Below are 281,790 nucleotides of genomic sequence, written 5' to 3' on the forward strand. Positions count from 1 at the left end.
TGTGCACTTGTGCCTGTGTACGTGTGTTTTATGCGCTCGTTGTATGTAGTAAAATTATGCAGCTCGCAGCGGAAGTGTTGTGTGCTTGCCCTCGATCAAAAAGGTGAACAGATTTTTAATAGTAAAATTCCTTATGTACTCAATCCAATTACATTTGCACAAGAATAATTATTTTTATACATACTACCAGTTTTACTCACATTTTTAATCGCATGATACAAATTTTTTTTAAAGTTTTATTCAATATCATATTAGGCAATTTGGCCATCTATTGTTCAGCAAACGTTGCATGCACGCATGTGAAGCCCTAACAGCAGATCAGCTGAGCTGAGCACTTTGACAATTTGTCGTTCGATGAAAACTTCATTGTTTACATTTTCGTGAGCCTGCGTGCATGCGGGAAAGACAGGTGACCTTTTGACTGCACCCCGGCAATTATCCGCATAACTTTGGATTTGCGTTCACAAACTCCAAATCTGGTCCCGATGCTGCTATTATGCGGATAATAGAAGCGTCGAAAAAAAGCAGATAACTCTTGCCCCGCTCCAAAATTATGCAGATATTATCCGCATAATTGAGTTTATGAAAGGGGTATTAAATCAACATCCGGGTACTTTTTATGTATTGGCATTAGGGAGAATTCTATTTACCCTTTTACAACATTTACTGCCAAAGCTCCAGTACATGTAAATCAATGGTGGGAACCTGCTGAATGATATCCAACATGATGTCATAAAAAAAACCAGAGCCATTTGTAAAGCTGCCTGTCATATGGAAGGCAACTGTCAGCTTCCAGCAACTTGTGATGCCACCCAACATGAAAACTAGGACATGATCCTTATTCACATTGTGTTCAGGAAGAGTTACATTTGCTGACAAATCACCACTTGGTAGATCAAATTCTACCCTTGACGTCACCAACCTTTCGTCTGGAGTAAGGCAACACACAAGTTCCTTGCAACTGATTGATAGAATGCCCTACATTGTAAATAAGCACTGAATTGATCAGTGTCTTAGTAGAAGCCAATGATAAAAAATCATGGGCATACTGGAGCAGGATTCGAACCTACGAAATCCTGATCTCCGGACTGGCGCCATCTCGATGTTGGGCCATCTCGATGTTGGGCAATTTGGCAATCAGTTGCAATGAAAACAACTCAACGGAAGAATTTTATGAATTTGAACAGATGTTCCATTTGCATACCTTTCCTTTTTATTCGGAGAAAGTCAAATGCCTGTGCCAGTATGCAGGTTATTTTCTCAAATTCAGGTTTTGCATTTATCTCGTGAGCCCTGATCACGACATAAATGTACAAGTAAAAAAATACAAAACGCAAACAATCAAACTACAGTAGATGTACTGGCAGACAAAAGTAAGCTCTTGCAAAATGTTTTATTACAAGGTTCAAGTATTCAAATTGTTTTGTGTACATGTGTCCATCATGAATGATTTTCAAGCGACCTTTATTTGATGCAATGACTTCCATGTTATTTTCCTTCCTCTGTATCAGTTTGAAATCACCTGACGGTGAATTGATTGCATGCAGTAATGATCTCCGATTACATTTAGAGGGGCATTTTCGTGTCTTTGTAGGCCTACACGTTTGCGTTTACTGATATCGGGGGGGGGGGGGGGGGGGGGGACTGAAGGTGAAGCCAATCCTGCCCCCTCTGGATCATCATACTGAAGTTCCAGTTCCAGCATATTAAGGGCACTTGATGGGGAGTGCCCATTCCAGAACAGTTCTTCAAGTTTTTCAGCTGTTGTTGACTTTACATCTCTGAACTTTAGCGCTGCTGGGATGGAAATGGCATACTGAAGTTCCAGTTCTAGCATATTAAGGGCACTTGATGGGGAGTGCCCACTTCTGAACAGTTCTTCAAGTTTTTCACCTGTTGTTGACTTCACATCTCTGATCTTTAGTGCTGCTGGGATGGAAATGGCATACTGAAGTTCCAGTTCCAGCATATTAAGGGCGCTTGATGGGGAGTGCCCATTCCTGAACAGTTCTTCTAAGTTTTTCAGCTGTTGTTGACTTCACATCTCTGAACTTTAGTGCTGCTGGGATGGAAATGGCATGATTGTGATGCCAGACCAATCTCACCCTAGTGGGATGAGTCCTCAAATGGGGATCAGAGCTTCTATAGTAGTAGAAAATAAATGGGATGAATACAAATATATATGTTTATTTTATTCCATAATATATACACTAATAGGGGTCTAAAGGTCCTCAAGGGTAGAAACTGCAACCTAACTAAACAATGTGATAACACACAATCCTCGAGTAAATGCTATTCATAAAGCAGTTTGAGGAAAGAAAGGTAAGCACACTAATAATGGAAATTTAACGGAGTTTGATGACAGATATTGCATATATTGAATACACAATAATTTTTTTTGCACTTTCACAGAATATTACACTACTAAACAAGACAAATTGCTTAATACCATTCACTTATGTATCAATGAAATTTCATTAATTGGAAAAATGCTATCTGCTCATCCTCCCTCGAGACATCGTTGATCTCTGCACAGTAATATGAAGACTGGAGCAGCACCCCATGTCTTTGCTGTGTCAAGATGTTCCTTCTTTGAGTTTTCTTTGCTGTCCATGATGACATCTGTAGGCCTAGTCTTCTATAAAAGAAATTGTAATTCTCGCTATCGCCAATGACGTAAAAAGTACCCGGATGTGGCTTTTTCGTCAAGATTTAGTGCACTTGGTAGCAAGGGCACTTCCGGCGCGGGGCATAATTTGCACAACGCTAGCGTGCGCGTACGTGTACCTTACCTATAGCGCAGCGCCGACCACGGATAGTAGTACAGTAGCTTGTAGGCCGCTGCATGTGTACCGCCCGAGCCAGCGAGTGGCGCTGGCCAGGCCTGTCATACTCGTACACTGTAGTCCCCGCCGGTGGCCGGCCTTGCATTAGCATGCACCATAGACAGAAAGATCCGTCTGTCCGGAGGACTCTTTTATATTTTGCCAGTTGACGGAGGGGATCGGTGAAGCCAGACGCAGTCTCCGCGGAACATTCCCCGACGGACAGATACAGACCGATATTTTGGTCAACATGCACCACTGCACGCAGCGCATAAGCTAATTACATTGTACATAACACATACCGGTACGGCGTACTGCTTGATCATGCGATCGATGTGCACATCACAGATCAGTCATCTCTGCATACGCTGAAAATATGCTGGAAAATATTCACCCACCTGGATATACAGTATATCGTCATGGAATGCCCATCTTTTTTTTTTCATTTGTTCTCTGTCGAAATGTCGCGAACACAATCGGGAACGAACAGTGATCTCGAACTTATCCTGTCTCCGAAGCAATTTCTTCCAAGTACTGTAAGTACGTACAATGAAGCGTAGGCACTAGGCCTACTACCTAGTGCTACTATAATACATGTACTACCACTACTAGTAAGTCGCGCGTGCACGTACTGCGCTGTGGAGTCACCCGCAAACTTCACCCACGCGGCCACGTCACGTCTCGCATGCCAGTAAGGGTCCTATATCTGCAGATTTTTTTCATTTATTGTCGTGCGAACAACACATGGCAGCTTCGCAGCAACAACCAATAGTCGTATTAACAGCAATTTCTTAAGAATGGAGAAATTTCAAATCATATTAAAGCTGTAATTCAAGTCGAGAAAACCGGAAGTACACGTAGAATACAGTCGGTTGTGTGTGTAAATAGCATTAGTCACGTATCACGCGCGTACGAACGGAAGTGACTTTGCTACCGGACTATCCCATAATGCACCGTAAATGACGCTTAAATCAACATCCGGGTACTTTTTACGTCATTGGCGATAGCGAGAATTGGACATCCACATAAACAACATAATGCCTAAATGGAAGGAGAATGTCTGTCATAAGTACAGAGCTGCAACAACAACAAAAAAAAATAAGCCAAAAGATCTACAATTTTGTTTCTTGTGGGTTAATTGCAAACATTATTTTTATTATCATGCTAACACTGAGTTCATTCATTGAGTCAAACTTAGGGGCAAAATGTAAAAATAATTTTGACTACATTATGAAAACCAGATTAATGTCAGTCTACACTGTATCGTAGTAGATTCAACACGATACCACAACAATGACAGGAAGGATTTTGTTTACTGATGGATGGAATATCAATTGATGCATAGTCATCCACTTTTATAATCATGACAGACATTATACCGTGTGTCTCAAAGAAAGGCTATACACTTTTGAAATGCCCACCAAATAGAAAAAAATATACAATTCTGGCAGAAAGGTTTATATGTATGGATAGCTTATGAAAATTAGGTTGCACAGGAATTAGCCTTCCAATTTTGTGGGAGGTGAGTCCGTTGGAGCTTACAAAACTGAAGTTGATGTGATAAATTCATGATCAATTTCAATCTGTGGGAGAAGATTTATTTGTAAGGATAGTTACAATATGGTTTTATCTTTCATATGACACCAAAGTCAGAAAATGTTTCATGCATGGGTGAGCACTGTTCACTTTTGTAATGGATATGGAAATTAGGTTGCACAGGAGTGGGCCTTCCAATTTGTGGGAGGAAATTCCTTTCTGAGATTATGGAATTATGATCAACTGTGATGAGTTTGGGTTTGCCGAGTGAAATTTGTGGTTTATGGGATTAACAGTTGATGCATGAGTGAACATTAATAAACTTTATTATTGAAGCATTGCAACTTTCCCTTGTAGACTCAGTGTTGTGTCCATGGGGGTCGACAAGATGGGCAGATAGTGGTCAGGAGGACAAGTATGCACCCCCCCCCCCCCCTTATTTCACTCTGTCTTCATGAGTGTGCCCGTGCATAATCTTAGCAATACATGTTCTTTGCCCTCCACTCCAAAATATCCGCAGACCACCTTCTCTTATCCCGAGTTCTTCCTACATTTTCCAAATTGGACTGGTTGCTATTACCCACAGATACCTGAAACCAATTCAATCAATCAGTCAATTTATCAAAACATGAAATCAGACAATAAACATTCAGCTTTCAATCACTTGATCAACAATGCATCACTCAATCAGTTAATCAGCTATCAATCAAGTATTCAGTCACCATTCAGCTATTTCAATCAATTAATCATGCATAATCAAACTCATTCAATCACTCAATCAACCAACCCAACAGTCAGTTAAGCAGCTCAGTTCGCACATTTAATACAGTACAGTGTAACACAAATGTGTAACATGAACATGTATGTCTTTCTTTTCAGTTGATATTTATTTTAATTTTACAACTGTATCATCCATCTTGTAAAAAAAAGAAAAAAAAAAGAATCCAAAAATCAAAGTCTGCCAGTTCACTGAGTTCAGTGGTCCACATGTCCACCTCCTCTTTCAATGCACAATTGTGCTCTCTTCGTCATGTCCGCACAGCTCTCCTGACCGTTGCTCTGTCTCACCTAAGCTCATCCATCTCGTGGGCGATTCTTCTTCTGATTTCGTCCAAGTTGGCTGGAGGGGTAGTGTACGCCTTTGCCTTCAGATATCCCCACAGGAAAAAATCCAGAGGCGTAAGGTCGGGGGAAGGCGGGGGCCATTCAACATCTCGATGCAAAGAGACAACCTGATCACCAAAAAGCTGGTTGAGACGCTCTGTCATTGCTCCCGAACGATGACGAGGAGCTCCAACTTGTGCCCACCATACACGCTGAAAGCGACCATTTCGACGACGGCGGTATCTTGGAATCCTGTCAAGGGCAGGGACAACTTCCTCATCTATCATCTGGACATAGGCAGCTCCGGTAACGTTGATGTCAAAGAAAACAGGTCCGATGATGTCTCCATTCCCTGTGAGGACGGCCTAAACAGTCACCTTAGATCTGCTATCACTGCGTTTGTACTGAAACTCGTCAGGAGGGTGTCCCTGTTCTTGATATGCCCTCAGGTTGTGGGTATTCACTTGGGCATTCAAGGCAAAGCCAGACTCATCTCCAATGAGGAAGTCATCTAGGAAGCGGGCAGGTCTTTGAAACAGCCACTGACAAAACCTTAATCGGCGCTGGTGATCACCATGAAGCAGTTCATGCCGCTTGATCATCTGATAGGGATGAAATGTCAAGTCCAGTCGAGTGATCCTGTTGAAGGTTGCATTTGTCCAGAATCCCTATTCCATTACGACGATTGCTAATGGTTCCATTCTGGTGATCTTCAAGAGCTTGGCGTACAGCTGCGATGTTTTCCGCCGATCTTCCAGTTCTTCTGCGCCCAGATCTTCCTTGATTGTGGTTATGACTGGACCCTGTTTCCTGATATTTCCTCATGTTACTGTAGACTGTTGCGCGTGTTGGGCATCTTACATGCGGAAAGACTTGTCAGAACCTCCGAGGGACAGCAGTGGCACTGTTAATGCGATGGTATTCTGTTACCATAAAAGAACGCTGCTGCGGTGTGAACTGAGGCCTCTCTATCTTTGGTTGTCAGTCCAAGACTCCAAGATGAATGAGGACTGAGTAACAACTTACAGCTCTTAATTTATTCTTAATATATCATGACCAAGTGACACACTGTTACACACTTTTAGTTTTTTAACATCATTGACTTTGAATAAAAACCTCCACCCCACATTGAACATCTCATTGATTTACTTAATACCCAGGTAGGGATTATGTAACATTGAATATTCAATTATGGATCATCAAAAAAAAAAAAAAAAGAATGTCAGAGATGTCAGCTATTTATTCTTCAGGTCAATGGGTAACCTGAATAATAAGTAGCCAGTAGCTGTGACATTCCTTTTTTAACAAAATGTATTTGAATAATGAATTTACATTATCCCCATCTGGTTATTAAGTAAATCAATGTGCTATTCTACCAGTACTAATCTGAAAATAACTGCAATGTGGGGCGAAGGTTTTCATTCAAGTCACAGATGTAAGAAATAAGGGTGTGTAACATGGAAATTGCAACATGTACCATCACCTCATCCTGACTCACATGAACACACCACTGAGTCTACCAGGGAATTTTGCAATGCTACAATATAATAAATGCAACTGTGGTTTACTCATGCATAAATGTTTGGTTGAATGAACCATAAAATTCACTCAGCAAACCCAAACTGATCGCAATTGATCATAAATTTATCATATCAACTTCAGTTTTGTTAGCTCTAATGGACTCGCCTGTCGCAAATTTAAAAGGCTAATTCCTGCGAGCAGTGCTCATTCAAGCATTAATTATTTTGAGACTTTTTGGTGTCATATGAAAGTTGAGTCCATAAGCTATCCATACATGTAAACCTTTTTCTCCAGAATCATATATTTCTTATTCGGCAGCCATTCCAAGAGTGTATAGGGTTTTTTTGAGACACATAGTATATGATCCTATAGACCCCTTTGTATGTCAGGCTATGTAAAATGGCCCTCTCAGTTGCAGATAAAACTACTGTAGTGGTGGCCAACTCACTCATAAGGTGAAGAAAGAATATGGCAATGATGCTTACCTGACTGGGAATGATGACACTCCTTGGCTCAGGTAGAATTATCGATCGCCCAGGGCCCAAAGAATGTATGGATCTGGTTCCTTTGGGCGCATAGTTCTTTCTCCTCGATGTAGAGCATGTGCGCGCCCTCGGAAACCAAGGGCAGTCCGTCGGTCGTCGAGTCGGTCCGAGTCAGTCCAAGTCAGGCCGAAGTCGCTCCCCACTACACTCTTCCCCATCGCATCGAAGCTTCCTGGTGGGGATGTGAGTCCCCAAGGTAGGCTCCACCCCGGTAAATGCAACCAAATTGGAAAGAAATAAGGGGATAGAAAGTCATGAGGGATATCGTCTATATCCCTCAGTCGGAGAGCCTATGCCTATCAAACTAAATAAACCGTCAAAAAATATAAATCTTCAAAATATAAATGAGATAATTGACCCCCTATGATCAATTGCCCTAATAAAATAATTGCGTCCTCGATGAGGATATAAAAGTAACCCAAAATAAATTGCAAAAATTAATGAATGCATAATAAATGCACTCTATTTCCTCCAACCTCACTCCCCCTCCGCGATGCGAAGGGAGTACAGCCGAGCAGCATTCTGAGCTGTGGCTGTACACACCTCCCTCACCGTCTGGCCGCGGATCCTCGTGACCAGATTGACCGTCTCACCTAAATAGGCGGACGTGTTCCGCTTTCCCTTTGCCGACGGGGGTGGCATGTATGGGGCATCCGTTTCCAGCAGAAGGCGGTTCAAGGGAACTACCTGCAGTCCCCGCTTCTACAGCTCCCCGAAGACTTCTACCATGGCTGTAAAGCCAAAGTAGGTCTGGGGAAAGTGGCACAACCAGTCCTTCACCACATTTGGACTGGTGGTGGTGCAGTGGACATGGATCCGCTGCGCCTTCCCACAATGTTGCTGGAAATAGTCCCGGCACATACTGTGGACAGTCAACCCCATGGGGTCATTTCGACTCCCCCGCAGATGTACCACCAACACCTTCTGAGAGATGTGGGGCAGGGAGAGGATGTTCTGGAGGAGCTCGATCTGATCCTGAATGGTCTAGTCCGACCTCGCTCACTCTGACAACTGCTGGATCTTTAAGCAGTTCCCCGACTTGACTGACAGTGGCCTGGGACACCTCTGAGGCATGCTTGGGATGGATGCCCACTGCCACCCGCCAATTTAGACGATCAGGAAAGGCGATGAACTCAAACCGTGAGGGATCACAATAATTGATGACCCCCTCGGCCACCTCCACACTCACCTGGGGTTTCTGCCCTGTGATGGTCGTAAGGCATTGTAACCCCTTCTGGCCCAGGCTATGCTCAAGGCGGTCAAGATGGGCATGGGAATCCACCACTCGCAAAGGGGCAGTATTTCCCTTCGCCAAACCCCTCCCGGAACGCTGAGGACTGGATTTGCCCTTCAATTGCCTGAGAGGGAGGACCTTGCTGGTCAGCTGGGATCCTTGAGATGGTGAGCTGCCCAGCTGTTTGACCACCTTTTGCAGGATCTGGCGGGTACGCTCCCTGGCCATGGTAGAGGGAGATGGGACCATGCTGGCGGAAGCTTGCTCGCTGTCCACTGGTCCAGTTCTGGAGGTCAAACGCGAGGATGTGGGAGGACCCTTGGTCTTAACATCCTCACCTTCCAGTGGGGTTGAGGGTAGAAGAGTAGTGCTCTGGGGCGTGCTCCAGACCACTCTGCTCCTGATTGCTGGGAGGGGGCAGAGGTCCTGCAGGGACCGTAGGACTTGATAGTGAAGAGATTTCCATTGGCTCTTCTGCAGGCTCTCCCCTTGTGGTCTGGTCCCGAGCCCCCGGCTGATTTAATGGGCAAACTCCTGAGGTGGCTGTATCCCTCACCCCGTTAGCGGCACCAGGATTGTCAGCCCATGCAGAGGCTGCTGGAAGAGCATCCGCCTCCGCTCCGCCCTCTAAGGGAGGGGCACCCTGAGCTGCTGGGACATCCTGTGTGCGGGCTGCAAAGGCTGTCCTTTGGGCAGCTGACAACCTGTTAAACAGGAATGCCAGGACCCTGGGGTGAAGGAGGCACGCAGGGGAATTGAGTGGCCTGACCGTGAACCGGGGCTTTTCCGGCAAGCCCATATGCGCACACACAGCTCGAAACTCCGCCGCCAGCTCCTCCGAGACCGATCCGCATTCTGATCGCCACATTCTGTTGACGAAACGGACCAGCCCATTGATGGTGCCACCCCACTGCCTTCCCAGAACACAGCTTCTGTGTCTTTCATTTCAGCTGTTCGTTTTGAACGAAGTGAGGCTATTCTCTTTCTTTCTTTGTCTCTTTCTTTTTCTTTCATTTCAAGTGTTCGTTCTGCACGGCTAGATGCTCTCCTTGTTCAGTCTTTCTCTGCTTCTGTTTCTTTCATTTCAGCTGTTTGTTTTGATCGAAGCAAGGCTAGTTCTTTTTCTCTCTTTCTCCTTTTCCATGTCTTTTATTTCTGCAGGCTTCTTTTTCCGAGCTTCCATTTTTCTCAATCTGTCTCTTTCTTTAACCGTTTGCTTTTGTTCAAGTGATTGTTTCATGCGATATTCAGCTTTCTTTTGTGTCTCTTTGCTTCTTTCCTCTTCTTTTCTCCTCTTTCTAGCACCTGATGGTTCCTCGTCTTCACTCATCTTTCTTCGTCTGAATTCCTCCTTGCGTTTTTTTATGCCTCCGCCACGAAGTGGTGCCGGAGGCATTATTTTCTTCATTTTGCTTTTATGACTGGTCTGCAAAATACCCAAATAATAGATTCTTTGGCTGAGTGCGAGTTGAAAGAATGGGTAACAAGGTTGATGGTGTCACCTCGAATAAGTCATTGGGAATGCCCAGACTAGTTGCCAATTGTTTGACATGGTTGACTACCTCATGGATCAATAGAAATGAAAGAAGAAGTGCTTTGCCACCTTCGCTCAACATTCCCTCATCATCCCGACTGTGGCTGTCGAAAATGAAGTACTTTGATGATTTCTGGAAGAGTCCAATCGTGTAGCTTGGTGTATGCATGCCTATGGTGATAAATGCTATTTGATGATGGAGCACTCCTTGTACAATGGCATCACGGAGGGTGTATTGCCCGCTGTCTGTATCTGTTTGTGCTGTGTGAATGGTACCTGCCATTGGATTCCCTCTTTTTAATCGATAAGTATTCAGATGTGTACTGTTGAATTCTGGCAGTTCAGTGATCATCAAATGTGTCATTGAGCTCTCTGCTGTTAGTTTACTGTACATCCTGGCTCCATATTGAAGAACATTATTGATGTCTCTGTTTGTCCATGATACAGGATTTTGTTCTTTTGCACGGAGAAGAAACTGTAGGAGATTGCATGTGCATTGATTTCCAGCCGCATCACCATAAATGGCATTGCCTTGGTTGTAGTCAGCTCTTGCAACAGTTCTTTTAGTTTGTCTTGCCACTGTGGCCTGGTGCTTGGAGCTCTCATCTTGTTTTTACTCCTACCAATCAAAGAAAAACAATGTAAAATAAATTAAATTCATAAGAAAAAAATTTTTTATCAATACTTGTTTTACAAGACATGTAAAATTTGTATTAAAGTTTTAAAGTAAAAAATATGCTACAGTATTTCACTTAGGTATATTTCTTATTATCATACAAAAATAAAGTATTTAATTTTAAATTCAGTATGATGTTTGTATGTTACATTTGTACTGTTCAGCAATTTCAGTCTGGTTTCTGTGAAGTTCTTGTAATAATACAGGTTACGCGAGGCATTACTTCACTGAGTTGGGGCTGTGCGTACAGTAAATAAACAAAAAATTGATTATCTTATTTCTTTAAAATATGGAATAAAACATTTAAATGAATGAAATAAAACATTTATCTAAATCAAAGCTCCACACTTACTTTTTTGGTGATGACCCGTTCGGGCCACCAAATTCATCAAATTGTATTTTTTGTGGCCCAAGAGTGGAAAGTGGTGGCCCGGAACAAAGAAAAACCTATAGTTTATGTACATTATTTTAAAAATTTGGGTTGCCTGATCGGGCCACCAGATTGACCAGAATCAACATTTTATTCAAATCTGGTGGCTCGAAGCCAAGTTTTGGTTGTCCTGGACCACCGGGACACTGCTATTGTAGAGCCTGTTTTAATACTTATTTTTAATACATATGAAGTTCACATTAAGATTTAAAGTGAAAAATATTATTTCACTTCAGTATATTTCTCATTCTCATACCAAAATTAAGTATTTAATTCTAGATTCAGTATGATGTTTGTATGTTACACAAGGCATTACTTCATGGGGGTATGCAGTATGTTTCAATGATTCTTGTGATACTACATGTACATACCTATTACAAGTATTCTGGATTCCTTTTTCTGCCGCTGAAGGAAGCTTGCATGACCTGTAGTTTTCAATCTGTGTTTTCACGACTTGCCATTAAATGTTCTTTCCCATTTGTAGCATAGCCTAGTCACAAAACAAATGAAATACTGTAATGTAATGTGCTAATTCATGTAACCAGTACAAAGGGCTCAAAATTATTTTTTTTTTCTTGGGGGGGGGGGGGGATAGAAAAAATTTCCAAAAGTGTTCCCATTTTGTTTTGCTCCCCCTAAACAATAAAAGTCATAAAAATGAGAGTTGAATTGACTGACCTACTTAGGCCAGTTGACTGACATTGTGGTTGAATCTGGATGTGTGCCTGGCCATTACCTTGGCTAGCCATGGACTTGTTAATTTTGAGCCCTTCTTAGACATTATTTTATGGGTTAAACCCATAAAATAATGTTTACATCTATTGCACCTTGATCCTTTAGCCATACTACTGACTACCTAATGATATACTGATTTAAGTCATTTTACTTTGAGATAGTAGTACAGTATTCATCGCATAATCGGGACAGGTTGGGAGTAGCAAACACGGCCCCTTTAAGCGAGGTGCCCGATTTCGCAATGAGCACTCACCATACAGTAACGGCATACGACATGTACAATTGTACATGTAGTGCACACACACACACACACACATGCATACTGACGTACTGTGCATGTACACAACCACGCTACCCCTCGGCGCGACCCTCTAGCTCATTCACAACTGAGGAAGATTGTGACGTACGCACAGATCACAGTGTATTGAAAGTTGAAACACTCAGAGACGAGGAATTTGGACTTTGCCCTCAAAGTGTATGACTGAGATTAAACAACGTTCACACTGTTTGATCACAGCCTGAGTTTTGTGAGCGAGGCATGTTTTTTAAACACATGTATCAACAAAATCAAAGATCGCTTGAAGAAAAATCATTCCGTTTATCAGAGGTCCCCGCCCGATTATCCAGTGAAAATAACGTGCATTGGAAATGTTTCTGGGAAGCGTATGTCACTTAAGCGAGGTTCTTGATTATCATATGCCCGATAATGCGATGAATACTGTAGTATGTTACCAGCACCACGACGGGGACGCGGATCAAGTTGTCAAGCCATGTGCAACATGCTTTTATCATTTGTTAAGAGCTATTGCACATAGCTTGACAGGTGCCATGTGTTTTTTTTTTAATATTATTATACATTTCATTCAACGAAACATTCCAGCAAAAAAGTCATACATAAATACAGATACAGTCAAACCTGCCTTAGCGGCCACCTCTCTATAGCGGCCACCTGTCTATAGCGGCCATTGAAAAATCCCCCCGAGAGAAAAGCCATGTTAAAGACCCTGTGTATAGCGGCCACCTCTCTAACGCGGCCAGCGGCCACAAATTTTGTTTCCCGCGGTAGATTTTAACCTGTCTATAGCGGCCAAAAACCCGATGGAGCCGTAGCCGAGCCGATAATTCAGCGTGTTTTTCTGCTTTTTAGCCGTGCCAGTCATTCCCGGGCAACGTTCAGTGATTGCCAAAGCTGCATTCATCACTCATTCAGTCACAGTAATGCACTAGTGTTAAGCTTTCTTCACGATTATGCACATGCTACATGTACTGTGCACCAATTTCATAAACACCGGCATTGTGTTATGCATGATACACACGTGTGCATACGTACACACAATATGATATGTACATTGTATGTAAGTATTTATAGATGTATACAATGATGATACATGCATGTAAGCAATGCACACAAAGTTGGATTACCTGTCTATAGCGGCCACCTGTCTATAACGGCCACTTTTTACGTATCCCTTGGGTGGCCGCTATAGACAGGTTTGACTGTATATGCATACTGAAGTTATGAGAAATCTCCTGATTGTTTGTGATACTGTCAATACCTTTTTGACATTAGCAAAATTGATTTTGAAACAGGTTGCCCAATATATATAGTAATAGAAATCCATAATATATGTCAGTATTTGTCAGTTCCCTGATTATTACTTAAGGAGTTCTACAATGCAGGGTTCTTATTCATTTTTTTTTTCAATATGACTGATTTACATGTATTAAGTAATAAGTATTAATTTTGCCTTTGTTTGTAGTAGAGATTCCCATAACTCTACATCATTCAAACAGATTTCTGATCTATACCTGGACATTGTATTGAAGTAAATATTCCTTTCTGGAAATTGATACAGTGGAGCCCCATTACAACGAGGTTGGATGTATCAAGGCCCTTTTATGATGAGGTACTGTATGAGCTGTTATTTTCGTGATGATTTTATTTTCGTGAATTTCGCGAGCATTCTGCTGATCACGAAAATATCATCCCATCATACCACATGTACAAAATGATGACAAAGTGCATTCAAGGCTGGCCATCCGGCCTGTATGGTATGTAAACATGCATACATTTGCATTGCTAGTAATGACAGTGACCCACTGCTGCGATCACCACTACTCCATGTACTGTTTCATAGTACTAGTACCCGTGTACCAGTTGCAAATTTAACAACGTGCGAAAATGCCTCTGATACCGGATTCCAAAAAAATAACTGAACACGAAAAGATTGACTTATACAGTGTATTGCTGGTCCCTTTTTGTCATTTTCATTTTAACCCTGGTACAATGGGGTCAATACAATTATAAATCAGTCCTTGTTATGATGCAGTTCCACTGTATTGTACATTACATGTACACTGTATACATACACTCAAATATAAAAGCATATATATAAAGTAGGGCTTTGACATACATGATTAACACATAAAAACTATTATATCCCTCATGTAAAGCTTCTTGCCATAGGATTGTACAGAGCACGAACATGGTGTAGTTTTACTAGCTAGCTACGAGCAGCTGGATGCGGTGCAATTGGTTACTAGCCAGCGGGATATAGTACTTTTGGGAATCCACGATTTGCACCCATCGTGATCGTGTGATCGATATCTACATTTCTCACTTAAGAATGTACGCAGTGCGCGTAGTAGCGATACTTTTGAGCGACAGTCCTGTGGCTTGTAGCTAGCTAGCTAGCGCTAAGAGAGCGCGCGGTGTGATGTGCGACAGCATTACAGAAATCTGTGTGGTGCGATGGCGTGGCCGGTCGGTGTGTAACGTGTGGACGTGTGATACGTGATCAATGCATTCAGCTCAATTGACAAAGTGACTGCTTCCAGTAACGGAAGAATGATCGCAGGAGGACACCATATCAGGTACGAATTAGGAATAAACTAAAACCGATTTTGAAGATGATCTGGGTAACGAAGCCGCTTTAGGCCTACTTCTAACGTAGTCCTGGACCTCGATCTTTCGGAGTTTTGCACGCTGTAGTGTAGCTCGTGTGTAGGAATCAACAACAGCGCAGCGGTGTCGTTCGCTACGCGCTGCACGCACTGCTGCTGCACTGCTACAGCCTAACGTTAGATTTATCGTTCACGAAACCTGCACACTTTTCCAAAAGGGAACCGTCATTACTCTAGTAAAATGCTCGAGAGGGATATAAAACAAATATCGACTGCTTTCTTTCGGGCCATGGTAAAACTATTTGACCTCGGTGATGTCTCAACAGTGCCATGTCCCTCGACTTCGTCTCGGGACATAGCACTGTTGAGACATCACCTCGGTGCAAATAGTTTTACCATCTCCCTCTGCAGCAGTCGATATTTGTATACTAATCTATGATGCATGAGAAATAAATGTTGCATTTTAACTAGGTTATAAAAATCTCTTCCATAATAAACCTGACTGTTCACAATTAAGGAATATATTGATCCTTTCATGTAAATCATTTTCAAATTAGCACAGAGGATTATTACACAATTTCCATTTGTATACACTATCAATACATGTTAGGTCTTGGGTCATATAAAAATCCAAAATTAAATTCTGCAAATTTGTTTTATCTAATTTTGTTTCAGTTAAATATGTCACTTTCCAATTTTTCACTTTGCTCTTTGTTAAAATGTCTTCTCTTTTGTACCATTCTCTGAGTTTTTATTGTTCAATGGTAGGATATCATGCCATAAAACAGAAGGTTTACCTTGAAAGGGGGGGGGGGGGTCCATTATACTGGCCCCTACCTTTGCTCTAATAAGGCCTTAAATACCACAGTATTTAATAGAAGAACAAAATGGCTGTGAAAAACATGCGAGTCAAATTAACATGATTATAGGATATGGAAATTAGACTTCAAGTCTTCTAAAAATCTGTTTTAAATTATCAAAATGTTATCAAAATTGATAACATGAAAAGAAGTGTAGTAAAATCTTGTTTTATTCGATAGAAACATGGATGACTTTTCCATATAATCTCAATGTGTACACTTATCCATATAGATACTCATTTTTATTTACACCATAGTTTAGAAGGCCTGTAACTATTTTTTCAGTGCTATTTAGATCTTGATAGGCACAAGTAAAGCAAAACAAAAAGTAACCCCTGGTCTTAGAAGAAATAAATCTGCTTATATAATCAGTCCTTGGGGGCATCTTTTTCAACTTCTTCTGTATCACTCCATTCAAAAAGACTCCTTTGGGACGCATTCAGTTCATCCTATACCTCCTTCATTTCATTCTCTTTTTCTTTGACTGTGTTCTGCTCTTTCTGCTCTTTACTCAAATTGAAATTTTCCTGCGCAAGGGAACAGTTTTTTCTTCTAAGTTGTTTTATGGCTGATGTTACCTTCAGGAGTTCGTCCTCCATTTTTATACCCCCGCCAAACAAAGTTTGAAGGGGGTATATAGGAATCAGCGGACGGTCGGGCGGTCGGTCAGGCGGGCGGTCGGGCGGTCGGTCGGGCGGTCGGGTGGTCGGTCCGTTGCAAATCTTGCGTCGCGAACTACTTCCTCAGTTTTCAACCGATTCCCATAAAACTTGGCACAGATGTGTGCCTTGGGTTGTAGATGTGCAAGACATATTTTTTGACAGTACCCAAAAGTACGTTGCCATGGTAACGGCATATTATGGGCAAAAATGGGTACAAATCTTGCGTCGCGAACTCCTCCCACAGTTTTTGATCAATTTTTATGAAATTAGGTACAGATGTTCATCTGAATATGTTAATGTGCAAGACACATATTTCCGCAGTGGCAAAAAGTGCGTTGCCATGGTAACGGCATGTTATTGGTAAAATATAGGGCAAAATGCTTCGTGGCAAAACTGCTTCATCAGTGTTCTTCCAATTCTCATGGAATTCATATTGAATGTTTGTCTTAGGATATAGGTCAGCATGACACATTTCTTGACAGTGTCAAAAAGTATGTTGCCATGGTAACAGCTCACATATTATGAGCCAAAATGATGGAAAATTTTGTGTTGCAAACTACTTCCTCAGTTTTTGCCCAATTTCCATGAAACTTGGTACAGATGTGTGCCTTTGGTTGTAGATGTGCAAGACGCATTTTTCGACAGTACCCGAAAGTACGTTGCCATGGTAACGGCATATTAATGGCAGAAGATCAAGGAAAGATCTTGCGGATTTAACTACTTCCTCAGTTTTTTGACCAAAGCTTATGAAATGTTGTTTGGCGGGGGTATAACCAGTCGCTGTAGCGACATTTCTAGTTTCCGCTGCAGTCATCATTGTCTCTACTGCTTCTTGCAGTGTACATCTCCCCCTTGTTAGTTTAGTGCAATTGCCCATAATGCAGACAACCTCTTTCTTCATTTCAGCCAGGTGCTCCATACTTTCTGCATGTATGAATGACAAAACAAAATCAAAACTTTAATTATAAAGGTATGACTATGGCCTTAACCCGTTCGCTACGAAATTCTTGTAATTCCCATAGACATTGACAGGGACCATCCATATCCTGTAGCCAACGGGTTAATTTGAAGTGCTGCACACAAGTATGAAATAGGCTTGGGCAAGTTAGTCAGTTCCTGTCCGTGTCAGTCATGTTCATGTTGCTTCTATAGTCCTAATATCCTATTGTGCCTTGAATGTTATTTATTCCTATGTGGTCCTATCCAACAATATGTCTTTTAGGCTTGGAAGTGTGTGTATGCTGATGTATGTGGTTTACTTAATAAGTAGACTATATTTAATGTGTTACCCCTATGTGATCCTACCATGTTCTTCTTTTAGCCTGACTTGGTTCTGTTCTGTTGGGAGCAATGGCGACTTACAGCTGTGTCAAGGCCTATGTCTAATGTAGCACCACCTTGCTCCTATACTAAGAACCATTTGTATCTATATTCCAATTGTGTATGGCCATGGAATTCTGTATTTGTTCACCCTATTAGGACTGTTGGACGTCAGCCACTGGCTTCGGCACGAACTAGCCCAGAATTCTTCCTAACAGGCCATATTCACAGGATTATACTTACAAGTCGATCTGCTTGTAGTTGAAATCCAAGGAGTAGAATGAGTTGCTCTCTATTTCTGATGCAAGGGTAAAATATGGATATGTTGAGAAATTCACCTTTATTTATAGTTGAAATGGATGGGGGTGACAGCATATTTTATGCAAATGAGCTCCGTGGGTGAAAACATCATCCAATCAAATTGTGCATCAATTAAATTCCAGAGTTAACAACTTCTAAGTTTAATGAAAGTTCATGAACTTGTTTACAGTGAGGTGACTTTCACACTTTAAAGGTACAATGTGAATATTGAACCGAAATATTTCAGTATCATCAATAAGTATCTATGATTATTGATAATTCTGAAATATAATACATCATGGATTGGAACTCTCAATTTCAAGGTATTGAAAGAGATATTATGAAGATATCTGTGAATATTCTAAAATGTTAGAAAGTAATATATCAGCAAATATAGGCTGATATGATTGAGATTTCTGCTGTTTAATTCTACTTCTTACCCATGACATCAATGTGCAGACCAAAATTTCCTAGAGACTGATTTACCTAAGCTTATGGTTTCCTTTGTTTTGGGCCACCACATTCCAGTCTTGGGCCAACGAGAGATAAAGTTTGTTGAATTTCATTACTGCACTGGGCCCTGCCCAAAAAGTTACTGTGAAACCTTGTTGCAAGGTAGTATAATGTTACTATAGTCTTAGAATATTCTGAGATTATTAGTAATCATAGTTTTCTGTGTACCTTTAAACCTTAAAATGGTGCATTTGTAAACATGTTTACAGATTTTTCACTCTAATATGCTAATTAGGCACCAGATGCTAATGTATGCAAAAATCCCAAAAATCTGCCTATAGTATAATTGGTGGGAATTTAAAGCCTGTGAATGGTGCTTTAATGAATTTTACTAGATTGACTGGTGCTGTAAACATGTTTACAGATTTTAATATGCAAATTATGCACCAGATGCTAATGTATGCAAAAATGTCAAAATTCTGCCCATAATCAATGATCATGGAGGTCATTATGCCGGTGAAAATATATATTTTTTTAAATACATACATTCTTATCAATTTCAAAGTTGTTATGCAGGTACATGTACATCATAACAGTTCACATATTTGATTATTTTGGGTCAAAACTATTGTGGTTATTTCAAACAATGATTCAGATTTGTACAGTTATTGATCATGCACTCAGCGGAGGCATATATTTCGACCACGGGTGGTCAAATATCCATCTACTATCTCCATATCTTGGAAATGGTTCAAGGTATCTTCATGGAATATAGTATACATGCATGTACTGACTGGCAGTGATTATCTAGGGAATTTTGGGTTCATGGGGTCAAAGGTCAGGGTTAAGGTCAAGGGTAACACTTCAAAATTTTACTATATCCATCATATTTATGCAATACATGCAGGATTATTTTCTTTTTAAACTTGGTGCATGCATGTTTAACCCAATAGAGATTCTCTGGGAAGTGTGGGTTTTGTTTTGTTTTGTTTTTTGCCAAAAAGGTCAAAGGTCAAACGGTCAAAGATCAAGTGAAAGTGCTGAACTTTTCTTCTTCCTCCATATTACGGAAGTGGCTCAAGTTATCTTGAAACTTGGTACATATTTATGTCTGTTCTGCCTGACAATGGTTCTCTTAATGAATTTTAGGGTCAAAGGTCAAGGGTCAAAGGCCAGATGAAAATGGCAACAATTTACTATTCAATACAGAAATTGCACTTTTTTTCCGTACCTTGAAAAGCACTCAATGCATAAACTTATGAAGGGGTCAAAGTCAAGAAAAAGTCCTAAAATCCCCAAATACATGCTCTTGCATTCATCCAATTAAACCTAGGTCAAGGAAGGTGAACATTCCACACATTTGTGACAAACGTGTCATTTTGATATTTTGCCAGTTTTGTGAAAATGTAATCACACATTGTCCACATGTACTATATACCTATTAGGAGAATCATGCATTATGGAAGAGGCATACCAGTTGCCATAGCGACATTTCTAGTTTGTTTTTTCTGGAACCGCTTTAGTGAAAAGTATATTAGGGGTTTGCAAAAAGTGATCAGGTCTATTATACATTATTTGTAGTATTTTGAAATGCTAGGCAAGAAATAGGTCGATACTAAGTTGCTAATTTCATGAGGATCACCTTTTTGAGAACAGGGGTGACTTCTGCAATTTTGCCACCCTTTACATGACACGTGCAATAAAACCTTTCCGCATGTTTTCTTGAGCATGTCCTTTTTATACCCCCGCCACACTTAGTGTGAAGGGGTATAGGAATCACCGTGATGTTGGTCAGGCGGTCGGTCACTCGGTCTGTTGCAAAATCTTTCGTCGCGAACTCCTTCTACAGTTTTGAAGCAATTTAAATGAAACTTAGGGTAAATGATGATATTGAAGTATAGATGTGCAAGACATGTTTTTTGTGTTTGTCGGACAATGCGTTGCCATGGTAACCACAATTTTACCACAACCTTGTGGAGGGCACTACTTCCATAGTATTCAAGCAATCAATTTCAAAATTGATATCTATGATGATCTATAGGTGTAGTTATGCAAGACACTCTTTGTGTTTGTACTTGACAAAGCGTTGCCATGGTAACTGCATGTTTTCTTCGAAATCCTGTGGAGTGAACTTCTTCCACAGTTTTCAAGCAATTGAAACCAAATTTGGTAGGCATTATGGCCCTGAGGTATAGATGTGGAACACATAATTTTTGTGTTTGTCACACAAACCGTTGCCATGGAACATCAATTTTACCAAAACCTTGCAGATCGAGTAACTTTTCCATCATTCAAGCAATTAAAGTCAAATTTAGTATGTATCATGATCTAGAAGTGTAGTTTTGCAAGACACCAATGTGTTATGAGGAAAATGTGTTGCCATGGTAACCACTCATTTTTGTATCAAAATAAACCATTCAAGCTATGAAGGTCAAATTTGGTGTGTATGATGGTCTTTAAGTATAGTTATGCAAAATGTCCCTTGTGTGTGTATCAGACAATGTGTTGCCATGGTAACTACACTTTTTACCCAAACCTTGTGGAACTCGGTGTCAACTCTGTAATTGTACAGTAAACTAAAATTATTCTGTTTCCAATTCGACAAGTGCACAAACTTGGTATTAACGTCATTGCCCTCATGACATCACATACTATAAAGCAACACTAGGGGCGGGGGTATTAATCACCTTCAGTGATAATTCTAGTTTTGTTTTAATGCCAATAATAACGTACATCATTTAGGTCACGGTTGAAATGCACTGTTATCTCATAATGACCTGATGGATATGTTTCGGATATACCAGAAAGAGACCAGTTGAGGCGATACGCATTCTACCTGTAAGTGAGGAAAACAAGGGAAATATTTTATACATGTACGTCCTGGTCGTGAAGGAATGCAGTTTTCATTCTGGACAATTTTTGTACATGCTCCATTTGCAATAGTTAAGAGATGTTGGGTGGGGGGACGTGTGGGTGGGAGGTTTGGTCCATTCCATTAAAACGCAGAGGGTATCCACAAGAAAAAAAAATGCAGGAAAGTGTAGGGGAGACCGGGGAGAAATGGGGCATTTTGCATCATCATGAAAGATTCCTTGTAACTTTTAAAATATTTTGTCAAGCTAGGTCATGATCATAATTATGTACTATATATTCTGAAGTTTATAGTAGAGTATTAAAAAGTGATACCCCTATATATTAGACATTTTTGTGTAATTAATGATTTGTTAAACCCTTAATTTGGGGGGAAATGGGACACCCCAGGGAGAAATGGGACATCAACCGGGGAGAAATGGGACAACCATGCACAAAAGAATCTGTGAAATTATCACAAAGTATAGACTAGTGATAAAACAAACACCTTTTAATTAAGATATAAGACAAAAAGGGAATAATTTGTGAATAGAAGGCATGTATTGGGATAGAATAATAAATTGTTGAAGATGCCTGTATATTATTTATGACAAAAAATGGTATGGAAATTGAAGGTTTGTTTGTAAATTGATATTTGGGCAATCTTAGTTACCCAAGTGCGCAATATAAGAATTTTCTAAGGTGTTCTATTTCACAGCAATAAAATTTGTATTACACAAGTAGGATTTACATGTGCCGCGGGGAGAAATGTAACACTGTCCTCTTAAATTTCTGCCAGTGGTAACAGAAACAATAGAAAATCCCTGCCAATTTTTCATACCTGCATGTCTGTTATCAAGTTTGCACACTTACTAAGTTACCAATTAACAGTGTAAGACCTACCAGATCTATGTAGTAAGTTTGATATTTTACTGGCAAGAAAGTAAGAAACAATGAAAAAGTAACAAAAAGGGGTTATAAAAACAATTATTGGTTTTTGTTTCAACTTACCTGTAGAGCTGTATAGTGGCTAATATGTCTATTTTGAGGTGTACCGAGGCTCATCTTTTACTGGTATAATTGGATTGTTAATTGTCCGAGCATTTTTCAAGTTACAAGAGTGTCCCATATTTATCCCCTTGTCCCATTTCTCCCCTAATTCTATGTGTTTTCTACCATTAGATCTGATTTTGTTCTGCGATCTATGTGGTTTATGACTCTGTCCAGTCTGAGGGAACTTTTGCACTGTATGTGCAACAGGATCATTTGCAGCTTGCATTAACATCATCTTGTAACTTTAATTACTTACAAACAATTAAAATGAGCATTCCACAGTTTAAAGATACAAGAAAATTTCTGCCCCCCCCCCCCCCTATTCTAAGAAGTAATTGGTCATTGGGTCAAAGGTCTGGTTAAGATTTTAAAATAATACTATTTGAATACTGAAATTTCACTAATTTTCTCTGAACCTTGGAAATGATTCTATGCACATGCATTACTACACAATGATTCTGTAGTAGTGTCAAAGGTTCAGTGCAAATGTTGTATGTATTGATTGGATTGATCCAGACTCAGAAATATAGCATAAAATCTGTGCTTGCCAATACTCTACCATGGCTTAGTGTCTGTCATGTGTGTGGCATACAAATTTTAAGACAATATTTTATCACTCTTATACTCATTGCTAGAATATATTTTATGAGGATTCTTCAAATAAATATATCATACTTGTAAATTTTGTTGAATGTATTATGATGTTGAGCTTGTCAAAATGTTTGCCTGGATAATGTGCCTTGATTCATCTCTATGTGGATGTATGTGTGATTACTATTGTGATTGTTCAAATTCGAATTTAAAAAAAAGTTTTCTTACCTTTGTGATATAATATGTGTTCAATTATGTATTATATGAATTAAATTAAATAAAACAAAATTACCAAGAAAAAAAAGTTCATAGTGTGTTTTGTCTATTTTTGTGAATTTCATTTCAACATTGACAGGATAACAAGATGAGCAAGTGAATGCTGTTTCACATCAAGGTCTTATAAGATTCAAGTTTATGAATACATGAAGAGATTGTTTGCAAAAACCAATAAGTCCATTTTTGAAGATTTTGAAGTGCGGTCTCTGTCATAAAGTACAAAATAATACCTTTTAAATGATATATTGGTCACTACATATAAAGGTACATTTTTGAAGTTATGGTCAAAAGAAACAAACATTTTCTTATTATTCTCTTTATTTTTCTTGACCTTTAATCGCAAATATCTCCATTTCGCAAATATGGACTTATCGGTTTTTGCGAACAAACTCTTCACATGTATAAAGTCACATTTCATACGTACAAAAAACGAACAAATAAACAAAGTTTGAAGGAGCAAAACACCCAGTTGAAAATAACAAAAAACAATGCAGTTGAAAATGGTTGTATGTAAAATAGTCATTATGACATTGCACACATTCTTGTACTTAGTCCATTCTGCTGTGAAACTCTTCATATGATATGAGTGAAATATAAACAATGGTTTCCAATTTTGTTCAGGTTTTTGTTTTTAGCATTACATTAACAGAAAATATGGCTTGATATCATCCAATTTGTGTTGCATTCCAACAGAATAGATGTTAAGCCACATGTGAGAGCTATTATGTAAAGGTGTATTAATGAGAGAAAGTAGTTAGTGATCAACAAGGGGTACTATATACTGTAAAAGTGGATATTTTGCTCGACGGGGTTAGAAGAGTTTCGTGTCTTTTAATTCTGCGGAATCAAAACGTCAACTACTGGAACATATGACAAGCAAAAATATTCGCGTGCTTTTATTTTCGCGCTAGTTTCTGGTTGCGCGAAATGCGCGAAAATTTCAACATCGTGAACATTTTCACTTTTACAGTAGTTTGTTTTGTTTGGGTTTGTTTTTGGTTTTTGGTTTTTGTTTTGTTTTTGTTTTTTGTTTTTTGAGGGGGGAGGGGTGGGTATTATTCACCTTGGGCCCTTACCCACATGTATACAGTACCTGTAATTATGTTCCAGTTCATTATTCCAAAGGTTTGTTAATCCTCCAAAAATGAAATAAGGTTTGTTATTCCCAATATTCATTGATCTGAAAATGAAAGAAGGTTTGTTTATATTCTGAAGATCCGTTAATACAAAAATGAAATCAGGTGCTTTTCATTCTGAAGGTTCATTGGTAGGCCTACACACTGTCTTATATATTATATGCGGATTAACCTTTTGAACCATTTCATTTTCAGATTAATGAACTTTATTTCATTTTCAGATGAATTAATCTTAATTCTTTTTCAGACTAACAGACCTTCGGTATTAAAAGAACCATCGAAGTGACAAATTTTAATAATACCGTCCCGAATGTTTGAAAATAATGAACCCTTTTACATTTTTGTTCTAATGAACCTCCATGGTATCCAGTTTTATATGGAATTTACTGCATGTTTTGGAATAACAAATCTTATTTCATTTTTCAGATGAAGAAACTTTTGGAACAATGGATATCGATCACACATGTAATGTACGCATGTGAAAGACACACACGCAATTTGAATTATTTTTCATGATGTAAGTTCAAGGAGCAAGGGTTAAGCAAATACACGTTCCTCAGATCGCCCAAATTTTTAATTACTAGTAAAAATCTTGTTACCCGGTACTGTCACCGAACTAACTGTCCCCGAACTAACTGTCCCGTCCCTTTTTACTTTTATTTTAGCCTGTATTAAAATCGCCGCAGAGGGAGGCAGGCTGAGTTTCTGTAAATGCGCATCGTTGTTTTCTTCTGAGCGAGCTGTTCATTACATAGCGCTAGCGTTGGCGAAGCATCGTACTTTTTCGCTAGCTAGCCAGCCCAGCCACGTATGTAAATGCTACGTGTGAGAAATCGTTGCAGTGCAGCGTAAAGGAGCAAAGAGAACTACTAGTAACATAATTCATTTGTCGCAGACATTGTATCTGTTGGCATTAGTTTTAGCAACATGCAAACAGCGATCAGTCAAAGATGACGAACGGTAAGAACTTGGTATCATTTGAAACTTAAGTCGTGGTACTGTGACTGTTCATATCCATTCGAAATTCCGACAGCTGATGATAATAATAGTCCCATTCGTTGATATAAATGATGGGTCGATTACTTTGATTCGGCCACAGTCTGATCCAGGACAGCTTACAGGGTTTCAATTTGAATAGTCTCACATTAGGAGACTAGATCACGTCTAGAATTGTCTTGTGTAGACCTAGTAGACTGGATAGAATTCCATGCTCGTGTAGCATAACCTTGATTGAATTTGAACCTCATTCATCCGAGACCATGGCATTGCCATTGGCAGGCTAACGTTAGATAGCCATTGACCAGTGGCATTGCCAGCACGAGTAAAAATAGCAGTGATCAAAGCTCTGTTCTATTTTAAATGTAAATTTAATACCCAATCTAACAAAGTGCCTGACCTTCATTGATTTTAGCATACTCATTTGATGGGCTCATCATCTTTGGACTGCTGGTGATTTGTACCTGCGCCTACATGAGGAGAGTGCCTCGCCTCAAGAAATGGTTCCTGTCAGAGAAGAAAGGATTCTTTGGAGTGTTTTACAAAGGTGGGATCTCACTTCCATGTGTGCTTCATGCAATGTATTTGAACATTATTTTTTTTTTCATTTTTGTTGTTCACCATTTGCATGAGACAAAACAAGTGAATAATAAAAACCAAACACTCAAACAAAATAAGCATAATACATAAATACAAGAAATTTGGCTTCCCCTAATGTACTGCCATAAGTTTGTGGGCAGGAAAAAAAAGCAATCAAAAATTACTATGCTTCTCGGGCCTTTCCAACCTACAGTCAACCTTACCTAGGTTGAATCTATTTGGACTGAAGAAATAGCTTCGACTTAGAAAAAATTAAACTTACTTTAAAGGATTAAAATCAGTAGAATATGTAAAGAACAGGACTTGAAAAAAAGCTTGGACATTGGCAATTATTCAACATATACAATTTCGACTTAAGCAAGGTTGACTGTACTTAAAGCACATCAGGGAATAGCTAAAACATTTTGAAAAATAATCATATATTTTATCTCGTAATGTACGGTAGAGAATTCAGCCATTGGCTGCGCATTAGCCATTGGCTGAATTTGCGTAATATGAGAGGCCGTTCCGCGCGCAATCGCCATCTTCGTTCCAGCGCAATGTTCGATCGCGAAGCGATTTTTATCTGACCGAAAAATCGGAAAATATCATCGAAATCTGCGGAAATACGGAACTGAATTCGTGCTCTCTTACAAGCGTGATTATCGTTCTCAGCATGGATGAACCAGCTGACAAATCGGAGAAGGCAAAAGCCAAAAAAGATACCGAGCTGTGTGAGCCTAAGGCCAGCCCAGCTCCGGCAGCAAAGAAGAAGGCTGCAGGCAAAACTCTGTCTAGCGGCGGGAGGCCTAAGGCATCCCGCCCCGCGGCTTCGGGGAAGGCACAGCCGAACCCGCCCGCACCAGCTGCTACCGCTCCCAACCCGACTGTGACTACAGCGGAAAATAGCACGGAGGTTATGTCCCGCATTGGGAAACTCGAGTCAATGTTCGAAAAAATGATCGAGACTTTGAGCACTCCTCATCATGGAGAACAACATGCAAATACGCCGCGGGATTGTTTTAGTGAATATGGCGACTGCGACACACAAAGGGGAAGCAGCTCACCACCCGTCATAGAATTGGCGGATAATCGCAGCGTGGCTGATTTCCTATCGGCAAACCGCGATGACGCGGTCAGCTTGTTTTCGGACGTAGGCCTACAGGAGGCAGATAAAGACAAACGGCCAGAATTCAAGATACCACGAATGGCTCAGAAATTCGTGGCTCCGTCCGGGATAGGGGAACCACTAGATGAGGATGTCGCGGACACCATTGTGTATATGATGGGACAAAAACTTGACCAGAAATCTCTCGACGAAGCAGCAACTCGCTACCCCTGCCCATCTAACTGCACATGTCTAGAAACCCCTAAAGTGAACAGCACTATCTGGGAGAACATCTCGACGGGGACGAGACACAGGGATCTGAAACTACAAGTGATCCAATCATCCCTCTTGAAAGGGATAAACGCGTTTGCTCGTACCCTTCCAGCAACTTTGTCTGAAGCTCAGCAGGATGCTATGGCTTTTCTCTGCGATGCAAACTTCTCCCTCAACTGCATGAGAAAGGACAGCATAAAGCCTGACATGAACTCAAATTTCCACCACCTGTGCAAGCCCTCTCACAAAGTGACAAAGTACTTGTTTGGAGATGACCTGGGGCGTCAAGTGAAAGAGATCCAAGAACAAAGGAAAACAATGTCAGGCATGATGAAATCACGCTTCACACGAGAGCAATCACGGTTCCAGCCGTACAAGAAACCGGATGTGACATCTCGCCGTCAATACACGTCGACTGGGTTCACCCGCCCGTTGGGGAGGGGTTATGACCGCCGAACATCACATTCCAACCCCATGGCCGGTTCATCTGCACAGCCTTTTTTAGGGAAGGCTTGGAGGGGGAGACCTCGAGATCCTCCTCACACTTACACACCGACAGCAGCAAGGGAGGGTGGCAACAAGCAGCCAACCTACCACAGGCAGAGCCAAAGCCAGGGGAGGAAATAGAACAGGTAGGTGACTATGAACACAACATAGATAACGATCTAGTTACAACACCAGCTGTCGTCGGAGGTCGTCTGAAGCCATTTTTCCCTGCTTGGGAAAATATCACGAGAGACTCACACATTATTCAAGCAGTTCAAGGCTATACAATAGAATTTGACCCAGAAAAATTTCCCCCTTCTCGAGAAAAACCTCTGCGTTCTTACAAGCGGAATGCTGAAGAAACAGCCAAGATTGACCATGAGATTCTTGTTCTGGAAGAAAAACAGGTCATTGAAAAATGTGCCCATGAAGAAGGGGAATTTATTTCAGAGGTTTTCACGAGACCAAAAAAGAACGGAGGAGTTCGATTAATTCTTGACCTGTCCGAACTCAACAAAAGTGTTCAGTACCAACACTTTAAAATGGATAATATTCAATCTGGTATTCTACTCCTCTCAAAAGGGTGTTATATGGCTTCAGTAGACCTCCGTGATGCATACTACACAATTCCCATTCACTTAGACTCTCGTAAATATCTCCGCTTCGTATGGAGAAACCAATTGTGGCAGTTCAAAGCTTTGCCAAATGGCTTATCTTCCGCCCCAAGACTGTTCACCAAAATACTGAAACCAGTGCTTGCCTTACTAAGACAACAGGGGCACACAGTTTTGTCGTACTTGGACGACACACTGATAATTGGGAACAATAAAGCAGACACTCGCTCAGCAGTGCAAACCACCACTGACCTTTTGACTAGTCTAGGGTTCATTATTCACTCAGAGAAATCGGTACTTGAACCATCCCGTGAGATTGAATTTCTGGGTTTCCATTTAAATACATCTGAAATGAGAATCACCCTTCCAGCCAGTAAAAGCAATGACATTCAAGATGCATGTCGATCCTTACTTGCTAATAACAAACCTAGTATCCGGGAGGTAGCTAAAGTCATTGGGAAGATTGTGGCTGCCTTACCAGCATCTCAGTACGGCCCTTTGCATTACAGGCAGCTGGAAAGGGAAAAAATCAGAGCCCTGAGAAAACAGAAAGGACATTTCGATAGACATATGAGCCTATCAAATAGAGCCAAGGCGGAACTAGTTTGGTGGTCATCCCATGCACATCTCGTGTCTAAACCCCTGTACCCAGGGAAAGTATCAAAAGAAATAAGAACAGATGCTAGTGGACAAGGTTGGGGTGCCACAGACCTGCAATCCAAGACAGGGGGTAGATGGAATGCTCAAGAATTAGCAAGAGCAGCAGGTAATGAAATAAACTATCTGGAAATGCTAGCAGCCGGTTTGGGACTCAAAAGCTTCTGTTCAAATGTCAGAGATGCACATATACTGTTGAGATTAGACAACACCACAGCGGTGACATACTTGAATAACATGGGCGGCGTCAAGTCTGAAGCATGTAACGAAATGGCGTTGCAAATTTGGGATTGGTGCAGTAGACGACAAATTTGGATAACAGCATCTCACTTAGCAGGCTCTAAGAACACAGAAGCTGATACGATGTCAAGGAAATTCAATGACAATATAGAATGGATGCTAGACAAGACAATATTCAATGAGATAGTGCAGAGGTATGGGTTACCAAACGTAGACCTTTTTGCCACCAGACTGAATGCCCAGCTCCCAACATACGTCTCCTGGAGACCAGATCCAGGGGCATGGGCAGTAGACGCATTCACTATTGACTGGGGACCCCTAGTATTTTATGCGTTTCCCCCATTTAGCTTGGTTGCAAAGTGTCTCCAAAAAATCAGACAAGATGGCGCTAGGGGAATTTTGATAGTGCCAAATTGGCCAACACAGCCCTGGTATACCGTACTACGTAACATGCTATTGGAGGAGCCCTGGGTATTGCGAAAACACCAGTTGTTAACCCAACCCATTACAGGTAGACCACATCCACTTACACATCTCTCCCTCTTATGTTGCAGGGTTGGAGCAAACATTTCATAGCTCAAGGACTGACGGAGGAGACTGCTGATATAATGGCAGCGTCTTGGAGGAAATCCACCAAGGAGCAGTATATGGTGTATATTAGGAAGTGGCAAAGGTTTTGTCATGAGCGTCACTTATGTTGGACCCATACGAAGTTGGGAAATTTGTTTGCGTTTTTTAATTCTATGTACAAAAATGGAGCAAGCTACAGCACCTTGAATACATCAAGGAGCGCACTAGCATCAGTTGTTCTTCTACGGGACGAAAAATACACCATTTCTACACATCCTTGGATTTGCCGGTACTTCAGGGGCATTTTTAATCTCCGACCACCCACTCCACGATACAGCTTCATATGGGATGTGGGCAAGGTGCTGAGCTACCTCAGACAAGTAACTCCAGCTCATAAGATTTCGCTGTGTCAACTGACACACAAAGTATGTTTTTTACTAGCGTTGACTTCTGCCCAAAGAGTGCAAACACTTTCATACCTAACCCTTGACAATGTGAAGGCGTCCAAAGATTGTGTGGAAATAGCAGTGGCTGATTTGATAAAGCAGAGTCAACCTGGGAATGTGGGAGTGAAAGTAACACTGAAAGCCTTTCCCGAGGATAAGAAACTCTGTGTTGTACACTATGTTAAAGAATACATTAACAGAACAAGCACATTGAGGAAGGAGGTGAATGCACTATTTGTCACCTACAAGCAACCCCATGGGAAGGCATCAAAGCAAACCATCGCTCGATGGATAAAAACTGTGTTGAGAGCATCAGGTATCGACACCAATCTCTTCAAAGCACATTCAACGAGATCGGCGGCAACCTCATCTGCCAAGAGGAATCATTTTCCAATAGCAGACATTCTCAAGCATGCTGGGTGGAAAAATGAATCCACGTTCAGGAATTTTTACCTGAAACCGGCATCCCAGGCAACATCTTTTGGACAAGCAGTTCTGGGACAACAGACCTCTAGGAAGGGACAAGAGTCAGTCCTGTAAACATAGGTAAAGTTGCCCAAAAACTTTCTCTGACAGTATATTTCTGTGAAAAATGACTACTGTGAAAATCTTTGAAGTCTCATATTACGCAAATTCAGCCAATGGCTAATGCGCAGCCAATGGCTGAATTCTCTACCGTACATTACGAGATAAAATAGAAAATTAAATGAAAAACATTGAAATTTAATTTGTATTTTATGAGTAATGGGAGGATAGAGAATTCAGCACCCTCCGCTCCCTCCCTTACTCTGAACAGCCTTAAATGTGGCTTATACAAGATCTATTTTATCTCGAAATATTTTTTCACAGTAGTCATCAGCTTTTAAAGATGGCGATTGCGCGCGGAACGGCCTCTCATATTACGCAAATTCAGCCAATGGCTAATGCGCAGCCAATGGCTGAATTCTCTATCCTCCCATTACTCATAAAATACAAATTAAATTTCAATGTTTTTCATTTAATTTTCTATCATAACGTACATCAATACGACAGTTGTAATAATTTCAATCATTTTAATAACAATGCCAATGTTGTATATTCAACAATGCAAATATAATTTTGATGTTGTAGTATTTAGCTGTGTGAGAGTTTCAATATTGTGAATGAGAAATACAGTCTCTTGGAACCCGCAGTGTTATTGAGGAGTAGTAGTAAAATGTTGGAGCTGTGGAGATGTACACAAGTGAATACAGCGTTCAAACAGTTTAATGAATGAAAAGCTTTTGTTGGACATAGTAAGTGTTCTGGCTCAGAGGACAAGACCACAGGCTATCAATCAGGAAGTCACTGGTTCAGGTCTCTTTCTGACTGCAGCTGTTGTGCCCCAGGCAAGGCACTTTATCCTGATTACCTAGTCCTTCTATTGGAACTGAAAGCCCATTGTTGATTTCTGAATCGGCATTCAGTGCTTGCTTTCCAGGCATATAAAACTACTCAAGTGATCATAATTTTTCAAATTCATGAAATTCTTCCATCGAGATGTTTTTTATTGCAACTGATTGACAAATTGCCCTACATTGACGTAAAGTGCTTATTTATGTCGATTTAGGGCAATTTGTCAATCAGTTGCAATAATCATAATTCTGTTCATATCTTTTTTTTTTAATGCAGTTTGACAAATCAAATTGGTACTCTTTATATTGTGCTCCTACTCACATATTTAGTCACTCCCCCACTGTCACCCGTATCCATGAATCAATTAATAAATCTTACAAAAGAAAGAGCATAACTAGGTTAAACTGTGCTGATCTCTTTTCTCTTTGTGTCTCTGGTGCTGCAGCTTCAATCATTGGGACCAGGCTCCATATATTCACAGCTCTGAGTTGCATCTTCATGGCAGTCTACATCATGTTCCTGAAATGATGCCCACAGGAGAGAAATGCCGGCGGATATTGGTGGACTTTCGTGAGATGATGGGCCGTCATCCTCGCTCTCTGTCTCCCCAGAAAGTGATGCTTTCGTTTGACAGTGGAAAGATGGTGTTACAGAAGACACATATGGATGGAGCATCAAACTTTCCAGAAAGGACGCATAGTGATGGATCGGAAGGCAGTCTGAAAAGTGGATCAATCAACTGATGCTCACAATCTTTCTTCTTGTGAAGAAGGAATAATTTGGCAAGAAGAGCTAACGGGCATCCCAGCACAGATGGGCCATCAAAATTTATGTTGTAATTATCGCAGTGACATTTCCAAGAGCTGAGAGAGAGATTTCGCTGCCAATAGTGAAGGAAAACATTTTATTACTGTGGTCAGACTTGTACATGTATGTATATGAGTTATATGATTACAGAATTCACCTGTTGTTAGGGAAAACACAAGACCATCTAGTTAGTTGCAGTTTGAATCCAGTGCATGATGCATGTTGAATGGCTTGTACAGTGTTTTGTGATTACTTCACGGGGTTTGCGTGTCAAATCAAATTAAATGTCATCTCTGAGTGTTTTGGGCAGAAATATATCATGAAAGCTATGTTTGCTGAAGGCGATGTCACTCTATGTTTTTCAAATTGTCTGTTACAAGGAGCCACCATTCATGAAATATGTCCTTTAATTCTTGATACTCTCACAGAGACTCTAGAATGCAGGGTAGATACAGTAAATCTACGTAGCATGTGAAATCTTGAAATTCAGTCTTGTATTGCATTAGTTTGTATGCTCCTTTACATGTGGTATTACAGAGTTAAGTATATTTTGATGTTTAAAAAAAAAATGATGATCATTACCAGTATCCACGATCAACCCCTCCTTAAATCTTCTTGCGCTCACACCTTTAGAGCAACAGTAGTCATCTCATGATTTCTCCATTGAAGACAATTATATTTAAAAAGAAAAAAATTACATTTCTATTTCTTCCTTTCATTTCAACCTTGCAGCTTCATAGTTTGGGAAATGAGAATTTATACTTATTTTTATAGTTGTGTTCAGATTCTCTAATCCCAGCCGGCATCCAGTGCATTTGGCAAATTTTTGGACTTGATTACATACCCCACATTTTTAGACGCAGGACAGATATGTGATAGATTGTGTTCCCCACAAGTGCTTGTGTGTCAGTGAAATGTAAATCTCAGTTTACAGTGTTTGATAATATGCAGGCATATGAAAAAAAAAGAATATTAGGAGCTGGCTTTCATTATCAATGGGTCTGAGTGTCAGGCTTGCAGTTGCATAGACTTGTCTCTTTTATATTTCAGTGGTATCTGGAATATGAATATGGTATTTTTTATATTCAAGAATTCAGAATCATAATCTTGAATCGAGAGAAAGGTGTCCAGTGGATGGTTTCACTGTCAGAAGAGTTTCTAACGCCTACATGCTGACGTGATTATTAAAGAGGACCATTGTCATTTTATGTCAAAATATGAAACTGTATTCTGTTTTGTATTTACATATCATGTCAGTTTAACAAGTTCTTGACTAGCTTCATAATGTCAAACTATTGCTTTACCAAGTGAATACTTGAAGGATCATATCATATTTGACATTTATTTTTGATATGTACCAAGGGTAAGTATGATCACTTACCCATGTCTGTGTAATCAGCAACAGGCCAATGTATGTCCATTCATATGAGTTATACCATGTCAGTTACATTCTACTTTTCAAATTAAAAGAAACATATACTGTAGTTGATTTCATATTACAATGTAGTACTGGAAATCCTTTGGCCATTTTGAATGTAAACGTGTACTTAATTCTTTACGCTTTGGAGCAGGGGTATTGTTCACAAACTCTATGGTAGTCGCCATATCTTGCAGGTAACCAAGCAGGACAGTCTTACCAATTCAGCCTCGAGGCCTTTGTAAACAAGAGTTCCTGAAGCATTACCTTTTGGAGTAGTGTCCGTCCATTCTTCTGTCCATCCCACTGCTGTTTTCTATTAATTTGTCTGTCTCTTATTTGATTGTTATTGAAAAGTGCTGATAAGATTTTCAGTAAATGTAGTGAGGGATGATGTGAAGAAGACAAAAATAAAAGACATATATCAGATTTTTTTTTTAACATTCAGCAAAAATTTATAATCATACTCCCAACCTCGCATGGGCCCATAGAATAGGTTACCAAGTATGTTTACATTGATCTCCAGTAGCAGTATGACATTGGAATTACTTGTGAAAAACAACATCATTTGTCTAGGGTGAACAAAGGTCAATAACATATTCTGAATATCACCTTTATTGCAATGGGCCACCAAATATGTGATATGGCTACACTAAACATGCATGAATAGTTACAGTTTCACAGGGCAAGCCCATTATTGATTTTGATGCAAAATTGGGCATTCCAAGAATCAGAAGATGTCGTTCAAATTGTGCACTTTTCAGTGAAAAACAGTGCAGTGTACTGGATGTTGGCTCACAGGTGATATGCTGATATGGTGTGACATGTGAATGAATCCAGTGGCAAAATTTTTGCGGAGCTTGGTAAATCTGTCAGTTTTCAACTTTGCTCTGTGTATACTCGAATGATCTAGGAAACATTCCTTGCCATATCCTCGAGGACTCTGACTAAAAATTGATATGAGCAAAAAAGTGCAATTTTAAAGATGGCAAAATACATGGATGCAAAATTTCACACTAATATGGTGCGAGTTCCTCAGATTTAGCATTGAAGCTGTATTGCAAAGCAATGGCCTGAATCAAATCTTTGGCATAATATGGGTCCCAGTCAGTGCAGTTCACCTACTCTTTTAGTATATATGAAGATACCAGGGTCATTTTGGGCGTGGTCTCAGAAGGCACTCCAGGGGACATTTAGATGTTAAATGAAATGCACCCAGATGCCTCCAGTTGTCAGTCAGTGTTTACCATAATCTTCTAATGTCTTTATGTCTCCATTTAAGAAAAATGTATTGTAATGATGATATGAAAAGCAAGTATAAGAAGGGCCATAATTGACAAGAAAATGAACTACTCTTTATGGAACTGCAGTCTCATTTTCAGATATGTAAAGTTTTACTATTACCTGAATATGTGTACGTTTTTTTCATACATCAGACTTGGTCTGTCACATCATACATAATGTGACATACAGGTAGATTTGTTCAATGACCTTCAATCAGCTACACGTTGCCGTCTATAATATATTTTTATAAGAACATGATGCTAAAATCCTCCCAATTTTCACTAGGAATAGTTCCAAAGAATTGATTACTGAAGAACAATGGTGTTGTTTTGATCATTTTCTCCTCAATTTTTTAAGGTAATTATTTTGATGTGCATTGTCAACTTCGAGTATCTTGTCAGCTGACATGTGATTTTAATGCCACAACACCCCAGTTTGTTTAGCTGGATGTAATGGCCAAGAGAACTTTGGGTACTGTTTGTTGCAAGGCTTCAAATTCATTTTATAGAAATCCCCATCATTTGTTTTGTAATGTAGTTCTGTTATCCCCAAGACAATCAGACTACCAGCAAAAGAAAAATATTTACACAAGAAAATAAGTATAATGGTATGTACAATGAAATTTATTAACAAAGTTATTATATCCTGCAGTAGCATTAAAGAGAAATGGATTTTTGAGTCATTTGGATGAACAGGGTACCAATGCAGCAAGATCAATGTCATATACAGAATCAATGAGATTACCATGTGTTAATAAAATCATGCAAGCCCTGTATACTAGATTGCTTCAGCTATACGAAGTGGCATTTACTGTATCTTGAACTACAATACTAGCAGCATCGTTTCCATAAATCCACCGTAGAGGAATTCAAAAATGTGCAAATTGTTGCATAGTGCATGAATGTAAACATACAATAGTTTCTTTCTGTTGACCATTACTTTTATGTATCAGGATATACACCTGTAATGTCATTACAATCAAATTATTGAAGATACAGATATGTATGTATTTTACTGATTATTACTTACCATCTTATCTGTGCTGCAAAAGGAGTTTTATGATACATGTATTCCAAAGTTTCCTAGTGGTTCATGTCAAATGTGTCAATTTTGAACTTTTGTGCGCAGTGTTTGTGAAAAAAAAAAATCTTTGTTGCATTTCCCTGTAGAAATTCAGTTACCGGTACGTAAGTTGAGATTTATTACGCAGAGATTGTTATATTGAATGGAAGCAGTGATGTTGAAAAATAGGGACCAGTTACCTCTGCAAATTGTCCTTTGAGGTTGATGGTTTGTTAGACCCATGTGTTTGCATAGTGTGAATTTACAGGCTGACTTTGGTATACTGTTTTCTATGTCTCTGGTCTGACTTGCAATAAAAATAGCAGAAATTCCAGCATGCTGTGTTGATTTGTCAGTGTGTGTGTGGTTCTGTGGGTTTATATTACAACTGTATTCCACAATTTGAAAATTGATACACCTCATAAGATGTGCACACTGTAAAAGTGGATATTTTTCTGCGACTAATTTTTCACGTTTGGCCATGTAAGAAGAGTTTTACGTGTTTTTAATTCCGCGGAATCAAGACATCAGCTACTGGAACATGTGGCATGTAAAAATATTTGCATGCTTTTATTTTCGTGTTAGCTTCTGGTTGCGCGAAATGCGCAAAAATTACAACACCACAAAAGTTTCTACTTTTACAGTATACAGTTTTTGTAATGAAAATGTTGTTAAGCAGTTCAACTCACATGCGTGCACACACACAAACACACACTGGTACATGCAATCACCTACAAATAAGAGAGTCAAGCACAATTTACTCAGAAACAAGAATCTTCACATATTTTTCTTTGAGTGTCAATTCAATTGTATCAGTTGTTTATTTATCTACTATATAATACAATGTTGTCAAAACCAATATGGTTTCAAACATTTACTACCAAATCTTGCTCTTTTTTTTTCCAATACATACACACCAACAATATAAAACTTCATTTCAAACTCCTCTGCTCATCATATCTTTGTACACTGTGTACATCATTGATCAAGTAGTCATTCCTACGATACAGCAGGCTCACGTGATAAAAGAGGCAGCAACAGGTTTATTTTCCTTATCAGCAATTTGACAGTGAGGTAAAAAGACCTCCCTTTTCACAACTCATTTCTCTCCCCCCCCCCCAAAAAAAAAAAAAAAAAAATAATAATAATAATAATACATCTTAAATTCTTTTCTGAGCTCAAGAGAACACAAATTTAAGAATGATACCTGTCTTCTGTATATTTTGGGTGAGAAATATTTCTGCAGTCATCCTCTACAATGCTAACAGTTCCTTTCTCTCATTCGATTATATGTTCTCTTGCGAGCTTGGGCGATTCACTAAAATCACCTTAGTTAATGCTTGAGATTTGGGTTCCAACCTTGTGCTTGTGGCCGCTATGCTTTCAACCATATTACATTTTACAAACTCTTATTTTTATGCAAAATTTGCTTATGAAAAGAGACTGACAAGGGTAAAAAACAAAAAACAAACAAACAAACAAACATAATGCAAAACAGTGGCAAAACTAACACTGACTTTGAAATTGTACTCATCTATGGGAATGCTCAATAACCAGAGAGAACATTCTACCTCACTGCTGGGTCTCATTCTTCTGAAAAAAAAAAAAAAAAATCACTAAATCTTCAAAAAGGCCTGAAAAATGACAAAAGTAGACATTTCAGAAGAATGGTCTTTCACAAGTATCACATGTGGCACTAAAAAACAAAAATCACATGCAGCTTAGGTACATTGTATATTCCTCTTGGCCTGTGTTAAAATCAAGGCAGCAAATGGCAAATGAGCAGTGGGCACAATAAATCCTTGGCATAGTGACTAAGCACAGCCTACAGTCTTGTTCTAGCCAATTATAGAAAGTGCTTCAAGTACTGCAATTTTCTTCCTCCAATTTATAATTGACATGTAATTGTTTATTCCTTTTACTCACTCCTACATTAGGAATCTCCTTACCATTTTGAAGTGGGCGAAAAAAAAAAGGCCCTATATATATATATGTACGCCAAAAATGCAAACAGAGCAATCACTTCTAATTCATTCCCCTTCCCGACTAAAAAATTATAATCATAAAAGAGATAACACTCAAATAAAACTGAAGGAATAAAAACATATCAAACGGCACTGCTCTGTAAAAATGACCAGTAAAAAGCACTGTAGTGCCAATCACAGCAAGTACATGTATTTCTCCTTCTAATGTCAGTCTGATCTGGTTTTGCTGAGGTAGCACACACAACATGCCAGGTGAGTTCTCCACATTGCTGAATATGAACAGTAAAGTTTGGATGTAATGTCAGATCGACAGCAGTCTTTGACTGAATAGAATTCAAGCGCCAGTGGACTGAGTTCGCATCAAAAGCACTGCCAATCTTTTATGCACTTTAAAAAATTTGTAAAATGTGAAAAACGAGGGAAAAGTGTACAAAGTGTGGGCACCATCAATCAGATGATCGAGTCACATCATATTTAGTTACAAACACTTCATTTCATATTATCCTAAACACTTCATGATGTTAATGGTGACACCAATTTCCACTGTTGGTACTCTGTCATTTCGATCTGTTTTCAAAGAGCTGCCTTGCCATTTCAGCAACATCATTTACAGAACACAGCCAATTATCACAACGGTCATGATCTTTTTACACACAGAGAGAATGAAAATATTTCTTTGTAAACAATTGGTATGGCACCAGGAAAACCAAACGCAACTATAAATCACATCATATCGATTGCTATGTACACACAGAGTAAAAGCTCGACAGACACTACAAAATACCCGGCTCAGATTATCACTTACGCTTACCGGTAAGTTTTCTCAATGGATTTGGAAGGGAAATGTACAAGAAATATACAGCTGCAGCACTATCTTGCTTCAAAAATGCCTTTTAAGTCATCTCCTGTGTTTTTAAAGACAGTAATAATCAAAATATTCAATCAAAATGCAATTTCATTTGCAGACACAGACATATAGGAGCAAAACCACCTACGAAATGAGCTCTGTACTAAAATGTCCAACCCAAGTAAAGATGTCATTAGTCTGTAGACAGGCAAACAGCTCCATCCTGTGATTTGATGAGTAAAAGTCTGGTACTCGTGACGAGCACCTTCAAAGTCCACAGAGACGCTTAAGATGAGTTTGTCTCTTCACACATGATGACATCGACACTATCAGTCACATCAACAGCTCTGCAATATCCATCTCTTCTTCCCTTTCCATCACTTTCAAAGCTTTGACGTGCCATCTTGATGTTCAAACTTTATTCAACTAGAATACTGCACACACCTCTGGTTGAATTCTCCAAGCAATACTAACACATGCAGAGTCCAAACTTCAAGGATGATCTGTACACTGTAATACATAATCTTTCTTCACATAGCACATAATTTCAACCCATCACACTTGATAAAACAACTTCTCTGCAATATAAAGAAGACTTAATTAGAAAGAAAAGGGTTCATTAAGACAACAATACTCTTGACAAAATTTGGCATTGAGGACTTATAAAACGAGTGCAGAAAATTGATGTGCTCTAAGAAAAATATATTTACATTGCTTTATTCCCTGAACAAATGGTATTGCCTTAATAAAAAACATCATAGTGGGGAAAAGCAGAAAATTAGCAATTGAGAAAAATGAAAAATCATTAACAGTGTAGGATTTATCTCTGGCAAGAAGAATAAATAGGAGTTTATGCTTGTTTTATCTCTCTGCTCCCCCATCACAAGTACAATTTTCAAGGAATTTTGTCATCCAAACAGGTGGACTTTTGATTAACTCTCAAAAAATAGCACAGAATTGCGGCTAATAAAACAGACACACTGGTTCTGCAAGAGCGAAAGATTTGCTCATTAATATTCAGAACGTATCAAAGGTCAGTAAAGGGTCACACTGCTCACAAATATACCAGTCTCACATGAACAATGCTGGTGACGTTATATGAACGTAATTACTACTCTGTGATACATAAAATAATAGCATTATTACTGGTTCTCAAGTTGTTGCTGTTTTTTTTTTCCTCTTCATTTATGACATCATCACATGGGATGCATTACATTTCTGCATTTTGTGGTACATGATTTTTCCTGACTTGCTAGGAGATTGGAGGAAAAAAAAAATTGCATAATTAGAACACAGATTTCACATTAAAAAAGTTAAAAAGCCTGAATCTTTGCAAACCATTATTTTACAATTTCAACTGATGGGAAAGAAAGTGCAGCTTGATAGGGATAATGGCCATTCATTCATTAAAGTCTATTGCTAGTTCACATCAAAATAGGTTCAGTTAGGGTCATTTCCTTTGCTCACATGTCAAATGCAATCATTCGGAGGATTTTGGCAGCAGTAGTCTACACTGAATAATACAGACAGGTGCTTAGAATATGTACATGAGGCTTGCCATTTCAAATCATATAACAAAGGCACTAGGCTAGCAGGAACTTAATCCTTTGTTTCCGGTATGATAAAAGAAAAGCATATGTCTTACAAAATAATGACCCCCGTAAAGTATAGCGCTTCCTCAATATACTCCAAACAAGTTCGTTATGAATAATTTTCTACTTCATGTACACCATTTTTTATATTTTTGTGGTTACAGGTAGGATTCTCAAAAAAACAATTATACAAAGAGCTCTTGTGGCCTTTACAATATTTCCAAGAACATACAGTTAATAATATACCTTGCTCCTCTCTTATTCTTAACCTTGCATATACATATGTCATGAGAAAAAATACTGGACAGATTACATCGAGTCTTCCTCAAATATGATACAACGATAATCACAAAATATGGAACCTTTACACTTTTTTCTTTCTTTCTTTTTTTGCACAAGGTCGTCATTAGCTTTCTGGTTGTGCACCAACATTGACAAATTTGTCAGTCATGGAAAAAAGAGAAAAGCAGCATTTTGGCACAGAGAAATGGACAGGGAGCATATGGAGTAACTTTTTTTTTGAGCTCTAGAGGTTCTTTCATGATGTCCATAGCTTTTTCACATTTAATGTACCACACCGCATGGTGAACTATTCATTACATTACTCACAAGACTGCAAGGAAGTCATCACAATCTGTGTTCCTCCTTTGTGCATATCAACAAACAGGTATAGGTCGAACACAACTGAAATCCCATGAATGGATTATTTGGAAAAGATTACCATCCTGTGTTTTGAGTTTATTTTCTTTTTGTCTTTTTTGTTTCCTCTTCTTCATTTAATGTCCACCATACGTTAAATTCATCTGGGTGGATGCCGCACATGGCAAGCTTCATAATTAGTGTAGTCGTGATGATTACAGACTACATCGAGATCACTCCAATGCCAGGGGCCGCAAGATGACTAGTCTACTCCAAAGTCTCACATGCCGTACAAGCACAGGAGAAGGCGCTGTGTTTCCTCACAAGCTTGACCCCAGAAAAAGGAAGAAGATTACTTCGGCACGACTTTGGCAAATAAACAGTTAACATCAACACTGGTGAACCATGAGGCATTAACAGTGAGCAAAAAAGTACTTGCAACAAGACCCACCCCTCCTTCCCCCAAAGCCAAAAGAAAACGTACCTCTCAGTGGCTCCCACACAGTCAAATAATGGTTGTGAAGCATTTGCCCAAACAATCCATGTACACAAAACAGGCGTTTAACCACTGCAGAAAATATGTCATCACAATTATTTGGCATTACAAAGTCTCCTAAAACTTGACCTGCTGCTCTTCGGAAAACTGTATATGCCATATATTTTATGAGGCTTTCATTTACATGAATTTTGTGAGTTGGGTGCTACCTGCGAATTTAACAACACACAAAATGATTAACTCCGATCTTGGCATGAACGCGATATGCCCGTGTACATTTCTCTGTTCATTACTGTACTTCATGATCACAAATTTAACAAATTGCAAAATTGTCAGGGAGTACCAATTCACAAAAAACTTGACTCACTAAATATATGGCATAAACAGTATACTGTTCTATATCTAATGTGAACTCAGGATGACAATCTGTAGCAACAGGGAGAAATTGCACACTAAAGCTAAGCAGACATTTTGCAGAGTAAAGTAGCTCCTGCTAAGATACTGCATGTCCAATGACCACATTGCCAGCCACGGCTGCACTAGAAACAAATCTCTCAGAATGCAGCTGGATTTGGTACACAGCACAATGTATAAACTCTTACGAATGAATGGATAAGACTACCAGCCTGTCCTTGTGCCAGGATAACTCATTTTCAGAGATATTTAAACAATGTACGGTAGATCAGTGCCGTATTTATTCTTTCATTCCCACCTAAAAGATCACTTTGAGGAGTATCATCACTATTATTTCATATTTTTGGATATATGTCATCTACCCTCATCTCAGAACATTCTAGCTGCTTCATTCTCACTGAGACACCTGCATGAATCTGTTCCGTCTCAAAACTACTCCTGCTTTCTGCTAAATCAAAACAATTCGCATCGACCGAGAAAGACGTCTTGTGTAATACTGCCCTCTCAGACTACCACTGTTCACACTCCGCGAACGAGTACGGGGAAAATATAATGACAATGTGTCAGTGGCACAGTTCATTGTCATTGGGCGTCTTCATTCGACGTGGAATCCGGTTTCCTGCCAGGATGCATCTTTGTCGACTATCTCTACGAATCGCTATTCCTGTTGCGCCGCGAGCTCCTTTTTGCGTCTTTTGGCGAGGAGCGGGTTGGAGGAGAGGTTGACGTCCTTGATACGGATCATGTCATAGTCTACTCGCATCGTTGCCAGGGCGTTGGTCATCTCATCCTAAGGAAATGAGAGGGACAAAAATTTTGTTTACTACAAACTTTTTCAAAGGTATTGTTTACCATTGTAAGTAATGATTTAAAAAATTTTCAAGTTATTTCATTTGATGCATGTGTGTAGGTCAGTTGTATCACAAAACATCCTACCATATGGAAATTTTGAAATAAAACTAAAATATTAGGAGATATCACTATTTTCTCAATAAACCATAACTGTAGACGATTTATTCTAAAAACAGTTTTATCATAACTATTGTTCATATTTTGTATACTTAACATTGATTACACTGATTAACATCTTCGCACTGGTTGTTTCTATCCCTAACTCACATATATCAGAACTACATGTATTTTGAAGTACCGAAACTGGGTTTTTGTTTCATCTCATCTGCAAATGGTAAATAATAACTTAACATATCTGCAGATCTGCCTTACGCAAGGTCCGCAAAAGTGTATTGATAATTGCTAGTACCAACAAATAGGCCTGCTTTCCCGTTTTGTTTTTGTTTTGGGGTTTTTATTTTTGTTTTTGTTTTGCTTTTTTTTCAGGTGGCTCCTGATATATTACTGAGTACTGGATAGATGGCAGAGCTTGAAATACAGATATGCAAATGTTAATCACTCTCTCCTTCTTAATCATTCTCTCCTTCTTAATCATTTCTGATCATATTACAGTGTACATTATTTCAGATACATACTGTGAAAGCGGAAATAGTTGTGGTGTGAAAATATTTGCCTTACATGAAACTAGCAGGACAATTAAAGCATGCAAATTGCTAGCTTGATATAATGTAATACTATTTTATATTTTGATTTGGTGAAATGAATGACACATGAAACTTACTTCACATGGCCATAATTACTCTCAAGAAAAGTTTCACTATCTCAGTAAATGAAATATAAATTTGAAATATGTATTATCAAACATTTTACTTCCATGACTTCTTGAATTGCTTTTTAAAATAAAAATGTTTACAGCCATATCATGGTAACACTGACATACATTCTGGAAAATGTTATTTCCATCTCTTGTCACTTGCACTACAAGTCAAGATGTACTACAATTTCAAGATGAAAAAAAAAAAATCACTATAAGACAACATCCACAAACATTCTTCTTCAGTTTTAAAGTCATCATTCAATTTTGTTTTTCCCCATCAATTTGGTCTAAATGTGATTCATTTTCCACCTCCTTCTATTGACAGGTATTGTGGGATGTCTTCTTTCAAAATTGACATATACATGTATAGCAACACTGAAACATCTTCTTTTTTGTGCCTGCATTGGACACCCTCCCCCCCCCCCCCTCCCCATTTTTTTTAGAAATATGAAATATGTAATTTACAACTCAGTCTCATGTTACAGACATTAGTCTCAAACACCCGGAACCCACCTGGATGTCTGCCCATTGGTCTTGGCCTTCCTCCTTCATGACATCACTGGTGTGGAGGGGTGTGGCAGGTACATTGGTGTATTGCTATGGCAACGAGGGAAGAAACAAACATGAAATAGAAAGTTAAGGAGTCATGTGAATCAATAAAAAAACGATAATGATGCATACGAGGGTGACGACAAAACATCATTTTAATATGACAATGAAGATAACAATGTTAAGGACGATGAAACCAGCAAAAATAACAATGGCACTGATCATGACAAGATCTAGTAACAATGACACAGCTACAGTGTACATACAATGCTGCTTACACACACACACACACACACACACACACACACACACACACACACACATGCACATAAATGACATTGACAATGAAAGTGGTGAAAGTGGTGATGGTGGTAGTAATACCAGTGATGATAGTGTTGGTAATGATGGTGATGGTGGTGGTGTCAGTGCTAGTGATGGTTGTGATTACTGGTGGTGCTACTCACAAATTACCCGCAAGAATGGATCTAATTCTTGGATGGGTACAGAGCAATCATTATCTAGAATGTTTTATCAGCAGAGTGCTGCAATGGCTCACATACACTCAAACATGATCACTGCCATGCAATTACATTAATCTGACTAATCCTCCATAATGATATCTACCTCTAAACTTATTAATACCACGGGTGAATCACGCAATACCGTAATGAAGACTCACAGACAAATTCCTGCAGTAAAAGCTTGAGAGCTGACTGTAACAACGCCATCCCTTGTTGAACTCCCCTCTCACCCCCCCCCCCCCCCCCCCCCACTAATCAACATTCCAATACACCAATCTGTTCAGCTCATCAGGAGTGAGCAAGTCCCCTTCCCCTATTAAAGAAATTTGCCATGCCAGAGCACGCCAATACGAGAGGCAATTAAAAAAATAAAAAGACCTACGACAAGCCTGTGGGGTCTTATGACACATGATCTGTCTGCCGCGAGAGTGACCCTGCACCATGTTTGTACTGCGGCTTGTCATATGCCTCTGTCGGTCATCTATCGCAATATATTGCGCGAACCCAGCAGTCCACTCTGCAGTAAGGGTAGGGGGAGATTGAGTATGTTGCCCTTGCCCCGTTGGGGGTGTATAAATCATGGGCTGTACTTCCAGCTAGAAGTGGCAATAATTCTCGATCCCGGCGCATGGCGATGGGCATATAAACGAACAATTTGTAGTGGCCACAGCCATAAACATATCAGATCTCCAAGATTAAAGCACAACAACCAAAGAAGACATCAACCAAGTGTATATCTAAGGGACTAGAAGGCACCTAATGCTTTCATATGAATGAAGTATGGCTACAGACGGTGATCTTTCCACAGTAAGAACATCCATTTTAATCACACAAATCTATTCCATGGCAGGAACCTGTAGTTCTGAACTTGTTACCCAACAGAATGTCACATGCTAAAACACTATACTTATAAAACTTGAATGTTATACATGTCTTCTAGATGAGTATTGCACTACTAGTATACATATATCACTACTGGTATTATGTATACAAGGACATATCATATGTCATGATAATTCTCATTATTTCAGCTCCTTTTTCTCAATGCTGAATATAAAATTTCTCAATGTTCATGATATACAGTGTACCTCTGGATATAGATTTCATATTGTGGCATCCAATTATAACATTGGCTTTGGAGAATGCTCTAAATGCTCTTCAGTGTGTTTTACACTATGGAAATGACTATTGGATTGAACGAACTATTAGTCAAATCACAATGACCAAAAACTCAAGGAGTTATTCCAAGTCTCAATGAAAAGTTGGAACTTTGAGCTAAACTTAGACATGAATTATACTCTTTCTCTCCATTCTCTCTCTTTCCCTCTTTCTATTTACCTATCTATCTCTCTTTCTTTTGAGGTGGAACTAGCTGATGGTGGAAAGGCTTGCAGTAACAGTGCTATTGCCTTGCTATGATAAATGCATAACTTTGCATCAAATAGAAACGCACTCGGACAGCACATACATGTACCTCTGCCAAGCCAGCAACTCATTTCTACCCTTACACGCATGCAATTTCCCAAAAAAAGAAACCTTTTGTTTACGTTATTGCAAGGCGCCTTGCCCTTTAGTGCGCATATATGTAAACCTCCAGTACGTGCAGCTTGAATCCCAAATTCGTCGACCTTATATGCTAAAAAGATGAAAAATCCTTCAAAAATCCATAAAATTCCCAAATCACTACCGAAATTGAATGAGGTCTTCCTTGTGTCAATATTGACCCTTTATGCAAGTTTCATTTTAATCTGTGTAAAACTTTTTGAGGTATTTTGCAAACAGACAAACCAATGCCGATGATCACTTAACCTTCTCCTTCCTTAGCAGAGGTAATAACATTAACTGGCCGACACAACTATTCAGAGGGGAATTACTGGTTTTTGTCTGCACAATAAATCCTGAACACTCCAATGCTGACGTTAATGTGCCATTGTTTTTTGTGAATCTATCTATGAAAGGAAAGAATAGCAATCAAAGTGAAAATGCAATAGAGTGACATCAGACTGGGCTATTTTCATATGTATTCTTCTGAAAAGAAAACAAAATGATTTGCAATTCATCCTGTGCTATTGAGTGACTTTCCTGAAGTGGTATGTTTTCTTGGGGTTTGGGTGTTTGCATTTTTGGATGTTTGCTAGACACAACATAAACAAAAAAGTTGTCCACAGAGCTCCTCTCACACAGCTTAGGTTTGCTTTGATACATATCAATCTTCTTAGTGCAATAATCCACTCCCTGTCCAAACTGACTTTAATAGATTGAGTCAAATCACACAAACGGTCATAAATCTTATATCAAATCTGGACATAAATGATTAAAAGAAAGTTATTGGATTTTAAAGTTCCTCATGCTTAAAAAAGAAAGAAAGAAGAGAAGCAATGTTGCACACAACCACTTACATGTAAGCAAACTAGAGAGACAGTGTTATTGCCTCACAGGTTGTAAACCATTGAGGACGAGTCCCAAGTATACTTTGGCAAGTGTCTGTGGGAAATGCGTGTTGTAGCAAAATCAGTCCGTTCTCAATGGGTTAATTATCCTGCCACATATTTTACTTATATTCCTTGTTTTTGAGAGGAAATCCCCATCATTGCTGTGTTGCACTGACTATTAAGTAATGATTAGAGTTAGGAATGTAGGGGGTCACCATTGATTGCTATAAATGATTAACATTCATAACATAATTTCTGTACAAATCAATGGTAGATTCTGTGAGATGTCACCTCATTTGATATGCACATGTGGCTGTGACAAGTATCATTATATTCCAGAAAGTCAGGTGAAACAGTCTTCATTCTATATATCCAATTTTGCTGAAGCTACCTCAACACTGTTTGTCTAACTTTTAAACTTCATTCATTAAAGTCAGTTTGATCATGGAAAGGTAGCTAAATTCGAATGCATCTTGTAATAAACTGCTTGCATTCACACTGTGCTACCACATTTACATAAACGGTGACAAGGTTCTGTTTGTTTTTGCTTTTTTTTTTTTAACATGGTCACATCCATCTAGGTCACATGGTAAGTGTCCGAATGTTTCGGGCTCACCTTGACCCACGGGTGATTCATGAACTCCACGATGGTCAGCCGCTCGGCCGGGTCCGTCTTGAGCAGCTTCTTGATGAGCTCCTTGGCGGCTTGCGACACGTTCTTCCACTCTGGGTCGGGGAACTCGTACTGGCCGTTGCGGATCCTCCGCTTCATGCCCGGTGAAATGGCCATGCCGTGGTTGCTGTAGAACGGCGGAAAGCCGCACAGCCTATGGGACAAGATGATAGACTCCTCATGAGTGATTGCAACTTACGATGAATGCTGTAGCCATGACAACAGCTAGGCAACAGCCAATCAGCTGTGAGCACTCCTGTCACTGCCATAGCAACCATGAATTATTATAACTTACACACAATTTCAGCCCTCTTCAGGGATGTCAACCATGAAAACAACACTGCAGTATTCTTAAGGCTGAAAACGTGCATTTCGGTTGAAAAACTGTATTTTGGCCTTTGCTGTAATAATAGAATGCAACAATACAATTTGGGAAAGACAGTGACAATGAAACCTGCAGTATTTTTACCATTTAAAAAAAAACAGTACAAAATACTGCAAAATTTTTACATGTGGCATCTATGCCTCTTTTAGAACAAAGGATCGCAATATCATTATCTTCCTTTCATATATGGTAGTCATCACGGTAAAACACTTGTGAATTATACTGCATCAATTAATCCTCTCCTGCAGCTGAGACTGGTATGCTGCTGTATACCTGCATGTCTGGTGACTCTGCAGCCAACCATTTACATCCAGTACATCAAGAATGGATTCAAAGTACTTCTCTTCCGTGGGAACACCACTTCTACTTCATCAAGCATCTCTTATACTGCATTTATGATTTGTTATCACCTCTCTGTTAAAGGGGACCTCCGGATGATTTTCAGACTTTTACATTTGAACAGCTATAAATCAGTTAAACTGGGTACAGAGTTCCAGAATTTATAGTGATTGGGATAAGGAATGAGAATGTTTTCAAAATTTATAACAAATTGCAATGAACAAGGATGATGACATGCCAGCCTCACCATAAGCATGATAAGAATGCATGAGTTGGGGCTCAAGGAAGCAGAACAAAAGAAGAAGGCATGCATAGATTTTTCACAGGTGAACTTGTTGAGCAAGTGGTATTGTAATGAAATTACACTGCTACATTTATGAAATATATGAGGCTCTGATGTCATCAACACTGTTCAGTGTAATTTGTTTAAGATTTTCAATTTATTGGTTTCTCTTCTCATGGACCACAATAAATACCCCGAATCTATACATGGAGCTGTTGATTTATGTACTTCATGATGTGAAATTATGAAAATCGTCCGGAATGCCCCTTTAAGTGTATGAGTATTTGAGCATGCATCAGAACTTATCAATAAAATGTTAATATTGGCAGCCTCATCCAGCCTGGGATTGACAAAATTCTGTGAAAGCTGCATCATTGAGAGCTCAGTTACAGCAAATTCCTTTCAGGGAAGAAAAATCACATTAGAGATTGCATACCATGTGATGGGAACTAACCAATGACATAAAATCCTTTCCTTTTTCTTTTTTTTTCTTTTTTTGAAGAAGACTTCATCAAGACTTGCTAAGGAGCTTCGTAAGGTAAAACCTGGATCTATGCTATTTCTGCTGAAGTAGAATTTTTTTTTTTTGTGGTAAAGTCCATTACACAATTCAAAGAAAGATCTTCTCAGGCTTAGCTAATTACAGAGAAAGAAAACTATCCATGAACTCAGTTACACGGAAGCAAGGGTGATAAACTTCCCAATATCCAGATTAACATACATTGTGTAGTGTTATAGTGTCCATCATGACTATTTTAAGGCAAGATCAACAATAGCATCGAGGGCATTTCTATCTTCAACCTACAGTTCTTCCTTGGGGTTTCCCCTCAATGTTTAAACATAACACAACTTCACAATCTCTCATAGATAACAGATACATAGGCACATAAAAACCTCTTTTTTATTTATTTTTTTTAAATACCACACAAGGGTAAAGAAAAGATTACAGGGTATATCAAACAATCAAGAGTGGTTATATAATAAAGTCACCACATGATCTTCATTACATTTTTTTTTCTTCTTTTTTTTTCTTCACAAGGAAGTTGCATTCTTGGGTCTGCAATGATAAGAATTCTGAGAACATTTCCTATTTCTTCCTACCATGCATTGAAGCTGAGCTGATTGATATCAGATTCTAATACATTGTATCGACATAGACTGTGTCTTGTCTGATCGCTTCATCAAAACAAAGCCCAAATTTCACAAAATTAATTATGTGATCTGCCTACTTTATCTAATCCTCTCAGTGGGGCTACTATAAAAATGCAAACAGGCTGGCTATGGGAATGATTAAAGGCATAATTTACCATTTGCAGATGAAACAAAAACCCAGCATTAGTGCTTCAAAATAATTCTCAAATGTGAGTTTGGGATAGAAACAACCACTGTAAAAATTTGAATCTGTATAATTGATGTTAAGTATTGTTAAATGCACAAAATGTGAACAATAGTTATAATAAAAAAGTTTCCAGACTAAACCATCTACAGTTATGCTTTAATGAGAAAAATGCTGATATCTCCATATATTTTTGGCTTTATTGTGAAAATTTATATGGTAGGATGTTTTATGATACAACAGACCTACACATATGTATCAAATGTGATATCTTGAACATTTTTTAAATCACTGTTCCCAAAGGTAAACGGGACCTTTAAGTTAATTGGACATTTCACACGGAAAGGCACGGGATACTCACAGAATGTACATGATGACGCCTAACGACCACATGTCACATGACTTGTCATACTTCTCTGGGCCAAGAACCTCGGGAGCTAGGAAGGGCAAAAGATAGGATAGATTTATTACACAGCATTCATTTATTGCCTGCTTATAGTTTGCTTTTTCTCTGCACACTGTACATGAAACATCATAAACCAGAGTCGGCAGCATTAGGTAATGTTTTCTTATCCTTCAGATTCTTTCCTTTTGATCTTTTCTCTCAGAAACTGAAACCAACTATGTCAACACAGAGCTTTAGGGGATTTTTTTTCTCTCCTTTTGCTTCAATAACTTTGCACAACAAACAATACAATTCCAGTAAGTCATTCTATGGTATTAAAGCATTCCATTGTGTTTCCTTTAAAATATTTGAGGATGTTGTACATGTAGCTCAGCAGATAAGAACCTATAATAGCAATCAAAATATTCCTGGTTCGTGTCCTTTGGCTTTTAAGTGGTCGCGCCCCGAGTCAAGGCACTCTTTCCTCGTTGCCTTATCCTTCAGAGGTTATCCAAAGCCATTGATCCAGTGGTTGCTTGCTTATAATATGAAGCTTTAACTGCTTCCTCAGCAGTTACAAAAGAAAGACAAAAGTCACCTCTAATCAACTGAGGTCAAGTAAGGTCAAAATATGCTTGCACAATGCCAGAACTTTGTAACTACAGACCTTTGACACCGGCAGTCGTTGGGTGGTGTCACACTACATGCTTTGCTCTTGGAAAGAATTCTTTGTGATAATGCATAATGCTCCCCTCATGAGTAAACTGAGGTTTAACGGTATCATCTTTCAAGTGATACTGTTGTCAATCTTTATGGCTCTTCGAAAGAATTCTTTGTGATAATGCATGATGTTTCCCTAATGAATGGATTGAGGTTTATCACCTTTCCAGTGATAACTGTTGTCATTCTTTCCTGGAATTACAATTCATCATACTCCATGGCATTGAATGAACATGGCTTATCGTTATTATCCTCATCTATATCATCATCACAGGAGTGGTGTTTTACACAAAAAGCAAAGTGCTCTCAATTAAACAGGTATTCTAATACAGTGCTGCTATGGAGTATTCCCCACTCTTAATCGTGTGCACACCGATCAAGCAATCAAAAGTACAGGGCTGTGACATACCGACATAGTAAGGTGTGTAACACGGCGTCTGGAGGTTCGTCGTCGTCGTCTCCTTGGCGAAACCAAAGTCAGTGAGCTTGAGCAGCGACTGTGCTTTCTTGTCGCAGTAGAGGAGGTTCTCTGGTTTGAGGTCTCGGTGTGCAATGTTCATATTGTGGAGGTGGAGCACCGCTAGACCTATGCTACGTACTATCTCTGCCGCTTCTGTAAGGACGAAGTGGAAAAAAAAATATTGATGGACTTAACGTACATGTATATGCCACAGAACAGATGTTGTTTCAAAAAGTTCCACTCTGAATTACCTTTATTTGAAGTTTTCCACAAGACACAATGTAACATCATTGGCTACACAACTACTTTATAGAACTGCATATCATGACAGAAGAATGTGTACAGTCATTTCACACACTTACAAACATTTTTGACAAAAAAAAACCCTGTGTGACAGTGGCAAGGAATACAGCATATTAAAGAGACGATCACAGAGCATTTAAAGCTTTCAGCAACCATTGTGGAGTTATGTCTGCATGTATTCATCAGTCACAAACATTAGAGCACTAACAGAAAACATACGACCATCTTAAATTCAAATTATTTATTTAAATTCATATTTGAGAAAAAAATGATTAAGATACATGGACAAAAACTGGTACAAAAGTAATCACTGATAGGATGCATCACTTCTCACTGCAATCTTCGTCTTTTTTTTCCTTTTGGTTTTAGTTTTGTTGTTGTTGTTGTTTTTTTGTGTGTTTGTTTTTTTCTGGTTTCTTTTTTACTAGAGTATGCATCTCTGAGCACAGGGGGTAATTCTTCATAAAGATTATTTCGAATACTCCTGGTCCGAGACAGGTGCATCTTGTCAGGCGACCAGATGACCGTCTATAGGGTCAACGCCCTCCTCTAACTCACCTCTCTCTGTGAACATTGACCTCTCCTGTATCCTGCTGAACAGCTCTCCCCCTTCCATGCTACAAAAAGAAATCAGATGGAGAAGAGGAAATATATAAATAAATCATCAGTCACCATCAAATTTGATGGTGTGCATACAAACACACCCAAACACGTGACACTGCTCCTGCAAGCCACATGAAAAATGGATGCCTTCTTTGCGTTTTATCTCTCTTATCATATCATGCATTGGAACTGTTTATACGACAAAAGGGGAGGGGGAAGAGAAGGAAAAATAACATGATGAAGTGCAGGAATAAATTGACCTTTTCTCTAAATTTGCACTGTCATCTTCGCAAAACAAGACGATGCTTCATGTTGACAAAAATAACCATTCCGAATGCACTGTCCACAAAAAACAGAATATCTGCGTCCGTCATGAAAATTACACCAAATCCTCATTTACTCCACAGTGAATGGATGATTGCTGTCAAGACGGCGAGCATACCACTCACTTTTCAGCGTGGGAAAATCTTTGACCCATTTCTATTCAAATAAATGCAAGCAAGGCTTATGGCTGAGAGTTAGGAGATAAATGTCAACTTCACTCAAACCCATACATATGCAGAGAATGCTTTCAAAATATATGAGACAATGCAAGCTCTTTTTCCCCAAAACTGTCTGCACAATGTATTATAGTGTCCCATTTATTTACCACACTTTTAAAAGCAAATAGCCAAATAACACTGCTTTATATCTCATCTTTCTCATACCCTGACAACCCTGAAATTCAATAAATGAGGAATAAATGAGCGAAAGTATTGCCAAAATACAAAATTGTCTCCCATTTCCCATATCATTAGCAGGTCTTCACAAACACAGGAATAAAAGTTTGCATTGAGTTTCACTTTTCCAAAAAATAGAATCAGAATGTTCTTATTAGAATGATTGGCAGGTAGACAGCTGCACATTCATCCTACCACCGCAATCCAGAAGAAAACTATCAACTGTAACTGTCTATAAGTATAAAATTGTACATACAGGTACAGCTGTAGTGCATTTTGCTTTTTACTTCAGTTTCGAATCAAACTAGTGATTGAAGAAAGGCTATAAGACACATATATGCATGGAAAACTGAATGGTGTTCATTGCTTGTTTGTCTTCTTTACAAAAGATATGAAGCACTGTAAATACACATGTACCTGATTGTGTTACTCCCATGTAGTTGTTTTAGGAAGTGTTCTTCATCTTTCTCCTAGCAACCCGTCTCAAAATAGCTAACGCCATTTCCTACATCTTGGCACACACAACTTTGGCTCATCCCTCATCCCTTCCTCCCCTCATACACACAATATGACATTGTGCTTGCAGTCAAAGGCTGGCAACCAAGGAAAAGAATCTGTGCTTTTAAAGATATCTGTATTGCTAAAATACGTTGTGGTGTTACAATTTCAGAAAGGATAAAAATTGTGTGATGTAATATGATCAGGCGTATGAAAAAACAAAAACAAAAACAAAACTCCAGCATACAAAAGTTTTGAAATTCCAGCTCTTTTTGATACCATTATGAAAGTGACCTATGAACAAATATCACTATGTTAATAAACCTTTCACTAATGTTTTATTCTACCACTAGTGTCTAGCACTGGAAATATTGATAATAGTCACAAAATCCAGTCATTCACAGATCTTTTGTTTTGGAAAGCATTCAAAATTTGTCTTCATCCCTTATACTTTCCTGGTTTTGTGTGAACACAACATCACAGACTCTGGCAGCATGTAATGACTACATAAATACTATATATGTAGCTCACATTTTTTTTTTTATTGGAAACATTGTTAAATTGGGCCTTTGAATAACATCACCCTGAACAACCAAAAGGACTGTTTTCAATACTGAACATCAGTCACTGAGCAATTAAAAAATAAAAAATAAAAAAATAAAAAATCTGGATCCAATTGCATCTGCACTGGGTGCCTTCGTCATTTTGCTATATCACATTGCACTTTGCACTCATTGATCCTAGACACGTGTACCTTAACTGACATCGTTCTTAAGCAGTGTGTTCTACATAGAAAATAGCACAAAAGTTTGTCATTTATTCATACACCTACACTTGTTTGATTAGTCATGGATTCCCTAATTAGAACAGTTGTGTGGTCCTGGGCAGATTGGCATGTCACACAATAACCATCCGTAAAACAATGCATCATAAAGTGTTGTAATAGATTCAGGGATGGGGAATCGGCAAATGATTACGTCCTATGTACACTGTATAAACTGCACTAATAATTTATGTATTTTTGAATAGCCAGAGCCTACAGTAGGAGTTTCTTCTCCTGCCTACTCCACACCAGCACAAATCAATGGCATGCACAGACGGTGCTACACCCAGTGCACCAACATGGTTCAATTAATTAATACTGTTTGTCTGACCTTGACAAAGGTTTAACAGATCAAAAACTGCTAGCAGTATTCTTGACTGAAGCCAGCCCACATGAGAGATCTGACATTTATTCAATCATGACATGAATGTGTTGTACAAATGAATGAGAAAGTGTCTCTTTGTGATTTTGACTCTGTACAATACATTCAGCTCAGCGTGCGATGCACTCGCCAAATCCCAGGGCAAAAAGTGAGGCAAACAGGTTTTGGCCTTTGTGAAATGCCCACTGGTTGCCATGGAGATGAGCATTCATCCAGAGTCATTTCTGTTTGCCATATTCCCGATGGTTGCTGATCTCCCAAGAACCATAGTACTTTTCATCTTGTATTGATAGACCAGTACTACATATTATAAGAAACCACTACATACGATACAAGCACACAGGATACATTGTATAATTATGTACAATACAGGCATAATGTGGACGTATATTTTGCTGTGGTTTATATTTGCTAGTTTAACTGATTTCATAACTGATACTTGCCAATAAGCAACTAACAAAAGCATTGTTTCCTGTATAGTAACACAAATGCAGTATACCATCTCCAAGGTACACTGTAGGAAATCACAAACTTTCCTCTAGAAAAGGGAATTATACTTATTCCTCATTCCATCGCTGTGGCTCTCGATCATGAATTCGACTACTCACAAAACTGTCTCACAAGTCCAAATTATTTGCAAGATGTTATACTCACAAAACATCACATGGCATAGGTTTTGTAGTTCTTTGAGTTATCAGTATGAGCATTAAGAAGATCAGTGTATTATATTCATACACAATTTACCATGATATTGTAGGTGTCACCCTTTAACACTGTCTAGACTCACAGTGATTCTGTTTGGTTTCATTTTTCAACAGGACACAGAGAGAAGTGTACTTGAAATGTCTCCCCGTATATTTGTTTAGATGTAGCGATTGCTCTATAGATGCTTAAGTCTGCAAGCAAATCACATGCTAGATGTAATTAAGTTTTGCATATTTATTTCATCACGACAAACCCTCAAATTGCTCTTCGAACGCAACCTTTGACAGGCCTCCACAAGTTATGTTTGCAGTTTACATTAAAACACACACTAAAAAAAAAAAAAACACACACACACAATAAAAGAACAAGTTACAACTTCATTTACACTTGCTGCATGGACTAATACACTATAGAAAAGGAAAAAGAAGGGAACTGCCGACCCTCAAAAGGAAGTAATGACAACTTTCGGTACCGGTATACAAGAGTGATACAAGAGTCTTATACAGGGAAGCACACTGATACTTTCTTTTCTTGTTTATCAAATACAAAGATCCTTTAGACTCTGATGTACAGTATACTGTATACGCTATATATTTCGCGTGGGTTTTATTTTCGCGAATTTCGCGAGTCGGGAGCTATTCGCGAAATTAACAACACGCGAAAATATTACCTTCCAAAATGAATCCCTTGCCTTGATGATACGAACATTTCAGTACTAGTATACCATGTCACGGCTTACCGAACAGACCATACTGGCTTACGCACGTCCACGTCTACTTACGAATACTGTAGAGAGCCAATCCATTATCGCAAGGGGACCACTCGTCAGAAATCTAGCGCGATGGACTTAACCACTTAAAAAATGTTGAATTCTAACTTACTAGTTCGCAGAGTTTGGTAAGTTTTTTTCATGCAGTGTATAACTAGTATAATTCTTATTTGCTAGTAAGTTGAAAATTCACACTTTCTTTGCCACTTCATATTTTCTCTGGTCCCCCAATCGCGAATTTAACCACTCGCGAAAATGTGTGACAGCGGCAATTCGCAAAAATTTATGTACGCGAAAATTATAGCGTATACAGTATGGGGGGTAGTAATCAGATACTCGATGCATTTATTAGACATTTGTGTGTGTGTGTGTGTGTGTGTGTGTGTGAGTCAGTATAATCATGTTTGTCTCCCAGTGCTGTACATGTCTACACATTGCTTTATGTGTAGATGTATGCCAAGAACTCCAAGTTTAGAACTATTTTGATCCTGCAGATAACACCTCCTACTCCAAACTAACCCTGCAGGTGGGAAATAGTAACAATACCTGGCAAACATGTAATCCTACAAACACATATAAACAATAGGCAAAACTATGTCAAATGTACAATGGGGACATACCATCACATTGTGATAGACTGTGCAGGGTCTAACAACGGTTATAAAGAGCAGAGGCACATACCTAGTAGATTGCCTCAGTAGGCGTTTTCACATCAGCCCGATGTTTCGAAATAGCGCGCTATTTTCTGACTTGGGAAATTAACCCGATCACGAAATAGCGCACTGTTTGATAATGTGAACACAAATTAGCACGCTAATTGTATCGCTCTGATAGAGAAAATTTCTCGAGTCCAACTCGGGAAATTTCTGAAATAGCGGGATAACGTAGCGAACTAGCGCGCTATTTGATAATGTGAAATCGCCTCAAGAAATGAGCGCGATGCATGCCATCATGCCTAGCGTGTGTGACCCGAAAACGTGCGCTCTATGGCATATCCGACACTGTTTGCGCATGCTCAGCTGTCGAATTACCTCGAAAAAATTTCGGGCTAATTCTCTTCGGGCTGATGTGAATAGGAAATGAAATAGCGCGCTAATTTGCGATCACGAAAAATGTCTCGAGCTTGGATTTTTATTGGGCTGATGTGAAAATGCCTAATGTGCTTTGAATAATTGTATTATTCACACAGTCAAAATAGTGATATGTCAATTGCGCTCCAGATGGCGAGATCTTTTGCGCACATTCAGATGGACAGAAATATCGCACTATTGACTAACTGCTGATCCTAATAATTTGTCAACCAAACTGTGCAAGTTTTAAACCGACCAAAATGATGACCCTTGCCCTTGTGATCATGTACTGCTATGATGCGTGTGTTGAATGATGGGATGAACATTTCCGAGATTATCTGCTCTACAACAGCATTCAGACACTTGCCAAGGTGCAAATTATTGCACCACTTCTCAAATACTGGAGAGCAAGAAATTTTTATGAATTGCTACAGGAATTCAGTGCATGTATAGTGTATATAAGAATTTTTGTGCGCATCTTAATTCTGTGAATCATGTCTTTTGCAGAATTCATGTAAATTGCAGTGGCGGATCCAGAGGGGGGTGCACCAGGCGCACGCCCCCTCTTTACTTGTTATTAAAACAAAAGAAAAAATGAGATGAAACCCGGAAGTAGCACCTGAAATATTGTTTGCCCCCCCCCCCCTTTACGGAATTCCTGGATCCGCCCCTGAATTGCATGCTAAAATTTCTCATTCTACGGTACTCGCAAGATTTCTTGGGATTAGAATCATAATGCTCATCACACTACTTACTAAGATTTTCATATCCACACACTGAGTAGAAAATCTTAAGCTACGGATCGAGATTGGGGTCCCAATAATTCGCCTCAGTGTGAATGCCACAAATGACTGGTTGCTGAGTACTTCTTCAAGCTACCAGTTGGGTGTAAGACAGGAAACCAAAAAAAAAAAATAAAAATAAAAAAACAATTACATCACATTTAACAAGTTTTCCAAGTTACCAGGGGAATAAGAAACACAAGAAAAAAACAAGAAGAAAAACCACAAGCACGGACAATGGTTGCCGTGTGTGAATTGCATACTGTAGTATTGCTGACTCTCAGTGTGTGCGTGCGTAAAAGCATAGTATCCACTACCATTCACATCACTGTAGTAGTAAACTGCATGCCTCTTGCATGTACTGATCACATGAGAAAACAGCTGTGTGGTCACACTAAATGATGCCTCTCTAAGTTCATGAACCCCTGATTCACCACTGTTGATCGATAGGTTCAGTTGTTTTTAACACCCAAATCATCTAAGGCTGCATTTGTCAACTTTCCCATGTTTGAAACGCATTTCAATACCCACTATCAAAATGCGTTTGCAAACACCTTTCAGATCACATTTCTCGAGATACTGCATTTATCAACTCAGTCGTGAGTCCACTGGGAGGCCCGGTCACTGCACACTCCATTGCACAGTTTGACCCAATGAGTGTAGATCTATATGTTGTTGACAGTGGCTGGCATAGGCAGGTCTGAACTATAAACCTGTTTCAAAACGATTCAGCGTTTATCAACTCTGCAGAAACACTTTTCTGGCTCAAATGAGTTTGTGATCATACTTTTTTCGGCATTTCAGAAATGTATTTCTATCCCCATGATCAAAACAACTTTGCATTTATCAACTGCCCAAAACTCCCTGAAAGTTGTTTGGAAACCTTAATTTTGTACCAGAAGTGAAAGTTGACAAACACACCCAATTAAACACATTCAAATCCCAGAAGACACTTTTTAACAATTGTTCCGATATTAGTTATACACTTGTAGTACTAGTAATAACAACCTACTTATCATTTGAGCACTATTTTGTCACATCCATATATTCTGTATGTGTACAGTTATTCACAGTGTGTCAGCTGCAGGATTATCAAAAGCCTCTAAGATTTCCAGTTCATAAAATCATCTGCTTTGACGATTAAAGTTAATGTTTTGGTCTCCAAGTGGGAAATTTGTGTAATTTTTCCTTGATTGTGAGTAGCTTTTATCACCAGTTCAATCTCATCTTTGTTAAGGCAGTGCTGCCTACTATAAAAACCTTTGAAAAGATGATAATTTCCCCAGCAAAATTCCCCCAGGACTTGATGAGCTTTGATACACTGTACATGAAATAGAAACTAGAAAGTAGCAAGAGTACAAACCAATGGGCACCGTCATGGTACTTGAGTCTTTTGAAGGCATTAGATATATGGGGCTCAGGACCCCGTATAGTGTGGGGATGCATACGTGGCCTGGTTCATTGGCTGCCCACTGGGTACAAAATGTACATCTGAAAACCATGAATAGTGGAATATGTGCATCGAAGCGCACACTTCATCAGTAACAGTTGACTCAAGTCGAGATTCTTCTGCTGTGTGAGTACATGTACTTGTAAACACAGAAATCGGTGATGGATCTGTTCACAATTCGGTACAGGGATTCTCGAATACATATCCGAGCCGGGCCAATCTTCCTGCCCCATGGTACCCCGGCGCTACAGGGTCTAAAAACTCAGCAACTAGAATACATTTTGTACATTGTATTAAAGGATGGCATTATATAGGATACAGTATACAAATTGCAAGCACATGTGCTATGAGTATAACATTGTAAGAAACTACATGTAGGTAGGCCTATATAATACTACCACCCGGAAGATTCATGATTTTGTTGCAGGGGACCAACCACACAGCCAACCTTATGTGTTTTTATCAATTGACTATTTATCCCATCTGTTCTACTATGATGTAATCCTGAATTTATTTTCATTTTTATTTTTAGTAGTACACATTACAACGTATGATACAAACTTCTTGTATATTTAAAGGTAAATATCCCCAAACTTAAGTAGTGTTGATAAGCATGACTGTACATAAAATAAAAGTTCAAACTTCAGCAAAAGGTTATGGTATACATACACTTTAATACACATACATGTATGTGTGTTTCCTGTACACCTTCCTTCTTCCCTTTCCTCTCTGATAATCTTTTTTTTTTTTCAGACAAGAAAATGGTGGTGAAAAATTACCGACAAATATTGTAGAATCCACAAGCATAAATCTGTACTGAGAAAGAAAAAAAGAAATACCTTAAAAGTGAAACTGAACAACAATGACAATCAGCAAGTCTATGTACATCAATGCTGAACACTGGCACCGGTCCAAAGGTCCACTACCAGTGAAAACCACTGTTGGACAAGTAACTTTTTCAGGAAGAGACCAGTAAAAAATGGAAAAGCTGGGTACCTGCTGGTCCGACAGACAGGTCGGACTTTCAGTAGACAAAATTATGGATTAGTGTGCAGCCCTGATGTATATCATCATAAGTATTTTATTTCACTTTGAATGGCATATTTCTTATAATGCACTTCTTAGTGTTTACTACGTTCCAGTAAAAACAGGCTACACATAGACTCACATTTGTCAACAGCAACACGACCCTGAATCTTAGCTTTTGATTTAAAAAAAAAAAGCCTACTACGGAAGCCTGTTCTTCCTGGACTTTTGACAGGCTTTTGTTCTGACAGAAAAGAGTCACGTGTAAATGCACCTGCCATCTTGCTTGGCTGCTGATTTTAGTATGGTAGCAGTAAAGAAAAACAAAACAAGACAAAACAATGGTCATACGTGTATTCCTATAAGTAGGGTTATCAATAGAGCTGCAAAAAAAGAAAACGACATCAAAACTTACTGATGCATAGTTAGTAATAGATATTTTAGAACACAAAATACAAACATTCAAATACAAAATAAAGTTTTCTTGGAGGTGAGAATCACATTCTGGCTATGAAAAAAAGAAACGGAAAAGGAAAAGGAAAATCAATGCTATCAAGCATGCTAGACAAAATTTTATACAAAATATTTTTCATTTCAAAACATATTCTTATTTCTCCATAATTATTGTTAAATCAATGGTTTCCGGAGCTCTAGGCTTAATAATGTTCAATAAGAACACTTCCAATATGACAGGAACATCTTTCAATTTGATAGGAATTCATGTTTACTAGGATTAATGAGTATACACATCATGTATTGTAGTGCTGCTATGGGGATTAAAAAAATATTTCATTTCCAATAACAATGTAACAACGAGCCGTATCATCTCCTCTCCTCCCCCCCCCCCCCCCGCCACATAAAAAAAAAAGATATTCCAAATCCCAAATGACAACAAAATAATGAACCCTCTCCATTGTGATCTTTGCATACAGTTGTATCTCCTTTACTATCAATTTACATACATACAACATACATTGTACTTACAGGTCGTCACAAGGGACTACTTCTTCTTAGTATGGCAAAATGTGTCTGATTGATATTGTTTGATGACTACTGTAAAAGCTGTTATGTGTGCGTACAAATATTTTCATGAATGAGGAGATCACGGACATTTTCGCAAGATGTTGTTTTCGCAAAAGGACACAATGCTAACATAAGTGCCCTGTTACCCTAGCGCATGGCAACATTTACGCATGTTGTCAAATTTGCGGTCCAACACTGAATCGCGACATTCGCGAAAATTAATCCCTCACAAAAATAACAGCTTAGACAGTATTGCTGGTCACCTTGGGCAGACCAAGACAGGTTGACATAATCTATTTGTTTTTGGGGTGTTTTCTTTTCTTCTCCTTCTTCTTTCTCACATGGGTACTAGGTAGTTAGACCACTTCACTGGGTTATCAACCTTCTCTTTACAATGAACGAATACAGTGTGATCTTTCATGTGTGTCAGTCCTGGCTAACTCACAGACGGGACCTTCAATTAATGTCCTGCACTGTACATTGTCTGTCCAGGGATATATTACACACAACATTGCTCAGCTACATGTAGACTCTTGAATCATACCCAGGTCACTTCGATTGGGAGGCAGATGTACAGTTACCAACTGATCCATATCACCACCCTGACTGCAACATGCGATATGATAGGAAATTGTACTCTACAGTTACATACAGAAGACAACATTACTGGGTGGACATGAGCCAACATAGCTGCTGGCATACAGTAACCCAATCACATCTCTGAACAGGATATACGTGCATGCTTTGACTGGGAGAACTCCGCTGCACAAATGCAAAGAAACAAAGGTGGGAGAAATTTGTGCAAAAAGGGAAGAATAGCCACATGCATCTGGGCTTTGTGAATATCAGCTGGGCTGAGGATGGCAGTCACCTAATAATAACTATGTGGACCATGTGACTGCACTACCACCGGGCATGATAATGCACATGCGATTTAGTCATGATATATTTCTGTCAAGCATTATCGATTTTCATGCCTCAACCACAAATGGTGAAAGAGGCGATACTTTTCTTGGATTTTCCGTCCCTCCTTCCTTTCCTTCATGATTCTACTGCTGCTCATTGTTACATCACTGTATATCATAAGCAAAGAGGAAGCCGACCTTTTCATACCAGATTAGAGAAATCACCATTCAGGCTTTTGAGGTAAACAGTGAAGATTTCACTCTTGTAACATCACAGTAAACACAGTTCAGGTTTTTCGTTTTGTTTTGTTTTTTAATTCCCTACTGATGTCACTGTTTCCCCAAATATCTATGGTTTACCTAATTCTATCCAGGACATCACTGATCTGTTGATTCAACTGTATATTTTATCATAAATGCTCATCCTGTTTTAAATGAATTTTCCATCGAGTATATGTAGGTCTATCATGTGTGATGCTAGAGTGAGTACCACACAAATCCATCTTAAAATGACATTTGTAGCATCCTTTTTCCCTTTCATCCAAGAGACTAGCCTCTTACATTCTTGAAATACCACAGATTACTGAAATACTCTGCATCTGTAATACTGCAAAAGAAATATTCTACATAACGTGGACATTGCACTAAACTTCCGACTCCCAACCCTACGTTGCACCCTATACACACACACAATTTTGACCGAGTATGCAAGCAGTGAACAATATTGCACTTTATTGCGCAAGAAAAACACAGGGGCTGTGCAAATATGCCAGGGGGTCGAACTTTGGTCACTGGCTCATATGTGTTCTGCATTAATACTGAGACCGGTGAATATCCTTTGTTACGTGCCTCCCTACACTTTAGTTCCTGTGATATATTCAGCCACGTGGAAGTAATGATAAGCTCACAAGGCACTGTTGTTTGCTAGATAATTATGCAGAGTATATGCATTCAGGGCATCTTTTTTTTCTCCTCATATCCTAGATATGAAATCTTTCATCTTTTGCCCCTTGAAAGTAACAGCTTGATCAAACAATAATGAATGAATATATGAATAATGAAAAATAAAATGAAATTAAAATTGCCAGTATGGAAAAGGCATGGAGCAGATGGAAACAGAGATGGTCATACATGATATAATGTATTGTAATAAAAGAAAACTTTGGGTCAAAGAGGGTTAGAATAAACTGACACACAGATTCCATCATGAATGAAACACACACTACAGTCTGTACACCCTCATACATTTAACTCTGCAGTATGTCACAAACTCACAGACACAGCATGTACGTGAACATGGGCCTCCACATGGCCATTACAACTGGTCATTGCAGCGATAAAATTTAATGAAACATACAGGTTTATTATACCCCGGAATGGGGTCGGAAGAGTCGAATAAAATCTAAAATCTAAATCTAAATCTAAAATCTAATCATGTAGCACCATTGGCACTGCACATCCCATAAAATCTACTGTATAAACCACATATTTTGCACAGCTTTTATTTTCGTGAATTTCGCAAGTCAGGTGCTATTCGTGAATTCAAAGACATGCGAAAATATTGACTCTGATCCCAGTGTGAATGTGTCATGCACTATTTCTCCATTCAGTATTGTAAGTCATGATTGCGAATTTAACCACTCATGAAAAAATGCAGACTTGCTAAATATATGGTGTATACACTTATACTTCACAGTGCGTATTTCTTGGGTGTCAAAACCTTCAGATGATTGTGACGAGCATGACCCATTCAAGTTCATGGGTGCAAGATTCACAAAACACGCTAATTAGAATGAACAATTTATCTAAATGAAGAAAAAAATTACAGTCTGTTAAATTTGTATGACGTCATCATACCGCCCATGCACATCTTGCGCAATGTGACTTCCAACGTTTTACAAGCACACAAGCAAGGCTAAAGGTCTCCCAAGTAGGGTTTGCAGATATACCCCCCTCTCCCACACACACATACACACACACATACACAATGCACAAACACTCAAATATAAGACCAGCAGGAAGCTATCATCACCTGTCATGCATGTGAATGAACATTGCTCAAGCATGGGTGATGACGTCATCGTCAAAGGGAATGTAAATACTGGGGGGGGGGGGGGGAGGGGGGGCAATGCTCTGCCGTGGACAAGAGACAGTACTACTGCATACTAATGACATCACTCGTGAGTGCTGCTGGCTAAATCTTTATGGCTAGCTATCAGAGAAAGAGCCACAGCACTTAGCTAAATATTCTTCCCCTCCTCTCTTTTCTTTCATTTTTCACTTTTATGGGGTATTCCTTTTTTTTTTTACTAACAAACAAACAAACCTAAGCTAGCAGGTAACAATGACATGCATGACCGATGCAGATTGTGCAAGTTTGGCCCAAAATAGCCTGGCTAAAGGTCATAATTCTGTTCCAAAAACTTCCATTCAGCACTGAGCTCCAGGCGAGGTAAAGAGGCATTCTGTACATATTGCATCATCACAAATGCATGACTTGTGAATCACCCCCTTCTTCCAAAACACACTCACTTCTAAGACCTGAATGATGTCATCAGGAGAATACATCTCATGCCATCATGTCAAAGGAGGCAAAAAGGGAATTCCCACATGATTAAAGGCTTTGATTACAGTCAACTCCTTTGATTATAAGCTGGTACTCTGTTGGGCCTTCAAGATGACACTTAAAGGAGATAGCCAGGCTAAGAAGACATCTGCTTATCGATCTATTTTTGGTTTAATAAAGGGATGGTACAGTATTGGTAGAGATGAGAATTGGGCTTTTAACTTTTTGCGAGATACCAAGAAAGCATGTAAGATATAGTACAGAGCATACCATTTTAAAAGAAATTCAAAATTTATTTGATGAAAATTGGGTTTGGAATGACTGAAACATCCAAAAACAAAGTAAAACAAAGCGAACGTAATAAAGTGTGGGTCCCACACTTATTAGAATCGCTCTTTTTTGGATATCTCAGCCATTTCAAAACCAATTTTCATCAAATAAACATTGAATTCCTCATAGAATTACATGCTCTTTCATATTTCATAAGAGGTTTCTCATTATCTCACCAAAAATTGTTTAGAAACCTGAAATTAGGTCTCAACCAACACTGTACGATCCCTTTAAATACACATGTATGCCAATGATCTACACAGTAGAGCAAAGCTATGATTTCTGCGAAGGGAAGACCAAGACATAATTACTAGCATTTATGGAATATACACAACTTGCAATTTGTGATTAACATATTTATGTTTAATCAAATTTCTTCTAAATTACCAGGTCTACTGCATCAGTCAAAAGATGTCTGCGGTGGTTGCAACAGAAAGCATGCAGGCCGAGCCAGTAGTACTGTATCACTGCATGTTACATCAAATGGTGTCATGTAATGTTACAAAGCATCACGCCTGCACAAGATTGCACAAATGATGCTTTTTTTTTTTCTTTTCTTCAGTCGGTAGAAACATTTCTAAAGAGAAAAATAGCTTTGATAATCTTAATACTTTGTGTAGGTGATGCATAGACCCTGTCATACCAGAGAAGTCCTTGCTTGGCAATACATTGTACCTTTAATTCGTCACCGTTCAGTTTCTCAGAAGTGGGCCCCTATCAATACCCGTCACTACAACAGCCCAGGTGTTTACTGTTTTATTCCCCAGATGACGCACGTGCGGCACATTGCTGGTAGAAAGCTTGAGCTACCATGCACATGATCATACAATTACACAACAAGCACACAATCATGCATTCTAAATAGCAGTCACTCTGCAATATATGCCATTGATCAAAAGTAAAATGAAAAGTGTGTGGGCGGCACAAGTCTGCACACTCAAGTGAATAAATGCCATCTTTCTTCCGATCAGCGTGTAACTGAACCTGCCACTCTGACTCTGATGAATTCCTCATGACAAAATGACGAACCTTGGGTCATCTCATTCGCTGCATGTCTCACTCTCAAGTTTAACCTCTTTACCACAATGTTTGCTTTTCCTCTCAGTCTCGCTGGCATGCTTTGCTCAATGAATTGCATCTCGCATCAGTCATCGATACATGAATTGCATAAAGAATTACGCACGTGTCTCCCTCTTACAGACGATAGGCTTGCTCATGGAAATACCAGTTTTCCAAGTAGTGTTCCACTGAAGAAAGCTGACTCTAAAAAACACACTTTCTTCTCAACAATTGACAGAAACAAAAATGCATTGTAAGTCATACAACATGTAGCTACAATCAACCTTTGCTTCAATTTGAATATAAAGCTGAAGGTCTTTCCAAGTCCTCTTCTCTCTACATGTATATTTTATTGATTTTAATCCCTCACAAGTTAAATTTTCTCTTAGTCAAAGCTATATCTTCAGTCCAAATAGATTTGACTTTAATAGGCAAGGCTGACTGTATATCAAAAACAAGCTACATCATAGACCAAAATAGAAGTGTACAAATGCAACCAAAAAAAAGAAAGAAAAAAGAAATACCCTCTCACATGGTTAGAACAAATCAAACTATACACAATACAGTCATTATGAGCGCATGCATGTCAGGTGCATCCTTGGCTTCCTTCAAACTCCCGAGAGATGTATGTGAAATTCTTGCCCCGTCATCACTAGGACAAGCGTCACAGTCTGCCGACTCCACCATACACTGTGAGAGCATTTTACTGACATTCATCAATGTCCCCACAGTGTCAATGGGTCCCCACTTTGTGCTCTCTACCATAAGACCTTTTCTTGCAATACATGAGAACTACAGTAATTCAACCATGACAAAAGGCATTATAAAAGCAATACACATAACCTATTAGATGTTGACAGTTTTTGTACTCCAAGCCCAATTTCAAAGGCCTGGGGGGAAAAAATGGAGGGAACTGTAATAGATGCAATTTACCGAAGCCCATTTTTTTTTTTATAACAATGATAATAATTACTTTTTTTTTCTAATTCCCAGATTATTCTGTGACCACCATTATAACTTCAATTCACATTAAAAATCCCCGCATCGCGCCAGATGTCATACAATAACAATGTATATATCTCAGGCTAGTCACCATGGTTACAGTGTAGCACCACCCAAGCAAGTTTGTCATCAGCATGATTCATCCATCATACATCTGAGATCTGTATGCGCACAGGTAATTTGCTTTCATATGCCACCGCAGCATTTCAGCAGGTCATGTAGATTTCTCTATTATTCCTTTCTTTTCATTAAATGTTGCTTCTGAGAAATGACGAGCTGTCTTGTTCAGAATCTTTGACTTGACATCTGGGATATACTGGGTAATAATCTTCAAAATGTGATGAAAAAAACCCAGCAAATATGTTTCTTTGTTTTACGAATCAATAAAAAACAAAAGCAATATATGAAAACTAAAAATATATAAAATTTCCCCTGATATCTGTTAACTGCATTCAGATAGCCTTTTTTTTACAGGCAAAGAAGTGGGAAATGGTTATTACATGTACCATTCATAATCTCACCTGTACATCTTTTCTCTTTGAACACAAGGCTACATGTGGGAATTTTCATGTGAAAAGGTTATACTTCAAGTGGTCAAAGTCAGTAGTCTTTATTGTGTAAGGTGGTGATCAAATTTAGAATATGTGACATATTGCACTAAAAACGTATAGTACAAAGGAAACAGTACTACAACGAGGAAATATAAAGGTGTGGTAAACTTGTTCAGGAAACACGGTTACACTGGCAGTGCTTTACTTTGTTTGTGTTTTAAGTACCAGTACTTTTATAGTGTTGAATGCATGTGTATGTGTGTGTGTGTGTGTGTGTGTGTGTGTGTGTGTGTGTGTGTGTGTGTGTGTGTGTGTGTTGTAAGGAGAGTTTGTTGGGAGAGTCCAGAGCCTTGTATCATGTTCCTGCCGACTTCCACATCCTGATGCCTCGCCAATCAGCAGGAAACAGGATTTTCTACATTGCTTTCTCATCATTGTAGCATTCTCTGAAATATACCATTCCCTCAACTACACATGTAGTATGAACAATAAAAGATTTGGGCTACATTGTAGATCCACAAAGGTTATTTCAAGGAAAAGGCCTACCAGTACTTCAATACCTCAGCAAATGAAAAATGACATCTGAGAGACTTTTCCCAACATCCGTCTGATGTGGTTGTACGAATCATTACATGTTATGACATTTATTTCAGCCCAGCCACGGCTGCCCATTGTGAATCATACAGAATGAGATATATTACATCTACCTAGCAGCAGTCGAAGGCTGTGACACTGTAAACTAAGAAAGCAACATTGTAACACTGCTGTCTGTCAAGTTCACCCTCACAAACCTGTGGATTGAGATTATGCAGCAATATACAGTAAGTAGAACACATCACTGAAAGTTTGAGGAAAATTGGACAATTCATTATAAAGTTATGAATTTTTAAGTTTCTGTGTAGTTACAGCTGGATGAGAAGGCTACTACAGTTGATAATGTCACATGCGTAGAACATATTTATAAGGAAAATATAAAGAGAATTACACTACATTTCATTTCATGAAAAAAAAAACACACATTCCCTCAGCTTGTAACTGACATGTCAAGGGTAATTATTCCCCCTGCCTTCTAAAAGAGGCAAGTCATGTGCTCCTTTGATATGTGAGAAAAGTGAAAATATGTTGATTTTTCTTTATATTTTCTTTATATTGTTCTACGCATATGACATCACAAGCTGTAGTAGTCTTCATATCCAGCGATCCTGGAACTAAAACTTCAAAAATTCATAACTCTTGAACGGATTGTCCGATTTTACTCAAACTTTCATCAATGTGTTCTACTAATATTGCTGCAGTCTCTCAATCCACAGGTTTTTGATGGTGAACTTGTCCTTTACGATCCAACATCAAGTAAATGTGAAAAACCGCCTAAAGTACTGACGTGTTTTCCTACCACGAGAAACTCATTTCCACGACAGGGAAAAAAAAAAAAAAAAAAAAGACCACTTCAACATTTCGAAAACAAGTCAGCCTGACAGCACATGAGGGTGAAAAAGTTCAAAAACCAGTGATACAAAAAGTGACCTTTGGGCCCTCTAAGAACAATGATACTGTCATGAAATGGAATGTCATTCATGAACACAATCAATGTGGCAGGGTACACGCCCTCTCACACTGCTTTAAGATTATCACATTTCAACTGTACAGGTGTTCTTTAATAACCTCTGTTCTGATGAAGGGAGCCTCCAATGCCAGGATGATTAAAATGGTGGATACTGGATAACATAATAAAAAGCTTAACAACCTGTAATGAAGTATTATGACATGGAAGCACACAGCAGACTGACCTAGATTTAAGCAATCTTTTATCTTTACAAATTGCATTTTTTCTGAGGAAAAAAAAAATCCACATGTTAGCATTCTTGGTTTTCTTTGCTCGCTATAGATATGCATAAAATTTCATCATGATTTGACAAAAAAAAAAAAAGTATTGCAACTGATTGACAAATTGCCCTACATCGACGTAAATAAGCACTGAATTGATCAGTGTTTTAGTAGTAGCCATGATAAAAAATCATGGGCGTACATACTCGAGCAGGATTCGAACCTACGACCTCCTGATCACCGAACAGGCGTCATCTCCACTAGACCACCGAGCTTTCGCCCGAAAGCAAGTGTTGGTTCTAATCCTTATAGCATGCAGCGGGTACTTCTTTGTTATTCAAATTCATGAATTTCTTCCTTCGAGATGTTTTCATTGCAACTGATTGACAAATTGCCCTACATCGACGAAAATAAGCACTGAATTGATCAGTGTTTTAGTAGTAGCCATGATAAAAAATCATGGGCGTACATACTCGAGCAGGATTCGAACCTACGACCTCCTGATCACAAATTCATGAATTTGAAAAAAAAGTATGTGCATTATCCTTCTCACCAACATAATATATAATTATCCATTTAAGTGAATACATATGTACAAAATCAAATTCTGATTAATTCCTTCCACATCATTAGTAGCAGGATGAATATTCTATCATGAAGATCACAGATTTCACTGCTCGAAAACAATTCCTTTTTTAAAGCAAAGCAAGTCTGTATCTGCTCAAGTCTTGAGATGCTACTTTTGAACAAAATTTTCTCTCAAGAAGTCTCAAAATTTTAAACCTTTCTCCCCCCCCCCCCCCTCCCCCAACCTGCCAAATCCTTCTGGCTGTGTGTTCTCACCAATTATTGTTTGTCTGGATAATGCTTTGACACTTTGCTCAAGCTATAAAAAAAAATAGACGGGGGGGGGGGGGGATGTTGGAAAGAATGTGAGGTTTAGATCTCCATCTAATTTCACCTGCTAATTGCCAGACTTAATCCTCATTAACTCATTACCATTTACAGTTTTTACAGCTGATCCTCAAGGATACAATTCAAGAAAACGAAAAAGGAAAACAAAAATAAGAGATGACACTTCTTTCTCCAAGACTGCTAATGCACTCTGACGGTCTAGCAAGAGGCACTTCGTTGTTTTGTGTTTAACCAGATCCTTCAAGATGTTAATTTTCTACAGAGTTGGTTTCAGTGTTTATAGATGACTCAAAAAATAACCTCAAAAAATGAGTTTAATTACTGTAAATTTGTACATACATACCTAGCAAATTATATCTTGCAAAAGGATACAATTCTGGAGCTATTCATACAACACATCATGATCTACAATTTTGCATGATCTACATGTTTTGTATTGAGTTCTCATGAAATACTTTTATTACGTGTATTTTCATCACACATGCAGGAGATGTGTGACTGTATTATACATAATACAGCAATGCATAATGGCATTGATGTTATGTTGATCGGATGCCATTAAAAAAAAAAAAAAAAAGTGCCACAGTGAAAGCCATCTCATAAGGTTTTACAGTCAGCCAACATTAAAAAATCTGCAGGTACACGTTTGTACCACAGCATATTGGACCACTATAAAACAATGTATACACCCTGCCCATAACCCCAAATATAGTGTCAAGCATAAACTTTTTGCTGCCATTAAACGTCCAATCCGTGCTAATATCCTGTAATCAATGCGAGGACAGCTCTGTGATGTCACAATCACAATTACGACTGTACTGGGAAAACCACAAACAGAAGAGATGTCAACAGGACAGCATCCGCATGATTACATTGTACATTGTGTAACATAATATTATGCTATCTCTCCCTGTAAAAGTCAGACAGAACTTCCAAAGTCACACATGCAAAACACACAACGCACACACACACACACACACACACATGCCAACTTGGCACAATCGATGCTTTCAGTTGCACGGAAATGCAAGCTGATTAAAGCAGTTTACAATTCATACTGAATGTACTGTATATCAGGAGAAAACAGACAAAGTTATACTATGTGTACATGTATACACACACACTGGTACATCACACACACATATAAACTGTACATACACCTACATATTTATAATGTAGTGTACATTAAAACTAAACATGATGTGTACACACACATGAATATTTAATATCAAACAACATATACTGCACATTTCAAATATTGGTTTGATTGTACGTGTGTGAGCGTGTATGTTCTTTCGCACAGAATGACTGCATACGTGTACTTTTAGAGTGTGGATTTACAGTACAACCATATTACACACCTGTATGTATATAATATCCCAATAATTTTCTCCTGCATAATAGAATGCTTGAATTGAAATATGGGATGCCTTCAATTTTAGCACCTTTTTTATTCTGTTGCCCAAGTCTACAATTAACTCTCAATTATACTAGGTTTTAAACTTGACACCCTATCAAAATGATAATGCCACTGCACACTATGTTTTACTTGCGCTAAATATATTAACTGTTATGAACTCAACTGAGCTGATATTGGAAAGACAATGGTTAGTGGGTACCATGCAGTCCTCAAAAAGCCAAACACTCATAATCACGACAGGGCAGGCAGTGCCATCAGTAATGAGGCATAAATAGGTTTCCGAGCATAATTGATCAATATTTCTGGCCTCGCCAGGCTTCCATTATATCCATCAACGATTACACTTCCCTTTGAAGTCATTCATATTGCACCATGCAGTACAGACATTTGACGGCTCATTGTTTTGTTTTTACTATCACGGGAAAGGTGACCTGAATATGACCAATGGGGACATGTATCTGTTACAAACTACCAGTACTGCTGCATTGGACACGGTGTCCCATTTGATAGAGGCAATGTATTTAGTTTCTCTACATAGCACTAACTGAAAGAAAAGGGGGTTAGCAAAACAATATTAGTTAATCCAAGGAAGTAATTGTTGTAAAGGATATTCTAAGAGTTAGCGTGTCAAGCCACATTGTACATAGGTTCATATTTAAATTCTATTTTTGCAACTAAAGTCAACAAAATCTTGATTTGCATCAGAACAAGAACGGAGGAAGGAGCTCACATGACCTTGCAGTGAGATAATGCAGCTCAAGATGATGAAATGAAATGCATGGACATAAGGACCAGTCAACATTTGGACAAAGCATCACTGAATTCTGCCTCTGATTAACACATTCAATGTACACAAGGTGGAGATGGCTTCATCGAATCCATTCCCTATCACACGTGTACCTACAATGTATGGCTAGATAAGGTCGAAAGTTTCTGAATACGGCACTCTTCACTACATTGCATATAAATGATCGAAGACCCCACTTTGTACCCATCTAGCTGAGTTCAACGTTAAGAGGTGACGTATTCTGCCATATTCAAAAGAAGTATTTCTTCAAATCCTCTCCAATCAACAGCTCAGGGCATCCCATTAGCTGGAATCCCTCTATTCGCAGACAAATGCTCATGACGATTTTTAGAGGGAAAAGATTCTCTCTTGCGCCAGGAAATGAAAACAGTCTAATTCGATGACCTCTACAATCCAAGATTTCACATCCACTGAAGTATAAATAACAGTCAGTAGGAGGAAGGGAAACAGGTGGTGGAGAAAAGCATCCCCAGGGCCATCTCGCTCAACACCTTGATGTTGGCCACCTTCAAAAAGAGATGGAGGTTGACTCTCAACTGGGAGCAGGTGATTCTTGGGTCTCCAAGCTATTCCTGAACAGCACCACTGTTCACATACCCTCGCTATTTCCTCAATAAAAAGCAAAATGGAAAAAAAAAAAGAACCAAAATAAACTGTCTGGCTGTGGCAGACGACATTAAAATGGCCAACAGCCAACTGTGAAAAATGTGTTTCACAAATTATCACGTACAAGACGTTTGGGGTTTTTTTTTTTCACAGATACCATGCAGAACATCAGTCCTGCAGTTGCATTTTTATCAATGCAGGGTGTTACATTTCTATAATTTCATATTTGCCCAACTGGATGTTTTGGCAAGGGCTCTCCATGCCTCTAAAAGGTAAGTGCATTGTACTTGCCTAATGGTACTTTTTGGTTGCCTTGGGCAAACATGCAGGCGGGTATATAGCTCGCTCCAAATATGCTACAAACACGTCGACTGGGAGATATACAAAAACAAAAACAAAAACAAAAAAGTGATTTCATTTTCTCAATTTAATACACACATGATTCAGTCCTATTTCTGGTACACGGACACAGTAAAAGATGAAAGCAGGGAAGACAGCACTCATAAAAAAAAATTTTAAAAAAAGGAAAGAAGAATTATGCATGGAAGGTAATATCTGCAGACAGTATTTGACAACTCTTCAAAGCACAGGACACATACACCTGATTTATCACACCCTAAACAGAGTACCGAGATGGGATGGGGATATATTTCACCCATGAATAATGTGCACCAGCCATTCTGTCACCACACAAGTGTGGAAAGCGCTTGCACAGATTTGAATAACCCGGACTACACACAGTTTTTTTTTTCCTACTTTTGTTTCAAAGCTGAGGATTGCTTCACCAAAATCACAACTTATTCATCAAAGTAAATGAGGTTTATATGGAAAGTATAGCATTAAGCTGTATCAAGGGGTATTAAATTGAACATGATTGTATTACGGATTTCAAATAAAAAAGAAAAATGACATAAATGTACTGTATACTGTGAGCCAAAATGTAAAGTATGGATAAGGGGAAAAAAAACAACACACACACAAACTGAGCATCAGCCATGTGTGCCACAACATCCATCATCAGATATTTGATATCATCTTAAGTCAAGGAACAGAAATATAATCAACCAGCACAAATATGCTACGAATATTCACAAAACCGATGGATATTGTTAAAGTGAGTGAATATATTTCACTGTATGTACTCTGTTGTATCTTGCGACTTCAGCCTTTCCTATGTACTTAAATTCATACTTCCACTCATCATCTGTTGCATTACTGAAATGACTGATTAATTCATTTTCTAGAGTTTATTCAAGCACAAAACTCTCTACATTTTGGAAAAACCTCTTACCAGCTTTGTTTAGATGATACAGCATAGTTATTCATTAGGGGAAAAAAAACCCAAACATGCCCTTGCTATGGTACACATAATTTGCAGTTACCATGGAGATGACATACAGTAGGATATTGATGACAGACAATCTGAATAAAACATAATGACGGTGCCAAAGCCATTTTGTGTTATCCTTGAGCCACACAGGTCTCGTAACCAATATGATTTGCAATGCTCCGTGTGATGCCAAAAGGGGATGACTCACTGACGTCCAAATTGTCCTAACTTCTCTGGTGTATCTGCCCAATTTTCACAAAGTTTTCACTGATCTGTGGCTGAAATTCAGCACAAATATCCGTCCAGGGTAAACTCGCCTTCATGGAAGAAATCTGGACTGGTGAAGTGCATTTAATCCCACACAAAGAGGGGGGGGGGGGGGGGAGGGGGGACCAGTTTGTCTTGTATATCTGGTCACATGAAATTGTGACCTATTGTAAAAATTGGAAACTTTCACTAAATCAATGTTTTGTCTTGTTGTTTTGTTGTTTGTCTTTTTTTCTTCTTTTTTTTTTCGCTAGGCCACTTTCAGGGATCTTCAGTTGTTTTTAATCTCATGGAAGAGAACATTTATTTGCATACTATTTTACATCCTCCCCCCCCCCATAAAAATAATAAATCGATCAATAATTATCTTTTCATTTTTACTCCAGTACAGGAATGTGAAGATAAAAAAAAAATCTCTGAAAAGAGAAATTTTATTTTAAAAAAAGAAAATAGCAGCTGAATTGGTAAAGAGGAAACTTACCATTCCATGACCACTAGTAGACACCTCTGACCATTGTACATGTTCTCATATACATCCCTGATGTGTACAATGTACATGGGGAAACCAGTAGCTAGCGATGATGCACGAAAATGCAGCTCTACTTCTCTCCTTGCTTTGCTGTTATCTGCTAGCACCTGTTGGCAAAAAGAAAGATTAAAAAAAAATAAGAATATGAGTTCACATCAAAACGCTTCTACAGCTGTAATAAAGCAACTGCTTTTCAATGCATGTTATCATTTGATGACCAGAAATGCATACCTGTAGATATGAAAAGTGATTAGTTGTATGGAAATCCTTCATGTTTCTGCATTTAAAGAAATGGCATAGTTTTGGTTAAGACCTGACTTCAGGTTTTTAACTTTTTCAGTGAGATAATGAAAAACCTCTTATGAAATGTGGTAGGGCATGTAATTCCATGAGGAATTCAACATTCATTTAATGAAAACTGGTTTTGAAATGGCTGAGATATCCAAATCAAAGAATCCTAATAAAAGGTGGGACCCACCTTTTGTTAGTATCACTTTGTTTTGCTTTGTTGTTGTTGTTTTTTTATATATATCACAGCCATTTCAAAACCAATTTTCTTCAAATAAACTTTGAATTCCTCTTAGAATGCTACGCGCCGTAACATTTCATATGTGTTTTTTTACAGTACTGTAGTATCTCACAAAAAGTTAAAAGCTCAGTCCTCATCTCCACATATACTATACCCTCCCTTTAAGTGCAATGTTTCAATTAAACAGATGCCAACTTGATTGATGTGTGCCACAACTGTTTTGTGAATTGTAATGTAGAGGGCCAGAGTGATACTTGTCATGCAGTCTGTCCTCAACCAAACAAGCTAGAGGCAGTGACCACACCCTGGTAGCATAAACCAAGGGCGTGGCAGATTCAACACCTTTGTGTAAACAGTTCAAATGAGAGAAAGAGCAAAGCGGGCAAGAAGGGAGGCTTTTCTATTTGGGTTTCATTCAACAACAACAAAAACAACAAAAAGGCATGGGTATGGAGTTGGGAAGACTGAGTAGAAAATGACTGTGTGAGAAGGAAACAAGAGTGTTCTTAACTACCAGTAAAGTATGTTTCATAGGTTTTATAAACCCTTTGTGGGTTTTGATTGCTGATTGGCACAGAGAGCCTCATAGCATTGTACGTACAACTGTAGTGTCCTTTGTCCCTGGTACATGTACATAAAGGGTAAATCAGCTTCGTTACCCCCAAATACTGCAATTTCAAAACTTGAGGAGAGAGTCGCAAAGCATCACATTATATGCACATGATTCCTTTATGCGTTCGCACACTTTATCATAGCTTGTTTCGTCAAATCTTTTCATCCAGCATTCAGTAATCCATCCAAACTTTACTTACAATACACCTAGTTCTAAAATTTAGCAGATCCACTCAGGTGTAGCAATGTGCCTCAGACCATCACAAAGGTCATGGTGACTCAATAGGGATTAGGGGGATCAGCTAATCTCATTCATTAACAATTAGTTTCCAGACAGTGCCAACTACCAAAGAATGCACTCCAGCCTGCACACCAATTTGGTGAACAAAGCACCAATTGGCAATCAAAGCCCAGAAAGGATTAGAGCAAAACTCAAGATGTCTATATGATCATCTACAGGAAGAGTGGACAGGACTTCATGTACATTGTACACTGCCCTTTGCACAGTTAATACTACATTGTACCACCATCGGAAGTCCCGTTTCCTCAATGAATGCTATGGCGTGTCTCAAAAATACTTTGTAGTCAATGCAGACCTGGGGACGTGTTACTGTTAGCAAATACACATAGTAAAGAATATGGACCCTTCAACGCGCATAATCTTGCTGATGAATGCCTTCCAAAACTGAAACTATTCATGATTCACATCAGAGGAGGAAGATAATATATTCAGTACCTGAGAAATGCCACTTGTAATCTCAAGGGAGAATTTTTTTCTGTTCACATAAAAACCATGTGTTTATTTCATTGGGGAGGGGGGGGGGGAGCTTGATTTCACTTGCAGTTAAAGAAACTTGTTAAAGATCCCAGGTCAAAAATGCATCACTTCACTGAATTTATCAGCAATCTGAACCAGCAATATTTGGTCAATCAAATCACCAATGTGCACATTCTGTGTTAAGTAAAAGTGGTATCCCTTTGTCTGAAAAAAAAAAAATCTTAAATCTAAATTCCCTGCTATATTTTGGGTCAATATGTGACATTTCAATAGATATTTTCAGAACCAGTACACAGGTGGCAAAATAAGAAAAAAAAATCCAGTGTTTCTCACATTTCAGAACTTTGATGGAAATTGTACAGGGTGTAGTATAACACTTTGGGGGGGAAGAAAAATTATATGAAGAGTTGCGCTTACAGAAACTAAACTGCGCCATTCCCCGATTGTGCCTACTGACGTGATTCCAGGAACAACAAGAACGTTTTTTAAAAATAAAGATTTTTCTCACATTCCAACTTTTGGGGGAAATTCCTTAGCAGCTATTCAAAACCATACATTCTGTAAATAAAACACATCTGTAAATGTGCAGTTGAGTGTTATATATATATATTTTTTTTTTAATTCTTTTTTTTATTTTTTTTAAAATCCTTTGTTCAGTACCAACAAAAGTGACACTGGCAGTCTTTCTTTGTTTTTAGCTTTTTTTCTTTTGCAAATGTAAAAGTTCATCAGTGAAAGTCCTGTTGACTCTCCAAACCGTGGCACAAGCAAGCATCTATTAGAGGGAATAGTTACTTGTATCTAATATCTAAATCCAAAAATGTTTAAGGATTTTGGACATCCCATCACAACCACGGACATTTCACACCTATATGATGGCACACTACTTAACAAAAGTATGATAGCACTCATGTGTACCTGTTCTATTAAAAAAAAAGAAAATAAAAAAAAAAACAGAAGAGGTTTCCCACTAGTGTAAACATTGCATCATGGTTTTATTAAAAGCCTTAATAATTTTAAACCATCCAAACAAAACTGTTGTAATGCTATGTATCACAAACTTATCCAACCTGCTTTTATCTTAGCTCCCTTGAATGTTTTGAAATGTTCTTTTAGGTGTATCAAATGTAAAGAAACCATTGTAATGATTTTTCACAGATAACCTTTATCTGCTTTTCAAAAATTTGCAAAATGTACTTCCGAACCAGCTTACAGAGTTTTTGTCAGTGTACATGGGCCTACTCGGGTGATCAGGGCTCAACATTAATTAGCAGTGGCCCGGTGGCCCGGGGCCACAAAAAATTGATGTCAGGCCACCACATTTATGTTTTGGAGGCCCAATTGGGCAACTAAGATTCAAACTGGATTTGCCTAGCTTTGCTTTTACTTCGGGACACTACACATCCTTTACAGGCCACCAAACTTTCAGATTTACATACAACTATTCTTTGAGGCCCAAACTGGACATTTCCGTTCAGACTGTACAATATGCACTTGTGATAAAAACAAAAGCCAACTTCCTGTTCAAATGCACTCATTCATAATGTTGGTACTAGAATATCTTACAAACTGTGTGCATGGTTCTCTTTGAAGAATTCACATATAATATTTTTTTATCTGCTCATCAATATCATCATATACAGTATGTAGGTCTACATTTCGAATATAACAATGGGGATTTACATGTACCTTAAATCTATTTTTACGAAAAAATACTTTTTATATCAAGTCATATTTTACTTTACCTCGTATACATGAACTGTATAATGGTCTAAAATCAGAATTTGACTGTGTAGTTGCACCTCATCAAATCCGTATCATATGCAGACTAACTTCATGTCATGCATTGATTACAAAGGCAAACCAGATCTTGGACTTTTTACAAATACAAGTTACAAAAATACCTTGCATGTTCAATTGACACAATATCATTCTACTCAAAAGATGTTTTCACATCAGCCCGATAAAAATCCAAGCTCAAGATATTCTTTAATTTCCCAAGTCAGAAAACAGCGCGCTATTTCGAAACATCGGGCTGATGTGAAAACACCTAAAGAGTGCATTTCAGACAATGCAGAATGCATTAATTTCCAGTGAATGAAACTACAATGTATTGTGCATACAGCATGAAAGCAAAGGCACAACAAAATAGACTGATGAGTACCTGGTATGTTAATTACTTTGTGTGCTTTGTCCATAGATGCCATGGTAACAAGGTCACTAGGTGAGAAATGAAGATACAGGGTAGCTGAATTCATGACTTCAGCCATGGGAGGGTATGCATTACGAGATAACACTGTTCAACGTTCAGCAACAGCAAATAACAATTTCCATAGCAGTTTGTAGACTACTACATGTGTTAATGGGCTTAGAAAAATTGTGATACAAATGCACGTACTGAGTGATATAATGTCCATGCAAACTACACCAGTGCAGAGAAACTCTTGTAAGATACAAAGTGTTTTCAGGACATACTAGTAAACAACGTCTGGAACAGAACATGTACATTACACCAATTGCAAAGACAAAGACTTGTACTCCCATACTGACATCATTGTATGCAAACATGTATTTTGTGAAGAAGAAAACAAATAGGCCTTTTTTCTGCAATAAAGTCCACACTTTGCAATTCAATTATGTGAAAAAATACTTAATTACGCATTCTACATATTGTGCTTGAAGCTTTCGACAGATGTACAGGCAGAGTGTACATAGTACACGTTTGTACTTCACACCAATTATGCAAATGCACCCTACTGGAGATTTAACCCTAATCCCACCGGGTTTTTTGAGGGACTTGAAAGTGAGAAACCGCCAGGGGGGCCTTTTTGCCCCCCCCCCCCCCCCCCTTCAGATCTCGGTCATGGAACGTGCGATCCTCGCAAAAATTTGCACTAAGGTACATGTAGAGGCCAATGTAATCTACAAGACTGTATACTGTAGTTAGATTTTTCACATTTTAATTTAAATGTATTTTATATTAATAAATTTATGCTAATTTATGCACAAAAAAAAATTTTGCCTATAAATAAAAAAATAAAGCTCCAAGACTTCTAATGTTTGGTGAACATATTCTATTCAATATCCTCAACAATTATAAAAAGAAGCAAAAAATCGACTTCATAATTATTTATGTATTTTATTGTTTATTGAATTTCTTATGTATTTCTTTGGGGTTTTTTTTACTTTCTGTTTCTGTTGTTTTTTCGTCAAAATTTGTCGCAGAAACTTTTTAAAGCATAATAAGGAAATCATCATCAGCCATCGAAAGTAAAAATATTTATTTTTATATGAATCAATTGCAAAAACACAATTTACATTGAAAACAAAATCATGTTTTTGAGCAATTTTTGGGTCGACAAATTTTTTTCAAAGGGGCGTAGCTTCAAAACAGTATGCCCAGGAGCGACAAATTTGGTCTCAAAAGTTGCGCGATACTTGAAAGAAAAAAGTCATAAAATGTCGCGGCAAGAGCATCACGCGTTGTGGAATAATCACGCGTTGTGGAATAATCACGCGAAACGTCGAGGGGGGGGGGCCAAAATGCCCCCCGGTGGGAATAGGGTTAAGAAAGGAGGCTGAGGAATTGTTGAGAGTCCAGAGGGTTGGGGCATAAGAATGAAATTTATGTGTTGTGGAGTACCACTTCACAGCACTCGGGCAATGTGAGAGTGGGAGTTTGGGAAGACTCATTTAAATGCCATTAAGCATGGAGGGGGGAGTGAAAAATCAATGGCGATGATTGCAATTGTATCATTGTCAGTCCTGAACCACTTTCTTCTACGTGTACACACACACACACACACACACACACATATTAAGTGAACATGCATACAGACCTATTCGGTTTTAAAATACTGTAACATATGTCTTTTATACTGTATATGCTATATATTTAGCAAGTTTAATTTTTCGTGAATCGGACCTCCCTGATGATTTCACGAGAGCTTAAAGGGACGGTACAGTATTGGTGGAGATGAGAATTGGGCTTTTAACTTTTTGCGAGATACAAAGAAAATACTTTTGAAATAGTACAGAGCATACCATTTTAAGAGGAATTGAAAGTTTATTTGATGAAAATCGGGTTTAGAATGACTGAAACATCCAAAATCAAGGTAAAACAAATCAATCGTAATAAAATGTGGGCCATTTCAAAACCAATTTTCATCAAATAAACGTTGAATTCCCCATGGAATTTCATGTTCTTTCATATTTCATGAGAGGCTTCTCATTATCTCACCAAAAATGTTAGAAACCTGAAATTACACTGTAGGTATCAACTAAACCTATACGATCCCTTTAATTTTAAAGTACTCAACTAAATTATGTACCATGTATGAGTGCATGTTACATTTATATCAGGATCAGAGTCAATAATTTTGTAAGTCCTTGAATTCGTGAATAGTACTCACAAACTAACAAAAATTTGCAAAAATAAAGACCTCGTGAAATATTCAATGTCTGCAGCACATTGCAACTGGAAGGCTTCCAAAATAAGACACAAAGATGATTCAATGGGTTACAGTAAGCAATGAGTCAGATACAGTGCTACAAAGGCCAGAGCATATTCCAAAATCTATTGCCATCAGGCATACCCAGTACTGAAACTCCCAGAAATACACATTTTAAAGGACAAGTTCACCTTCATATACATGTGGATTGAGTGAGGGCAACAATATTAGTAGAACACATTAGTGAAAGTTTGGGGAAAATCTGACAATCCGTTCAAAAGTTATGAATTTTTAAAGTATCTGTGCAATCACTGCTGGAGGAGAAGACTACTACAGTGTATGATGTCACATGCGTACAACAATATAAGGAAAATAAAAAGAGAATTTCACAAAACTCGACTTTTTGAATAAAGTGCACATTTCTTCGACTTGTTACTGACTTATGTTAGGGGTAATATTATTCCCCCTGACTTCTGAAAGACAGAAGTCAAGTGTTCTTTTATTATGTGAGAAAAGTGAGAATATCTTGAATTTTCTTTATACTTTCTTTATATGGCTGTACTCATGTGACATCATAAGCTATAGTAGTCTTCTCATCCAGCCGTGACTTAGCAGAAACTTCAAAAATTCATAACTTTTGAACGGATTGTCCGATTTTCCTCAAACTCTCATTGTTGTGTTCTACTAATATTGCTGCATTCACTCAACCCACATGTCTATGAAGGTGAACTTGTCCTTTAAACAGTTGTAATTAACCCCAAAAAAAATTGATGACATTGCTAGTGCAGCATGGGAGTACAATTATAGTTATACATAGCAGGCAATTGTGTAATTGTTTGGGGTTTTGTATGTGTGGTATCCTGTGTTTTATCTCAGAATCACATGATCATGGAGCCACTGAACAGGGAATGACATACTCTTAGTATGAATAGGCATATACTGTAGAACAGACCAAACCGTTCCTGAAAAGTTTTTAATTTGGCAGAATCATGACATCAATTAATCAAAAAATATGGCAAGCAGAAATTCATTTCATGTGCTTTTATTCTTGCACTGGTTTCTGGTGGTATGAAATGCTCAAAATTTCCACATCGCAAAAAAATGTTCACTTTTACAGTAAATGCACAGTCTACCAAGACTGGAAGACTGTGAATGTCATACACTATACATGTATACTACAAACTCTTCTTTGTTCAGCATGAGTCCAATGCTTGACTGGTGACATACAGTGTACACATATTACGTATTGCCTTTTAATAAAGTCAGTGACATCTGACAAAAACAAAAAAAAAAAAAGAGAGAGAAGTTAGGCTCAGGGTTGGCATTTGCTTTGCCAGGAATCCAAGCAGTGCATCGCTGCCGCGGCAAGACAACCCAAAATGGACAATGATTTCCAAGCTTGTATCTGAGGGGCATTCGGCGATGCACACTTAAATTAGATCGAGTAGCTTGCCTGGAGCATGTATGAATCATATCAGTTTTGACCTCCTCGCTTCCAAAGGGAAGTGTAAGAGGCAGGAACATTTTTTTTTTTCTTTCTTTCTTTTTGGTGTGTGCATTAAAAATGGACACAATGTTGAGCAGCAGGAGGTACAGTAGTTGCAATGCTAGAAAATCACTGTCTACATTATACACTTGTAAGTTGTAGGAATTGTGCAATGAGCAATGCACAGTGTTTCATGAGAGACATACGGATACTGAAATCGCACAATGATGCCATTTTTTAAACAAGTAGAAGAACTGTGCATACCGGTACATGTACTATACTACATACAGTGTAGTGCACATTACGTACTGCCTACAGGCTTGTAGCTACAGTAGATCAGTCTTTCCAGCCTGGGCAAACCCTGTGACATTTGCCCAGTTCAGGGAGAGATGTTGCGCCCATCCGACGGCTTTAATCAAATTATACATGGGTGCATACCACTGGTCCATCTTGCAGTCAGGTAATTCCCGTCATCTTCCACTTCAAGCCTTGTAAAAATATCAATCAGTAACAGACATCCCCATGCATGGCATGCAACCCCAAGCTAACCTGTACCCTAATGGTGGGAAGTTTATCTTTGATCAGGGTCTGTATGAAGGCCATCAGCTAATACCAGGTACAGTCTGGTACATTGAATTTGATGATCCTCTTTTTTATGCCACAAACATTTTGAGTGAATATTCATCAAAAATTTGATTAATCTCAGTTTCATTTGTACATCGCCAATAAACACTCACTTTTTCATGATATGAGGCTGTATGATTTATACACTTGTATTAAATAAAGTATCCAGACGTAGACAATAACATAAATTTCATTCGTCTGGAATAGAAGCAGATCATGATTGCATTTTGAACTTCAACTCTGTAATGGAAATGTACTGTGGGTATCAGCAAAGCTTGTGACCTTACTATCCATCTTTGCTGGAAGTGTGCACGAGTATGGTATCATACACATACATGTACAGCTGTACCATACATTGTGTGCATGTGTGTGTGTGTCTACTGTACAACCATACATCCATGTACAGTACGTTCTGGATGGGCTACGAGGGGAAGCAATATATACTTTATAGTAATATACAAAATTGCAGACCACAGCAATATACTCAAGTATATAATCATCATACCATCCTTCCATCTCCCTAACCTATCCAATCCAAACCCCCAAAGCACTATGCCAATATTAAAGATGCTATCCTGCAATGTTACCCTAGCAACCTCCTGGGAGGAATGCCATCAAAATGCTAGTCTACTGTCATCAGTCCTCCTCTCGACAGATGAAAGAACACCAGGAGGTGCAGCTGACCCCAGGGTTCCCTGCCCCACCACCATCTGGAGGACATTTCCTCCTCACAGCAATGCTTTAAATTTCCCTGTGCTCATTCCTGGGACAACATACAAAGTACACAGTATGTTTGATCCCCTCCCAATAAAAGTTGGTTCACATTTAATACTGTTCCCCTGCAATTTTCACTGACATCTTTCTCCAGTATCAAAGCAACCTCACACAATATATCTTCTAAGGGGTCATATTATTCCTTAAAATGACATTTTCTAAAAAGATATAGTTTAGCACAAAGTAAACAGACACACTTTTCTTTACATTTTTTATTACTATCATCATTATCTACATCATCATCATTATCGTTTTTTGTTAAAGGACAAGTTCACCTTCATAAACATAAGGATTGAGAGAATGTAGCAATATTAGTAGAACACATCAGTGAAAGTTTGAGGAAAATTGGACAATCCGTTCAAAAGTTATGATTTTTTGAAGTTTTTGTGCAGTAACCGCTGGATGAGAAGACTACTGCAGTGTACGATGTCACATGCGTACAACAATATAAGGAAAATATAAAGAGAATTTCACAAAATTCCATCTTTTGAAAAAAGTACACATTCCCCTGACTCGTTACCAACAAATGTTATGGGTAATATTATTCCCCCTGCCTTTAGAAAGAGGCAAGTCAAGTGCTCTTTTATTATGCGAAAAAAGTGAAAATATGTTGAATTTTCTTTTACATTTTCTTTATACTGTTGTACGCATATGACTCACAAACTGTAGTAGTCTCCTCATCCAGCGGTTCCAACACAAAAATTTAAAAAATTCATAACTTTTGCATCGATTGTCCAATTTTCCTCAAACTTTAACTGATGTGTTCTACTAATATTGTTGCATTTTCTCAATCCTTATGTTTATGAAGGTGAACTTGTCCTTTAAAAGAACTCGTCTTGCATTATGAAGTAGATACAGTACCAGTTTACCAAACCTTTCAAAAGTTGACATGCATTGTGGCAAGAGAATCTATCAACTGACATAAAGAATGTTGACTTTTACTCTGTGAACAGTATATGGAGTTTAAAGCAGTATTGGTACCCAGTACAGCTGTATCTTCATTCACCTTGAAAAACTGATACAATGTGCAGTTGTAGGATGATATGACATGGATTGCTGATGTTGTTAACACTTGGAACATTGTGATCTACACGTGTATGTGAGCTTCTTTGCTTCTATTCCGTGACAGAGGCCTTTCAAAGAAAATGGCAAGTTCAGTCGCAAGTCTCAAAAGTAAATTTATGCATTGACAGATCAAAAACATTTGATCAGCTACAATGGTGCACAAGTACCCAACACAGTATCTTGGGCACAGTATTGTGTGGAACCAATGTGTGTCCACTGCCATGCATACACCAGAGCAACAAGATGACATGGATAATGAGAATGCATGATTTGAATTGGATTTGAAGTGTCATCAAGCTTCTCTGCCTATCCCATGCAATCATTGGAACGGACAAAAATGGCCAAGATTGGTTGCAAACAAGAGAGAAAATTTTGTTGTGTTCAAAATTTTGACAAATCTGACGTCCAATTGAAAGCTTTGGAGTGATCAGATACAATGTACGCATAGGTCTACAAGATTGTAGACAACACTCCAATCTGAGTGAACGCGCATTAACAGTAAATCAAGTTAACTGTAAACTAACTCCGGGTCAACAATTGCTCACTATATGTATAATAATAATAATAATAATAATAGTGAGACTCTTATAAAGCGCACATTTTTACCTAAAAAAGATAATCAAGGCGCTATAGAACAGAGTACATTTTGTGTCACGTTACAACAGTATCACAGAAAATAATAAGACAATAAACCAACAAACAATAGTCCTATATACGTACACATACTATACATACAGGTATACAATATCTTCAATTCAAATTAAAAATATATGTCTTGAGATTCTTTTTGAAACTATCAATGGAAGATGCTTCTCTAAGAGATTTTGGTAGGCCATTCCATAGTTTTGGGCCCATATATGAAAAAGCCCGATCCATCATTATCACTGTTGCTGGTAATGACAGAGATGAATAAGAAAAAAACAAGGATTTGGGGAATTTCCCCCTGACTCTACTTTGTCTGCAGAGTTTTTATGCCTTCTTTCTTTCAAGATGCTACCATAGAAAGCTTGCTCCAAGTGGTTGCATTACACAGAATACCTACAATTGTTGTGTAGCCAAGCTGATGTGTAACAGTATACAAATCAGGAATAAAAGCTTAAAAAAAGAGTTTTGTGGGATACTCAATCACATGATATACTGTAAAACACAATATTTTCGCAGCATGAAATTTTCGCTAGTTGCCTCTAACATTCAATGCATAGAGTGTCCAGACAAGAACTTTTGCATGCATTTTAATTTCAAAAATCTTGGCTCTTGTGAAATTTGTGAAATTAAAATGCACGCTAACATTCCTCGTTTTACAGTACATTGTACAACAGGTACAGCTTTGCACAAAGTAAGCTGTACATTTCCTCGCACACACACACAAACACACACACACACATTGAGGTCTATGAACTCTGATAAATAGCCAGTGAGTAACTTCTGGGGGATTCCCTACTTTTGTTTTTTGGTTTGGTTTTCCTTTTGTTTTTTCATTTGCAGAGAGTGTGACATACACTCATGACCATTTACCAGGATCTTAATGAATACCGGCACTGTGGTATGAATCACTTGTTTGACACAACATCAAGAGGGATACATTAGTACCTTCAACCTATCAATTTTCATCCCTCTCACCCCCCCCCCCCCAAAAAAAAAAAATCCGACTTAACGGATCAGGCCGCTAGGTGCGGCAGTCTTGCATTGTGCGAACACGCTGGCGCCCGTGTTTTGATGGGCGCTCTGCATCGGTTGATTAAAACTCGATTTTTGGAAAAAAAAACAGACAGGATTTTTTCTTCTTTTCATCATGGATAGTGGACATGTGTGTGTAACAAAAAATCACCGTGCAAAGTTGCGACAATTTATACGTCAGATGTGAGATGAATAAGAAGTGAATAGGGGGCCTCATGAGGCGTTCCCCCCGGGTCTCATGAGGCGTGGGGGCGGTCCTCATGAGGCGGGGCAGTCCTCGTACGCGGGAGCGGTCCTCATGAGCGGGTTTCCTGGACTGAGATGGCAAGTGACACAAACAATCATCAAGCATACACTGTACATGTACACTACTACAGTGTACATTGCAGTGTATGTAGATTATTCTTTTAAGGAACAGCAGTTTGCATTCTGTTTATCAGACAAGGATAGATGAGCTCAGATAAGTCTTGTTTAAACTGAAACAAATGACTAGATTGATCAATCTGTGTAAACCATGAGAAATAAATGACCTTTGTTCAAAGCCCTTTAGGGTCAGTGGATGGGTGTTGCAATGCACACATCACATGAATATCACAGTCTATAGACTGTACAATTGTACACGTGTAACTCCTGTATTCACCACTGTGGCGCATGTTGATACTTGTACAATGTATTGCATTAAAACTATTATTTGTAGTAGTACTAAAAACCTACTATAACTGTAATTGTGATTTCTTCACTTGAATTTGCATGGCTTTATGCTAGTTCACGTGAAAACCTCCTCAAAGCTCCAGTCAAGCTCAAGTCGAGCTCTACAACACGCTCCAAATCAACCCTGGCGATACAAGATGTACAGTACAAATATGTGTCAGTATGTGTTGTATGTGCATCTCGATCAATACACAAATGGTGTCGTATTCAAATGGTGAGGCAGCTGATGCCCACAAAAATGTACAAACAGGATGGTGGATGTTCATCATGGCTGTAAGTCAATTTAATCAACTGTCTAATTTCATAAATGCAGTACCATTAACGGATATACACTGAGAGAAGGGGAACAACTGAAAAACTACAGGAATGGTGATCAGTACCATCTCATCATTTACAATCTAAAATGCAATTTTAAGCACAAGTAAAATGTGACTGTCAAAGTTAAAACATAAAACCATTATTTAACAGAGGTATGGTAATTCCATTTTTGACAGGACTTGAAAGGTCTTGACAGGCAGACTACATACATATTACTATTAGCACTATCAGATGATAGCCTACAAAGAGCTACCCTGCATATTCAATGTTTCTCGGCAAACAGGATATTGCACCAGTCGGGTCAGAGGACGGGGAACGAACAAATGATAACTTGAGAACTGGAATTGGGGCCTGCTTACAACACATGGCGGTTTCTCAGGCTAAAGTCCATCTTTGTCAGCTCATTTGTATTTTGCTTTCCCGTAAACCAATCAGGTCATGCGACACATATAATGGCACTTACATTGTACCCTGTAGCTCTTTTTATGTACAATTTACCCCATCACACAAGAATATATACACTGCATATTTATCCAGATGGCTACATGTACAGTTGTATTACTGAATTACTGCAGGGTCGTGCTAAGTGAACTTACACTATACAGTAGCTACACAACCACCAAGACACAGTAGCACATTTTATTCTTGTTGTGTGAATATTCATGACTAAAGGCACATTGCAGGATAATGAGTGAGCATATTTTAGTTTGATTAATAATCCTTTCCTACATAAAGTTCATGTTCACTTGAGTGATTCATCTGCATATTAGTGGATTACACTACTGTATTAAAATGTCACTTTCATCATGAAACTGCATTGGTTGTATTTTATGAATAGTTTAATATAACTTGATGAGCTTACCTTAATCTCACGTTCACAACTTTATGTATTTGGTACAGTTAATGCCAGTATACAAGGTTGACCCCTTTCAGACGAAAAAAAAAATATGAATAGTAATTTTAGCCAATGGACAACATTGTTTTTTGAACAAAATGTCATACACTGTATAACTCAAATGTAATCAAAATTGCTACACAAATGAAATTTTGTACAGCAGTCATATCAAAGTACTCAGCAAACTGCTGGCTATGGGACATCAGGAAAATTATTCCCTACCTTTCTTGATCAAAGTTTTTCAACTCCATCATATCAGAAATATGACACTTTGCATGCATGTACACATAAATGTACATTGTACATGAACAGTGTAGACATAAGTTTCACAAAAAAAAAAAACCAGTGCATTCAAGTAACAAAGCCAATAGCCAATACAAATGTGCATACACAATTTTGTAATGTACCTTGTACATGATGCACCAAAGCAACTTTTAGAACCTTTTAAAAAAAGCATACAAAGTGTTTACGTGTGGCCTGCATACTGTATACATTCACAAATGGACTTTTAAAAAAAAAAAACAGATCTTCTAGATCTGATCTGCTACAATGTACATACTACAATTGTATAGTAGGTCTACTACTCATTGACCACCTATCTTTAGATTGACCACCCTGGCACAATAGCTTTGTTGCGTATAAAATCAAAGTACGCATGGGACAGGTGCAATGCAATGGAACATTCAAACATGAATACAAATCAAGAGAAAGTAGGGGGATACAAGTAAATAACCTGAGGAAAAAGGATGAAAGAATTGAAGAAAGTCCTAACCACACATAATTATCGTTATGACGTCTTTGCCATTCACTAGATTTACGTGCTCTAACAATGGGAGAACGGGTGGTCGATTAAAATGATAGGCTTGCACCGGTGCACAGTGAAAAATGTCACAAGTTTGCGTTTGTCTCTGAGAATTCTGTGCCTATGGTACGAGTCAATGATCTGAACCCAGGATATGAATCTGCGGTATTTTCTGCCTCGAGTGAAATGAAACTAAGGTGAAAACGAGGAATATTTTCAGAGACTGTACAAGGTGTTTAATCAAAAAGTGGTCAATGAGCACATGTAGTAGGTCCAACTATGTACAAAGCGTAGTTACCGTAATTTCAGAGTGATCACCACTCTGAGGAGAACATGACAACTTTGCGAACACACGCTGTATAGGCCTACAGTGTATTAAATTAAACTTTGTACTTCATAAACATGGAGTTACATGTGTAGTACAGAAAAATTTGAAATTTTAAGAATTTGGTTTTTGTGTACAAACTGGAATGTATGAAATGGTAACTAAGTTGAGAGGTGATGACATCATTAGTTCACTCATTTGCATAATTAATATTCATCTATTTACACTGCACTGCACGGGACACTCACTGGTCCCCTCGACGCTACATTCAGAGTGATGGATCCTGTCAAGTACCGAAGTACAAACTTTGTAGAAGTAGAAGTAGAAGGGCAATTCCGCGGTTAGTAACGTTACATTTAAAGAAATTTAGATATTTATTTTTACTGCTAAATCACCATTTATTCATTTCAAGTCAAAATCATCTTAAAACATGTTCATCCTCCCCAGGTCTATGATATATAGAAAAGAATGAGTACAATCCAATAAATATTAGAATTGCTATGGCAACTAAAAGGGCTGGTTAGTAACGTTACGAAAAAAGGACATGACCAAAAAATCAATGTCTTGTAACAAAAAGTGTGCAAAATTTCAAGTTACTTCAAACAAAGTGTTGCATTAATTTTGATTATTGCATCATGACAAATGTTCACGCAAATATTTTTAGCAGTTTGACCGATAATTCATTAGCTAGACCCCCAAATGCATGGTTAGTAACGTTACGGTTAGTAACGTTACATTTGTCTGGAGTAATTCCGCAGGTCATTTCACCCTTCTGTAATTGACAAAATGTCACATGACTTCTGGAGTATTTAAATGTATTTATCTTTTACCTTTTAGCAAAAATTTGAGGAAAAAATTTCAAAGCAACCCACTGTAATTTGCATTTAAGTGAATTTCAGCATCCCCAGTCCCACATGTACATTTTAAATGATGGTTTTAGATCTCGCAAAATCAATACATACGAAAATTAAAATCTACTGAATTTGAAAGACCTTAGTGATTGGTGAACATCCATGGCATTAGTTGATACCTAAATCAAAGAGTTAGATAAAGAGGCACATTTCTTTTATCCATGTCATGTCCACCTAACTGCGGAATTGCCCAGAAGAAGTACAAAATGGTAATTAGTATCTACAGTGTATTTTGTCAAATTTGTGAAAATTCCCAAAACATCACAATTTCAAATTCACTTAATCACTGCTGAGGTGTTCGTTTATAAAACTTGAATTGAATTGAACTGAACATTTAACTGTCCCTGGATTTCTCCAATAAGTCAAAACACATGGGCATATTGTACAGTGTACAATGTGGACAACTTTATGTATGGTTACCAGACAATTCCGCACACGTATTACTACATGTACTGTACATCTCTGCATAATCATGACATTTTATACGCACAGGACTTAGTAAAGCTGCGACCAGCCCCAACGCTACAGCTGAGTATAACTGTGTACAAGGAGCGCCCCGGGGTTAAGGACTTAGTATTCTACTTTCGTGATATAAGTAGTTAATACAGAGCGTTGTGTTGGCTGAAATCATACACACACACACACACACACACACACACAAATGTGACACAAAAACATAGAAATGCTATGAAATTCACATTTCACCTCAGATTTAGAGGATGATGTCAATTTATCACAATATTTTATTGTGTATTGTTCGAGACGTTCCTTTTCAGACCTTCTAGCTCTACCACACAATAAGGAATTTGTGCCTCATTTGCTGTTTTTCTCTTAGTCATCTGCTTGGTATGAATGTGTACTGTGAATCACGGGTATGGGTACTATTCTGAGTGATTCTGGTGCATGAATTAGATGTGAAAGATATTGAAATTTCCATTACGAAATTTGTGTCCGGAATTGTTCTACAAGATAGATTCTAGACTGTCTACACAAGATTGAAGATGACTAACGCCAAGGTTCATCGATGCTTTATTGCTACTCCGAGTTTCAAGCACTGCTTGGGATGCGATCATCAGGCAATTACATCTATTATTAGAATTCAAGAGATAAAACAGTAAAAATGTCATCTTTTTCATATTCAAGACATTATTTAATTCATTACAAAACAGATAGAATTGTATCTGGTTCCTTACCTTCAGAGCAAACTTTTCGCCAGTTTTCTTGTCGTAGCATTCTAGCACTTTTCCATTTATACCAAGTCCCAGAACCTTCTTGGAGATCTCATAGTCCGTGTTGAGTGAATGCCTCTTTGGAGTGTACGACATTTTGGATATTCCCTGATGCGTGGACTGGCCCTCGCCCATATGTCTCCCCGACTGACCCGATCGACTGTCTGCGTCCGAAGACCCCTTTATTTTCCGACCGAACTTCTGCAAGAAATCCATGATGAAATTCAGCTTTGGCATTAAAAAGATAAATTCTATGGATTAAACTGTCTGCTGACTGTAGGGGTCACTTGTTCGAAAATGAAAAGCCTTGTTACAAGACGGAGAATCACGACTAACGTTTAGGGTTCTACAACAGAAAGCGGCAAGCGGCGAGTAGCTGATCTACCGGGTCGGGGCACCAGGGCAACGCTTCGAGTACAATCCCGGGAAAGGAAGCGACGATTTGCTGGACGTGTCAAAGTAAGCTAGCTCTGCCTAGCCTGGATGGCGCCGGCCCGAAAAAGATAGATCTTCGCAATTCCACGATCAAATCCCCGATTTCAACATTTTTACCGTTTTCAGAATATATGTACGTGAACTAGATCCTATTTCGACTTCTCGAATTTCCCAGCTCTCTGCAGCAGTAATATCAAAATGAACGAGTCACTGGCTATCCAACTACGACAGTTCACTCTGTCGATATGATGGTCACATGTACATCATGGTAGTATGTACGGCTTGTTAAATCTGTTGTGTATGATGATGAGCTAGTACATGTACCAGTGCTGGAGCGTGTGTGTGGAAAAGGATATGGTGTGTGAGGCTGTGCGTGATGTGTGAATCATGAGTCGCGCGCGCGACGACTACAAAACTACGTACGCTTTTTGTACGCAGCATACTAGCACAGCACGCACGCACGCGGCATCGCGCTTTGGTGCTGTGTCGTGTCATGCACTCACTCATCATCGTTGTATCGATTGCACCAATTTCATCACTGTTATTCTGTGTACTCGAAGTACGTAGACCGGGGGCCCAGAAGATTTATTCAGCTGAAAAGGGTCACACTTTTAAATGGTCTCATCGTATAAGGATGTGGCCAAGGGTCAATAAAATGAATTGCTGGCAAGTCACATCCTGTACCGTAAGCCTAGGGACCACAAAAAGGGACCCCGAAAAATGGATTTATTCAGCCGAAGGGGGTCACGGATAAAAGTTGGTGGATATTGTTCCTTTGGGTGTACTTATCATGAAAACAGCAATGCCAGCTATTTTATCCTGTACGGGGCCCCAGACAGTAGCCCCAAAGGGCCCCACAAATATGGTGTTATTCAGCTGTAAAGGGTCACGGCTAATTTCTTTTGCAATGGAAGTAGTTCCCATCAGAGATATCCAAAACACCAATGCCAGCTATTTTATCCTGTACGGGGCCCCAGACAGTAGCCTCAAATTGCTCCTCCCCCCCCCCCCCCCCCCCCACACACACATTGATTTTATTCAGCTGAAAAGGGTCATGGCTACTTTCTTTTGCAATCGGAAGTAGTAGGCATACTCATCAGAGATATCCAAAACACTAAAGCCAGTTATTTTATCCTGTACGGGGCCCCAGACAGTAGCCCCAAAGTGCACCCCTGTACACACACACACACACACACACACACACACACACACACACACACTCACATTAGTTTCATTTAGCCAAAAAGGGTCACGGCTAATTTCTTTTGCAATGGAAGTATTGTATATAGTACCCATCAGAGATATCCAAAGCACCAAAGCCAGTTATGTTTTCCTGTACGGGGCCCCAGACAGTAGCCCCAAAGTGCCCCCCCCCCCCCCCCTCTCCACATACGCACACATACACACACACACACACACACCCTCACACACACACACACACACTTTAGTTTCATTCAGCTGAAAAGGGTCACGGCTAATTTCTTTTGCAATGGAAGTAGTACCCATCAGAGATATCCAAAATACCAAAGCCAGTTACTTTATCCTGTACGGGGCCCCAGACAGTTTAGCCCCAAACACGGGTAATTTCTTTTGCACTGGAAGAAGGACCTATCAGAGATATTTAACACACCAAGGCCAGTTATTTTATCCTGTACAGAGCCCCAGACAGTATAGCTCCACAGTGTCCCATCCATTATACATGTACTGTGAATCAGCTGAAAATTCTAAATGGTCTTACAAATCCTTTTGTAACGTAAATATCAGGGCCTACTGAACAGAGATATCACAAACACCAAAGCAAGTCATCTTATCCTGTATACGGGGTCCTATAGGTTACAGAAGCAAAACACCCAAGAAATTTGCAAAGGAAGCATACTTCTGTATAGTGCACAACCGAGATGACCATATTACGAAAACCAGTCATTTCATCTTCATTTGCATACTGTACTGGGCCCGGTACAGTAGCCATATAGTGCCCCTCCCCCACATAATTATTATGACATCATTTAGCTGAAAAGAGTCATAGTTGTTTTTCTTTTACAATCGAAGTAGGCCTTAGTTTACATCATAGATACCCAAAACATCAAAGCCAGTTAGGTTTTCCCAGCCAATTTCGCACTTTTGTCGGTTCATTTGATAGAAGGTTCGAATTCGTAAAATGGGTATTCAAATTGGCTAGTACCCTACGTTCATTCAAATTCGCCTTGACTTGATGAGAAGGGTATTTCAGTCATTAAATTTCGCGAAAGACAGTCAAATTCCAAACGTGTTCATTCAAATTCAAATCATGCTATTTCTTTGTCTCAGATCATTTTAACGTGTCTTTCTATGTGTGTTTTCGTTTCATAACTACTGTTATAAAGCAGTAAAAGTATTATATTTCTTATCTAGTATAACTGGATTTGGTTGTTCTGTAACCAGACTGGTAACGCTCCTTCATGTCATTATAGGCCTATACGTGTACCAGTAATGCAGATTAACTTCATATTTTATAGTCATGACAGCACAATAGATACAGACGTATATCTCTAGAAGACATAGAAAGAATTATAAAAAAAAAAAAAAAAAAACATTTGAGGATCATAACCTTGACTTCCTGAACTGGCCGACCGCTCGTAATAAAGCGCTCGTAACGGCCAGATAATTTGTGGCTTCTTACTTCTTCGGATTCAAAAAGCACGTTAAAAAGAAACCAAAACAAAACTGGTGTCAAAATCTCTTAAACGAATACGAAAACATGAAATGCTATGATGCTTACAAAACAATAACTACGATGAAAGAAAATAAGGAAAGAGGTCAAGCATGAACATATCTGTTTAATTGACTTCAGAACATGTTAAATTAGATGGCCAGAAATCAATTTGAATGAACGAGCGCAGCATGTGATCACGTGACTATATCATTATGAATTTATGAATGAACGGAGAGTGGAATGGTGTTTGTCTTATATATGGATTTCAGTTGAAAAAGTGTTATTTAGAATAAGGTTAGAGGTAATGTGAATGTTTCAAAATGAATTTGAATGAAGAGATTATGACATTGAACTACTATGTCATCTAGGCGAAATTTTTGCTAAAATTAATTCAACATTAAAAAATTCGATTAAAAGAGGTGCGAAATTGGCCCGGATGCAGGGCCCTTGACAGGTATAGTCCCAAGGTATTCCCACCCCATATGAATTAAGTGTTTTTAGGTGAAAAGAGTCATGATTGTATGCCTATTTTCCTTGGCAGTGGAATTAACAGCTGAGATACGTAAAACACAAACCCATCCAGTTATTTTTAGTCTTTCAGGGGCCCCCAGCCAGTAGCTGGAAAGTGCTCCCGTATTATTTTATTCTAAGTGAAAAGAATCACTGCTATAATTTCTTTTGCAATGGAAGTAGTACTCAACGAGGTATCAAAAACACCGAAACCAGTTATATACTGAACGGGGCCCCACGGAGTGTTCGTATTAGTGTCCCCACATGTAATTCCACTATCAAGATCTGCATCCCGATCTATTCAATCTGTCAGATCGGGAGAGAGCAGCAAAAGTGTACGGGGACCGGGAGCATCGTACCAGCAGCGTTTGGGTGATGGGGTTGGATCTGGCAATTTTACAGATCGGGAAGAAATTTTGAACTGGTTCAAAATTTCTTCCCCATCTCCCCATCAAGATTGACCTATTTTGAATCGTAGCTCAAACGGGGAGAGAGCAGTGACAGCGTAAATACCGCGGGATGAGCGTAACAATTCCAGGTTTTTCTGACCGTAGTAACAGCGGCACAGGAACGGGAAGTAGTCTAAACTAGACACCGACGACATGGTCCCGCTGCTGCGCCGCTTTCTTGATCAAAGCACGACATTCCCGCTTTAACGACGCTCTCACTAAGTTCTCTACTCTCGTATAAAATCAAGGCCTGTTCCTACGACGCTTCATTCCTGCTTCGATAACGCTATTGGCCGTTTTAGCTACGCTGTTCCTACGCTTTCCCAGACTTAATTACGCATGTCTTCCACAAGCGCATTCGTCGCTCTAAAATCGAACGTAGCCGATACGCTTGAAAATGTTTGCCAGAACAGCAAAACTGATGATGATGAGGAGGACGTTGTCGTTGTCGCGAAAATGAAGACGAAGGAGCACATATTTAAGAAGAAGAAGAGATGCAAACAATAAAGAGAATAAAGCAAAACACTTTGGAGCTACTGTCTGGGGCCCCGTGCAGGATAAAATATCTGACTTTGGTATTTTGGATATCCGATGGGTACTACTTCCATTGGAAAAGAAATTAGCCGTTACCCTTTTCGGCTGAATGAAACCAATATGTGTGTGTATGTGTGTGTGTGTGTGTGTGTGTGTGTGTGTGTAGGGGGCACTTTGGAGCTACGGTCTGGGGCCCCATACAGGATAAAATAACTGGCTTTAGTGCTTTGGATATCTCTGATGAGTACTACTTCCGATTGCAAAAGTAAGTAGCCGTGACCCTTTTCAGCTGAATAAAATCAATGTGTGTGTGTGTGGGGGGGGGGGGGGGGAGGGGGTAAGGGGGCAATATGGGGCTACTGTCTGGGGCCCCGTGCAGGATAAAATGACTGGCTTTGGTATTTTGGATTTCTCTGATGGGTACTACTTCCATTGCAAAAGAAATTAGCCGTGACCCTTTTCAGCTGAATGAAACTATTGTGTGAGTTATGTGTGTGTGTGGGGGGGGGGGGGGGCACTTTGGGGCTACTGTCTGGGGCCCCTTACAGGATAAAATAGCTGGCTTTGGTGTTTTGTATATCTCTGATGGTACTACTTCCATTGCAAATGAAATTAGCCGTTACTCTTATCAGCTGAATAAAGTCAATGTGTGTGTGTGTGTGTGTGTGTGTGTGTTTGTACGTAGGGCTTATAGGGGGTGGGGCACTTTGGGGCTACTGTCTGGGGCCCCGTGCAGGATAGAATAGCTGGCTTTGGTGTTTTGGATATCTCTGATTGGTACTCCTTCCATTGCAAAAGAAATTAGCCGTGACTCTTTTTAACTGAATAAAATCAATGTTTGTGTGTGTTTGTACGTAGGGCCTATGGGGGGTGGGGCCCTTTGGGGCTACTGTCTGGGGCCCCGTACAGGATAAAATAGCTGGCATTGGTGTTTTGGATATCTCTGATGGGAACTACTTCCATTGCAAAAGAAATTAGCCGTGACCCTTTTCAGCTGAATAACACCATATTTGTGGGGCCCTTTGGGGCTACTGTCTGGAGCCCCGTACAGGATAAAATAGCTGGCATTGCTGTTTTCTAGATAAGTACACCCAAAGGAACAATATCCACCAACTTTTGTCCGTGACCCCCTTCGGCTGAATAAATCCATTTTTCGGGGTCCCTTTTTGTGGCCCCTAGGCTTACGGTACAGGATGTGACTTGCCAGCAATTCATTTTATTGACCCTTGGCCACATCCTTATATGATGAGACCATCAAAAAGTGTGACCCTTTTCAGCTGAATAAATGCTCTGGGCCCCCGGTCTAACGGTAAAAGACGAGTTTGCACCGAAGAGATAATCTCTTTGTAATCATTACATACTTGCGCGCGCGCGTAGCCTAATGGTGACTCAATGCATCGCTAGCTATCTACCACAAAAGAAGAATATAATTTTGTACCCGCAAATTTACACCCGTTGCGTCGAGGAGGTATGTCTCCATGGTTCATGCATGGAGCTGTGTACATAAATACAAGGTCCAAAATTACATTTTAAATGCGTATACGTAACCACCACCTGTACCTGGTCCCCATCATGGTACGGAGCTGGTAATGTGGTATGTACCACAGAACTCTTGGTGGTATGTACACCTGCAAGCTGCACCCGTCAAAGGAATCATATTACGCTGGTGGATACCTCCCATCGTGGCCTTTTTGTAACGTGTATGTTTTGGTCTTGTTTTGGTTTTTGGGGGGTATTTTTTCCACTTTATTGTGTGACACCTTACCATGTTTACGGATACCAAACCAGTATCGGGGCGTACGAAAGGAGCATGCAGTAAATACACGCTCTCGACTTCGACTAGAGACTTGACTGAGTGCGATATCATTATCAACAACACAGCAAACAAAACCACGACTCGACTATAATGAACTACAGATCCATGCTCATAATTATATATCTACAACATAAATCGGTTCTTCAGTACAACGTACCCTACCATGCCTACTCGAAAAAAAAATGCACAAAATATTTCTTTTATTCAGACTAGGGGAACGCATTTCGTCAGCAATATTTCAGATGTTTGGTGTTGTGTCTTGGGTAAGGGAAGAGGGGAAATAACGATGATGGGGGTAGTATATGGATATCAGTGATATAGGGGTATATATATCGACGTACACCACCAGGCGGTGCATGCCAGCGCCAGCAGTGTATAATGCGCATGTATTCTCATTCATGACTAAAAATATATCTCCTCTCCATCCTCGCAAAATGCCGAATTCTGGCCATCATATCAGTAAAATATGGAGAATGGAGCTATGTTAGCTGTCAGCTCGCATGTATATAAACCTCTTATTCAGTTTACATTATGATATACAACGGAGAATCGGTATGATAATGTGATACGACATAGCACTGGTGACATAGCGGTATACACCATCCAGACGGGCGTGCAACAGCCGAGTAGTGTACACAATGATTATGAAGGAATGTGGGCAACGAAGCGCACACCGTATATACAGGAAGTATACTGCACACGGAACAGAGCGTAAGTGGGCACATATACCACGAAGTGACTGAGCTGCTGGGAGAGCTGTAGGCATTTTACTGCTTGATTGACGGGACTATCTGCAAGCAATGACAACGGCCACAGAGACGAATAATAGAGGCCTGTTAACAGCCAGGCATACAAGTATGCTAAGGTTGGAAGCCTACCTGTCAAGTCAGTAAAATCCCAGTGGTACGATCAGCATGAATTTCTCGTGAAAAGATGCGAACCACACCGCACATAAGAAGATGTGCGAACAGGTGAATTGTGCAAAACCCTGTTCGTGAACCGTGTACATTCTATTCCCCGTAATCGGACGGGCCTAACCGGAACGGGATTAGGGTGCAATTCGGGGGCATTGACAGCACGCCGGATTGTCCCGTTCGACTTGAAATATAACTCTCTTTTTTTTTGCCTCAAGCAGTGACAGGTCGAGAAATAGGAGTGACAAGGAGGATCAGACGTAATGTGCGGCGGATGAATAATATATACACTTGAATCTCTGACTTATTTGATGTGAAATATTGTACAGTATAGCTACACACAGCAAAGTAAATGATGCGTAAATATGATTTCCCAAGCTGCAAAATATTGTTCCAATAGGCATCATGGCACTTTACCAGTTTCTCCTCCTTCCCGCCCCTCCTCCTCCTCCTCCTCTTCCTCCTCCCGTTCTCCGTCACCCAGTAAATATCTTTTTCTTGCTGTTTTCACAAGCAGCTCTGCCCACAACGTTCATCCATCATTGAAACTTGTGATGTCCAATCACAAATTAATGATTATATGCCTATTATTTCGCCGCCAGTGCTTATTGCCAGTTTAGTATTGATATAAAGCAAAGTATTCCATTGAAAGGAATAGATCATTTCGAGCTCATTCACAGTTAGGACTTTTCCGTTGATCAAAGCTCGGGATCAAAGCACATAGAGAGGAAAGATTATGTAAATACAAGTGAATGAACTATAGAGAATGAACTATAGAAAATGAACAAATAAATTATAAAAGTATAATGCATACAAGCTCACATTACCGTGGAATACAAGGCATATAAATGCATAGATCATCACGGGGTTTCTTCTGAATCCCTTCTTTTTTTCTGTCCATGCAGTATCAGTGAATGAATGGTACACTAATAAAACTAACATTGTTTAAACAGATAATTTAGAGATTTTTCAATTTCAAATAATGGTCGCGATGTGCTGTACATATAGGTATGCCCGTGGCTGTTATCTACATGTAACAGACACAATCAAAGTATTCAGAGTTTCACTTTTGCTATTGCAGAGGGTTTCGGTATATAACATGTACTTGAAACATTTATATAGCATGTGCTTGAAACATCTGAAAGTTTCTAACCTCAACTCATGTCAGTTTACAGTGATAGAATGTAACATATCACACAAATGCTATACACTCGCTACAACTATGATGATATACTGAGTAGTTGTGTCGAAAGTGAGGGGAGGGGGTAAAAAAACCACAGCAACTGTCAATATCACATTCTCAACCAACCCGTATTAATTACGAGGTGTTATTTACCTCTGCGATAGTCTCGTTGACTATATTCTCCTGATCGTGTTCGAAAGTATGACGTTATTCACCATGTCTAAACCCAGGGAGTCATAATGTAATTGAAGCAGAAGTAAGGTGAGATCCTTTCAAATCCGATATGCAGTTACTGACCATGTGACTCTGATTCACGAAGATTATGATTTGATAGTGCGTTTTATAGAAATGGGGGGGGGGGGTCATAAGTGTATACATGTCATCATGCTCAATTTGAAATCGTGGTCATGAACACCCAGGACAACTTCATATATACATCTTGAAGTCGAGTTATATAGGCAGAAAGAGAAATGAGGTTCACAAAACAGAAACCAGAGTATTGCGAAATGCATATCAAGGTATAAACATGATAAATCTGAGATTTCAAATGACAGAAACGCATTATGCATACAGTTTGGGTGTTTTTCTGATGATTGTTTAAAAAGAAGCATTTACAGCTGCTAAAAGCGATAGTACATCAGTACTTGACCAATGCTGACGGGTCTTGAAATTCCTAATTTCTCAACTGCAGTATGTTAGACTACAACCTGCGTCAGAAGTATTATACATGTGTGTCCACACCTTAATTAGATAAATGGCATTGCACCGCTCTCCACTGATAAGTCATCAAAACATTCACATATAGATGAGTTTCGGAAACAACAGTTTGGAATATCATCGTATATGATGATAAACTAAAGACACAAAAAATGGACAGAATTTCTGTTATAGTCGGTGTTGAAATCTGGCATTGTTGATTTTGTTTTTACATTGCTACCTATTATATAGATCTTATTTGATGGAAAACTTTCAAGACGACGGAAATCTTCGGAAAATAGTTCTAATTATGAGAGATAGAAACAGGAACTTAACAAACGATTACAGGTCATTAACAAATACTCTTTGCATCGTCCAAATACAGGAAAGGGTAATTAGACAAAATTAATCAACATTGTGATGGCATACATCGGCCCTCATCTCAGACATGCTATCGAGTGATTAATGCCAATTGTATACCGTCTCTTATCAAAACCTTAAATGGCCAGTTCAAAATTACAGACCACGAGAGTTACCCCAATACGTTTTGTTTTGGTTTATTTGTCTCTATACATGATGTGAAAACGTGGTACACTCTGTGTGACCTTGTTATTGAACGACAGACTGATTAAGTTTTATGTGATGTATATGTATGACAATCAGTATACGATAAAGATGATTGATTCTATCTTTTAATCGCGATTTAATTTCTGCTTGTGATTGAAAGTATACGTAGGTCCTTCGGTGGATCTTAATATTGGGATCATGCACGTCTTTTCATTGTTTATAATCATAAGCGCTTCAGCAGAGAGGGCATCTGCCATCCCGACTGACACACCTACAGCTATAATGCAGACTATACCTCAATCAGTATCTCTCGCGAGAATCGTCAGTGGCCATTGATATCATTGCTGAATACTGCATTAGAACACTTTGATTTTTGGTTCATGCACATATACAATCGCAAAGATATAAAGCATCTTCAGTATAATATCTCTCTTCAGTAAAAGTTGTGCACAAACCAATCCAGTCTGTTTAGTGTCATGAATCAAAGTAAAACAGCGAGAATACCACTAATGCCTTCAAAACCTTTATACCAACAAACAACAATTTAGATTTGACTTTGAGGATATTATGCTATATATACACTTTCCGCATGTCTAACAAGTTTTAGTGTAGTATTCCAAATATCTCGGGATCATATGTGATGACAATATCAAAACGAATATGGTTCAGAAAATTGAAAGGTGATGTTGTCATACTTTCATTAACTAGAGATGCATTGTATCCCGTTATACTAATGATGAAGTATAGCGTAAAAATACATCGTTTTGTGTTCCTTTGCTTTGTTATGGTTATTTTGGTTTAGTTTTTCCCTCTAAATAATGAAAGGATTTATTTTACTTTCAAAACGCGCGTTATCGATGATTTTGCGGAATCTCACTTCGCCGTATTATATTTGGAATCAAAGATTTTAGAACAAAATGATATAATCTATATTTGAATTGATCCACTTAGAAATCCGTTCTCGGAAACTTTTAAACCGTCATTCTTCTTTGTTAAACAGGGGACGAGTGTCAACAAGAAACAGCCATGATGGTGAAGGATATCCAGCCGTTGCATGTATATGTTGTTGTTGTTATTGCTGCTGCTGCTGCTGCTGCTGCTGCTGCTGTTGGATCTTTAACGTAAAATGTTATACATACTTTAATATTCATTTTTATTTTATTCCGTTTTATTTTCACAGGGTAGCCCTTTCAGTTAAAAAAACTGATTTACAAATGTGCTTTGCATAAAAACAATACAAAATACGTATAGTTACATACAAATACGCATGGCTTACAAATTACAGAGTACAGTGATATAACATACATATTATATATACGAATTCAAATACAAATACATCGTTTACAATGCAACATCCTCCTCCGTCTGGAGTGGAGATATGCTATCAAGAGAAGGACAAAGTTATTGGAATATACAATATCAATATATATATATATATATATATATATATATATATATATATATATATATAAAATTCAAATACAAATACATTGTTTACAATGCAACATCATCCTCCGTCTGGAGTAGAAATGTGCTGTTATGAGAAGGACAAAGTTATTGACACTACTTGTCATGAAGTAGATAAGACTTATGACTTTCAATCGGGGGGTCCCGAGTTCGAATTCCGTCAAGCACATACTATAGGCCTACGTCTGAGGGCAAAATATTTTTACCCATGCACCACTTCCCTTTCGAGTCATACTGGTGTCAAATGATACCTGGCAACGCTGAAGTAATAAATAATGGCAGGGTTCTCTGGTTACAGAGCTGCAGCAGCACTGAAGAGTGTTGAGGATAAAGAAGACATTACTGTTGTTGTTGTTGTTGTTATCATTATTATTCAGGTTTATTATGATTAATATTATTATAATATCTTTATTGCTAATAATCAAATAATTTTAATCAAAAATTCATCCTCTAGTGATTGGTTGAAAGAGCTTCACGTGATTATATGTTGTTTTTTTTCAGTTATTTCAGATTATTATCTATACAGAGGATTTTTAGAGCCCAAATACAAGTGTTATTTAGTCGACGCGCCTCATAACCTCCGACCCACTTAGAAAGTTTGTTGAACTCGACCAATATTTTTTTTTTTTTGCCGAGGCGACCAATATTTAAAATATTGGACGGCAAACTGCACCGTGATTGGTTGAGATATACGAGATGACCCGAAATAAGAAGTAAAAACGTCTGTGATTGGTCAGTCACGAATTAACTGAAATATCGTTTTTTTCTAAAATTCTGTGTTTATATACAAACAAATTTTACATATTAATTAGTTCATTCGACCTTGATCTAAGTTTCCTTTGGAATGTACATCAAAATACATAAATCATATAGATCTGGGAATGAAGTGGATTAACTTGCACTGAAGAGTGTGAACCATACCCCATGTCAGGATCAAGTACAGTAGGAGACCATACAGCACTCAGAGACAGAAAGGGTAAGTGAAAATATTCTTTGCTAAAATCCTCTGTAGGATAATAATATTGATATTGGATGTCCTATTTTCGGTCAATGCAAGGAAATATTGGACTCGCTAAGCAAAATATCGGACTCGTCTTTGACTCGTCCAATATTTGTGCATAGCTCGTCCAATATTTCCTTGTATTAACCTCAAGGCCATCCAATATTATATAAATGTTGGCATGTTTCACACTGTATGGTATGTGAAATGATGTCACAAAGAGAGGGTGACATCACAAAGCAATTGTGACATCACGAAACATATTATGTGACATCACAAAGCGACTGCGACATTGCGCGCTGCTTCGTCTGGTCACTTTGTGACATCACAAAGCAAAATTGTGACATCGCGCGCTGATTCGTACGGTCACTTTAAAAGCTATTTGACATCGATCTGCGACGCCAAAGCTAAGACGACGCTAAGCACGCATAAATTGGTGTTCTGCACATGCGCGAGAGAGCTGTTTCTATTGCTTCTGGGAGGAAACGTTGTCTTAGCGTTCGCGTCGCAAATTTCAAGCTGGCTCATAGTCACTGTCTGTGGGATTCCTCCACAACATTGCATCCACCACACGGCTTTTCATTTCATTTTTCTTCATTTTTTGCATGTTAAGATTTTTATCCAAACTATAAAACGAAAATACATGACATATAGGGCTACTCTACCTAATTTTAAATTTCTGGTTAAACTAATGGCCTCTGTGAGTCCTACTACAAAATAATTGTAATAATTTCGGGGGAGGGGGTAGGCTGCTAACCTCAGAGAACAGCCAGCTCTCCCCATATTTTAATCAAAAACTCTCAAGGCAAAGTGTTTTAATCATCCGTACAATCGGCTCATGATGTTGCATATATATAGGCACTGGCTTGAACATTGGCAAGATGAATTTTTGTCACAGTTATTGATGGAACTGAAAGGTCAGGTGTGCGCAGAATGCCTTGTCCCTAAAACTTAGGCAATTTCCGAGAATTCGGAAGTATGATTTGCTTAACTGAGCAATGCTATTATGGAGAGGTTGGCAAATACGCACGCACATATAAAATGTATTCGGAGTAAAAGGAAAGAAAGCCCAAATGAATAATTATGCATATCTTGAGCATGGTTAGGTATCACAGAGCAATATTCTTATGAATCAATACACCCCCCCCCCCTCCACAAAAAAGTAACATAATTATTATCATGATTTATAAGTAGGCCCAGATGGAAATCATTTCTATCCACATGTGCCCTTTAGACATTTTAGCATGATTCAAACATCTGTGGGAATCGCTTCTTGAAATGATTTATGACGTTTACAAAATAATGTTTACATCATGAAGTGAACTTATATAGAATAATCGACGGTCTATATGTGTGTCCTATAAAAAAAATTCGTTCAGTTGCTGGGGGGGGGGGGGTGGGGAGGGGAGAGGAGCAGAAGAGAGAGAAAGTAACAACTGAAGACAGACTGTGAATGAATGTTAATCCGGCAAACTATAACCATGGGAGATATGAAAGCACCCATCATACGCCAGCGCAACCAGAGCAACGACTTTAATAATGTGAGTCTTTTGAAAGAAGAAGAAGAAGAAGAAGAAGAAGAAGAAGAAGAAGATTATGATGAAGAAAAGGAGGAGGAAGGGGGGGGGGGACGCCACAAACTCAAACAACACTCTTTACTGTGCTATATGTAAGATTATTTCAGTGGGGTTCAGAATCACTGTGACCAGCGTGAAAAATGGAATTGTGCTCGAGGCGGGAGTAAATTATGCTAAACTGCCATGAAATTATGTCATATCAAAATCGGCTGACAAGCAGAACAAACAAACAAAGAAACAAAAAAAAAAAACAAACCCAGATCATCACAAGTTTTAACTGTCAATTTCATCGGCAAATAAACAAACAAAAATTACTGCAGTATACAAAACGCATAGTAACTTCATTTCTGTAAACAATTACGCTAGAATTATGCTAAAAACAGACAATTCTACCCAGCTTTGAGATGCTGAAGCGTCAAAAATTATGCAAACTTTGGCAACAGAGTGCGCTATTCCATTTGCACACAACTCACCACTGAGGGATCAGTCTACTGCAGTACATCCAAAGAGATTTCCCCCAGTAAAATCTCTTTGAGTACATCCCATGGGCCCACAGAGTACACATTCGTACCGGTACCGTGCGGCGACAAGTGCCTGTAATGTGATGTGAGAAACGTCGAACATTGGTGCAAGGTGTACGTTAACCCCGTCGCGGGGCACTGTAACACAGTAACAGTATTTGTCCGTATGGGGTCGCTGCTGCGGTTAGGTGTACGTGTGTGTTGTGTGTGTGGAAGCTGGTGAGAACAACATACAGCAAGACTGCCAAGAAGAGAGCCGCTATTTTACAATTTTCCACAATGCCTAAACAGGGATTTCTCACTCCTAAGGCAATTGCAAATCGTATCAAGGCCAAAGGATTGCAGAAGTTGAGATGGTACTGCCAAATGTGTCAAAAGCAGTGTCGTGATGAGGTAAGAATTTGTCCAGTTAAATTACACAATATTGCAGTGTAACTTGGATGCGAAGTATGCGTGGTCCCATCCATACAAAGATGTGTTGTGGAATAAAATTTCAGATTTCTGTTCCTCAATGTGTCAAAATGTCAATGTGTCAAAAGCAGTGTCGTGATGAGGTAAGAATTTGTCCAGTTAAATTACACAATATTGCAGTGTAACTTGGATGCGAAGTATACGTGGTCCCATCCATACAAAGATGTGTTGTGGAATAAAATTTCAGATTTCTGTTCCTGTAACAGCAACACTTGCCATATTAAATGAACACTTGTGGGTGACATATTGGTAGTATATAGTGGAAGTTACACTGTAGTTGAGTACTTGATACATATCCTGTACAGGAATTTTGGACTTGGGTATAGTGGCATAAATATGAATATTACCTCCTCCGAGGGAGGAGGTTATGTTTTCGTTAAAAGTTTTAGTAGGGTAAGAGCACCACCAGTATTTGGTCAGCTACTGGTATTCGGTCACTTTAGGGGTAGTCACCAGCCAGTAAGTTCAACTGTCACAACACACACAAATCACATCAATTCACATACTTGCACACTCATTCACAACAGGAAACTCCCTTAGCCCCCTCCAAAAATCTATCCGAAATCCCAAATTTTACTGTCAAAAAGTGCAGAATCGGCGCTGCTTTTCAAAAGCGCGCATGGATAAGGCCCAGTTTTAAGAGTATGGGTCACCGAAAAAGCGCTAAAAATCAAGAAATGGGCCGTTCTCTCGCAGGATTTTTTTTGCTTATTGCAAGCTTGGACTCATGGAGTGTGATGGTATCCTCAAAAACGGAAAAGAAAAACAAAATTTCCGTACGTGCCGATACAGTGTCTCAATGAACAAGGGTTGAATGCAAGTAACGAGTCCCCTGTATTCGATCACCAACGGGCGCCGCAACATCCCCGATGCAATTTTGCGCCAACAAGGTAGCGCGCGCGCGCATCTTTCAGCTGCCTTGAACACGCATTGACTTTGAACGCGCATATCGCGTGACCGAATACTGGTGCCGGTGACTGTATACTGGGGAATTTTCAAAGTGATATATTTTGCGATTTTGTGAAATTCTGCGTGATATTTAACAAAATGAAAATTGAGATTAAAGACATTTGATATATTTCACATACATTGCTGTAGATATGATGTATGATTTTAGTTTGAAAAATATTGCAAAAAAGCTTAAGTGACCGAATACTGGGGATGTTACCCGACAGTTATGATATGGCGGCAACGCCGTGGTTTGTTCGTCCGTGTGCAAAATAACTAAAAAAGCAGTGAACAGATTTGGATGAAACTCACAGAAAAGGTTGAGAATGACACAAGAAACAAATGATTAAATTTTGCTAGTAATCAGAAAATTTTTTTAGAATTTATGAAGGATTTTTGATATTTTGACAGGTAGGGTCAATTTACTTCAGTCAATCAGTTGCAGCATTTTTGCAGACCAAAGCCTAGCTAGACAAGCCTGTCTGTCTGGAGGAGTTTTTTATCACTTTTTTACTTTTACGGCTCTCCTTATCCTTGGGAAGGGATTCTGTGAAGCCACAGCCCACACGTAGGTCATAGTCTCCGCGGAACATATCCCCGACATTTCTATTCACCAAAGACTTTGGTAACAGTTGATTTCTGTTGCTTACTGTGGCTGTTTATTCATCATCAAGTATACTTTATCTCCTACCTTCAACCAGAATGGCTTCAAGTGTCATCTGACCTCAGAGTCACACCAGAGACAGCTTTTGCTCTTTGCTGATAATGAAGATGATTTCTTGGATTCCTTCTCAAAGTGAGTGATTATTTAGTCATCTAATGTATACATGTACATGCAATGGGTAGATTACTGTAATTGGGCATCTATTGTCTGTTGTGTAAATGGTATGTCCTGAATTGTTACTATTAACAGTTTTAACTTGTATTCCAATTGATAATGTGCATTCAAAATCTTTGCTTTTCATCTGTGAGATGTCTTACAATAATGGGTGAGGAGGAGGTTAAGAGGGTGAAAGGATAAAATTCTATGCCATTTGATTTTAGCCTGTGTGTCTATTTATCTGTGCTATCATGGCAGTGCCTGAACTATCTTCATGTCGATTACTGCAGAGACACACTGTACAAATGTATTTATCCAATAAAGGCAGTTCTCATTCTTGGATTTTGAAGTGGTGAGGAGGAGGAAATTAGAGCAGTATATGATTTCACATCAAAATTCTTTACAGCTTTGCATGCCCCCCCCTTGTATCATTTCAGGGAATTCCATGAAACATTCATGGAGTTACTGCGGCGCAGGTTCAACACTCGTCGTGTCCACTCTAACATTGTGTACAACGAATACATCCAGGACAGGCACCATGTCCACATGAACTCCACCAAGTGGGAGACTCTCACAGAGTTTGTCAAGTGGCTGGGCAGAGAGGGTAAGAAAATCAAATCATTCTGTTACACCAGTTAGGAATCTACCATGGTATTAAAAGAGAAATTCACCCCCAAATTGTATCAATTTCATGAGAAAGAAAAAAAAATCCCTGCAGAACAGTGCAAAAATGATCAAAATCGGATAAGAAATGAGGAAATGATGAAATTTCACAATCTTTCCGAAAGCATTTCTTAACCAGTCATCATGAATATTTTTTGTCATTTTCGAAACGCTCTGTAGGTTTTTTTTTCTCTCTCTCTTTCTTTTGGAGTTTATCTATTTTGGGGTGGAGATAAAAATAAAGTAGGCATAATATGTATACATCCTACACATGGGAGGATATGTAGATTGGGTATTATTGCGGCCAGAAATATCTCCACTTGGACCCAAACTGTTGCCTATCTCCACTTGGACCCAAACTGTTGCCATGAACCATGGATGAAAAATATCTGTCATCAGTATGAGGTTGCGTAACTGAAAATTTCAAGTTGCTGCTAGTTTGTGCTTCATATGCTTGCTGGTTTCCATATGTTGGCCAATAATAATTGCCATGCCTTTTGTAGGTTGCAGTCTGTGGGAGCTTGCCCTCAGATCTGGCAAGACGAATATTTTCATAATGCGGTGGCCAGTTAAGCAGTTTTGCATCTTCCCACAGAGCTACTAAACATGATCTGCCCTTCAAAATATTTGTTGACAGGGTACTGCAATGTGGATCACACTGAGAAAGGATGGTTCATAACGTACATCGACAGAGACCCAGAGACCCTGAGAAGGCAGGAGCAACTGCGCAAGAAAGAGAAGATGGACATGGATGATGAGGAACGCATCATGAAACACATTGAGGAGCAGGTTGCCAGGGGTGGGGCTCAGGGGTCAAAGGTCAGTCTGTGGTTGAAGTAGATATTGGGAAAGACTGGAAATAATCATAAGTACTCTGGTGGCACTACTGCCTTTGATGTTTTGTGATCTTTCTTTTTCTTAAAGCAGTGTATGGAAGCCTTCTGTTGAATTGTCTGTATCTGTTCTTGATCTATATTTTTTTCTTTCATTTGAATTTAGCATACACATTGCTAATGTTGGTTTCTGTTATGTTCATGTAACAAATTAGAAGAAATAGGCAACATTGACATGATTTTGAGCTTTAAATTGGAGAAATGTAAGTATGTGAAGAGAGTTTTGCTTTGCGTAATCCTAATATGCCAACATGAGATTGTCATTTCAAATTAGGACAAGGGGCTTCATGTATTCTCGACAGCACTTGCTTTCTGATAACATGCTCCTTGTGATGCGTGAATAGCAGGGTGGATTTGCTGTGGTATAACCTGAAGTTTATGTGATTTGGATATTATTGCAGGTTTGGCATTATCATATGGTGCACCTCAAAAATATTAGAAGTCCGTTTCTTTGTTGCAATTAGACTACCATTGTGCTGTGACTAGAGCCTTGGTTGTATTCATGTTTTGAGTGGTCATTTTTTGTTGTTTTTTTTGTGACCACAGCAAGCGGAGTTCACAGAGCTCCAACGTGACAGCGACGAGCAGAAGGTGACGTTCAGCTTTGGAGCGTCAAACTCGAGTTCGTCGGAGAACAGCAGCAGAGGGAAGGGGCAAGAAGGAGAGACAGGGGAAGGCATCTCAGAAAAGAAGTGAGTAACTCTGATGCTCAATCCATCTTAAAGAAGGAGAATAGAATCCAATATATTTGTGAATTGAGGGAATGCAGCAATGTATGTAGGACACAGCAGGGTTTGAAGAACATTGAACAATCCATTCAATAGTTATGAATTTTTACACCTTTGTTGCAATTTCACTTTCCTAGCAGAATTTAAAGAGCACTTGACTTATCTCTTTCAGAGAGCAGGGGGAATGATATCACCCTTAACGTATGTCAGTAACAAGTCGAGGGAATAAGCACTTTTCGTATGTAATGAAATTATTTGGGATTCTTTTTATATTTTCTTTATATAAAACTACATACTTGATGTCACAAACTGAGTGAGTCTTTTCATCAAGTAATTCCTCGATGAAAACTTTATACAAATTTATAACTTTTTAATGGATTGCTAGATTCTCCTCAAACTTAGCTGATATGTTCTACTAATATTGCTGCATGCACTCAACCAACACGTTTATTGGGGTTTCAAAATTCAAAATTTCTTTCATGTTTTTCATTATGATAGCGAGTTCGAACTGATATCAGCACAGTGTAAATATTAAATTCATGTGAATAAAGGGGAAACTCATTTTAACAACTTCAGCTTCAAAAGGATGTCATTTTCAGACTGAGAAAGTGGATGTTGTTCATTGGTTAATCAAAGGATGTTTTGACACTCAATCAGTGGTATAAAGTAACTCACAAGGATTATTTTTTTCAATGCATAAGGATACACAACAAGCATAATTAAGTAGTCATGCTAAAATTGTGGGTATTTCTTTCTTTTGACCTGACGTCAGTACTATTAAATTGTGGACACACCTATAATATCATCTCCAATTCTTTGTGTTATAAACTTTCATGTGGGTATAGATTTTATTGTGACATACATAAGTTGGTGCTGGTCTGCAGTATCAAAGTAATGCCAATGATGTAGTTAACTTCACATACCGGTTGTAGTAGGTTCCCCCCCCCCCCCCCCATTACCAGGTATCCACTGTAGTAAGGGAAATTGCTGGGTTTTATCCCAACTTCCTTGTTATATCAAAGTTCCCATTGATCAGTTTCAGTAAAGATGTACGGTTATAGCTGTCACTGTCCATGAGGGGCATAAGTGCCTTACTAGGATGTAGGGTAAACATACCGGGACTCAAATTAAAAAACAATGGATAAGTGATAAATATCTCATCTCATGAATGATTATATTTTGGTAAAGGACCAACGCCTTACAAGCAGCTGCTGAGGCTGCAGGGAAGAAGAAGGACAGCTCCAGAAAGGAATCTGGAAAGAGGAAGTCAGCTCTCGAGGAGATCATGGAGGTCAGTGAACCCTCTTTCTTAGATAAAGATCAAAACAAAATTGTTGAGGCGTGTGTGGGGATGTGTGAGCCGTCAGATTAAAAACAGAATGAAATGACACAAAGATATCAAATTTGCTGAATGTTGTGCATTGTTACCTAAAATGCACACCAATTATTCCAAAAGTTAGAAAGCCTACCAGTGTATTTGAACATGCAAACATCAGTCTAAAATCTTTGTGGATGAATTAGCTCATTTTGCATCCTGCGTCATCTGAGGTATTTTATCGTTTCCATTTGAATTCATAATCTGCTGACTGTATTTGTGTAGTCTTTGCACATGAGGCATTTGCCCATCCTTTTACAGTAGACCGCAGTTTGACAGAAATCATGCCTTTGATTCAGGTTCCACAGATTTTGTCCTAATATGCAATCTCCTCGTACTTGCCTCCTGTAACCTGCACTTCATCAAATTTGCTATGAATGATCAGTGTCGTGTGAATTAGACTCTGTTTGATTTCTTTTAGTTTATGACAGTTATATTCTACTGATTGTGTATTTTTTGATAGGTCATGTGAAAAGAGCAAAATAAAGGTAACATTTTCAGTTGAAATCAAATTCAAATAACAATTCTAGGAGAAAGCCAAGAAGAAAGCGAGGCTGTCTGCCAGAACTGACTACTGGCTCACAGAAGGGATCGTTGTCAAAGTTACCACCAAAAGGCTGGGGGAGAAATACTTCAAGAAAAAAGGAGTTGTGAAGGTAAAATCGAAAAATGAAAGTGTTTCAGAAATAGCTTGCGGTTTGAGTACAATCACAATTTAGAGAATTACAGGATTACATGTACAGGGTGTGCATTGGAGGCTGTGTCTGTGAGGAGAACACCCAGTCCAGATGAAATTGCAGATTTGATGAGGGCAACGTGCTGTGGATGATAAAGTCATAGTTTTCATCTTAACCCGCTGAGGATGGGCTGACTTTGCTACAACACGCATTTCCCATAGACACCTGCCCGAGTATACTTGGGACTCATCCTCAATGGGTTAAACATTAAACAAATTCCTTTCTTTTTATGTGTGCAGTGCAGATGAGATACTGGGTGCATGTGTTTGTGTGTGGTAATACACAAACTCCATGGTCTGAAATGTGGATATTTGAACTATCTTTATGCTCATAATCAGTTTTAGGTGTTTGTGTGTGGGTGTGAAAAGGGCTCTTAGATAGGGCTTGACGAATTGTTACTTGTACTTGCTAAAGCTATCTTTTGCACAATCAGCTATCGTGCTTGACGTAAAAGCTTCAGTATTCATTAGTGAAGCATTTAAGAGGCTTGAATGGAAATGAGTCTTGGAAGTTTCACTATCGCATCATCAGATATGATTCAGTTCAGCTCATGTACTTTACAAGGGAAAAATGAAGAGTTATCATATAATCTTCATCGTCCTCACTGCTAACCAAGGTGCAATTTTACCTGGAAGTCTAGCATGTGATGGTACGTGGTAGAATTTCAGTGATAAAGTTTCCTTAAGATTATTTTGTGAAAATTGGGAAGGACTTTATATTATCAAAAGTGTTATCACTTTTTAGACTTTTGACGCTGAGTGCTGAATACTGCATTAGTTTTGACATTAAAAGGATTGACATGCTGCAAAACTTGTGTTTATATGTATAAGAATCATGATGGTTCATCAGTGAAGGAACTTTTTTGTGTGTCTGTGCAGGAGGTTCTGAACTACTACACTGGTGTCATCAAGCTACTTGATTCAGGAGCAAAGATCAAAGTGGATCAAGCTCATCTTGAGACTGTCATACCAGGGATAGGTATGCTCATTGGATTTGGTCATTCTCAATCTTTGTAGATCAAGCATAGAAACTTCTTTGTTAAAGGGATGGTATAGCTTTGGTTGAGATAGAGATTTGGGTTTTAACTTTTTGTTACATAATTAGAAACCACTCATATGAAATATTAAAGAGGATATAATTCTCAGAGGAATGAAAAGTTTATTTGATGAAAATCGGTTTTGAAATAGCCGAGATATTCTACTACAAGGCAAAACAAAATGGTCCTTACAAAAAGGTGGGTCCATCTTTTATTAATACCACTTTATTTTACTTTGTTTTTGGATATCTCAGCTATTTCGAACAAGATTTTCATCAATTAAACTTTGAATTCCTCTTAGAATTATATGCTTGTAATGTGTCATATACAATGGTTTCTAATTATCTCACAAAAAGCTAAAATTTGAACCCCATCATAACCAATGCTTAAACATCACTTTAAAGTTGATTTTTTTTTTTTTAATCAAAATCACAAAATAATGGAAATTTCATTAACATCAAATGTTAAATATGAAAGACCTTTGAAAAAGCAAATGAAATGAGTCAGTGATGTCATTGCCTCGCAACTTTGCCATTCGTTTTTGCAAAAATGTGAAGGAAATCATGTTAATGATTTCTACTTTGGCAGGGATCATTCCTTTCTCCTTTAAAGACATTCTTGCTATAAAAGTTAATATACCTCTAATGTAATCTAATGCCAAAGATATTCTTTATTGATTATAAATTGATTGTGAATAGACAAACTTAAAAGGAGATTTGTGTGGAAGTCAGTTGTAGTTTTGTGTGACAGTGACATCATCATTGTCTCACAACTAATCTCAACTCATCTAATTTGCATATAAGTAGGTGATTGTGACCAATGGAAAACTTTTTTTTTCTGTCTCCCCTTTGGATATGATAAGAAGATTGCTGCTCTGTATGTTTAACTCAACTCTCTCTATACAGTTACTGTAAATGTGCAGTGCCCTTTCACTTTAACTAAATTGTGCAGGATTTTGTATTTGTAAAATATTTGTATATCTGTTTTGAACATCAATAGAAAGCCCTCGTTTTATGTGAAATCTTGTTTGGGTCTCATGCAACGTAAACTTGCAGCGGATTATACTGCATGGCAGTATTATTCAGTGTTCATATCAATGGAGTGGAGAATTTGTTTATATATAATGATATGTCACCTTAAAACTGCAAATGTATTTTTTGTAACTAAACTGGTATGATCAGGAATCCTTGTGTCATTTCTGCCACTCTGTACCTTCAACATTCATCGTCATTAATTTCTCTCTCCCACACAGGAAAGCCGGTGTGTATTTTGAATGGACGTCACCGAGGAGTAAAGGGAACCATGCACTCGCTGGATGAGAAAAACTTCTGTGTTTCTGTAGAAACTGACTCGGTAAGCCGCTTGTTTCCATCAAATTTGTATTCATCAGCCTAGAGCCCTGCCTTTCATGTTTCATGTGTTCTTTTGAATCACAATTTATGTGGTATGTTTATTTTTTTCCTATCTTTGGATTGTATCGTTTGCTTTCTTTTGTTCTGTGTTTTTCTATTTTTTCCCCATTTTTGTTGGTGCACATAGTTTCTTGTGATTATACGCACAAGGCCTCAAGGATAATGGGTGTTATTATCACTGAATGGGCACCCCTGTCCAAAAAAGGACAAAAATGAATAAAGCAAAAAATTACTTTGCATGAGGCATAAACTGAAATGAACAGTGTGTAGGAGAGAAAATGTATAGCTTTGATATGTATTTTATGTATGAATATCCATTGCTGCAGAGTACACTCATGAAGTTTTATGTCCATTTATATCACCAGGGCAAAGTGATTGATGGACTCCCATACGAGGATATCTCCAAGCTGCAGATCTCTGACGGATCATGACGGAGTGGGCCAAGACTTCTCATCGAGGTCTGACCAAATGCTTGGAAATCCATGCCTGTCCAGTGTCTTTCTTGACCGCTGTACAAACTTCAACAAGATAGAGGCTTCGGAGCCGACAGCATCAAACTCTGAACTGAGCTTACAAGTGGGGCTCTGTGACTAGTGATACGCAGAAAACGGAAGGAGCGCGAGGCAGCTGCCCTTTGAGTTTATGGCTTCACAACATGGCATCATGTCAGCAGCTAAGCTGAAGCAGTCTTGTGTGATACAAGTCACCTACCGTAATGCGATTCATGACTAACACATCAATGAAATCTTAGTCTAACTTATCATACATCTCAGTCAAAAGAAGAAAAGACCAACTGCTGAAAGCTTTAAGGAGGGCCATTGTTAAATAGTCATTGTTGTATCAATGTTGTGTACATAAAATTTTCACTGTACTCACGGTAACGTCTTTGACAACTTTATGAGAAATATGTGTAACCAGTACATGTAGGATTGCATATTTTTGAATAGCCCCTGCTAGATACATGTGGTTTACCTTGTAGTCCACAGCAGATTTCACTTTAACAAAGTTGACTGGAGCTTAAAGGTAAAACATAATTCTCAGTAGGGCTCAAAATTTATCTTCTTCCATTTAGAATATGCTTGCAATATTTTGACGGGGTCTACCAAGAAACCTGTCTTGCTGGCACAGTTTGCCAGGATAGCAAGTCTTTTAATGCCTCCGCCATGAAGTGTCGCTGGAGGCATTAAGTTTTCGGGTTGTCCGTCCGTCCGTCTGTCCTTCCGTCCGTAATCAATTTTGTGGACAGCGTATCTAAAAAACTATTAGAGGTATCGTAATGAAACTTGGCGTGTATATGTATCAGTGGGCGAAGTTGTGCCTATCAACTTTTGGGTGCACATGCTCGAGGTCAAAGGTCAAAAGGTCAAGGTCAAATGCTCAAAATATCACTATTTCCCCTATATCTATGCAATGCCTGGAGGTATTTTCTTGAAACTTGGTGTATGCATGAACTACCAAATAAAGATTCCCCAGAGAGCGCTTTGGGTCATGAGGTCAAAGGTTAAAGGTCGGGTGAAAATGTTCAAATTTCACTTTTTTTCTCCATATCACAAATATTTCAAGGTTCTTCATGGAACTTAGTATATATGCATGTACTGACTGGCAGTGATCATGTAGGGAATTTAGGGGTCAAGGTCAATTCATCAAAATGTCATTACAGTCAACCTCGGATACCTCGAATTCGTCAGGACTGAAGAAAATAGTTCGACGTACGCGAATTTCGAGGTACGCATACGTCGAATTTTCTTCGACTTATCCGATGTTTATCGATGTTCGACGTTTATCAATGTTCAACATGGTGTCTGTTATAGTTCCTACTGATTGTTTGCATGCTTGTCAAGTGGAATTGAATCAACTTTTATATGAATGAATTGAGTGAAAATCGGAAATGAAATCAAAATTTCAGAAATAAAGACTTCGGTGGCCTGATCGCGCCACCAAAAAAAAAAAAAAGTAGGATTTTTGCCTTTACTTTTGAAAATGAACAGCGCTAACAATCGGCTTTGTAAGATGCTAAAATAAATGTCAGAGGTTTGCGTTTAATTGTGGAAATGAATGAACGGTAATATTCTACTCGGTATGATACTAAAATAAATGTCAGAAGTTTGCTAATACTTTTGGAAATTAATAACGATAAGACTCGGCTCCGTATGGTGCTAAAACTAATGTCAGATATTTGATTTTGCGTTCGGAAATGAATAAGGATAACATTCGGCTCCGGAAGACGCTGAAATAAATGTCGAATTTTTGCTATGACGTTCGGAAATGAAAAACAATAACATTCAACTCCGTACATGGTTAAATAAATGTCGGATATTTCCTTATACTTTCGAAAGGAAATAGCAATAGCTTTCGGCTCCGGAAGATGCTAAAATAGATGTCAGGTGATCGTTTTTATGTTCGGAAGTGAATAGCAGTAATATTCTGCTCCATCATGTCCATACGATGCTAAAACAACTGTCTGATGTTTGCTTTTAAATTTCGAAATGAATAACAGTAACATTCAGCTGCGTTTAATGGTAAAATTAATGTTTGATGTTTGCTTTGACGTTCGGAAAAGAGTAACAATAATATTCAACTCCTTGCGATTATAAAATAAATGCTGGATGTTTGCTTTTACGTTCGAAAGTAAATTGCAATAACATTTAGCTCCGGAAGATGCTAAAATAAATGTCAAATGTTTGCTTTGATGTTCTGAAATGAATAACAATTATATTCAACTCCGTACGCTGATAGAATAAATGCCGGATGTGTGCTCACCCGACGTTCGAAAGTAAATGTCAATAACATTCAGCTCCGGAAGATGCTAAAATACATGTCGAATGATTGCTTTTACGTTTGGCATGTTTGGAAGTGAATAGCAGTAACATTCTGCCCCATACGATGATAAAAAAATATTGGATATTTGCTATGGTACATTTCGAAATAAATATCAGTAACATTCAGCTATACATTTGATGGTCCGAAATGTCTGATGTCTGCCTTGACGTTCAAAAATGAAACACAGTAACATTCGGCTTCGTGCGATGATAAAATAATTGTCAGATGATTCATTTCACTTTCGGAAGTGGACAGCAGTAACATTCGGCTCCGGTCGATGATAGAATAAATGTCGGATGTTTGAAATGAATAACGGTAGTATTCTGCTCCGTACGATGCAAAAATAAATAACAGATTGTTGCTTTAACATTTGGAAATGATTAATGGTATTAATCCGCTCAGTTAGATGCTAAAACAAATAGCGGATGTTTGCTTTCACGTTTGGAAATGGATTAGGATAGCATTCAGCTCCGTAAGATTCTAAAATGAATGTTGCTTGTTTGCTTTTACATTTAAAAATGAATAACGGTAACTTTCGGCTTTTTACAAGGCTAAAGCAAATGTCGAATTCTAACAAATGTCAGCAAATGCTCCCATTTTCTCATTTCAAACGTAAGTTTTGACCTCCTAAATATATAGGCATCAACTTTTATAATAATCTCTACGCCTATTTGCCAAATCTTAAAACACAGAGTAAGATGATTGAATTTTCTATTCATTTGTTTTAGACATGGGCATCTGTATCACTTCAATAATGCTTGATATTAATTAATCTATGTTTAGTAGTTTAATGTTTTTAATGTTTTTCCTGATTTTTTTTTCGTGTCACCAGATTTTACTGTCGACCAAAAAAATCAGTGATATTGGTGGCCCGATAAAAGTTAGTGCGGAGCCCTGTCTATTTTATTCTTCATTGTGATCGGCCTAAACTTCCAGATTTTCATTATCGCATTGATGGAAAAAAAAAAGTTTCAGTGCTTGCGTTCTCGGGGAAGAATAAATCACCTCCCTGAATAGATGAAACAAACTTCGTGAAAAGGCCAAAAAAAGTAAAAAAAAGGCACTACGCAGGAGATTGATGTTTTGACAGTGGAGCGTGATTAATGGCAAAGATAGGGTACCTATAACTGTCAACGTAAGCAGGTGCGCCACGACGGTTGAGAAATCTACGCGCACGGTATGACTATCTCGATCAAAAATCAGAACACAGTGGTTAAAGAAAAGCAGATGATGGGGCAGCGCGTAGTGCTATCGTAAGTACTCCATTGGCACTGGTGCTATGTGCATACCATGTACGTGTGTTAGTAGGTGTTGGGGATTTTTCTTGTCAGCTGTGTATCGGGTATTTCTTAATTGGGCACGCGATTGTTCTGGTCTCAGAATATTTACAATCGAGTGTGAAAACATTTGTGTTATGTCTTCGCTGTCCACGCGCGCTTAATCGGAGATGCTGAGTGATGTTTGCAATTTCGATTCGAGCAACATGCTGGGAAAAACAATAAGTTAATTAAGATCGGGACATTAGATTTCCCTTCGAGGTAACCGAAGTTCGAGTTATCTTTTTCGAGCTACGCGAATTTTAATACACGGAAACTCCATAGGAACAATCGGGACTTTCATTTTGCCCCCGAGGTAAGTGATATTCGGCTTATCCGACGTCGAGGTATCCGAGTTTGACTGTATTTCTCTCTTATCCATACAATGCCTGCAGGATTTTTTTCTTGAAACTAAGTGTATGCATGGCTTATCCAATACAGATTCTCTTGGAAGTTTCTTGCCAAAAGGTTAAAGGTCAAGTGAAAGTGCTAAATTTCACTTTTCTTTAAACTTGTCAAGGGTCAAAAGTTGGGTACAAATCCTCAAATCCCCAAATACCTGCACTTTTAGACAGTATAGCCATTCATACAAATAAGCCTAGTTCAAGGAAAGTGAACACTCAATGCATTTGTGACAAACCTGTCATTTTGATATTTTGCCAGTTATGTGAAACTGTCATCACACATTGTCAAGACATTGTGCTATAGACCTATTTGGAGAACCATGCATTATGGCGGAGGCATACCAGTCGCCACAGCGATATTTCTAGTTTTAGGTGAAAAGCATGAAATAATTTCAATCATAGTACACAACTTTTATTCTGGAAGTGCCCTCCCATTTCATTGTGGGTAGGTAGAACATTATGTGAAGATCAATCATGGGCTAGCAGTAGTATATCCCCAATAAGATGCATGCTGTTTAATCTTGCCCAGAGTATCTATGGATTACTGTGATTGGGTATGCTCTGAGATTGTAATATCTTCAGCATAAGGTAAGGTAGTGATGATTTGCATGTTTGTGAAGATGAAATAATATATGTTGTTGTAAATGTATGTAATGTTCCATTCACACAAGGAAATACACAAAAACACTCAAAGTTTCTTAAAAAGAGTTATGCTGTTATTCTTTCATAGTTGCCCCATAAAAGTCCCAAAATATTACATCTCAGATCTGGCCACTGACAGATTAGTGCTCTATCTCCCTAAATCATCATCACTAAAATTCACTGGAGTTAGAAATCATGTAAAATCATGTAAACATATATTTGTACTGAATTCCTCAGTATGCATTTTTCATTTGTACAACAAAACTTGTGCACATGCAGAAAGTGAAGTACAATTGTACATGATAGAGAATTTTCGCATTTCCATTGTTAACATACTTAATCCAGGGATCTCACTGGACAGCATCAATACACAGTTGCCATTCAGGCACACTCACACATACACACATTCAATAAAATTATGATTATCAGTAGCCGTACAGTCGCAGGTATCACACATGATTACATCGTCAGGCTATGGTTAAATGTAGAAATGACAGAAGCGCTTAGACACTTGAAGTACCTGTTATCTTCACCACCTATGTACAGAGGTAGTCATCATAGCGGCCTGTAGGTTATTTGACGTGTTTAACCGCAAAAGGACTTAATTCCATTATTGTTGATTTTGAGATATTTGCAATTAAAACCAAAGAAAATAACAAGAATGTACGGTTTATTTTGAATTATAATTTTAAGAATATTCCCTGTTATTAACGAAGTCAGGTATCACTGGAAAGGTTCTATTTTTCTCTATCTGATCACAGACCTACCTTAAAATGTTTAGAAATGGTGCTTAAGGGATCAAACACTTCATTTGTGATGCCTATTCATGTTTAGTCCCTTTCTCTGTTTTGCTGGACAAATCAACATTTTTGTAGAGTTTAAAGGTTCCCTGGTAACGATGTGCACACACTTACATGAATCTATACTTCCTGGTTACTGCATATACGGTCCATAGACATCATTGTCATGACTTTGCATATTGTAAAATAGCATAATGCCACTTTTCACATGTAGTAATACATTACGAGTTCTGATCAACAAACTATGACCCAAAGTCTCAATTATGTGTAAACAATACATTGTATGTTTCTACAATGTAGCTGTAATTGCAACAATTCTGTAATTTCTGTACCACTGCATAGTTTTAAAAAAAATCCAAAAACAAAAACATAAATATTCAGAGAGGTACCCTATATCTTCATGAACTACAAGCCCAGAACAGATGATCTCTTTATTCTTCGGTTAAACAATAGTGCACTCTATATGCAGTGCAATGCCAAAGAATTTATGATACAAGGTGCTGTCATACGTGTAAAATGAGCATTAAAGCCCTTGGGCAAATAAATATAGAAGTATACTACAGTGAGTATTATAATATGGCACAATTGCTTTCTATCAAGCGCGCAATTGAGGGGGTCGGTGCAATATGGTGCTAACCCACACAATAGTCATTTTGAGATAATCGCTGTTTAATGTTTGGAAAGTCCATACATTGTACATTAATAAAACATGAATGCATGCATTTTTTACCATCTTATTGTTTGGATTCATATATATTTTCATGGAGGTTAGAGTGAAAGATAGGGATTATGAAAATGCATGTTACTCAATTTTGACAGAAGTGTGGGTTAGCACTATATTGCACCAACCCCCTCAAATTCTTAACTGCTTCTTGCACAGACTTGCATCCCCCTGAATACACAACTATAGTGAGAATTTTCATTTTCTTTTCTTCCATGAAATAACTCAATGATATATGACCTTCAGACAAAAGTTTTGTACAGGCAACTGTGCACAGCTTGCCGCTGTTAGAGTACACTTTTTTTTCCATTTTTATGGCATAATAATTGTGACCTCCAGATAACTGTAAAGAAAAATAGATAAATAAAAAAAAAAATTGACCATTACAATTTGTGGTCAGGCAATAGGTTTTCCTCCATCTTCACCCATGCAGACTTGTGAAGCAACAACCTTTCTGACAGAAATTTAGATACAGCAGTCAAATTTCAGAACTCTTGTGAGCATCAAAACTGCTAACAATAGAGAATGTACGTGTACTAGTTCCATATTTACATTTCAGCTATGTTGTACATGTCCAATTTCAGCCTATGATCACACAGAGACAAAAAAAAAAAAAAAAAAAGAGGAAAGGAAAAAAAAAAGCTAACCAGTCTCTATCTTTTACAAGGTGACATACAAGGGTCTACTCTGTATTACCCTGTTACTTTCCATCCTTTAAGCCATGAGATACCGTGTCTGCTACACACATGTGCATGACAGGAACCCTCTAATTACATGCTATTGTGATTCCAATTCTTCCTCCTTTTCCAACAGCTGTGAGCAGACATGTGAAATGTTCAATATGGCAGAAGCAATCTCCTGTAGAGTTGAGATGCTCCTTCCAAACACAAGGTGATGAGAATGATGCAAAGAAACCACAGACATGTATATAATAAATATATAGAACATGCTTCATTTACACATTACACAAAGTTTTAACCAAAGGGAGGGGAAAGTACAGCTTCAGCAGTAACCCCACCCCACCCCCCCCCCCAAAAAAAAAAAACAAACAAAAAACAAACAAACAAACAAACAAAAACCAACAACAAAAAAGAAAAAAGGAAAGACTTTAGAAAATGCTTCAAAGTTCAAGGATAGTTGAGGGAAGCTAGCCCAAAAGATATTGTAAAAGCATGCTTTTTGTCATGAAATAATGTGCTAATTGAGTTTTAAACCCCCTTTAACAAAACTAAACAATGTTTTCATAAAACAGAGCTTTACGGAATTGAATTTAAGATCAAGTATATCATTCAGAGCAACTGGCCAGATTTTTTGAAGATGAAGATTGCAAGCCTCTTTAATACAAAAGATTTTGAATTGAGTGAATGAAGGTACAATAAATACAATAAAATAATTCAGCTGTCCATGGTAAAAAGAGCAACATCATCTTTGGAAAAAGACCTTTGTGATATTTAAATAGAGGATGAGTTCACACACATGATGGGGACAATGCAGAGGCACAGTGAACAATATTGCATGGACTACGAATAAATGCGTGCTATAGAATACACAACTTGCAAAGCTACACTTTGACTGAATGTAAACTAGGTTAAAATCTACACCAAGCATCCTCCACCGCCAGCATGGTCTATGTTTCATTCCACTTCTGTTTTCCACACATGATCTTTGTTGACAGAGAACATAAGCACATTAAATAATTCATGCGGCATATAAGAGGGGGAATACACTACTCCATAACTTAATGGCAAATACAAATGGGTGCAGTGAGTGAGGAAACAGGAGTAATAAGGGCTGATTTGGAAATACACATGTAGATGCTGCCTCCTGAATGGGCAATGTTTCTACACTACTAAACTTAAGTGCACCTACACAGTGTACATACAATATAAATGTTGTGATCATAAAATTGGACAATTCTACTCTGAACTTTGTCTATAGAAGAACACATCTTTTTCACATTTCCAGTCAGAATATTATGGTACTTCAGCACTCAAAACTCATTACACTATTGAAAAGATGTCAATCAAACACTGCAAAAAAAAAAAAGAAAAAAAGAAAAAAAAAGAAAGCAAAGCATGCTTAAGCCTTAAACTATAGCACTCTTGTTTGGTCAATACACATACGAGAACATCTAATCACTGCCTATATACTTCCATGGCTGTACAATGAGAAAGTCTTTTTACTCATGATCTGCTGTAACATTTCTCCTTATTCTTTCTTGGGCTGTGTCAATCATGACATCAAACTATGCTCAGCTCAGCTGAACTGTTTGAAGAATTGACAATGATATGTCAAATTGTTTGTTACATTTCCACACATTTGGATGATTTACAGTTCTTCAGGTCAGAAAAGTCAATATGACGGCAATGATGAAAGAAAACAATATTATGTTCTGAATTCTGTAATACATAAGACAACTCCTTACCTTTGCAAACTCAGTTTATACCTTGTATATGAGTGAAGACCCCTTTAGAGGATTATCACTGTCTATGACTCTTCGAAAGGAACATATCTTGAATAATATTTGGGCGACTTCATTATGCATCTGGCACAGTGGAAGCGTCCATTCTCTCCCTTATGATAGGGCATCACTCAGGGTATGGAAATGTGATTTGTCTGCAATGGTGAACAATGTTACGAAGACATCCAGTCTGCTCAAAACCAAGCCTACATGTAAGATGTACTGTAGTAGACTAGAGCAATTCAGTTCCAAACCGAGTCTATATGTTAATAACTAAAAATGGCACAAGGAGTTGGCAGCCTCCTGAAAACAAAGGCTTTTTATGCCTCCGCCACGAAGTGGTGCCGGAGGCATTATGTTTTCGGGTTGTCCGTCCGTCCGTACGTCCGTACGTCCGTACGTCCGTACGTACGTCCGTACGTCTGTACGTCCGTACGTCCGTCTGTCCGCTTTCGTTTACGCGATAACTTGAGTAATATTTACTGGAATTTTACCAAACTTGGTCCAAGTATGAAGTATGATGGGGCAATTACTTGATTAGATTTTAGGTGAAATCGGCTAAAGGTCAAAGGTCAAAGGTCAAGGTCAAATTATGAAATTGTATCCGTTTACGCGATAACTCAAGACTGGATGGAGTAAATTTCACCAAACTTTGTTGGAGGATGAGGTATGATGGGACAATTACTTGATTAGTTTTTCATTGAAATCGGACAGAGGTCAAAGGTCAAAGATCAAGGTCAAATCCTAAAATTTATCTGTTTACGTGATAACTCAAAACTGGATGAAGCAGCTTTCACCAAACTTGGTCCAAGGATGATGTATGATGGGACAATTAGTTGATATGATTTTAGTGACATTGGCAAGAGGTCAAAGGTCGAAAGGTCAAGGTCAAATACTACAAATGTTGCAATTTCCCCCATATCTATGCAATGCCCAAAGGTATTTTCTTGAAACTTGGTGTGGACATGTACTACTGCGTAAAGATTCTCCAGAGAGAGTTTCATGTCATAAGGTCAAAGGTCAAAAGGTCAAAGGTTAGGTGAAAATGTTGCAATATCACTTTTCTCGCAAATGGTTCACTGTATCTTCGTGGAACTTGGTACATACGCACGAACTGACTGGGAGGGATTATCTAGGGAATTGAGGGGTCATGGGTCAATAGTCAGGGGTCAAAGGTCAAGGTCAACTCCTCAAAATTTTACTATTTCCCTCATATACTAGTATATGCAATGCTTGCATTATTAGTTTCAAAACTTATTACGTGCATTACCCAATGGAGATTCTCTTGGAAATTTCCAGCCGGAAGGTCAAAGGTCAAAGGTTGAGGGTCAAAGGCCAGGTTTCAATGCCCCCCCCCAAAAAAAAAAAAAAAAAAACCCCAAAAAAATCCATTTTGTACCGTCATTACACTCTTTCTTCATACCTTGGAAATTACTCAATGCATAAACTTATAAAAAGGTCTGTCAGAATTCAAGTAAAAATTCTCAATTCCCCAAATATGTGTACCTGCACTCTTAGAAAATCAAATCAAATCCAGTTCAATGCATTTCTGACAAACCTGTCATTTCAATATTTTGCCAGTTATGTGAAACTGTCATGGATCACACATTGTGAAGACATTGTACTATACGCCTATTGGGAGAATCATGCATTATGGCGGAGGCATCAGTCGCCATAGCGACATTTCTAGTTTGTTTTTATTTTTGTCGTTTGAGAATCGTTCCAACCCTGTCAGACAACATGAAAGGGAAAAGACTGAGCTATAAAGACATGTACATTTCCCCCAGCAACATGGAGACAAACAAAAAAGCAAGGAAGTTAATATGACTGTTCCTTGTGATCTTTGCTGTTATATTGCATATGTTATACATGAAATAACTAGAGTTAAAATTAAAACTATTGCATGTAATCCTGTCAAAGGATCAATACCAATCCCAAATTTAGAGTGTTTGGCACTATATGATACACACAATGAAACACACACACATACACACACAATTGAAAATCTTAGATATGAGTCAAGGAGAATAAGATAAAAACAAACAAACAAAAAACTTGATGATAGTGTTCTTTAAAATGCAGCTCCCATTTGCAAAGCAGAGATACACATCTGTGTGAGATGGGCAGCATGTCCATTACAAAATCTTACTCATCCTTAACTGGCTGAAGTTGTGCATATTTTTGATAGCAGCTCATTTTGCTCCTGATGTGCTGTGCGGTCTACAGCCGAGAGCACACGTGGATGATGTACACGTAGATTGACACAGGCAAGCTCCATGGAGCTCCACCCACTGATGTTTCTCCTTACTCCAATTCCCCCTTGCATGATTAAGTCATCTTCCTGCTCTCCGCAGCTCCTTTGTCATCTCGCATCGCAAACTACCACTGCCGCCACATTGTTGTGTCACTGCTGCTGCAGATTGCAACATACGTGCAAGAGAGGATCCCTACCAGCTGACCTCGGGATTGTCGGGGGGAAACACACTTAGAGGTTGATGGTGCGAGTGGACGCCCGGATGTCCTCCGCCATGAGACGACTCAGGATGGGTTTGTAGAGGTCCTTTGACAGCGGTAGGACTACGCCTTTCTGCTGGATCTCGCCTTCACGTGTCAATCATCATTTCAGGAGGGGGGGGGGGAGGGGAGGAAGAAAAAGATAGAGGGAGAGAGCATGAAATGAGGTTTTTATCATACAAAGGCCACATTTCTAGCTGTGCTCAAAGGCAAGAATATAAGAATACCAAGGTATATTCTTTAATGTCACTGTCCTGCAGGAAATGGCGGGTTGCCCCAAGACAAAAATATGTACTGTCTTATGTAACACTACAACTGATCCGAATCTAAATGTACATTGTCTCTTGTTATCAACTCCAATCCCATACAACAACATGTATGTTTGTGTTTTAAACTCTAACTTTGATCTTCCAGTGATGATAAGTTTTTATAGTCCCTTGATCCTTTGTGTGTCCATGCACTCCTCCAAACCCTGCCAAACTGTCTAAGATGGCTCAAGTAAGTCATTATCTCACTTGGGCAGAGCAGTACTACAGTCCTTGTGTAAAAGTCATCATAATTCAATTCTACAGGGATTGGAATATGCAATTCCTATTCCTTGACCAAAAAGTTGGGAGACATCGCTGCAAATCAGTGAATTAAAGCTGATGAGGGCTAAAGTCGAGAGCTCTCTTACCGTCCAGTATCATCTTGGTACCGATGGCCGCTGGGTAGCCTACTGTTCTGGCCATGGCTGAGAGGCCGTACGGTTCTCCGTAGACGGTCAAGCCAATCTCCTCCTGGGTCTTGCTGCCGTCTGGCCATTCCACTCCGACCACGTTGCGCATGATGACCAGGTCACGCTCTCCCTCCCCTGGGAATGTTAAAAAGTTATGTACTGTCAGGTATGGCACTAAAAAAATTTGTGCTATTCAGAGATTTGTTCTTCTGCATGGTGAGTTTGTAGACGGCAGATGTTTTGATTGTTTGTGTTCTGTTTTCTAATACACCATGTGTGAATGATACTACAAGGACTCTAATAATACTACAAGTACTCTAAATACTCTAATACACCAAGTCCTGAAAAAAGGGGAGGCTGTTGGTATTCTCTGTGGAATGAGTTCTGATACATGGTGAGCAAAAGTTATGGGAAAGGAATATTTCAGATGGGATGACTGTATTTTGTGAGGATAGAAAATTATGTTCTAGTCCATTGGTGCCATGAATCAACCTTGCATTACACTTACACTTACTGAAAATTGGCAGACATGAAATATAATGCACACAAGAAGTAGACAGCAACTGCAATGGCCCCACAACATACTAACTGTAATGCTACTAAGAATGAACTATCCCTCAAGATTTAAAACATGAAACACTATCACAACTTATGTCAGTGCACTAATCTCCATTGCCAAAATACAGCAATGGCATAAACACACGCCTATGCAAACAAGCACACATACACATAGCCACAAAATATTTGACAGCACAGAACACAGCTAAACTGGCCATTTTCTACTACATATGATATGACTCATGAAACGGCTTGACACATAAGTGTACATTTGAATTCTGGAACTTATTAAGTAAACATATAGAAACATATGATTGAAATGGGGTAGAAGAGGGGCTTACCATAGGATAACCTTTGACTCAGGTGATGGGAGAGGGTAAGCAAGGGAGACCGACACTTCTCAACAACCTGATCAGACATCAGTCCCAACCTATAGGAAGACAAACCAACAAAACAGCATTACACACTGAATATTCATTCACAAGATTTATCGATGTCTGTATGAAGAGAGCCTTGGTGTCATTGATGTCAAAGTTACACATTCCACAGCATGACAGCTTAACCTGCGAGGTTGAGCTGATTTTGCTATAACACACATTTCCAATAGACTCCTACCTAAATACGCTCAGCTTGAACTCCCAAGTTCATTGACCCTCTCTGCCAAAAGATTAGAAAAATCCTTCAAAAATCCATTAAAATTCCTGGTTCACTACCAAAATCTAATCATCTGTTGTTGGTGTTATTATCAACTTTTCCTGAAAGTTTCATTCAAATCCATTTACAATTGTTTGAGTTATTTTGCATACAGACAATCTATAAAAAAAAAGCACTGATGAAAACATAACCTCCTCCCTTGGTGGAGGTAAAAATCACAAACTTACTCTTTGATGGCATTGAGCCGCTGCATGTCCTTGCCAACCTTCTCAAAGACCATGTTCTCCGCTTCCTCCTCAGTGAATTCCTTACCCATGCTCTCTCCCATGGTGACACAGACTAGCTCCCTCTACAGGCGGACAAATATAAAACAAAACCATAGCATTGTATCCGAGACTGGTGATGGCTAGACTGCACCATTTCTTGTCACACATCGTTTACTTATGTCACAAGTGATTACCATTTTGGGCATACACTTTTTGTCTACACAAACTAGAAATGTCGCTACAGCGACTGGTTATACCCCCGCCAAACAACATTTCACAAGCTTTGGTCAAAACAACATTTCATAAGCTTTGGTCAAAAAACTGAGGAAGTAGTTAAATCCGCAAGATCTTTCCTTGATCTTTTGCCATTAATATGCCGTTACCATGGCAACGTACTTTCGGGTACTGTCGAAAAATGCGTCTTGCACATCTACAACCAAAGGCACACATCTGTACCAAGTTTCATGGAAATTGGGCAAAAACTGAGGAAGTAGTTTGCAACACAAAATTTTCCATCATTTTGGCTCATAATATGTGAGCTGTTACCATGGCAACATACTTTTTGTCACTGTCAAGAAATGTGTCATGCTGACCTATATCCTAAGACAAACATTCAATATGAATTCCATGAGAATTGGAAGAACACTGATGAAGCAGTTTTGCCATGAAGCATTTTGCCCTATATTTTACCAATAACATGCCGTTACCATGGCAACGCACTTTTTGCCACTGCGGAAATATGTGTCTTGCACATTAACATATTCAGATGAACATCTGTACCTAATTTCATAAAAATTGATCAAAAACTGTGGGAGGAGTTCGCGACGCAAGATTTGTACCCATTTTTGCCCATAATATGCCGTTACCATGGCAACGTACTTTTGGGTACTGTCAAAAAATACGTCTTGCACATCTACAACCCAAGGCACACATCTGTGCCAAGTTTTATGGGAATCGGTTGAAAACTGAGGAAGTAGTTCGCGACGCAAGATTTGCAACGGACCGACCGCCCGACCGACCGCCCGACCGACCGTCCGCTGATTCCTATATACCCCCTTCAAACTTCGTTTGGCGGGGGTATAATAATGCCCAGAGTCTACAAAGGAACTAAAGATCATTTGGCATAAAGCAATAAATGTCTACATGTAAGCCCTGAACATATGATAGAAATGTATAATCTCAAAACATCAGGGTAATGGAGGAAATCATCACTGAAATAAAGTTTTAATCACAAGATGAAAAATTGTCATTATTACCACTAGCTATGAAATGTATCAATACATGAGAGACATTTCTCTATGTGACTTTCTATTTTATTCCACTCTCCTTTGTGCATTTTCATGTTCCCTTTGTAGTATCCCACAACTTATCATCTTGTCTTGCAGGGTATTAAAGTCTATCAGTAAAATCACCCTCTAAATATTTCTCATAATCATAGATCAATTTTTTTTTTTTTTTTACATGTCCTCCTAAAACTCACTTTGTTCACTGTTTGATATGAATATTTCTATTCTAGTCATGCATTCCTTTTCATATTCTTGAGTAGTCCACACGTAAAATGAGTCATTTCAAGTGATGTCTGCAGTAAAACAGTATTGTCACTATTCAAGAGAGTCAAATTTGGCCGTTGTCTCACCCATGTGATCTCCGGTGCATCTTCATCCAGGGCTGGGTGGGGGTTCTCGTCAGCCAGTCCGATCTTTCGTAGAGCTGTGGCAATATTGCAGTAACCCTGCAGGAAAGAATCATTGTTAGCATTTGGGAAATACTTGGGAAAACCACTGCATAAGCATGATGTGTTCAAAGGGCATGAACTCTATTCTAGGTCTTTTCTACATGTTTGTGTTGGTATGTGAGTGTGAGTGGGCATGTATACATGAGTCTATGTGTAAATTTCTCTCTCGACATGATATGTGCATATCCACTTTTCCACTAATTTTTGTTTCTCCCTTCTCGTGTGCGTCTGTTGACCATTCAAATACTTACAGTTGGCGACTGATCATCAATTACATAAGAATCATTGGCTATGCAGATACATCACCCCTCACTCTCATTTACAGAGTGCAGTACGATAGATAAAATCTCGAAACACTCACATCATTTTACACCTTTTTGTGTTTGATAAAAATAATATAACCATATCATAGCATGATATCACATAAACCTTTTTGTGTTTGGTAAATGTTGTGACGATAACATACACATGTACATGTAGCACTCAATATGTTTCACCTGATACATGACCATTCCACCTTCCCATCACATCACTTCAAAACAAGAAGACTGTACTCCCCCTCCTTTTCAATTTTCTTTGCACTTTCCCCATTTCTTCTCTCTACTGTTTTTTTTTTTCAGGACTTCCTACATGGTTCACCACATAAATAAAACTACAAAAATGATCCCCACCCCCTCCAAAAAAAAAAAAAAAATGAAAACCACAAGCAATGACTAAATGACATCTTAAAAAATTGATGCCTGCCTCCGGTGGCCTGAGGGCGGCAGGCAGAAGACCAGGGAACCAGACCCTTGACTCACCTTGTACCGGATGGTGCCCCTGATGATGTTGCCAGCCGTGGGGATACCATAGAGGAAGACGTACTGCATGGCATCTCGGTTGCAGTACCCCTCCAGGTTGAAGCCGGGCAGGAAGTTGAGGGATGTGACGTTGGAGGAGTGCATGTGCATCCCGGGAGGTAGGTAGATCTCACTGTGGTCCTTCAGGTACTTGGCATCGCGCCCTAGCGACAGAAGGGCGGTGGCCGGACTCCAACTGGAAAAGAAGGGCAGGAGGGGGTGTGGCAGATGGCGAACAAATATGAACATTAATACGAATTTCAGGGTTGATATGACTATTAGTATCCTCCTATCTGTCATCTGACACAAAAATAGCACAGCGACATCTACTTGGTAATTTGCAAGTAATTGAAATATTGATGTCGTGATGTAGACTTTTTTATTGATATTTCATCATTTATTACTTTACATTTTCAGTTGTTGTGCAACACTGTACTGTGTGCAGCACATGTAATACGAGGCAATATAAACAGAAAATGAATACTTCTTCATGGAGAGGTGTTGTTCTGCAATCTAAAGAGAGAGAGAGAGAGAGGGAAAATCTGCACAATTACCACAGTAAAATCCTGGAAGACAATCTAACAGAGCAGATGTCCACACTAGAAGAGGAGAATGAAAACATTCATGGATAATACTCATGATAATTGCTACAGAACCTAAAATTGCACACTTGTACAAGACAAAACAGAATATTGTAAGTGATATACCACACTCTCACAGATTTAGAATGAAGAGAGTCACAGAAAAAAACATCATCAATATTGTTAAAGCTCCCATCCACATCCTTCATAATTCAGCTATAGAGTGCACTAATTGTGATGCCAATCAAATATCGACCACTCACTTTTAAATGACTAAAGGCCATTTGCCAAATCAGCTTCTAGCAACCTTGATTTATTTGTTTTGTTCTTCTCTGTTTCTCCATGAAAGGGGCAATAATTCTTGAATGCACAAAAGACCTGATCAGAACTACATAGGCAAATAAGCCCAAATACCATACTGACTCTTTCTTCTCTTTTTTTTTTTTTTTTTTTTTTTTTTTTGGGGGGGGGGGGGGACATTGTGCCTCTGGGCCCCAAATGGGGAATGGTGTCATTTTTTTTTTTTTGTCTTTGTTTTTGTTAATGTATTCTATCACTCTCGTGGTAATACCTGCCAAGTTTGGTTACATTTTAACATTTTAACCAAAAGTTTTCAAGAAAAAGATGAAAATGTAGGCCACAATTTTGGACTCAGTATTACACAGGGCCCAAAGGGACACCTCTGGATCCACCATGAACAAACTAGAATCATAGCATTAACATTAGCTCTACCACTTCTGGTTCTTGAGAAGAAGATTTTCAAAGATTCCTTAGCTTTGCCACCTAGGTATGCTACCTGCCAAGTTAGGAGAAATCTGTTATGGGGTTTTCAAGAAGCTGAAAAATGTAAAAAGTTGACGCAAAACACATGCACAAGGGACGATATACGACAGACGCCCGATTATGAATGATCCCAATAGTTCACCTGAGCTGACTGACAAGAAAAAAAGAAGTAAAATAACAGTACAAAATGATGCGAAAAAGAAAAGAAAAGAAGAAGTAATGGTTGACATCTCTGTATAGGGGTTAGTTACATGTGTCACCTAATGGCCAAGATGTCTGATGACATAAACCTGTTATGTTGCCCGGACAGGGGGACTATTAATTGATAGCCCGGTGAATGAATAGAAATAGAATAGTACTTGAACAGTCAACATGCCATCTGTACTGCACTGCATATCAGTCAAGTGAAAGAGACTTTTGCAAATTCATAGTGGAAGTATGAATGAAAAGTAAATAGAAATACTAGAGCACTCGCACAGGAGACCCGTTCAAGCACATGTGTCCCTCAAATCCGTCTCCCATACCCCATCTGGATTAGTTTTTAGGCCAGAATGTTGTATAATATGGCAACTGTCGCATGATACAATAAATTCCGACGAGAAATTAGGCTGGTATACAGCACATACAAGGAATACGACATGTCATCCTATAAAAGTTTGAACAATGAGAGCGCTGGCAATGAAAACTTTTGTTACCTAGAATAACTCCCCATAAACCTCAATAGCAAGTTTGAATAAAATCCGACAAGAAATGTGGCTGATAGAGCATGCACAAGAAATGTGACTGGCATCCAAGTTAGAGCACTGAGGGCAGCACCACAAACTGTTGTGTCCTACATGTACATGTAGAATGACCATCCATTCACCGATCCTTAGCAAGTCTGAATAAAATCCCATGAGAAATGAGGTTACATGTAGTATAGCACATACAAGAAATATGACATAGCATCCTTAAAAGTCGGAACAATGACGGCGCTGTCAATGGAAATTTTTGTTACCTAGAATAATCCCCCACAAACCTCCATAGCAAGTTTGAATAACATCCGACAAGAAATGTGGCTTATAGAGCATATAGAAGAAATGTGACATAGCCTCCAAGTTGGAACACTGAGGGCGCCGTCACCACAAACTGTTGTGTCCTTCATGTAGAATGACCACCCATGCACCTCCTTCGCAAGTCTGAATAAAATCAGTTGAGTAACAATCAAGTTATTGCATAAATAAGCACTTTTACAAATTTTGACATGATCAGGGTGACCTTTGACCCTGTAAATGGTAAACAGCGAGGGCGGCATTATCAATAGGTATGCTGTATAGATTTGACCATGATACATTTACATACCATATTTGAAAAAAATCGGTCAAGAAACAAAGCCAGTGTCGCACACACAAGCAGACCCTGTTAAATTTACCTTTCCATGTATGAAGACGGAACAAGCGAGGGCGCCACCACCAAAAACAATAGGCACCTTCATTTCACCATAATGCACCTTTTTGAAAAATTTGAAGATGTTCTAAGAAGAACAACAGCCAGTAGAGCTCTCACAAAAAAAAAAAAAAAAAAAATCTCTGCAGCGGACGCGGGGCGCAACGAGGCCAAATCCATAGTATCCTCCAAACTCTGTTCAGGGGATACAATGAAAGCCCTGTAGGACACATGTACTGTCTTTCACAGTATCTCCAAGGCTGCATCACTTTGTGCCATTGCCAGCATACCCCAGTGGGAGCTTAACCGAAATCAGGCCGGGACACACACACGCACACATACACCTGGAGAGACCAGCTCTTTTTTTCCACATGAAACAGACAGACAAACTCTCACATTAACAGACAGCTGTCAAAATGATTGCTCCTTATTGGCAAACAAAATAGGAAACATGAGAAAGTTATGTAGCAATTTAAAGAAGACAAATTTGTGGGATACCCTGTATCTGGCTGGGTATGGGTTCAGACCAATGAAGAGTACACTCCGTATTGGGTCTCAACTAGGCTAGGTACTATTGAGAGGAGATGATTGCACTTTGGAATATTACAGAATGGCCCCTCATGGAACATTCTGCGATAATTGCCTCAACTGCCAATCAATATTTTTATGTTGGAGTTAAAGCTGCAGACTTCAAAGCAGCCGAATGACAATTGGTCAAGCCACTGAGAGGCAGCAGCCATCATCACTTGGATGAAGCATCTTTAAAATTTGTTTTGAATTACTGGTTGTACAATTGATACACCTCCCCATATACAACACTGGATTCTGCAACGTTGTTATTTAAGTAGACAAATACAACAAAACCTTAAAGGACATCATGCTCTGTTTGAGTTACTGACAAAGATTCTGCTGTCAGGCATTATCAAAGCTAGGTAATGAGGTATGGAAAAAATTATATTTCTTTTTTTTTTTGGGGGGGGGGGGGCGTTACATAATATGTTTTTGAACACCATTATGACATAACAGTAGGCGGGCATGTGCTTTCCTAACGCTTTTCTGGATCTTCATAACAAACAGAAACATATCACTACAAATAGATTTTCACAAAAAAAAACTGCAACTCTCATCACCAAATCCAAAGGCAGAGTGATCTAAAATTCTGCGCAGGTATGCTTTCTGCAAAAAAGAGCAATACGCCAACACCCAGACGGCAAGGAGGCGGATGATAAGTAGGGCCTTCGTGAAAGCATGAGATGTGGACACTGCCACTGGTCAAGCCTCGATTATGTAGTGGGAGCACCATCCAGTGGCTGAGCCATGCAGTGTTTACATTGATGCCACCATTGTGTACCTTGCCGCAGCATCTCCGGAAGCAGTGAGCATATCACACTTGTGTGTTTCATTTGATATTGTTGTATCCATCCCACAAATAGTACCAATGTATGGCTATTCTCCAAATAATGACAAGGAAAAGTAGAAATTACGCGGTGCGTAATATATGTCCCCGCCGGAAGTAGCATTTGATGGCAAAATGTACAATATAGGTAAAAAGATCAAGGTCAAAGGTCAAGAAGTCAAAGGTCAAAATTCTGTGTAGAAGTTTTGAAGCCCTCACCTAGTGCCATCACATAAAGCAAACGGAATCAAAATCGGGTTAGAAATGGCAAAGGAGTAGCATTTTGTAGCAAAATGTACAATATAGGTCAAAAATCAAGGTCAAAGAAGTCAAAGGTCAAAATTCTGTGTAGAAGTTTTGAAGCCCTCACCTAGTGCCATCACATAAAGCAAACGGAATCGAAATCGAGTTAGAAATGGCGAAGGAGTAGCATTTTGTAGCAAAATGTACAATATAGGTCAAAAATCAAGGTCAAAGGTCAAAGAAGTCAAAGGTCAAAATTCTGTGTAGAAATTTTGAAGCCCTCACCTAGTGCCATCACATAAAGCAAACGGAATCGAAATCGGGTTAGAAATGGCAAAGGAGTAGCATTTTGTAGCAAAATGTACAATATAGGTCAAAAATCAAGGTCAAAGGTCAAAGAAGTCAAAGGTCAAAATTCTGTGTAGAAGTTTTGAAGCCCTCACCTAGTGCCATTACATAAAGCAAACGGAATCGAAATCGGGTTAGAAATGGCGAAGGAGTAGCATTTTGTAGCAAAATGTACAATACAGGTCAAAAATCAAGGTCAAAAGTCAAAGAAGTCAAAGGTCAAAATTCTGTGTACAAGTTTTGAAGCCCTCACCTAGTGCCATCACATAAAGCAAACGGAATCGAAATCGGGTTAGAAATGGCGAAGGAGTAGCATTTTGTAGCAAAATGTACAATATAGGTCAAAGGTCAAGGTCAAAGGTCACGACTGAAATTCTGTGTAGAAGTTTCAAAGCTCCCATGTAGTGCTATCATATAAAGCAAACAGAATCAAAATTGGCTCATAAATGACAGAGAAGTAGCAAATTGAAGATTTTGATCACACACGGACGCACAGACGGACACACACACGTACGGAGCCCGTTTCATAGTCCCCTGCTCGAACTCGTTTGGCGGGGACAATTAAGCATTTGAGGCCTGCTGCTGTGTTCAGGATTGCTGGGAAATAATTAGGAAAAAAAAAAAAAAGAAATTATACCTGTCGTTTTCTGACATGGGGTCCAATTTTGATCTGTAAAGAAGAAATCTTGGACAAGTAAATTGTGACGTGATAAATGTTAATGAGAGAGCAGAAACTGTTTGCAATTGTCTTTTGAGACTATTTCATTATCGCATATCCTAGTGTTGCTATAATGGTAACCATTAAGAGCAGCCTACTACTGTGGCCATGAGAACCTATGAGAACCTGAGAACCTACAGCCATAAGTTGAGTGTATGGTGACATGTCAACTTATAACTTAACTGCAAATCATTGGATATTCTTCTTTCTTCCTTTCTCTTTTGCAGAGTATTCTTCTTCTTTTTTCAGTTTCAGATGAAATTGTAAATTGCAATTAGTACTTCAAGCAATATATAAGTGGATTATCATGCAGAACAGTGATGTGAATCTTACATACAGTTAAACTCGCCTAAGTCGACATCGCATATGTCGAATAATCGCGCAAGTCGATGATTTTAAAAAGTCCCGATTTTTCCCCATTGACTTACGTGTAATAATTCACTCACAAGTCGAATTTTGTAAGTCGAATACTCGCCTAAGTCAATGAAATTCCAAGAACACTTTCATGGAAAAACCATTAAATTCGCTGTGCCTAAGTCGAATAAGATTTTATTGTGCAATAAATCACTGTCAAAATCACGAGATGCCAGTTTTTGTTTACATAAGAACTAGCCCGACCAGACAGGTGACAAAAAAAAAAATGATCTAAAGTATCAAAATTCAAAGCGATCGCATGCGATTGTTGAACTCTCTTCGTGTTTGGAGGTCCGCAGGGTACAGCCCTGTCGCGCTAGCGCTACGTACGTACAGCGACTGGGCTGTGTATAGTCTGTGTATGTTTGCAGTCTGCGCTGTGCAGTGGATGGGTGAAGCTGCTGAGTTTTCAAAGCGGAAAGTAGGGGGAAAGTTCCGGGCACGGGTAAATCAGAAGTACACCTCTACACGCATTTCAAGCCACGGTATGGTAAACTGGAATCAATCACTGCTCAAATATCGTTCATATTCACTTCCCCAAGGTTTAACAAGGGTGTAAAGTAATCGGACCTGTGCCAATGCTAATGCACTGTCCATGCAAAGTTAGCCGCGGCCCTGCCGGGCGACCCGTGCTGCGGCACACTTCTCCAGCTTTCGGCTCCAGAGTAGACAACATACATGTACATTTATACATAATGTACGTGTGGTGTGACTGTTGTTAAGTCGATTTTTTTCGACTTACGCACAAGTCGAAACTCGCCTAAGTCGATGTGTTTTGCTCAGTCCCGAGAAGATCGACTTATGCGAGTTTAACTGTACTTCAAAGTGTGGAAATTTTGGGAATTTTGCACTACGCTAAAATAGAATGGAAATACTGCCATGCTATCAATGCATTTCTGCACGAAGAGACAGGCTTGTGTCAACTTACACTGTGTAACATGGAAACCAACATTGTGTGGCAGCCCTCTTGCTTATTCAGTAGAACACAGCAAATCATGGGTAACTTTTTCATAATCAACGAGGACATAATAAGATGGCCTACTCTGCCACAGATAGGGTACCCTGAATGGGTCTAGGGCAATTACCCCCTGGGCAATTACCCCCTGGGCAATTACCCCGGACCCTTCCCCTGACCCTAACCCTAATCCTGAACCTAATCCTAACCCTAACCCAAATCCTGAACCTAATCCTAACCCTAACCCAAACTCTATACCCTAAGCCTAACCCTAACCCTAATCTTTACCTTATCACCAACCAGTATTTAGCCTGGAGATAATTGCCCTGAAACACTAGTGAATGCAATACCTGTACATGACCTCTCCCCCCCCCCCCCCCTTCGAAGTCCACCCATATCCATGCATTCTCCTCCACTATAAAACAGCCATAATCTGTGATCGCAGTGCAATGACTTTGTAGTTTAAGGCAGAAATGCTGACTGCTCTCACCTGAATTTGTACTTGAGGGGATTAGCAGAGAATTCTGGGGCTGGCAAACCTCCACACCACGACTCAAACAGTGTCACCTTTCAGGAAAAGAAAAGAAGGAAGGGAGAGATGTTATCTATGTTTTCTCTAATCTCTAGCACATATATCACCTCTGGTGACAAACTATTATCTCTTTTGGTTCACTGCAACAAATCTTCACACTTTCAACATCACAGTGAAATGAAGCTGGCACAAGTTTTAAAACCAAACATCAGACTGCACCACCCCTGGTCTGAAAGATATGAATGCATAGCTTGTGCAATATGCTTTTCCTGGTACTATTTTGTACCTTCCATAATGGATAATCATAACAGATTTGACAAAAACAACAACAAACAAAAACAAACAAACAAAAAATATGATGATCAACAATCTATTCATGTTGGAAAATAAGTTGCTTTGTGTGTGTGTGTGTGTGTGTGTGTGTGTGTGTGTGTGTGTGTGTGTCTGTTTCTTGGTTTGGGGTGTTTTGTTTTTATTATGCTTCAGCATGGATATTGTACAGCATGCCTTGTATCATACCTGCATATCTCTCAAGACAGTGAAAATGAAATGAAACACCATTTCCGGTGACATGCATTATCCAGATGTTAATCTTTAATCTCTCTGGTTAATGCAAGACAGCCACATATTCATTTTGATATCAGAGTGTATCAGAGTGTATCAGAGCTAGGATGCAGGTGCTTTCATATTCAGTTAGCTCCATCAAACCCCTTCTTAGTGAGCCAACGTTCATTTGACTACCTGCCACAATAAAATTCTACAGTAAGGGAGTTTTTGTTCATAGGAAAAGTAGGTGAGAAAAAATAACTGGCGACCTCTCACCTTTCCCCCTCGCTGTTTGACATTCTCGAAGCATTCCATGGCCAGCATGTGGTCAATGCCGGGGTCAAGCCCACACTCTGTTAGAAGGGTCACTCCAGCATCCTCGGCACTGCAGTACAGGGTAATGGTAGGCAAGACTTAACAGTGTCATCTCTGCTAACACTGGACAGTCTGGACAATACTGACCAAATGCAGTTCATTGGTTTTCTGTGTCCATACACTTGCATGAAACTTTTGCGAATTTCGCAAGGGAGCCAAGATTCGCGAAAGTAAGATAAATGCACAAAAAAATTTGTCTACACGATGCCTTGAATGCCTGTACATGTGCATTTGTTATGTTTTGTTTTTCATTTTTGTTGTTGTTGTTGTTGTTCTTGTTCTTGTTGTTGTTCTTGTTCTTGTTCTTGTTCTTCTTGTTCTTGTTCTTGTTGTTCTTGTTGTTCTTGTTGTTGCTGCTGCTTTTTTGAATTATGCATGTTTAGGTGTGTGCATTTAATTTTGTTATGTGTTTTACACTGGCCAGCAGCGTGTGTTCCACAAATCTCTGTATCACCAGTACATACAGTATACTATACAATTTTTTCATGGTCGGCCATTCATGAAAATGTCATGCCGCGAATGCTTTGGTTTTACAGTAACTCTCCAGTCATTTTCCCAAGGAAGGAGATAAAAATGCTGAATACTTCAAAGTATCATGGCAAGCCTCTGTGCAAGATTGATTTACTGAGAGTTAATATATTCTAGTCCTCCTCATAATATGGAATCTGGCTTTAACATATATTATGTCATAAGCATTCTTATTTTTTCCTTTCTTCTAGTTTTCTATATCCACTCATATTTTCATAGAATACCATTCCCTCAAAGACAAACTGATGAAGTCTATTTCACACAATACATTAGACTAGCAAAGCATTTGTATTGACAGCAATAAGACAAATATCTCCAGGCTCCATTGCAGATTATTTGGTCTTACAGTCACAACTGATATCACACACAACTCAAAATACCTGAAATATAATTTCTGTGCTTTTACGGAGGGCTATGCCTTGGTATCAGAATGCTTATAACATTTTGAAAGCACAACTTTCCATTTGAAGGGGAAAAATTACTCCCTTCTGAAGTTTGCTCACCTCTGCTGCAGCGCTCTGAGTGAGGGCGCCGTGTAGCTTGTGGTGACCATGTTCTTTTTGTGCTGTATGCACAGCTGGGCAACGTTTTGGTGGAGGTGCATGGGCAGGAGACTGCAGTCACAATAAAGATACATGGTTACACATGACAAGAGGCAATAACTGAATTACAACTTAACTCAACAATATGGCATCACTTGCAAAATAAGCCATCTGAATGAAAAATGCATTACAGATTTTACACATTTACAAAAGCTTTAGTTGTAGAGCAGTGGTTGACCAACAATAAAAACAAAAGTGATGTGACAAAGCAGTGAAAATTAATGAAATGAATGCTCAAATGTAATCTTTAATTTTGTCACGTGTTATAATCATCGGGTGCCACATGCTATAACCATTAAGTTCAATGTCATTTATCATTACACCACTAAGCAATATGACTTTTTGAAACAGAGCATCGACACAGCTTTTGAGACTCATCCTATATGGATTCCTATGAAGAATGATGAAAGCAAGATAAAAGTGTTTTCTATCAGGAAGTTTATCCTGCTGCAATCATTTCAAGTAAAGCTTCTGCCAGAATTCTTGGTTAGGACTCACTCAGTAAAGGAAACTAATGATGCTCTCAGATACTGTACAAGCTGAAATTTTTGTGGTGGTTTTATTTTCGCGAATTTCGCGAATCGCCTTTCAACTGCGAAAATAACAACGCGCGAATAACTAAGTTCAGTTAGACCCTCGCAACCGCGAAATTAACAACATGGAAAATGTCCTCCATGTAGCAATTCGCTAAAAATATCTGTACGCGAAAATTTCAGCTCGTACAGTACAGTTTCTATTCAAGTTTGGTGGTATTTCAAAGTATGTGGTAAGTAGGCAGTAGCATTTGTAATCTCAACTCGGTATCAAAGTAATTGAGGATAGGTTTAACGTTACATATCCTGATACTGTAGATACACAGATGTTAGTGTGCTCATCTGCACCCTCTCCATGATCCCATATTTACCTGATGACAACATCATGTTCCTTGACGCACTTGTCCAGCATTTCCTGGTGTCTGTCCACGTTGAGGTACATGGCCGCAGTGTTGGGATAGCGACTGGCCAGGCCCTCTGCTACCTCCTTCATGTCCGATGCTGCAATGAGACAAATCCAGTCATTCTTACCTGCCCTTAATCCCTTTACAATGGCTTGTTTCTGTCTTGGGGGCATGCATGCATGATATGTGTCCTCTAAATCATATCCCCTGACACATTTTATTTTGAATTTAAATTTCAGTCCAATTCAGGCCATTTCAAGATCAATGTTCCTTGTGTCAGTGCTCATGTTTCTTGATATTGTATTTTGCAGCTATTTAGGTTTTAAGTGCATGACGACACACATACAACACGTGGTTTCAGACTGAGCTTTCAAGATACCTAATTAGAGAGTTAGCTGTTCCCTTCTGAGAAGAGTGTTTTCACACATAAACCACTGATACATACACGACAGATGACTGACTAGCTGTATTCTCCAGACGTGATATGTAATCGGACCAGCAAAGAATCATATTGTCCTTGTCTGTGACTAGGAGCAATATGGTTCACTGTCAGTGATGATATGCCGGTACCTTCCCCAAGGTCTTGAGAAAATGTGAAAAAGGCATTGTCATCATCCCAAGTTACAATCTATTGTTAATGACAATGATGAAGTATGCTATCTACAGAGGAGAGTCCGTGGAAGTTGTTGCAGAGACAGCTACCATATGTGGACTTTATTCTCCAGATCAAAGGAACTTAAGAAGAGGTAACTTGTCACCACACAAGACCAAGGACCCATCTCTCAGAAAGAGAGGGTGATTGAGAGAAAAACCAGCATTTAAACTGATTATAGGAAAAAAATAAATACCCCAGCGTCTTCAAAATGAGAGGTAAAAATCGTGCCCCTCCACGCAAATAACATTGACTACCAACCTGTTGGGTGGAGATGAAGAAGCACTTGGTCTGAGACATGAATCTACTCTTTCCGCGGTTCTCACGCAAGACTATTAGACCAGATTGAATGAATCATCTAACTTACTGACTTCCTGGACAAATAAAAAACCTACACGTATATGTATAATATATACACAACAATGCAGAGAACACTAACTCGAAGTGAGGAATGTATCAGAACTCACCGATAGTGCAGGCGACAGTCTTGTCTCTGGTGAGATAGTCCACGACTGGTGGGACCATCATTCCTGAGCCAAGGATCAAAACCTTCTTCTCTGCTGTTGCCATGTCAACAGGTATTCTCCTACAAAAGAATTTCAGCCAGAAGCATTAGATACAAGAAGATCACATGCATACCGATATATATACATACATACTTACGAGTACATGCAGCATAAATAATTACAACAATTATCAGCACAAAAATTGAAAGTAATACACCCCTAAACAACAGGTCATCAGCATAACAAAACACTTTGCATGGTCCTACATCTGTGTGTATGTGTTTGTGTGCGCGCACAGTGCTCTCTTACTTTAAAAGTGCTCTTTTACTTTTCAAATGAGAAAAATTTGTCCTGCATAGGAAATTAACAGCAATATTTGAGGTGAATAGTGCAGTTTTACAGGTCTACAAATGTGAAACTTGCTAAGTTGTACACCGGACCATTAGAAACATTTTATGGTCAGCTGTGGTGGCCACTTTTAAAAATGTAAAAATGGCTGCCAAGGCTGACCTTTGACCTTTTTAGGTGGCTCCTATCTCTAAAATGTATAGAACATGATGTTCTACCACTGTGCCGATGTTTATGCTTATAGGTAAAAATGTGCAATTATGTCAATATATGCCTATCTGACAAAGGAGGTCACCTTTGATTTGCTCACTCTTGTGATTATTTCATGGTCTAAGTGTTGGAAGGAGACAGAGTTTATTGAGGAGCTACACTACTCAATAATAATAATAACAATAATTCACAACATTTATATAGCGCATTATCAAATGAAATGCCTCTAAGCGCTATGGGGGGGGGGAAGTACAAAAATTGGATGTCCCCACATATTTTACTTTGGTCCTATTTCTACAAACAAGTTATATGGTGCTTTCCGTGAGACAACTGAATTCACAATGAAACTTTTGCAGTAACTTGCAAGTTTAACTTTACACATTTTCAATTACTGCTTCAAAAACTTACATCTGAATCAAAATTTATGGTATCATGAACGCTGTGATGTTTGTTAGTTTGCTGTGTTTTTCATGAATGGCTTCAACTTTTTTAGAGTTTGTAAACGGTATGTCTACTTACGGATCAATTTTGTCACGTAGGTCTTGGATGTATTTGTAATTATCTGTCAGTTTTCCATTGGAGCAGATTATTGCCTTTTATACAAGAAAAAATGGAAATGATGTAAAAAAAGGAGAAAACAACAACAAACACACATAGAAATCAAAGTTGTCAAGACAATGCAAATAATCAGATACTGACCAAGATGGGTACTTCTTGCACACAAACCTGAACCACATGTCAAACAAGAATTAGGAATGTCGCTATGGCAACTGACATGCCTCTGCCATATGGCATTATTCTCCCATAGGTTTGTTGTATATACACCTTGACAGTGTGAGACCACAGTTTCACATGATTGGTAAAAAATTGAAATGACATGTTCGAAAGTTTGATGGCAGAACCCCATATGTGTTTGGTGTTTATAAATTCCTTGAGCCAGATTTCATTTGGATGGTTAAATTGTTTCAGAGAGTAAGTATTCAGGAATTTGAGCTATCCTAGGAAACCACAACGGGTTCTTAAGTTATGCTGTCCAACATATCGATTACAGACAGAAGGACGAACAGACGGACAGACAGACAACCCTAAATCATAATGCCTCCGGAATAAAAAAAAATACATTGATAACATGACACCACACACAGTATGGTCTAATAAATTCCAAGCGAAATATCACTCTACGATAGTCAGGTGCATTGTTGACTTACATCTCTGATGACACGAGAAAAGTCCTCCTGTTCAAACGGCTTGGTTGCATCCGACGTCAACTGTGAGTTGAGTGAAAATATATGGAGTTAGTTATATCAGTATGTCACAATCTAAATTGATGTAGCTCAATGGCACTAAACAACAACAACAACAACAAAATTAAATAAAGCACACACTCTATGTCATTTTCACGTACCAAAATAATTATATGAAAGCTGCATGTGCTTTCACCCACAGGTTTAGTGTTTTTGCCTGCAGCTACAAACCAAATATCCCTTAATGTGCCTCCAATGGAACAAAATATTAATGTTTTCTCACATCAACAGACAGCCATTGTCTAACCCCATTGATTTGATGGGATGCATTGCATGCAAAACTGAATCCACAACTTTGTTAACCCCTACCCCCCCCCCCCTTCCAAGGCTATGATATATGTGTTGTTAGAGTCATGTCCATTTATTCATCCCAAGTCTCCATATCAATCCAGCACTGTGGCAGGTTAACATCTTGGTACTGGCAGAACATTCAATGGGCACATCAAGTGTGACTGCAAGGATGAAAACTGCCACATGATTAAGTTTTTGCTCTGGTCAAATTTCAGAGAACTTTAAAAAAAAAAATAATTTCAAGCATGAGAGTATTTCTGTCTATATTCTAAATATATATAATATAAATATATGTCCATTATGTCTATATGTCTTTATTCTAACTACAGTCAAACCTGCCTTAGCGGCCACCTCTATATAGCGGCCACCTGTCTATGGCAGCCACTGAAAAATCCCCCCGAGAGAAAAGCCCTGTTAAAGACCCTGTGTATAGCGGCCACCTGTCTAACGCGGCCAGTGGCCACAAATTTTGTTTCCCGCGGTAGCTTTTAACCTCTCTATAGCGGCCAAAGAGCTGATAATTCAGCGCGTTTTTCTGCTTTTAGAAGCCGTGCCAGTCATTTATGGGTAACGTTCAGTGATCGCCATCGCTGCATTCATCGCGCATTTAGTATCAAGCTTCCTTCACGACTGTACACATGCTACTGTGCAACAATAATTATTTCAAGAACACCGGCATTGTTCAATGCATGAAACCCACATGTGTATACGTACACACATATATGCACATGTACGTACCCGGTATTTATAGATATATACAACGATGATACATGTACATTTGTAGGCAATGTACGCAAAGTTGGATAACCTGTCTATAGCGGCCACCTGTCTATAACGGCCACTTTTTCCGTTTCCCTTGGGTGACCGCTATAGACAGATTTGACTGTATTAAGTGTATATTCACATGTTGCTATTTTCACACTAGTTCAATGGTGCAAAATATTTGTGAAAGTGTTAACAGAAAGAAATGGTCCATTTTTACACTAACATATATTGTGTATGGTCTGCAGGTTTCCTGGACATTTAGGATGCAATTGCACTTACTAGTTCAGGGACAAGAGGGGCCAGGAGTCCACCGAAAAAGTCGGTGGCCTCTCTGGGCAGCTGGGCGGGCATGTTGTCGATGGAGCACACCAGTACTCCGTCTCCAGAGAACCGCAGGGACTTGAAGTGCTGGTGCCTGTGGTCAGCGTCGTAGAGGCAGAAGGGCGACTCGATCGTGGTGCAGTCGGCGATGAACTCGATGGAGCCACCGGGGTCTGCTGTGATGTCGCAGATGGCAAGGAGGCGGTGCGGGAGGGTGGGGCAACCGGGCACGGCGGAGGTCTGCGGGTGGCTAACAGGGCCCAGGAGAGGTTGTGTGTCCATGTTGGTGAGGAACCGGGGATGGTTTACATCCCAGAAGATACCGTTGATGATGCATGATGCCCAAGGTCCAATCTGACAGTCATTCAAATCAGATTTTACACACATATGATTCATAATGTCTTTCTAAAATCAAGCATTTTTAAAATATAAACCTGACATTCTATACAACACGCATGTATAACTGTATTCTACAGTAATAGTGAAGGGCTGCCAACATTGACTTGTACAAATCACAATCAAGAAGGTTCCATAGAGAAACATATGTCACATGCTTCCAATTAAGCTATTCATATCAGGTCCCAACTCAGGGAAGGTTTTAAATTAATTTTTTTTCCCCTTCAAGGGGGGGCATGTAGAGATCAGGTAAGTCATTTTTCACAATGACATCTGCAGAATTTGCAATGATAAGAGCAACGACTGATTGTCAAACCTTCACAACAGCTCTTTACATCATACTCTCACAACTGGCAACTACAAAGTGTCATTTGACCTATCCTAGCTACCATTTGTTCTTTGGCTTTTTTGCACAGCCCCAACTGTATCAGGGCAATAACAACCCCCCCCCCCCCCCACACACACACACACACACATCCGGCTAATATGGGTTAGAGAGTAAGGATTAGGATTAGGGTTAGATTTAGGGTTAGAGTTTGGGTTAGGGCTAGGATTAGGTTCAGGATTAGGATTAGGGGAAGGGTCTGGGGCAGTGCCGTATATAAAGAGAGTCTGGCCAACTCGGTTTTTCAGCTTATGAGTGTTGAAGCCTGTGATTGGTCAAAACTGGTCCTGTGATCTTTGTGGAACCATGTTGTTACCAAAGTGTGCTCATTGGCAGTGCCCACTGTTCACTATCCCTTATTCAGCTTGCTTTTGTTACTTATGTCTGAGCGCACACGCAAAATCTCTATCTAGCACGTAATATGCTGGGGAAACAACATTGCATCCAATTTAGCAGTTGTCCAGACTCTCTCTATAGTTGGCACTGGTCTGGGTTAATTGCCCAGGGGGTAATTGCGCACGGGTTAATTGCCCAGGGGGTAATTGCCCAGTGGGTAATTGCCCAGGGGGTAATTGCCCTATAGACCCGCCCCAACAGCGAGACACACTACCTGCGAGACCTTACCTCTTCACTGAAGGTTGACTTGTACCTCTCAGGATGCATGTCATACTCGGCCCGGTCAAACTCTCCCCCATCCTTTCTGACAATGTGGTCCTTCCTGTGGACCACCGTGGCATACACCTTTCTTATGTCTGGATGACGGGTGGGAAAAAATGATTCATGAACTGGTAAAAGCTGACAAAAAAAGAGAAAATCAAATAATATTTGCCGGTATGCAATTTACTTGTATGCTGTTCTCTATCTTATCTATAGATAATCAACTTGATACATGCAGACATGCCTTGACATATGGGCCCGAATTCATGAAGGAGGTACAATTGAAACCATGGTTTAAACCACGGACAATTTGTATGGAGCGCCAAGTGTCACATGACCTATTTCGTCAACGAAATGATCATTTTATCGACGAAATGTTGTCATTTCATTATGAAACGATCATTTCGCCAAAGAAATGACTGATTTCGTAATGAAATAGGCCATGCGACACTTGGCGCTCCATACAAATTGTCCATGGTTTAAACTATGGTTTCAGTTGTACCACCTTCATGAATTCGGGCCATTGGGGTTATGGCAAATTAAGAGGTGGCAAATTAAAATGCCTCAAACAAGATGTACGAGTGCAACAGAGTTACTTGTGTAATGGTGTGGAAAACATAAGTACACTGAATTTGCAAAGACACTGCAAATACGAGACTTGAATTCATGAATGTTGCACAGCTAAAATAAACTTGGTTCTGCAATGGTTGGACTGATGATGAAAATCATATGTGAACTATTTTTTGTGAGATGTAGTTTTCTCTTTCAAAGAATTCTTGACAGTCATATAAGTTCAGTAAATCACAATTTTGAGGGAGACAGCTATAAATTTAAAGCTGTCCATTGAATTCTTTCAGTGGGTAAACTTCCAATAGGAAATTGAGATAGTAGCTTTAGTGCATGTATTGTTAGTGAAGTTGACACTGGGTTTGTTTGGACCATTTCTTGATTTGGTAGGGTGGGCGATTAAGTTGTGTTCACAGACAGACTAGATAGCTGTTGTACATGCATTAATAAGTTTTTTTTTATAGCTCTTTTGTATTTTGGGACCATGAATGTTTTTATGTGCCCAGGCTAGGGACTGCATTGTTTGGAATTGAATGGCCATCCTGAATGTAATCAGCTCTGTACTTAGATGGGATTAACCTCATAGGGAATTAACTTTTGTCTGCAGAATCTTTTGTTTCATGCCAGTGAAGAATTAGCTTTCTTGGAGAATTGAGGAGGCAGAATTCAGGGTTCAAGAAGTGCAGTGGGATAGGTAGCTCTCATTTTAGATATCTAGTCAGTATTGTGGAATGTATTGATGGATGGAAGCTTATGGTAAAATAAAGGTGCCATGGCCTGATATAAGATGTTGTTTTGATACATGTGAGTGAACTATGAATTGGAAAGGGAAAACCCCAAATGATATATTACTATACTAGCACACAAATATTCTACCTATCTGTTGTGAATCTACAAGAACAAGTATGATATTGTAAACTAGACAACAACAACAACAAACAAACTAGAAATGTCGCTATGGCGACTGATGCCTCCGCCATAAAGCATGATTCTCCCAATAGGCGTATAGTACCGGTACAATGTCTTCACAATGTGTGATCCATGACAGTTTCACTTAACTGGCAAAATATTGATATGACAGGTTTGTCAGAAATGACTTGAATGTTCACTTTCCTTGAACTGGGTTTGCTATGATTGTCGAAGAGTGCAAGTACACATATTTGGGAAATTGAGAATTTTTACAGAATTCTGACGGACCCTTTTATAAGTTTATGCATTGAGTAATTTCCAAGGTAAGAAGAAAGAGTGTAATTACAGTACAAAATAGATTTTTTTTTTTTTTTTTTTTTGGGGGGGGGGAGGGGGCATTGACACCTGGCCTTTGACCCTTAACCTTTGACCTTTGACATTCTGGTTGGAAATTTCCTGGAGAATCTCCATTAGGTAATGCATGTTTATATTCAGTTTGAAAACTAATAATGCAAGCATTTCATATACTAGTGTATGAGGGAAATAGTAAAATATTGAGGAGTTGACCTTGACCTTTGACCCCATGACTATTGACCTATGACCCGTAAATTCCCTAGATAATCTCTGCCAGTCAGTACATGCGTATGTACCAAGTTCCATGAAGATACATTGAACCATTTGTGAGAAAAATGATATTACAACATTTTCACCTAACCTTTGACCTTTTGACCTTCGACCTTATGACATGAAACTCTCTCTGGAGGATCTTCATGCAGTAGTACATGTCTACACCAAATTTCAAGAAAATATCTTAGGGCATTGCATAGATATTGGGGAAATAGCAACATTTTTAGAATTTGACCTTGACCTTTTGACCTTTGACCTCTTGCCAATGTCACTAAAAACTACTCAACTAATTGTCCCATCATACATCATCCTTGGACCAAGTTTGGTGAAATCCTTGGACCAAGTTTGGTGAAAGCTGCTTCATCCAGTTTTGAGTTATCACGTAAACAGATAAATTTCAGGATTTGACCTTGATCTTTGACCTTTGACCTCGGTCCGATTTCACTAAAAAACTAATCAAGTAATTGTCCTATCATACATCATCCTCCAACAAAGTTTAGTGAAATTTGCTCTATCAAGTCTTGAGTTATCGCGTAAACGGATACAATTTCATGATTTGACCTTGACCTTTGACCTTTGGCCTTTGGCGGATTTCACCCAAAATCTAATCAACTAATTGCCCCATCATACTTTATACTTGGACCAAGTTTGGTAGAATTCAAGCCAATATTACTCAAGTTATCGCGTAAACGAAAACGGACGGACGTACGTACGGACGGACGGACAACCCGAAAACATAATGCCTCCGGCACCACTTCGTGGCGGAGGCATAAAAAAAAAAATAATCCTGCTGGCATTGCATGAACATGAGGGAAATAGTAAAAGTTGGAAGTGTTGCACTTGACCTTTGACCCCTGACCTTTGACCCCATGAACCCTACATTCTCTACATAATCACTGCCAGTCAGTACATGTATATACTATGTTCCATGAAGATACCTTGAACAATTTTCCAATTTACAGAGAAAAAAAAGAAGTTTTAATACTTTTACTTGACCTTTGACCTTTGACCTCATGACTCAAACTTTCACCAGAGAATTTAAATTGGGTAATACATGTATACACTAAGTTTCAAGAAAATATCTTCAGGCATTGCATAGATATGGTGGAAATAGTGAAATTTTATGTATTTGACCTTGACCTTTTGACCTTTGACCTTGAGCGTGTGCACCCAAAAGTTGATAGGCACAACTTCACCCCCTAATACACATACATGCCAAGTTTCATTAGGATACCTCAACAGATTTTGATAGTTACCTTGTCCACAAAATTCATTACGGACGGACGGAAAGACGGACGGACGGACGGACGGAAGGACGGACGGACGGACGGACGGACAACCCGAAAACATAATGCCTCCGGCACCACTTCGTGGCGGAGGCATAAAAATAGAAAAGTATTTTGAATAGATAATGTTCCCACTGACTCCAGCACCACTGGGTAGGCCTACAAGGTGAAAATTAACTTCAATGTAGGTCTGACAATTTGACATTGTATCAACACTGGCATACCTTCAACTCTGAAGGAAATGTCATATGGTTGCTGCTTTTTTTTAAGGTCCACAGCATGGTTTGTGGACTACAAAAGCCAATAATGCTATCAACTTTAAAATACAAACAGTTTAAAAAAAGACTAACTAGTCCATAATGGTAAAACTGGTTTGAACGGAAATGTGAGGCACACATTTCTTGTTTTAATGTTAGTGTGGCTTTATGAAGCAGCAAATAACCCATTGATTACCTCCATGCAGGGCCACTTCCTTCAAGTCACGTGGTTCCACATACTCCACTGGTAGTTCCTCCATCATCTCCCTGGCTCCCTGCCAGAGCAAACACACAGGTATAAATTGATATAGTGCCTTGACACAGAATACACACATACACACACACACACACACACACACACACACACACACACACACACACACATACACACACACTCACACACATGCACACTAACACTAACACCAACACAAGCAAGAGCCCTGTGGTGCTTCACTGCACAACCAAGCTGCAAGATCAATTTGACCTTGATGCGACCTCCTTTTGGCACCCCTTGATGGTGTGTTTACAACTAAATTGGAACAATTTGTTTACAGCACAGCAAGCAATAGTTGCACCATATTTGACCAACAGGTGATAAAAAAAGACATATAAAATGATAACAACTCTAATTGTGCACAAAGTGGCCACTCTTACAGGATTCTATTCCTCTGTGCAGTTACAGCATCAGATGTCAAAGACAAGCCATGTTAAAAGCATAACATTGTCTCTGAAATCCAAACAAGGGAGAAATGATGTGTTGAGGAACAAACTGTCTCATACACAAAAAAATGTAGGTCTCAAATGTAAGGGTGGGTGATTTTTGTGGATTTCAACACAGACATTTTATTTCTGAGAGAAGTTCAGTAGTTCTAAGAGCAGTGATGTGATTCTGAATAACTTTCTCTATCCTTTTTCTTTAAAGGAGAAGTCCGGACGATTTTGAAAAAAATTAACCAAAATCTACATAAATAAAGGACCATAATGACTAAGTTTCATTGAAAAAGACCCTCCCAACTCGCCACAATCGATTTTTTAGCATCACTAATTTTGAATCGTAACCGTTCGATTTCTGTACGCCGGCGAGAAAGATCACGTGACAGCGTGACGTTTCATCCTCACATTGCTTTTTGCTTGGAGCGTCAGCTGGCTCGGGGGAGCCCTGCTTGAGCAACGGTGATACGGGCCAAGCGAGCGGTACTAGCGTACCGCTCAACAGTCTCTGACCACACAGCGGATGCACGCGGCATGATCTATTGCTTCATTAAAAAAATGCCGATGTGTCAAGTGTTAGGGTGTTGTCAATACTTCAACTTTACTAGTAAGTCTTCAAATTGAAGAAATATTTCGATTTTAAATTGATATCTATCCACGATACTACCTTTACATGATCCTGAATGCTACAACACGCAGCCCGATTACGCTGTGTGTATTGGGCTGCTGGTCGTAGTTACCGGCGCGGCGCGAGGGCGGTACCAAGCTGGCGCTGGCGTTTCTTCCTCGGTTCAAGTTACATGTATACTGTCGTATTTTATCACCGTCAGACACACTTTTCAACAGTCTCGGACAACAAAAGAGGCAATAATTCTGACATTGACAGACTGATTTCAGATTGTTCACACTCAGAAGTCGAAAAAACGATCGCGGATTGTGATAGCACTTGGCAGCAGCAGACGTAAATGTATGCCTGCACAGCCCGACAACAGCTAATGCATTGTAAGTGATGGGGTGGACACTAATAAGTACGGCAGTATCATAATACATACATATTTCAATTTAAACGAAAATGTTATAGCATTGCAACTATTTTACATTAATCTTTGAAGATTTTATATAGATATATAACGAAGATTATTTGAATAAAGGAATACAGCGTTTGGCAACAGCACTCCTAAATCGGTGTACGGTCTCCTGCAGTAGCGCCGACAAGGCACACCTATGCAGGCATGCAGATACCGCCCGCAGTCAGCAGTGCAATGGGAGATCGATGCGTAGCTGGGCTTCGCTCGTGGTGCTCTCAGCTGAGGAAACTGCGCCCGATACGTCACGCGCAATGCATCCTGGGACAGATAGTACGAAGGGCAGCTCGCGACGGATTCGAACATGAAGAATTACCTTATTTAAAAAAAAAATCATAGTAAATGTATCTGATGGTCTTTTCTCGTCGGGAAAAGGGTAATAGGTTCATGAAATATTGTTCTTTACACACGAAACGGCTGAAAATCGTCCGGACTTCCCCTTTAATCTGTGATAATACTGTATTCAAAATCAGATGAGTGCAAAACTACGAGAAATTTTCTCAAATGCCTAAATTCAATTCCATCTTGAACATTGTAAGACTGGAATTAATCAATAAGTGGCGATGACAACAACTGATACAAACTTTCATTTGATGCCAGATGGTTATGCTGTGAAAATTCTTTTGGTGAACCCTCTTTTATGAACACTTTTGTACAACCTTTTTGGCACAATGAAGAGACAAGAAAGAGTCTTTCATTAGCATAAATACACATTGATTGTTTAATGTTTTTCACGGATAGTCATGATAAAACAGAAAAATCACAGGCATACATGCTCAAGTGGGATTCAAACCCACAACCTCTTGATTGCTACACAGGCATCATATCCACCACACCCTTGGCACTAGACTACCAAGCTCCTGCCTGATAGCCAGTGATGGTTCTGATAGCTTATGGCAGTGGGTACTGAGCGCTCAAAAACACTGAATGATCGATGCGTATTGATGTTAGCGAAGGGCAATTTGTCAATCAGTTGAAAAAAAAAAATCCCCAAAACACTACTGGATGCAAGAATCATCAATATGAACAGAGTCTCTGGCACCTACACATGAATCCAGAGGGACAAGGGGGAAAAAAAATTCTTACCTGTGACACATTTCCAGAGCCCATGAAGACGAACGTGAGTGGGCCGATAGATTTTGGCATCAGACCAAGCGATATCTCATACCCAGCATCACGAATAGCCTGCCGGGCCATGCTACTATTCCGGTAGTTGTGTGCAGCTGCTATGTGCTGTGAGAATAGGAGCAGAGTTACATACCCGGTAATCACCTCAGTATAAAACTGTGAAAGTTGATTTGTAAATCTCTATGGGGCGGGGGTGCAGTCTTGCATGATATTTACATATTTTAATGCAAAGATTAATATACATGTAGAATTCTCAGCCTAACTCCCATTATGATCTCTCTTTTTTTATATAACACAAAAGAATGTCTTTCAATATTTAAGATAGAGCTTGTAGATTTTTTCTTTAAATTACAGGAACATGACAGAGCAGAGGGAAATCTTTCTTTAATAGCATATGTTCATGCTATAAAGCATAATGGCACTTCATTGTGTATTCTCTCATTTCTGGACCCATACAACAACAAAAATAAACAATCAAATTAACTTACAATATAAGGTGTGTGATGGCCCAGGGCAAGAAGTCGTAGTCCTATACCATGAAGAATATTAATCATTCCTGCGATGCCAGCAAACTTTCCAAAGGCTACCAGACGTTTGCCACTATCATCTACGATTTTCTCGTAGTCCATCAGTCGTATATTCTGTTAGAGTTTCACATGGAAAGCAGGAGGGTGGGTCCAAGAAAGGAGTAGATGGAGGGAGAATAACAGAAAGACACAAGTACTAGTCAATGATTGCTGATTTGAAACAGAGTTACAGTGTGATATATGATGAGCATATGCATCTATAATGCAGTATGAATAAAAAAAAAAGTAAGATTACGATATCATAGATCTAACTACTAATGTCATAGAAAAATAAAAATAAAACTTTATCTGTTGCAATGTCACCTCAAATCGAAACAGGTCAGAAGCAAATCATACTTAACCCGCTTCTATTGTTATGTACACTGTAAGCCTAGAAACACACATAATCTATTCTCCTTGAGTTTCCTCTCTCAAAAGCACAGAATTAGTACATTTATGTGCTCAGGTCAATGGGAAATCTACAGTTGTGTGTTACAATGTTTAGATGATTACGCGCCATAACACTGTGTTGTGAAAAGAATGTTAGAGGGATCGTACAGTATTGGTTGAGACCTAATTTCAGGTTTCTAACATTTTTTGGTGAGATAATGAGAAACCTCTTACGAAATATGAAACAGCATGTAATTCTGTGAGGAATTCAACGTTTATTTGATGAAAATTGGTTTTGAAATGGCTGAGATATCCAAAAAAGAGCAATTCTAATAAAGTGTGGGACCCACACTTCATTATGATCGCTTTTTGTTTTTGGATGTTTCAGTCATTCCAAACCCGATTTTCATCAAATAAACTTTGAACTCCTCTTCAAATGGTATGGTCTGTACTCTATCATAAGTGTTTTCTTGGTATCTCGCAAAAAGTTAAAAGCCCAATTCTCATCTCCACCAATACTGTACCATCCCTTTAATCCTTTATATCCAGAACTGTTTACTTCTGATTGAAACTGTTATACCGCTTTGTTTGATTAAAAAACCCTCTCAAATTTTATACTGATTCCAGAGTAGCCACTATCCCATTTTGGTAACAACAAAAGCTGCCAGACAGTATGCACAGTTAGACACTTGCCAACTTTATCTCAACATTGTCTCACATAATGGAGCTTAAATGACTATCAACCATGCTATTGGACATTTTACAGAGGCCGTCACTATGGATGAATGCCTTTATTGTGTGCAAACAGAGATACATAGCCTTGAGCTACTGTGCAATTCCTACTCGGGTGGAACCTCAGCATAATCAACTGCAGTCAAGGTCAAAATTCTTTTGTAGCTCTCTATTGTAGGTTTGAATGAAAGATCTTGGTGCAGACTGTTGTACTTGTCACTGCTGTTTTTGAGGGTATGTTTTCCGCAAAGCCTGGGTCATGTAAAGAGCATGCCACAGTGTGTACTGCAGCATAAATGTGTGATAAGCTGTACATATATGTAACGCAAACAGATTTTCAATTTCTTAATAATTTGTCACATACTCAATTTCACTGCAAACTACATTAATGAAGATCTCTCTCCCTCACTTGCTTTCTCGTTAATACACTTTGTCTTTCTTTCTCTTTCTCCCACACTCTTTCTTCCTTTCTCTTGCTCTCTCTTTTGTATACTCTCTACTAACTGTATATTTCTCCTTCTACTTACCTACCTGCCATATCTTATCAATCCTTCCATCTAGCTAGCTAGCTATATTACGCATCACCATGAACGGTATCTGCAAAGCAATGTTTTTGGTTGCTTCTCTTTTTTTTGTTGTAATCAACTTAATTGAATGCAGGTCATGTGACCGCTGTATCATTCAGCATCCTTCTAAGCTTGTTACATGGATGAACTCCAAACTGGGATAAATTTTCCCCTACCTTCTCCAGGAGCTGGTCCAGCATGGGCATGTTCTCTGTCTGGGCCTTGATCGTGTGCGAGAAGAAGCAGTAGGTCTTGTTGGGAATGAGGCGCGAGATGGGGACCTGCTTCACCCCCATGATGAGGGAAGCCTCATTGATGTCCTCCTGGATGATGGCCCCACTCCTCTCGTAATCCTGTCGGGAAATTGAGAAACAAACCACGGGAAATATATCAATTTCATGCAATTCGCAGTCTCCTTCGTATGGCACAATACCCTTTGCTGACTATTGCTAGTCACCTGGGGTAAACCACAAGTGGTCGGTAGCATTCGCTCATTAATATGTGGTGTGTTGTCTAGAGTTGATCATCTCTGATTTTCTCTTCTACCGGTTATCAGGTATTGTTGTTGTTATCAGTTTGTTTTTGATGAGAGAGGGGTAGGGGTTGTAATGGGGGAGGTTCTTGGTATTTTCTTTTTTCTTCTTGGGGTTGGTGGTTGTTTCAGAACAAAAAGGACCTAACATTTTACAAACTGCAGGATATGATGCACTGCTCCTTTGTCACACATAATACCGGAGCTCTATGAAAGATTTTTCTCCATCTCACATGAATTCTCATTCAGGAAAAGTGCCCGTGCATTGAACTTGCCTGACTGAGAGAGTCAGTTGCCAAAGGCAAGTGGGCTAGTGCGTTTACTTTCATAGCACCACGTGATGGTATGACTCCTCACCTGCACAGGATAAGCTCGTCTGTTGGAGGGCTGTACTAGCACCTTGACACCCTGGTCCACGAAGGACTTGATGTGCAGGGGGTTGAGGGGGGCTCTCCGCTCCCACTGGGACCCATAATCCTCCCGCCTGATGGCCATGACGGGCTGCTTGCCTTTCACATGGGCCGGCACCACAACGCTCATGTGGCGGCAGAGGGTGGCTTGGGACACCAGGCACGGCAGGGTGCGCTGAGCAGTGGTCTTTACGCGCCACATGATGCTGACCCTTGTCTAACACTTCTCTCCACCTACCTCTTTTAGTTTCACGTCACCTGTAGCATGTTTACAGACAAACAGTAAAAACATCATTTTGACAAACTGGTATATCAAACGGAAAGAGTGAATCAATGTTATGCTTGTCTCATGTCAGGCATGATTATGTTATGATTGTGTCCATAGCCACAAGTTTACTTCATAATTAAAAGGACAAGTCCACCTTCATATACAAGGATTGAGTGAATGCAGCTCAATATTAGTAGAACACATCATGCAAAGTCTGAGGAAAATCGGACAATCCGATCAAAAGTTAAGAATTCTTAAAGTTTCTACATAGTCACTGCTGGATGGGAAGACTACTTCAGTGTATGATGTCACATGCGTAGAACAATATACAAAGGAGAATATATGACGAGAATTCCACAAAATTTAATTTCCTGACAAAATGTTACATTCCCTCAACTCGCTACTGACATATAATGTTAAGAGTAATATTATTCCCCCGCCTTCTAAAAGAGGCAAGGCAAGTGCTCTATCATTATGCGAGAAAAGTGAAAATATGTTGAATTTCCTTTTTACTTTCCTTGCATTGTTCTACGCACATAACATCACAAGCTGCAGTAGTCTTCTCATCCAGCGATGGTGGCACTGGAACTTCAAAAATTCATAGCAATTGTATGGATTGTCCAATTATCGTCAAATTTTCAGTGATATCTTCTACTGCATTCTTCTTATGTAGATGAAGGTGGACTTATCCTTTAACTCAATCTGCCACACTGGCTCTGTTGTTCTGGGTAATTTTTGTGAGCTCTCTTTTAACAAGTATGCCATGATTGACTTCCCTTGTTTATTCTCTGTATCAGTAAACTCTCAGTCTTGCTGTGATGCAAGTTACTTGCGACAAATATGCAAAACTACATTAAAACAAAGAGAGAGACCAGGGGGATCTCACACTTACATTGTACCTGCCTATCGCAAGTTCGCCACCACACATTGTGCATCTAGGTGCATAATGCCCATTTATACAAATTTTATCACTTCCACTATCCGAGCAATAATGCCAGCCAAGTTTAGTGAGAAAAAAAAATGACCATGGATTTTCACAAAGAAGATCAAAACCTTGGGCTTTAAGGGGGGGGGGGGGGGGGGGGGGTGGTGCCCACTGGAAGAAATTGAGATCCCATTACAGTATGGATGCTACCTGCCAAGTTTGTTGAAAACTTGTTCCAGTGTCTTCGAGCAGAAGATGAAAATGTAAAAAGTCATGCATGCTGGACGCTAGAAAATAAATAATTGCAACAGCTCACTGGAATCTTTGGCCCAGGTAAGCTAAACGGAATTTGCAATGCATGAGATCAAGAATGTGAAATGTGCATGACACTGACTGACATTTCAAATCTGACATGGGGCTACACATGTATTACACTTATCTGCCTTGCTTCATTGGAGTCTGACACAACCATGTAGCAAACAACAGCAACATTATCATGCATCGGCACTTGCCCACAAAATTTTCCAGGCCCCTTTCTTGTTCTTTTCAGGTTTTGTTTGTTTGTTTGTTTCTAATATGATATATTTGAATCATGGATTAGCAAGCACGTTTGCCCTTCCTGCATGTCTCAGCAATCATGTACAATACAAATGTAAGGACATACAACATCGGTTTTGCGATAGCACCCTAATTGAGCAGTGCATGTGACTTTGAGTAGGGCCTACCTAAACTGTATGTAGAGTCATTTTGCGGTCAAACTGTGTACGGCCCCTAAAAGCCTGCATTGCCAAGAGAACACATGCAGTGTGTTCCAGAACATAGGCCTAATTATAGAGTCTAGGACTAGTAGGAGTTAATCAATATGTGATGGTGGACGTTGTTGACACCACATAACTTTGGGGTACTAATGTACTTTTGAATCCACACTGATATTCTGGAAACCCAAATTGCACCAAAATCACAGGATATACATGTGTACTTGAATTTGAAAGCTACTGTTCAATCACTCACTAATCATTTGAACCATATCAGTCATCGGGAAAAGTAAATACAATGTATCAGCATCGACTGTGATGTCGTCGCTCAAAACAGTTTCCTATAGAGGCCTGTGCTCTCGACTCCTCTTAAGCCCTTACGCTGTGACCCATTTCCATGAGTCCGAAGAAGTCTGATCTGCTGTAGTCAGTGGTCCGATCACACTTCGGCTCATGATTTGGCTGACAATGACATCTTTGCAGAGAAGACAACGAAGGCAACGTTACCTAGCAACGCCTACACGCTTTACTCTTGATGACAGCTCAACTTTGTCAATCTTTGTATAAATGCTAACGGTGATCGGCATTATCATGCAACAGCACCCCCGCAACTACCAGGTCCACATACCTTTAAACGGCTAACTTAGTCTACATACAATCTATGTAAACTGAGTAACTTGAAATAAGTTACAGTGTAGTACAGCATGGTAGATCTACATCTATACTATTACTAACTGCATCAGCGACCCCAAGACGTACGTGTCGGGTTAGGGTTACAGCGCCACGGGGTTAAGTAAGTAGAGTCTAGTAGATCTACAGTTGTACAAAGTATCCTGTGACTTCGGTCCAATTTAGTTCAGTGGAACTCCAGATATCTACATGGACAGGAAAGTTCATTGGCAGACTCTTCTGAATTGACAAAATAAAACAAGTGCTAGATCTAACATTAGTTAATATATTATTACACTAGCTGGTGAGAATAAATGACATAATGAATGCAGCATCAAATGACACAGACCAGGGACAGTTAGCCTTGACTTCCCTCCTCCTGTACTGTATAACCAGACCCGGACTGTGACTTTAACCTGACTGCACGGTCACATGACTGACACCTTCGACCCTGTCAGGTGACTACGGACCTCCCATGACCTCGACTAGTCTTAACTTAAGGCTTGATGACTGGACTTAATTGTGTGACTGATGGATGTGGATGGAAAACCCCCTCTAAAAATTAGTCAGCATCAGGCGCATCAGGCCATCTCGAGAATCGGTAAATACTAGAATTATAGAATACTTGTAGTTTATGCCAGGTTCGAGTGTGTACGTGTGTGTCACACACAAACACATAGCTTCTGACCATTCGAGCATTGAGAATTAAGGGTTTCTGGGACCAACACTGAACTAGGGCTTTCTAATACTATAATATACTGGTAGGCCTATAGAGTTCTACTGCTAGCTCAGTCGGTAGAGCACTGGGCTAGCATCCGGAGGTCTCGGGTTTGAATCCCGATGGAATCCCATTTTCTTTGCTCAATTTTCCACTAATAAATAATGTTCATTTCTGGTCAATTTTTCTGTTTTCGTTTGTTACACACTCAAAAAGCTGCATCACTTCAGTGATCCCTCGCATTTTCTTTTATCCCCAAGTTGAATTATCCTTTACCTCGGGTTTATGCCAGGTTCAAGTGCGTACGTGTGTGTCAGGATCACACACAAGCACACTGCTATACTATAGGTAGCTTCTTACCATTCGAGCATTGAGAATTTTAGGGTTTCTGGGACGAATAGGTTTCTACTGAACTAGGGGCGAGTAGGGCTTTCTAGAACATATATAATTTAGCTCAGTCGGTAGAGCGAGCACTGGGCTAGCATCCGGAGGTCTCGAGTTTGAATCCTGATGGAATCCCATTTTCTTTGCTCAATTTTCCACTAATAAATGATATTCTAACTCAGTTCGGGAAACCCACTCACAAGGGGGGCCCCTCCTTATAAGTAACCCGTCCCCCTTATAAGTAACCCCCTCCCCCTTATAAGTAACCCCCGGGGCACCCCTTATAAGGAGTCTCCACGCTTTTTTGCAATGCAACGCGAAAATGAAAGGACTGCGGCAATTCGCTTGATTATGTCCATAAAGCTTCACAAGTTTCCTAGTTACTCACGAAATTTGAGCAAAATCGGTTCGAGGCATCATATCTAAAATCATGGATTTAAATGCGATGTCAAACGACCCATGCGAATGCTGAAATGCGAGCGATTACTGGTGTGAGTGTCGGCAGGCGCGGCGGCGCGGCAATGCTTGAGTGCAGACGTGGCGACTGAGTACGGAGACTTTCGTTCATTCAGGTGGCTTTCTATGAAAGTCGCCACTCAGTCGCCACGTCTGCACTCAAGCATTGCCGCGCCGCCGCGCCTGGCGACACTCACGCCAGTAATCGCTCGCATTTCAGCATTCGCATGGGTCGTTTGACATCGCATTTAAATCCATGATTTTAGATATGATGCCTTGAACCGATTTTGCTCAAATTTCGTGAGTAACTAGGAAACTTGTGAAGCTTTATGGACATAATCAAGCGAATTGCCGCAGTCCTTTCATTTTCGCGTTGCATTGCAAAAAAGCGTGGAGACTCCTTATAAGGGGTGCCCCGGGGGTTACTTATAAGGGGGACGGGGTTACTTATAAGGGGGACGGGTTACTTATAAGGAGGGGCCCCCCTTGTGAGTGGGTTTCCCGAACTGAACTGTAGTGTTAGCTGATGTTAGCTACCCGGTAAATTTACATTGTAATTTAACCTACTGTGACTTGCAAAGCAGAACCTCCTTTTCTGCTAATTCTGCCCAATTTGGCTTATGACCAAAACACGACCTGCTTATAGTAACGCGTTACTGTCTGAGGGAGGAGCCAGAAGAGACTACCCGTGGTCTGAAGACAAGGACCCGTCGTTACTTTGACCCTCTACTGAGCCTCTTCAGTTCTGTCGATGAAGTTATTAATGTCCCAAACGTAACTCAGGGGCCCGAACCGAGCAGATTCATGTGCACATGAATATGACTCCTCGTCCTGGGATCCTTCCTTCACGTGGTAGATGTAAAAACCCGGTAGCGCTCTAACAGCAGCTAGCTACACTACAGGGTACAGTCTATAGACTCTGGCAAGTTAGTCTATAGAGTACATATACAATATGTACAGTACACTGTACAATGTACCGAGTATTCTCGACGCGATCCGCACAAAGTGTAACGGACCGTGAGGATGCAAGACCGTGCACCGGCGAATTGGCTCCTGAATTAGTGGACTTGGGTGGATACTTACAACAATTGACAAAAGCGGCGGGAAGCTTTAGATGTTCTGAGGAGACCTGAATTCTTTTACAAACGTCTGACCAACCAAGTGGGACAACGGTGACGCGATGCTAGTATTCTACGGGCTGATGCATATCACTTCTCCAGATTCAACTTCGTTGCTTCACACAGGAATCGCAACATACAGTATCCGCTCATAATACGCAATGCAGTCATGTGTGTTGTATATGAATGCAATAACGAAACAGAATGTACGGTGTACGTACGTCACATGTAAGCATGCAAGCATGAGAGTGAGATATCGATGCCCCAAACTCAAACTCGATAGTGCATGGTCGATTTCATAGTATTGAATCGTTCCGTTACACTCTTTCACTCTACGGCCAGCGATGCAAAATATCGATCATAAAACGATCATAGACGCACATTCCTCCTTTTTACTTTGTGACCAATCAGATGGCAGTGGGAACACACACCTTCCAACCGCCTCTTTCTGGGAAAACATTTTGCACACGACCTCCGAGTCTAAATGTCTGCGCGTGGTCAAGTTGAAATTTTGTTGAGGTCGAGCTCATATTTGTTTTTGTTTTGTTTTCATATCACTCGATAAAGTACGATAAGTACTCAGTACTTAACGAGTACGACAATGCACCAAACAGATTCGGAAGACAAATTTAAATCCATGTTAAAAACTTATTTGTTTATTGAGTAGTTCTATGACTATGACTCATGTCTTACCGTCTCTGAAACTGCACCTTCTTCCTCTTTCTTTCTTTCTTCCTTTCTTCTTCTTCCTTTTCTATTTTTTCCCCTTAGCGTCTGGAGATATTTCATGTGATAATGCGCTATATAAATGTTGTGAATTATCATTAATTGATACACCAACGGCGGTCTCTACTTAACCGGATGAAGACGAAGAAGAAAAAGAAGAATTTATTCAATTTCAACTGAAATTATAAAACCTGTACGATATTTCATATAATATTGGTGAATCAAAATCACACAAGCAAACACACATAAAATTTTCATTTTTTTCATTTATATTTCTGTACCTACAGTGATAACTTATGTTTCCGTCCCTGATAGAGCGACTCCCTATAGGTTTAGATGCAAAAAGTGGAAAAGTGTCATTATCTTTTAAAAGATCGTTCTTATCAAGAACACGTGGAATTGGTAGGCTTTGTATGGTAGGGTGATTATGCGTCCTGTTCTTTACAATGCTTCATTTTTTCCATAATCTGTTATTGATTCCATATTCAAAACAATTTCATAACAAATCAAATCACATGTATTACAAAATCCACGATTTAGCATTTACACAATTATAATGAAATCAAATCAAGCTGTACTTTCAGCAGAAACAGTACATTCGTAAAAGATATACAATGCACCAGAAAAAGAAAACATACACTGCTTACTTACTTTCATTAAAATCAAATCGATCTGTACTTTCAGCATGACAGTTATACATTCATATTAAAAAAAAAAAGAATACTTAACACGTCATCAATCTTTCCTCACACCCAAATGGAATTGATATTCCCTTTAATCACCCCCTCCCTCCTCCCCTCCCTACTATCCTTCCCCTCCCTTCCCCCTTTCCCGTGGACATCTGGCTCCGGGTCCTTCCATACTTACTTTCAAATTTTCCCATTTACTAAAATGAATGGTGAAAGTTCCCCTCATATCTATCCTCTAAAATATTGTTTTTCATTTCATTATAGGTAGGCGGCTTTTCATATTCTCTACTTTTAAAAATCAAATATTTAACCAAAATTGAAATATGATTTTAACTTCCCCTATTGCCCTCCTTCCTCCCGAACAGAATTTCTTCCCAAGTACAATTTTTTAAATCAACATCATCTATCATTTTCTCACATAATTCCCAGATTAATTTCACATGCTCACAAGTGTAAAATGAATGTTTGTATGCTTCTTCTTCTTCTTTTTCACAAAAAGAGCATAAGTTACTTGCAACAATGCCGAACCTGAAAAGATAGTGATTTGTATAAACAATACCATGCACCAGTTTAAATTGAAACTCTCGTAATCGGCTATCTAATGTACATTGTCTTGGCCTTAAAAATACATTTTCAATCTCCTAAACAGAAAACCCATAATTTCGTTTAATTCTATCAAAAATTGGTACTGCACTTTCTTTTTCCTTCATGCTTCCTTGTGTTATCAATATGTATAAAATTTGTGGAAAATTGTGGTAAAGAATAATGAAAAATGCCTAAAAAAGTATTACAGGGAAAATTTTCGTATGAACCCTTTCTTTTATGTCTTTTCCTGAGTTTCCCTTGCAAGACAAATATGTATAATATATATATATATATATATATATATATATATATATATATATTATTATTATCATTATTATTATTATTATTATTATTATTATTATCATTATTATCATTATTATTATCACTGAGAGATCGCCAGATCCTAAGCTTTAAATATATTCATAATTGGCCTATACTTCATTGATCATACTAATAAAATATATATTCATTATAAATATGGTGTATTAATGACGTATAAAATTTACTTAGTAACTGACAATAGACACATGTGCTTGAATACACAAGAAAACAAGCATGGTGATATCAAAACGGTGAGAACTTTTTGCACTTTGATGTTGTAAATGGTGCAATTTGATGCATTTTTTTCGTGTTTTATCGACTTGAAACGGCCCCACTTGTTTAAGGTAGCAGCATATTTTGATGTGGATTATGATTGAACAATTTGCCTATAAAGTGGTAGCGTTTAAATAAACTTCCTGTATCAATTCTTACAATTAATTTCATGAACGCTGTCTGCTAAGCAGTCAAACAGAAAAGGCATGCACACGAGAGTGTACATAAGGGATATTTCTCCTCCCACACGAAGGTGATTCTAAATTTTCAGACCTGATATTCACCGATCTGGGGCAAACTTTTGGTGCAATACTTGGAATTTTTTCTAGCTCCCCCCCCCCCAAAAAAAAATATATAATAATGGAAATAATTAGTGTGTGTGTTTTTTTTTTTCAGGGAAGAGTTAATAGCAAAATCACGGCATTTATCTCTTATTCCGCGTGTGTATCATCTGTGTGTATGTACAAAGTCTAATGAGGTAGAGGGAGAGGATGTGGGAGGGGGATGTCCTCCCGCTCGACGGAGCTTTTGCGTTTTGAAAATGGAAATAAAGCGATCTGATGCACACTTTTTGAGGGAAATTCTGAAATTGTCATTCCCCAAAGTGTACTAAAAAGGCTACAGAGGGGACCAATCAATGGGAGGGTGGCAAGATACCCCTCCTATATTCGAGGGAGCTTTATTTTATTTTTAGAACTGAAATTCAACAATCTAGCGCACACTTCTGTTGGAATATCTGGAAATTTGTCAATAAGAGAAGTGCAAGTCTGTGGAAGGAGACATAGCAGGGTGATGTGGGAGGGGATAAGCACTATTCTCCCTCCTACATAAGGGAGACTGTATTTTCTGATTGCAGTTAAACGTTTTGGTGCACACATTTTGTGGCATATATTTGGAAAACTCAAAGTGTAGCCATAGTCTACTTGTATGCAGAGCTCGGGGGGGGGGGGGCAAATAAGGAGAAAGCGTGGAAGAGTGCTATCCCCACCCTTCCCGTACGAGGGAGCTTTTGCCTTTTTAAAGTTGAATTGAGATATCTCGTATACGCATGATGGAATATTACCTTTGAGAAATTATCAAAAGAAAAATGATCGGGGGAACTGAGAGAGGAAGGTTTGATTAAAAGGGGATATTCTCCTTGTACATGAGTGAACTGATGATTTTTCGGAATGTAAGTGATAAGTCTTGTGCACTCAGAATTATTCGGGGCGACAGCCCCCTATCGCCCCTCTTCCCCACTTTTGCTCTGCCGATGCATAGACGGAAACTTTATGGGCGCAATCTTTGGAAATTCAAATTCATGGATGTTGTGATTTTTCCCCTAATATTTCCCTTTTTTTTCTTTCTCTTCTTTTTCTTTCTTTCTTTTTTTTCTTCCCACGACCCAAAAGTGTGTGTGTGTGTGTGTGTGTGGGGGGGGGGGGGGGGTTCCGCGGCCCCTGCGTAACAAACCGTTGCAAGTCCTTATGAATATCTTCACTGTTATGACGATCTATGTTCGTTATTCCGAAGGCTCGTAATTCCGAAACACACTGATCAAAAAATGAATCTGGGTTCGTTAAATCCGAACATTCAATTTTGTTGCGTTATCCCGATTGTTCGTTAGTATTCCTATCTGTTGTTAAATCCGAAAATTAAACGAGTTTCGATTTTTCGAAGGTACGGAAATCCGATAATGAAATAAGGTTCTTTATTTCGAACGTTTGCTGACCCGAAAATGCAGAAAGGTGCTTGCTAACTAATTTTTTTTTTCACTCCCGACTAACAAACCTCATTTCATGTTCGGATTAAAGTGTGACCTAGCTTACATGTAAGAATTCTAACACAATATTGCTTTCTAAAAATCGTTTTTTTTTTTTTAACTTTTTATAATTGTTTTAGGAGTGTAAAATGTTTTTGTTTTTTTGCGTATTAGGTTGTTTGTTTTTTTTCTTCTCTTGTTTCTCACAACTTTCACTTGCATCCTGTCTCAACTTGTCCCAATTTTCTCAGTATCGTATTCCTTGTGTCTGGTTCAAGTAAACTGTTCTCACACACAAGCCACGTGACCATGAAGCAAAAACATTAATATTTGTTGGTGTTACTGTTGTCGTTGAAAATGAACGCGAAGAAATTCCATGAAATTAAGAAGTGAAACGAAACAACGTGGAGTATACGGAAAGCTATTTTCCGCAATCCCTTCTTCAAGTTCAAGTTCAAGGCCAGAGAATGGAGTTGTTGGAACACGCACGTTCCGCGAGAGGGCGCCCTGTCGAAACTCGCCAGAAACTCCCATTGGTAATGAATTTCTATTGCGAGAAGTAACCTTTTTAACAGTGCCCAGGCAACTTGTCGAAACTCGCCAGAAACTCCCATTGGTAATGAATTTCTATTGCGAGAAGTAACCTTTTTAACAGTGCCCAGACAACTTGTTTTAGGTCGAGAAGGCATACAAACGACTACTTTTTTAGCTCCTTAATTCATGACGAAAATGCAAGGAGGTTATGTTAGAACACGTCTTTTCCAGGAAGATTCGGCGAGAGGGCGACGTGGTGAAATTTCCTTCTGATACATGATAAATACATGTAGGTGTCTTCTCTTTAGGACTGCCTGAGTCACATTGTAAATGTTCCTACTACTACGCAGGCTTTCCCGGCCAATTTCATGAAATTGTCCTTCATTTTCATTCTATGTGCACGGAGGGGGGGGGGGGGGCATTTCATGAAGCGTTTTATCAGATATCTTTTCTGACAAACTGTTAATAAGTTACTAAAAAAATCCTTGCATTCATTGGCAGACAAAACGCTTCCAAGAACCCCCCCCCCCCCCCCGGCCCCCTATTCGTATGTTTTATGCTGTGGAGTGACTTTGGTCAAACGATATCATGTATAGGCCTATAATATAACGCTAATTTCAAATGTTTTAGGCACCCAGATTGAAGGTACTGTTTACCATTGGGAGCAGTGATTTAGAAATAATGTTCGAGATATCACATTATTTTGATGCATATAATGTGTAGGTCAGTAATCACAAGACTTTCTATATACCATAAAAAATGAAAAATTCGCACACCCCTAACTCACTGATATATTCTAACATTTTGTGAAGCACTAAAGCTGGAGTTTTAATCGTTTCATCTGCTAATGGTAAATAATGTCTTTGAAATTCGGATGTTCGCATTCAATTTCGTGTTTGGGCATGAATTTCCAAATAGCAGTCAAATTAGTGCGGTGGGTTGGGTAAACACTTCAAAGGACTTTCAATTTCGATTTTGAGCGATCGATTTTCACAACTGAACCTTCAATTTCGTATAATACACATTCATAACAGTAGCAAATGTGATTTTGCCCATTTAATCATGGGGGGGGGGGGCATTTCATGAAGCATTTTGTCTGACAACTTTGTCGGACAAATTGCTGTCACCCAATCAGATGTAAGGATTTTGGTAGCTTTTCATAAGTTTGTCAGACGAAATGTCTGACAAAACGCTTCATGAAATGCCCCCCCTGATGTGACTTCTACAATTTATTTTTAATCTCATCATTATGACCAGCATTTTTTTTTCCATCTGGACATCTTTCTTTGGCTCAACACTTTATGTGAACAGCACGATCCCTCTATTCCTCATAATCATCACATTCTTTTTGTGATACATCTGCATTTCTATTGTAATCATCATAATAGTGTTCAGAATCTTCATTTGACATCTTTATTTTCATAATGATCATAATTATTTTTGTGATCTTCATCATCATCGTATGAATACACGTTTTAAACATTCAATATTGAACGAAGTAAAAGTAATGTAGGCCTACTTTTTTTTCAATGGACATCTTACAGATCTAAAACCTGTTGTGAACTTTTTTGCTTAATAGATGTCAAGTTGAATTTTCGGCATCCTGGCGACAGATTGAGACGAAGTTGAATGATCATTGACGAAAAAGAATGCACACTCAATCAGGGGCGGATCCAGGAATTCCGTAAAGGGGGGGGGGGGGGCTGCTTTACAAAATAATTATTAAAGGGGCGCATGTGCCCTCCCATTTTTTCTTTTGATTTCTTTTGTTTTAACAAAAGGGGGGTGGATCCCGCACTGTTCAATGAAAGAGAATGCGCAAATGCGAAATTGGTTGCCATATCAACTCATAATTTGGGCGATGAAAAAACATTTTTCAATTAATCATATTCCGATGCATGAGCAGATTTCAATGCTTCTTTTACGAAATTCAATGACAAAACTGTGAAACTGGCATGGAAAACCTATATTATGAACAAAATCGTGACTTTCAATGTATACACTTACAATAGGATATTTGGGTTCATACCAGTTAACCGGAGGGCCAAACCCCAAAAAGTCGCTTACTTAACGAGTGAGTTGCACTCTCTCTACAAACTAAGTAGACGATGCTTATTTTCAAGTTTTTATTGTAACAAACAACATTCCACTGGTCTACCTCAAAAAATTTGTTGCGAAAGCCTCCAAATCCAAGATGGCGTCCAAGATGGCCGCCATATTTACTGAATTTGGTATTTGAAAGATAGAATTTGATTGAAAGATCAGATTTCAACAAATGTGATGTCATATGAAAGAGAATAAAATTTTCTACAAGTTGATACCATTTTTGTGGGTTATTGTGATAAGTGGATTGAGATTTTAAGGAAAAAACGCTCATTTTTTGATATTTTTCTGAAAAAAGGAAAATCGTGAAAATGCTTGATTCAGCATAAATCAGAGAAACACTGAAGGATTATCTTGAAACGTTTTAAGAATTTTGTTTGACATATAATTTATATTTGGAGAAAATTAGGGGTCAGTACCGTTTTTGGTTCAGGAGTTATAATGTCTCAAACTTGAAAACTCACTATGTAAAAATGGCCACTTTAGTTGTGACAATACCTTGTTGGTCGTAAAAAGAGCCTGCGCGCGCCAAGACTACTACACGCACCACTGACACAGGCGCTTATAGCCGTGCCAGTGGTGCGTGTAGTAGTCTTGGCAAACGCAGACATTTTCTTTGACAAACAAGGGTCTGTGCCTGCAAACTAACTTTTCATACCAAGTGGTAGCTCAGGTGACGCTGATTGCTATTATTTCAAAGTAGATTGTTCTGAAGCAGATGAAATGAAGCAAAAATATCTTTCAAATAGAGGAAGAAGCTTGAAACAACCTTGCTATAGAAAGTTTAAAACAAAATCTGGATCAATCACTCAAAAAATTCAAGATTGCAGGCCATCAAAGCTGACATAGTGTATAAAATTGCGCCAAAGTAAATGTATTATTTCGTTTTTGATACAATTTTGTCTGTTGTGCTATCTTAAACCGTCTTATAGGTTTTTATGGACACATTTTTAGAACCAGTGATATTCTACTCTCCGAAAAAGAAAAAAAAACACCAAATCGAGTGGAAGTTTTTGCTTTTGATGTGAGGAGTGAGTAACAAGAAAACAGTGAATTTAGAGTGAAATTGGAGTGACTTTTGAGTGAAAATGTTCATTTTCACTCATTTTAGAGTGACCTTAATAGGCAGGGCTCCACACTAACTTTTATTTTTGGTGGCCCAAAGGCAAATATCCGATCTTTTTTGATGGCCCGATCAGGCCGCCTATGTTCTTCATTTCTGACATTTTGGTGGCCCGACGTGCGTTTTTGGTGGCCCCGGGCCACCGGACCACCGTTAGTGTCGAGCCCTGCCTTAGGGATCACTTGTCACTCTTCGAGTGATCCCCGAGGTCACTCTAAAATGAATGAAAATGAACATTTTCACTCTCGAGTGATCCTGATATCTAATATGGGAAAGCATCTACCAATGGCATAAGCTCAGATCATTATTGTGACACTATAACCCACATGAAATCAGCCTAAAAACAATGTAAGAAAAATCTGGTAACAGAAAATACAATTTCATTATGCTTATTTGTAAATGTGAATGCTGAAGTATACAGCACGAATAATCAATTTGGACAATTTTATTCGAACAATATACTGAAAAGTAATTTCGCACAACAAAGTTGAGAAATTGCCGCCATGTCGGATTTTTTTTTTTCGGGGGGGGGGGGGGGGGGGGGTTTCGGATCAGAAGGGCTTTCAAGGACATCTACGGATCAGACATTATTACACATATACCATCATCATTCAGGCGTTTCTACAACAGCAGAGTAACATACAAGTAAAAAAAGCATATCTTTGATACAGAAGCATTTCTTTTTCATCAAAGATTGGGCCTTACCCTAACACTGGAATGAGCTCCACCCCCCCCCCCCCCCAAAAAAAAAAAAGACCCTCAATATGGTTTACACTAGCACAATATCGTTCGGATGTATAGGAACATGTAATAGACAGCAATATAAGAATATTAAAAAAATGTATCAAATTATAAGTTATAAGCTGAGATTTAACTTTGACGCAACTCACTAAAGGTATTCTACCATTGGGAGAGATATCACATTCGATTTATATGTGCAGGTTACTAGTAGTTGTATTACAAAACATTACCATGTAAAAAAATTATAATAAAGCCTAAAACATACGGAGATATCATCATTGCTTTTCAAGAAACCATAGCCATAACTGTTGACAATTTAGTATATAAAAAAAAAAAACATTCTTATCAGATCTATTTAGTATATCTAACAATATTTACCATTAATTATACTGATTTCAGTTTGTACATTAGTTGTTCTATCCCTAACACACAGTTTAGAACTAGTTTGAGGAATTAAGTAAAGCTGGGTTTTTGCTTTACGTGCACTAATGGTAAATAATGCCTTGAACGACAACCTCGATTAATTACCGCCATCTTGAATTTTGTGTGGATACTATTTTTATCGCTGAATATTACACATTGGCAAAATTTGTGCCAAATTCCAAGCTCCCATCTCTTTTTGGAAAATACTTTCTGTTCAATCTTATCTGCCTCAGAACAATCTACTATGATGAAATGCTACAGTAATAGCGATCAGCGTCACCTACCACTTGGCATGAAAAGTTAGTTTGCAGGTTCTTGCAAGTCACTAGACCGTTACAGTATTACATGTGACCATGTAAACACATTGTATGCAAAATTTATAATGCATTAATGTATTTTTTTAAGTTTTAGACGTTAACTTGTCAATAGTGTATGATATAGCCTGTAATTCCAGAAATATGAATTATGTCTCAATCTCAGTAAATCTCAATCTCAATCGCAGGTTTCAAAATAATTCTTCAGTTCTTCTTTGATAAATACTAAATCATGCATTTTCACATGTCTTCCTTTTTTCAAAACAATATAAAAATATGGATTCCCCCCCCCAATTTATCACAATACACAGCTAAAGTGTCAACTTTTAGGAAGTTTTACTCTACTTCATATGACATCAAATGTGTTGCAATCCAATGTCTCTATCAAATTTTATGTTTGAAATGTTAACTTCAATAAAAATGGCGGCCCTATTGGACCGCACCTGTACTTTGGAGGTTTTTGCAACAAATCTATTAGGTGTACTTACGGAACATTGCTTAGTATGCTTAATATTATGTATGGTCTTGTTTATAGAGAGAGTGGAACTCAAAAAGTAAGCCCGATCTTGGATTTGACCCTCTGTGACGTCTTTGGGAACAGATGCGTGTAAATGCATATTATGTAAAATGGGATTTCAAGTTTGAGACATTATAACTCCTGAACCAAATACAATACTGACCTCTAATTTTCTCCAAATACTGATTACATGGAAAAGATGTTAATTTCTGCATGGTTTTCATAAACATTTTTAATTTAATTTTTTTTAACTTTTTAGAGAAATATTCATGGTGCATTCTGAAAAAAAAAAATGTCTCCGTAAAAACCTAAGATGGTTTGAAATAGCATTAAAATGTTCAGAATATATAAAAACCATATAAATAGACAGCAAAACAGACAAAATTGTATCAAAATCGAAATGATACATTTACTTTGGCGCAATACACTATGTCAGCTTTGATGGCCTGCAATCTTGAATTTTTTGAGTGATTGATCCAGATTTTGTTTTAAACTTTCTATAGCAAGGTTGTTTCAAGCTTCTACCTCTATTTGAAAGATATTTTTACTTCATCTCATCTGCTTCAGAACAATCCACTTTGAAATAACAGCAATCAGCGTCACCTGAGCTATCACTTGGTATGAAAAGTTAGTTTGCAGGCACAGACCCTTGTTTGTCAAAGAAAATGTCTGCGTTTGCCAAGACTACTACACGCACCACTGGCACTGCTACAAGCGCCAGTGTCAGTGGTGCGTGTAGTAGTCTTCGTGCGCGCAGGCTCTTTTTACGACCAACAAGGTATTGTCACAACTAAAGTGGCCATTTTTACATAGTGAGTTTTCAAGTTTGAGACACTATAACTCCTGAACCAAAAACGGTACTGACCCCTAATTTTCTCCAAATATAAATTATATGTCAAACAAAATTCTTGAAACGTTTCAAGATAATCCTTCAGTGTTTCTCTGATTTATGCTGAATCAAGCATTTTCATGATTTTCCTTTTTTCAGAAAAATATCAAAAAATGAGTGTTTTATCCTTAAAATCTCAATCCACTTATCACAATAACCCACAAAAATGGTATCAACTTGTAGAAAATTTTATTCTCTTTCATATGACATCACATTTGTTGAAATCTGATCTTCCAATCAAATTCTGTCTTTCAAATACCAAATTCAGTAAATATGGTGGCCATCTTGGACGCCATCTTGGATTTGGAGGCTTTCGCAACAAATTTTTTGAGGTAGACCAGTGGAATGTTGTTTGTTACAATAAAAACTTGAAAATAAGCATGGTCTACTTAGTTTGTAGAGAGAGTGCAACTCGACCTCTGTTTTTAGCTTTTGGCCCCCCGGTTAAGTGGGAAATGCGTGATCTATCTGATTTGCACAATAACCATTCGAAGGTGGTTGCTACCGATGCTACTATCATATAGATATTTCACAATTTTCATATTTTTGGTTTTCCTTATACTTTTTTTTTCTTTATGTAAAAGAAACTCTTGTGGACGGCGTCATCCCATTATTCTGTTTGGTAGTACAGTGTCTATCAAAATCATGTTAAAAAGGGCATGTCATTTCACTTTACGAAAATATCAGCTAGTGCGTAACCAAGACTACTCTTTCGAAATATGATGAACTCTTGTATCATATTCACTTTGTCGACACTTATCCATGGGTGCACGTCACGAGTTCAACACATGTGCATTCCCATAATTTATCACGAGGATTTTTAAGTAGATTTCAATTACTCGATTAAGATGGAAGCAGAAAGCTGATTAGTCTGTCACAAAAATACGGCGATGTATACCCGAGGAATAGCTGTTCACTTACAACAACAACAACAACAACAACAGCAACAACAACAACAGCAACAACAACAACCAATAACAACCAACCAACCAACCAACTAACCCCCAAAACAACAACAACAAAACTTACAACAAGCAATGTTTCACTTTTAATTCTTAAATAGGCTATATAGTAAAACGTCAGAATTCTTCCCCTAATGTTAAATAAGGATTATATTGCTTTCTAGAATTATAGCCAGTTACTGCTTTGCTTGGAGTACCATGAATTTTGGCATCTGAAAGAATAGAGGGTAGTAGTAACAAAAAGTCAAGATAAGTTCGATAATATTTATGAAAGTAAAATGCTGACGGGTGAACAATTTACGGGACACACACCACGCTCAACATGCATTTCCTGAAGTGGATAATTGCCGATTGTATAGCGAATTTGTTGTCAGTCTATATGATAAACCTTACGACTTATAAACTAGGAGAAATAATCGTCGTTTTATCGCGTGAAATTGTAGGACCTACTGTTTCAGACAGAGAAAAGTAACCAAAGATGATATCTATCAACCCGCTCTCAGCTCTGCCAACTCGCTCTTAGCTCTGCTGATCTGAGGAAATGGAGATTATAGTGCCAAAATGACGCATTATCATCTATCAACCCGCTCTGGCAGGGCTAGTATACTGCCATCTTGTGGCCAAACAAGATCGCATCAATCGACGTGTGTCATCCACTTCCGGGATTTTCCAGTCCTCGTAGGGTATGTACGTGGGTATTCGCAGCCAGAGGACCTGGTAGGTAGGTTACATAGGTATCTGCTCTACACCGCACTGCAGAGCTGCAACCTTTACCAATAGTGGCCGTGCCTGATGATCCGGATTCCTGTATAAACACCGCTCCGTCTGCTTTATTGTTTGATCCCAGTTCGTCCTGCTCAATCGTGAAGTTCCCGAGAGGCGAGGAAGGCAGAGTGATATGACAAAACAAAGTAGTTCGAAAGCAGACATCGTCAGCTACCAAAACTAACGGCGGAAAAGTAATGGAAATTGTAACCTGGATATTAAATCATATGAATATGAACACAAGAACCGGTAAGTGTGACACTTCTTGTGTTTGTTCTCTTGCATCGCGCTTGAATAACAAAGGAAGGTACAAATGTACTACAAGAGTATTATCCACTTTAGCAATCCTGCCATTTCAACCCAGCCTTTACTGAGGACCCAAGTTCAATCTTGATATAACTTGTTCTTCTTTTTTGTGTAGAATTCTATAATAGTGTACACTAAATATGAGGTTAGTGAACCATTGTAAGCGAATACAAGTGGTGTAGCCTAACATTGCAATTTTGTGCTTCTACAAAAAACGAGCAACAGCACAGACTATAGAGTCTCTAGCCTAGGTTGCAGGGGGCTAGACTGCTAGAGCTAGTGTGGTTTGAATAAATTTGACATGTATTTACTTGAATCCAATGATGATATAGGACAATGCCTGTTCATCAATCAAAACTTCAGTCTTAATGTTTATGTTTTTTCTGGGTACTTGTCAAGTTCAGTATGTCATTGTGTGGGAAAGTACAGAAGTGTTCAAGGAAAACATACAGGCTAGAAGTTTAGAACGTCTCAAAACTCTGGTGTCTATACTGGTTCATAAACGAGAACTTTTTTTTTTTAAACTAGATCTCTAGACTAGTATTTGTCTCACTATAAAAGTAAGAGTTTTTTCTGTCTACTAAATTGTATGACCCTGGCAAAATATTATCACAGAATTTGATGAACTTGCACCACCTTATTTATTGTCTTCTTCTTCTTCTTCTTCTTCTCCTGTTGGGTCACACATGCTCTAAGAAAAGATGCATGTTTTTTTTACTAGCACTATGCACCGTCACTTTTATTGTACATTAGTGACATTTAAAATCATCCTGTTCACCATGTCACCTCTCACTGACGCACGACACTTCTACCATCCCGGGATAGTTTCAAGGAACTGCTGAAAGGGATTACTACTTCAAGGTTCAAGGTTCTTCTTCTTCTTCTTCTTCTTCTTCTTCTTCTTCTTCTTCTTCTTCTTCTTCTTCTTCTTCTTCTTCTTCTTCTTCTTCTTCTTCTTCTTCTTCTTCTTCTTCTTCTTCTTCTTCTTCTTCTTCTTCTTCTTCTTCTTCTTCTTCTTCTTCTTCTTCAAATTACTCAACATTCCATCTGGAACCAAAGGAGGAGGAATATTTTTGGTGTACAAATGATGGTACAAACTAGATATAGTAACACCTCTCTTTATGTGATAATCTGTTTATGTTGCTAAAGAGAATGACCACACTATAACCACAGCTTCTGTTCTAGATTAACTGCTGAGAATAGTGATTATGGATGTGTTTTGATGAGTTTTTTTTTTCATATGGGATTGTGATCTTAACATGAATATATTCTTATAGTACAGCTATGCATGTGAGCATCATGAATATGTTACAAGGGGGAGCAAAGACTGCTGTGATCTCTGGGTAAACTTTGACCTGTTATTTTTGTATTACATACTGCGTTTCTTTGTTCCTATAAATACTTAAAGCTATGGTGTTTTTTTTTTATGAAACAGAGGTAATAATGACCTACTAACTACCAACAGAATTTACTTTCCTCATCTATGAAATAACAATACATTTAAGAACATGCTCTCTTGATTGTTGGTGTGCATTTGATAGTCTGCAAGTCTTGGGCAAGTTCTGTGGTTGCCAAGAACAACCTGAAGTTTTTAAAAGTATATTTGTGTGCTTTAGTATGATAATGAAGTCCCTGCAAAATTTATGTATGCTGATGAATTAGACAAATGCATGATGTGGATGTAGAGAGCATAAACTTTTAAACAACACAGAGCATAATCTGTCGTCTATGTTGAAGATCAAAAGATAGTGTGACTTGGTTCTATGCACCTCCTTTTCAAACTAAGGAAATCCCTTCCTCGTATGTAGACTTATGGTTAACTTTGTGTACTAAGCCTAGAATTCACTAGAGGTACAGTTTAAATTCAGTCCTTGGACTATGGGAATTTGACAGTTTATGATGCATCATGTAAGCTAACAAACCATGGTGTGCTGACACAAGCATGTGTCAGCACACTTGTTTGTTTGTTTTTACTTTGTGTGGGATAAAAAAACATTGTCCATTTTGAATGATCTGGCACTCCAGTCAGAAACTTGTATGATGATGTTTGAGTGCACTCAGGAAAAAAAGAAAAGAAAACCCAGTTAATAACAGTAGGCCTATGAATGCAGGGTGGTCCATAAAGAGTGCTACAAATGTAGCTGTCATACAATGTAGGAACATCCTTCAATTTTTGTCCAACATCCGTACAAAACATTCAACAATAGGAGAACCATGCCAAAAATTTTACATCAAGCTGAAAAGCGGAAATTTGCCAGTGAGTCCAATGCTCTGGAATTGTATTACAAACTGGTAGAAGATGTGTATCCTCGGATTACAGCACCTTCACTGGACAGTCAAATGAAGAAAGATAAGGCTACTTAGATGGCACCAGACAGCACCAAGAGTCCTATCATGGACCCTAATAGGGTCCATGGTCCTATACAGCATCCAGGGCCCACATATAGACCAAGGATTCCTAAGACACTGCATACTCGTGGCATCCACTTTGTGACAATACTTATCATTCACACACAATATCAAGATTGTTGTCTTCCATGCAACATACAAGAATATAAACTTGTAGACCACCATGTGAACGCAACTGGAATTTGAATCCTCAGTGTGATCGCAACATTCAGTGTTGCATTTCATGACTTGTGCAGTTACAGTTGTAAGTTCCAGGCAAAAGGTCGGTGCAATGGACTCACAAATGCCACACTTATGCATTGTGTACACCATGTGTTATGTCATGCCACTGTGTGTGCGATAAATCCTACCACTTACAGTAACTGGCTGCTCATACCAGGCTATGTGTGCATGCTAGAAGAGTAACTATGACTGGAAATATGACATTGTAACAGAATGGGAGCCTATTTATAACGTAAAGCAAAGTGCCCGAGGTTGTACGAACATCATTTCGTTGGTCTATCTGCAGAGCTGAAGATACCAACCATGTAATATCTTTTATAGAGGGGTAAGAGAAGGAATGGGTGAAAATTGAGGCAGAGGTATTTGACAAGCCTGAGATGTATGAACTTTGACCATCTGCTCAACAACCACAAAGAAGTGCAGTGAGCAATTGTTTTGGCAAGGCATGTCAGTTGCAGGCAGTGCCTAATTGACCAATTTAGTCAGGGGATAATGTTTGCCTGTGTAATTACCAGTTATGTAATGTAATTCCATCAAGTGATACAAAGCTAGACTTGAGGGGATGTATACAGGTGTGAAAATATATTCATTTGATACAAATATCCCCCTTTTTTTTGTCTTTAGCACAGAATATTGTGTGATTTAACTTTAGAGAACACAGAGTAATAAACTAGCATGAAGTTAGTTTCCTTTTTTTTTTAATTCATGTCTTACTGAAGGAATGTTTTCACCAGATAAAGGCATTTCTTTCAAGTCTCTTATGCCTCAAAGCTGAGTATCTACAAACTTGTAGTGACTAGTTGATACCTAAAATGCTGTGGAAACATATATGCTCAAATTCTTAGGTACCGGTATGTGATTCCACTTACAGACTGATTTGTTAATTTGTTCAGTAACCTGACAAAAAAATTAAGGAATTTTTTAATCTGAATCATTGTGACATGATTTTTACTCAGATTTCCTGTGATGTACAACTGTAATGCCATGTGTAACATTGTGAATCAGTAGATATACGAAGCATTGTCAAAGATACAAATGATGTTTAGCACTTGAATGTTCTGATTTACAACATGATCATCCACAATGAATTTTGTTATTGAATTCTGGATAATTATATACCTTAAGCATTTTGATGGAACAAGCCAATGCAAAGTATTGCCTAGTGCTATTCACGCAGACAAGATAGCAGGATGTCGAACATGATTCAAATCCCAAGATTTCTTGCACCCTTTCAGCTGGACAAAAATATCCCACTAATTGCTGGTTGCGATGATTTGTGGACCAAACTGCACATGCTCAAAACCTACAGAGAGAGTTACCCTTGCCCTTGTGTTAGTGTTCTTTTGCTGTTGTGACTTGTGTGTTGAATGATGGCATAAATGACCTTGAGATTATTTGCTCCAGCATTCACACACTCACTGGCAAAAATCTGAAGATTTTGAAAGCCATGGAAATCTTGAGAGTATGTATCCTGCTACTTTGCATCAATGTGAATGCCACTAATGAGTATGGGTTCAGTATTGCGTAATACTCAGACCACTTTGGGAATTGAAATCACGAGACTTACTGGTGCAAAAATCAATCGTATCAACCCCCTTCCCCCACCCCCCCCCCCCCTTCGCTTGGATCATGGTGGGGATTTGACCACATGTCATTTGCAGCATCGCAGAATCTTGCACATTCACCGCTGGCTCAAGATTAGAGAGATGGCGCTGTATTTAGTGCGTGTTCTCTCGGCACTGCTTGGAATGCTTAATCATGCGTACCTGTCCCCGTTAACACTTAAATGCCGCATGCTTCCCGTGTCGGGATTATTTGCCGAGGCCGGAAAGAGCGATCTGGATTGACGAGCATGGCATCACACAGTCCGTGTTTTATACTTAATGATGCGGGACTCTTATGCACCCATGTCACGGAGATAACTACACCCATATGTATGGAGCCACTCTGTGGCAGTATGATTAAAGAATTACAGCGACATTGTACCATGCAGTGAAAACCAATCAAGTGGCCCTTAGGTATCATCTGAAATTATGGTGACCTGTCATTAAATTATGATTAGGAAAATTATCGTACTTAATTGCTGTGTCATGGTAGTCCTCAATTTTTCAAGTTTCTGCAAATCACTTTCCATAGTGTGTATTTCATTTGAAATTATATGTCTGCACCTGACAGTACCACATCACTATTCACAAGCCAATTTAATGCATTGTGTGTGTGTGCATTTGTGTTTTGCATTAAAATTATTTTGGGAAAAGAGTGAGCCAACGTAAAATAATTTCAAGTAAGGTGTGACAAATATTTTCCTCACCTATACTGAATTTTGTGGTAGGGTCCATTTTTGGACAAGTGCCCCTCAATATTGCTATTCTAAGAGTAAGATTTACTTGTCCCGGGCAAGAGCCGGTCCATGCAACATTTGGGTGTAGAACTGTAGCTGTACAGGTTGTAGAAGCATCGACAGGTCTGTGTGTTATGTGTGGATGTACTAAAAACTAATTACAACTGGCTGAGAGATTAGAATTCATCAAAAGGGCTATCCTTACAATTGTTTAGGGGACCTGATTGCTACGGGAGCTCCACCATTCTTGCGATAGGATTGATAATAGAAGCAGCAGGAGGATAATACTGTAAACCGAGGAATGTTCGTGAGCATTTTGATTTCGCGAATTTCGCGAGCGCCAAGATTCGCGAAATTAAAATGCATGTGAAAGTTCTTGTCTACACTGTATGCATTGAATGTCAGTGGCAGTTCGCGAAAATTTCATGCCGCAAAAAAGGCCGTCGGCTCCAATTCGCGAAAAATTCATGCCGCGAATCTATCATGTTTTACAGTACCTGGTCTGTTCCTGTGCCCCTCTACAGTAACACTTCACAGATTGTTTTTGACTATATACATATGCTGATCATCTTTTCTGATGCTGTAATTTTAGTGTCGACTGGTTATCAACAAAGGCACTGACTGTTTGCCGGGCTAATTTTGCTGAAATGGTTGATCAGTACAATGTGCTATAATTGCTAGTGAAATTCAGTATGAAGTACAGTCTGCCTCATGAATAGACTTCAATAGTTATCTTACAGTACATCCATCACTTTCTTGTAGGCAAACATGTGGAGTTGAATAAGAAGTTTATACATAGTAAATTACTTACAAGTATGATGTTTATGTATAGATGCTCTCATTGTTGCAAATTTTTCTAGATGATCCCTTTGTGATGACATTGTCATACTTCACAGTGGTTGTATGCTAAAAATGCAGACAAATCAACCTTGTGTCTTTTTCATATCTGATAGATTGACTGTTATTACGCAGTAAAAGTGAACAAGTTCACATTGTTGCCAGACTGCCTTTCTTCTGAGTGATGCACTTTGTGATGTACAGGCACCTAGGTACATTCATCGCAGGGTCTATTGCAAAGAAGTACTCCCAGTACACGTGTCTGTTACACATGACCTTCTCTGAACTCTGAGCAGGTTCATCCGAGTTTTATAGCTAGTCTGTGGATGCAGGCTCTCTCTTGTTCTTTCCACATAGCATCTCATCCCCCCTTCTGGTCTGGTGCATGCATTTAACATCCCTCCTTACATCCCACTTTTTTTTTTTTTTTTTTTTTTTTTTGGGGGGGGGGGGTTCGATTTAAAAGGCAAAAATATTTCTTTTGAACTTCATTGAAAGGTGGGGGGGGGGGTCATGGTAACATTGTGGATTTCTTGGTACAGTTCTTTGTGTAAATAAACTTAGGTTTTGAAGGTTTGATACTGTTCAAATCAATTATTCTTGTCAGTATATGATTGTGTGCTGCTCCAGAGAAATGTGTGTGTGTGTGTGTGTTGTATGTGTGTGTGTATGAACATTTATCATTGGAAGGAGGAGGTTGAATGTTGCATCACTTGTGTTATAATGGTTGCATTCAGCGACATCAAACTTGGTCAGAATTTATAAGGATGCTGCTGTCTGCTTCAAGGGACTATGCAGTACAATCACATGTTGACTCTTATTGATTAATAATACCCTGATCATGACTTGTGTGGCGAAAAGAATACATCTAAATACTGGTATGTGTCGTATGTTTTAAGATAATTTCCACTATCTTTTTTCAGATTATTTGGATACACCCACTATAAAATGCCAAACCAAAATTCTACCAGTGACGTCATCTGTCAATTGTTGCTATTTAAAGGACAAGTCCACCTTCATTAACATGTGGATTGAGTGAAAGCAACAATATAAGTAGAACACATCAGTGAAAGTTTGGAGAAAATCGGACAATCCGTTCAAAAGTTTTTAAGTATCTTAAATTTTTTAAGTATCTGCGCAGTCACTTCTGGAGGAGAAGACTACTACAGTGTATGATGTCACATGCATACAAATGATATAAGGAAAATAAAAAGAGAATTTCACAAAACTTTACTTTTTGAATAAAGTGTACATTTCTTCGACTTGTTACTGATGTATGTTAAGGGTAATATTATTCACCCTACCTTCTGCAAGAGAGAAGTCGAGTGTTCTTTTGTAATGCGAGAATAGTGAAAATATGTTGAATTTTCTTTATTCTTTCTTTATATCGTACACATGTGACATCACAAGCTATTTAGTCTTCTCATCCAGCCGTAGCTGAGCAGAAATTTCAAAAATTCATAAGTTTTGAATGAATTGCCCAATTTTCCTCAAACTCTCACTGATGTGTTCTACTAATATTGCTGCAAGCACAAAACCCACATGTCTCTGAAGGTGAACTTGTCCTTTAATGTTAAGACATTGAATTGCACCTTCCCCTAGACCAAACATGACTTGCATGTTTTCCTGCACTGTCTTTTGTTAATCATATCATTAACGTGGAAACATACACAAGCTATGCTCAGTGTAGGGGAAGATGCATTCCAATGTCTGTTGTTAATCATACTACACTTTGTAGTACATAAAAAATGACTGACAGATGATGTCACTGGCAGAATATTGGTTTGGATGTTGTTGTTTTTTTGTGAGCATATCAAAGTAATCTTAAGAAAAGTAGTAGAAATAATATCACATCATGGCACGTATGTAGACATTTATTTGACTACATAAGAGATGTTGATGGTATCATGAATCAACACAAGTCAATAAGCATTAGCATTACATACATTGTAGTTCCTTAAGACCCATTCTTCAATGTTATAACCTGGTTGTATCACACTTAAAGGTCCTATTTACAGTACCTTTGGGAGCAGTGATTTGAAAAATGTTCGAGATATCACATTTTACGCATGCATGTGTAGGTCAGTTGTATCGCAAAACATCCTACCATATAAAAAATTTGCAATACGGCCTAAGATATAAGGAGATAGTGCAACACCATAACTGTAGATGGTTTAGTCTAGAAACATTTTTATTATAACCATTGTTCACATTTTGTATGTTTTTAACAATACTTAACAATACATTGATTATGCTGATTCAAATTTTTACATTGGCTGTTTCGATCCCTATCTCACATTTTATTTTGAAGCACTAATGCTGGGTTTTTGTTTCATCTGCAAATGGTAAATTATTCCTCTGACTTGTTCAGGATACATATCAATACTGTAAGGGAATGGATATAAAATGGTAACTGTGCAGTGCTGCAGAGCTCTGACATAGAGAAATAAATGTTTATGACTGCTGACCAAGTTTTGATTTGAAGAACTTTGATGAAATTTGTCCCAATCCTGGTTAAGGAGACATATCTTGCATTTATGTGATGCAAAAGTGGCTGCAGCAATACAGAGAAGGACCATGAATACATTATAGGTAGAGGTTGTATCTTTAGGGCTTTTTACACTTGTAAATTTTTGCTTAGTCCCGTACCAACGGTGGGGCAAAGGGGGGGGGGGGGGGGCCTTAGCCCCACCGTTGGTACGGGACTATCCTTAGCCCACTTTCTGTTTACACTCGTTTTTGCCAAAGTGGGCTAGCCCCACTGATAGTCCGGTACTATCTGGCCCTGCAAAATAGCAGGGTTAGCACCGCAATTGCGGTGCCAAGCAAGTGAGTGTAAACAGAACGAAAAAATAATCCTGGGCTAAGCGACGGAGACGAAGTCCGACCCTCACTGACCAATCAGAAACGAGGTAATCAAGTGCTGCCAGTGCGTGCGTGTACGTGTACAGTACACAGCGTAATCATGAATATTCATGTGGTTTGGAAAGTACCGGACTAAGGGTTATACGAGTGTAAAAAGGTCAGTTTTCTCCTTAGCCCCGGACAAGAGATAGTACGGGACTAATTGGCCAGTGTAAAAAGCTGAAAAAATTGGTACGGGACTAACGATAGTCCTGGGTCAGAGAAAGTCTGGGGTTAAGAAACACGAGTGTAAAAAGGGCTTTTGTTGCCATTTGCATAGATTGTTACTGCATCTGTGACTGGGTCTACATTGCATACCAGGGTGATATTTGCAGATGCCATCAGCTGTGAAAGTGAAAGAAGACCGACAAAATCAAGACTTGTCAATCAAGTTTGTGATTTTGAATGTGATCTATAAACGATCTGGATAATATACGACCAGCCCATGAAATACTTATGAGACTAGATCCCCACTCTGTCAGTGACATCTTGGTATCGACGTGAGGACGCTTCAAATGCCCCATTCCCATTTCGTTTCCCCGTTTTACCTTCGAAGATGAGGAGGATGTGAATAATAATCGGTTGCCCTGAAATACATGATCCCAGCGTCTCGTGTCTCAAATCATGTCTCGGAGTGATGGGGGGAAATTAAGAGCAGTAATAGCGGCATGACCCCCCCTCCCCCACCCCAGCTCGTGATTGCATGGGCGGAGAAGGCGCACCATCGTCCGAAATGCTGATTAAGGAAGCGGCGATTAATATTTCCAAAGGATCTACAACTTAAGAGGCAATATCAGCACAAAGAAGTGAGCCAAAGAAATATCTAATGAGGACAGATTTATGAGGAAAAGTCCATTATATGCAGATATGACTGAAGATAGTTATCTTCTCTCTGTTTTGAAATTTTACTCCATTATTTTTTTTTTGTCCCAGAAAGTTCAGCGTCAATACAGAAATTGCATTGAGAACAGAATAATCCTGAAGTTGTTGTATTATCCTATGCTCTTTTGTTAAAGTGCAATTTTTGGAAACTCCAGATTTCAGCTTCAGAATGCTGTGCAAGTGCTGCAAAATTATTTGCCAAGAATTTCATGGCTTATCTCTGTGACAGAGTTATGATAAAGGCTGAAAAAATAGCCATTACTGTCTAAAGGTTCTTGAGCCATGATAATTTTGAAGTAGATTTTCACAAAAAGTGGTGTGTTTTGTCTGAAGTTTGAGATGTTATTTGCCTCATCTATGTCCCTTTAAGACTGTGATGCATTTAAAGTAGGCACGCATAGAAATCTAAATTATGCATAAACCAGGGTCATATATACCTCATTATAACGAGGAAGTACCATAGATTCCACCTAACCACGTTTCGAATTCACCTAGAAACGCTTACCAATGATAGGCCCTTCTTAATAAAACGAATAACTAGTTTTAATAAAGCCAGAGAACAGCTCGTTTGTACTCTCAGCGGGGAGATGACGTCACCGTGATGAGGCCTCGATCTTATGCGAGAGAGCGAGCGCGAGCTAGCGCTAGCTAGCGTATAGCTAGCTGTATACAAAGCCAAGCTAATACGTGTAGGATGCGAAGCCGACTAGACTTTCTTGTTGAAAATGGCAGAAGGTACCTCTGACTTGGATATCGAGGACCTCATTTTGGAATGTGATCCAGATTCGGAGGATTCGTTTGATGATTCGGACTCTTACGATAACGACCATGGGGAGATAGGCGAGTACGACGAAGATGAAAGTGACGTCGAAGGATCATCAGGCAGTGCAGGTGCAGTTGAACACCAGCCTGTACCGTATCAAAACGAGCCTCTTCCTCGCAATCCCGCCGTGGCTGGCCGGGTAGTGGAGCGGGAGAGAGATGGCGACGAAGGCGCGGGTGAAATCGATCTCCGCAGTAGACTTGACCCAGCTAATGTTCAAAATTGGCAAGTTTTAGCACCATTTGTAGCAGATTTCATATCAAATTGAATAATGTGAAATGTGAGTATGTATTAGCCCAGCCACAGGCCATCAACATTAATTTGGGGAAGTATCAGAGTATAGAGACCTTGAGTTTCAGTTTCAGTTCAATAGAACTTGAACAAGATTCAAGAAGTTCGATTGTGAGATTTTGAGTTTGGAATGAGAGCAAGGGCCTAGCTGTTAGCAATTCAATTAGCATGACTTTGTCTGAGCTAGGGCCTAACTTTTTAGACTATGCCAAAATGGGGAAATTAGCAAAGGTAGTTTTGTTGTTGAATCAAGATATCTGGCCTCAAAATGCATTTTTGATTTGGATTTACCAATTAATACCCCTTGATTTTTTAACGTACGCATACAGGCCTTAATTGCATAGCCAAAAGAAATAGTACAGTATTGTAAGAAATTTAAACCCATAATACCCCACCCCCCCCCAAAAAAAAAAATAATAATAATATAGTAAACAAAAGGTCAACATGTACAAGGAAATATGTAAGAATTTCACACAAAAATGCATGAGACAAATTAATGATCCCCGATTTTTTTCCCTGTAACTATTTGTTTGAATGTTAAAACGACCTTGGTGTTAATACGACCACCATGAGATTTATCTCGACCACAAAAACATTGAAAATCCATAAAGCAGATACCTTACCTGCAAAATTCAGCACAGAAACAACAGGGCCTGCAGCACAAGGGCCTCTAGCGGCAACGCTAGACCTTGGAGTCTGGACTTTCGTCTGGACTTTCTTCAAGTTCTGGCAGCAGGGCTAGGGCCATTCGGGGTATGTATTGCATACGAAACGTTTACGCTGTGCCTATTATTAGCGCTGTGCGCGTACAGCTGTCGACGGAGCGGCGAGTAGAATCTTCTCGGTCCTCGACTGCTCACTAGTCCTAGTCCTAGTTCTAGTCTAGAGTCTATATGTACTGAGTGCCGTTTTCTTCTAACTAGGCGTAAACCGTGATTGCCGTTGACTATTTTTTGGATTTAGATTTTAAAAATCACTCAGTCCTCATCTTCGTTAGATAGTTTGAACTGTGATGTCGAACCATTAACTATCGCTCATCATCAATGCATAGTTAGTGCAACGTTACTTTTTTTTACACACAGTTTTCTATGGGCTGCACGTTCGGACAATGATGCCAATTTCATTTTGCATATCTGGGATATTCCCCACAAATTTAATCTAAATAAAAAGCTTTAGAAGAGATTCCTTAAAAAAATTAATAAATATTGTTTAACATGTTTATTTCAGCTCCGTATTGCAATTTTACTAAATAACAGTTTTTGCAGTACTTCGTGTGAGATTTCATCAGTAAATTGACATGTGTAGAACCTTTCTAGTTCGTTTTGCTACAGTATGTCAGTACGTATTTTCTGTTGGCGCAAAAGGGCCGATAACAATATTTGAATAGCGGAATAGAGATGGCCGTGTGTAAGCAAAGGCTTACACAGAAATGAAATAAAATCACACAAAAGAAATATCAAAGATTCATTTTCTTGTGATCTTCATTGATTGCATTTCATATAAACAGAAAACATCATCCAGGTGAATAGGTACAATGTTCCCACAAACGAAATATCGCAGACGATTGTACACAGGTAAAATAATGACTTACTGATATCAAAAAGCTTGAATTTCCACGGAAATGTTATATTACTTTGATAATCCCGTAGTTCTAAATCAGAACGTTACAGTGACAGATTTGATTTTACTAAACTTCCGAGTTTCCTTCAACGATGAGGCGATCGCGAGCAGAAAAAGAGAGATCTACAGTCTAGCAATGCATATCATATGCATGCAGCTAGCTAGCTGCAGCGTGCGCGTGCAGGCTCGATACGGTGACGTCACATTCACAGCCGTTTCCAGATCGACTCACTCCGTGTCTGGTGCCTGCCCCGAGTTGTCCGACAGAGGGCGATTCTTTATGCGGGCCTACTTTAAGTAGAACCTGAACCCGAAAGTTCTGCATATAAAATCCCAAGCTGCATTATCGATATCAATGGCTCAGTGAGTCACTAACAGTTTTAGGGGGCTTAATATGATATTATCAGGAGAAAATGAGATATCTGTCTCGGCTTGAATTACTTTTTGCCAGTGGCAAGACAGCCACAACTGTGCTGGCGTGCATATTTCGTGAAGATGTTCACTGTGAACCCCTTTTTCAAACAGACAATGTTTAAAGGGACTGTACAGTACTGGTTGAGGTAGGGATTCATGTTTTGAACATTCCTAAGTGAGATAATGAAAAGCCTCTTATGAAATATGAAAGAGCATGCAATTTTAAGAACGATTCAACGTTTATTTGATGAAAATTGGTTTTCAAATGGCTGAGATATCCAAAAAAAGTGCTAATACAATAAAAGGCGACATGCCACAACTTTATTGGGATATCTTTGTTTCACCTTGTTTTTGGATATCTCAGCCATTTCAAAACCGATTTTCATCGAATAAACGTCTGATACCCCTTAGAACTGCATGCTCTTTGACATCTCATAGAGCAAGTTCTGAATATCTCGCAAAACGTTAAAAGCTAAATCTTCACCTCGACCAGAACTGTACACACCCTTTAAATTGCCTTTGATATCAAGCTTTACTTACATTTTGTAGATTATAAAGCCTGAAAATGATTTCTTCTGTAGATTTCAAATGAAGCATACAAGTGTGCATTTTGTAGGTGGAACTGTGAGACCAGTTCCACATGCCTACTTTGAATGAGCTATCATACAAACTCAAACAAAAATCAAATTCCCCCACCGAGTTTAAGGAAACACCAGTATTGAGTTACAGAAGATTCGCTAGTTTTGATGACAATCACATGAGAGGAAACATTTCAACCATTGCCAGGAAAATCTAGATCTACCCATGTGACCTGAGGACAAATATTTTGACATATCAAAGTTACTTAGTTTTACTCTTATTCAAAAGCTGACAGATGTTGTACTCACATTTTTCAAATGTTATGGCACAGCTCAAATTACATCTGTAGATTACATAGCTGTGTATTTTGATATATATAGTGTCTGTGTATCATTAAAGTGATCACATTGCAAAGTTGGTGCTTTGGATATATATGCATTGATTCTGTTTCTGAGCACATACTGTACAAGTAAGAGTGATTGAAGTCATAAGGTGTATCAGGTTTAGTCTACTGCTGGTTAAAAAGCATTGCTGGTGATTGTCTTCATACCAAAATCACACCAGGAATTGATGCCAAGTTTGATCATGATACTGAAATTTAAATAAATATACAAAGTGCCTGCAGTGAAGATTTACATTTTTGACTAGTTTTGGAGCAAGACAGTTCAATGCTCATATTGTGTGCTGGGGGGCATAAACTAGGTTTCCGTTCATAGCGTGCCGTGACTGAAAAGTTCCAACGGAGGCAGAACTTTTCTGCTGCTCTCGTTGTAAACAAGGAAGAGCGGCTAATGAGTCAAGCTGTTTACGCGGCTGTAGCTCCCTCCCAAATGTCTCCCCCATCTCCAGCCCGTGCTGTCGGGCACGCCGGCTGGCGATGGGGTAGCATGGTAAACAAGGTGAGCGGGAAGCTCCATGCCTCTTGAGAGGAAGGTATGGGGTCTGATATAATTGGAAGTGTGTGATACGCCCTTGGGTCTCCATTTGCCCTCGTTTCCTCCAGTCCGCTAAAGAATCACGGAGGTGCCATCCCATTTCAGATCTCCTGTCATCTCCATAGCGTAGATGCCGGTGCGCGGGGAATGGGAGTCGGAAAATTTTCCAGATTCAATTACGACTCCTTTCTTCCCTCCTGATGTCATGGGTTGATGTCCTGTTCTTCATGTATGTGTGTGTTCCCTGTGGTGGGATGTGAAATTGAGTGTAAGTTATTGAAGATGACTGCATCACCAGAACCATGCTGCTCATTGTAGTGGTGTTGCTAAACTTAAAGGACAAGTCCACCTTCATATACACAAGGATTGAGAGAATGTAGCAATATTAGTAAAACACATCTGTGAAAGTTTGAGGAAAATTGGACAATCCGTTCAAAAGTTATGAAATTTTTAAGTATCTGCTCAGTCACTGCTGGATGAGAAGACTACTACAGTGTATGATGTCACATGCGTACAACGATATAAAGAAAATAAAAAGAGAATTTCACAAAACTGTACTTTTTTAATAAAGTGCACATTTCTTCGACTTGTTACTGACGTATGTTAAGGGTAATATTATTCCCCCTGCCTTCTGAAAGAGAGTTCAGTCTCTTTGTTCTTTTGCTGTGCGAGAAAAATGGAAATGTGTTGAATTCTCTTTATTCTTTCTTTATATCGTTGTACACATGTGACATCACAAGCTATAGTAGTCTTTTCATCCAGCCGTGACTGAGCAGAAACTTCAAAAATTCATAACTTTTGAACGGATTGTCCGATTTTCCTCAAACTCTCATTGATGTGTTCTACTAATATTGCTGCATTCACTCTGAAATCCACATGTCTATGAAGGTGGACTTGTCCTTTAACCCTTAATGTGCTCAGACACTTTATAGGCTTTACTATTAAGCTCTTCAAGCTTTTTCATCAGCATTTTTAATTCATCCAAACTTTAATTAGTCATCAATTAGCAAGCCTACTCAGGAGTACCAATGTGCTTCAGTCCAACAGGAAGGCTATGGTGACTCGATATGGATTAGGGGGACAAGATAATCTCTTTTCATAGACAGTTAGTTTCCAGACATCTGTACCTATCTGCAATTTAAGAAAACTCTCCAGCCTGCATGCTGATCAGTTAACAAAGAACACTTGGGGTTAAAAACTGGCAATCCTTACCGACAATGGTGTTATTAAACCTGAGAATATGAGTCATTGACACCGTGGTTTGTAAAATAGTTAACAAACAAAAGGGAGAGAAGTGAATGGAAAGGAAGGCCATGCAGTGATCTCACACCAGCCAGGAAGGATGTTAAGTGTTGGGTGTCAGTGTACAACTGTATACATGTATGACATCACTATACAAGGAAGGATTTTGAGTGTTGGGTGTCAGTGTACAACTGTATACATGTATGACATCACTAAGGAAGGATTTTGAGTGTTGGGTGTCAGTGTACAACTGTATACATGTATGACATCACTAAGGAAGGATTTGGAGTGTTGGGTGTCAGTGTTACTGTGTACATGTATGAGATCACTGTCATGAATACGTGTTGATGAAGGTTACTGTAAAAGTGGAAATTTTCGCAGTGTTGAAATTTTTTGCACATTTCGAGCAACCATAAACTAGCACGAAAATAAAAGCACGCGAATATTTTTGCTTGCTATATGTTTCTGTGCTTGATGTCTTGATTCTGCGGAATTAAAAACACGCAAAACTCTCCTTGCATGGCCAAGTGCGACATCAGTGGCAACATCAGACACATGCAAAGCATAATGCAGTAATTGCATGTAATTTTCCCCCTTTTATTGTGACTAAAATATTTTCACTTCATATATAAAAATACATTTTCAGAGCTAACACGTAACAGTTGTTGAGAAAATCTACAAAGCTACGGGAGTTTGGAGATAGGTATTTAGAGATATTGCACAATGCTTTTCATGTACGACCAAATATCAATGCTCTGCACCAACACAGTAATGTCTACACGTATTATGGAAAGTAAAAAGCATTGTTGCCACTGAATTTTTTACATTTATTTGTGATATTAATCTTCAATTTCTATAACTGCCATTGTATTTACCAGCTGCTGTTTTAACAGTCTTATGAAATCTCAGTACAACCACTATAATGAATCAGCAGTTGATTTTAAAGTGAACTGCCAGGCAGGGATTCTTGTTCCTGTATTATGACAGATTCACCAATCATAAATACACACAAGTTTTTTCATCTAAAACATTTTCCCAGATTCCACGAAAAGACATGACAACAGTTGCGCAATCTCTTGCTGGGTTGATGCTCTGTGAAGATACATCACTCACTGCCATTAATATAACTCAGAGTGATCTATTGCTGGCCAACTGGCCCAGTCGCAACCTCACACATTTATGCATGTATGATGATATACAGTGTAGGTACGGTAGTCTATGTGTATATGTAACTGTAGTACCAACTGTACAGCATGCTCATGTGTGCGACCAATATGCTTTCCTACAAATGTACACTGTATTATCAATACAGCGTATGCAATGATTTAGAAGCAATATTAAGCATTGAACTCCTGTGTATCACACAAATGAGCGTCACTCTAGCACGGAACTTCACTCAATAAATTTTGCAAATGCCAGTAATCATTTCTTGGTTTTCTCTTTGCAGAAATCATAGCCATTCCATTGATATTTCTGTGGCGTTTGTTTATGAAGTGTAAACAAACATCTTCCTTGGCTAGTCAGTTCCGTTTGATATTTTTTTAACCTGATTATTTACCCACCCTCTTTTCGAGGAGTAAGTTTGAATGAGAGTATTAAAGAGCGTGTTTCTACTGAGAGCACCTCACATCACCTCGCATCACCGCGAATATTTGTCTCCCGCATCACCTCGTATTTTACGACCACTCGAGCTGTTTCTACTGGCGATAAAATATGTGGTGATGCAAGGTGATGTGCTAAATGCCGTAAATCCGGAAGTCACGTATTTTCAGGTCAAAGATCGGGTCGCGCTGCCTCAGCCATTTTGTGGTAGGCCACTGAATTTCGTTTAGTCTTTCCGTCCAAAATGCCCCTCACCAACATTTCCTGCCACTTGGTTATTAGGAATTGTTGCAGGTCGAGGGTCCAATAAATGCTCTCCCGGGGCTCTGACATACTATCATTAGTATTCCAAGGAAAACGAATTCGGGAATCTGTACACATATTTTGCCCACAATTTCACCACTTGCTCATCAAGTTCTTGAATCCGAGTACAATACTTGCTGTCACTCTCAGGCTCCATTTTGCAAGGTGTGACGTCAGTAGATACTATGTACTGTAACGGGAATGGCTAACAGTTCCGCAACTGCTTGTGAACATTCAACACATGTGAAATTTTCACGACTGGCATATTGCAACCCACTTGCATGGTAACTGGAAACTGCCAAGACTGGTGACATTACACTTCCGGCTGCTCGATTGTACAGCTATTGAATTGCGACAAAGTCGTGTAGCGTACGTTGGTCTTTTATAGAGAAGCTGATTGACTTTTGTTCATAAACTACATTGTAACAAGATCTTGTATGTCAACCATGGAAAATGAGAGGGTCACGTTAGCTCCATCTGGTATCCTGGAAAGCAATCGTTGAGTCTGATCTTGTATGGGGCCCCCTGTTTTGCCTGCAAAACCTCACTTATTTTACTTGTAATTCCACAGGAATATGTTTTAAATAACTTTGCTCAAGATTGATGATCTCATTTGTTAATGACACCTCCCTATGAAAGAGAAAGTCATTAGTTATAACAGTACTTTCCACTTTTAATTGCCAATGAAAGCAGATTATACCCATGCAACCCAAGTGCTCATTTAACAGGAGTAACCCATTAACATGCAGAAACTACTGTACTATGATCGTTGAAAGCAGTGAGAGAGATATCATTTTAGTCACATTACTGCAAAGTGGACTATCGCGTCACCTCAATTATACTTTACTTCATTACCATTCAACAAAAGGTAATACATGATACAAAGTATACATTTGACCAATCATATTGTTCAACAAACAATTTGGAAGAAGTACAATACAAAATATATGTGTGATTATATAATGACAAAAAGAATGCATGCCTTGCAATGGTGACATATAGAAAAAAAAGCAATGATTAAAAAAAAACAGCTATTTGTGTGACCAACACAGCAATTTTTCATGGCTCATTGAGCATAGTGTTTGAAGACATACAAATCTCAAACTCTCTAAATTTCTTAGATTGGAAATCAATCTATGAGATTGTGGTTAGGGACAAATCCAAAATTAGACTTAGAAATTAGACTGACTTCTAAATCTATTAGATTGATATTTTCAATCTAAGTTTGGATTTGTCCCTCATCTTAATCTAAGGAATGTAGAGAGAAGGGAGTAATATTTCAGTATGTTGTGTACATGTCTGATTTCAGTAGCTCAGATTAAAGGTAGGCCTATTGTTCAGTTGTATTAAAGCTGATTTGCTATTACAATGAAGATTAGTAATCAAAGTTCATTGTCATGTAAGGACCTACTGACAAGCTATTGCGTAATACTGGAAATCTGTTTTGTGTTAAATATTTGTTGCTCTGTCAGGCAAGGCAGTACAGGATTTTATTTACTTGTTTGAATCAACCTTTGTTTAACTCTTTGTGCACCATGGTGTAAACCACCTTTGGGCCACATTATTCCAAGACCACAAAGCCTGAGCGCTTTTGGAAGCATTCTGTTTTGCGAAGCCATGTAGCATTTTATAGAAGCAGTACTGTACAGCAAAATTGCAGAAAAACTTACTAGCTTTGCTTTGATGTAAATTTTATGACAAAGCCATGGCTATTTTTCTTGCAAATGGCCAGTACCATGGTATTCAAACAAATCGGTTTGATGCATGGTTGTGGGTGTGAGCAAAATATGTTCAGTTGGCAAGCCATCGACTGAGTTGGGCATGTGAACATGGCACACTAGGAGTTAAATGATATATGCATAGAATTTGAACGCAACATACTAAAATGGGATATTGCTCGGGAATGCAGAGCAACTTTCTCGCGGATACATTTTCATGTAGTGCACACATTGCAGTGCCAAGATACCACATTTCTCACAAAATCGATTCCGTCTTTCCATTGTTTTGAGGCCTACCAGCAACTGCACATTTATATAGCGGAGAGGAGAAAGGAGTGTTTGCACATCTAGATCTTGCGCAAAATGTTATTTTTATGCTACCCATTGCTTGCTTCAGATCAGAAACATGAATCATGCGATGTACAGGAATTGTTACAAGCATTGGGAGTCAAGGGGGCCCCCTTGTTGTTCATGTGCTGCTCCAGTTAGTCTATTGATTCAGGCACAGTTTATAACTGAGCAATCCTTCTGATATCTTCAGTCAAGGACTGGCAAATGTACAAGAAATTGTGCAAAACAAGCAGTAAATTTGAAACCTTCTTTTGTCCCTGTAACAAACGGTGATGTATCTGTCCTAAACGATGACGTATAAAAAAATATGGGGGGGGGGGGGATAACAAGAGATGCTCCACAAATACCACAATTTATTTCTTGATAAATCTTTTCAATGTCTACTTCATTTCTTCTCTTTTCTTCTCTTTTCTTTGCCCTAAACTGCACAACCAGAGTACCAGAAGTCACTCATATACCGTATACGTCATATATATTTAGCAAGTCTGATTTTTCAGGGATTTTCCGACTATTTTGCAAGTGATTAAATTCTTGATTGTGATGTGCAGTACTTGGTACTGAATGGAGAAATAATGTATGCGCATATGTTGCATTCATGTTGAGATCAGAGTCGATAATTTGTTGTGTTGTTAAGATTGGAAATAGCACCCGACTGGCAAAATTTACAAAGATAAAAACCTTGGAAAATATGTGGTGTATATAGTACTTTGGGGTTGCCCAGATTATTCATTACAGGCCCATTGCCCTCCACATTCATCACAGGATCAAACAGCTTGGCAAAACTTCTTTTATTTCAAGCAAGAGTAGATTATTGAAACCATCTGTATCTGAGCAAGAAGTACAGCTCTGTATTTTGACAAAGAAAAATGTAACACTCAATTATGAGGGGCATAGTCCAGTTGGTTTATTTACCAATGAACCCGGAGCACCTTTTAAAAGATTGTATGTAAATGAACTCCGGTGGCTGAATCATAGAGTTACAAGAGGTTCCAGTCCAGCCAGAATTGTGCCCGAAGATTAATAAAAGTGTCATTGTATCCAGAAGGCAGGAATCAATACAAGTCTTGTATGAATAAAGTCCAAGGTGTTTCATTCTGCAGAAGGCCATGAAATATGAATAAGCCTTGTTTAGAGGCTATTAGGGTGGCAGCAAACCACAGTTTCCTCTATTAACAACAGCAGCTCACATTGCTAATGGGGTACTGCTGTATGAAGGCTGACTATGACTGTAAGCCATCAATGACACTCCATGAAAGATAGTCGTTGCCTGTAATATTCAAGGAGCAAAATACAGAATAATGATTGTATTTTAAAAAAGTGCATGAACATTGCATGACAGCATACTCCAATGGAGTATACTCAATAAACTGAATGTTCTCATTAAAATTATTATGGATTACAACTGTAGGTCTCCCCTGTACAGGCTTCTGGCAAGCTTTGCCTTTGCTTCGGTATCGATATAAAGCTAAAAGATACTGGACAAAACCAGTGGAGTTATGCCTTTCTGCATCTCCATTGAAGATCACATGAGGGCAATATAGACTTTTCTTTGTGCATCACATGCAATGCATCACATGGATGCACAGTCCATGTCACTTTCTTTTTTGCCACTTTCTCCCCCCTACTGACTAAAGGGACGTACATTGTATATAATGTACAACATATTTTATGAATCTCATGTTCTCTGGGAAATTTTAAAGGCCATAACAGATGACTCCAGTGCAAATTACCTCATATACGCGCGCTTAGAAACGTCAGTATGAAGCGCCATATAAATGCAATTATTATTATTATTATTATTTCGATGATGCTGATGGCACACCAGGATGGGAGGCATGTATTAAGATATTTGTATCACTAAGGAACAACTTTGTATGTGATGTTAGGGCACATTTTGCTGAAGAAGCTGCTAGTTTTTCAGGAAGCTATAAAACCCTTTTGCCTGCAATTAGCCAGGGTAACAACAACTCACTGTTGTGTTGAGTGAGTGGAATGAAGTATGGGACTCTTAGCTGAATATCCATTCAGTGGGAATTGATATTCACACATTTTGTGTGGATGCTTGTAGGATATCGCAAACAAAGGAAATCCCACCGAGATGCGGAACTCAGTTCTAGTATTTCATACCTCTTTACCAAAGTTGCACCTGGTTACAAGTATATTTGACTTGCGATTATTTGGCAGTTTTAGTTAATAAAACCGTTTGTCAGTGGAATGAGGAGCTACAGAGATTTTTTTTTTTTTTTTTGAGGGGGGGGGGGGTGGGGGCTCTGCATGCTTGGGTAACACATTTTAGTATTTGCAGTTCAGAACATCTGCAATCAAGTGCTCAAAAAGTTAAGATTTCCAGGTGATGTTTATCTGCACACACATGTCTGATTCACACAAATTCCTGTCGCTGGAGCCCGAAATGTGTCATAATGTTGAGAACAGATGTGGCAAGGTGTATAGGGACGATAAACAGGCAGTGCCTGGCTAAAATAGCTGTGAGCCAGTGGGCAGACTGACCACCTGCCTATCTGACCGGTATGACCATAATAGGAGGATGATGAGTCCCATGTACCTCCAGATCACTCGCTGCATCACTGTAATTTCTTGGGTCAGTTTAGCCCACTATAGTTAAACCCTTTTTGTGCTTTGAGTACATGGCACAGACAACTCTGCAGCGTTCTACACACCATCCAAAGTCCATGGCGTTAAAGTGTTAAAGGACCTCCGTGGATATCAATATCGTATAAATTAGCATTGTGTTAGCATTGCCATTTACAGATGTCGGTGGTAGTGAATGGTCAAACGTCAAATGAAAATGCTAAATTTCACTTCTTCCTCGATCCATATCTCAAAAGCAACCCAAGGTATCGTCATGAAACTTATTATTAGGAGTATATTTATGCATGTTCAACCTGACAGTGATTCTCATGGGAATTTTAGGGTCATAGGGTCAAAGGTCGAGGTTCAATGGCCAGGTTAAAATGCTAAAATTTATACTGAAATTACACTTTTTCTCCATAACTTGAAAATTATATGCATAAACTTATGAAAGGGTCAAAAGTCAAGTAAAGATCCTCAAATCCCCAAATACCTGCACTCTTAGACAATATAGCAAACCTAGGAAAGTGAACATTCAACACATTTTGTGACAAACCTGTCATTTTGATATTTTGCCAATTATGTGAAACTGTCATCACATGTTGTCAAGATATTGTGCTCTCGACCTATTAGGAGAGCCATGCATTATGGCGGAGGCATACCAGTAGCCATAGCGACATTTCTAGTTTCAAATTGTTTTGCACCTCCAGGAGAAAGGACGAGTCCTGAATGCATTTTGGATGGCACCAAGATTTATTGACTCTGGACTTGGGTTCAAACCAACTCATGTGGTTGCTCCTCTGATCTCCATCAAGAGTCTGCATTTAGAAGCAAAAACAACAGACTATGCGCAAATATGCATAGGAGGAGCTAAACGTGTAGTGTGCACAAGATGAATTTGTTTCAATCATCTTATTTCACCCAGTATTAATCATACAGCTGAGATGCCATTCTGAACCTTTCCCAACAGCACAGCATAGCTGCATCTTGCTGTTTTATCGCACCAGTTTCCTTTTTGTATGACTGCCATGACATTCTAGAGTCGATATTGTACATTTGCATAATACACAGGCTGAGGATGTTCAAATTTTACTTATATGTGGTGAGGATTACTGCAGCAGCAGCAGCAGCAGCAGGGAAGATGGAGATGGTCATGTGTAAATTATTCAAGTCTGATACATCATTCTTAGTAACATGACAATAAACACAAAAAAAGGGGGGGGGGGGGGAAAGAGGTAAACCTGCCCTCTCCCTTCCAAAGGAAAAAACAGGGGGGGGGGGAGACAATGTGTGTTCTTTTCACAAAATAGCTTGATTTTAGATAATGATATAGATTATCAAATGTCATTGGGTTTTAGAGCTCTACATTTGAAAAAAATTAATTACAGCTGGCTGAACATTTCTGTACATAGGTGTGCATAAAAGACATTTGATTTGTACGTCCGTAGAAACTGTCTAGATAACCATTGCTGTAATATTGCTATAGGGCCTCATGAAATATGCACAGCTCATCACTGTCTGTCTTAACCCTGCAGATACCACAAACAACTGCACACATACCAGTGAATGCCAGTGGTACATATGAGTGGTCTAATGTTGGTTTAGTATTATTATTATCAGGATTTTGTAACCAAAATCCCCATCATTGTGAGCGAGAGGAACTCGGGTAAATTATGTGCATTCATACAAATTACAAGGTAGGAGAGTGTACAGATTTGAATCGTTATTCTGCATTTAACCCTCAATTCTCCTATGTACACAGAAACACCTTGCCCCTGCATTTAGAGGATCTATGGGTGTATATGGAACATCTCAGATTCATCTTGATATGTGAAAAATTAAAGTGAAAACAATTCACTGTAAATTAAAGAAATGAAAATTGGTAAATTACACATAATTATGTCACAGTCTGGATGCAGACTATACTCTTCAATGAGGTTATATATAAAGGACATCACATGAATGGAAATTGTTGCTTGTAAAAGGTTGTAAATTATCATATTTCAACTTGAATTTGATTCTGTTGAAATTGACACAAAGCAGTTGCATTTGTTTTACTTTTTGCACACCCACATAAAAAAGGACAAGTATTTATCTTGAATGGGGCTATATAACTGTTGAGGCTTGAATGATTTATAAATGGAAATGAGACTTTGGTTTCCAGATGTTCCAATATTTTCCACCAAATATTCAAAGGGCATAAATTTGGAATTTCCTACAAAGTTGACTTGAAAAGCAGAAGAAAATTCAGTAACATGTAGGGAAGTACAGGCTGTGGTTATGGGAACTAATTTGTAGAGAAATGAATATACATACGCAACAGTAGCTTTTGAATCTGTTTATTAGGAAAGGGATTCTGTTCCTGATGGAATAAGGAACAATCCCCCTCCCCTTTTTTGAAATAATTCATTCGCTCATTTATTTTATTCATTGATCGTTCTGTGTATCTTTGGAAGGATCTAACTGTCTATCTACCAAATTCAAGATACAAGTTTTGTTTATTAGCCAGAAGTATGTGTGTGCATGGAGGAGATGGGGGCTAGAGCTCCCAGCCCTCCCCCTCCTCCCCCCCCCCCCCAGTTCTGCAGCCTCCTAAATGCCAAGCTTCAGTGTCCGCACAAAAGCAACAGATACAAACTTTTGAAAAGATTTGTTGTGTTTTACTTTTCAAAGCTAACTATAATGAAAGCCAAAGAGCAGGCATCATGCCTTTCACTTGTTATTTCTTCACCATTTCATCTTTAGACCCAGGTATAAACTTTGGGCGATGCGCACATGATGACTGGAAACATGACCTCTTTTCTTTAGAAACCATGGTTAAGAAACCTGCTTAACACTTTCCGGACAAAAACTCTCACCCTGTGTTGTCCAGATTACGTGGCGGTGACTGTGTTTCCCTTTAAAGCTCACTGCTAGTATGGTGAGCTATGTGTCACAGACAACTCTACAAGAAAAGCAGTTAGGAACCGATCTGGGTAACCAAGGTTCTTGGCTGTCGGGGCTAATTTTGTGCCTCCACGTGCGAAAACCACACCCCCCGAAAACGCACAAAAGGGACGGTAGGGAGAAGAGAAAGCGTGTCACGAATCCACCCAGCCTGATGAGCATGGACACTCGATTGTTCGTGTGTGACTAACTCTTACGTGATTGTATGTGTGAAGGCAGACGATATAAGTTTGCCGTACTTTCCCAGAGCATTTGCGTGTAGGTGGTGTGTATGTATGCGTGTGTGTGTGTGGGGGGGGGGGGGGGGGGGTAGGGGGTAGGGGTTCGTGTCGTGTGGAAGGAGAGGGGAGAGGGGGGGGGGTAGGAGAAGAGGGAGAGCATTGAGAGTTAAAGTTTTGCCACCCTGCAGTATCTCAAAATTTGCCTCAGTGATTCATTGCCCGAGTTGGTAATAACACATCATAACAGTTTATACCATGACAAAAATAGCTAAGAATAATAGAATGGTATGCCTTCTGCTGTACCGGCCCATTGTTTGTCCTGTATCAAAATTAATTTTTCAAATGATGGCATGCAATAAAGCAAGTGTGACAGTAATAATTGTAGACTCAATAACTAGACTCATTATAAAATATGTCACGTTCCCTTTCCTGCAGTGGATACCAGAATCTCAGCTATCTTCCTTTCCACTTTCCAGAGATTTGCATAGGTTAATTCTTCAGTGCTGATAATGAAGCACAAAGAGAGAGAGAAAAAAAAATCACTTGACTATATACCACTGAAAGTGACGAAGTGGGCCAAGGGCATTCTTTCATTTCTTTGTGTACGTTGCTGATTGATGACTGGTACTCATCATGCCCCACTGCATGGCTTATGCCTATTAAAGGGATATGTTCACCCTCCTGAATTGTGGATGATTCAAATGCAGCCTTGTTGTATGCCTTTGGTCTATTTTTTTTTTTTTTTTTTTGGGGGGGGGGTGGGGTGGACATACTTCTTTACCTCATCAAATTTCAGAAACCACTTTTCTGTGGATTGCTGATGTTTCTTCTCTTCATGGTTTTGACAGTTTGTTGTTGTATAGTGTTTTGTGATTGTAGAGTAAAACCATCTCTATATATTTGAGGCATTTCTTTAAATCATGTATAATTGTTCCCTCCTAGGTACATTTTGAATGAATTCAACTACATTGATTTTCACAAGAAACCTTAGAATTTCACCATGTAGACTTTTGCAAGCATGGCATTGCTGTGTATGAGATAATTGCATCGATTTAATATCATAGTTGAAAAAAAAAAACAACACCACAAGCCAGGAATTGTTGTAAATCATCTATATGTAAATCTCCCCAGTTTGATGCTAGACCTTGAAATAGTTCATATTAAATTCACTTGTGCCGATGCTCATTAAGGTCCATCCAATATTCTTTTTAGAATAAGCTTGGTAGTAAGATATATATATAGAGAGAGGATTTCCTTCCTGTTACATTCTCCTTTTTTGAGGACGTAGGAGTAGGTAGTTTAGTTTTGACATTGCTACAGATTTCCATTTCCTTGTTGTGTCCTTCAATTTCCTTTCTTGAAATGACTGCACCACCAATGACTGGCGCAATCAAGAGTTCACGTCTGGTCATGACAAATCTTGTTTTAGGCAAAACAAAGAAAATATAAGGAAGGAGCAAATTTGATTGTTTCATATTCTTTAATTTTGTAAAGTTCTTTTGTATGCCTATGTCTGAGGAAGATGTAGCCATTGCAACAAGGTTTAATGGAAAATGTCATTGAAATATGAGTTTGTTCCACAACCTGCCTAGTCTGAAAATTCAAACCATTCAAATATTTGATGTGCCTCAATTCTGCTATATTGTTCAGATGGAGATGAAGCAAAATGGATGAAGGGTTGAAGCAAAATGTCGCACAAGTCATTTTTATGCTTAAATGCTCAAACTTATCACTCACCAAAGCTATAGTTGACAAAATTCAGTCAAATTGGAACTGAGAAATTCCTTTATTGAATTATTTGTACTTTAGTGTGATGCATGTGTTGGATGGGTGGGGGGTTGCAGTTAATTGTAAGCATAGAATTATAAGATTTTTAAGTTGAGAAAATGACAGTTATTATAGGATATTAGATAAGACCAAGTGTCAATTCACAAATGTTGTAAAATTTTCCATCAGTACAATATTTGCAAAATTTGCAATATTTGGGCAAAAGATGTACTAGTATTGTTCTCATCTCCCATACATAGCAAGGGAAGTCAATCCTGTATCAGAATGACTACCGGTACAACCACAGTCACAACCATTATAAAATGTGCTTAGCTAAAGGAGAGTTCAAATTACGTGTAGGTTGTTGCAAGTAAAGGTGTTGAATGCAAAACAACTGTAGGGAAAGGTTTGATGGAATGTACATTTGAAAGTTTTGGGAGTATAATTGTCAATGACTCATCTATTAACATCCTCTTAGAGTCCTTGAAGTGCGATTCGTCATTGTCTTGTGACTATGTCATCACCCAGAATGAAAACCAAATTCCAATATAAAAGACAAAAAATAGGGATATATATCAATATACTTACCAAGTTTATACACATGTGTATATAATATATTTTGTATAGGGTACTTGAAGCTTTGTAGCATTGTTAAAAAAAATGGCAAAGATTTTGTATGCTAGTGCAGGCAGACTTTTTTTTAATTACATTATACATACCCACCAAATGTCAGTCTGCAGTAATTGCCAAGCTTTCATTATTTAGTTTGAGTAATGTTGTCCATGGTCTATTTATATCTACCATAGATGTCTCATATTGTGGAGAACATGACATGTGCACTTTGATGTGATGGTGAATTTTGTGGAAGTCTCCATATACCTAAAACTGGACTGACTGATGACAGTTATCTAGGAAATGGGGTCGTGTATCTTGTTCCCTCCTTACTTCCCAGCTGCTGACACATCGTGGGGGTCAGCAAACTTTTTTTTTCTTTCTCTCTCTCCCAGAGGCAAGCTTTGATGATAAAACAAAAGGGTTATGGAGTAAAACTTCTCCACAGTAAAGCCTAGCAATAGTTTATAATACCAGCAATCTAAATATGGCATACTAGTGGTTAGAAGTGACTAACCATTTTGTACAATATCATACTTGCTCATATAGTTGAAACTATACAATTCACATCCTGTACATATTAAAGAGGAATCGATGATTCCCTCTTCAGAGGCTAGTCCCAACAGTTACTGCTTTTTCTGAGGCTCCTGCATCTTCCTTATTGTCTCATTTGTCATAACAAATAAAGATCTTTTATATATATATGTATCTTTATTTGTGATTTGCAATCATTTCATTATGTCCAAACGTTTTTGCCAAGCACTCTGTTATTTCTGTCACATTATATTGTTGAACAGTAGAAATGAATTATGAATATGAATGAGATTTAAAAAAAAAGGAGTTTGACAGGATAATGAGAGGAAAATACCCGTAAATCAACTAGCACTTTGTAGTATGTGATAAATTTCTGAAGAAGTTTTGACAAGGAAGGTAATGTGTATGGTATGTGTGTCTTGTCAATCTGCCTTAAATGCCAAATCATAAACCGCTATCACAAAAGGTGATAAAGTTGTTAAAACTATATGAGACTTCCCTCTTTTCCATGAAGAGGCATCATGCATGTGATACACTACTTGCTCATTAGGTACTTTATGTCATCATATGAAACTGCCCTGTCCTTTCCCATCAAGTCTAGATGCTGTTCATGTGTATAGCGATGTCATTTGAAGCAGAGAGTCCCCTTTCAGAACCACAAGGCTTGAGGATGCAGGTTGACAGGACGGCTGACCAGGGAGGAATCTTGAACCGTAATGACACCATCGTTGTCACGGCGACCTACAGCTTAGAAAGTGCAAGCCTGCTCCATGTTTGATTGGACTGTAGTAAAGCCGTGTCACTATATACCATCTCCAATGCATGTGCATATTGCAATTGCTGCTAAAGCCACTGATACTGTGTAAGTTAAGATTCGTCAAACTTGATTTTTCTGTATCTTACTTAATGTTATATTTTTTAATTCTTCCTGAAATTTTTCTTGTTCTTGCATTTCATCTTACTCAATGTTGTATTTTTCAATTCTTCTAGAAATTTCTCTTGTTCTTGCATTTCATCTTACTCTTGATAGAAAAGCCATATTTGAAACTTAATGTGGAATGGTGCTTAAAAAGCACACAGTGTACAAGATGCTAAATATAATTAGAAGAAATTTTAAAGAAAATTTTGCCACTTATTTTTACCTCTGTGGAATAGTTGATTTTTACTGTCTTTTTCTGCAAAAAGTGTCTCCAAGTCATGGAAATGCTTGTCTTGGAGGGGCATGACATGTAATGTGCTCTTTTCTCAGTGCCTTGGCACATGTTATATGCAGGTTTAAGTAGGCTATCTCCCCCTCCCCCTCGGCATAGCTGTGCTAACCTTTCAGTGGATTTCCAGGGCTCTGGTATGAATCATTGCTCGGCTGGTAGAAGTGTGATAACAGGCAGATGGTCTTCTGCGTCATAGGATGTCTGTGCTACACACTGGATGCCGTGCGTTTGTTTGGGTTACTGACTTCAGTTTGGATAATATTGTTTTCGCTTTTGTTTTTGTTTTTTCAAAATTGGAGTTAGATGTGCATTCAATTTCATCATGGTAGAATTTGTACTCTTTTCCATGGGAAAGGCATTGTACACAATGCAGTTATGAAGCCCTTTAGGCTTCTAATGCAGAGATTATTCCAAACTGTTAGAGTTTCTGTATGAAATTTATCAAAAGATCTTGTTTGTGTGTGCATTTTTTTTTAGATACTCGAGTATGGAATGATTAATCACAGCTGGTCAGTGTTAGATTGTCGGCATATTTGAATCTGTTGCATTTTTGAAACAAGGCAAATTGCCATTTTGAGACAAATATGTGTTTGGTCGGAAACACAAATGCATGGAAACACATACCTGTAAGACTCTAATGATATGGGATTCCTCTATTTTCTTTTGTTTTGAAATATCGGTTAAACTGTCTATAAAATTGTATGTTTGTCTTGATGTTATGATGACACACACACATACACACACACACACCCACACAAACTTACCGTGTCAGCCTGAAGTTAGCCGAGGTTTTCGCAAGTGGTTTCAGGCATGATAATAGTTGATAAGTGTAATTTGTATTCTCTAACCTTTGGGATTTCTACAGACCACCTTTGTGATGAACTTAAATCCCATTTGGTGTTTCTGCGACAAAGGTTAGCTATGAATCAATCTATTGTACTTGCCAGAGGCAACCCAATGCCAGCAATAAATATTGCATGGCAGAGGAGTCAAGACATGTCTGTTAAAGGGACTATGCAATGCAAATTAATGCATGTTAACTTGTATTGATTCATATAACCCTGATCATCACTCATGTAGCCATGAGAATATCTACGTATGTGTCATATATTGGTTAAACTGTTTCTACTATATTTCCTCAGATTACTTGAATCCACTTGCAAAAAACATAAAAGGTTTCAAAACAATGATTTTGTCAATGACATCATCTCTCAATCATTGTTAAAGTACAAATCTGATTGACAAAAGACATTGGAAAGCACCTTCCCATCGACCCGCACTTCTCAACCTGTGGGCCGTGAAGCCTTCTCAGGTGGGCCGCGATTTTGGCCCCAAAATGAATACAAAATATTTATTTTCAATCAAACTTGACCTCGAAAAATAATTAATAAGAGCCAGAATGGGCTTTGCATTAGAAAAATGGGAAGCATAACTCTAGACTAATTATAAATGGCATTTTTTGCTTTATTGTCTTTTATTAAACGTATCAGTGACATGCAATTTCTATTTGCGTTTCCCTGTGACTTGACCTTTATATTCCACTCGTCGTCTTAATTAAGTAGGGATGATGTAGAGTAACTACCATTGTCAAAGACACATATATTCCTTCAAGAGAACAGCCAGTATGTCATTAAGCAGTGAGACATGACTTAATGTTTTTCCTATCTATGAGGCAGATCCAGTTACTTCAAATATTTTTGAATTTTCATTAAAATTTTCTGATTTGATTCAATCAACTGTTAGGTATTTCTTCTAGTGCCTATCATTGCCAGTATATGCATTTCTCTTTTGAAAGCTGAACTTCAAAGTTTAAAAGGATTGATTGATGTATCATGTGATGAAAAGTACTCAGTAAAAGTTCAGCTGACCCCCTCTCTCTTCTTTTTAAAATCATTTCTCTAGGATTTGATACTCGAGCAGTAGCTGAAAAACCATGATGTACACAGTGCATATATTTTTGTCCACTCCAGAACATCCAGAATCTTAATACGTGCTTGCCATATCTGACCATATACACTCATTTAGAAGTTGCAATAAAACATATAATTGAAAAAAAACAGAGTGATTGTTAAAACCGATCACACATCACTTCTGTGCCAAACTTGTTTTTATCCGCGCATGTGTTTGCTTAATTTCCTTGTGAGATGACCCTAGCAGCCGAAAACACCTGCCTGCAATGCCAATTATCTTCCTGTCCAGATTTATATAAGACAAAGTATTCATCAATTAGTGTCATCCCCATATGCGTTGGCCTCTTCTGACGATAATTCAATTGAATATATCACATGGCTCGTACTCCAAAGATAGTGAATCCTTAGTGAGGGGCGTGGTGTGTTATTTTTGCAATTGTTTTTGTTTGTTTTTTTGTTGGATGGAGACAATACATGTACTCGTATATGAGTCATTATATATGAGGTGATAAATTTGTGATATATATACAAATGAGATCATAATTTGTGATTAAAGGCCATGAACATGGATGTAAGTGATGTGTCAATATTTGATATGCTAATGCAATCATCACATTATCCTTTATCTTGTATCAGATTAGCAAGTGTATACCTTTAAAGGTGAAATGCCAACCAGTCTTAAAGTTTACTTCAAGATTAATACATGTAGAGTGAAATAGAGTAAAAGTCAAACAATTTAGTCAAAATCTAACCCCGAAATTCATTCATTCAGTCATTCATTCATTCATTCATCTTTATTGGTCTATGTTAGACATAGAAATTTGGCTTCCATTGACATTGCATTGTACCAAAATAATCATGACAATACAAACATCACAATTGCATACATGTATGTCTATGACAGGCACAATGAATACAAACAAAACCCTGCAAATCTATTACACAATATACATACCATTGCAAGGTAATACAATATATCAGTTCGTTTTAAACCTATATAACCCAAGCTATTTTAACCCTTCAGGAAATTAAGGGATGTAAAAGTTTCACAGGCTTTGACAGATTAAATGAGACAATGATGTGCATTGTATTTGTCTGTCTGTCTGTCCGTCTGACCTTAGGTTAAAGTAAGATGTGAACGAGCCCTACATATGTTCAGAGTGTGGAGTATGTGATATTATGAGATTCAGGTGAAGTGGGCAGGGCAGGAGGGAGTGAATTTGGAGGCTTTTGGAGAATTGCAGCCCGGAGGAAATGATGAAGATGGTAGGTATAATATTCCTGACACAATTTCAGCTTCCTCAGACAGGGGGAACTTACTTGACCTTTTAAAGTTGCTCCCGTCTCTTGGTGATGGCAGGGGCACGCAAATAGCCATGGATCACACTCAGACACACAGACACACACAAACGTGCGCGGATGCACATGCCATGCATTTGATCTATGAGATCGAGTTAACATTGGTGCTGTTAAGGGCATAAATCGCTGTTCATGACAGTATGTTATTTTGATTACTACCCTTCCTCTGCCCCCTGTATGATAGGGCTGGCAGTGTTCTCCACTTCCCCGTTGGGCGTCTGGGACGAAGGATTATGGACTTCGCTGTGAGCCATGACAATACATAATTAGGTCACGAACAGTTCCTGTTTTTATCGAACCTGCACAGTCAGTGCTGGCAATACAACCACAGTGTGTTGAGTACTATATGGCATAAAAGAAACACCAACGTATGCTTGAGCCATGGGTATGTTGACATAGGGGGAAGGTCAAACCAATGAAGCCATACTCTCTAGTAAATGATATTCATGTTGTGAAACATAATTTCAGGAATATTCATTCAGTTCTCACATGCTACAAAACTTACCATGAGCATTGGAAGATTATTTTGAAACTTTGCGTATTATTATAACCTTTTTTTTTTTCATGTTTTCAGCCTGGTAAATATGGTCAAAGTTTGGTCAAGTGAGGTATAATCCTAATAATTTAAATCATTCAGACTACAAATTTTTATGATTTAAAAAAAAATCAGATTTGGTAGTCTATACCCTTTTTATTTTGTTATAACTTGTAATTGCAAAATATTGTGATAAGTGTAAGATATCTTTTACCAGTAGGGTATTGAAGATACTGTTAAGTTTGAAACAAAAAAATAAATAAGATAAACTAAAAAGAGTGAGCCAATATGGCCATGAGACATTCTTACTGGAATTATATAGGGGCTGCTGGAAGAGTATCAGTAGTGAACAGTGTATGCTGTCCATTCCTGTCCATGTGCAAATCGAAAGCGTATGTGTACACTGTATTCAGGAGAGTAATAAAAAGTAATAATGGCATTTACATGTTGATCAAGAGTGGCGCAATACCAAATGTCACTTGCACGATAGAAATTACAAGCATTCCGTGGGGAACCTCCCTCTGTTGATGTGATTAGATCTCTGTGAAATAATCTGCACCTCAATGAATCCACAATTGCAATATCTGGAACCTCATGTGATGCACCTGCAGTGGCTGCGCTAATGAATCGCGACTGGATTTTCGTAAATCTCAGTTCAGTGAAAGGTCATGTATTGTACCGTGGAAATCCCTACTTTTGTTTATGTACTAAACTCTTACATACTTGTGGCACTTTTACAGATTAAAATATGCAGGTAACAAATCAGTGCTTACCAGTCTTTGCCTTGTTTTGTAGTTTATGTTTGTGGTACAAAACATTCATGAGGTATCAACAATGAGAGGAGACATGTTGAATTACTGGTATGTAACAAACTTTTTAAAGAGAGGAGCTTTATGTACAGCTAAATAAATGCTCATTAGCTCATCACCAGGAGTATATATATACCTGTGAAAATGGTCATGTACCTGTCATTTGGTATGCAGAGAAAGTGTTTGGTAAATGTCATAGAATACAGGAGAGATTCCCTCGGCAAAAACAATACTGTATACGCCGAACATTTCGTGAGGTTTTTATTTCGCGAGAGTAAGAGCTGTATACTTTCACTGACAACCACTCTTCCCTAGACTTGATTGATGCATTCTTTGCCATACCAAATTCTTTCCAACATCTCTTTTGTGCATCTTCCATTCTAAAAAACAAACAAAAAAACAAACAAAAAACAAAAAACAAAAAACAAAAACTCTTACCATATTCTGGACCCATGGTGTCTGTGACTGTGTCATCAGGTTGCCAAGTTCCCGATTTAAGCGCATTTTTAGTCTTCTTGAATTTATCTTTTCTCAAGCTTTGTTCACACTGAAGAAGATAGCTCTCTCTACAAAGAACTGGAATGGTCTAACTACACTTTTACATCCAATTAAATACTTACTAAATGGATGAAACTTTTTGTGACTTATTCCTGTAACTTGATGAAGGTGACTGATGCCTCTAACTTGATAAAGTTTGGCATGCCTCAACCCTAAAAGGAGGCCAGAGGAATTAGCTTTTTCTTTGATTTTGAGAAGATGTACTGATTATGGTATGAGACACCAATTAATGATTCACTCCCTTTAGAGTGCAGTAAACCATTGGCTGTCTCAGCTGAGTGCTTATGTCTTTCTGCCACCATATTCCAAAGTTCTGTCGTGTTCTCTGTGTGACATCTTGTTAAATTCACATTTGCCTCCATGGATAGCTCACTTTTTGATGGAGCGTGCCGACTGAGTAACCTTACACACAAAAAGGCAGCGAAAGTTACAGTGGTAAGATACACAACAAAGTGGGGATGTTGAGGTATGGAAGCAATGCCGTGAAGGAACAGCCATCATACGTGTGTTCATGCACAGATATCGTTGTATCGAAACCGCTCTTCGTCTGGTCTCGCATCGCCCCACTGTGGGCACGGGGATGGGAATACAGTGCATACTAATGTACGTTGCTCGGCGATCGGTCTATGTGATGGTGGCGTGAAAACAGAAAGAGGAGCTAGTCGGTCTCCGTCGGTGCCCTCATACTTCTTGAGTCGAGGAGTCTGGGAGCGAGCAGAATGTGGAGCAGACACGGGCAGAAAGAGGTCAGCGGCATGCTTTTACATTAAGGATGAGGCACTTGGCTTACTTGTTATCAGCCATGGCAGTATCTAGAAAGGCGATGCGGGCAGTGACCTGATGTTATACCATCTTCAGAGTTTTGCTTGTATGTGGTGTCATTCATGTGCCCCATCTCCTAGATGACAATCTCATATGTCAGCAATCTGTTGATGATATACAAAGCGAGTCCTCTTCTGTAAAAAACTGTTGGACCTGAATATATCAATATATATAAATGTATACATATGTATATCATTATATACACACATAATATACTAAACCAGTGGTCTTTGATCTTTTAGATTGATGTGATATAAGCTTTATATTGTTAAGAAAGAAAGTTAAGAACATTAAACTTTGCCCAGACACTTTTGTATTACTTTACCTTTTGCCTTTTGTCCTGTGCGATGTCCCAAGTTTAATGTAATTTTGTTTTTACTTTTTTTTTTTTGAGATCTGTTCATTGTATGAATCAGCTCTTGTTTGGGATTAACCTGAGACCAGCTCTAGTTTGTTGGATCACATATGAATGTAGATGTTTAGTCGCTAGTGGCCGTTTCCGTATGTAATGGCTGATAGCTACAGTGTACGCACAAATGAATGAGGTGAGCTTACGTACCAACGCGCAACACGACGATGTCAAGTGGGGCACACTTTCAGGGTTCACTGTGCACTTCCAGAGTTAATACAGAGTTACTGTGCAGCAGACACTGGCAGGGTGTACATGCAGTTATCATATCTAATTTTTCCCTTGTTATCATGGCTAAAATATTCCCACTTTACATTAGAAATGCATTTTCAGAGCTTACAGTTGATATCTCTTTTTCCAGCACGTAACAGTTGGTAGGAAAATCTACAAAACTTTGTAATTTTTAGATAGAGATAGTGCTCCATTTTTCTTTGTGTATAATCTAGAATGGAGCTCGTGCATATAAAAATTGTCGACTCATGGTTACGGAAATTAAATAGCACAGCCAACATTTGAGTTTTTTACAGTTACAAGCAATAGTGAGAATTCACTGCTTTTGTTGCTTCCAAGTCTCTCTAAGATATCTCAGTGATGTTTTGTTATCAAAAAGTTTTGCTGTATATCTTGAGTCAAACTGCAGAGCAAGATAGAAAAACTGTAGTTAAAGAAGTAGTTTAAGTCTGATACCATGTGTGGACTATCCTTTATTTCATTTTATACAAACTATACAATAAACAATTAACCAATGCAGGAACTTCTCTAAATTGATAAGTTGTTTTTAGGCGGGTCACATAGAAACGTATCCCATGAATACATCGGTATATCCCACTGGGCATCGTGTGAGAAACACAAATGTGCAATTCCAGTCCATGTTCAAGTACAATTTGTAGAGCTCTTGTAATCAGTCCAGAATGATAGACACCGTATGGGAAATAGGACATGTACCAGACAAGAGTGTTTGTAGAATGGTAAAGTTCAATTATTTTAATATTACATTTCTATAGGGAAGTGAAACTTGTCACAGTCACATGTGGAAATTAAATGCTGATATCATTGCCTCATAATTTTCCCTTTTGCCAGCTCATAATTCTTAAGTAAATTGTCTCTTTTAGAGGAAATAGAGAGAGAGAAAAAAATGGTTTCCTTCGCATTAAATTGTTTTGATGGCAGTGATAACCTGCCATAACTCACATCCATAAAGGTAGAAAAGTGTGTGGTTGGTGACGTCATTGGCTAAAAACATAATTTTTGTAATATTTTTGAATGCAAATCATTGCCAGTGGTATGAGGTTATATCATTATTTCATCTGATTTGCATAGTATGTGGTTAGAACCAGTGTCATTGATCAGAGAGAACATATAAAGCTTTCAGAATTTAACCTTTGAATTGTATTTTACATTGTATATTGATGATCCTTCCACAATTCTGTTTGCATGATTTAATTCTATTTGTAAAAGTCCGTGTGATCATATTATATGCTAAAGGGCAGTGATACACTATAGTATATGTAGAACTGCTCGTAAACTGATTTGAATATGTCATAGGCAAGATAATACAAGAATCTGGATTATGTTCATATTTCATTTCAACATGATATTATCCTGAAAAAAAACTCTCCAAATGGAGAAATACAGTTTTTCAGTGTCTTCTCTTCAAGCTCATGTGTGAAATTCTTACATGGTATGAAAGAAGAATACATCTCAAGGAGAATAAACCATACTAATTAGGTAAAGTGTGTTAAGAGTTCCACTTGGGCTGTGGAGAATAGACCTATTTGGTCTTAAAAAGTTATAACTTGTGTCGGTCAAAACTTGGGGGCTTCCAAAATAAAAAGAAAAGATGATTCCGTGGGTTATGCAATGAGTTGCATGCATTGCTGCGTCAAGTGCATATTTCAACTACCTGGATGATGTTGTCAGGCATATTGAAGCCCCCCCCCCCCCCCAGTTATGGCTGAAATAGACATTAACATGAAAAATAGCACCACAAACCAAACAAGTCTATAGGATAACTGGTAGCTGAGGATGTTTGAACATTTTTTTTTTTTTAAAGAGTATTCCAATTTGCTGCCAGAGAAAATACATTTTTATGCCTCCGCCACGAAGTGGTGCCGGAGGCATTATGTTTTCTGGTTGTCCGTCCGTCTGTAATGAATTTTGTGGACAGGGTAACTATCAAAACCTTTTGAGGTATCCTAACGAAACTTGGCATGTATGTGTATTAGGTGGTAAAGTTGTGCCTATCAACTTTTGGGTGCACATGCTCAAGGTCAAAGGTCAAAAGGTTAAGGTCAAATACATAAAATTTCACTATTTCTACCATATCTATGCAATGCCTGAAGATATTTTCTTGAAACTTAGCGTATACATGTATTACCCAATTAAGATTCTCTGATGAAAGTTTGGGTCATGAGGTCAAATGTCAAAAGGTCAAGTAAGTATATTAAAACTTCACCTTTTTTCTCTGTACCTTGGAAATTGTTCAAGGTATCTTCATGGAACATAGTATATATACATGTGCTGACTGGCAGTGATTATCTAGAGAATTTAGGGTTCATGGGGTCAAAGGTTAGGGGTAAAAGGTCAAGGGCAACACTTCAAAATTTTACTATTTCCCTCATGTTTATGCAATGCCAGCAGGATTTTTTTAACACTTGGAGTATGCATGTATAACCTAATAGAGATTCTCTGGAAAGTTTTTTTTTTCTTTTATTTTTGCCTCAAAGGTCAAAAGGTCAAAGATCAAGTGAAAGTGCTAAACTAAGTTTTTCCTCCATATCTCGGAAGTGGTTCAAGTTATCTTGAAACGTACTACATATTTATGCATGTTCTGCCTGACAGTGATTATCTTATGAATTTTAGGGTCAAAGGCCAGATGAAAATGATAACAATTTACTATTCAATACAGAAATTGCACTTTTTCTCCATACCTTAAAAATTACTCAATGCATAAATGTATGAATGGGTCAAAGTCAAGTTAAAGTCCTTAAATCCCAAATACATGCTCTCCTATTCATTCAATTAAACAGGTCAAGGAAGGTGAATATTCAACACATTTGTGACAAACTTGTCATTTTAATATTTTGCCAATTTTGTGAAGATGTAATCACACATTGTCCACATGTACTATCTAGACCTATTAGGAGAATCATGCATTATGGCGGAGGCATACTAGTCGCCATAGCGACATTTCTAGTTATTATATAGGCTTCAATTATGTAAAAGCAACAAAAGAGAGAGTGTCGATCAAGTCAGTTCAGTAAAGGTTTCAAATGGTGATGACAGTTTGACTGGATAATGCTTACTGCACTTTCCATATCTGCTCAGGTTTTAACCTCACTGGGCAATTCATGCAAGTCTCTTTTCCTTTTGATGGGCCAGATTATTGACTACTAAATTGTTTCATAAGATCAAGTTCCTTATAAAGTCTGATGTCAAACTATATACGCTGATCTGGAACAACTAGTTTTCAGGAATCAAACTCCGCATAATGACATCAACGCTGGGCTTGATCATAGAAAGCAGATAGCTGTCTAAGAGGTTACATTCTTAATTGCATCCTGAAACTGAAATGTGAGGCATAATGAATGCCTTTGTTGTTTTTGTTGCCACGCAGATGGAAATAATAGCCGACATCTATATGTCATGTCTTGCGTGTTTCGAGATGTGGCATGTGTGATATCAACTTTATCAAGTATAAACTTCCTCATTTGTAAATGCAAAGATCCTCTGTTTGAGGCAAAAATTAAGGATATAAAGTAGATTGTTCGTCTTGTTAATGGTTATGGCATTAGCTGTTAATTGCACCCTACCGTTAACATGATATACAAAACAAACTAAACCAAAAAAAGAAATGAGTCAGAATATATGCGATCATGTACCAGTATGTGAATGTCAACATCTCTGCAATGTAACAATGGAGAGGTTACATTCTAGCACCCCTCTTCATTTCCCACAATTTTGTTTCAGTAAAATCATATAAGTCACAAGTGTAAGCACAAAATCATATTTTTTGTTGTCTATAGTATTTTCCTTTATTGTTGATTTTGTATAACTATGTACATTTATTTCTTTAATTGTATTGTTTGTTTGAAATGAAAATGAATAAATTGAAATGAAGTGAAATGAGTGGAGCTCAAGGTTCATGAGGAATACCAAATCTCAGCTGTGTTTCTTCCTCCTGCATTCATGAAATTGAGGCCCTTGTCAAAAAAAGAACCAAAAAAAAAAAAAAACCAAACAAACAAACAAACAACCCACCAACAACAACAAACAACCCAAGACAAAAAAAAAAAAAAACTCATCACACAGTTTTGGCCATTTTGATTGTACCATCAAAAAAATAAAGGTATCAGTCATTGGTTTTAAATTTTAGTATATATGTAGATAATAATGACCTGCTTGTACTTTTCACAAGAATGTAGTTTAAGAAAACTGAAATATTTGCACTTGACTTCTTTTCACCAGATTTCTTATGATAATTATTGATCACTCAACCTTTAATGTGTTGGATATTTATGCACCAGATGCAGCTTTAATAAAAGTCCATCACATCATGATACCACTTATTCTGAGTTTCTCTTCAAGTTAGCCCTTTAATCTTAAGTTTGATTTAAGACTGCCAGTAAATCAGTGTCTTTCTTGTCAGGTAGTTGAAGGCTTCTGTTGCCATAGTAACACAAGGGGGAGAAGAGGGTGGATGATGTGGATGCCTTTTGCTGAACTCACTGCCAGGAGTACACATGTAAGAGCGAGATGCCTTCTTGGTACACTGACCCCATATGCAGGGTGCCCAGGAGTGGCAAGTCTCGGGTGTCAGTGTACTTCCATGAAAAAGAAAAAATTGCTACACTGAAAATCAGGAACTTGTGGCAAAAGATCAATATCAAATTGGGGACTTGACTTAAGATATTCTGCACTATTTCTCCCAGTGCTCTAGACTTTGTACATGGCTGAACCCACCAGTTGTTGCCTTATCCACAGGCTAGTGCTCAAGTTGGATGCACAGCTATCAATGTAGATCTGTAGTCCGTGTTGATTTAAAGCAGATAGTGCATGTTGTGTAAGTCTCTTTGCACCCATGATCAATGAATTGATATTCTAGCAAACTCATTTCCATATTCAGATCTTGTATGTGTTGTAGTAATGGTACTCATGCTTTCTACTACGACTTATCTGACTCATATGATTACCTATCCCAGGTGAGTGTATCTTTATTTTATTTATTTCTCTCTTCAGAAGTTCAGGATGGAAGTGTTCTATTTTCAGTAGTGAAACGTTGCCAAAATGTTGCAGGTATACGTGATCTTGAATTTGAGATGATTCAGGATGCCAAAATTTTGTGCCATCCCGTCAATTGAATGTTACCGAAAACACTGGCTAACAGTGTCTCTCAAAATATTGTGGTGCGAGTAAACAGAAGCATATTATTTACAACCCACACGACTTCCTGCTGTGTACACCATGAAAAGAAAAAAATGGCATAGTCTATTTACCTATACACACATTTCTTTCTAGTTATTTTCTTCTTTTTTTGTGTGCATGGGGAGTGTGTGTGGCATCATAGTGTAGGACTTTAACAGTGCTTATTCAATTTGAGCCCCTGCTTCTGTGAATGATTGTTTGTTTTTAGGGGCAGATTTGAGGGCACCCAGTTAACTTACACAAATTGTGATTAGGAGATTAGTACAGATCTGCATTATTTGCTCTTCCCTCAAATACTTCACAGTCAGTCCTACTGATTTGATGCTTAGGAGCGAATCAAAGTTGATGGATACAAGTTTTAACTGCGTGCGATCAGGGAAGAGTAAAATTTACGTCTTTGGTTTAGATGATAGACCTCGGAGACCAAACTTTACTCTTCGCGTGATTCTCGTTTTCATAGATGCCAGGAGTGGCAAGCTGTTTACTTACAATGGCCTCATCTCGCTCTCAGCATCCCCAGTTTCCCAGAAAATCTCCTCGCCTCAAATCTTTATAAGTTTGTACACTTCCTTGTCGTTCCTGTGTGCGCTAGAAACTCGTGATGATTCGGTCGTAGTCTCGAACATGATCTAGGTAAAAATCAGATGGTACAATACGTCATTATATTCAAAGCCTGGCACAACTTGAAAAGAAAGAGGTCCAAGTTTACCGACCACACACTGGTGCACATGTAAAGCAGTACACTTAAAATCTAATCATGTTGCCAAAAAAGCAGAAATAGAATTGAGCACACACAGGATGTTTATGTACAGCACTTGGAGTTGTGGGATATGAAAAAAAAAAAACAAAAACAAAAAAACAAACCAAAACTTGACTTTCTAGTATAAAGTGCATGCAAACACACTGCATGCAGTAAATTATTGCAAAATTTTCTCCCAAAGTGCAATACCTGTTATCGCCAATTTGGTTGGGAGGTAAATTGCCACATTATAGTGAAGTCTTACATCCAGATATATCAAAATGTTTGACATTTGCATTTTGCTTTAAAAATAGTTTTTTTTTTTTTTTTTTTTTTAAATCTCACTCTTTCCAATTGTGCACACGTGTAAATCGTCATAGAACCATCCTCTGTCAAAACGTTTCAAGGGTATGGGGACGTGAAAGGAAAAAAAAACAAACAGCCAAAACAGTCTTTATATCCTCACAACTGACTATTTTGACAATTCTCCCTCTGCCAGTTGTAGGAAATAACCTCATCATATTAGCTGAATACCATCCAAAGTTCAGCTGATTAAAAGATGCTTTATAGTATCCTAACCTTGCACCAAGTACATTGTACCTAAAATTGTACCTGCATGGTCTTTGTTAAACAGATGTTGTATCAAATTTCAGTACTCTGTTCCTGATTTCTTTTCCAACAGAAATTGAAATGAGGAAGTGATCAGGTGCAGTTATAAGTGTGTGTAACATTATCAGTGGTTAGATATTTGCTTAAAAAGTGCAGTAAGAAGAAGAACAGTCCCTCGTAAGAAGGAAGTTTACTCAGAGAAGTGATAAATGTTCTCAATATGAGACTTCTACTAAGTATAAGATTAAAAACTAATGTGTGTGGTGTGAAGTGAAGATGGGTACCAGGTAGCTTGCTGTCAGTTTGACTTGCAGGTAAAAAATTGTTTAAGTTTACATAGCTGTAGGGAATGTAGAACCTTTATGGTAGAATGAAACAACTGTTAGGAGAGTTATGCCTGGGATTATATAAATAATCCACTTTTTGCTGTATCATCATTTTCATTCTTTATAAAGATTGATTGCGACTGGAGTAGAAAAATAGTTTTGTGGAAATATACCTGGTAGTGAGAAACCCTATCACAAAATATGTACCTAGCAAATAGCTTAGGACCTACTCATAGGCTGCATGTACTTTGCATACTTTCCCATCTTTGAAGCACAGTTTCTATGCCCATAACCCCATTATCAAAACTGCTTTGTGTTTATAAACTGCCCAAAACTCCCTGAAAGTTGTTTGGAAACCCTAGTTCTGCACCAGAAATGAGTTGATAAACACACCCATAAATAGCCAAAAAGTTTCTTCGGTTGTTGCATGCTGTGGACTGTGAATTCACCAAACTCACTGCAATCAATATGGGTATATGCAAAGTCTGTGTAAATGTAAACTGAAGCTTGTAAATGTGTAATGATGTTGATTTTTAGTTTTTGAACCCCCCCCCCCCCCCCCAGTAATGAAGCTGAAAATTTAGTTTTTATCCAGTTTGTTCATCAGCCCATCCACCCATCCATCTGCATGCATGTGCATAATCTATTGAACTTAGGGAGCCAGCTAGAGTATGGAGCTTTGATATAGAAAGGAAAAACAACATAATGTCCATAAAGAACTGGGGTTGCAAGGTCAACGGTCACTTGTAAGATGAGCACGATGGCCAAATTAAGAGGGTTCATAAGGATTTGAGCAAATGATATGAAACATAGTGCAGGACCACCTCCCTTCACAGTGTAAGGATAAGTTTAGGGGGGTTAAAGGTCAAAACTTGAATGATATAGTGTGGGAGAGTTATCGGCGTGGTCAGGTCAAACAGGTCAAAACCAGTGGATTGAAATGAACAGTGACAGATGGAATTATAGCTGTATGAGACAGTTACTATGTTCATAGAATACAGTATTGCACCTTTAGGAGCAGACCCATCATTTGGAGGAGACACAGTCCATTCGTGACACAGGATTTGTTTCTGTGTTCACCCACTATTCCAAGAGCTGTGACGGCATTGGTGATATAATATGTGGAACTGGTGCTGTAATCTTGCGTAAACATAACTTTTAGCGGTATCTAAGAATTAATCTGCCTCCATTCATACAAGTGTGTACACGCAGGTTGCAACTCACAAAGTCCTGTCAAATGCTTGAGCCAGGATTGTTGCGCGAACAGGCAGGGGAGGTAATATTACACATGAGAATTTGGATACGTGGGACTAGGCGAGAATTAACACTGCTTGAGCTACTAAAATGTATGCATTGTTCATGAGAAGTGTGCAGATAATAACTGCTGGAACAGTCTTCACTTTCTTTTCATACATGACATCAAGTGTGGGATTGTCCCAGTGTATGAAGCGAAACCAATAAATTTGATAGTACTTTGTACTTGCACAAAGGGTATGGGGCTGCCATAGCTCTTGGGACATTACATGTACTTATGCTGCTATGTTCACATGGTACTGAAAGTACAGAACAGTCATAGGTCTTTGCACAATCCAGTTTGTCAGGTGCAAGTCTGTAGCACTTGGATTCATGAAAATAGATACTAATCAAGCAAACATATTCAGATATCAGTGTTTAAGTTTAAACATGTATGGGTCCATGGCCTTTCTGCAATGATCTTGACAAAATCAATACCACACTCCCATTTGTCACAAAACTTCATGTGTCTTGTTCAGTTGTGTGTTTTGTAGCTTGATGATGCATCATGCTGTGCCCACGTGCTGTATCAACTATCATGGAGTCATGCATTGCTTTCATGTTTGAGCGAGTGTGGGTTTTCATTGGCAATAAACTTACCACAGATTGTGATCTGAAACCTGTATACTGTATGGAAATACAATGTACATTGTAGTGGAGGTAATGCAAGAAGTAGACATTAACTCATTAATAATGATTTAGGGTTTTTTATTTGCTGTAACAATCTCTGCATTACCACTGTTGAAATATTATCATCCATTAAATGTTCTGTACGGTAGAATAACATAAATGATGAATGTTATGATCTAATTTGTTCTTAAACTGCTGATCAAAGTATGAAATGGCTATTAATATAAAAGATGAAAGGAGAATAATTAATGCATTATTAACATCCAACAATTATTAATGGTTGAATATTTGGTGCAACTATCAAAAGTTTTATCTTTTGTGTACTGGAACCAACTGGTCTGAAAAAGAGTTTTCAAGTCATTTAGTGATGTATATTTCACATCTTTACAGTTCAAATGTCATAACACTGTCAACTCTGTATGAGTTAAACTAAAGATTGCGTTTAGTCAAATGTTTGCCCAAAGTCAGAGTAAATACTCAGAACAAAATATAAAACAGTGTGTGTTCCGACATCATTTGAAGCATACACTGCTAAAGTCCAGGCTTTTTCTTCACTCCCATCAATAGACAATTTCTTTTATATGGAGAAGACTGTCATTTTTTAGACATTTTTGCTGATAGAGGACATTTCTGTTTTATTTCATTTTTTTATTGTTGCAAAGTTGTAGGCCTCATAATTAAAGCACATCACATTTCAGAAAATTTCTTTACTGCCCTCAAATATACAAAGCGGTACAACGTTGATATTGTTTGTTTGTTATTTGTTATGATTGCCATTGTTGTTATGGTGTGGTTGATGCATAGTTATGATTCTTGTTCATGTTGTTATTGTTTACTGTATCAAGCCCCAACGTTGGCTGAATTTTTTGTGGTATGCTTTGGTCAGTGCAAAGGAGATGTCAGGCAATTGTGACATCATGCCATTGTGACATCACGCATCCTGGCAAACACCTGTACGAGAGTTCATTGCACTAAAAAATGGTCATTGTTTGTTGGCATGGAACTTATGCTCTGGGACAAGAGGCCTTTTTTAAGAGAGAGAAAGAGAAAGACATCTGTTTTTACATTCGTGGTGATCTTCTTTCATTTTATTGTGTCTGTACTATTGTTGAAAAAAATAATAGATGTCTAACTGTAGTCGTTCAGATATGAAATCTTGTACAGTATGCAAGGAATGGGTGTCTGTGTGTATGATCAAGAAAGCTTTGAAACCGTATGTGAAGAAATACATTATATTGATATGCACTCGTAATCAGTGCTTGAAAATGTCAGTAAATGGGACAGTTTGCCCATTGCTGTTGTATCAGATGAATAGTGCACTATCCATTTGCCATAGCTAATACTCCCAACGTGTGATGATTATACATTGTAGATACAGCTGTATGTATGAAAGGTCCTTTCCTTGAGTACAAAGAAGCTGCTGTGGTTCAGTGGACAGGACTGTGGACCCTCATGCATGAGTTCCCTAATTCAAGTTCACTTTTGTCGCCTGACACACACATGAAGTTATATTCTTCTGAAGGCTGTTCTATTTTCGCATACATTGTAATTCTATCCTTCTATCATCTGCTGTATGCTGATATAGTGATCAATGTTTCCCCTAGTCCCTTTTGATTTGTTCAAATTGAGTTCCTTTTTGTTTTTGTTGTTGTTGTAATTTCTGTGGCTTATTGTTTTAATTAGTGCTCCTAGGTATATTTCTAAATTGATTTTCGTTCTGGGTTGAATAGACTATCAGATGAGAGAAATAAGAACCCCTCCCTCCCCCCCCCCCCATTAAACATTGACATAGTTACGAATTGTTATCGTGTTTACTAGGTGTAAAGCCTCTTGTGTGGAGGCCTGTTTACATCTGAACAGCTATGATTAATTTTCTGCTAGCCTCTGCCAATTAGTCACATGACATTCCTGTCAAGTGGATACACGGTCTGCTACCCCCTCCCCCTTCCCCTTATTTCCTCCTTTCAATTCCTCTTTTCCTTGTTCTTTTTCCTATCACATTCTGATACGTGGTGCAAAGGGGGTTTTCAGACTTGCATTGCAAATAATCATAGTTTTTGTCTTTACAATGGATTTGTAAACATGCATGGATGGAGTTATGCAGTGTTCGACTCAGAAATGACTTCCCTGTGCCAGATGGAAACTGCGAACGATATTCCCTGCAATAGTTGTGTCACAAAGTCTGTGGCCGATCAGTCAAACGTACAACTCTTGATACAATTGCATGCAAGAGTGCATTTCCAAGTGAAAGCAATGGAAGTGAATGAGAAGTGAAGAATTATAAAGCTTCATCCAGTCAATTTTGTTTTGGAGGTCAAAGCATTAATTCAAACTACAAATACGTGACCAGAATCAAACAGTTTTGATGGCTGTACGTCGCCCGACCACGATTGAGCAAACATGATTTGAGAAACATGCTGGGCAGAAATGTGAGGCTCAAGCTTGCTTTTGGACCCTTATAAAGTAAGTTAATGAGAGTAAACACTTAACCATTTACAAACAGGTTTATAAACAATTGTTTTAGTAAGTATGAAACCCCCACAGATTGAAAAGCATACCTCTCAGGAGAGGCAAGATTGAGGGGTAGGGGAAAGGGGGTAAGAGAAATGGGATGTTTTTCTCAGCCCGTGATTCAGTTTCGTGGACATGCAGGATTTGACAGTCCCTGTGGTGGGTACCTGTAAATGCCCCTATTTCCTCTGGGTCTGACAGCAATAGACAGACAGTTTTCTCTCTTTGAAACTTTGATACATACAGCAATCATGCCGAAATAACAGTATAATAGTCGTCTGGGTCATTTTTGTCATGTGTGACAGTGGCATTACAGGGCTGATTCATTATTTTTTCTTTTCTTTTCAACTGAAGGTACCTTGAATAGAAGAAGAACATGTTCATAAACACTGTCAATATGTGCAATCAATATTTCACAGAGGAAAATAAATTAGTGGCTGCATAGATACCAGTCAACCGTTGATAGGCCTGATATCCCAGCATCTTCTCAATACTGTAATGCCAGAAATTTGTGGTGTGAATGGAACTTTTGTGAATTTTGGTAAGAGCCAAGATTCTTGAAAGTAAAATTAATTTCTTAATGTTTGTCTTAGACATAATGCATATTGAATGCCAGTGGCATATTGCAAATGCTTCATGCTGCGAAAAAGGCGGTCGGCTCTGATTCGGGAATGTTTCTGATTTTACAGTGTTCATGAATGAAAGGATGGACAGCCATGGGCATACCTGCATGGTCAACTGTAGCTTCAGTATAGGATGGCAAAATGTTCAAGTGTGTTGTTGTTGTTGTTGTTGTTGTTGTTGTTGTTGTTGTTGTTGTTGTTGTTGTTGTTGAAATTACGTAATTATTCAGAAAGGAATGCCTCTCCAGAGCATACACACTCTACGCAAAGGTATGTTTTCCAAGAAAAGTTTACAGTCAATGCAGTCAATACAGAAGACCTATCAGCATGTAGCAAAAAGCAACAAAAACAAAAACAGTGCATACGTGCATGTAATTAAAGGTTGAGCAATGGCAGTGACTTTCACCCAGTACATAAAATGATAAATCACTAGTTGTCAATGTCAATTTTGAGTTTTGAATTCCTGAAAAGAGGTGTTCAACACCGAGGAAATCTAGTATTATATGAAGGCAGTCACTGAAATTTTTATTATGCCTCCGCAACGAAGTGGCCGGAGGCATTATGTTTTCGGGTCGTCCGTCCGTCCGTCCGTCCGTCCGTCCCGTTTTGTTTTTGTCAATATCTCAAGAACCGTGTGGTGGTTTTACATCAAACTTGGTATGAGGGTATATCCTTGGGGGATAATACTTTGTGTGGATTTTAGGGTCACAGGGTCAAAGGTCAAAGGTCATAGGTTATTTTGTGAAGGAAAAAAAATTGAAATTTCATGTTTTTCTCCATATCTCGCAAATGGTTCAAGGTATCTTCATGGAACTTAGTATATATATGCTTGTACCGATGGGCAGTGATTATCTAGGGAAGTTGGGGGTCATGGGTCAAAGGTCAGGGGGGTCAAAGGTCAAGGTCAACTCCTCAAAATATCACTACTTTCCTTACAATGCAATATGCCTGAAGGTTTTTTTTTTTTAAACTTGATGTATGGCATGTATTACCCAATATATATTTTTGGGGAAGTTTCTTGCCAAAAGGTCAAAGGTCAAAAGGTAAAAGGTCAAGTGAAAGTGCTAAATTGCACTTTTTCCTCCATATCTCGAAAGTAACTCAAGGTATCATCATGAAACTTACATATTTATGCATGTTCAACCTAACAGTGATTCTCTTTGGAACTGTGAGATCAAAGGTCAAAGGCCAGGTTTAGATAATGCTATTTTCCCATTTGGTACCGAAATTATACTTTTTCTCAATACCTTGAAAATTACTCAATGCATAAACTTATAAAAGGGTCAAAAGTCAAGTAAAAATCATCAGTTCCCCAAATACCTGCACTCTGACATTTTAATCATTCATCCAAGTGAACCTAGTTCTAGGAAAGTGAACTTTCAGCACATTTGTGTCAAACCTGTCATTTTAATATTTTGCCAATTGTGTGAAACTGTCATCACACATTGTCAAGACATTGTACTATAGACCTATTAGGAGAACCATGCATTATGGCGGAGGCATATCAGTAGCCGTAGTGATATATCTAGTTTTGTTTTGTCTTGTCTTTAAAGGGACTGTACAGCACTGGTTGAGGTGGGAATTCATGTTTTGAACATTCCTAAGTGAGATAATGAGAAACCTCTTTCGAAATATGAAAGAGCATGTAATTTTAAGAAGGATTCAACGTTTATTTGATAAAAATTGGTTTTCAAATGGCTGAGATATCCAAAAAAGTGATGATAGTAAAAGGCGACAGGCCACGCCTTTTATTAGGATCTCTTTGTTTCACCTTGTTTTTGGATATCTCAGCCATTTCAAAACCGATTTTCATCAAATAAACTTTTGCTACCCCTTAGAATTGCATGCTCTTAGATATCTCATGGAGTGGTTTCTGAATATCTCACAAAAAGTTAAAAAAACGTAATCCTCACCTCAACCAGAACTGTACACACCCTTTAAAGCAAAAAGAACAAAATATTCAGAAAGTTATTGTCAAGCCATGATCAGCAAACGGTGTGTGTCACTTGTTTTGGTGTCACATCATTATTGTTTTATTAGGAGTTTAGACAGACAGTGATTAGATGAGAGAGTTATCATGACCAGTTATCATAGATAACATCATATCAGGGCCAGACAGTGCATACCATACATTGCCCCAGTTGTGTGATGATTCACTCATTTTGGGGCCAGAAAATCGACCCGGAGCATCCATGCTGAAATCATCAAGGACTGTATGGTGGTGGGCTTGCAGGAGGCCTACACCGTGTGAGTGGGGCAGTCCGAACACTCACCGCAGGGGAAGACAAGTAGCCCATTCAGCCTTTAAGCGCAATCGACTCTATTTTTTGACCGGTGAATACGTGAGTCAGGGGTGCTGACTGCCGGTGGGCGAGTTGACGCTGATGGATGTGTGTGTGTAGTCAGCCGAGTCCCCTCCTCCCAACCGATGCTCTCTTGCTCTCCCTCTCGGACGGACACGCTGCTGCTGCTGCGTCAGGGACCTCATATGGGGGTCTTCTCCGATTCCATTCAAGTCTACCTCAACTTGAACGCTTCCGCTGGGCTGGATGTTATGAATTACTGCCCACTTAAAGGTGCAGTCGTGTCAGATGGAGAGTCGTTACCGTCGACTCAACTCCTCTCTCGGCTGATGCTCCTCTCCGTCAAAACCCTCGTTGTATCATTGTGTATCACATAAAATTGTTAATGGAGTAAATGCAATTTGTTTTATTACAAAACATGAGTACAATCTCCTATCTTTTTTATGACTGTGCCAGTCTTTAAAATCTTTTATTGGACATACATCAAAAACAAGATTAAACCTTTTGAAATGATGTGGTACTTGAAAAAGGGTGCGCTATATCAGTCAATATTGAGAATTTCAGTATTACTGTGCAAAACTACCTCAGATCGTATGTCTGGTCTATGTTGGTTTGTTTTATTTCATACACGAGTCTGATGTGGTCTGGTAAAACCATCAAAACGTGATTCTGCTCCCAAGAAAAGTGGAGAGTGACAGATTCCTAATGATAGTGGGGTTACTGCAAGTGTGCAGGGTGTGCTATAAAGATGCCGATTCAGTTGGGGGGGGGGGGTCAGGGGAGTGATGCTGGCCGTTGGTTACCCCTCATTAAATGCATATATTTCTGAAAGACCGGGTCAAGTGCATATACAGATGTGTCGCAAAGTCCTCATCCAATATCAGAGATGTTTATGATACAAAGTCCCCATATGCTCTGGGTATGATTCAGAAATATGATCTTGCTTGACTATGTTCTTGACTACAGTTGTCTGCTGATTATTTGTGTCTTTGTTTCTGGAAATTTGTAATTTCATTTTGAATGAATATATATAAAGCAAAATTCCCTTCAGATGTGACAAATTTTTTTATGTGGGGTGAGGGCAGAAATAATGTGTCATTGTGTTCATTACATCATGGATGAAACTCTACTGTGAGAGTAATCATGTTTTAATTTGTATTCTGTAGTCCCATATAACATTATTTCTAGTGTCCTCCGCTGGTTTTCTATCAATCATTTAAACATTTCCATGTAATTTGCAGCAAGTCAGTATGTGGTTTTGACAGATCCACTGTGCTTAATGTTACCCGTCTTTGAATTCATATGTGCCTTTTGTAAATGAAGTTACAACTTATGCTCAGTCCATGGTGGTCTCTTTCTGGGATCTAAGGAAGATATGAATGAACATTCTGTGATCAATATCACACCATGCTAACCCTCTGATGAACCACCACTGTCTCTCGAAATGCCATTGACAACTCACAGGAGCTGGTTGCCAATTGTACGGCATTGTGTCAGTCAATATTACTGGCGGGAAATGTTTGTGCGCGAGTGTCAAAAGTGAGTCATCATGAGGTCATGTTGTCAAATTGGAGGGAGAGAAAAAGCAGAATGTGCCTCAGAGTGCATCATACTTCATAATGTGCTAACACACATCCACGAGCAGATGTTTCTGCTTGTTCCCACCATGTCATGTCGATGACACGCATATACACACACCTACTTACACTGCTTCACTCACAAGGACAGTCACATTTCTAATGTCGTTCCTCGTCCTCGGATGTTTGATGCAGTAAGAATGAATGTGACTCTTCAGTCATTAGGATGTATACCTATGTCAGACAACTTTTTTTGTTAGCATAATCTTCTCTTAGTTAAAGAAAACAGATTTGTCACCTATCAGTGATGAGACATACAAACATACTGACAAACTGAATTCTCCTCTGAGTAGCTGATATGACCCAGGTATATATAGCCAGCCTCATTATATATTCCTAGTAGATTTAGTCCATATTGATGCACTGAGTGATGATCCTTTGAGCTTTGATCTCATTATCAATCATAAACCCCACAGCAATTAAACACATCATTTCTTCTTTCACAATCCCCTGACATTTCTGTAGTTTTGAATTCTCTTCCCTATTTGTGTAGACGAGGTCCCATTTCTGTGCAAACTTCCTTGTAAAGGGGATGACCCCTTTCTTGTAGACCTATTTTGCCTTGATAATGATACAGAGGAATGGTGGATTACAAGGTCTTTAGGGAAAAATTTAACTGCATCCACAATGGATAGCAAAAAGACTGAACACGGATGCAGGAAAAAGTTGGAGAATGTAACACAGCTTGGTGAAAGGGTCAGAACAGAGGAGGGCCCTTTGTAGCCCACTTGTCATGGTGGAGTGATTATGTAACTATTTTTGTCCTTAAAGGGATTGTACAGTTATGGTTGAGACCTAATTCCAGGTTTCTAACATTTTTTGGTGAAATAATGAGAAACCTCTTATAAAATGTGAAAGAGCATGTAGTTCTATGAGGAATTCAACCTTTATTTGATGAAAATTGGTTTTGAAATGGCTGAGATATCAAAAAAGAGCGATTCTAATAAAGTGTGGGACCCACACTTTATTACGATCGCTTTGTTTTACTTTGTTTTTGGATGTTTCAGTCGTTCCAAACCCGATTTTCATCAAATAAACTTTGAATTCCTCTCAAAATGGTATGTTCTGTACTATATCATAAGTGTTTTCTTGGTATCTCGCAAAAAGTTAAAAGCCCAATTCTCATCTCCACCAAAACTGTACTAGCCCTTTAAAGAATTGTATTGACATCCTAGAGACTCTTCTTGGCAGTATTCCCCCCCCCCCCCCATCATTTAGGGCAGGCACATACACTGTATACTCATTCCCTGACTTGTAAGCACCTCCCGTCTCTGGACTGCAAATTCACAGGCTTTCTGTGAGCTTTTTCTGCTGTGGAGACTCCCAATTAATCCTGAACACTTGTCAATGCACCCCCTTCTCAGGTGAGCTCTTATTTTAACCCCCTATCTCAAGACAGACAACCTCCTCTCCCCCCCCCCCCCCCCCCCCCCATCTCTTGTAAGCCGTCATTGAACGGAGTGTGTGAGAAATGTGCTGGTGAAAAGTGAAATGAACCCCACCCCCTTTTTTTTACAATTCTCAGGCCAGATTTTGTTGTGCTAAAAATACACTTTAGGGCTTTTTACACTTGTAAAATTTTGCTTAGCCCCGGACCAACGGTGGGGCTAAGGGGGGGCCTTAGCCCCACCGTTGGTACGGGACTATCCTTAGCCCACTTTCTGTTTACACTCGTTTTTGCCAAAGTGGGCTAGCCCCACCGATAGTACGGTACTATCTGGCCCTGCAAAATAGCAGGGGTTAGCACCGCAATTGCGGTGCTAGCACCGCAATTGCGGTGCCAAGCAAGTGAGTGTAAACAGAACGAAAAAATAATCCTGGGCTAAGCGACGGAGAGGAAGTCCGACCCTCACTGACCAATCAGAAACGAGGTAATCAAGTGCTGCCGGTGCGTGCGTGTACGTGTAGAGTACACAGCGTAATTATGAATATTCATGTGGTTTGGAAAGTCCGGGGCTAAGAAATACGAGTGTAAAAAGGTCAGTTTTCTCCTTAGCCCCGGACAAGAGATAGTACGGGACTAATTGGCGAGTGTAAAAAGCTGAAAAAATTGGTACGGGACTAACGATAGTCCTGGGTCAGAGAAAGTCCGGGGTTAAGAAATACAAGTGTAAAAAGCCCTTTTTACCAGAGATTTTTTTAGCATGCTTGTGGTCTCTCTAACCCTGGAGCTGGGAGCAGGGTATAGCACAAGGGTATGTAACTGCTGTTGTTTTTTGTGTGTCTGTTCATGTTCTGCGAGGTCATCTTGTGATAAAAGTTGGTGATCTGTATGTGCTGTGGGAGATCTCAGTGCCCTTCTCATCTTGAATCTATAGCCACGAGAAGGATCGTATTTAATGCACACCAGTTCCCAAAGATGACGTTGATGTGGCCAGGTTGATGCAGAGTGACTACTGTAAAATGAGGAATGTTCACTGCAATTTAATTTTGCGAATTTCATGAGAGCCAAGATTCACGAAATTAAAATGCACATGAAAGTCCTTGTCTACACTATACGCATTGAATGTTAGAGGCAACTCACGAAAATTTCATGCCGCGAAAAAAGTTGTCGGCTCCAATTCGCGAAAATTTCATGCCGCGAAAGTATCGTGTTTTACAGTATATTGGTATCAAGTGCGGCGAGACTGTTTCCTTCACCAATAAACTCTGAAGAATACCAATCTGGAAGTACTTTACTTGCTCTGTAAGAAATTTTAGGAGTGCTTGACCGTAAGTTCTCTTAGAGAAAAAAGAGCAACACATGTGACAAAAGTTGTCACGAGAATCATACATGGATGAATGGACAGAGGCTGTAAAATGTAGGAAGAGTGATGCTGGGTTTCCATATGCATTCAAATTGGCAAGAACCTGAATATGACTGGGATAAGTTTGTTTTGATGAATTCAGTTCTGGGAGTACAGGGATCCCCAATACAGCCACAAGTTTAAGCATAGGAAGATTTGATCGCTGAATTTGATAATCCTCCTTGGTTTAATGATATCACCCAAATAAAATTCGCAGATTGGTGAAGTCTTTCGGGCAAAATCTGTGTATAAGCTGAGTGCATGTGGAATATCATTTCTTCGGTATGGTTTGTAAAGATTTTGTTTGTCACCGGTATCTGCTTTGCCAATAAATTGGGAGAATCACGTATATATGCGGCACGCTATTAGTCATGTGACCTGCTGGGTGCTCGAAAAGGCCATTGACCAGCGACAGGGATGACTTTTTCAGCCGAGGCTGGCGAGGTGGAGGTCTGTGATTGGCTGCCGAAATCTCGGAACGCTGTATCACCTTGTGATATGCAGGGCATCACTGGCAGACAGATCAAAGTCGTGGATGGTAGAAATGGTGAAGGAAAGACATATGTATGAAGAAAACAAACATGAATCAAAGATGGTTGGATAGATGGATGGATGGATTGATGGGTCAATAGATGGATAGTATGGATTAATAGGAGGTGGTTGGATGGGTCAATAGATGGATAGAAATATATTTAGATAAATGTATAGATGAATAACTGGATGGATAAATGGATAGATAGATAGGTAGATAGATGGATGGATAGATAGGTAGATAAACAGATGGTAGATAGATAGGTGGATAGATAGATGGATAGATAGGTAGATAGAGAAAATATGAAAAGGGATATAAAAAGAAAACTGGGATAAAGGTTGAATACTGAAATTAGATGCATACAAAGGATGCATCCTCAGAAAATGATCTGGATTTTATGATTTGTGGAATATTCAAAGAAACCCAATGTACAGTTAAAGTTTGGATAAATTGCAGTAATCCTTTCAAGAGACAGGATATTCTGCCGTTGTGATTAAATTTTGATAAAATTGTAATGTCAGTACATAAATGGGCTGGTGTGCACAATGTTGTTGATACCTTCTTGATCATTAGATATTTACATAAACAATCTGCAAAAGAAAAAAAATGGATTTCTCATTAAAAAAAAATGTCAGTACATAAATGGGCTGGTGTGCACAATGTTGTTGATACCTTCTTGATCATTAGATATTTACATAAACAATCTGCAAAAGAAAAAAAAAATGGATTTCTCATTAAAAAAAATGAAATTTTCTTGTAAATTAAGTCTGCATATTCTCTTCCAATTGGATTTATAGAGCTCTGGCTATATCCAACAGGGAAATAAAACAGGGAAATAAAACTTAATTCTGCTATGTACTTTTAGATTAGGTACTTTGAGTGGATGATGAAACAGAAAGTCAATGAAAACCTGTAAAATTCTATAAAAAGATACATGAAATCAATCATGGTATCCATTTTGAGTGGCTTGTGTGTCTCGGTATCATATTTCAAGTGAACTAGATTATAAGTGAATATGTACATTGGATTGAAGAGGTCAAAATATATGCTTATTTATAGTTTGTTTAATGTTCCTGCCCCTATGTGATGAAATTGCATAAGATTGCTTTTTCCGAGATGCCCTGAAGACTGGTTATTAAATGAGAGAGAAATTACTTATTTATCAGCATTGGTACACATTGAAACCACAACCCCATTGGTCCATTATAGGTGCTCTATTACCACTACAGTACTTAGTTTCCTAGATCATTAGAAGTGAGCATACACTCATTAACACAGGTATACATTTTCATCAGCCATTGTTACTACCAGAAGTCAATTTGCCCATATTGAGTAGTGCAGAATATTGTTTGTTGCAGCAACATCCCAGTGCAGTGACATTCCACTCCAAAATTAAAGGGATGGTATAGTACCGGTAGAGCCAAGGATTGGGCTTTTAACTTTTTGCGAGATAGCAAGAAACCACTCTTGAAATAGTATAGGGCATACCATTCTAAGAGGAATTCAAAGTTTAGTTTAATGAAAATCGGTATTGGAATGGCCGAGACATCCAAAAACAGAGCAAAACAAAGCGATAGTGATATAATGTGGATCCCAACTTTCATTAGGACCACCCTGTTTTGGATATCTCAGCCATTTCAAATCAATTTTCATCAAATTAATTCCTCTCAGCATTACATGCTCTTTCACATTTCACAAGAGGTTTCTTATTATCTCACCACATGTTCGAAATGTGAAGTTAGGACTCAGCCCTAGCTACCCGATCCCTTTACGTGGACTTTGATAACAAGAATTTAATCAAATCAAAAGAAGTTATGAAGTGATGATTAGAATCAGACAAAAATTAAGTGTATGGCATTTAGTCTTTTCTTTTAATTTTAGAGTTTCACAAAACATTGGTATTGAATACAGTCACATATAAATATACTGAAGATGTTCTTAAGTTACAACTCTTCGATTGCCCACACATTTCTGCCAAAGTTTTTTTTTCCCCCCTAAATTCAGAAATCAATTTATCCTTTGCATTGAGTCGCAGAATTGTGATGGTTGAGGAGTGATCTATAGTGGAGAAGATCGAGAGCGAGTTTTTTGTTTAACAGGTGTACTGAAATGAATATTTTGTGTACAAACAAATTTGAGAGTTTTAAAGAAATAAAATCATAATCCTATTTGATATGCAAGTGAGATTGTGCACAATGTTGTTATTATATATGGAAATACAAACAATCTCAAAAATGTAAAAACTGTCATTTTTTTTTAAATTTCAAGTGTCAAAGAAACTTTTACATGAACATAAGGTGAAGCATCCCCTTAAGTTGTAGCACTCTGCCCACTTCAGAATAAAAATAATAATACAAACTAGAGATTGTAATTTGTCATTACTGACAAATTAAGGTGATCCGATTTTTTTTTAATCAATGATTCGAGTCCTGATCGTAATAGGCATGACAATACAAGTTTCATCTGTGTTTAGAGACATTGGCCGTGTGAGGTTTGGATTCTCATTTAGAAAAGGGAGTCATATCTGCCATCTTTGGTACCAATTCTGTATACACTGAATAACGAAGATACAGCAACGAATACATATGACCTTTGACCCACCTTTACACTCCCAAGATGGCATCTGAGGAAAAAGTGGTTATTTTGTGAAATGATTCTTGCGACATCGTCTATATTCGTGTGCAAAATATGGCAAAGATAGGACAGGTATTCACCAAGATGCAAAATGCAAAGTCTTAGGTACAACATAAAATCTGGGAGAAATTCACCGAAGGGTAAGTGAGAGCTAGTGCTCGATAAAGAAAAGCATGTCGATTTTCACATTTAAAAAAAATCCCTCCCATAGAGATAACACGTCATAACGAAAATACAGAAAGAAGTACATATGACCTTTGACCTCACTTTGCACACCCAAGATGGCGTCTGAGCAAAAAGTGGGTATTTTGTGAAATGATCCTTGTTACATGGTCTTTGTGTGTGCAAAATATGGGAAAGATAGGACATGTATTCACCAAGATACAGGATGAAACATTTATGACCTTTGACCCTAATTTACATACCCAAGATGGTGTCTGATCAAGTAGTTGTTATTTTATGAAATAATGTATGTGACATGAACTAAACATGTGCAAAATATGGGATTGATAGCCATTGTTGTTGTTCATCTATTGCACAGAAAGTAGTAGAAAGAAAGAAAAACTAGAGATTGTAATTTGTCATCACTGACAAATTAAGGTGATCCGATTTTTTTTTTAATCAATGATTCGAGTCCTGATCGTAATAGGCATGACAATACAAGTTTCATCTGTGTTTAGAGACATTGGCCGTGTGAGGTTTGGATTCTCATTTAGAAAAGGGAGTCATATCTGCCATCTTTGGTACCAATTCTGTATACACTGAATAACGAAGATACAGCAACGAATACATATGACCTTTGACCCACCTTTACACTCCCAAGATGGCATCTGAGGAAAAAGTGGTTATTTTGTGAAATGATTCTTGCGACATCGTCTATATTCGTGTGCAAAATATGGCAAAGATAGGACAGGTATTCACCAAGATGCAAAATGCAAAGTCTTAGGTACAACATAAAATCTGGGAGAAATTCACCGAAGGGTAAGTGAGAGCTAGTGCTCGATAAAGAAAAGCATGTCGATTTTCACATTAAAAAAAAATCCCTCCCATAGAGATAACACGTCATAACGAAAATACAGAAAGAAGTACATATGACCTTTGACCTCACTTTGCACACCCAAGATGGCGTCTGAGCAAAAAGTGGTTATTTTGTGAAATGATCCTTGTTACATGGTCTTTGTGTGTGCAAAATATGGGAAAGATAGGACGTGTATTCACCAAGATACAGGATGAAACATTTATGACCTTTGACCCTAATTTACATACCCAAGATGGTGTCTGATCAAGTAGTTGTTATTTTATGAAATAATGTACGTGACATGAACTAAACATGTGCAAAATATGGGATTGATAGCCATTGTTGTTGTTCATCTATTGCACAGAAAGTAGTAGAAAGAAAGAAAAACTAGAGATTGTAATTTGTCATCACTGACAAATTAAGGTGATCCGATTTTTTTTTTAATCAATGATTCGAGTCCTGATCGTAATAGGCATGACAATACAAGTTTCATCTGTGTTTAGAGACATTGGCCGTGTGAGGTTTGGATTCTCATTTAGAAAAGGGAGTCATATCTGCCATCTTTGGTACCAATTCTGTATACACTGAATAACGAAGATACAGCAACGAATACATATGACCTTTGACCCACCTTTACACTCCCAAGATGGCATCTGAGGAAAAAGTGGTTATTTTGTGAAATGATTCTTGCGACATCGTCTATATTCGTGTGCAAAATATGGCAAAGATAGGACAGGTATTCACCAAGATGCAAAATGCAAAGTCTTAGGTACAACATAAAATCTGGGAGAAATTCACCGAAGGGTAAGTGAGAGCTAGTGCTCGATAAAGAAAAGCATGTCGATTTTCACATTAAAAAAAAATCCCTCCCATAGAGATAACACGTCATAACGAAAATACAGAAAGAAGTACATATGACCTTTGACCTCACTTTGCACACCCAAGATGGCGTCTGAGCAAAAAGTGGTTATTTTGTGAAATGATCCTTGTTACATGGTCTTTGTGTGTGCAAAATATGGGAAAGATAGGACGTGTATTCACCAAGATACAGGATGAAACATTTATGACCTTTGACCCTAATTTACATACCCAAGATGGTGTCTGATCAAGTAGTTGTTATTTTATGAAATAATGTACGTGACATGAACTAAATATGTGCAAAATATGGGATTGATAGCCATTGTTGTTGTTCATCTATTGCACAGAAAGTAGTAGAAAGAAAGAAAAATAAAGAAAAAAATATGTTATTTTATAGAAATTTGAAGGAGAAGCATAAAAAATCAGAAAAAGATAAAGTTAGGAAGGGAGATTAAGACTAACTAAAGAAAAAGAAGAAAAAAAGTGTTTAAAAAAATGAAAAAAAAAATATTGGCAGGGGTGAGCCTCGAACCAGGGACCTTAGGATTACGAGTCGGATGCGCTATGCAATGACCTATTTCATGCTCCATAGGCCCTGTGTATTAAGCAAAATGACGCTGCATCGAAGCCACGTGCCATTTTCAACCAAGTTTTTCGACGTGATGCCGACGTCGTATGAAAAAATGAAGGGCACAGTTACGATAGCCCAAAGTCTCAGCTACAACATACTAAAATCTGGGAAAAATTCACCGAAGCAAAAGTGAGCTAGTGCTCGAAAAAGAGAGTCATGTCAATTTTCACTGCCAGAAAAACTGCTCTCCCATAGAGATAACACGTAAACTGGTCAAATTCTACAAGGATACATTCAATCCATTTTTACGAGGCGATGACGTCATCCAATCAAAATGTTGTTTTTACATTAATGAAAGAACATTTCATAAGCTACAACATACTGAAATATGGGAGAAAATTGGCAGAGGATAAGTGAGATACGCTCGAGTAAACTTGTAATTTGATGACGTCATTTTGAAAATTTACTTTTTTTACTTTATTAAGAAATTTGATATCTTTTAATCATTTTGTCAGCATTGCCTACCCATGAAATGACATGTACAACTCATCAGCTTTCAATATATGTAAAGAAAATGGGGGGTCACCGTCCATCCTGACGAGTAAAATCGGATTTAAAATTGGCAGTTTTTTGGCATAGTTGCACTGTATATCGCCATTGACGCGCGCGCGGAATTTCAACTTTGACGGCCCCGTATGACGTCATATTGAGTCGGATTGACTTGAAACGTGGTATAAATATTCCTTGACATTTCAGACATGCGATCAAAGTGAAAAAACTGGAAATTTCAATTGCATATGAGCTGTGCGTGCGTATATGCGCGCGCGCGTACGCGTCCGTCCGATTTTTTCAATTTTTCAAAAAATGCTCCAAATGGTCTGAAACGTGTGCAAAAAAATTTTGAGCTCGATTGGAGCATACAAATATTTCAACGCGCGCGTACGCGCACGTTTTAAGAGAAAATATGAATTTTGAGAACATGAGTAAAATGCGCATAACTTTAAATATATGTGACGTAAATTTCATTGCAAAATTCTATTTCATTAATGAGATATGATTGAGAATGTGTTTTCATATAATGACGTCATAGTGACGTCACGGTCGACTGATCACAATGATACATTAGATTTGCCGTCTTTGGGACATGATGCATACATGATATAATTTTGAAATTGACAGGCAGCGGACTTTCTGAGCTAACCTCTGCACAACTTTTGAGGAGAAATAAAGAAGAAGAAGAAAAACAAAGAATCCGTACAGATACAGAAGGTGATCCGAGAGGATACTCGGATCACCTAATAAAGAAAAAAATATGTTATTTTATAGAAATTTGAAGGAGAAGCATAAAAAAATCAGAAAAAGATAAAGTTAGGAAGGGAGATTAAGACTAACTAAAGAAAAAGAAGAAAAAAAGTGTTTGAAAAAATGAAAAAAAAAATATTGGCAGGGGTGAGCCTCGAACCAGGGACCTTAGGATTACGAGTCGGATGCGCTATGCAATGACCTATTTCATGCTCCATAGGCCCTGTGTATTAAGCAAAATGACGCTGCATCGAAGCCACGTGCCATTTTCAACCAAGTTTTTCGACGTGATGCCGACGTCGTATGAAAAAATGAAGGGCACACTCACGATAGCCCAAAGTCTCAGCTACAACATACTAAAATCTGGGAAAAATTCACCGAAGCAAAAGTGAGCTAGTGCTCGAAAAAGAGAGTCATGTCAATTTTCACTGCCAGAAAAACTGCTCTCCCATAGAGATAACACGTAAACTGGTCAAATTCTACAAGGATACATTCAATCCATTTTTACGAGGCGATGACGTCATCCAATCAAAATGTTGTTTTTACATTAATGAAAGAACATTTCATAAGCTACAACATACTGAAATATGGGAGAAAATTGGCAGAGGATAAGTGAGATACGCTCGAGTAAACTTGTAATTTGATGACGTCATTTTGAAAATTTACTTTTTTTACTTTATTAAGAAATTTGATATATTTTAATCATTTTGTCAGCATTGCCTACCCATGAAATGACATGTACAACTCATCAGCTTTCAATATATGTAAAGAAAATGGGGGGTCACAGTCCATCCTGACGAGTAAAATCGGATTTAAAATTGGCAGTTTTTTGGCATAGTTGCACTGTATATCGCCATTGACGCGCGCGCGGAATTTCAACTTTGACGGCCCCGTATGACGTCATATTGAGTCGGATTGACTTGAAACGTGGTATAAATATTCCTTGACATTTCAGACATGCGATCAAAGTGAAAAAACTGGAAATTTCAATTGCATATGAGCTGTGCGTGCGTATATGCGCGCGCGCGTACGCGTCCGTCCGATTTTTTCAATTTTTCAAAAAATGCTCCAAATGGTCTGAAACGTGTGCAAAAAAAATTTTGAGCTCGATTGGAGCATACAAATATTTCAACGCGCGCGTACGCGCACGTTTTAAGAGAAAATATGAATTTTGAGAACATGAGTAGAATGCGCATAACTTTAAATATATGTGACGTAAATTTCATTGAAAAATTCTATTTCATTAATGAGATATGATTGAGAATGTGTTTTCATATAATGACGTCATAGTGACGTCACGGTCGACTGATCACAATGATACATTAGATTTGCCGTCTTTGGGACATGATGCATACATGATATAATTTTGAAATTGACAGGCAGCGGACTTTCTGAGCTAACCTCTGCACAACTTTTGAGGAGAAATAAAGAAGAAGAAGAAAAACAAAGAATCCGTACAGATACAGAAGGTGATCCGAGAGGATACTCGGATCACCCAAAAAGTCTGATGATCAGATTTTTTTCTCTCTCTCTTTCTCTGAGCTAGACACCTGCTATATCAACATTGCAACCTGATCTGCATGCTGTGCCTAGAATAGCATTAATGTGTAGGAGTTGTCAAAAGGGAGGAATGTTGCTGTGTGAAAGATGAGGTCACGAGGGGGTCATTGACTGCAAGTAACATGGATGGCATATAGGGACCGGTGTAGAGGATTCGGAAACAAGCCATCACAGTTGAATTGGCTGAAAATGGCGCAGAGTGGTGGAGATATTGTAGTTTCTATGACAGGATACAAACCAGAGTGTGCTTCCTCCGAGTGTATTTCCTTAGAAGTGCCTACTGAAGGAAATTTGTGGAACACGATTTTTTTTTTCTTTTTTTCTTTGGCAGAGCGTTTGGAGCTACTGAATATCATACCGCACCGTCATTCCATCCATCGCCTTCGTTAGAAATCGGGGAATCCTCTACTGTGACATCATCGTTCACATTTAAATGTGAAAACATCTCTTCATTTTTTGACCATTTATTATCAAGAGCTCTTTCAGCATGGAAGAATATATGTAGACCCCTACATAGGTTCTACACTTTGTGAATTGATATACATTGTATCATTAGTGTTATCAATGGGAACATGAATCATGGTGTATCGATTGTGATGGCCCTGTTTTGGCTGTATTTCAGTGTACAGTAGTTGATATAACTACCACAGCCTTCAACGGTCATACCGCAAATGGCCATAGTGCTTGATTCCTGCCAAATCATGTATAGGCCAGTGCATCTAATCAGAAAGAATTTATGGAGAGAATCACTTCTACTCATCAGCGGTAGCAGATAGCAGATCGTTTGATGAATAGATCCCATAATCCTGAGCAAGAACAGAAGCTTATGTCTAGGTATTGTACTCGATATGATTTTGGGCCAGAAATAACTCATAAAATGACACCATTGCACTGAAGTGCATTTATATGCATCGTAAATGTGAGATTGGCTATTTGGCCCGTAGGTGCCCAGCCCATTGCAATGGGCTTTGTTACTTGGCTCTCTTATGCTTTTCATGTTTTAATTGCATAGGTATGGATATTAAAACAAATAAAAACATGTATGTTTCATTCATACATACACTTTAAACTTGCAAGGACACTTGAAAGATTGATAGATGCGAAGTGGACCAATTTGGCATAAGCAATTTGAACTATTCATATTTTTACCATTGATGTGCAATGTCAGGATTGATATGATTCTATATAATATACATTTTGTTAATGAAGTAAATGATACATGAATAAATATATATAAGTAGATGGATAAATCTTATACCTTTGTAGCAATATTTGATGGAAAATACATCTCATGTAACCAGTATCTTGACCTTTTCAAGCAGTAAAAACAGTGTTCATTTGAAATGCTGTGGTATATGTTAAGGTAACAAATCCTTTTATCTTCAGGAGTATCAATTAAGTGTGGGTGACTCTGTGTGTATATTTATATTTGTATTCGTGCGTGTGTGTATAAATGACACATCGCTTATTGATGGATAGATATATCCACATACATTTGTGCAGGTATGTGCATACATATATGCAAACACACAGAGGCATTTTTACAAGAATGAAACAGGAGGTGAACAGTAGACTTTGTCCAGATATATACTTTTGCAGAGTTTTATTGCAATGTTTTATTGCAATGGACAAGGAAGTGAAATGTTGAGGGACATTCCCGCAGGAGACTCGTATATACACTTCAGTACATATCCCAATGCACAACTCAGTTTTCATGTCAGACACTATGAAAGCTACTGGTATATATTTTGCCATTTGTTCCTTGACACTTGACCCTTGATGACTTCCCTTTCAGTAAAGAAGAGGAGTTTTGAACAATTTTTGTGTAAAGTTACAAGTTGATTGACAAAGAAAATGGATATTAAAGCATTGATGTATTATTTAATAGATATCACTCTTATGGGGATATTTAATATTGAAAGGAATTGATGTATCACAATCTATGATTACATCAGTATCATAAATTGTATTGCAGCTACAAAGATATTTTGGTGTTAATAAAGAAAGCAGAGGTAGATCAGAACCCACAACTCCTTCAGTGATATCAGAGAAGCACTTAAACTGGTATAGCTGGCCCGTGATTATTCGCAAAGTTTCACTTATGATTTAACACAAAAGGTAGAAGAAGATGGAGCAATGTCGCTCCTTGGCCATTCTGTTTCTATTGAACTCTTTATGTGCCATGGTGAAAACCCCCTGTGTGCCACATTATTCTAAGACACTAACGTGATCATGCTTTGGGAAAACATTCTGTTTTTCAAATCTATGTAACTTTTACAAATAGATTTCTGTTACCCTGAACATGTAGCGAGTGAAGTCATAGAGAAAATACCAAGCTTGCTTTGATGTTACATTGTATGACAAATCTATGACTGTTTTTCTTTCAAAAGACCAGTAGCTACATTGTTTTTCTTTCAAAAGACCAGTAGCTACATGTACATTGTTGTAGAGCCATGACTTTTGCACACAAAACAGTGACAGAAACTTAGAATCTACTCGCCAATCCAGTAAAGAACACTCACAACATGTAATATTCAATCACCACATAAAATGCAAGCTACATGTGACAGGGATGGAAATGCGAGAAACGCTTTCATTGTAGTGTGGCATTTGGCGATTTGGGTTTGTGCATTTGAGCAGAATAAGCAAACTTGGCATGCCATCAAATGAGTCAGGCGTGCGAAAGTGGAACATAAAGTGTTAAACAGTTTACAGCTCTTGAGTTTAAAGGAGACCTCCGAATGATTTTTCAGATTGTTACATTTGAACAACTCTAACTCAGTTATGCTGAGGACAGAGTTTCAGAATTTATGATAACTGGGATGAAGTATAAGAACATGATATAACAAATTGCAATGAACAAGGATGATGACATGGCAGGGTTACCATGAGAATGCATGAGTTGGGGCTCAAGGAAGCAGAACAAAAGAAGAAGCCATGCATAGATTATACACAGGTGAACTCGCAAGCAAGCGGTCTTGTTAAGGAATTAAAATGCTACATTTCTGAAATATGTGCGCCTCCTATGTCATCATCCTTGCTTAGTGTAGTTTGTTTAAGGTTTTTCAAAGTATTGTTTCTCTCCTCAAGAACCACAATAAATTCCACAAATCTATACATGGAGCTGTTTATTTATGTACTACATGATGTGAAATTATGAAAATCATCTGGAATGCCCCTTTAAAGAGAGCAATGATCTGCATGCTTGTTTTTGTAAATCACATAAATATATGACTCTACTCCATGCTTTGTCTTTCAGAGTCGCTGAGTTAGATGTCAGACATTGAGTTGATTGACTGCTACAGCACAAGAGACACATGCAGACATCACAGATGGATATCGTCAAAGGTAATGTACAGATATCTTGAACCATAGAAATGATTTGATTCTTCATATTCATGAAATGCTTCTGTCAAAGTGTTTTTATGGCAACTGATTGACAAATTGCCTTACATCGACGTAAATAAGCGCTGAATTGATCAGCACATGCTGTAATAGTAGCCATGATGAAAAATCATGGGCGTACGTACTCGAGCAGCATACATAATTGTCAATCAGTTGCAATGATCTGATTCGTTTAACAAAAAGGCAAACAGGACATCTAAAAAAGCAAAAATTACTTATATGCAAAATATGGATCCTCTTTACCCACTGATGTACATGAGTAAATGTTCCAAAATTCTTTGATTCGTGCCTCAAGTATATTGTACATGTGTGGGTGTGTTTATGTTTAACTTTTTGGAGGCCATAATCAGCATTTGTAAATGTGACTAGTGCAAAACATGGCTTACGTCCCAACTCACTTTGCACAAATTTGTAATGCTGATTCAAAATGCTGATTCAAAACAGACAAAGAGGTGCGTTCAAGGCTAAGATTTGCGGTTCTCTGTAATCATGTTCGCCGGGGAAGCATAAACGCAATACCACGTACACTGAACGGCTAGCTACAATACGAGTTTAGAGTTTTTCAGCAATGCGCCGTGCGTGTTTGTTATATTGGCTCTTTCTTGAGCTTGAAAAAACTGAGCATGACCAGTACCCTTTCATGAGCAGCTTTTCAGATCAGGGGACCGTTTCATGAAACTTCTTGTCAGTGATTTACACTGACAACTGTTAAAAGCCACTGATATCCTTGCGTCTGATTGGCTGATAGCAAAATTGTCAGTGAAAACCTCCGACGCACTCGTTGATGAAACGCCCCCCAGAAGTCCAAAATACTGATACCGCCTTCAGAAATTGAGCATAAAGCACCCTTAGTAATCATAGTACTATATTTCCTGGAATTGTAAAGGGGGGAATTTCCCCAGTATGAATTGAACTGGAAAAACAAGTTTGTATAACAATGATAATGCTACTGTTTCATGGAATAGAGTAATTGAACACAACATATGAACAGCTGTATGCACGGATGTTGGTTTAGTGACCACATTCTAATCATTGTCATCAACGGGAATGTGACAATGGAATATCAATGAGGACTTGGTCTTGCAGAAAACCTGGATGTGATCACCGATTTCCATAGCTGGGACTGAGTGACATGGGTCCAGACTTATCCACCACATCTTGAGGTCATTTCCAGCTTCCTAAAAAGGCTTATGTGTGCAAGCTTTGACCTGGTGGTCAATGTCACCATATCCTGTGTGGGAAGACAATATGCACCTGTCTCTACCATGGAAGCATTTTCTGTTAGTGTATAGCCTTACATCATAGAGGAAAACAAATCTAAAATGAAATAAAACACAAGGAACTGATGCTATAGCACATTTTTTTTTAATAATCTGTAAATGGAATGCCAGTGAGTCGGCGATTTGTTATATTAATTTTCTCTTTTTTTTTGCAGATTTTTTTTTCCATTTCGTATATTGTTAGATATTTGATATTGATTGATTGATTAATTGATTTTCAGACAATTGATAATTGATAATGCATCCATGCATGTTCTTAGTGATCAACTAGAGGCCACACTATGTTGATATTGGTTGCAACCACATATGCAAAGTAGAAGAGACGATGATATCATTTCCTCACTTCTCTTCCAGTGGCATGTACAAAAAAGTCATAAAAATTGTGCTTTTGTTCAATAATTGCGCAGCTACATTCCTTTTCTCCCCTCCCCCCCAAAAAAACAATATTGCCAGTGCCAGGTTATCACAAAATCACCATAGTTTGATGTACTGTAAAACACAATATATTTGCGGCATGAAAATTTCGCGAATTGAAGCCGACGGCCTTTCTCGCAGCATGATTTTTTCGTGACTTGCCACTGGCATCCAATGCATATTGTGTAGGCAAAAACTTACGCGTGCATTTTAATTTCACGAATGTTGCCGCTCGCGAAATTCGCGAAATTAAAATGCATGCGAACATTCCTCGTTTTACATTATGTAGGATACAACTTATTCCTTCTGATTTCATTTTGAAAAAAGAAGTTTTAGTGAAGATGTATCTACATTTCAATAGGAGGCTTGTGAGTTGCCATATTCTGCTACTACCCATCAGTCTGAAAAAACATATTTAACTTTCAGTTTCCATTAATTTCTCTTTCTGAGTATGATTTTGCTTAAACTTCTACCATTATGTTTGTCTAATTTTACTTTATCTGCAGGAGACTGCTTGAACTTTGTATATAGTGAATATTTTTGCTTGTAATATGTAATGATATTTTATCTCTTTGATTCTGTGGAATCAAAAACCTGCAAAATTCATTTTACCGTACTGAGCACAAAAACATTACTCACACAGAAATTTCCACTTTTACAGTACATGATATATTGCCAGTTCCATTTGTGCTGTCTATTATCAGATACTCAGATTAGAGTTGATTTTTTTTTCCGGAAGTACTCGTGCTCTTCAAAAACCTCACCTTGTTCAACATTGATCTGTGGACACACTAATTTTCTGATAGTGAAACTGACGTAGACCACTCCAAGGAAGGTCATTGCTTTATTCTGAGGCCTTCTGACAAAAAGGAAGTAATATGCATGAGTCATGGGCATTAGGGTGGCCACTGAAGTGGACAACAAAGAAATGGTATCAACAGAGTTAAGCTCTTGCCACAAACACACGTTGACTTCCCGATCAGAGAGAATAAAAACTGGACCACTGACTACCACATTCAGATGAAGCAAAAGTAGAGTTTTAAAAACAGAGAGTCGTTGCAGATGAACTGAATAAGAATTGTTGCAACTCTTCACTTTTCTTTCACTCTCAAAAGATGATATCACATTGCAAATGTGCAAGACAAGTTTACACACACTTACACACACCAGAAAAGAAGAAGAAGAAGAAAAAAACCTCTTGAAGACCAGAATTGTGTTCACAATGTTTAAGTCTCCTACAGATTATGTTTACATTGAGAACAAATAATTATACCATTACTACAGACTCATGTGACACCTCTTGTGCACATAGTGAAGGGTAGATTTAGGAGCTTGCACCTTATACCATTGACTGGCAATTTGCTTACCAACCTTTTCAGGTTAGATTCTGTATCTCTCCTGTGGAATTTAGATTTGTAGTCATTGCTAGGTCTGGCAAGCCACTAGCCAACGTCTCACAAGATCTACGTTTGTGTAATTTTGAATCCCTTTCAAAACTGGCTTACAGCACGATGGAAATTTGCTCTCCATGTTGTCGATAGAACCTCCACCCGTAGAAACAGAAAGTTTGATAGTACAGACAAACAACCAATTGAAAATGAAATGATGTAACACCCTTGTCACATGTGTTTCTCAAACACACACCCCCTCCCACCCACACACACACACTCACTCACTCACTAGAAATAATAATGATGATGATGATGATGATGATGATGATAATGATGATGATGATGATGATGATGATGATGATAATGATGATGATAATAATAATAATAGTGATAATAATAATAATCATGATAATGATAATAATAATAATAATAACAATAATGATAATGATAATAACAATAATAAGAGATGGAGAACACCAGCAGTGATGACACATGGTTGTGTATGAAGAAAGGAGAACTGAAGAAGGAGACAGAAGGACTGATCATCGCTGCCTAAGAGCAAGCACTGTCAACGAATGCTCTAAAAGCCAAGGTACAGAAGAGAGATGTGGATGCCACATGCAGAATATGCCGAGAAAGAGACGAGACAGTGCAACATATCGTATGTGGCTGTAGTAAACTGGCGCAAAAAGAGTACAAAAGACGACATGACAAACTGGCACAAGTCATTCACTGGAAGCTTTGCAGAAAACATAAAATACCATGTGAGAGCAAATGGTATATGCACGAACCACAGAAAGTTTCTGAAAATGACCAAGTTAAAATCCTGTGGGATTTCGATGTTCAAACTGACAATGTCATCCAGCATAGGCATCCGGATATCATCGTTGTAGAAAGGGCTCGAAAGATGTGCACGATTGTTGATGTCGCGGTACAGGGAAACAGCAGAGTAGCCGAGAAGGAGAAGGAGAAGATAGTAAAGTACCAGGACCTTGCTAGAGAACTTCACCGCCTGTGGAATATGAAAGCGAAGGTGATCCCCGTTGTCGTTGGAGCGCTCGGAACAACGCCAAAGCAGCTGCGACTTTGGACGATGTGGGTGTGCCCGATCGAGTGCAAACGCTCCAAAAAGCAGCATTGCTGGGGATGGCGCAAATCCTCAGAAAAGTGCTAGAAGTCTAATGTTCCAGGATGGAACTTGACGTGATATTGATCTCCAAGAGATATCTTTAGAGGATAGAGACAATGATAATAATAATACAATAGTAATAATTTGAATACATATCTAGCATGGAATGTTGAGGAGAGATATTGTTTTAAACTACTTTATAGGCCAGCAGGAAGGAAGCACTCCTTTAAAGTACTTCACAATACCAACTTCACTCCATTAGAGAGGTTTCCTGTCTCCTATCACAGAAAGTGATACCAAACTTCAAGTTGGATAATACTATTAAACAAGCCTCACTACTATTGGACACATGTTTCACTGTTTTTGAAGTAGGATGTGTGATAACCCGTTCATTTCCTTGTCCAAATAGCGATAATACAGTAACTATATGTCTGTATGTCAAATGCTTTCATGTAGAGCATAGCATTTGTGGCAGTAGCTCTGAGCTCCAATATACAGGTGCTAAGGTGCTCACCAACAGTTTGTGCGCAGTGAGGTTAAAAAAAACCAACAAATCAGCAGCCTTTGTCAGTGTTCATAAAAGTGCTTGTTAGCAGCAGTATCAGATTTGACAGAAACCGAGTGCTTGAAGAAAGGGGGATAAAAAAGGGGAAAGGGGGGGGGGGGCTATAACCCTTTCGATTTCACACCTGCAACTCTTCTCCGTAGACACTTATATTAGAAATGAAAAAATGGAAAAATCCTACAAAATATATGAAAGATTCAATGACTTCATGTTTCATATCTATGAATAGCAACCAGTTTCACCTAAGCCCTGGCATTTGCATGTTTTGTTTTTTTTTCAGCTCAAACTCAGCTCAAGGATTCTTGAATAGAGACTATGGCTTCACCACGAAAAACTTGCATGTTTTCTGAATCTGTGATGTAGAAATGGCTTCACCGCGAAAAACTTGCATGTTTTCTGAATCTGTGATGTAGAAATGGCTTCACCACGAAAAACTTGCATGTTTTCTGAATCTGTGATGTAGAAAATAATACAGTCCCTCTGAATTTTAAAGAATGAAAGCATGTCCAGGTTCCAAATAAGACAACCAAGCTGATGTGACTGGCTTCTTATGAATTTTCCCCCAATTTTTGTTGGTATCTTTGGTACGACAAAGTGATGGCGCTTCCGCTGGTCCATTCTATTTACAGGTGTAAGACTTATTGTTATGTGAATATGATTTTACAACATGGTTATCCACATCCAAGCCTATCAGGACAGTTCTGCAGGGGGGAAAATGGCTCATGGCCAGTGATCAGGAGGTTACAAACTGTAACAAGGTGGTTAAGCTAAGCAAAAAAAAAAAATAATAAAATAAAAATAGATAAGTACATGAAAAATGAATAAATAGATAGATAGATAAATAAATAGATAAATATAACTTATCAACTAAATAAATGAATGAATAAATATACAGATAGATAGATAAATAAATAAATACATAGATAAATAAATAAATAAATAAATAAATAAATAAATAAATAAATAAATAAATAGATGAATAAATAAATGAATAGATAAATAAATAAATAAATAAATAAATAAATAAATAAATAAATCTTTAACTTTCGATGAGATTCCCTGTATGATGTCACCATGTTGCAGCTGTAGGAAACTACTCAGCACCTCTCCCTTCCCAAGGACTAAAGATGGCCTATTTTAGACTGCCCTTTCACTCGCTATATGTGTGTGATTAGGTGTGTGTTTTGTGTTTATTTGTGTGTGTATACATATTCATACAGTATCCAATTTATATAGATATACCATATTCACTAGAGATAAGGCCCTGCTACTTTTACCGAAATAAGGTTGTAAATTAGGGGTGGGCCCCATAGGGGCCTACAACCCCACAACCAAATCATGGTCTCTCCAACTCAGTGAGTCACCTGCTGAAACCAATGCATATCCTAGTCAAGTACTGGGACTATGCAAAGTGCTAATTGAGCAACAATATCCAGTGAATTCATCATCCTTACAGACAATGTTACTGTTCTAGTTTAACCCTCTAAGTGTAGCCAAGTGGTTTTAGTCTAGATTCCCTAGGTAATGACTGCTTATATACTTTTCCCTCTGATGCATGAAAAGTCACATGCATCATCTGTTTTATAGAATGGTGGACAAATTTTTACCATTTTTTTTTTTCAATCATGTATCTGGTAATTACTGATGCATGGCAGGTTTACTGGGTGCACTGCCAGCTATCTCTTGCTACAAAACAAGTGTGCAAATGCTTTGCTGAAGTGTGCAAACTTTTGTTATATGTGCATGATAGTATGTTTGCAGTGACAATCATCAGTATTCATAATAATTATTTGCTAGCAGATGTGTGACCGGTCAAAATCAGTGCCCAGCTCTTGACCAATGAGATTGCAGAATTTTCTCGACTAGTTCTATAGTCTCTATGGTCGCAGTACTTGGCAGTTATATGATGATGAATTATATATACACACACACACACACACACACACACACACACACACACACACACACACACACACACACACACACACAGGGATTGACATTAGCAGTTGTCCAGGGCCACTAAAAATTGATGTCGGACTTCCAAACTCCCAAAAAGGTTATCTTTTGGCGACCCGATTGGGCAACTATGAATCTAAATGGATTGTAAAGTGTCCTTTTATGTTGGCCATTAAAATTTCGAATGTTAAAGATTTTAGTGGCCTTAATGTAACATGCCACCAAAGAAAAAAGGTTTAGTCAATCCCCATATGCATGTAGTAAAGTGTGTGTTGCCATACATTGGTCATAACAGTTGTATCAAGTAACAATGAGCCAATCTAACAGTGAAAGCACCGAAACATGAAGCATAGACACAGGCAAAATGCCAATGAAGGGTTGTCCTAGTTTTGAAGTGCTGAGCTAGCCTTGTATCAGCTAGCCAAGGACCATGACATTTGAGGTTCAAAGATGCCAAGAGGAAAGACGGTAGAGGAGGGAATTTGCAAGTCACATGATAAAAGTTTCCCGGTCCTTACCAAGCAGGTAGACGAGAAAAGAAAATGGTCCTTTCTACTTTACATTCATTTTGTGCTCCCTTGTGGAGACCTCCATGATTAGCTCCCTCTTGGAGACATCTATTATGAGCTCCCTCGTGGAGACATTATATTTCATAACAATGTTGATAATAATGTTTGATATGTTTAAGGTTTATTATGGTGAGATTTATTGTCAGTATTGTTTGGGACAAATTACTTTTTGATAGAGTCCCATTTCTTTTCTTTTTTTAAGTACAACAACAAAATCCAGCTTTACTGTGGTGGCCATACTTATGAACACATAACCAATGGGGGAAAAAAACACTTCATACACTGATGTAATATACGGCTGTTACAAACAGTAATGTGGCAGGGGGGTAGGCCTCGTGCAGGTTGCCAGGAAACATACGCGTGATGTACCACAGGCGGGAAATAAAATATTTACAAACTCGGAACAGGATTTCACACCAAGAAATGCTGAAATTGGGACAGTGGAAGGTCATACTTTTAGTGTCAAACTAACCAATGGATGTGTACATACTAATGTGCAAGTTTACAGTGTGACTTTGTGCCCGAAATTTCATGGTGTTTATAGATGCCAGTTTACTAGCAGGAACCACAATTACCAAGAAGGGGAGGGATAGGAAATCTTATAAACACACACATGTACATGTGCATCAGACTTGAACTGGTTTGAAAACATATTTTAGCATTCTACACCCATGACTGTCAAAAACAAAGTAAATCAAAGTGATCATAATAAAAGGTAGCTCCCACCTTTGTTAGGATCTCTTTGTTTTTGGATATCTCGGCTATTTCAACGACAATTTTCATCAAATGAGCTTTCATTTCTTCGTAGAATGGTATGCCCTTTGATATTTTATATAGATGGTTTCTAATTATCTCGCAAAAAGTTAAAAACCTGAATCCTCATCTCAACCAAAACTATACCATACCTTAAAAGCCAATGTTTGTTTATTTCTCATTCATTTCGAAATTGTGCAGTCGTTTCAAATCATCTAAAAGAAAAGTCCAACTATAAAAACCTGATGAGTCTTCTGTCAACTGCGATTACAACAAAGGAAACCTCTCGTGTTGGTGGATTACTTCAAATGCCCTGATGAAATACAAAATTGTATACGCCATGTGCTGGCTGTATTTTGAATGCGATGCATGATGCATGCGTCATAGGAGCAAAACACTGTCGGTTGCGATGCAATCACCTATGGGTCCCTCTTCGCTCTATTTTCCACGGACCTCTCTGTGATCTGCAAACTCAAATGTTGCTTGACATCGCTACAACCTTAATACCAGCAGCAGGAGCAGACGGCACATGGGCTATGGATAATGCATTTCCCCCCAGATCTCCCTGCAGACAGACGTGAATCATTCCATCAGTATCGTCTGTTGCCACGGCAACCTACTTACTTGATAGTTCATTTGAGATTTTTCTGTATCAAGTCCCCAGGATTCTTGGGGCGAATGCCCTGCCAGAGAATTTTTTTTTTTTTTTTTGGGGGGGGGGGGGGGGGACGGAGGGGGTGGTAGCAGCTATGGGGGGGGATTGGCAGCAGATTGGTGGGTGAGGGGGATGAGCAGCAGCTTGATGGGGAGGGGGGGGGAGGGAGGTGGGGTCCAATTGAAATTGCTCCCTCTTTGTTGTCCCCTAAATGTCTTCATCAAACTGGAGGAGGAAACCGGCGTGACATGGGGAGAGTCTTTTGGGTAGAAATTTGGAGGAGATGGGGGAAAGGCGGTGTTCGTTGTTGTAGGAAGACGTCTAAGTGCAAGCCTGCTCCAGGGAGTAAAGCTCTCCTCTGCTAATGATGTGCAATCGCGCACTAAAAGGTTAGCTGTCGTGGTATTAAGGGGCAAACAGGAATATGTGGTTGTTATGGTCTTTCTCGCCTGAATATGCACCTCAATATCACCTGCTTGCAAATTTCTGCCCATACCCTTGGCAATAATTTGGGCCTTTATAAAGGTATATTGTGTTCTGTGTTTTGATTATTTGCAAAGCATTTATTCATTCAGTAATTGATGTTTAAAGTATCCTTCACAAAGTTTTAACAATCTTTCCTTGTTTTGATAAAAAGCGTATATAGCAGCTGTGTAGCAGTCGATATGGAGTTTCAAAATGATCTCAGCATTTTGACATTTGTAGGACCTATTTGCTTGACATCTTAGAAAGCCAAGAATATGTGTTTAAACATGCAGATGTCGTTGAACCGAGATATTTATAACTGAAAATGAAACAGACATTTACGTGTTAATATCTCAATCAGATTGAAAAAAATAAATTATATGTATTTTACTCTATTACATTTTTCCCTTCATGATGCAGAACAAGTAAAGAAATCAATATGAAGTAAAGACTGGCAAAATGACTTCTGTATGATATAAAGTATTGATTCTTGATTTGTGTACATCAGAAATTGACGATGTGGTGTGTGTGTGTGTGTGTCCAGTTGGCACGAGACATCCAACGTGGAAGTAGGTAGGGCCTGGGGAGAGAGAGGGGGATTTGATAATTGCAGACTTTCGCCTCGCCAGAGGATGAGGTGGTTGGCAGGAGGCATGACTCACTGGTCAGTTTGCCAACGTCTGCCACCCACTCGTCCACAGCTGAATCATTGTTGGGAGGAGAAGTCAACTCGGAGAGAAAGAACAGATAGAATCCCCTCGAGCTGGCCCACCAGACGGAGTTCAGGCTCCTCTCACTGAACTGTAGAGGGCGCCCTTGCCCAAGTATGCTGCCTCCCAGGAGAGTTTGATGTGATGTAATGCTTCACTTGCTGACTTATTTTGGAAGATGTCTAGTCGTCAGTTGATTGATGATATTCACAAAAATTAACAGCACATCAAAAAAAAAAAAAAAGAAGAAGTCTCCCATTGCACAATTAACCAAAACATTCTTTTAAATCATCTTCAGGTCAGGAAATCACTGACCTTGTCGTGTTTTGGAAAAAAAGTGACAATATGTTCGTTTTTTTGTTTTTTTTTTTTTCAATCCTGTCACCGGAATTCTCAATTTCAAATTTTGCCTCTTGTGAAAATGTTTTACAAGTCCTGATTTTGTGACTTAATCTCCTTGCAAAATGTATAGTGTTTACAGCTTATGAAGAGTGGTCAAAGTCGCACAAGCAACGAAAGATGTGAAGAGTAAACTGTCGTATATTGTCCTGGCTAATCACATTTGAGTGCCCTCTGAAGAGAGAGTTTGAGGATGGACTGATTTCGCTGCAACACGCATTTCCCATAGACCCCTGTCCGAGTATACTCGGGACTCGTCCTCAACGGGTTAACTATAGTTCCATTGATTTGCTATAGGATGACAAGTGACCTGCGAGAGTTCAGAGTGTGACTATTGGTTTCAGTAAGGCATAGTAACCAAAGGCAGGATGCATTTCAAGGTTAAACCTGCCTGATGTATGGATTGCTGGTGTGTGGGATGTAATGGCGGGGAACAATATCAACCACAAGCACAAATAAGGTGGCACAACCAGCAACATCAAAGTTTATACTCTCAGTCACTGTGTTTTTGTAACCATGAGGTTGCCACCACAGACCCACCACATGTCTGATTGCATGCAAGCTGTATTGCTGCAATACTGTAAAAGTGGACATTTTCGTGGTGTTGAAATTTTTTCACATTTTGCGCAACCAGAAACTAGTGCAAAAATAAAAGCATGCAAATATTTTTGCTTGTTATGTGTTGCAGTAGCGCATGTCTTGACTCCGCGGAATTAGAAACACGCGAAACCAATCTTACCCGGCCGATCGCAAAAAAATTAAATGCTTGAAATTATCCACTTCTACAGTACTCTCCTTGCTTTGCCCATCTAGTTTTCAAGATTTTCCTTATTCTTTCCAAGTCATCCAAACTTCCGTGACAGTTAACATAAAAAAGACAATATGAAACTGAGTGGTATGGATGCAGTTCCAATAGGATGTTCAGACTGCAAGTATTACTTGTTTGTGATGAAGTTCTGGATGTTTCAAATAATGTTTATGAGTTTAAGCTGTGTGGACACTAAGATGGATATCTTAGCTGACTTGCCAAAAGCAACTAACATTCCATACAATTGTTGTGTCACCAAATCCATGGCTCAACAGTCAAACAGGTAACTCACAATGTGCTAACATGCAAGAGCCAATACATTTGTCTAAAAACCATGGTGGGAATGAACGGAAGGCCAAATGAGTTACAAGCAGAGCAAAAACAAACAAGCAAACTTGAATTGAATGACCGTTGGGCCATGTTAATTAGGCCAAATATGGTTTGAAAAATTAGTATTTGGGAAATACGCAGCATGCTCAGCCTGAAACATGATTCTAAAAGACATGTAGGAAATAGTTCGTCTGTAAGTGTGAACCTCGATCTTCATAAGTCCTGTAATGTTCCTTGTTTCTGTTCTTGTAAAGGGATAGTCCTTTATATTCACTTACATGAAGACAAACGGCGAAAGTTGTTCATATAAATGTCACCTTTTAATTCAGATTTTAAGGTATTTGTATGTTACAAACGAGTTTGATTCTTGTGAGATGCGATGCTGACCAGCAGACACCAATGCTGAAAGGGACGAAACTCTGTTTACTGTGCTTTGAATGGAAGCATTTTGATTTGTCAGTAGCAATGCCAGAACGTTTTGTTGCTTACCTACCACCTGCAACGTTGCATAGCCCTACTAAATACATGTTTGTACATATATGCTCTTGTTACTTTGCTTCATTTTCTCTGATCTCCAAATGTTTCGGATTTGTTTCATTCAATTCTTGGCTAGATTCTTTGTTTGTTTTTTTTCATCGCCACTTCTGATGTAGGAAATTTTGTAGTAAGAAATGTTGATAGAAGCTTCCACATCAAGGCCTGGACTCTATCAATTTCCTGACACTCATTTCCCGTTCCGCTAAAACGTCACATGTACAGAAGGACATACGTATGGACATTCTTTTATATTCGTTGTAGGCTGCATACGCACATATAGCACACACACACACACACACATGTAGATACACACGTGTACATATAAATACATTTATGCATGTATTGTATACATGCATACCAAAGCATACACGATATATAAACATAATACCATACAGCATGTACTGTCTACAAAGTCTTCTTTTCTGTGCTTTACAGCTTTTTTATACATACTTTTCACATCAAATTTCTACATTGTATTATGTACATTTTATGATGAATACAGCCTAGAATTCATATGAATGGATGATATGCATTGTGTATATGATATGTTATGTACATAATTATATGTGACCCGCTACAACAAAGGGATCCTAAAGTCGCTGACGGCTGAGCTGAGAAAATCGAGTTTGAAGTCGCATCATCAAAATTGGTCAAAACAATCAGATTTCTGTTTATGGCATAATTTTGTAGTCTAATGTTTTGTCTATCATCTGCCAAAATTTCGATGCTAAATGATCAAAGGAAAGGCGAGAAATCATCGTTTTCTTGGCCATGATTTTCCGACTTTCAACGTAACAGAAATGTGTCCGAAGATTTGGATTTAGCGCCGCAGCTAGACTCCGCCCCTAGCAACGAGGGAGTGATCTTATTGGTCAGTGCGTGGCATCCTAATTACTGATTGGTCGTGTGTAGACCACTGGCGCTAAGCTTGAATGAACATCGCGGGGGTCGCTAGGAGCATGCCTTCTATTGTCAAGCAATGAAAACTGTCTCGCCTCCCCTTGATCATGATAGCGTCGGAAGGTAAACTTTGAAGGTGTTTTTCTCGAAACTCTGATTTCCTCAACCACTTGACATGCGCTAATAAAATCATCGATATCTCCGCAACCGAGTACTTTTATGAGTTGTGCTATATATGAAATTAAAGTAGAAGAGTAAGGGGATAATGTCATGCCATTTTCAGAAAATTGTCCTCCCCCGACTTTCGGATCCTTTTGTTGTAGTGGGTCACGTATGTACATGTATGTACAGATATGTATACACTTTGTAAAATACATGTATGTATATCATTTACGGGAGAGACAAATGATGCTTCTTCATTCAATAGGAATAATTGCCCCTGCAAAGATTGTGTTATTTCACAGAGAAAATAAACTTCTTCAACAGCAAATTTCAGTATGATGTCCCTGCTAGGTTACTGTCAGTTTGGTATTATCCAGACCACACAGAAGTCATGCCTGGCTGTCCATGGAGTTACACAGTTCAATGTCACCGTGAGTGTAGAGGGAATACTGCCCTCTGTTGTCAAAAGTATTTGAAGCTGTCAAATGCGCCATACAAGGATTGGGCAGTGCTTGCACAGAGAGGATAGCTGAACTGAGTACATCTTGGCTCTATGAGACAGTATGAATTGCACCAGTTTGCAGAAGATACTGGATTCTGCCAATCATATCAGTAAGTGTACTGATGCTGCATGTTCCCATTGTTGTGCCACTAACTATTCCATTCGTGTTTCTGAGGCCAAAGGACTCTGAAAGGTTATGACAAGTGAGGTTTTTAGGTACTCCCGTGCAATTGTGGAACAGAAATTCAAACTCCCCAAGGACTTATAGTACATGGTACACTGTAGCATATGAACCATAAGGTTCCCAAAGGCGATGGATTAAAATTACTGCTACAGCAATAACAAGAGAGAGAGAGAGAGAGTGCACATAAGAAAACCACTTCAGAGAGAGAGAGAGAGCAATGTTGCTTTTACTACAAGAGTGATCAGCGCCCTCTCTGGCTAAACTGTGCTCAATGGGCGTGCCCTTGCACGGAGATTATGTAAGAGCAGATCTGAGGAGCAAGCAGTAATTTGCCACAGCTGCCCAGTGGAATGGGGTGATAAGTACTGTGATTGCATTTGTCCAGCACAAGCTACGTGTGACAAAGAGATTACAGTTGAAGACCTGTTCCAAAATGGAGGAAGCTGACTGACTTTGTGCAATATAGGGGCTCGACACTAACTTTTTTTTTTGGTCTGGTGGCCCATTTGAGCTACTGAAATCTTTGAATCTGAAATATTGGTGGCCCAAAATAAATGGAACTATAACAATCCATTTTGAATCGTAGTTGCCCTATCAGACCACCAAAAGGTAACCTTTGCTGTATAAAAATTTGGTGGTCCGACATCGATGTTAGTAAACAGCAGTGGCCCGGGGCCACTGCTCATGTAGAGCCCCGTGTGTGAGCATTGTGACTAATGCTGCTAATTAGCAGTAAACACGTATGATTTCCTCTTATAACTCCATGCACAGTGTTGGTACAATCAAACATGATTACACAATCACTAATTTTAGTCACCTCCCTCCTTCCCTGGGGCCTGATAAGTGCAATTGTAGCTCTGTTGCAGATTTTCAGCGAAGTCAGATTCATCACAAAACTTGGCAGACATACTATATCTCCAACTGTAATTTACAATGTAGAATTATGATGTTAACATCTCTGAGTCATGCCAATGTAATGAGCTGCACTTTCAAAACTAGTTGTGTCAGGGTAGAACAAAGCACAGATTGATTTGTGGAATGCTACTTGGGTCTTGAATCAAGCTGGTTTAGGGAAGTGGTCATCTTTCTATAAGGAAGCGCTTGTTGGCTTGAGGGCTCTCTTGAATGTCGCTAGTATCGCTGGTAACTAAAGATTACAGTATATGGAAATGACCAAGCTACATTTTTCCTTGTGTGTCATATAATCCTTATCTGTACTTTTCCTTTGCCTCGAAAACTGATTGTTCATGACAACCTATTATCTTGTAATGAAAACGAAGTTAGAGTTGCTGTAAAACCAGAATTACAGAAAACCATAAATTGTTGTTTGCATGAAACTTTTGTGCGAATTTCTTGAGGAGCCAAGATTCCCCAAAGTAAAATGCATGCAAAATTTTTTGTCTACACAATGGATTGAATGCAAGTACATGTAGTGTAATTTTTTTGTGGTTGGCAGTTCATGAAAGTTTCATGCCATGAAAAAGGCCTTTAGCTCCAATTGACAAAAGTTGTGTGCCGAGAATGTGTCTTGTTTTACACTGCAAGCAGATAAAATAATGTGCCTGATGATGTGGTTCCCATTGTGCATGGCAGTGGAATTCAAACAGGAGTAACAAGGATCATACACAGATATCTCCAACACGCACCCCCAGACAGAATTACACAATGTTTAACCCCCGGAACATGCGATCAGGTTCATTTGTGTAGTGACGCTGTGAAAAAGTTCGTTCTTGGATAGGATGAGCAAATGACCATCCCTCTCCAACCGTTTCTCTGGACACATGTGTGGACAGTGTGATTAGCAATGTCCTTCAAGTCGTCCTGTACTTCTCCCCCTCCCCCCTTATGTAATTTATAACTTCCTTCCCATCACATCAATTGAAATGTTCCACTGTGTGTATGGACATGTAGTGACAAATTGTTGCTTTTCATTCTTAGTTTGCCAGTGGGAATGACAAATGACGTACATCTGCACGATATATTATTAGGCCTACTATTATTGTCATTAAATTATTATCATACATCAGGTTTTGGCATCTAGTTTCACATAGGTGACTGAGTTCTGTTACTTTTAAACCAGAACTTTACACGTGCGTGAAACTTGCGTGAGTTTCACAAAGAGCATTGTGTATGCAATGCAATGAATGCAATATTTGCGAAAGTTTCATACCATGCACGTTTTTGGTTTACCAGTATGTTTGTTGGTGTACACACGAGTGGGTACAAACACAATATCAGCATAGAGATATAGAGCCTACAGATGAAAATGTTGACACCCTTATGAATGTAGTTACTCAGTAATGATTGTGATGTGTTGCAGAGCCCCATGTTGAAATTCTGATGCACAGAACATATTTGTGTTGGTATAATTTGTTGGTACATCTTATTTTGTATTGTGACAGATGACGAGAAAAATGTAGACAAAGAAGACATGAGAAAGAAAGAGCAGAAATGAGCTGGGAAATAGGAGAAAAGTATTAAAAATGACTGGAAAATAGGAAAAAGGGGGAGGGGAGGAAGGGAGGGGTGTGTCAGAGAGTTAGAGAGAGAGAGAGAGAGAGAGAGAGAGAGAGGAAGGGGGGGGGAGGGAAGGCAGAAGATGATGGGAGGTGGGAGAGGGCGTGTGCTGGAAATTAGAGCTGAAAATGGCGGGAACTTTTCCAGCCTCTTCTCTGTAAGTGAATGCTTCTCATTCCGCAAACCCCATTATTATTTCAACATGTGGTGGAGTCAATCTGTCCTTTCCCTTACAGTCTTTTTTTTTTTCTTCTTCTGTCCTTTATTTTCATGAAGCACACTCAACAAAGCTCAAACCTCAGTGGACAACATGAAAAAGAGAGAAATAAAAAGAAAGCACTTTTCTCATAATTTGGTATGGCCACCACAATGAGAATTTGGGTCTCCTGTTTCATCTTTTGGTAGTAGCATGTATGGTAGGGAGAAAAAATGCCTGTGCTTGATCCCTGTTGTATATCTGCAGGCTCGTCATACAAGAGTACAACACTGGATTGTTGTACAGAATTACCAGTTAGAAAGAAAGGGGCTGGACAACAGATATTACATCTCAATAGCCTACTTAATCAAAGAAAGAATCATGAAAATCAGAGAAATTAAGATGGATTTTTTTTCTCTCTTCTCAATGCAGATTGTGAGGTTTGTGTGTGTCCACACACAAGAGCATTATCATGTTGCAAAAATTATCTGTTAAAAACTGGTAAAATTTTGTGTGTGCATGAACTGGAACATACATTTGTATCATCAGTCTTGTGCTACCTAGACATGATAAGACATCTTTCGACAAATGCAACTGTGGCTGGATGAAAACAAGAACTCGCGGTCTGCAGGGTCTGCAGTAGTGAGGGGCGTGTAAGAAACACAGGGTAGTGGGAATACATTGTCCACTGGTTAGTCATGCTTCATAAAAGGCCAAGATATCTCATTGTGCAGAATATTTTTGAAGACACAATTCTTGGAAACTGGTGTCAGAGTGTGTGTACATGTGTGTGTGTCTGTCTGTCTGTCTTTGCTTTGTGTGTGTGTGTGTGTGTGCATCACGGTGTGTATTGCAGAGATGATATAAGAGTTGATACCAAAGAAGATTCGAAAGGTGTATCATTAATTGTTGACTGCTATATGGCAGACATTGATCAACAAATCTTCTACATGTCCTGTTCTGAGGCAAGTATGTGAAAAGAGTGGTGCCAGAATAAGAAGTGAATTTTTGTCCCAACATTCATTGGAAAAAACAGAAAATAAGATTACAGTTGTAATGCTCAGCAATCTGTTTCGTGTCATTGATGTGTAAGAGAGATCTTTAGACCTTACACATATTCACTTCATCTGTATATCCTTGCATCTCTTTAACTCTGCCTGTTTATTTTCACTGCTATCTTTCTCCTCTTGTGAACAACACAGTCTACCTCTTATCAAATCCAAGGGAAAAAATTGTTACATAATGATGAGGTAGCCCTTAAGCCAGTTGCCATGGTAACCTTTCTCTGCTGCATGGTTCACCTACTCTGTGGCCATGCATTGTAGCATCTTTAGTAGTCTTCCTTCGTGTTGAGGAGAGCTTATAATTGCATATACACATATCTCATAGAAAGGTCAAAATTGTTCTCTGGCCATATTGTGGACTTGGTGTGTGTGTGTGGGGGTGGGGGGGAGGGGGGATGGGGTGCATAAAAAATACAATAAAGGAGTAGGAGAAAAGGAAGAAAGAGAAGAAAAAGGCCATATGAAGAAATTGGACAGAATTATGCTATTGTTGTGCCCCTCGCCATTGTTGTGCCCCTCCCACTATTACAGGCTGAATTCTTGGTAATAGAAAAGGAGTATTTGAAATCTTCATAAGATTTGTACCTGTTTGTCTTTTGTTTGCTCAACTGTCTTCTCGTGCTGTGAGAGTTTTGTCAATTTCCATGCGATATACATGCGACCTACAAGCACCCATATTCAAAACTCATCTTTTTACACCTTTAGACGATGTTTACCCCCCATGGAATGCTTCATTGTGTTTTCAACAGTGTGTTGTTTAGGTAAATACATAGGTGGCATGTGAGACAAAAAACAATCAGTTTAACAAAGGCCTATTCATTAAGCACCTTCCCCCTTCCCCCTAATTGTTCACAATGCCCTTTGGTTCTGACGTGTAATTAAAAACCGAAATCAAGTTTCTTTCGCAAGGGATGGAGACCCTGTGAAGAAAGATGGCTAATGAGGTAATAAGTGGCTGTTAGAGGAGGGTTTTCTGGAAGTGACATCTAACAAATGAATGAATAAATAAATAAAAGCAAAGTTTTGCTGACAGTCAGCAGAAAAAGAGAAGCGATTTCTCTATGGCTGTATTTATCTTCTTTCCCATGTTTGAAACACGTTTCAATACCCACTATCAAAATGCATTTGCTAAGACCTTTCAGATTGCATTTCTTGAGTTGTTGCATTTATCAACTCTATCACAACTTACAAGTCAAGAGGAAGGCCAATTGTCACTGCACAGCGCCATTGTGAAGTTGGACCTGAGAGCACAGATCGTGCAGTTGGCATGCGTAGGTCCTAGGCGTATATAGAAAAGTGTTTCAAAGCGACTGTGCACGTTTATCATCTCTGTAGAAACACGTTTTTGAGATAGCACTATTTTCAGAGTTTCGGAAAGGCGTTTCTAACCACATAGTCCAACAGCGTTGCATTTATCATTTGCCCTAATCTACCTGAAAGTCATTTGGAAACCTTAATTCTGTGCCAGAAGTGAGCTGTTGATAAATGCACATAAATGTCCATGAAAAATTATGCTGACATTATTTAAACAGACTAAGTACAAATCTATCACCATGCTAATGAAACTTTGCTGAATAGTTTATTCAAGCATTACTGTCTATTTTGGTGAACTAGCAAGTTCATGATATCAAGAAAGATATCCTAAGTAGATGTTCTCATTAGATCTGTTGTGAGATAAAATAGCCATAGAGCTTGGTCAAATCTGTCTAATAGTGGAAATAGTTTACTTTTAAACTCAATTGAAATGCAAACATTGGCTACACATGAAAACTTGTGTACTGTACGGTCAGTTAGGACTGTTCACAGTTTTCGTGAATGTTTGCAAAAGATCTGACGATGCAGTCCGCAATAAAAACTGATCGCTGATAAAGCCAGAACTGATGGAGGTCTGGGGTACCAATCTAATGAAGGCAAAAGAGGCTGGCCAAAATGAACAGATAGCGTGGTGACATAATAGTCTTTATGTACGAGTTTGGTTACCCACCATTGTGTCAATATACCAGCAACCCATGATAGAATTCTTTGCGGCCGCTAGATTGTGCCATGTTACGTAATGGGCGGCAGAGTCCTGGTGATCAAATGTACATGTCTTCCAGGAAATTGATAAGGCATGCATCCACTGGACATTTTGCCATGTACACTGTATGACCATGCGGTGTGGCTGGTATATTGGGGATGTTACATTTGTATGCTGTTCTAATTCCTCATTGATATTGTCACTATTAGGTGACTATACGTAAAGGTGAATGATGGACGGTTAAAATGAATGTAAATTCTCAGTAACAAAAAAAAAAAATGGTGTGAAGGAAGCAAAGTTGAATAAACAATCACCATCTCTTCATTAAAACTGTCAGCCTTCAGTCGAGAGAAAGATAACCCAAGTATTCCAAGATTTATTTTTTTCTTATAGGATTTTGTAGGATTTTACCAAAAATGCCTTGCCGGAGTTTTTTTGTAGCCTTCCAAATGTATTGCTATATATCCCACAAGATCCTTGCATGGGAATTATCTTGTGCATACTTGCAAAGGTAATGACAAAAAAAGAAAGAAAAAAGGATGGGTCAGAACAATAATTGTAGGTTTTCTTTTATCTTTTGTTACAATAGCTTATCTGCATTGATTGTTTAGTAAGAGAAATGGAAGCCCGGTCTACAATCTTGCCAGAATCAGAACCTTGAAATTAAGAATAAATCTTACACCATACTTCATGTATGTACATTATAAGATATACCTAAGTATGCTCAAAATGACTTTTTTTTTTCCTGGCTTGTGTGTGCACTCGTGTGATCCGTTTCATGATGCAAAAATGAGTCCTTCTTGGTGTTTTTGAAAACCCTCAAGATGTAAATGGGGCTTATGCAGCTTGTGTGAATGAAATGTAAAAAAAAAGGTCAATGAAATAAGAATTTAATCCCATTGTGGAACTCGCAGCACTAAGTCTGGGGTGAGGCTGTGTGGGGCCACGCTGCAGTCATGGTATAGGCATGCACAGTTCGGAGATTTGAAATGCTTTACTTGCAGCGGGATTACTTTTCTTACCCATTTGTGAATGATGGCAAATGAAATAAAGTGCGAGTTATTTTTCTTTGTTTTTGCCACATACTGTAAAACACGATATTTTCGCGTCATGAAGTTTTCACGAATTGTAGCCGACGGCTTTTTTCGCGGCATTAAATTTTTGCGAGTTGCCTCTAACATTCAATGAATATAGTGTAGACAAGAACTTTCGCATGCATTTTAATTTCGCGAATCTTTGCTCTCGTGAAATTAAAATGCACGCGAAGATTCTTCGTTTCACAGTAATGCAAAAACAGATAACTCTTGTGTGTAAATGGGCCTTCTGCAATGTGTGTGCATGATTCAACATGCGCATTCTTCATTTCTGGTCTGGCTTTGTTGGCGGGTTATGCTTTTACTTGTCTATTGAAGTAAAAGATGATTGTGAGCATGGATCTAACATTTGCCAAATGTTGCTCACAAGCGAAATGTAGGAAGCATGTGAGTACACCTGTCCTGTGCAGGCATTGATGTTGTTTTGTAGTTTGCTGCAAAGGGCACTCTTTATACGTGATGATGTCATAATGTTGGTTTGCAAGACAGGGCACCCGATATATCACATCTGTTCCTTGCTTGGAATGAGTGATGCTCACATTTCTTTTGATGGTCTAGTAGCAGTTCCTCTTAGCCTTTTTTTCCCCCACACATACAAATGTACATGTTTCCCATGACAGCACACTTCTCCTCACTTTGAATTCGAGAATTCTCTGATGAAAAGAATTTTAAAAAAAGAAAGGGAGAAAAATTAGTAGTAGGTCCTGGCTCAGGTTTGTGTCCATATTTTATTGCACACAAACTTGACATGTTATGTGACATCCACACTGTGCAGTCTCACTGATAAAACAAGGCTTGACAGGAATAGTGGCCCGCTGGTGCCGGGCCACTAAAAATTGTTGTCAGGCCACCAAAATTCCAAAAAGACCATCTTTTGTTTGCCCAAGTGGGCACTTGGGATTCAAAATGGATTGCTATGTTTCCTTATATTTCAGACCATCAAAATTTCAGATTACACGATTTTACTATTTAGTGACTTGAACAGGCCACTGGAGAGAAAAATGTTAATGTCAAGCTCTTGTACAACCAAGGAGGAATGTGCGATACTTCCTTGATATAACAAAGTTTTTTTCTTGTCAAAGGTGCCCAGAAGTCTGTAATAGACTTTTTTTTCTGATATCTGTAGTATGCTTAGATCTTCGACATGAAGTCCATGTCAGCTTCTGTAGAAAGCATTGGCAGTTTGGGCATTGTGTGTGTGTGTGTGTGTGTTCTTCCTGTGTGTGTACGCATGCGTAGGTGTTCATTTGCACAAAGATAATGACTGCGCCTCATTACCCCAAGCTCGCATCTGCGATCCAAGATGCCATCCCAGTGCGATCTTCTCGTAACCATGGCTACAGGAACGTCAGAAAGGGCCAATAAGCGCTCCCTCCATCACCATTGTCTCACAGAGAATATGCAAATTACTGGACAATGAGTTATCTGTCTTCTCTCAAGGTATAGAAAAAAAAAAGCGAAGGACAATAGGCTCTTGTCAAGGTTGTCAACTTCTGAAACATTTCCTATATTTTGTAACTGTCATTGGTCAGTGAAGAGAGTAGGCGTATAAAAAGTTACAAGTAAACTTAGCATTTGATAGCAAGTGAGATGCAACAGACATTTCAGCACGACTGTAACTGCACGTACAGTTTGTGATTCATACAAATGCATGAATGGTATTAGAATAATGTTTTTGGCCATGTTGTTCTGAGATTCTCTAAAGGTCCTCCCAGGTGTAGACAGGGGTACTCTATAGGGAGTATAAAGTACCTGTACTGGTACTAGCTTTTCCTCATCTGGGTGTATTTCTGTGTCCAAGAAAGTGATAATGATAATAAAACAATACATTTATGAGACGCTTAATATGGACATTTCTAAGCGCACAGTGTACCAGAAAATTAAGATTAGTAGAAGAGAAGAGTGTGCCGTGATGCACAGAAACTCGATTAGCCTAGTTAAAGAAAGCTAAACATTAGTGATGGCATTTATCCAGAGTACTAGGATAATCAATATGCTATCATGTCTTCAGGGTTTCAGTCTGTAAACACAATGGCTCCCACCCTGTATGCCAGCTAATAAAGAAAGGGAAAGGTAACTTAAACCATTTCATCCCCCATTAATTTTACCCTCACTATTTCCTCTTGTGTCGTAAGTAAGAGCTGTTGGTGTGTAAATGATAGCAAAGAAAAATGATGGCCAATTCTCGCTGGGAAAGTTTTGCGATGCTATTTAACACTTGCGATGTCAGACCGCTCGCCCGTTCGCATTGCAACTGAGAATCGAAGCATTTTATCACACTGATGAAAACTTCCATTTGAGTAACGTGACTGGCTATTAAGTGGTTTGCATGCAACAATGCAAGTCTTATGTTAGTGACACAATAGTTCGTACAGCTGCCTGAAAACTCACAAAATCGGCCTACCCATTTTGATGAAAAAAGTTTGGATAGTGTGAGGGGTCTTAAAGGTCCAGTTTACCTTTGGGAGTAGTGATTTCAAAAAATTTCAAGATATCACTTTTGATGCATATGTGTAGGTCTGTTAATATCAAAAAAATCCTACCATATGAAATTTTTGCAATAAAGGCTAAAATATGAGGAGATATCAGTGTTTTTCTCAATAAACCGTAACTGTAGACGGTTTAATCTGGAAACATTTTTATTATAACTATTGTTCACATTTTGTGCATTTATTATACATCGATTATACGGAGTCAAATTTTTACAGTGGTTGTTTCTAGCCCTTACTCACATTTAAGAACTATTTTGAAGCACTAATGCTGGGTTTTTGTTTTATCCGCAAATGGTAAATTATGCCTTTAATGTGACAAACTGATCATGTATCCTGCAGATAGGGTTCTTATACTACATGTATCTATTATGAGGACAAAATCAGGCTAAAAATCATACTTCGTTCAAGGACAAGTTCATGGGAATTGTAGAATGCAGCAGTATTGATCAGTGAAAGTTTGAGGAAAATCGGACAATCAGTTCAGAGTTATGATTTTTTTTTTTAAGTTTCTGCTTGCTCACTGCTGGATGAGAAGACTACTTCAGCTTGTGATGTCACATGTGTACAACAATATAAAGAAAACATAAAGAGAATTTTACATATTTTCACTTTTCTAGCACAATAAAAGAACATTTGACTTGCCTCTTTCAGAAGACAGGGGAATAATATTACCCTTAATCAGCATCAATGACAAGTCGAAGAAGTGTCCACTTTTTTCAAAAAATGAATATTGTTACATTAAGAAAATATATTTTCCTTATATCGTTCTACGCATGTGACATCACACACTGTAGAAGTCTTCCCATCCAGCAGTGACTGTGCAGATACTTCAGAAATTCATGACTTTTGAATGGATTATCCGATTTTCCCCAAACCTCCACTGATGTGTTCTACTAATATTGCTGCATTTTCACTCAATCCACGTGTATATGACAGTAAACTTGTCCTTTCAATGTTATATTTTTGGTAAGGTTCCTTAAGACCTGTGGTGCAGGTGTGAAGCAACTTTCACTGTAAAGTTGCAAGTATTCTATCAGCGTGATTTTTCACCGCCAGGTGTGAATGGCCACTTGGACAAACTGTCATGTGTAACAGGAAACGCAAATTTTGGTTTGCTGGCCAGTTTTTTTTTTTCCCTGCCCAATGTCCAAGCAGAGCTGAAATTCCTTCCTAGCTTCTTCCTACATTCCAACTGACCATCTGGGTGGGCCCAAGGTCTTTGGTCCGATGAATGGGCGCAACAGAAGAGAAGAGAAAGAAAAATGAGAGAGAGGGGAAAGAGGCACAGCAGAGGGAAATAGAAGGGAAACCTAGTCTTCTGTGTCCAGTCTTCACATACATAAATATTTTGTGGTGGGTTGTTTCACTCTGAGAATGATGCCAAAGCAAGTGAAGCATTGAGCAGAAGTTGACTGGAAGGATGATTGTATATCATATGTGTTTTAATCCTCTCTTTGTTGCCAGAGTCTCAATGGTCAGTCTATTAACTCTAAAAAAAAAAAAAAAGGGGGGGGGGGGTGGGCTGCAAATATTTTGGGGTTTGTCTTTTCCATGACCTAACCAAGCTAAGATTGCAAGCTAAACAAGAATTTCATTTTTTTTTTTAGTCTTCAAATATTTTTTAAAGTCATCGCACATGAAGTAAGGGTTATATATCATTTCATTCTTACCACATCTTTGTTTTTGCTGCTGATTTATAGGGCAGTACATTCTTGCCACATCTTTGGTTTGCTGCTGATTTATAGGGCCATTCACATTGCCTATGAAATAATGAAAAAAAAAAAAAAAATCTCAAAATTTCAAGGGAGAGTTGCAAAGCAACTGTGTCAAAAGCCACCAAAACATCTCAAATAGTCTTGCAGACATTTTTAATGAGAAAGCTGATTGGGGAAAAATCACGATTTCCACTTGTTTTTGAGATTCCATGCTTACTTTTTTTGTTTTATAATATTCTTTATTTGAGTTTCATTAAATGTCAAATCCATATTGACAATAAAATTAATACGTCCACCAACAAAAAAAAAGCAGCTGTATTCTTCTTTCTTGTGCTGCTAAATCATTTTTCAAACATACAGTACGATAAGAGAAATGACATGAAATCTGCATACACACACACACACACACACACACACACACACACACACAACAACAACAACAAAAAATTGCAGGTAGCTGCCCTTGCTACTGCCACATCATACTATTCATAGCCATCAGTTTGTGCAGCATGCTACAGAATGGATTACACTCCAGCAAAAAATGAATAGATAAATAAAAAATGACAAAACCATGCACTATTCCAAACTATGCAATTTTTCCTTGAAAAGTGGGATTGTCAGTTCAAACATTTTGATCTTAAAATTGTTGCAAAATTTCCCAATAAGAAAGGGTAAATGTAGATGATGATTCTTTGCCATGAAAGGTGAACACTTAAAAGCCTAATTTGCTGAATACAGATATGAACATGATTCTGTTGTAATCAAGAATAAATAAAAATGCTGAGATTCTGACAGTGTTAAGTCAGGCTCTGTTTTTCTGAAGATGTCTTTAGCAGAATTTATTGCATGGAAAAAAAAAGTGACTTGGCAGCAGAAGGTTGTTTCAACCATTTGTTTCCAAGAGATTGGCTTGATGTACTAAAAAGCTTGTGGTTGCTCTGAAAGTTCATCTTCTTTTGTATATTCTCGATTGAAAGCCCATTGTAGTGTTGAGTGTAAAGAATCTTTCAACAGAACAGTTGAGTGGTTCTCTTCTTAGCATTTTGGTTTTATGTCTGTCATTCAGTTTTAGCAACAGAAATCTTTAGGCAGCCACGTATTGAAGTATTTTGAGTAGCAATTTGTGACTAGCATGTGTGATCTAAGTGCATTATTGCAGGAACTGTGCTTCTCAGGGACAATGTGCAATGGATGGCTCTTTTATGATGAAACAAGTAGCCTATTGCTGCAACAATCATGATCACCAATTTTTTGATTCCTTCACCTTCCTGTTAAGGAATATTCAAATTCAGAAGATTGATTGGATGGTAATGGATTGTGTTTATATAACCAGTAACCCACCACCATAACATGTTCAATACGTGTTTGATTACCACGGGGCATCCTGTGTGTATATTATCTGCGGCATCGTTAGATTGGGGTTTTGGTCGGGTTAATGAGACATCGGCCATTTCCTCTTGGCACCAGCTTCAATAATATGCAAATTGATAAGGGCAACTACCTGTAAAACTGTAAACAGTGTGATCATTTTAACAGTATCGCAATCACTTTCTTCTTTCCCCCTTCATTCTCTTGGGGTGGGGCAGTGGGGGAGGGGATACCCTGTCTTTGGCTGCTATTATCATATCTCCCATGTTTAAAACACATTTCAATACACACTATCAAAATGCGTTTGCAAATGCCTTTGGGATTATCGACACTTTTTTCAGCATTGTACTCAAGATATCGTAACTGCCAATGGCCAGTAAGGTATTGACCCTGCGTGCCAGCCCTTTTAGTGTTCAGACTCTCTCAGCGTATCAAATTGAAAGCAGTTTGAAATAGAATAGTTGCTTTTGGTGGGAGTTAATTGGTAAAGAACATAATTTAGCTGCATAACCTGTGGGCGCCTCCCAAAAAGATCAACAAAAAAGGGAGTTTGTCCCCCCTTTTCACCGTGCAGGAAGAGACCTTGGAAAACACTGGGGCTGCAAATTGCCTGGAATTCTGAGTTTCCTTACCTCCTGCTGCGGGTCTTCCCTAGCCAAAAAAGCTATAAAAAAACAGGGTTTATGAAAGTTGATGAAAAATGTGATGAGAGGGTGGTGTAGGGAACAAAACAGAGGGTTTGCGTGAATGGTAGCCCTGTTCTCAATACCCATATTCTTTGACACCATTCACCATTGTATTGAAGATGGAGAAGGTGCTGCCAAAACTCAGACTTTTACAATTGGTGTGAAGTTTTAATCTTTCCTTTTTTTTTGTATATTCAGGGGGTCTTACAAGAAGAATTAAAAACTTGAAAGGAGTATGTCTTGAATTGAGCACAGGTGGTTCATAATGAATTCATTGAATTGTACATGTACTCAGCAATTACTATTGATTGTCCCAGTGCTGCTATTACAAGAACCGAGAGTGGATGCTGCAAAGGTCTTGTTGAAATGTTTTGTTATATATAGGTATGGTCTCTATATAGTTGTGCTGCTGAATTGATGTTGTCATGAACAGTGATACAATGTCAGGCGCTGATGACTGAACCCTGGATGATGAAAACCAGAATGTAAAGGAGAATTTGGTCTCATAATGATGTGGGTTTGGGTCTAGAGATCCAAAGCCTTGTCAAATCAAGAAAGGTGGGGCTGACTCCTTTTCTGATATCTCCAAAATTCTTCCCCTGGCAAATTCTCAATTTTTGAGTTTATGAAGACAAAATTCATATATGTGCTCTACAGATTAGTGGTATTAGGGTTTTGGTGACAGTCTTGAGTGACCTACAAATGAATATTTATATATATATCTTTTTACACAAATTCTCCTAGACCCCCCAATCTACACTACAGCAGACTACGCCATACTTACCTACACCACTAATGCTATTCCCTTACCCCACCCGCTATAAGGGAATAGCATTAATGGTGTAGGCAAATAAAATATGGCTTCTTACTCTCTTAGCAGATCTGATTTTCATTACTGAAATTCATTTTTACTTTGACATTTTGTTGGCAATTACAAGTTAGTGATTGTAGGCCCTACCTCTGCTAAAGTAAAATCGTATGCACATTTGTTTGTGTGTAACATTTGGTTTGTATTTCCCTTCAATCATGCATATATCACAATGATTGAAAAAGAACACTCATTTCAATATAATATGCTGTAGTTCTGTGTTGTGTCCCAAAACTTCAAAGACCCTTGAAAAATATCCATTCACCGAGAGGGAGATATCTCTCTTTCTTTGCATGAAATATTGAATCCTGCCAATGATTTTAATTATACGCTGTTTACCTTTCACTTTGAGCTTCTTGCTGGTATAATTCACACCAGTCTTTCAAGGCCAAAAAAAAAGATATATAATATGCAAGTGGCTACCTTCAGAAAAATAACTTCAACACAAGCTGCAAGAGAATAGATACACTGTTGTTATGTAATGATAGTGATTACCACAGCTTTTTAATTCAACAGTAATTCTTCTACAACTGAAAGTAGTAGGCCTATTACAATATTGTTGTACTGAAATTCTATGAAAAGAGTGGTCTGCAGTTGACCCCATCAAAAACTCCTGAATATTTGAAGGGCAACTTCATTTGCAATTTTCCAGCAAAAATCCAGAACCGAAAGCTCTACCGTAGTTTCAGTTTGGGGAAATTGATGAGCTGACCGTATAATATAAAATGTTATCCAGTTATAGGTTCGAAAAATTGTGAAAAAAATGAAAGTGTGGCAGGTGTTGCGCGAAACGTTTTGACATTCTGTTCCGGGAAGTGGTCATCTCTGTATTCTTGGGTCCAGCAGCTGCCTGCATGGTTGGCTGCCCCAAGCACTGACTGATGCGCTTTGTTTTGGGCTAAATGTTCTCTATGGTCTACTTCCCAGGGCTGTTGTTTCGTGACTCATCAAGCGTGCCACTCGCAGCATTGTTGGAAATTCAGTAGGTATCAGCTGCTGAGCTTTTGTGAGCATTGATTTCAAGCTTCAGTCATTGTAATCTAGCTATAGGGAGAGGAAGCAACAGATTTTGTAGATGCCTGTGACATGCAGATGTATCCATTCTTTCTTTGGCTTCTAAATCAATACTAGGTCTAAAGACATAGCCCCTTCCTCCCACGCCCCCCTTCCACCCCCATCACTTGAGATGAGGTAGTTCACACTTACTCACTAGTATGCCATTAGGCCTATTAACATTACTACCAATGTGATCTCCGAATGAAACAGACCGCTTGACTGCAGTTATGTGGCAAAACCACTTTTATCCTCACAAAAAGTGTCGTCCCACAAGGCAACTTTATGGGCACGGCACTGAATGGATACTCGGAAGGCATTGATCTGGTAGAGATCAACGTGTAATAAAGATTTGATTTGATGTTTACATATATGAATGGGGAAACGTTGATTTTGAGATTCCCAGCTTTTTATGGTTGGGCATCCGCAACAGCGCATGCATGTAGGTAAAGATTTATCTTATTATAGCTCCGGCTGCATTTTTGTGAAAATTCTTTTCAACGGGGATGTACATAGGAGGTACCTCCATAATACGATCCTCCAAAATATCTTGTCCAAAACTTCCTCAAGGAAACAAGCTTGGCAGCATTCTGTTCATTTCTGAAAGTTTTACTTCAGGAAGGGAGTTTGTCCTTGAGACATAGCTGCAGATTGTTGGCTCAGATGGCCATCCCCACCTCCTCCTGAGTACATGGGACCCAGGGGTGTGCTCTCACCCTCCAGTCAATGGCCCTCCTCTTTTGATGGCCAGGGTCTCCCCCATACACCCCTTTGGGGGTCACTGTGGGGTCAGGGTAATCCTCTGATAAATGGTGCCGATAAAGGCAGCTGTTATGTAACAACTCAAATTGATAGCAGACAGCTTATTTTCTCTGGTTTTCTTTTGCTTGCTTTGTGTCTCTGTCTCTCTCTCTCCAAGTTCTTTCATTCTCTCTCTTTCTTCAGTCCCCTCCCCCATCTTGCTCAAGTAATTTAAGCCTGTTATCCTGTTGTTGACTGGTCTGCTAAATCATCTTGGACCCACAGTTAGACTCATCCGCAGAGGTTTCATGCCATGATTGTAAAGTTTGGTTGCCAGCCTGCATTGATGTAATCTTGATGGAATCTGAGGGGGAAGAACCAAGGAGGTACAAGCCTCCTTGAAAGAACATACCACATCCATGGAGAGAGGCAAAATAGATTATTATCCTGTACATGAGTAATAATGCCAAAGAAAAAATGCCAAAGACCTTAGAACATTTGGGTAAAAAGCAAAACAGAAACAAGAATGGAAATCATCATTACTCCTGTGTAAAGTAACTCTTTATGTGCCAATTTCGATGTGCCACTTTCGATGTGCCACTTTCACATGCCTGACTCGGTGGACGGCATGCCAAGTTCACATATTCTGCTCAAATGCACAAACCCGCCCAAACCAATCAATACACACCAAATTCCACAGTACAATAAAAGTGTTTCTCACAATATCATTCCTGTCACATGTATTTTGCAATTAATGTGGTGATTGACTAGTGGTGTTCCCTAACTACTGGATTTACAAGTAAATTTTAAGTTTCTGTCACTGTTTTGTGTGAAAAGTCATGCCTCTAGAATTATGTAGCTTCTGGCCATTAGAAAGAAAAAGCAATCATAGATTTGACATACAATTTACATCAAAGCAAAGCTTGGCATTTTCTCTGCAACTCTGTTCTCTACATGTCCAGGGTAACAGAAATCTATTAAAGTTACATAGATTTGAAAACAGGATGTTTTCTCAAAGCATGACTATATATTGCGGTCTCAGAATAATGGGGCACACAGGGGTTTACTCCCACGTTATCTTGCTTGTGACAAAGCATCTCCTCTGAAAAAAGGAGACAAAATTTGCATACCCTTTGACAGAGAAATACTACGATGTTTCTCACCAGATTTTGTATTGTGAATGCGAATTCAGCGCAAAATACTTGGCAATAGACCATGGCATTTGGGGTGGAAATTCAGACCTCGCACAAAATATGTACATGCAAGATTTGAGTATGAATCGTGTCACAAAATACTACAGATCATATCGCAGTGTATTTCTCACATGACTTGGTAATTATTCCAGTGTGAATGCATGTAAAATCTTACTGGAATTGCCAGCCATGCCCACATCCCTCCTTGATCTTTATTGATTCATTTACATCATATATGAAACAACCCATTCTGGGTATAACATGAAAAAAAAAAGACGATACAATTTGAATACAATTTCAAAAACAAAAATAAAACAAACAAAAAACAGCAAACAAACAAGTTAATTCTCACTACCTACTGCAATAATTTTTCTCTTTAGCATTGAAAATCACGTTATATAAGTTATAATCAATCTTACTGCTGTATAAGCTGTTATTTTCATGAGGGTTTAATTTTCGCAAATTTGGCGAATCACAGTTGGATCGCGAATTTAACTAAACACGAAAATGCCTCCATGCGCTTAGTTGATAGAGCGTTAACGTAAGCGTCGGCGTCAATTCGCGAAAACAACATCTCGCAAAAATGTCTGTGACCTCGTCATTCGCGAAAATATCTGTACGCAAAAATAACAGTGTATACAATAGTCAAAAGTGACGAGAAAATATTGACATATAATGCAATCATATTGCCCTTGAATATGTTGGACCACAAGCACCCCCTCCCCCTACACACACATAGATAAGAGGGAACGACACTTTGTAGAAAATGCAATCAAAGACCTGCATAACATGATAACAAAGTAATAACAAATAACTGCTGATGCATGCTAATGAACTTCCTGAATCTGACTTGAATGGCAAACTGCAGTTGCAAAGTCTATTTCTTCAGGTGCCTTTGGTTGAATCATTTAATTTGCTTCAAATCTAGTACATTTTGAAGTTGTTAATACACTGACAGTGATTGCATCAGGTTTTTTAGGTGAGATGTCTGTGGAAAAAGATTTCTATCAGCTGTGACCTTTGAACCCAGGGTCTTTGAAGAGCAGCAAACTTTTTTTCATTTTATCCCCCCCCCCCCCCCTTTATATCTTGTGGCATTAGCCTGTGCTAATGAAGGTCATTTTCAGCTGTTGTTAATAGCCAGGCTAGTAGGGGAGCACTGTAATGGTAGGATTAATACAAATTATCTCCCCCAGAGCCAAGGGGTATGCAAATATACAATTTTGGAGAGTAGATAGGGTGTCCCCTGGTGATTAATTATAATCTCCTAATCAAATGGAATCGCTGGAGTTGTAATGAAGGCAGCTGCATAAACCACCAGCCTCTAGAGTGTAATTCTCTTCATGTTTGTGAAGACAATCTGCAACTTCAGAAACACTAATACTGAAATTTTGTCTCTTTTTTGTACTCAGAAATCATTTAGTAATTTTAAGAATTCCATATCTAGTACTTCCTGGTTGTGTGTAGGTTTGTGTAACACAAAAGAAATGTTCTAAGGAATGTTGGTGTTGGATTGGTTGAAAAAGCACCTATAGTGTTGATATTCATGGCCTATAATGCCTACTTCTGAGATTTTTTTTTCGTTATGGAAAAAAAAAAAGTGAGGCCCTATTGAAAAATAATTTGCCCAAGGCGATACTGATAGGCCTATATGAACTGATATCGCCCCAGGTGATGCTGATATATTTTCTGATGATTTTCAGAGAAACTATTCCTGCTCAGTACTACAAATGAGGCTTGTAGCTTATATGAAACATATGCAGGCCAGTGAGTGTGTAGAAAGAATGATCAGCAACAGGTTCCATCATTCAGTAAAGAGTCTCATATGCATTTCATAAATTAAAATGAGTATTTTTGTGTATGTATGTGTGTTTGTGTGTTATTCTTGAGGCATAGGCCTATACGGTACAGTTTTTCTAATGTTATATTCCCAATAGTGTGAATTTAATGAGAATGTAACATTTTGTGTCGTCATTTCTATACAAGACAAATTTTAAATTCTTTGAAGGCATGTCCATGTAATTTCAAACAAGGCAGCTACAAGTAATTCAAATAACCACACACAAGTTAGATTGTATCCTGATGTCCAGAGTGTACAAGTATTTGTCAATGGATATATTTTTCCACAATTTTTTCACCCTTCAATTTCTGTGAGGTTTTCTAAAAATGCTGAAGAATACACAATATTCTTCTTACTCTCTTTTTTTCCCTCTGTACCTGCCTTTGTCTGTCTGTCTGTCTGTCTGTCTATCTATCTTTTTTTTCTGTTTCTCTCCCTCTCTATCTATTTCTAATACGTTCATCTAAGGCCCAGTGTAGCAAATCGTTAGTGCAAATAATGAGAAATGCTGGCCCGATGTGGAACTATTGTCCTCTTACGTAATAGAGCAAAGTTGAGAGCATAGAAGCGAGGGGGCAGATAATTATCATGAGGAAATTGTGCTGCCCGGCTTGGCTCGGCTCTGCTCTGCGCGGCACGGCTGTGGGGCCACATAATGGCTTTCTCATTATGTGCATTGTGATCCTTATTGTGAAGTTACAGCAATCTACTTTTTTTTTTTTTTTCATTGAGCTGACTAGTGGGAAAATTAGAAATAGGAATAGATGCACATGTGCTGACTTGTATCTGTGTGTGATGTTAAACAAATGAAGATTGAGGGAGCTGTGTTGTAGTTTCTCTAATATTCTATTTTCTATTCAATCATTTCTTCGACTAGCTCCATTAGTAATCAATAACCAGTACATGTACATATAGTAGGTGTTTATGTATATGTATACGTGGTTATATCTTGGCAGTAACTGCCTGGTTCTTGATCTATGGTTATTGAATTCTTTCAAGATGCTAACAGATTACATGAATGAGACACCATGCTTTCACATGTACTGAAAGTGCTTGATTTAAAACATGGTTGTAATGATGCATTACTGGAATTGTGTTTCAAATTAAGCATTCTTGCCGTGTGAATGCAAACCGGAATCGCAGAGGGTGATTTGAATTGTAATTCCCAGTGCGTTTCAAATGATGGTCCTGAGGTGTTTTCCAATCACGTTTTGCCAAAATTAAGGATTTAAACAGTCAGGTGAATGAATTGACCTTTAATCATGTTTTTGAGGGGCAAAGCTTAAGGTGACCTTTCAACCACCTCTGTAGAAAGACCGCACTCCTCAAATGCTCACACTGAAGTCAAAACGTGTGATACTTACAACTCAATAGTGGTTGATGGGAATTTGGAAAGAAGCCAAACCTTCCCTCCTTTACTCTGAAATTCAAAACTGCAGAATCCATGAAGCCTTCTTCGGTTGTGTAAACGAATGATGATTTGAATCATAATTGCAATCCGTTTTGTAATCCAGCATTAGAATCAAGCACTCTTGATCAAGTGTAAAAGAAAGAGCAGAGCTGAAAGATAAGGGCTGTTTACACTGATTGTGAGAAATCACATTATGAAAAAGATCACAAAATCTTAATGAAACTAAAGTTTCTATTGGCATTTGCACCAAAAGGTACCAGAAACATTGTTTCAAAAAAAAATATGGCAGATCAGGATGAATGGCTTTGTAGTTGAACTCCCTGCATAGAGTTTGATGATTTGTAATGTAGCTTTAGTCGAGCAGACTTTGGGGGCAGTCTGCTCACTCAGCAGCAAATGACATTGCATATGGCAGCTGTGTTGCAAACTCCCTAGCTTGTCAATCAGAGATACTAAATAAATGATTGTATATTTTCTTGCACGAACCATAGATATGTATGTATCCAAAGGATAGGCCCTTTGTTGAAGGAATTAATCTTTGGTCAAGATAGGCTCCTCCTCCACAAAATGGTTCAAAGGTCAAACCGTCATGCACAAACACGTGCCAAAAAGTGAATTGACTGAAATTATTCCAAAAATGCTATATGAACATGATAGGTCAAGCAAAGCATGATTTTTAGAATATGATGACAGTGGGCATGATCATAGTTTATTTTCACATGCACAACTGTTCCTTCAGTAGTGTCAAATGCATGCATATATGCAGAGGCAGTTATAGCTACATTGTACATAATGTGTGTGTGTGTGTGAGGCAACGTGTGTCCAGTTAAAATCATCACATAGCTCTCTAACGAAGAGATTGCAGAATTATCTCTACCAACTCTAAAGACGTGATTTACTTGTATGTGCATACTCTCAGGTATCATATAACTGTGTTTCCACTCCAGTCTTGTAAATATATGGCACAGATTGTCATAGTGTATTTGTCAATAAACAGTGTATATGTCTTCTCATATTTCTACTGCAGGGATATCAAGTCCATCAGCTCATCCCCCTCTTCCGAAGAAGCCATCTCTGGCACCTAAGCCGAAAGGGATTGCTTCACCTTCCACAGGGAACAACAACGTGCAAGAAACAGCAGACAGTGTGTTAGACAATTCTCCGGCTGCTCCTGCAGTACCAGCTTCGGAACCACAGCCACCGAGCAGGCAAGTCCCGAGTTCCGATGGCAGCGTCAACCGACCAACTCCAAAGCCCCGAAAGACCATTATCAAGAGTAGTACCGGGTCTGCCGAGCCATCTCCCAGCCCACGACCACGAGTGCCACCCAAGAGGATTTTATCCACACAAAGCTCAGATGAGAATCGGTTGGACGAACCCCATGTGCCAACATCCAATGGAACAAGTCATGAGAACAAGGCTGCGAATGGTGTTGCTCCTGTGCCCAGAGAGAGACCAAATGTTCCAGTTAGAAGATTGACCCTTGGATCAAGCCTTGATCTTCCCCCTACAGCCCCTCACAGGACTTCACCAGGACGTTCACCTGTCCGTTCCAACTCTTCTGTTTCAGACTCTCGCCCCAAGAATGACTCAGTCACTGATGACATAGATGAGAAAGCTGACATCGCAGTGCATGAAACTTCAAAAACGTCTGAATCGCAAAATGTAACACAGATTTCAGAACCCTTGTGTAATGGACCAGCATCAGCTTCAAAATCTGATACAAACACTGCACAGTCCACCACCCCAAGCCAGAGACCAAAACCCAGTGTCAGCCCCAAGAAGCCAAGTCTTGCTAGTTTGCAGAAGTCACATGCAACCAGTCCAAAAAATTCAGATAGGTCCATATCTTCACAGTCACCAGAACACTTAAAAAAGCCGGCGCCCCTTCGCCCAGCCTTGCCACCAAAGAGACACTCAGCGATGGCCGGGTCATCTGGCTCATTGTCCAGAGTTGCCATCAAGGGAAAGCCAAGAAAGCAGCAAAGTGCGGAATCTGCATTGTCATCAGATCAGCCAGAATTGAATGGAAATAGGTCCACGGAACTTCCAGACCTTGTGCCTTCAGACACATCCACGAACAGTCTCTCAAACTCGAGCGAAAAATTTGAGAAGCAAAGTACTCCATCATCAAGTGATCCTCTGTATGTGAATACTGATTCAGTTTCACGAAATGAATCCATGCCTAAAACCCCCTCAGTCCTTTCAAGAAAACCAGCGCCTCAGAGGGAACTTGGTCCTGTGGCACCACCAAGAAGGGTGAAAAGCATGTCAGAAAGTGACCCAATTTCTGAGCCACCAGTAGAGAAAGTCAAGGACAATGGCAATGATAAACTTGTTCGCTCAGCGGAAGCAAAAGATACTGGAAGTGCAGGGAACAGATCTCCAGATAGATCAGAGAGTGTTATGAACCGTGTACAACAAGAGCTAGATATTGATTTGGAGGAGAAGAAGAGCTCATTAAAAAGAAATAGGAAGGCGATCAAGTCATCTGATCAGTTAGCACTAGGTAATGCAAAGTCAATTAAGGAATCACTGGCAAGTGGGGGCTTGGGAAAGCCCAAGCCAGCAAGACCTCCACCGCCTAGTAAGGCACCTGGGTTGACCCACCAAACATCTGTCCAAGCGCCACCCCCGAGACCAAAGCCAATCAGAGCTAAGACAATAAACTCTACCTCTCCTAGTCAAGGGAAGACATTGCCTTCAGGGCAAAGTGATGAAATCAGCAAAAAGTTGAATCAGATTTTGAGCAAACCTGATACTTTGAATAGGGATGAAAATGACCTCGACCACTCAGATTGGGAAATTGTGGATTTGCCATCCGCGCCTAGGGGCAGTACTCAAGGTGTCACTAGTGCTGAGTACACCTCAGAGACAGAAAAGGAAGTTACTAGTGAAATAACTCAAGACCTTAATGAGCAGAGATCAAGTAATGAAGAAGAAAGTTCAAAAGAGACAGAAAAGATGCCATTGATTGCCAAGGAGAAGGATGAAAGAGAACCCCAGAGTGAATCAGCTCAGGGTCTAGAAGATTCCAAATCACCTCCAATGGAAAAAGTTGAAGGAGAAGCAGTTTCTCAACTCATTCGATTGAGAAAAATAAGGCCACCCGTGACTGAAAAGCCAGGGAAGCGACCAACAAACAGACATTCCGTGGAAGGCATCCCTGATTCCACTTCTCTAGCCAGCACTACCTCCATAAATGGACCAGATGGAAACACCAGTCCTGTCCCTCCTTCATCTCCAGTGTCCAATGGACGCCCCCTAAGTCAGGGAAGTCCTGTCAATGGAAGGTCCCCAAACTCATCTCCAAAGAAAACGTTGCGGGATAAGGGCAGAGGAACATCTCCGAAAAGACCAAGCTGTCCCCCACCGCCTCCGCCTGGTGCTCCTCCATCCCCAAAGCCCACCAAAATGGCACCACAAATCCAGGTGCAGTCTCCTGCCTCCCAGCCCAACTCCCCTACACTGACCAGGCCCAAATCAGCGCAGTC

At 38.8% G+C, this 281,790-nt stretch overlaps 6 protein-coding genes across 6 annotated transcripts; 4 read left to right on the forward strand and 2 right to left on the reverse strand.

Moving 5' to 3' along the window:
* The first annotated feature begins 25,424 nt into the window (after positions 1–25,424).
* LOC139719865 (protein kish-B-like) lies at positions 25,425–32,416 on the forward strand. The gene is made up of 3 exons (XM_071631248.1): positions 25,425–25,505; positions 25,957–26,088; positions 32,334–32,416. Exons 1-3 carry the CDS (start codon positions 25,496–25,498, stop codon positions 32,414–32,416), a joined length of 225 nt encoding a protein of 74 aa, XP_071487349.1. The 5' UTR covers positions 25,425–25,495.
* On the forward strand, positions 26,797–30,188 carry LOC139719863 (uncharacterized). Its single transcript, XM_071631246.1, has 2 exons — positions 26,797–28,133; positions 30,053–30,188. Exon 1 carries the CDS (start codon positions 26,797–26,799, stop codon positions 28,126–28,128), a length of 1,332 nt encoding a protein of 443 aa, XP_071487347.1. The 3' UTR covers positions 28,129–28,133; positions 30,053–30,188.
* LOC139719889 (uncharacterized) lies at positions 29,092–31,054 on the forward strand. Its single transcript, XM_071631274.1, has one exon. It carries the CDS (start codon positions 30,044–30,046, stop codon positions 31,052–31,054), a length of 1,011 nt encoding a protein of 336 aa, XP_071487375.1. The 5' UTR covers positions 29,092–30,043.
* A 9,217-nt stretch (positions 32,417–41,633) lies between the features above and the next one.
* Positions 41,634–101,144, reverse strand: LOC139719918 (MAP kinase-activated protein kinase 2-like). The gene is made up of 9 exons (XM_071631301.1): positions 100,950–101,144; positions 93,600–93,836; positions 76,401–76,555; positions 53,045–53,103; positions 52,133–52,336; positions 50,980–51,055; positions 48,219–48,429; positions 44,614–44,697; positions 41,634–43,221 (listed from the first exon to the last, which is right to left on the reverse strand). Exons 2-9 carry the CDS (start codon positions 93,768–93,770, stop codon positions 43,090–43,092), a joined length of 1,092 nt encoding a protein of 363 aa, XP_071487402.1. The 5' UTR covers positions 93,771–93,836; positions 100,950–101,144; the 3' UTR covers positions 41,634–43,089.
* A 7,131-nt stretch (positions 101,145–108,275) lies between these two features.
* LOC139719866 (DNA/RNA-binding protein KIN17-like) lies at positions 108,276–118,584 on the forward strand. The gene is made up of 10 exons (XM_071631250.1): positions 108,276–108,389; positions 110,117–110,211; positions 110,673–110,839; positions 111,536–111,717; positions 112,338–112,483; positions 113,708–113,810; positions 114,425–114,550; positions 115,510–115,609; positions 116,920–117,020; positions 117,445–118,584. Exons 1-10 carry the CDS (start codon positions 108,276–108,278, stop codon positions 117,508–117,510), a joined length of 1,200 nt encoding a protein of 399 aa, XP_071487351.1. The 3' UTR covers positions 117,511–118,584.
* A 10,144-nt stretch (positions 118,585–128,728) lies between these two features.
* Positions 128,729–164,901, reverse strand: LOC139719867 (alpha-aminoadipic semialdehyde synthase, mitochondrial-like). The gene is made up of 21 exons (XM_071631251.1): positions 164,770–164,901; positions 159,459–159,769; positions 158,746–158,922; positions 156,804–156,956; positions 156,274–156,420; positions 153,588–153,666; positions 149,713–149,840; positions 148,266–148,661; positions 146,835–146,894; positions 146,146–146,219; positions 145,030–145,148; positions 143,878–144,007; positions 142,875–142,985; positions 141,745–141,853; positions 140,881–140,957; positions 133,489–133,723; positions 132,590–132,685; positions 130,915–131,036; positions 130,375–130,463; positions 129,434–129,610; positions 128,729–128,844 (listed from the first exon to the last, which is right to left on the reverse strand). The coding sequence occupies exons 2-21, from the start codon at positions 159,711–159,713 to the stop codon at positions 128,729–128,731; spliced, it is 2,850 nt and encodes a 949-aa protein (XP_071487352.1). The 5' UTR covers positions 159,714–159,769; positions 164,770–164,901.
* Between the last annotated feature and the right edge of the window lie 116,889 nt (positions 164,902–281,790).

This window comes from Diadema antillarum, unplaced genomic scaffold, assembly GCF_040938485.1.
Source record: "Diadema antillarum isolate AM-2024a unplaced genomic scaffold, OU_Dant_1.0 scf00000116, whole genome shotgun sequence".
Lineage (NCBI taxonomy): Eukaryota > Metazoa > Echinodermata > Echinoidea > Diadematoida > Diadematidae > Diadema > Diadema antillarum.

Excerpts from the sequence above, each read along its gene's own strand:
- LOC139719865 (XM_071631248.1), top strand. Across the intron at positions 26,089-32,333 it reads CTTTGGAGTGTTTTACAAAG|CTTCAATCATTGGGACCAGG; the intron begins GTGGGATCTCAC and ends CTGGTGCTGCAG.
- LOC139719863 (XM_071631246.1), top strand. The coding sequence starts at position 26,797 with ATGGATGAACCAGCTGACAAATCGGAGAAGGCAAAAGCCAAAAAAGAT.
- LOC139719889 (XM_071631274.1), top strand. The coding sequence starts at position 30,044 with ATGTTGCAGGGTTGGAGCAAACATTTCATAGCTCAAGGACTGACGGAG.
- LOC139719918 (XM_071631301.1), bottom strand. The coding sequence starts at position 93,770 with ATGGGCGAGGGCCAGTCCACGCATCAGGGAATATCCAAAATGTCGTAC. Across the intron at positions 53,104-76,400 it reads CTACTAGTGGTCATGGAATG|CATGGAAGGGGGAGAGCTGT; the intron begins GTAAGTTTCCTC and ends TTCTTTTTGTAG. Across the intron at positions 43,222-44,613 it reads ACCAATGGGCAGACATCCAG|GATGAGATGACCAACGCCCT; the intron begins GTGGGTTCCGGG and ends TCATTTCCTTAG.
- LOC139719866 (XM_071631250.1), top strand. The coding sequence starts at position 108,276 with ATGCCTAAACAGGGATTTCTCACTCCTAAGGCAATTGCAAATCGTATC. Across the intron at positions 108,390-110,116 it reads AAAAGCAGTGTCGTGATGAG|AATGGCTTCAAGTGTCATCT; the intron begins GTAAGAATTTGT and ends ACCTTCAACCAG. Across the intron at positions 111,718-112,337 it reads GTGGGGCTCAGGGGTCAAAG|CAAGCGGAGTTCACAGAGCT; the intron begins GTCAGTCTGTGG and ends TTGTGACCACAG.
- LOC139719867 (XM_071631251.1), bottom strand. The coding sequence starts at position 159,713 with ATGTGGCGCGTAAAGACCACTGCTCAGCGCACCCTGCCGTGCCTGGTG. Across the intron at positions 153,667-156,273 it reads GCTCTGGAAATGTGTCACAG|GGAGCCAGGGAGATGATGGA; the intron begins GTAAGAATTTTT and ends TTGCTCTGGCAG. Across the intron at positions 146,895-148,265 it reads CCCCTCTTGTCCCTGAACTA|TTGACGTCGGATGCAACCAA; the intron begins GTAAGTGCAATT and ends CTCAACTCACAG.